This window comes from Epinephelus moara, chromosome 9, assembly GCF_006386435.1.
Source record: "Epinephelus moara isolate mb chromosome 9, YSFRI_EMoa_1.0, whole genome shotgun sequence".
In the NCBI taxonomy this organism is placed as follows: Eukaryota; Metazoa; Chordata; class Actinopteri; order Perciformes; family Serranidae; genus Epinephelus; species Epinephelus moara.
Genome location: NC_065514.1, coordinates 21,029,709 through 21,295,317, shown reverse-complemented (window position 1 = coordinate 21,295,317; position 265,609 = coordinate 21,029,709). Strand labels below are relative to the sequence as shown.

At 41.3% G+C, this 265,609-nt stretch overlaps 12 protein-coding genes across 19 annotated transcripts; 8 read left to right on the top strand and 4 right to left on the bottom strand.

Moving 5' to 3' along the window:
* The first annotated feature begins 727 nt into the window (after positions 1 to 727).
* ric1 (RIC1 homolog, RAB6A GEF complex partner 1) lies at positions 728 to 46,109 on the top strand. 2 transcript variants are annotated; one of them, XM_050052487.1, is made up of 27 exons: positions 728 to 1,349; positions 7,031 to 7,138; positions 25,453 to 25,532; positions 26,799 to 26,906; positions 30,256 to 30,401; positions 30,609 to 30,745; positions 31,517 to 31,605; positions 32,320 to 32,408; positions 34,023 to 34,167; positions 34,289 to 34,337; positions 34,493 to 34,672; positions 34,775 to 34,987; positions 35,154 to 35,192; positions 35,715 to 35,825; positions 36,000 to 36,089; positions 36,225 to 36,385; positions 37,772 to 37,910; positions 38,003 to 38,119; positions 39,216 to 39,623; positions 39,747 to 40,058; positions 40,268 to 40,426; positions 40,654 to 40,790; positions 41,002 to 41,282; positions 41,608 to 41,820; positions 41,935 to 42,112; positions 42,207 to 42,395; positions 42,763 to 46,109. In XM_050052487.1, exons 1-27 carry the CDS (start codon positions 1,209 to 1,211, stop codon positions 43,076 to 43,078), a joined length of 4,335 nt encoding a protein of 1,444 aa, XP_049908444.1. In that variant the 5' UTR covers positions 728 to 1,208; the 3' UTR covers positions 43,079 to 46,109. The 2 variants fall into 2 exon arrangements, with proteins under 2 accessions (XP_049908444.1, XP_049908443.1); XM_050052486.1 differs by having other exon boundaries at positions 31,514 to 31,605.
* Positions 46,110 to 46,185: 76 nt separating this feature from the next.
* On the bottom strand, positions 46,186 to 78,200 carry LOC126395218 (endoplasmic reticulum metallopeptidase 1). Of its 2 annotated transcripts, XR_007570423.1 has the most exons (16): positions 77,875 to 78,200; positions 73,703 to 74,007; positions 71,044 to 71,171; positions 70,738 to 70,843; positions 70,086 to 70,232; positions 68,839 to 68,931; positions 65,101 to 65,313; positions 64,647 to 64,867; positions 60,173 to 60,347; positions 58,950 to 59,140; positions 58,479 to 58,631; positions 57,645 to 57,847; positions 57,428 to 57,543; positions 56,049 to 56,212; positions 54,962 to 55,382; positions 46,186 to 49,459 (listed from the first exon to the last, which is right to left on the bottom strand). XR_007570423.1 is itself a non-coding variant. In XM_050052489.1 (15 exons), the coding sequence occupies exons 1-15, from the start codon at positions 78,147 to 78,149 to the stop codon at positions 55,206 to 55,208; spliced, it is 2,667 nt and encodes an 888-aa protein (XP_049908446.1). In that variant the 5' UTR covers positions 78,150 to 78,200; the 3' UTR covers positions 46,186 to 55,205. The 2 variants fall into 2 exon arrangements, 1 of the variants encoding a protein (XP_049908446.1); XM_050052489.1 differs by having other exon boundaries at positions 46,186 to 55,382.
* Positions 78,201 to 82,511: 4,311 nt separating this feature from the next.
* On the top strand, positions 82,512 to 88,099 carry oaz1b (ornithine decarboxylase antizyme 1b). Its single transcript, XM_050052912.1, is given in 6 exon segments — positions 82,512 to 82,716; positions 85,253 to 85,304; positions 85,306 to 85,392; positions 85,792 to 85,964; positions 86,779 to 86,864; positions 86,967 to 88,099. Coding segments are annotated over 6 exon segments (654 nt in total). The 5' UTR covers positions 82,512 to 82,591; the 3' UTR covers positions 87,098 to 88,099.
* Positions 88,100 to 90,784: 2,685 nt separating this feature from the next.
* On the bottom strand, positions 90,785 to 128,997 carry LOC126395455 (E3 ubiquitin-protein ligase UHRF2-like). 2 transcript variants are annotated; one of them, XM_050052936.1, is made up of 16 exons: positions 128,697 to 128,997; positions 119,795 to 120,190; positions 117,404 to 117,723; positions 104,800 to 105,018; positions 102,590 to 102,699; positions 102,246 to 102,432; positions 101,833 to 101,956; positions 100,124 to 100,231; positions 99,014 to 99,118; positions 98,806 to 98,912; positions 98,484 to 98,646; positions 98,184 to 98,321; positions 97,743 to 97,989; positions 97,359 to 97,507; positions 96,229 to 96,327; positions 90,785 to 96,138 (listed from the first exon to the last, which is right to left on the bottom strand). In XM_050052936.1, the coding sequence occupies exons 1-16, from the start codon at positions 128,847 to 128,849 to the stop codon at positions 95,992 to 95,994; spliced, it is 2,772 nt and encodes a 923-aa protein (XP_049908893.1). In that variant the 5' UTR covers positions 128,850 to 128,997; the 3' UTR covers positions 90,785 to 95,991. The 2 variants fall into 2 exon arrangements, with proteins under 2 accessions (XP_049908893.1, XP_049908894.1); XM_050052937.1 differs by having other exon boundaries at positions 97,743 to 97,974.
* A 3,083-nt stretch (positions 128,998 to 132,080) lies between these two features.
* LOC126395135 (uncharacterized protein KIAA2026) lies at positions 132,081 to 145,536 on the top strand. Of its 2 annotated transcripts, none has more exons than XM_050052345.1 (10): positions 132,081 to 132,590; positions 133,153 to 133,858; positions 134,166 to 134,366; positions 134,443 to 136,067; positions 136,160 to 136,221; positions 136,426 to 136,515; positions 136,657 to 136,772; positions 136,973 to 137,190; positions 138,988 to 141,039; positions 142,771 to 145,536. In XM_050052345.1, exons 2-10 carry the CDS (start codon positions 133,164 to 133,166, stop codon positions 144,786 to 144,788), a joined length of 7,077 nt encoding a protein of 2,358 aa, XP_049908302.1. In that variant the 5' UTR covers positions 132,081 to 132,590; positions 133,153 to 133,163; the 3' UTR covers positions 144,789 to 145,536. The 2 variants fall into 2 exon arrangements, with proteins under 2 accessions (XP_049908302.1, XP_049908301.1); XM_050052344.1 differs by having other exon boundaries at positions 133,130 to 133,858.
* A 31-nt stretch (positions 145,537 to 145,567) lies between these two features.
* On the bottom strand, positions 145,568 to 148,710 carry mlana (melan-A). The gene is made up of 5 exons (XM_050052347.1): positions 148,559 to 148,710; positions 147,385 to 147,477; positions 147,118 to 147,214; positions 146,529 to 146,636; positions 145,568 to 145,863 (listed from the first exon to the last, which is right to left on the bottom strand). The coding sequence occupies exons 2-5, from the start codon at positions 147,471 to 147,473 to the stop codon at positions 145,795 to 145,797; spliced, it is 363 nt and encodes a 120-aa protein (XP_049908304.1). The 5' UTR covers positions 147,474 to 147,477; positions 148,559 to 148,710; the 3' UTR covers positions 145,568 to 145,794.
* Positions 148,711 to 150,730: 2,020 nt separating this feature from the next.
* LOC126395134 (nipped-B-like protein B) lies at positions 150,731 to 177,429 on the top strand. 3 transcript variants are annotated; one of them, XM_050052341.1, is made up of 47 exons: positions 150,731 to 151,130; positions 152,412 to 152,560; positions 153,145 to 153,310; positions 153,991 to 154,091; positions 157,232 to 157,340; positions 157,426 to 157,574; positions 159,162 to 159,280; positions 159,379 to 159,469; positions 159,599 to 160,114; positions 160,201 to 161,862; positions 162,090 to 162,176; positions 162,330 to 162,464; positions 163,273 to 163,344; positions 163,438 to 163,527; positions 163,621 to 163,721; positions 163,808 to 163,894; positions 164,008 to 164,233; positions 164,495 to 164,646; positions 164,751 to 164,831; positions 164,955 to 165,055; positions 165,849 to 165,978; positions 166,060 to 166,142; positions 166,297 to 166,429; positions 166,544 to 166,687; positions 166,787 to 166,876; positions 167,162 to 167,367; positions 167,466 to 167,568; positions 167,656 to 167,754; positions 167,980 to 168,126; positions 168,486 to 168,620; positions 168,745 to 168,843; positions 168,961 to 169,014; positions 169,106 to 169,214; positions 169,310 to 169,446; positions 170,500 to 170,640; positions 170,778 to 170,871; positions 171,165 to 171,319; positions 172,185 to 172,275; positions 172,400 to 172,573; positions 172,695 to 172,885; positions 173,032 to 173,139; positions 173,477 to 173,677; positions 173,813 to 173,959; positions 174,161 to 174,576; positions 174,685 to 174,859; positions 175,881 to 176,069; positions 176,397 to 177,429. In XM_050052341.1, the coding sequence occupies exons 2-47, from the start codon at positions 152,497 to 152,499 to the stop codon at positions 176,754 to 176,756; spliced, it is 8,220 nt and encodes a 2,739-aa protein (XP_049908298.1). In that variant the 5' UTR covers positions 150,731 to 151,130; positions 152,412 to 152,496; the 3' UTR covers positions 176,757 to 177,429. The 3 variants fall into 3 exon arrangements, with proteins under 3 accessions (XP_049908298.1, XP_049908300.1, XP_049908299.1); XM_050052343.1 differs by lacking the exon at positions 150,731 to 151,130 and adding an exon at positions 151,142 to 151,332; XM_050052342.1 differs by lacking the exon at positions 150,731 to 151,130 and adding an exon at positions 151,363 to 151,489.
* Positions 177,430 to 178,750: 1,321 nt separating this feature from the next.
* Positions 178,751 to 195,058, top strand: nup155 (nucleoporin 155). Of its 2 annotated transcripts, XM_050053328.1 has the most exons (34): positions 178,751 to 178,909; positions 179,153 to 179,319; positions 180,545 to 180,682; positions 180,828 to 180,924; positions 181,112 to 181,182; positions 181,532 to 181,624; positions 182,988 to 183,251; positions 183,341 to 183,414; positions 183,552 to 183,643; positions 183,748 to 183,845; positions 183,934 to 184,101; positions 184,215 to 184,315; positions 184,529 to 184,699; positions 184,808 to 184,918; positions 185,111 to 185,205; positions 185,298 to 185,383; positions 186,293 to 186,434; positions 186,601 to 186,667; positions 186,774 to 186,889; positions 187,404 to 187,507; positions 187,737 to 187,870; positions 188,065 to 188,256; positions 189,087 to 189,225; positions 189,663 to 189,798; positions 189,896 to 190,049; positions 190,138 to 190,242; positions 191,282 to 191,436; positions 191,620 to 191,749; positions 191,841 to 191,954; positions 192,072 to 192,192; positions 192,305 to 192,415; positions 192,771 to 192,907; positions 193,042 to 193,148; positions 194,206 to 195,058. In XM_050053328.1, exons 2-34 carry the CDS (start codon positions 179,178 to 179,180, stop codon positions 194,342 to 194,344), a joined length of 4,104 nt encoding a protein of 1,367 aa, XP_049909285.1. In that variant the 5' UTR covers positions 178,751 to 178,909; positions 179,153 to 179,177; the 3' UTR covers positions 194,345 to 195,058. The 2 variants fall into 2 exon arrangements, with proteins under 2 accessions (XP_049909285.1, XP_049909286.1); XM_050053329.1 differs by lacking the exons at positions 178,751 to 178,909; positions 179,153 to 179,319; positions 180,545 to 180,682 and having other exon boundaries at positions 180,906 to 180,924; positions 181,112 to 181,181; positions 181,530 to 181,624.
* A 115-nt stretch (positions 195,059 to 195,173) lies between these two features.
* On the bottom strand, positions 195,174 to 198,410 carry LOC126395679 (rhodopsin). The gene has a single exon (XM_050053330.1). The coding sequence runs from the start codon at positions 196,640 to 196,642 to the stop codon at positions 195,527 to 195,529; it is 1,116 nt and encodes a 371-aa protein (XP_049909287.1). The 5' UTR covers positions 196,643 to 198,410; the 3' UTR covers positions 195,174 to 195,526.
* A 1,190-nt stretch (positions 198,411 to 199,600) lies between these two features.
* zdhhc8a (zinc finger DHHC-type palmitoyltransferase 8a) lies at positions 199,601 to 215,286 on the top strand. The gene is made up of 10 exons (XM_050053729.1): positions 199,601 to 199,935; positions 209,276 to 209,397; positions 209,479 to 209,636; positions 210,124 to 210,296; positions 210,412 to 210,514; positions 211,360 to 211,451; positions 211,541 to 211,670; positions 211,798 to 211,912; positions 212,954 to 213,066; positions 213,554 to 215,286. The coding sequence occupies exons 1-10, from the start codon at positions 199,832 to 199,834 to the stop codon at positions 214,835 to 214,837; spliced, it is 2,394 nt and encodes a 797-aa protein (XP_049909686.1). The 5' UTR covers positions 199,601 to 199,831; the 3' UTR covers positions 214,838 to 215,286.
* Positions 215,287 to 233,546: 18,260 nt separating this feature from the next.
* arvcfa (ARVCF delta catenin family member a) lies at positions 233,547 to 257,647 on the top strand. Its single transcript, XM_050053198.1, has 16 exons — positions 233,547 to 233,618; positions 238,000 to 238,176; positions 240,862 to 241,478; positions 244,284 to 244,762; positions 244,849 to 245,032; positions 245,122 to 245,239; positions 246,451 to 246,619; positions 247,659 to 247,676; positions 247,821 to 247,892; positions 249,758 to 249,885; positions 250,766 to 250,916; positions 251,006 to 251,198; positions 253,696 to 253,807; positions 254,243 to 254,330; positions 257,001 to 257,077; positions 257,301 to 257,647. The coding sequence occupies exons 1-16, from the start codon at positions 233,598 to 233,600 to the stop codon at positions 257,391 to 257,393; spliced, it is 2,697 nt and encodes an 898-aa protein (XP_049909155.1). The 5' UTR covers positions 233,547 to 233,597; the 3' UTR covers positions 257,394 to 257,647.
* A 3,703-nt stretch (positions 257,648 to 261,350) lies between these two features.
* Positions 261,351 to 264,703, top strand: LOC126395669 (bone morphogenetic protein 10-like). Its single transcript, XM_050053310.1, has 2 exons — positions 261,351 to 261,827; positions 262,149 to 264,703. Exons 1-2 carry the CDS (start codon positions 261,488 to 261,490, stop codon positions 263,192 to 263,194), a joined length of 1,386 nt encoding a protein of 461 aa, XP_049909267.1. The 5' UTR covers positions 261,351 to 261,487; the 3' UTR covers positions 263,195 to 264,703.
* The last annotated feature ends 906 nt before the right edge of the window (positions 264,704 to 265,609 follow it).

The window sequence follows — 265,609 nt, the reverse complement described above, 5'->3', positions numbered from 1 at the left end:
ATTCTTCATCTTATTCAAAATTTGGCCAAAAATAAACTGTTTGTGCTTACTAACCAGCATTTAGGTGACTTGTGTGAAAATACAAGTTTTGTTTGTTTTTTTTACTCCAGGATTTTGTCTTCACCTTTTAACTCCTAACTTGCAAACATCAAAGGGTAAGTCATAAAAATCTAATAACTAATTTATGGTGGAGGGAAGCTCGTGCATTTTCCGCCTGTCACTTAAGAATAAAAAATAAAATAAAAATATCTGTAGCTTCAGGGAGGATAAATAAAAAAAAAACAAAAAAACAAAAAACGAAGGCACACCCCAGGCACATCTCTGATGATGACGAATTAGGTTTGATACAAATGAAGATGAATAGATAGCAGTCCCTAATGTAAGAATTGCATAATGAAGAACTTTATTCATTATACATTACAGTAGTTGTATTTCTAAATGGAAAGCGGTGCTCTTTATAATCCTCATGTCCTCAGTTTTACATTATTATCAACTTGTTTATAACGGTGATAGATTGATTAGTCTACCAGTAGTGCAGTATAATGTAATATAATGGTAGATGTGTCTTTTCCTTGCATGGTTTCACCACTAGATGTCAGCATCGTGCCACGGTGTCATTAACGCCACCGTGTTTGACCCGTGGTTTCACATAACGGAGTGCTGACGTCACATGTCAACACCACGCAGACGTCTCCGTCGTGGCCAATCAGCGTAGAGCCACACAGACTCTTGTAAAGATGGCGACGGTGAGGCACAGAGGAGTAAAAACTGGACACTGTACCGTTATTAAACGCCACTGGACCAGACACCGTAAAAACTGACAGGGCAGCGGGAGCGAAAGTTAATCGACCCATTAGTCAGCAGCAGCTTCCTGTTTGGTCCTGCGTGACGTCGCTGCGGTCCTGTTCGCTTTTGTTTTCGGTTAGACTTTCGATGCCTTGGATAGCTCGTTAGCTTCAAGTTGGAAAGCGAATGCTAGCCCGGGCTAGCTGTGTAGCTCCATCGGCTGCTGGGAGCTCTGTGTACGGCATTCATGGATTGATAGCCCGAGCAGTGTGAATACACAGCATGTATGTACCTATGTAAAGTTTTAATTCGTACGGGAACAGCGCCCATGGCTCGCTTGGATTAAAAACACTCGAGGAGGAATAAGGGGCACCGACATTGCGACACTGTTTGGAGTGTCGAGGCGGAGTGAGTTTGCCGTCATGTATTTTCTAACCGGCTGGCCCCGGAGGCTGCTTTGTCCGCTGAGGAGTGAAGAGGAGCCCTTCCACATCCAGCCCAGCTCCCAGAGGTTTTACTTCGCCGTGCTATCAGAGACTCAGCTCAGCATCTGGTTCAGTCGGGTAAGTGCAGTCAAACCAGCCGCAGCTTGGCTTCAGTCATGCTCACGAGCTCAGCTGTCCCGATAAAAACAATGCGTGCAGTGCTACTTTGATCCGAGCTATCATCAGTATGTTGCACACAGTATAACTTACACGATTGGCTTTGCGTCTCCAGCTTTATCCGCCATCATTTTAGTTTCAAACGCTTTGCATAACTGCGTGGCAATCTGGCTGGCTGCCCTTCATGTTTATTAAAAAGACAGATATTAAACACAGAGAGCAGCAGTGGTGTTAATGATGATGGGCGATCTGGAGATATGAGTTGGCAATCGGTGCCACCTACACACCTATTACATAGATGACAGGTGACATTGTTACGCACCAAAACAGTTTGTACATCCGTATACGTGTGCTTTCACACAGGCATGCTTGTATCGGAATGGTATTTCACGTGCGGCGTTCCTCCCATTTACTCCCTCATTCATGACAACAGCTTTTCATCCTCTCAGCCGCAGGATCTGAATCTCACCTGATGAATGCTTTGTCAGGCAGAGAGTAAATAGTGTGCACTGGTTGAGATTCTCGGGTACGTTCAGTACTTGTGGTGACATTTTTTATTTTTATCACCCTGCCTCAAAATGCCTCTCAAGTCCAAAGTTTAAGTGACTATCAGGGGAGGATTTCCAATAGTGTTCATAACTAAAACTCACTGACCACGTGTAAACTGGTGGAGTGTCTTAGGTGCAGTCTGTGCTACTGGTGATTTTTTTTCAATTTTAATCAGCCTGCCTCAAGTTCAAAGTTTAAGTTATCTTTCGCTGCAGTGTTTAATAATGTTCAAAACAAATAATCACTGACCGCATGTTGTGGTTTGTTCAGTCAGGCAGCAGCTCAACACGTAGTCAAGATCATTTAGGCTGCCAGAGTTAAATGATTATGTAAACAATTGTGTCAGCATGTCATTTGATCCCTTTATTTCCCCCCACAGCAGTATAATACACAAAAAAATATCACACTGACTTGAAAACAAAGTCGCTCTTTAACAACATCCTGTCTGCTGATCATATTATCTCTAAATGGCCTCCATCTGAAGGCCAGTTTGGACGTACACTATTTTTCTGTTTATTATGACGGTCTTTTTAACAATAGGATCGCTTTTTATAGGAAGTCTTGAGCCAAGGCCTTTACCAGAGTCATGAATTTAACTGATATGACTTCCCATAAGAGAGTATTGTGCTGAAACTGGTTCTGTAACTAAAACTTGAATCCTTCAAAGCACTGTCACATCCAAAACTGCGGCTGAATTGATTCCAGTATGGCTCTGGATGTTGCTTGCCGATTTATTTAACCAGGAAGTTTCACTGAGACTGAAAATATCTTTTACAAGAGAGTCCTGGCTAAGGTAGCAGCCAATCAAAACACATTTAAAATGCAACAAATACAACATATGATACAAAAATCCACAATGAAATTATTCACTATTCACATATAGTGACCTCTCAAGAAAAACAAGCACAGGTCTCTATCATCACATTCTTTATGATGCCTTTAAATTCAATAAAGTGTTTCTAATTTACATTTTTTGAAGATTGTTCCATGTCCAAGGTGCATAGTAAGAGAATGCAGTTTTCCCAATATCTGTTAAAACCCAGCGTATATTAAAAAGCAACCACTTAGAGATGCGTAGCTGGTCACTGCTATAGCTGAGACACACAGAAAGGTGCAGAGGTAGGCGGGAAGTTTGCCCAGTTGCTTTATATATTGCTTTATAGATAAAAAATATACCAGTGCTGTTGTCTGCGAGTGGTCAGTGATGTCCAACTCACCAAGTCATAAAGAATACAGTGATGAGTAAGTGACTTTGTAAGCCAGGGGACTTGTGATGTATAGGAAATGATCAGCAGCACTGTAAGCCAGTGGACTGCAGGGTTGGAAATGAACTTTTTTGTCCCCCTGCCACTGTGGCAGATGAATTCCAAAATCTATCAGCTAATCAATAGATTATCATTTTTCAGGCTTGTGGGTAAAGCAAATCTAGCAGACACTTGCATATTTTACCAGCATTTGGCTGGTGGCTGGTGCTAATTTCCAACCCTGGTGGACTGTCAAAGAGATGAATGCTTCACTGGTTATCTTTCCTCTTTCTTTTCTCCTGTAGGAGGGAACAACTGTTTCTATAACAATGGAACAAATCATCAACAAGTTGACTCAAACTTTAAAAAGTAGCACTTACTGACTAGAAATGTGAAAAAGAGCAGTGGAACAATTCAGTACAGAAAATGATTTTGATTATTTGTAGTCAGTATTTGGATAGAAGCTGTCGGCTGACAGGCAGTGAGGCGAGGTGCGAGACTGTGGCGGCTACCACTGATTCTATTTTCACCACTGTCTATATTTATTAATTTGCTCATTAGATATTTTAGCTTCGCGAGAAAGAATGACCTATGGTCTCGGTGTGGCTGTCATGCCATTCATTAACAGGGAACTTCAGTACGGAGAAATAATCAAGTTAAAAATTTTGTGTAGTGCAGAATGGCTCCTGAAATATTTTCAGCACCGGAATACCATTCATAGCCCTGTGCACTCCCGTCCTCATTAGCTTGAATTCATCAGATTCTGCCAGGCTGATATGGAGAGGGGCTATTTGATTGGATAACATGCAGTTGAGCACATTGTTTAAAGCGGTCTGTTTTCCACACAGCTTTGTATATTATTGAGGTGTAGCAACAATGGATCAGGGTCACTGTTTATTTCCTGAGGCCCACACAGGATATGACCATGTTTTCCTTCCCCTCTTTCTTAAGACCTTTGCCTGCCTGTGAGTATCAATGAGGCGTCCAGGAAGAGAATCATGTCAGGAATGTTGATCGGAGCAACTTCTTCCTCGCACCTTTCACATCTGCTCTATCCATCATTTCATCTCAGTGCATTATGTAGCCCAAGTCTGCACACAGGGATGCAGTGGAGGGTTTTGTTCACACAATTTTCTCAAGTAATATATTTTCTTTAGCTTTTTGCTCAGGTTATTTGGTGAATCAAAGTGATTATAAATCTGCCGTTTCCCCTCCCAGCTCTCTCGCCCCTGTTGTTCTCAGCCATCGTTTTGCCACCAAGTCTATCCTCCTTAATCCCATCTATCCTCGACCTCGGCCAGTGCAGCCTGAGCCCGAGTAGTTCAGTCGAGGCGCTGTCATTTAATCCGTGTAGCCGGTAGCTTAGCCTTGTAGTCGTTCTGTTCTGTCGCCCTGCCACGGCTGCGTGGGAGCTCAAGATATCTAGGAATAGAGAGATGGAGTTTGATGGTGTGGTGGCGCTGTTATGCTGTAGTAGCACCGTAGTTGGCGCTGGGTGCCTGCGAAAATTAGCAACATTGTGTGTGTGTGTGTGTGTGTGTGTGTGTGTGCGCGTGCGCATGTTTGGTTGCACGTACTGTAATTGCGTGTGTAATTATTTACACTCCCCTGGGATTTCTTCAGTTACACCAGCTGACTGCATGTAATTGTGGTGGAGCATGGGAAATGGCAATGCGGGAGAAACACATGAGTTTGAGCCACGACTACCAGACAAACCATTTCAGTTTTAGCTCAGTTGAATTTATGCAGGCTGGTTGTTTATTCGGGATGTTGGCATGCAAACTCAGGTCCTTCAGTGTTTTTTTTTGTTGGCAGGTGTGTTAGGGGGCAACACACCTGCCAACGCCAATGTTATTGATGGATGATAAGAGTTTTTTCCCTCAATCTTATTTATACCTTTAATGCAGATCAAGTTTGATGTATTTGTGTTGCAGAGACTGATCCTAAAATACTGTCAACAAGCGTTGGTTTGAATTTAATGACTGTAGAAATGATAAATTAACATAGTGGAGGAAGGGCTGACTCAGTGGAGTGAATGTGAGTGGTTTTCAGGTAGAGGGCAATGACCAAAGAATCTCAGACAGACTTTGGTACAGTTAGGCTAACTATTTGTGCAGCTGCAAAGAAGGAGTTGAATGGGTTTGTAATATATCATCCATAAGCAAACATATACAGTATGTCTGAGTTCATTTTTGTACCAGAGGACCTTTTTGTGTAAATATTTAAAAATCTTTATAAACCGTTATCACATCAATCGATAAAGGAAACACATCATTTTAGCAGATACTTTGTGTATGTGTTAGGAACATTTCGACAGTTTATCAGATGTTAAATTAATGGTAAAAATCATAATTTGAACCTCATTCACCTTGTTTAATTTCAAATTCAGTGTACTGGCGTACAAACAAGGCTACCTTAAAGGTGATCTTTCCTTTAATTTACCAAACGCATAATGAGATTGTTCAGATTATAATCTAATATCATTGCAATTACTAATGAGGAGAGAGGGTTCTCCTTCTGTTTCCCACGCAGCAAGCTTCACCAGTGCAGGTATCATTGGCATTATTAAGATTTCATGCCACGAAAGGCACACTATCGCGTCGACATACTTAAAACCCGCTCTCTCATTACGGCGACTGGGTACGAGGTCTAATGTTGCATAGCTGGAATTACATGAGATCGTCCCCTGCTTTTGTTACCTGATCATTCAGTGTTCTGTCCTGGTTTACCTGTAATGTCAAAGACTGTTACATGTCTGAAAACTCAATCAGTATTAATTCATCTTCAGTAGTAATGTGTGATATTAAAAATTGGATTAAGTAAAATTATAAAGGTCTATAACACAAATGAACCATGGATTATCTGCAGGGGTTTCCACTGGTTGTTGAATAATGCCAACGACCCATGAATAAGGCTTTGCTAGGTGTTGAGGCCAGTGCTCCTCTTCAGAGACACCTGTTGACAGCCGTTGGTTGAAGTTACACATTTATAAATCATAAGTCACTCATTGATTCTTATTTGACTGCAGATGAATACACTGTGGCTTTATATTAGGGGATTGGAACGAACTGGTAGCGATGATTGTTATCCAGGCAAATATCTGATGTAGTGATTCAGGGGTAGAGGCAACTTAAGGGCAACTGCTTCAGGCGAAGTCTGTCTGTGTATGCGGGCTCATCTTTCTATCAGGGTTGCATGGTGTAAACAGTAGCCTGGCCTGAACATGTTTTTGATTGCTGGGCTGAAAGATATTTTTCAGAATAGATGTGCCTCACAAGGTGAAATAACAATTTAGCAGGTATCGCAGTCATGCTGTTCTTTCAGGGGAGACTTTTATCTGTGTTGCTCCTTTGCCAAAGAACCAGTGTTTGAGGCAATGAGATGAGTGGTAACGAGTCCCCTTAGAGCACACTAGTTGGTAAACACAGATACCACCGCCAGCCAGTGCTGCATTTCTTTAAGGTTTCTTTTCAGATTGCTCCAGCAGTCTCATTAGGACATGGAACTCCAATGTCTCATTAGGACATTGATTTTAGTTGTATTTTGGTTTTAATTTAAGTTACAGTTTAAGTAAGAGCCTCAAGAAATGTATTAACCACTTGCCATAAATCACACTTACATTCAGACCTAGATTAGATTAGATTCAAACCTTATTAACTTTGTTTGTTATGTGTGGATGAAAGGGCCAGACTTTCATATCAGTCTACAGGCATTTTTGGCAGTAACAGTATACATTCTGATGTGGATGTTGTTTTTGTTATTATATGTATGGAGCAGTCAGATGTATGTGACTTGTGGTATGTTTAAAGTGCTCATTTTCTTTTCCATATCCCTGTTCTCCACCCACAGCCCAGTGTTTTGATAGTCAGCTATATCGAGTCTGCAAAGGCGGCTGCCCAGTTTGGCTTCTACCAGAAGGCAGAATGGAAACCAGACGACTCCATGATAGCTGTGGCAGTAAGTACACTACCTCACCGTCTCATCTCGGATTTGCAGTTTGATTGACGCCTTCTGCTCCATGTCAAAACACAAACAACACGTATGTGCCCATGTAAAAGCCTTCAGTTTTACTTTAATCAGTTTTAGATACTCGTTTGTTTATTTATCATCTATTAAATACCTATCATCTATTCAATAGTTTGATGGCTGCTGGACTAAGGACACAATCAAAATTTTAATTTCTCGCTGTTGTACATGCAAGGTATACATGTGTATATAGATATCTGTCCACTGAATATCAGGCTACTTGCAAATGTCTTTTACAAATTTGATAATGGCACACGGATCTGGAAGTCACCATTTGTCAAAGTCAATTTGTTCAGGTAGCATTTGTAATTTTTGGTGTTTAATGCCTTCACATAGCTTGACAAGCTATTGCGCTCCACCACACTTCTGTTGCACCCATACATATGTCATCATTGTTTTCAAACCTTAAAACTGTCTCTTCCTCTCTCCTCCATTTTGTTTTATTTCTACTTTCAGTAACTGTGATTTCCTCTTATCACTTTATAACCACGTTGAGTTGTTGCATATAGAGTTTTTCTCAGTGGGTAGACGAAGCTTCAGTAATCGATCACTGACGATAGGATTTTATTGGGATCCTTCTGTTATAGGAAACCACGGAAGCAGCTTCTCCGTAACTGCAGTGCATCACAGTAGATTGAGCATGACCAATGCTGGAAAGAGAAAAATGAAAGTGTGGTTGCACTTCACTAAACAGCAGAGTTTGTCCTATTTTTGCTGTTATGCCGAGCTCCAGATACAAGGAAGGTATTCCCGTGGCAGTGAGAGCGGAACTGAAACAGGCTCCCTGAGCTCTCTACGTCATGTAACAACTTCACTTTCAATCACAGCGAGCAACAGTGTGACATGAGTGTGAAGCTGCAGTTTTTAGGTGCTATGAAATAACTGTAAAGGCAGTGGAGTAAATGTTGGCCATAGGAGCTGACTGTTCATGAACACAAGGTACAGTGGACATCTGTGTGAGCAGCAGTTTAATATGATTTCTTGGCACCTGCTGTGTGTTTTGATTATTCGGTACATGTGTTCATTGAGGAACTAGTCAAAAGTGTTTCATTCATTTTACTCCAGGTTTTTCCCTCAGTCATCATAGTTTATGATTTCACTGCCAATTTCAGATGTGCAAAAAAGAATATATGTATGTATTTGTGTGATTCCTGAGGCTAGACACGCTTTGACTTGCACAGTTGTCACTTCAGGTGTACATCTTGCAAAAGTCCGCAAGTAGCCCCAGGCTTAATTTTACTAGAGAAGACTGGCCACTTACAAAACAATTTAAGCTTCACATGTGGTGCTTTAGGCAAATAAGGCAGTACTTGAAAGTATACTTCTGGCTTTTGAAGTTATTACCTGCCACAGAACTGTGACTGACGAGGTAGTCAAGGTTAATTTAAAGGTACAGTTCACCCCAAAATCAAAAATACATATTTTTCCTCTTTCCTATATTGCTGTTTATCAGTCTAGCTTGTTTTGGTGTGAGTTGCAGAGTGTTAGAGATATCGGGCTTCTCTAGAAAATAATGGAACTATACTCGTTTTTTTGTGCTCACAGCGCTGAAAAAACAAAATTTAAAAAATCAACAGCAATGTATCTTTCAAGAAATCATGACCTAGTTACTCAAGATAATCCACAGACCATGTTCTGAGCAGTTTCATGTAGGAACTATTTTCTCTCTACCAAACTACACCAACCAACCGTATCACAGAGTGGAAAGTGTGTGCATCTATTCATAGACAAGAGACTTGTGCACATGACAGATGTAAACATTATAAGCGTCCTACTTAGCTGAACTGTAACATTGGCTAGCTCAGTGGTGCTAGGTGAGCTAGCAGTAGATGCACACTTCCTTCTCCGCGTTGATGTGGTTGGTGGGTGTTGCTCGGTAGAAAGAAAATAGTTCCTACATGAAACTGCTCACAACAAGGTCTGTGGATTATCTTGAATAACCAGTTCATGATTTCTGGAAAGAGACACTGCTGTTGTTGAGTTTTTAAAATGTATTTTTTTGGTGCTTTGAGCACCACAAGCCAAGTGCCATCTAGTTCCATTATATTTGTGAGGAGGCAGACATCTCTTTGGCTGATATCGCCAACACTCAGTGTCATGATAAAAGGGTTTAGGGTTTACACAGAAAATTTACGTTAAAAGCAGGGACCACAAAAACAAACTAAAGAGGTGATGAGGTGTGTTCATCAGTAGAATCAGTGGTGAAGGTGCGTGTCTGCATGAGTGCTGCATGTAGGGTGAGGTGTTGGAAGTGTGAAAGTAAAAATGTGTTGAGGAAAGAGAGCGTCTCAGTCAGAGTGACAGGGTTTTACAGCCTGAGAGCACCGGCCCTGGTGGTCATACTCAGCAACTCACACCAAAACAGTTTAGACTGATAAACAGCACTTCAGATAAGAGAAAATATGACGTACTGTTAATTTTGAGGTGAACTTCACCTTTAACTTTTAGAGGCTCAACATGCTGCCACAAGAAGAGAGCACGATGGAGGGAGGGGATGAGGAGGATTAAATTAAAAGGGTTCAACAGTGACATCCTGAAATGGCAGCAAATTTGTAGCAGATAAATCAATAAAGGTCACAGAGCAAACTGGCCTTTAACATTTTGAGATAACATTTGAATGCTTCAGATACACTTTGCTCCCTGTCTGAAGTCTTGTCATACTTTGTCCTGTGCTGATCATGGTACTTTCTATTTGACTGTGAGTCAATCAACTCAAAGTGAAACAGTAGCTCTCTATCCAACTCTGTTCACATATCAGCTTTAATTTAACTTTACGATCAAAGTCGGCAGATAACCTCTTTTGGTGCCTCTGCCCTTGAACCCTGACCTCATTCTTAACAGGTCAGGCTTGTGGCCGAGCACTATACTGGGAGTAGATTACATCAGTCTGAAAGGATCTAGCCACCTCAGCTCTTTTGGGAGATGGAGAGGCCCTCATTTTTTGTGTGCTTTGCGAATCAATACAAAATAACCCGAAAGCTGAACTTGGGGATGATACACAGCCTCTGTCAGCCTGTTTTTTTCTGTTTAAGTAATCATGAAATATCTCCCCGAGGATCTTCCTTCCTGTCATTATAGCCCTGCCTTGTGTAAACTCCCCAGAAGGACCTACAATCAAAAAATATGCAAATTATCAGCCCACAAAGCTTAAAAGATGTAATTTTAAAAATTCATACTCATTTCCATGGAGATGAAATGTTCTCGCCAGCATGTTGCTGCATGTAAGCCCACACAAGCTTACTGATGTTAGCTTAGCCAGACCTTTCCTCCACTGTCACGCCTCCATTCGGATCATCACATCACTTCTCTGACCATATCTATCACTCTTCAAAATCTAAAACATGAAATTTAGATATTGTTCATGATTAAGTTTACGTAAACCTGCTGTAAAATAAGCAGCTGTCAGTTTTTTGGCCTTTTTTTCTCCAGCACTGCAAATCAACACACCTACACTGCTTTGAAGCAAAAAGCACCACCATCCATCTTATATTCTGACAGCTGCACTGGCCTTGTTGTGTCCACAATTTACAACACAGGCTCCACTGAGGCCAAAGCAAACTAGGTATAATTTGCACATAATATGGCCTTGTTGAGAGAGAGACAGCAGGTTCCTGATACCTTCAGGGAGCAGAGTGTCCCTGAAGGCAGCAGAGTACATCACGGCTGGATTTATTAGCTGCTGTTATTTATTTTCAGGATTGAATGCAAATCATTCTCATCAAGTGTAATCCTTGATAACGAGCCTCATCTGTGTTGAGCTAATGTCTTAACACAAACTGCGGGTTCCAAGAGGGAGCAGACGGATAATGCATCTGCCGTGTCAAACAAATCGAAGCAGACAAAGAAGCGGTGGCGGAGTCAGATTGTTTATTTTCGGATGTTCATGTAAATAAATGGAAAGCTTATGAGGATAAGTGTGTGACAGAAGCACAAATTCAGTTGGCAGGTGCTGCTTGTGGTCTCATGGCATTGTTTATGTCTCTCGTAATGATTGTCATCTAGTTTCAGTGTTCACCTGAAACAAAAGGAAAAAAAAAATGCACCACACTCCACCTTTTTGCAAAATTGTGACAACTGTACTTCAAGCAACATCAGCCGCTGACATTCTCTGCTCTTTCTACCATTACTCATGATTGTTAGTCGAGCGCACTGCAGCTAAGATAGCTGTGTGAGGGAAGTGTCTCATTGAGTAATCTCACACAAGGCAAGCGCCCGAGTCAGCAGGTGACTCAATCGGCTTCCAAAGGCCATGTGATTAGCAACTCACAGGACTTCTGCCAAGACCCAGGACAGAAGCACACAGCATCAAAACAAACAGCACACAGAGAATTGATTCATTAGAATCATTAGTGCTCACTGGATTGTTGTGCTGTTTTGTGTTTGTGTGTGCTTGTTGTAGCAACGCCTACAAGTGTGTGGACTCGGTGAGCTGCCTGGGGGACAAAAGTACGACTGAACATTAGAAAGTTTAACTTTCAGTGTAACCAAACAACAAATGAACACAGCTCCCTCAGAGTGAGCATTTGTGTTAAACAGTCAGGAAATATCATTTAGGCAGTGTAAGCTAGAACAGAAACCCAGCCATGATTGATAACATAACTAATGCTGGGTTTTCCTCACCAAATAATCATGTCTATCTAATTAGTGGGGTATTCAGTCTCAAGCAATGCTGGGTATGATGTTGCAGTCATCCACATATTGCAGGACCAGGATATTTCCTGTGCAAATGTTTATGTTCTGCGGCCTAGTAATTTCTCCATGGACAAGCCATATTTGGTTTCTTTTTGTATGTACACTGCATTCACATGGAGGCAGGCAGACGGTGGACGGCAAACCGGATATCATTTTAGTGTTGGAGAGCAGCACGGTAATAAGAGATGAAGCTGGGGGAGGATAGCGGAAACATATAGATGTTCGAAGTTAAAATATGAAAACTTTTTGCCATCCCACGGGATGGAGTATACAGCTGGATGTTTCGTAGCACCTTCACACAAGAAGAAAATATAGGCAATGTGGATGATTACTGGACATTACTAGAATAATCATATAAAATATTGAACATAAAATAATATTATTAAATATATATTATTCCATTCTTTGTAAACAGTTTGCAGTATATCATCCTGCATGTTTTGTTTTTCCTCTTTGTGCCATCTACCGTCTGCCTGATTACATGTAAATGCAGCATTAAATGCCGTTTTGTGGGAAAACAAATAAACAGATTGATTTAAGTGTTTAAAAAAGCATTTTCCTTCATTATTTTATGTATGATCAAATCCCTCAGTCCAACCAATCCTACATCTTTTTGTAAACACTGCTCAGAAGTATTGTCAAGGACACAGGAGACTGTTTAGAAGTCAGTGTGGCAGAGAGGCGTTGATGTTTCTCCCAAAACATCACCATTTGTCCTTGACGCCATTCTGCTGAACATTCTTTATCAGGTGTTAAAGGGGCTACACACACATGCAGTGGTTTATTGTCAAATTGAATGTTACAGAGCACTTGAAGCAGAAATGTATTTCTTAAATATTTGTACTATGGTCAGGAATGTCTTCAGAGCTCCAGATTATTATCAAGACTGTTGGAAAAATAATATAGAGAGGTCTAATGGGGTCATATAGATGCTTTAACTGCCAGTTCACGTCAACAAAAAATGGCAGATTGATTTATAAAAGTGAAGACACAACATAACTTGGAGAATATTAACACGATGACCTCTTGGCCTCTTGGAGTCCGTTTTGCCCCCCCTCTTTCTCAGTCCTTCCTTTCATCCCTGCCTCACCACGAAGCCAAAGTACACATGAATGAATGCTGTGAATGTGTCTGGGAAAGCAGTAAGTCAGGCTCAGTCCCAGGCCCACCCAGCCAAACACAACAGGGAGCAGGTGGAGGAGTTAAAAATAACAGGGCACGCTCGCACACTCACTTCCTGGGCTCCTCAAACACAGAGTTCGATTCTAACTCATGACTGATGAAAAGTATTAAATGTTAATGTGGGGAGGGCTGGCTTTACCCCGTGTGTGTGTGTGAGAGAGTGCAATGTGTTCACAAAGTTCATTTATGTAGCAAAACTGTGTATTGACAGGAATAACCTCTGTCACAACCACAAACTGTGTGTCATTTGCAGTAGAAATCCCTTTTTATGCCAACAGTGTTGCAGCCCAATGTGAGCTGCAGCTCTTATTGTAATGAGGCTTTCATACTCATTATCCTTCAGTCCCCGACGATTAACTCAACTGAAATCATTTCATTTAATCAAATTTGCCCTTTGGGAAGATAGTGTTGTTTTGCCTGGTGTTTTTACTTTTCTTGTTTTTGCCACTTTCACTTCCTTTCATACAGGAAATGTTTAGGCCAAGAGCTTGTGAACTTTTAAGCAACAGTTTTGAGTGTCTGCGTACGGTTCTGTCTCAGAGCACTCAGTGGAAGTCAGCTCATAATGAATACACCTCACTTGAGACTGCTCTTCTCATCCCAGTGACTAATAGTTGTATATCTAAAGTTGTTGCGTTTTCAGACTTCCTGAAAACGCAATTGACTCGAACATCTGGGTAAAAGGAACAAGTTATCCGGAGTTTAATATGTAATGTTGCAACAAGATTTTTTTTTGGCATTTCTGCTTTTTATTTAGCTGGTATAGAGAGAAATAGAGAGACAAGAAAGGCAGGGGAGAAAGAGGGGACAAAAGGCTGCTGGCTGCTGCAGTGACGACTTGGCTTTGATGGTATGCACACTACCTGGTGATCTACCAGGTTTGTAAGCCGCTTCAATTTTTCATCTATCTGTTACTAAAACTGTAAAGAGAAGGCTTCTGGAACGGCGCCTTGGGTAAAAAAATATAACACTATATTCTACAGAAAGAAGATGAAAACGTCTTTTGTACCCAAGAAATGACAGCGGCTTAAGCAGAGGCTGTTGTCCACTCAGAAAGTATTGAGAGAGAATAATAATATGCACATCATATAGGTGCAAGACTATCAAAAAACAGCATATATGTGTGGAAAAAAGTGACACCTGCCCACTATTTCATGCCACAGAGGTTTAATAAGGACAATGTTTCGATCCCTCTTGGATCAGTCAGAACATATTGCCACAAAGTTGCTTTAATGTATAAGATTGAAAGGGATAATGTAGGCAAAAATGGAACATAGTATAATAAGTATATTTTCTTTACTTTATAATCACCTGAAAATAAGAATCGTGTTTTTTATTACTTTAGAGTGAGCTATGTGTTTCTACACAGGAAGTGGGTCCTTGCCATGTTCACTGCCATGTTTCTACAGTAGCCCAGAACAGACAAACCAAACACTGGCTCTAGATTGGGTCATTCCCATTTTCACATTTTCATAACAGCCAACATAGTTAGAAGAAATTAGAATCTGCAATAAGCAGCATCAGAAAAACTCTAATTTGTAACGTGAAACTGCTTTATTAAATGTTTTTATCGGTTTTAATCACCTGTGGTCTCATTTATAAACATTGAGTACACGCAAAATGAGCACTTAAGGAGCCGTACGCCATTTCCCACACAAAAGTTCTGATCTATTAAAACAGACTTGATGGGGGAAATTTGGACCCATGCTTACAAACATTTTGGAGATGGAAAATTGGCAATGCATATGGTGAGGAGGAAGCCTAATTGTAGAAATTGTTGAATATTTTTTGGTGCGTGCCATTTTCAGCTTTTGTCTGTACATACATTTTTAGTATGGATCCTACACACTGTTTTATAAGTGAGATCCCCGGTCCATTTGTTTTGGAGAGGAAAATACGTCTGCAGAATAATGAATTAAAGGTAATCTTAACCAGGCAAAGTTCAGCTAGTTGCATTCTGCAATCCTCACAGCTAGACACCACCAAAATCCCTAAATCTGACACACTTAATTAACCTTTAAAGTCCCAATGAAATGGGTGTTAGAGTGTCTTAAGATTCTGTGCTATGACGTAGTTCCCATTGAAACAGAATACTATAGCACTGTACAGTTACAATAGGGGTTTTAATCAAATCCTTTGCATTTGATTGGACTGCTATAAAGTGGGTGGGCTTAGAGTTTAGTGCAATTTGGAGCCACAGTGGACTGGACAAGGAGGGAGAGATGAATGAATTAGATCTTCGCCATGTTGTTCTGGAAAAAAAAAAACAGACTTTTTGCACACTCATGTTCAAACCTCAAACACACATCTCCTCCTATCTTATTCCATATTGTTCTGTTAGCTCTTACAAGCCACAAAGGATGAAGTGCGGTTTTAAATGACCAGTGTGGCTAGCAAGTTGCCCAACGTGCAGGATGATTCGTCAAACATTTGAATCTTTTTTACATGAAGAGAAAAGACAGACATTGATTTAAAAAAAAAAACTCAGATTCTGATTTTACACATGTATGTATTGAGATAAACAATTGACACAGGGTCACAGGGTTTAAAGATCAAACAAGGAAAAGTAACTGCTCTCAGTCCACAGCAGACAAGCCCATAAAGTCTACTGTAGTGGGAAATAAACCAGCTGAATCCAAAAGTGGTCCCATTGTCAAAGAATAACCATGATAGGGTTGATGTATGCCTTTATATTTGTTGAGCAGGCCTGTCATTCTGTCACCCACTCACTCTCAGTCGTCATAAATTCAGTAATATAACTCAAACTGGAAAGGTTTGTGATGACATACACCCTTTTTGCACATTATATTTATGCCACAAAAGCCGTGGCATCTTAACATGTTGATAAGAAGCCAGATTTTTTCCATCCAAGCACACAAAAGGTTATGATGCCATATACACATCATGTCTGCTACGTCTATGTTGCATATTACCCGCTGGCTATGTGGTGTCTTGACAAGCTGGATTTTTTTTATCTCTTAGAAGCCATAACATTTCTCACCCTCATTAGCATTGTAGTGTAATTATAGGGTGAGCAGACTTTTAGAAGTCAGGGACTGCAGAACAATAAAGGCCAGGGTTGCCCAGGCAGTAGTCTTCTTCACTTAAACTACCAGCTGTTTCCCAGATGTTTGGCTGCTCACACACCCTGCAGACCTTGAGGCTAACGTAATCACCCTCATAAACCATGCCTAGGACTATCTTTAGCTTGTGTGTGTGTGTGTGTGTGTGTGTGTGTGTGTGTGTGTGTGTGTGTGAGAGCAAGAGTGCAGGAGAGGCGGCTAAAGCAATTGACAGAGCGAGAGGGATGGACTTTTTCGTGTGGCAGTAATCATGAAAGGATCTTCAAACAGGGGAAATACTTTATAGCATTTAGCTCCTCTTGTGTGTGTTTTGGGAACCGTCCGAGGCCAAAATGTTCCTGTTCTGTTTTTAGACTCTCACTCAGCAGCACTCAGGAAAGTGTTTTCAACCAAGATTTTTTTCTATGGCACAGATGTAGTTTCATTTACATATGAATGCATACTATAAGCTTATGTAAATATGAGCATTGCAAGTATTACGAGGTTTAAGGTAAAAAGAATAATAAACTAAGTATGCAAATATTTTACCGGCACTTTTACTTGTAATTAGTCATTGTTCAGCAGGAGTCAACAGGGTGACAGAATGTTTGAAAATAAGAAGTAGACTCAAAATTCAGAGTCAGCATTTTTCTGCTGCAGTTAATGTTTTCTGTAAACAAATGCAACCCTCAGGTTCCTGTCTTATCTCTAACACATACACACACACTCAGGATGTGGATGCAATAACAGGAGCATACCTTAAGCTCTGCAATAAACATAATTGTGCTGAGACTGCATCAGAGAGGATTTTCAACTCTGTATACTATTTAGGCTTTACTTTGTGTTGTGGCCGCCCTGGGTTAGATGTTTCTTCTCACCGTGTTCCCTCCTTGATCACATTACCTTCAGGTCTTAACTCCAGTGTATGTATCACTTCTTTACTATGTTAACGTTTTTCCTGTACTCTAATAATCTCCATCAAACATCAACTAATCTCAGTTTATTCCACATACTATTGGACCAATCAGCCTAATTTTTAGTGTGAACATTTATGAATTTATCTTCAAGGACCTCTTGTGGTTTAGGTGATTCACAATTGTTTAAAAATTTGCTCTGTGGACTGTTTTATACAGTCATAGACTGCTCAGTCTTCACGCCTTTAAACCAGCTGGTAGAAGCTGCAAGTCCTCAACCAAGTCAAGCATTTCCAAAAGCTGACATGCACAAGAAAGTTTTATCGTATTTTAAACCAGAACACTTGCAGATTAATTTTATACACAAAATGTTCTGATCCAGGAATGTTCCGCACGTTACAAGATGAAATAGCACTTGTTTTTTTCTCTATTATTTTTTGGCTTTTGCCGTTAATAGGCAGACTTAAGCGTGAAAAAGGGAGAGAGAGGGAATGACATGCAGCAAAGGTTGGCAGGGTGGAATCTAACACACAGCTGCTGCGGCAAGGACAATGCCTTTGTACATGGGATGCCCACTAAAACCAATGAGCTACTTGGCACCCCAAATAGTCCCCATTTTGTTATCTTCACCGCCATCTGGATTATAAGGAAGCCGGGAGGGACACTTCCATCAGCCACAGCTGTGCCGAGGTTTTGTTCCATCCTCCGCACGATGTCATACCACAGCGGGAGCGTTCCAGATGTGGAGCGTTGTGCCTGCCCAATTTTGTAGACTTGCAGATTTTGTAGATTTGGTAATTTTTCATGTTATGATCCACCAAAGTTAGGCATGATGCAATATGAAATAGTCCCCGTTTTTGTTATTTTTGCAGCCATTTTGATTGTAAGGGAGCTGGGACGGACAATTTCACCAGGCGTACCTTCACAGCGTGTATTGCCTAAAGTGGTCCTGATCAGCTCCGGCAGCCACCTGGCAGATAGCTACACTTTTCTAGTTAAAATTAAGAGTTTACTCTGGCTATCCACTTTTACTCTTCTGCTCCCGATGACAAGCAGGGATGATAGAGATTTATCTATCTACTGTGCATTAGGGCTGCCACTAACGATTATTTTCATCGTCAACTAATCTGTCGATTATTTCTTCGATTAGTTGACTAATCATTTCATCGAAAAATGTGTTCAAATGTTGAAAAATGGCGGTCTGTCTCGCCCAAACCCCAAAATTACGTCATCTAATGTCTTGTTTCATACTCACGCCAAAGGGTTTTAGTTCAGTGTCACGGGAGAGTGTGTAAAGCTGCCAATATCTGAACGCAAGAAGCTGCAGTAAGAGTATTTTGGGGTACTTTAATAGTACTTTTCTATGAAAAATGACTCAAACCGATTAGTCGACTTTTGGGGTACTTTAATAGTACTTTTCTATGAAAAATGACTCAAACCGATTAGTCGACTATTAAAATAGTCACCGATTATTTTAATAGTCGATTAGTCATCGATTAGTCGACTAATCGTGGCAGCCCTACTGTGCATAATTCCTTCCCTGATAGGAAAAATAAAGCATGACTGGGATGTAATGACTCATGTTAAACTCTAAGGAAGAATACTGATAAACTGGCGGAGATTGGTGATCATATATCTTCAGTCTTCTCATGCTTCAGGCAGGGCTTCCTGACAGCAGTGTACTTTCACATGTTGCAGTGATGCACACATTTGCATCTGCCATTGCAAAGTGGTGCAGCTGTTCCACAGCAGAACACATCTGACTTATTTTCACTAAGTTTTGCAGTGACAGCCACTGGCACCTAATATCTGTGAAGTGTGTGTGTGAGTGGTTGCATTTTTTTTTAAAGTGCACCTAATTTCAGGGAGCTACTGCAGATATCCACAGGCCACTGTGAGAGAGAGTGTGTTTGTGTGTGTGGACCTCCAGAGCTTGTTTAAACATGCAGAAAGGATGCCTCAGTACGCTATTACATGGTGTACAGTTTTCTGCTGACTTGCTACTTTCTCTGCGAAAACCGCTGCTTTCATTCTACTTGCAAGCCCGAACTCGAGTAGTTTCCAGTCAGCTTTTTTTCCTTCTTCATTTCTATTCGTCTGTGTCTTCACAGCAGCATTAAGTCAGTCCTTTGATGTCGGCCTCTTTCAAATGCAGCATCAAGTTGTAATAGTTGGTTTGCATAGTGTCGAAGTGCCAAGGGAAGAAGAGGAAGTGTTACGTGACAAGAGCTAAAGCCCTGTCTTAAATCCTATAATTACAGTATCATTTATTATGTGCCTCTTATATGCCAGTTATTGAGTGTGGATATGTGCCCGTAAGTTGTTATGAGAAACCAGGCCAAAGCAGGACATCATAAAATACATTTTTGCTTCTACAGCATTGCCCTTTAGTCAAACGTATACATGGCCAGGAAATCATTCAGCTGTGTTAACCAGATTTCACTTAATCCCTCACTTAGATTTATGGAGGAAACCCAGTTTATTGATTATATGACATTTTGAAAAACCAGGTCAGCATGATGTTAACATTCACCTCCAATGTAGCAGTGTTTTTTAGTGCTATGAGGAAGAGAGAGGGTAGGCCAAAATAGTGAATTGGCCACTTGAAACTGAGCTGGTCCTGGCATCACTCAGGCTCATGAGTGACCCTTGATAGTACCACCGGCTGGTTCAGGAGCTGCAGCTCTTTGTTGCCACTTCCATTTGTCATAGGACATAAAGAGAAAGCTTTTTAAACCCCCTCCTCCCATATTGAGCCACTGGATGCATTTTTCCTTTTGCATTTTAGTGCCTGTGTGTGTATTGGGCCTTGGTTGACAAAGGCCGGCGTCCTGCCTCTTCCTGCATCATTATCTCTGCATGTGTGAATGTGTCAAGAGCACCAAGAGTCCTGGAGACACGGGACATATCTCAGCTGTGGCCTTCTCTTCTCTTATCTCATCCCTTTCATCCACAGTTTTTCCACATATTTGACAAGCTGAGTTGAAGTAAACCTGATCACAGTCCCGTGAAGAGATGAATGGGTGTGTGAATGCTTTTGCGTATCTAATGTGATCAAACTACAGATGAAAGGGATGAGATGTTGATAGTGGGAGACACTGCCGAAGTTTTTCCTAGGATGCCAGATAGTTTTCTCGCCCCTCCCCCACCCATCTTTGATACTTCACTGAGATTCCCTTCCTTCTGTAATTGACATGCTTTTGAAGTACAGTAGCTGGCTAGTCACACTCACATTTCCTCTCTGAGCCCCCTGCCGGGAAAGAAGCCTGTCTGATTCTGCGAATATAGGGGCACAGTGGGGGGCTCCTGGGATTGAAGACTTGACAGGCAGGACTTCAGACGATTTGAACTTTCTTTCCATCTTATAACTGGATATATGCAGGATAGAGTATTTCTGCTGGTCTATGCACTGTTCTGCTGACGATGGTTGCCAATTAAAAACTGGTGGGGAGTAACTAAATGTAGATTTTCTCAAGAACTATACTGTAGTTAAGTAAAAGTTTTGAGGTACTTGCCATTTTGTTACTTTTATACTTGCACTCTACTGCATTTCTGAGTTCCAGTTTCACTGCACTGCATGTATTAGAGAGCTATAGATACAGATTAAGATTTAACATTAAAAACACAAGCTAAAACTTAACACACTGTCAAAATTAAACCAGTAGTAACCAGCCATTTGGCCCCTTACAAAAAAAACATCTGGTAGGATTACTGTGAGTTGTTAGGAGTTCTTCTAAAATTCTCAGATGGTTTCATTTAATAACCATCGAATGTGAATACTCCAAAAAATAAAAACACATTTATATAGCAGAACTTTCATCTTTACTCTCCCATTAATCATGTCATGACCCCTCAGGTTTATGTGGTGGCCCTCAGGAGGGGCAGCTGGACTAAACTACCTGACACATCGTAGCATCAGTTTTAGCAAGCTCATATTGTCATATAAAACAATATCACAGTAACAAGACATTTTTTGCAGAACCAGTAATGTTACTTGATGCTTTAAATAGACTTTGCTGATAATACTTATGTACTTTTACTTAAGCAAGATTTTGAATGCAGCATTTCACCTGTAATGGGATATTTTTACATTGTTATATTGGTTTTCTGCAAGGGATGAGTTTAAGTTCCATCATTGTTTCAGCCCATGAGAAAACTGAATACACTGACAATTTTGCAGCCATTTCTGTTTAATTCCCTGTTTTAATTTCTTTATTCAGTTTTGTCATTTGTATGTATGCAAAAATGTGTATTTGTGAGACGCACATGTGTCTAAAAATCTCACTAATAAGTATAGTATATAATATAAGTCTGTTTAGATGCAGATCTGGAATCAGATGTAGATAAAAAAAAAATTCTAAATATTTCCTATTGATTTAGCAAATATGGAGAACTGTGCAGCCATGGTGGAGATAGATAGATAGATAGATAGATAGATAGATAGATAGATAGATAGATAGATAGATAGATAGATAGATAGACTTTATTTAATCCCCAGGGGGAAATTTAAAATGTCCTCAGCAGCAGGGGCAATAATGACAAAAAAGACACAAATCACAAGAACACAGCACACATACTGACACAAGAAAAAGTACATAAGATCACAAGGTGTGAATAAAAGGTATAAAAAGGTGTATAAAAACAGTACAATAGATAGCTTTGTAAAAAAAAAAAAAAAAAAAAAAGGGGGAGAATGGTTCAAAGTGCATATGAGTTTGATCGGAGGGAGGAGTTGTACAGTTGTATTGCTGTGGGTATGAATGATTTTTTGTAGCGCTCTTTTGAACAGCGGGGGAGTCTGTATCTGGTGCTGAATGTGCTCTTGAGTGTGTCCAGTATTTTATGGAGAGGATGGGTGGTGTTGTATATGATCTTATTGAATTTGGCCTGTTGGCATCCTTTTTCTTAACACCCGCCCCCCAGCACACTACGGCAAAGAAAAGAGTGCTAGCTACAACAGTCTGGTAAAACATTTGCAGCATCTTGTTGCATACGTTAAAGGACCTGAGCCTTCTCAAAAAATACAGCCGACTCCGGCCCTTCTTGTACACTGCCTCTGTGTTTGTGGACCATTCAAGTTCATTGTCCAGTAGGACACCCAGGTACTTGTACTGCTCCACAATCTCCACGTCACTCCCACTGATGCAGACAGGAGAAGCTGGGGGCTTTTTCTTCCTGTAGTCCACCACAATCTCCTTTGTTTTTGCTACGTTGAGTAGCAGACAGTTTTCCTCACTCCACTGCACAAATTTGTCTAGTGGAGTGAGGAAAAACTGTCTGCTACTCAACGTAGCAGATACACGCTCTACAATTATTATTCGTATTCTTATGTGGACAGCATGAGCATGTTGGGCTATATTAACTAACTAGGTCATTGTGATGAGACTGTGTCCTACTGTGATCATCTAGAACTGTATATAAAGTGCTTACGTGAATATGTTGAGGTGGCTATTTCATCTGTGCAAAAAACTTTTCACAACACACTAAAGTCAGTGTAACAGTGATTGTATCTCCTCCAAGTCTGTGATTCACTTAGACAGTAAAGGTCATGTTACAGGAAGTTTATAATCAGTAGCACCTTGTTTGTAATATCATTGTTCATCACACCAAACTTTACTGACAGTGATTTAGTTAATTATCACGTCATTTTTTGTTAGTGATGTCTTTGAAAGATGGTGATTTTGTGCACACGTGCAGTATCACTTTCATCATGTTTAGCAGTTTAGCATTTACATGGGGATCTAGTTATGTGAGTATTTCCTACAATAAAAGATGGTGACTTCATATAGTGTGACGTCAACTCAGTAATTCAGCTCGCCCCATCTGGGTCTGAGCGGCTGATGGCTGACTGCTAATATGTATATGTACCCTGTCATTGATCTCTGTCTCATTAAAAATATTTGAACTGTAATATTTAAATATTTTTTAGTGTCAGAGATGAAGCTTTGAATTAGGTATGGGACGATATACATTTTTATGTCATGATTATCCTGGCCATAATAACTGAAATCCATGCTGATATCACTATAGTCACCATCAGTTATTGTCATCTCTTAAAATGGTACTGAAACATACTGGAATCAGTTTGCCTGACATTTAGTTGTAGGAAACACATTTTTTGTGCATCACAAATAGGACACGTCTTTTTTGTGAACATCCTCTTGAGTGGAAAAATAAACAATCTTAATCTGGATAATGGAAATTCACCATGTGACTTATTGTGTATGTCCACATAGCGCTTTCCTTTGGCAGAGAAGTGGTGGCAGGGCACCGGGAGTGTTTCATCCCACATATGGGTTTTGTGACTATGATTACAGTATCTGGACATTAATGTAAGCCAGGTAGCTAACATAACGCTACATTAATAGAGGGTTGACTACACAGCTAACAGCAAGCTTACAACGCCTACGGTGATAAAAGTACAAGACTCACCAGCAACATTCAGTGTCCCGCTGATTTTCTCCCAGAAATGGGCTTTTCTGTCTTTGTTGTGACAGTTAGACAGTAGCCTAGCTAAAGGAGCAGCAGTGCTGTCGTCAGCGCTTTTCTGAAAAGTTTTGAGATTTCCAGCTGGGGGTGCTCGGATCAGCTGCACCAGAAAGCCGAAGCGATCTGAAAAAGAGACATTGGACATGGTGTTTTTTCTTGAGGCAGCTGCATACACTTTCTCCTCATTGGGAACAGTTGAGAAAAACCACTATATGGACACAGACCCTTATGGTGTTTTCATCACAGTCCACATTAAAAAACTAATTTGAATACTGAGCCACAACCTGTACATGATTTTTTGGAAATGACCATAATCACAGTTAACCTTTGTTGTTCTTTATATAATTAGTCCACAACATTACCCTATAATTAATATGTTGAACCTGTATGTAGATTTAAAGTGTATTTTTTCACATTGAGATATGCTGTATTTAAAAGATCAAAAGGCTTTATGCTGACAAGTTGCACACGTCCTCAGCACAAGCATTACAAACTTTTGAGTCATTGACAACTGGCATTTCTTATATTTTTTAAGTAGATTTGATGCAGGCTGGACTGTTGTTGTTTGGCAGTTTTTGACTTTGTAGCTCATCCGCGTCTTTGTGGAGCTCCAAGGCTGTTGATGGGTTTAGCAGGCCTCAGCTTGGCTCTGTCTTTTCTCTGGCTGTGGCTGCTCTTTTCGAGTCAAGCTTCATGTTGCTGCTGGCTCCAGCCTCTCTCTGGTTTGGGTTTTCTTATTGCTATGGTAATGTGTTGGCCTGCTACTAACAACAATGTCACCACTCTCAAAAAGTCAAGGGTTACTCGAGTGCTCTGCCACCAACTATAATAGCAATAATAGTATGAGCAAAACATCATCCTACAGTGAAGCATAACCGGAAAAATACTGTAAAGAGTAGAATAATGGGTTGTGCATTAAGCTCACTCTGGATCTAGGTGACTCTGTTGCATAAATGAAGTCCCTTTATGTGCAGCCATTGTAAACCCATGCTGCATTGCTGCAGACAGTGGAGTTAAGATCAGGTTTCGTGTCATGTTTCAGTCTACGGGCTCAGTTTCAGCACTGTGTGTCTGCATATGTGCGAGTTGTTGTGGAAAAAGCAGTGTTTCAGTATTGTACTCGCATACAAGTATTGTGTTTTACTAACATCCTGACATTGTAGATAGTGTGAGCTTCCCCACAGAGGGAAGCCTGGAGCGAGTGTTTCGACTGTTTTAAAATGCTGACAAATTTGTTTTGGAGCATCATTATCAGCAACAGCTCAGCCTGCTCAGGATTGTGCAGTGCGGGGAAATGTCAACCATAATTCCCTTTGCATACAAATATTTTCTTAACTATGACAGCTGTTGAGTTGCAAATGCTCCCCATTTGTAACTCATAGCTAGGGGATATAGAAAAACATGAAATATCTTAAAATGCAAGTAATCATAGTGTTACTATAATTGTTTGTCAAAGGATGGACTCCGCTAAGACACATCAAACAGTATGGGTGTGGATTTTGTTTTCTTGAGATAACCAGCATGATTAGAAGGTCCTATTTTAACAAGGAGACACAGCTTAATATTGATCTGTTGCCATCTCCTCTGTGATGGTAATAGATGATGTTTTTGTTTACTGATGAACCCTTTTTCTTCCCTCCTGTCTTCTCATTATTTCTCTCTCTTGCTGCCTCAACAGGCACTGAGCGGCTTTGCAAATTTGCGATGACATTCAAAGTATAAAATATTAAATTCTCCTTTTAAATCTCCATTTGCATCTCCATCCATTTTTACAGTTTCTTTATCTCGAACATGTCGTGGATTTTTTTGTGTGTTCTCTTTCCATCTCTCTGTCTGATAATAAAGTAGTGGCTGAGCAATTGTATTGATGTTTTTTTTAATGACGGTTCTCTCTCTCTGTTTTCAGACTGCCAAGGGCTACATCCTCTTGTTTGATGTGCTGGGTGGAGGGGATGACAAGTACCTCTATGAGCCTGTCTATCCAAAGTGAGTACAGCACGCATACAAACTCTCATACATATTGATAAACACATGCCGAGGTAAAGGGAGCAGAGCTGGCAAAGCTGTAGCTTGTAGGGAAGTTACACCATCAACAAGGGCTGGGTGGTATAGAGACAATCAAATATCACAGTATTTTTGACCAAATACTTCAATATCGATATTATAGGGTTGACTGTAATAATTAAAAGTTCAGAAAATGTCTTCACTCTACTGTAATGCAGCCTTTAAAACCAGGAAAAGACAACACTTCAGATATCTAGTCTCGTATCACAATATCGATATACTGATAGATTGCCCAGCCCTACCATCAAGAAATCATTTGTCCTTCAAGAGCCATTTAGCCATCATTAATATGCATGTTATATCAGTCTTGAATGTTAGCTGTATCTGCTTAGGGTTACATTTGAACAGTTGAAAGAGTGGACGTCCCAATATTAGCCCTGCTAATGTGCTGTTGTTATGACTGCACATGACAAATTACAATGACACTGCTGGTTAGAAACAACCACAGCATTGATTTATATAAACACTTAGTGTCAACTGCATTTTTCCCCCCTCTTTCGGGATCGTTTGCCTGCTGCAGTTTGTCTCGTTAGCAATCACCCGGCAGCTGTCTGTCAGTGCAGCTGGTTAACTACGCCAGTAGGAATACATTAGGGCTTTGCTACTTAATCCTCTTATGTAATATTGTGTTCGCTCTTGACTAAATATGTAATACATCATTTGCTGTGCTTACATGGTTGATAAAGGCAGATAGGAAAATTTTAGCTGCTAATTGCTGTAGCCATCACTGATTAATAAAGGTGACAAATATACTACATGGTCATGGCAATATAACATCCATATCTGATTAATGAGTATCTCATTGTCAAAGCATGAGGAATCAATATGCTGCTTTAACAGCCTCCGATCTCCTGGGAAGGCTTTCTAAACGGCCCTAGATCTAAAGTACGCACACATGTGTGCAAAGGGGTGTCTGCATGCTTTTCTGTCTCTTTTACCAGTGCTTCCGTTGTGCTTTGTATCCGATGTCCATGCCTTGTGTGTATGTGGTGTTTGTATGCCGGTGTGTCAATAGTGTGTGCGGATATGTGTCTTTCACATTCCTTGACAGCATACCAGCAGAGGTCAGGCAAGTCAGGGCATGCTCAGCGATCTTTTCAGCTCCAAGTTAAAAATACGTTGCATTTTCTGGATTTCAACTGTTTTCCTTACACATCACACAAATATACATATTTGTGTGTTGCACAGAGGAAGTCCTCGTGTGAAGGTGACCCCGGGTTACAAGGAGGAGCAATGTGCCCCCGCTCTGTCTTTAGAGATGAAGAAGCCTGTGGATCTGGAGGCCCCCATCACCAGGTAGGATGGAGTCATATCATCCTTTCATTTCTTCCTCTGTTGTTCTCTCCCTGTTTGTGTTTCTCTCTGTTGTGTCTGCCCGTCTGCCCCTCCCTCATATCGGCCCTGTATACACCTGGCATAAACATGCATCTTGGGTGACTGGATCACAAGTAGACATCTCTAAGTACAGGTGTGAGTGCACCAGACGTGTCCTCCATGCATCTTGAGATCTGATCACAAAGACCACATTCAAAGGGAGTCTGGACTGCATATGGCCACATTCCTCTAGCAGTGTGTATGCTTAATGCCCCACTTGCACCAAATTAGCTCTGGTCCGTGAACTGGTTAAGTCTCGTGGAACCTTGGTGCTATCTAGTGAACAAGCCTACAAGCCTTTACCAGTTTTGGGTGGAACCATTGTAATCAAGGATGTGTTACAAACATGGACCAAGTATTACCTCAGGTCAAGGAACATTTGCTATTTTTTGGTTCTAGCTGAGAACAACGGGTTCTGAACTAATTTAATTTTGGTCAAAATGGTCTGAACAGTTAATATTAGGTTCCATGTTGGAAGAAAACGGGTAAAGGTGTACTGGGCCAGTTGAAGGCTGCTTACTCAGCTGACGTCCTGGCTTATCTGACACCCCGCAGGATAAGAAAACTTTCTGTTGCTGCCGTTACACACTATAACCACCAAAAGATATGCTCACTATGTATTTTAATGTGAGTGCTTCCTGTAAACTAAGAGACAGCACAATTGCTGCACTGGTGCACAGCTTCTTATTTCAAATAATTCATGTCAGGCAAGATGTCTCCCGTTAAAACCATTAAAAACTACACAAGTCAGAACGATGTCATGTAATTCCTGATATAGATTTACCACTATTGATGTGGATTTATACATTTTGTACATTTTAAAGCTTGTAGCTTACACTTACGATTTAAACTGCAGTTACATTGTCTTTGCTCACACAGCTCACCAGTGGATATTTCAAGAATTTCCATCATAGCTGCAGCTGTTAAAAGTGACCTGCTCTTTGTGCGGCTGTGAAGGGCATTTGGCTCAGAGTAAAAACTTGAAAAATTCTCTCCTTCCTCTCATGGAAAGTCAACATTGGCAGTGAGAGGCTAAGCTCCTCCACTCTGTCAGTTTTCAACACAAAGGCCTGCAGAGAGAAATACAGGAATCTGCAGAGATGGAGGGGCACTCGGAGAGAGGAGAGTGATGGGCAGATGAATAGAGGTGGGTGGAAGGGTTTAGTGATGATTGATTAAAGGATGACAGAAGGAACTATTTTAATTTTGGTTTAATTTTTGTTGCCTGGAGCGTAACTGATTCAAATCAGCCTTGTGTTTTCTTGACAGTATTTACTCAGATGACAAACAAGGCATATTGGTAATTTGGTTCAGTGAGATTGATTGCTTGTCTTGTTACCTCATGCTCGCTCGTTACAAATTCAGAATGTGAATGTGTTTCTGTTTTGTCTTCTGCGTTTCGTAGTCAGCTACGTAAAATGATAATTGAAGGAAAGACTTGTCACCATTTTGGTGGATTAAGCTGATTTTTACATTTTTAAATCAGCACCACCTGTATGAAGACAGATATATTTTCAGCCCCTACCTGTTGCAATGCATAGCGCTCAGGCCTGCCACCTCTCAGCATCTGAAGTGTACCTAAGTGAATCATTTGATTTTCCTTCAGGCCTATTATAAGTTGACTGTGCACTTAGAAATAAATATGGAAAAAAACCCTCCTGTCATTGTTACCATAGAAGCTCTTGGCGGTTTAAATGAGGATCTCTGAGGGCCCTTAAACCCCAAGCCAACAATTGGTCAATGTCAGGCCATCGGTTAGCGTCTGTCGCCCTAGTTTGTGTGGTGTGTCCCACACTGTTGGCACTATTTGGCCCTTCTTGGCTGTTTTTAGCTAATTCAGCAGGATGAATCGGCTGCAGAGCCCATCGGTGAGAGGAATCACTCTGATACACTCTTGGCCATTCAACTGAAGTGAATCAATGCATGAGGAACTTCAGTCAAGAAGACTTGCGTTCAAAACATTTGTTACATTAGATGAGGGTTTTTTTTTTGCCATTGACGTCTTTAGCAGAAACTGTTCGTTGTGGTTTATCTTAGTTTGCATGCAAACAGTAAATATCACTTGTTCTTTTAACATTGGGTTGTGTTGTTAACGTGCTAATGGGCTAACTAGCTTCTTGAATCCGTCCTGTTGGTCTTCTTGTTTCCCATTTTGAATGATGACTACAGACTACCACCACCTGCTGGTGTGGAAGGTCATTTCTTCTCATGTAGGCGCAGAGCATACATGCTAGTTGGCTGTTGGGTGTAATCTTTGCGGTGTGTCCATGTCCAAACTGACATGGACAGGCAATGTAAGGCAACACAACAGTCGGCCTTTGTTGCCACCAGTTCTTTAATGTCAGTTTGGTGTGTCTGGGCTTTAAAACCAAGTCCTCAAATTATAGCAACATCGATGAGAAGAAATTATTAAAGCCAAAGAAAAACCCTGGAGTCTGTTAGAAAAGAGGCAGTGTCTACGTCCGCCTTGTTTTCTTCCTGTGTGGTGGTTCAGTCTTTGCTAATTTCAGTTCTTTTTTGAGTGTCTTGTCTTCTTCTAGTTTTTCAGCGTTCTGATTATCACCCCCACACCCTCCAACTCAACGTCTTTGTTTGCTGAGTGAAAAGAGCTATTCTTCTTTTTCTGTATTTTTGTTTATCTTGTGTTTGTATTGTCCGCATCCTTCATGTCCTCGTGTTCATCTGTCACATCTCCTCCACTGTGTGCACTTGACAGAGATTATAGAGTAGTCATCTGAATGAGAGCACTCTGCTGGCATTTCAAAGGCACAGCTTGATTGTGCAGGAGATGAGTGGGTGTCTCCTGCTGTGAAACTACAGTAAAAGTTGTCGCCTGCTTCACAGTTAAAAGTCCACTGTGCTCGACACCCTCAACTCCCTGTCATTTCGCTCTTGCTTTCCTCCTCTTGCTTGTCTCACTGTGCCATCTTCGACCTCTCGTGCTATTTGAAAGACAATGAAGCGTTTTACACACACACACACAAACACACTGTTGTTTGTTCCCTTGTGTGAAGACAGTGAGAGTTGGCACAGGCAGCTATGTGGCCTCATCACAGCTGGAGGGTAAAAGTTTCAGGCTCCACTCAGAGGGCACAGCTGGATGATGACTAGTCCACTGTTTCCCAGTACTGCTGCTTGTTATCTTGTTCCCACTCTTCCTACCTACCGTCCCCGCCTGCTCTGTCTCTTACTACCTCCTCCTCCACAGTTTCTTTCTTGTCTTTTGGACCTCAGCGCTCATTTCTGTGTTTCTTCTTCTTCCTCCCACCAGTCTGCAGTCCCTCCAGGAGGACTTGTTGGTGTGCACCGCAGACGGCTACCTCCACGTGCTGCACTGGGACGGGCTGGGCAGCAACGGACGCAAGGCCATCTGCCTCACTACAATCCCCTTCTCGCTAGACCTGCAGTCTGCTCGAGGTTAGAGAGGACTCATGCACACAGCTAAACACAGGAGAAGAGAGCAGACTTTATGCTAGTTGACAAAGTTTTCAATCACTTTTTAATGCTGGGAAATAAACACATACATGTTCTGGCCACAGTTGCCCCCACCTTGTCCAATGTTTTAATTAACTTCAGCTCCAGATTCAGCCGTTAGAATACTTCAACTTCTGTATGTGTGTGTAGGTGGTCCTTCTCTTGACCTGGAAGGAGTGCATATCCGTTGTATGGAGTATTGTGTGACCCTGGACGGCTTCGCTGTGGTACTGAGTGATGGGCGCCTGGGCTTTATCACACCACTGAGCAACACCATCACAGCAGATGTAAGAATACTCACAGACACACACTAAGTTTAAACATGCACACAGTTTACTAAAGAGCAAACACAGGATCCAAACCCAGATTATGGAAAATGTATAATAGTTATGGCATTGATGACAGCTCTATAACTTAGGCCACCGATATGCATGTCAGCATATGGCATCATCCGACCCCATGACATCAGGAATCACCGCTGTCCTATTTTAATCAGGAAAATCCCGGATTGTATACTGAAACAAGTAACTCATGATGCAACATAATCAAGTTAACAGGCTTTCAAATTTTATAAAAAGGCCAGCACAATATTTTTATTGAGGATTTATTGAAGATTTATTTTATTAATGTCATGATGATATGATTCAATACAGGACTTGTGGCTATTGCGTTATTTTGGCAGGAGCTAAGCAGTAATGATATCTGTAAAATATCTGTTCACATCCAAGAACGCAAGAGAAGCTCACCATTAAAGCGTTGTTCTAAAATTTTGGCTGAAATGATGCTCTTGAAATTGGAAAGTGGGTGTTGAGGTCACCATCAAGATACAAATGTGTCCAGATATAAATGTCAAATCAAAATCGTGACCAAGCCGTCTGCTGATACTGTGTGTTCATTCTCTGCTGTAGAGTTTGATTTAGACTAATCAACTCATTTTGAAGTTAAATATAAGTGATGTGATTAAAGGAAACAGCACGGGAAACATGCTCGGCTGACCTGCAACTGACATCCTACACACATTCAGTTATTCATAAATGTTTTGTGTGTGTGTCCAGCAGCTGCAGGGCGTCTGGGCAGCAGATGTGACCGATGGCACCTGTGTGGCTGTCAACAACAAGTACAGACTGATGGCCTTTGGCTGTGCCAGGTATGTGTCTGCAACTGCCTCTCTGAGCGTATCTTTACAGGACAGTGTTGGGAAGAAAACCTGTGTGTGTGCGTTTGTTTGCATCCGTGCGTTACAGTGATTGATTGTTGTCCATGCGGTGTGTGTGTGTCCAGTGTGAGAATTTGCCAGTTTGTGTTTGCCGAGGCCTACCTAGTGTGTGCTCGTCAGAAACTCCCAATGGATTGTGCAATCTGCCAGGTTGGCAGGAATCTCTCTTCCTCATTGCTCTCTCCTCTCCTTCCTCCTCCTTCATCTTCTTCTATGTTGTACCTCTCTGAAGCAGCACTCTTCATCTGAGTCTTTTGAGCATTGTTTGAATAGACCTTTGAAAACCCTCCTTGATAAAAGTGCTTGTTACGCTGTTGTAGATCGCTGTGATTTTTACAGCTGAATGAGCAAGAGGATAACAAACAGTCTTTAGTGAAGAAATTAGATTTAAGCCTCTGTGATTAATCATTTGCAATCACACACACAACAGAAATAATGACCTTGAGTTGTTCTTGTGTTGTTGGTATAGATGTATGTGCCTGTGTGTACGTGCAGTCAACAAGAGGTGTAGCCTGGAGGCTCTGCTACAAATTACAGCCACAGGTCACTTGTAGTAGCTGTTTCTGATTATGTGTGTTACCCCGCAGCCTTTACTCCCCCAGGCAACAAATTATGGCCGTTAAAATGTGTTTGTTTTCACCACAGCGGCTCAGTGCTGGTGTACATGATAGACACCACGACAGGATCCATGCAGCTGTCCCACAAACTGGAGCTCACGCCAAAACACTACCCAGGTATCACAGCACATACGCCCCATCTCACTCTTTTCTCCTTTTGGTCTCTCTGTGTCACAGCCCTGCACACATTCCTGTATGAGATAACTTGCATTCCTTCAGCTGTCTCTCTCTTGGGTGCACATGCCTGCGTTTCCCCCTAGGTCACATCTGTTTCAGTCAGACTACTGTAATTGGACATAAAGCCATAGCTCCACCTAGTGGGGGAACTGGCAAGAGAGCCATCACAATTCTAACAGTCAATCTATCAGTTTCCAGGGTATCTGCAGGGATTTAAAAGTCTTTAACAGTTTTAGTGTCTGCAAAAACGGTCTTAGTTGGTATTAAAATGTCTTAAATTTAATTTACAAAAGTCTTAAGTATTTTCTCTTGCCCTCTGTAGGCAGTAATATTAGTTATAAAATGCTTTTGTATCTGATTATGGGCTGCCGCAAGATGTGACACACTCATAAACTAAAAGCGGGATTGTGTATCGTTCATACTGGTTTTTAGCGATGTATATCCCTAGATTCATCACAAAATGATATTACATTCTTGGACAATGATACAATATTTGCTGATATCACACAGTTTGTCACAACATAGTTTCGACTGGATTCAATTCAGGGGCCTGTGATTGATATGAAACACTATCAGTACATATTTCCATGCCCTGGTGCCAGCACTGTTAGATTGTTTGGGAAGTAGGTGTGCTTGGACATTAGTGACACATACATAGACGCCATAGGAATTTCGCAATAAAGGTGCATCTTAAGGATGATTATATGTATTAATGTTTTCACTTAGCACAGATGATATTGGATTGTTGATCACTGAATCAGTATACGGATGCAAATCAATGTATTGTTACACCGTTACTGGTTTTCCGTTGTACTTTTATACTTTGGGCAGAATGATTGTGTAACAGGTCTTAAAATGCATTCTGTGTGTTATTAAAAAGGTCTTAAAAAATCTTAAATTTAGTCCATCAGAAACCCTGGTTTATCCTCTTGATGTACAATTAAATCTTAGCACTGATATTTGAACACCTGCATCGTCTTAAATGTCTTATTTTGTTTGCAGTGCATGAAAAACAAAATATAAGCAGCATACTCCAACAGTGATCTCAGTTACTTTTTTATTATTATTTTTCAGTCCAAAAACAGATCCTGTGTCAATTAAGTTGTGTTTCATCAGAAAGTCACGCTCTAGAAAGCTGTGATCCATGTGGAAATAAAAAGTTATTTTGAGCTAGCATACAGGCAGAAGGAAAGTGCATTTCAAAACAGTTTGCACAGCTACTGCCAGAGTTTTCATCAAATAGTAATATCCCTCTGAAATATCAAGCTCTGTCCTGTCCTGCTAGTAAAAGACCAAATATTCATGAGCTCAGTGCACAAAAAGAGTCTTGGCCACTAACTACAACATGTGTGAATAAAACAAGGGGTGTTTGACAATGTTCCCAGATTACCCTTCTATAAAGAAGAGCACAGTATAACTTGATTCAGTGTCAAATATGAGACAATGCTTCCATCGCACCATTTGCAGAACATTCACTTTTGTATTTTTAAAAGTACAACTATAAGAAAAGCTTTGTGAACTCTAATAACGTCTCTGCATTCTTTGCTTGTCCAGACACCTATAACAAGACGGGCCCAGTCAAGCTGATCTGCTGGTCACCTGACTACAGCGTTGCCATGGTTACATGGGAGTGTGGCGGCCTATCGCTGTGGAGTGTCTTCGGAGCTCACCTCATCTGCACTCTGGGAGAGGACTTTGCGTAGGTGTACACACAAATGCACTAGTACAACCTTCATTCAGTGTGAATTCACATCAACTTTTTTCTTGATTTTTTTTTTTTTTTTTTTTTTCATGTTTATTTTTTTGTGTCTTCCCCTCAGGTATCGTTCTGATGGTACCAAGAAAGACCCTATTAAAATCAGCTCTATGGCAAGTGGATCTGTTTGTTACTGTCACACCATCTACATTTTAACATAAAAAAAGGACATCTAGATATTTAAGTCCTGAATTTTAATGCTTATTTAAGGGATAATGATACTGAACTCCCTACACATGCATACTGACTTGCACTTCCCCTTTTCCAGAGCTGGGGAGCAGAGGGCTACCACCTTTGGGTGCTCCCTTACAAACAGGATAGGAGGAGGCAGGAAGAGCAGCAGCAGGAGGAGGAGGAGGACATGGACACACCCTCTCACCCCTCCCTGCAGGCCGGCATACTGCAGTTCCACTTCATCAAGAGTGCCCTCACAGTCAACCCCTGCACGGTGAGAGGAAACATAACATCAGTGTTTGTGAATACACACGTACGTGCACACACACACACACATTAAACATTCATGCTGTTTGTTCCTCCCTCCGTAATACAGAGTAACCAGGAACAGGTGTTGCTCCATGGTGAAGACCGCCTCTACCTGACCTGCGGTGACCCCTCGCAGGTCCACAGCACCTCTGACACACACCTGCACGCACACTTACACCCACACGACGGCAGCCCACTGCACCATCCCCCCAACCCCGACTCCTCTCTCTCTCAGGGACTCAGCACTTTACTGGGACACAAGCACTGGCACGTGGTCCAGGTAAGGTTGCACAGTCATCACACCTGGTTTAGTGGGAGTTACACACCAGTGGCAAGAGTTTTGAAATATTTCTTGGTAGAATATAATATTTCATTGCAGCCTTGTTCAGTGGATTGAGGTATAGTTATTATCTTGTATTTCTCATGGCATTTTTGTGTTCCTCTAGATTCACAGCACATACCTAGAGAGCAACTGGCCTATTCGGGTAAGTATGGGAATGTGTGTGTGTGTGTGTGTGTGTGTGTATGTCATTTTGCGTCCGGGACACATGGGCATCTGATGCTACAAACATTATGTACAGATATCATTTCACCCATGTGTGCTCAGACTCTTGAAGCTGCGATATTGCTACGTTTACAGAGCAGTAATGTTTACAAAGTAAACTAACCATGCTGCGTTCACAAGTCTGTACATAAGCAGAATTATTGTTTTACAAGGTGTGGGAGTGAGAGAAAATGTATAGAAGTAAGGTATAGTCAAATTTGCCGTCTCGTGTCGGTGAGCTCGGGTTGGGTCGGGAACAGCTGCTGCTGTGAGCCTATAAATCCCATTTTATATGATAGATGATTATACAAACAAACTAGACTTGTCAATATGTCAGTGTACTGGTAGCCAATAAAATGTCTATAAAACTTAAGTTTTCTATATGTGTTTTTTAATCTGTGTCAATACATGACATATCGTTTGCCTTATGGAAATCTATTGGTTTGTGTGTGTGTGTGTACAGTTTGCAGCCATAGACACAGCAGGCCAGTGCATGGCTGTAGCGGGGAGGCGGGGCTTTGCACACTACTCCTTATTTACAAGGAAATGGAAGCTGTTTGGAAACATCACTCAGGTATGTGACATTGTAGACTGAAACATAAATAACAACATGTAACCTTCTCTGAAGGACTTAAGTAAAGTTCTCAATGAACAACTGGTGATTGGGAAGTGTTACCTCTGGGAAAAGTTTTGATATATTTGTGCACAAGTAAATAATTCTAACCTGTGTTGTTGCATTTCCCTATAGGAGCAGAACATGACGGTGACAGGAGGTCTGGCTTGGTGGAAGGACTATGTGGTGGTGGCCTGTTACAACTTTACAGACCAGCAAGAGCAGGTGAGACTGAAGCACCACTTACTCACTTCCCCACTGTTTCATATAAATGCCCTTATTTCCTTCTAGTCATCGTCATTCTACTTGTGTAAAGTCTCGTTACAACCTCTCCCTCTCTTCTCCCTCTGTTTACACTAGTTGCGGCTCTATCAACGCTCATCCAACCTGGACAATGCCTTTGCATCCGTCACCAAGCTGCACTCAGACACTCTGCTGCTTAACGTGTTCAGAGACATGGTCATCCTGTTCAGAGCTGACTGCTCCATCTGCCTCTATAGCATAGAGAGGAGGAGCGACAGGTGAGCTACTGTGTGCACACATTATACTCTCAGTCTTGTCTTAAGAACGTAGCACTCACCGCTGCATATATGGCATTAATCTTTTCCTCAAGGATAATCTATTGCGTGCATTGTGTTAGGCTTTTATTTGTCTGACTTTGTCTTGTAGGTTTTTTTTCTATGTCAAACGTATTTGTTTTTCATGCTTTCAGGCTTTTAAGCAGGAGTGAAGCTCTCTTAAGTCTTAATCTTGAATAATAATTTTAAGTTAAAAAAGTAACAGTTTTATTTAGTTTTCTGTACAAAAATGAAGGAACGGGTGCTTAAAAAAAGTTTTCTTATACCCTTTTAAGCCAAGAAGGCCTTGCGACCCCCTGTGAAGCTTTAGTGACCCCTAGTGGGGGTAGAAACCCACAGGCTGGGAACCAGTGCTCTAAACCTTTACCCACCGCTTTGGCAAAAAGAATTCAAAGTGAAAACTGGGCAAAATTCTCTGGATGAACTAAATACTAGTCTCTACGTTCAGCACACTGTTTTCCCTTCACACGCTCCAGCACCAGGGAAATCTCTGGCACCAGCAGTCATAATAGTGTTAGGTAATAGTGTTACTCAGCCACATTTTCCCCTGGGAAAAGAGACTTTAAGTTAACGCTATTGACCTAAAACCCATCACATGACAGAGCTGGGCCGCAGCAGTACTTCTCGTATTTGAGAGTAGACTTTGATTTTCGTGAGCAGTAGTTGACGAGCCTCAGAAACTTTAAACTTTGTCAGAACTTTAAGGATTTCTGCTTACTTCAGTATTTTTAGTGACCTTTATTTCCAGTCAAGTACAATGAATATATTGAATCAGGGACTCTACCTGAATAAAATATTTTAGCAAGCGGCATGCCAGCATTTTAAAACATTGACTGCATAGACGTTCAAAGAAAATAAGAGCAGTCAAATACTGTCACCTTTCGTACTGGGGATTTGTTCAAATACCTTAAAGTTAAAGTACTCCAAGTCTTTGCCTTGGTTTTTTTCTTTTTTCATTAGTGTTTTTACCTGGAGGCCATGATACTAAATTATAATATGCTCACCTCTTTTTCACTATATATAGGATACATTTTCAAAGTCAATAGCAATCCTGTGTAAATCTAGGGATATATTTAACCACGAGGCCCTGTATATAATTTACTACTCACTTATACTTCCTAATAAATCTCACTGTGTGGAATTTTTGGAAAATAGCTTACATTGCTAATGATGTAGGACAGGAATATACAAGCTTTTGCCTCTGCCTAATCCTTTTCAGTCACTACTTAATACATAGACTGTTGATTTTGTTTATACTGTTTGTGTTTTTTATACGTTCTGTATTATGTGTGATGATTAAATAAAACACTATACTATACTATGTTCCAGTCCACACCCGACAGCCAGCGTTGAGTTGTTGCAGGAGGTGTCAATGTCTCGCTACATCCCTCACCCTGCCCTCGTGGTCTCCGTCACGCTCACCTCTGTGCGCACAGAAACAGGCATCACATTGAAAGCCCCGCAGCAGGTAACACACGGACACACACACATATACACTGAACTTTCCTGTCTCTATAAGTGTGTTCACATTCATGTTTTACGTGTGTGTGTCCGTCTCAGGCCTGCATGGCAGAGAGCATCATGTTGAATCTGGCTGGCCAGTTGATCATGCTGCAGAGGGACCGTTCAGGACCGCAGGTACGAGAGAAGGAAACACCTGCCAACAACAAAAAGCTGGTGAGTCTGAACAATAGGCAGTGCAGTGGTCTCAAGTTACACTTTTGTGTTGTGCACCAGTACTTCAAGAACTTGTTTTTTCCCTCCTGTGCTTTTTCAAAAACAAAATGCAGGAAAAAATGCGGAACTAATATTAATGCAGCCTTCTTCAATTTTACAAACAATCAAAGTTGTGCAACATTTAACATTTAATACTTTATGTAAACTGCCTAACCAGCTTTGTATCATAACAATGTGGGTACTATCTGTAAAAAGATTATGGTACTCTTCCCTCCATCTTACCAAGAGCCAGATCTCGCTGCTAATCATCTCTCAGCTAAAATTTGCTGGACAACCTGAATACATAATCTGGCGGATTTTCCCAGGCTCTTGGGCTGTTGTTCAAAGTATTGTAATTCTGCATTTTCATATGCCCACCACCACAGACACAGAGTATAGAAGCAGCTCAATCTGTTAGTTGTTGTTTTTTTTTACCTCTTGAGCAAATGCCACAGCCCCTTTCCTCTGTTTTTGATGGTCATATAGAGCCAATTTCAGAAGTATTTGCGTCTTTCAACTGCATAGACAGTCCAGTTTTATGAAAAGACATCTTTTCAGCAGTGGAATACTTCTTTAAGGTGAGTCGTCTACAACCTTAAAGGGGCTCTATGCAAAATTCAAAGTGTATGAGTTGGCAACAGTGCTGACAGAGCTAACGGTGTTAACTAGGGGGAACAGGAGGGTGGGCGCTAAATTTTCACAACACTGTTAACTCGATATCAGTGTTAACTGCCGTATGTGCGCAGTGCAAGAGCAATGGGTGAGTCATTGGGATACGCACATGCACTGACTGACAAACCACAGAGGAGCTGGGATTGCAACACACAGAGGTAGCTGAAGTCAATCTCTGGTCAGGTCAACATTACTCCCCTGTACATTCGCATAGCAAATAGTGGTTTGCTGCTATTCTACAATTAGAACATGAATATAATATTAATGTCTGAGATTGTCTCTGAATGTCATATAGAACCTAAAGCATCTAAAGCAGCATGTTACCCATATGCTGTGTTACATTTTTATTGTTAAATCCCTACAACACTTTTCCTTTCTCCCTTAGCTACCATTTTGTCCTCCAGTGGTGCTGGCCCAGTGTGTGGAAAACGTGTGGACCACCTGTCGCTCCAACAGGAAGAAGCGCCACCTGCTGGAGGCCCTGTGGTTGTCCTGCGGTGAGGCGGGCATGAAAGTCTGGCTGCCGCTGTTTCCTCGAGACCATCGCAAGCCCCACTCCTTCCTCTCCAGACGCATCATGCTGCCCTTCCACATCAACATCTACCCTCTGGCCGTGCTGTTCGAGGATGCCCTGGTGCTGGGGGCAACCAATGAGACTGTGCTCTATGACGGGCTGCAGGGATCCTCCGAGCCACTCGAGGCGCTGTTTCCCTTCTGCACCGTAGAGAGGACTTCCCAGATCTACCTCCATCACATCCTGAGGCAGCTGCTTGTTCGCAACTTGGGTGAACAGGTACATGAGGCTTCCTATCTCATCCCCTCAGCTGAGTCAATAAGTGGTGGTGATACTACCTCTGGTTGTTTGCACACCTACAAAGTCCAATATTTCTGCTCTTTAATGTTCCCTCTCCCGCAGGCTTTGATGCTGGCTCAGTCATGTGCCTCCCTCCCCTACTTCCCCCATGTCATGGAGCTGATGGTGCACGTTGTGCTGGAAGAAGAGGCGACGTCGCGGGAGCCCATCCCAGACCCTCTGCTGCCCACCGTGGCCAAGTTCATCACCGAGTTCCCCCTCTTCCTCCAGACCATCGTCCACTGTGCCAGGAAGACGGAGTACGCCCTGTGGAACTACCTGTTTGCCGCTGTGGGAAACCCCAAAGATCTATTTGAGGAGTGTCTCATGGCTCAAGACCTGGACACAGCAGCCTCCTATCTTATTATACTGCAGGTAGTGACACACATATTCAGTTAGCCTTCCACAGTGTAATGCAGGGGTTATCAGACAGCTTAGGACAGAAACATGAAAAAAGTCTCAGTCATACTCCCACCTCAGATAAAATCGTCGCCTGACTAAATCTGTTTAGGGTGTCATGATATCATAAAATGCTCACACAGTCTCTACCTTTCTCCGTCTCTTCCACCTATCCATCTGTAAAGAATATGGAGGTTCCTGCAGTGAGCAGACAACACGCCACTCTACTCTTCAACACGGCGCTTGAGCAGGGCAAGTGGGACCTCTGCCGGCACATGATCCGATTCCTCAAAGCCATTGGCTCTGGGGAAATGGAGACTCCGCCCCCGACACCTACCACTCAGGTAAAGAACTTCAAATAATCTCCGCAAACATTAATTTCCTTTTCTTACCACTTTTCGTAGACTGTCTCTAGGTATCAGTTAAGGAAAAGTTATCAGGTCTTCAGGCAAATGAACTGAGATCACATGTTCAGTGTTTTCCATTTCAGCAGATCAGACACCCCATCATGCTTTGCAACGACAAACATACTGTAAACATAAAATAGTGAACTGTTAATTTCTGTCTTTAGGAACCCAGCTCAACAGGCGGTTTTGAGTTCTTTAGAAATCGAAGCATCAGTTTGTCACAGTCAGCAGACGCCATCACTACGGGCAAGTTCAACCTGCAGAAGACTTTCAGTATGCCCTCCGGACCCTCTGCTAAAGGGTATGGACACACACACACACACACACACACACACACAGTGATCCAGAGTCCTGCATGGGTCTGATTTTGAAGACCCAACCTAAAGCAGGACTTTACATTAATTTATATTTTAAGTACTGGTACTCTTGTGTTTTGCTTAAATTGTTCTCATCTAAATGTTTCCACATTTTCTCTCTCTACCTCTCCTTTTCCCTGTGTTAATTCCTGTCAGTCGGGATGTGGAGTGCGCAGAGAACATGTATATCGACATGATGCTCTGGCGCCACGCCCGCCACCTCCTTGAGCAGGTACGCCTCCGCGACCTGGGTTGCTTCTCTGCACAGCTGGGCTTCGAACTCATCGGCTGGTTGTGTCGCGAACGAAACCGCGTGGCCCGCGTTGAGGATTTTGTGTCTGCATTGAAGAAACTCCACAAGGATTTTCTCTGGCCCTTCCCAGTTATTCCTGTGGGAAGCATCAGCTCACCTCTGAAGAACGGACGGTGTCGCACAGGTGAGTGACACAGGACTCAGGCAGTACAGAAGCTGTCCAGAAAAGGAACCAAATCTTGAGGAGTCTGTTTTTACAGAAGTGCTGTTTTTCAGCTATGTTGTTTTACACATCAGACATCACTGAAAGCTCAACATTGTAAACCTTAAATTTAGACTGATTAGTGGCTGCAGCAAATAAGGAACAGATTGATTTGTTAGCGAGCTAAAAAGCACACAGAAAGGGAACAAGCCATACTTACTTTATTTTATACATTATTAATATCAATATGTGAACTTGGGTTTCTCTATTCCAATATATCATGATGTTGTTTTCTTGTCACTGTCAGTGCTGAGCACACGGCTGTTAAAGTCGCAGTCAGCCGACAGCCTGTTGAACAGCGACATGGACACAGCGCCCCCTCAGGCATCTCCCACCAACCACACCTGGCTGGACGGGCTCGGGCAGAGGCCCAAAGACATGGACACGGCCTCGTCCGCTCACTCCACCCAGCACTCGCCACAGACACATGACGCGTTCCTTTCCCTGCTCACCAACAAAGGTAATAAGACTCAAACTGTTCAACTATTAACACTCAAAAAAGGGACTCACTAGTCGTCACCAGCTTTTATTTTCCATAACCGTCCTTCTCTTGTTCATTTTTTCACCCCTCTAGTGGAAGAGTACAGCGTCGGCTCGGCCACAGACTTGACAGAGACCAGCTCAGTGGTGGATGGAGATTGGACGATGGTTGATGAAAACTCCTCCACTCTGAGCCTGAGCCAGGCTGAGCTGGAGCACATCTCCATGGAGCTGGCAAACAAAGGACCGCACAAGTCGCAGGTGCAGCTCAGGTGAGATATCGTCACTAAACCTCACTTCCATGATCCCGCTGCTCTCTTTGTTTGACCCAGTGTGAAACTAAAGCAGCATTTCTGTGTCCTTCAGGTATCTCCTTCATGTGTTCATGGAGGCGGGATGTCTCGAGTGGTGCGTAGTGATTGGTTTGATCCTTCGGGACGCCGGCGTGATAAAGCAGGTGATCGGCTTCCTGGACAGCCCCGAAGTTCCCCAAGAAACTGTGCAGAGTGTTTGTAACGGCTTATTAGCTGTCGACGCATGGGTCTCCACTGACTGGTGAGTGTGGCAGTCATGTTTTATGTTTCTCTGGCTCCTCGTAGTGCTCCTAATGGCATTTGCAAGAATCCAATAATGAAGACAGCCAATCAGAGCTGAGGAGTCTCAAAGGCAGCTGTTAATCAGCTGTGGTGGATTCTAGAAAATACCATCAGAAGCACTAGGAGGAGGCAGAGGATCATGATTTTTTTTCCACAGATTATTTGTCTTATGTACTACTGTCAGGACATGGTAACAATTTCAGTTGTTTTTATAATGATGTGATGAATGTGTTCGGCTGTTCTGGTAAAATAAAATCTTATATAATGGTGAAGAACATATACCTAGTTTAACCTTTTCCTCTCCTTTGTCCCTCATCTTTTTCCAGTCTGGGATACAAACCATTTCTCAACCTGATCCAGCCGCAGCTCCAGCAGCTGATGGATTCAGCAGCTGAGCAGGTGCAGCCCGAGGCCTTCCAGCCCACCAGCCAGAGCTCCAAGCTCGGTGGCTCCGAGGGGCTGGGAGGTGCTGCGGTACCACGTGCAGAGGACAGTAGAGGAGTAGCGGCTCCGCTGGGCCTGGCCCTGCCCTCTCTGGAACCTGCAGGGGGTTTTCCCCGTCCCCCCTCTGAGGACTGTCCTCCCGAACAGACAGAGGAGCAGGGGGATGAAGAGGGAGCCTACGACTGCACCTTGTCCTGAAGCCTGGAGCCTCCTCTGGACTCTGAACTGTGAACTCGAGGCAAATAGTGGAGGAAGCAGCAGCGGCAGCAGCAGTGGCTGACTGGAAATTTATTTTTGTGTGTATGTGTGTGTGTGTGTGTGTGTGTGTGTGTGTGTGTGTGTGTGTGCGCACACAGAAAGTACCTCTCCTGCAGGTTCTTACTCCAGTCAGTATTATCCACTCTCCTGATTGACCCTTTGTGTCCATTAGAACCCCCGTGGATACCGAGCTAATAACAGAACGACAGACAGCCAGGCTGGCACAAGGACACCACAGCACAACCGGAGATAGGGTTCAGTCTGATGGTTCCCCTCTAACAGGCTTCGTTTTACCAAAATGTGCTGTTAGACAAAAGGCCACCAATGTCAGTTTGTGCGTTTATACATCAGGTTGTGGTGCTGTAGACCAGCACAGGAAAGCACCAGTCTTTTTTTTTTTTTTAATTATTATTCCAAGACAGATGTTTTGTGTGCGTAACTTTTCTTTGGCACTCATCCAAGTGCAGCCTGGAGACTTTGAAATCTTAAGAGCTCCATTGTTTCCTTTGGTTTAATGCAAACAGTGCAAGAATCAGTTCAAAGACAAAAAAAACAAAACAAACCTGAGTGTATTTGCATCATGCTACATTGCTAAGCAAAATGTAGAACAAAGCTCTTGTCATGAACCATTTACAGGATGCACTGAAGTGTGTCTGAGCCTACAGTACAGCGTGCAGTTCTGTTTGTGTGCACAAGAGGTGTTTCATACTTTCATACCTCATATGATTTAAAAATATTTTGTGATACCTTTTTTCAATAATGTAACAGTGTACAAGATAATATTATTTTTCTATCAATTACAGCTTGTCCCTCCCTGTACAAAAGACAAAACTCATGGTATGAATTCTATGTAATTCTTGAGAAGTGACGACCTTAAGATTTCTAAGAAAGTGATCTCTGAGAAGAATCCACTGTTGCGAGTGCAGACTAGTTTTTTACCACAGATCAGTACCTCTGTTCAGATTTTTTTCCCCATGCACCAACGCCCTGACTTTGTTGAAGTCCATGCCCAGAAGTGTCTGAGCCAGAATCAACCCGTCTGATCGTCTTCACAGTCCAGACTTTAAACAACAAGCAGATCAGTGCTGCGCCTTCACTAGGTGAGCATATTTGAGGCTGTAGTGTAAAAACCAAATCATGTGATGCTTTATCCAGCTTTTAAACACACTTTTGCTTTTCAGTCTCCATCTGGGAGATTCAAAATGTGTTTCCTATCATCAGCGAGGCAGATTGATAATACTATGTTATTAAAGCCATCCTATTCTGTAGATGTTGTACCTATCCCTTGTTAAAAGAGCATCATCTCCGTCATCGGTAGTGTTAATGGTGACACGTCGGCATCATTTTTAAAGTGTGGATGAGATGGTTGTGTATTTGAGGAGTTGTTGTGTAGTTTGACCCTCATTCTCTGATAAGGACTTTATATTTCATCCAGTCCAATATGCATATCACATCCCTGAACCACTTGAGACAAGTAGATTAGCGAGCTTCTGTGTGGATTTATGAGTGTGTGTACCACATCGTATTGAGAACGTGTTGACATGTTTGGTGACTTTCATCGCATGCGAATTGATTTTATCGTATTAGTCCTGATCATTATTATTATTTATTGGCATCATAGCTGAGTGGTAATTACTGAATTGATGCTCGGTTGGTTTTTATGACTGATAACAGACTTTTCCCCCTTTAGTTAAAGGTCCAGTGTTTAGGATTTAGGGGGATATATTGGCGTACATGGTATATAATATTCATAACTGTGTTTTCTTTAGTGTATAATCACCTGAAACTAAGAACTGTTGTGTTTTCGTTACCCTGAATGAGCCCTTTATATCTGTATACGGAGCAGGTCCTCTTCCACGGAGTGTTCTACAGCAGCCCAGAACAAACAAACCAAACACTGGCTCTAGATAGGGCCGTTCACATTTTCGTGTCAGCCACCATAGCTCTGCACGCTTAGCGCACAGGATAAGTTTCAGTTGGTTGCAATGTCGCAATCTCACTGCTAGATGCCACTAAATCCTACACACTAGACCTTTAATCAAAGAAGTGTATTGGCGTCTACCACAAGCACTAAAAGGTTCATCACAGATTTGTCAGTATTATATTGTTCAATGTATTGAAATGTTACTCAGCTTTATTTTTTTATGTTCACTACTTCTTTTCCCCGGCAGATTGCTTTTACGTTTCACGATAGACCAAATCCTGTTTTGTAGATACATTTTTGCTCTCTTGTCGGCAAGTGCAAGACGAGTCGGGTGTGGGTGTCTCTTGGAATTTTACTTTCTCCAGTGGTTTCTGTTTTACGAACTGCCTGTATTGTTAGAACACTCACTTTTCACGAAAGGGCAAAATGATGTACTGTCGTCACTCAACGTAAATCCCGTTCCAGCGGGCCCGCCTCCACTCTGAACAAGCCTACAGCCACACTACGCTGCTCTGCTGTAAGCTTTACTTGACTTGAAAACGGTAACATGACGAACCAAAGACTTTACGTCCAGAGGCCTTCTGTTTTAACTGGTTGCTTCGATTGAGCGCTTGATTCATTATGCAGAGGAGGGAAAAAAAAAAAAACTCACACACATCCTTACCCCATCCCTCTCATCTGAAACATAACCATTGATGCTCAAAACTAATGCTGACGGCATACAAGACAATTTCCTACGGAAATGAATATTGCAGATCTTTTCTGGTTTCTTTCTCTGCGGGCGAGGAGTGGTCGGTCAGGTGTGTCTCGTGGTACTCGGGTGTCACGTTCACTCAGAGGTGGACAGCGCTCCCTTCCTCCTGTGTACAGTTTAAAAAGTTTTGCCTGCTTCTCAACTCAGAGTATTATTTCTGGGGCAGCAGTAGCAAACATCCTCAATGCAGTGTAAAGATACTCTCTTGTACATTTGCCTTTTCTACTCATGTTTGGTTTTCTACTTCATTTTTTTCCTTGTACATAAAGACCAATAAATTATTTTTAAAAATGGTTTGGCTGCCTGTGTTTCTAATTATAATCTAATCCGCTGTTTGTGTGTACATGTGGTGAATGCAATACAACCAACAACATAATAAGCGTTTTTAATTGCTGTACAAGTGCTAATTTAATTCAAGCTTTTTGCATAATGTAAAATCATCCCGTCCATTCAATAGATGGATACCCTGTAACCAGATCAATCCCACTAATCCCAACAGTCATATCAATCACTTAATTCCAACAGACAGACAAATATGCAATCTTTAAAAAAGCAAAACAGCAGTTCAATGAGTTAAAGTGTCAAATCAATCACAAAAAACAGAAAAACAATGATCAGTCATTTAAAAAAAAAAAACTCTTAATTTAACTTTCAGAACAAAAACTGAACAGCTAGAGAAGTAGGCATGGGTGAAAAGTCAAGATGTTGTACAATAAAACACAGTATAGTACTATAACAAAACTGTTAACAAATTAAACATCTTTTTAAAAAATAAAAGGACATCCTCCGACAACAGGCATTAAGACATTTCAATGTGTATCCCAGAATAGATTTCAGTGAAATTGCTTATTCCTCGAGCTGATATGAACATCCGTGTGAGTGACTGATTTTAGTTTCCTTGACTGACTGTTACATGTGATGAAGATAAAGCTACATCCAAGTGTGAGTTTACACTGAACAACAAAAAACACGCTGCGCAGTGCATGGTCAGCCTTTCAGTCTTGACCATGTTACATTAATACATTAGATTTTGTCACAATTTGATTTCACTTTCTTCTGAAAGGAGTTTTTTTCTACGTTGAGCTCTCCAGCAGCGCTCGGTGTATGTTTCAGTCTAACAGTGGGAGCACCAACGGCGTCGGATGAGCCATTTCACTGCATTTTAGTCAAACATCTCCCTGCTCCGTCCCACATTTACAGCAGTTCCTCGTGCATTCGTGCTTTTATAATAACAACCCCATCTCTTGTTTTATATCAACCATCATCCCATTTAAAGGAGCTCTATATGATATTCAGAGCTTATCTGTGATTCAGAGGTTGTCTACACATGACTCTCGACATGGAGGTTTCTGAGCCAACGGCTAGCAGCTAACGGTGCTAACAAGCAACAGTGCTGACAGAGCTAATGGTGTTAACCTGGGAGGGAACAGGAGGGTGGGTGCTACGCTTTTGTGATGCCATGGCCCTGATATCAGTGGTAACTGCCATATAAGAGCAGTGCAGAGCAGCAGAAATGAGCTAGCCAGTGGGCTTCCAATCACAACAAACAACAGAGAAGCTCAGGCTAAGACGCACACAGGGAGCGCGACTTCACTCTGCTCAGGACGCCATCACTCCACTATATCTTTACCTAACAAATAGGTGTTTACTGCTGTATTAACGCTCTGAATATTGTATAGAGCTGCTTTAATATTGTAACTATAAACCACACTCAAAACAAAATGGCTGCCTCATCTTGAGATGATCTGTTAGAAACAAGTGGATTTTTAACAAACTCTGATGTTGGTGGAAATATGAACAACTTTAATACATTTGAAAAAAAAAAAAAAACCATCGTGTGTTTCCATGATGTCCTTTAGTCTCTTATAAAAATCAACCTCTTTGCCACTTTACAACAGATTTTTAGAAAAATATCCATTTACACTTGTTAATAAAGCTTTATCTCCCATAGACACTCTGCATATCAACTGAAGCACGTTCAATAAAGCAGATTTAGACCATCGTCTGTCACTTAAAGCAGCGTCTGTGTCGCCGCCACACAGCACTGATGGATATCTCCTCACACTGATGTACAGTGAGTGTGTGTTTGTGTTTCCGCTGCAGACCGGTGTTGACTCCATTATGAACAGCTGTAGAGCAGCACAGAGGTACAGCGATACTTCAGATCCTTTAAAGTGGGGCTGTTTGAGGTACTTATCCATTGTGAGTGTATTACCTACAGTAGATGGTAGTCAGCACTCTTCCAATTTGGAGAAGCAGGCAGGAGTACCAGCACGGAAGCTGAGCAATATACTGCTGTGGACAATCAGTATTAGTTCAAGTGTATGCAATACTGAGAGTATTTTCATCACTTTACCTTCCTGCAGACGACCGTTTCTGACAGGGAAGCAGTTAACTGCTTCAGTTCCCCATCTATGCTCTTGTCAAAGCCAGACTGCATTGGCAAAAATAGTAATTTTAACTCACTGAACATGGAAGCTGCTGGTCTACCTCTACCTTGATCAGTTAGTTTAGTTTCAGTGAATCTGACCTAACCCTTTGAAAGGCCAGAGTCACACAGTAACAAACAAACTAGAGATGCACGCTATTGTATTTTTTGTCGATATCCTATATGCCGATATGTAACAACTCATTTAGTCTGAGTGGGCAGAAGTTCACTGCATAGATCACTAACTTTTGCGGTGTTTGATCTTCGTTATTTTTGTGGGCGTGTTACACCAAAACCTGTTTCCCCCCGGCAATATTTTTGCAAGCGCACCGTTGCTGTGGCACCGCCCAGAACGATTGTGATTTGTTGAAAGAAATAAAAAAAGCCGGGGCGTTTTTTTCCTCCAATCTTAAAGTGAGAGTCGGCGCAGCCAGACCTTTCTTTTCTTGAGAAAGGTCTGGTGAGCGAGACTACAACTCATTTGACCGATAACCAATATCAATATATCCACTTTTTTTCTCTACCTAATTTTAGTAATCATCAAGTCTCCTCTGTAGTGGAATTAACATCATACTATGCATGCATTGTGATGGCCCACCAGCAGATGGACACATGAAATACAATACTTTTCAATAAATGTAACATTCATTCATTGTGCAATATAAGAAAAAGCATGTTGGCCAATTCTGATAGTTAATTTTAAACCCGATTTTGTCCTATGCTGATGATGTACTGTTATTACAGGCATGTTGGCTGATTCTGATATTTTATTTTACAGCCAATATCAGCCGATACCAATGACGTCCCGATATTATCGTGCAACCCTAAAACAAACTAACCTACCGAGGCAGTGGTAGACCAGCAGCTGTGTGCTGTTTTTCTCAATGGAGTCTGGCTTAGAAGAGAACGATACAATAGCTTCAGTTCCCTGTCGGAAGTTGCTGTCTGATGGCTTAGTAAAGCAGAGAAAAAATTCTAAATACAGTGTACATTTAAACTGATAGATAAATGGGCCTTCTTTTAGGTAGCTTAAATACATTTTGTTGCTCACCTTTCCACAGCAGTACTTGCTTAGCTTCCATGTCAGTACTCCTGCTTCTCCAAACTGGGGGTGTAGCGACTGCCATCTACTATAGGTAATACACTGACTATGAATAAGTGCCTCATATAGCCCCACTTAAAAAGATCCAAACTATCCCTTTAATGCAGCAACATCTGTTTCAGGAAGAAATGGTTAAAGATGTTAAAGGACCGTACTATTTTCCCCCTTTGTTTTAGCACATTTACATTATAGCCGACTATTTCCCATGTACAGTATTTTTCCAGCAGGCAGCTTTCAGTCTCTGTTAGACATGTGGAAAAATATATCAAAGTGAATAGCATGTCTTGTCCCACTGCTGTCAAGGTTACAGTTATTTGACATATATATGATCTGTGGTAAATGGCTAAAATGTACAAAAAAAAAAAAAATAATAATCCCACAGGTATGGTCCTTTAACAAAAACAATGTAGGAGAGGTATAAAATCTCTAGTGTTGACAACTATTTCACCGGCCAATTAAATGTAACATCTTCTTTCCAGTCAAAGTCAAATTCGTAGCAGCAGTTGTCTAATGCTTTGCTTGTCGAAAGGACGCTAACATGTTTTCATACTGCAGTCAGCTGATAAGACCATCTGGCTTTTGACAAAAACAATGTCACCTGCTCTGGAGCTTTCAATTGTATCACACTATTTTCCTCAGCAGATTGAGTTAGAGTACTTTGAGGACTTCTCGTTACACATTGTGCATAAAAGAAGGAGCATAGTAGGACGATCTGTTTTTCTGTCCGCCAAGTGCTGTCGAAGGCTGTGATGGATTTTACGTTCAAACTTTCCAACAGACAAAAATTCACGTGCATAAAAACTCTGTACAGTGCAGCACCTGATAGCTTTTAAGACCACTGAGACGTTTGTGTCCACAACAGTAAACATTTTGTGTGTCTTTGGAAGCAAAATGTTAAGGCCTCCGTCATGTCAGCATTTCTTATTTTTGTGTGTGACTGAAGCCAAACGGACAACATGGATCACAACAACACGTCACCGGGTGTAACACAAAGTGGACGAAAGACGATTTTGCTCAGTTGATCTCCCAAGTGCAAACAATCTCCCAAGTCTTTTTACAACCCGATGCCACCTGTGATAACATATGAGAGGAGTCAAACTGCCGACAAGCAGCAACGTGACTTTTGCGTTTAAAAGATTTCATCAGAGTGTGGGACTGACAGCAGGGAGGGGACGGTCGCCCTGATGTTTTGATAACACAGGTGCGACTAAGCGATCAAAAACACGATGGAACCACTCTGCTGTTAGCAGAAAACAGAGGTAGCCCAGAGACAAACATGATGATGCTTTATAATCCATCAATATAATCTCTCTCTAACATTAGTTAGCTAAGTCATTTAAATCTTTCCAACAGTAACATTCAAACCAGTCTTTACAAGAACATTAATAGCTGTTATCTTGGTGTCGGACACTAAGTTTGATCATAGTGGAGGTAGTGGTGACACTGAAGGGGCCTTTATACACTATCAGAAGGGCTTGTCAGATGGTCGCATATAGAGGCAAAGTCGCTTTCCTTCTGGTGGACCACCATGGCTCCTTATTTCGGAAAAAAATATGTATGGCAGTCAATGGCAAGAGACAAATCATCATCTGAATTGTAGCAATATTATGTTGCAGTTGTAGTTTGTTGTAAAACAGTTTAAGTATAACCCTACATTCATGTGGTGTAGGAATATTCTGAAAACAGAGTTCCTGATTGGGAAAATTCCCATGACCACCCCCTAAAATCTGAATGACAATTTGGGAAGGCTGCAAGTTTGGAACACAAGTTGCTGAGTTGATGTCATATATGCAGAAACATAGCGGATGAAAGTAAATGTTGGGTTGGTGGGAATATACTTGGTATTAGTTCACATTATGAATGTCAGTTTTTGTTTACATGTAATTTGTAATATGGTATTAGGTTATAACAGTCGCTGCCCACTTCGTGACCCAGATAAGCTAGAAAAGTTAGTTATTAGCAGTTATCAGGTAAAGCAATATTTCAGTAGTTTCGGGGGATGTGCTGGTGCAGCAACAAGTCTGGGACAAAATCACTTTATGATGTAAAGCTTCAAACTGTTGTCAAAGTATTGTTTAAATGCTCTGACACATCTATGTAACGGCTATGTTTTTCCACATTTCGACCTTAAGATCCTGATCACACTAAAGTCAGCGATACCATTTCCCGGCTCAGGAAATAGGATCACCGGATAGGAGCACACGAGCACAGCCTTAGACTGTAAGAAGACATATTTGGAAGGACAACAGAGGATCGCCAAAGTGATGACATAAATTTCTCTCTTGATAAAGCTGTGATGACTCTGTGTTTTGTACCAGGATGTTCTCACAAAAGCACCGGCTCTTGCTTATTCTTGAACTTTCCGGTTGCTTAAAAGGCTTGGAGTCACTGGGTAAAATGCAGCAGGTGAGATAACAATACATTTGTGTATGAAACATAGCTAAGTTAGCCATAGCGTTGCTAAAAGCTAGCTAGCTGGAGTTAGTTATATTGTGTGAGACGAGATGTACTTCACTGAGCAATTTCACACAAAACTTAATGGCATTACAACACACTGTGACTTTCTTGACTTGCAAATTATCTTTTAAACTGGCAAACATCACGTGTTACTCATTGCGCAATTGACACAGGATCAAAAGTCTCTTGCCGTTGACTACCATATATATGTTTTCTGAAATAAGGTCCCATGGGGGACACCAGAAGTGGAGATGCTTCACCTCCCCCGACACCTTTCTGAAGCCAGGTAGTGGGATCTGTGTACGACCCTTTCTATAAGTTTCCAAAACCAGCATTAACACCCATTTCACACTGGGCCTGGTGGAGGTGAGAGAGGAGCAAGGGATTGACCTTTTCTTTAGCTCTCTTTTTTCATTCCTGACTAAACTATTTCTGTCACTTTTCATGTGAGCAACCAAGTGCAACACTATGAAAGCCTTCCAAGAGAGACTAACCTTTATCCCCATGTTTAAACAGCTAGCTTTTCACTCTGCCCTCCAGTGTGTGAAGACAACATGTAGTACAAACCACTTCCTTTCTAGTGTAATCCGGCCCTGACGGTAACACGGTGTTCTATGTGGTCAGCTTTGTGAAGTAGACACATAACACAGGTCATATTAACAAGGTTGTGGTTGTGATACTTGGGCTCTAGACAATAAAAAGATGCAGCTCCACATGAGATGAGTGATATATAAAAAAAATATTAGCAATACACACCATAAAATGAGTGGACAACAGTTACTGGTAGAAGCGTCCGCAGCAGCACCAATGCATAAATATACATTCACAGAACCATTTCAGCACAACTTGAAGGTCAGAAAAGTTACAGTAAATGAACAGTTTAGCAGAGTTCAGCTCCTCACTGGGTGGATGCTTAGCTAGATGTTTCTCAGCTGAGAGTTTACATGAGCAGAGTGGGCTAACAAGCTTCATCTACTGCTTCCCAAACGGATTACCGTTTTACAGCTCATTCTTGATTCTTTAAGGCCGTCTCAATCATCTCTCTCTCTACAGATAAGATTATTTATGGTAAGAGAATTTAATTTCACCTGGATCTATCTACATATAACTGCTTTCCGTAATGCTTTATCTTACAGGTCTGTTATTTCCTTATAATTTTCCATTTCCTGGAAATAACAATGCATTTTGGTACTAACATTGGTACTAACATTAGGGGTGTAAATCACAAGTTTAATCATGGTACAAAATGAAACTGATTGTTAAGAAAATACGATATTTGCTGATAGTACAAAGTTGGCCACTGTACTACTTTGATTCAATTCAATTCAGTCAATATGAGATGATATCAGTAATTATCCTCAGTCTTTTTCTTGGCTGCTTGCCATTATCTGCCCATCGCTAGACCGCCTGCACAGTTTGAATGTACAGGAAAGAGGTGCACTTGGATGGGAATGGTGACACAAACGTCCTATGGGAATTTCAAAATGAAGGTGTATATTAAAGATGGCGATATGTAATGTTTACACTTGTTGATCACTGAATCGATATGTTGATTCAGATCGATGTATCATTACACCCCCAGTAAATATTCTTTTTTTTATTATCTTATTCTTCAGATGTGTTGAAATGTGTGTTTGCCTGTAGACTGATTTACACTTTTTGCACAGTCAGCTGGTAATTATACAGGATTAAGTAATTGTGAGCATACTGACTGAACATGGTCTGCATAGTTCATTGCAGGATACTACTCGAAAATGATTCTGAAAATTCAGACCCATAAAATATAGCTTCACCCATTTTTTTCACTTGGATTAATTAAATATTTATATTGCTATATTGAGTTGTTGTAATTTGTATGTACATAGTTTTTACCTGATTTAGTTTAGTTTATTAGGATCCCCATGAGCTACGGCATTGCAGCAGCTATTCTTCCTGAGGTCCTGATGTTTCAAAATTTTGTTTTAATGCCATTTAAGTGAGAACAATTAACTCAAAATTCATAAAGGTCTGATTAACTTATCTCCATCTGCACTGGATAACTTTCCTCTAGGCCACAACTAAGGATTATTTTCAGAATTGATTAATCTTCTGTTTTCTCAACTGTTTAGTTTATGACATAGACATCCATTGGTGCTGCTGAGGACAGCTCGTAGCACAGACCAGAAGTCAAGTTTGAAAACAAGTACAAACACTTTTACAGTAAATGTCAAGAACCAACACCTCCACCTGAGACAGAACAAGCTGCCACTGGTGCTGTTAATGAGCGTGGAGTTGCATTGCTGGTTTCCCATCCAATCACCCTCAAGGCTCGGGAAATAGTTTTAAATCACAGGACATTCAGATGTTTCCCTGTGAGTTCTGGTCTCATCGAGCCCAAAATCACTACAAGTTTTCTTGAACACATCAGGCTGAAAACTTTAAGACCTCAACATTGACCTCTGCACAAAATCTTCAGGTAAGCTACTCTTTTTAAAGGACACTTTGACATTTTGACTGAAGCCAGCTGTTTTCATTTAACAGGCACAGTTTTCTGCCTCTGCATGCCAGATTCTCTGACAATTAAAGCAGATTGTTGGCATTCCTCGATGAAACACAGGCGTACGACTTGCTGCAAATCAGTGGTGTTATTGAGGAATGATAATGAGCAATTTCACAGTTAATACAAAAACTATTTGCTCAGAATATGAACGAGTGCATGTTGATGAAAAGTGACTTTCAAAGTGTCAAAGTTTCCAGTTAAAGTCGGAAGAGGGGTCGAACAAAAACTGCTCTCTTTGTTTCCCCTCCCAAACAGATCTATCAGTATGTTACTACACCTACAGTGCATATAGTGGTGGTGTCATTTCTGCAGAGGAAGCCAGAGACGCATCTAGTCTGAGAATGGCCCGAGTGGTTTGCTGATAAAGAGAGAGCAGGGGAAGTAGCCATGCGACGTTATTCATTCAGGAAGCATGAGAGAGGAAGAACAGGAGGAAGTGAGCAAGAGGGAAAGTGAGAAGGGGAGTGAGATGGATTGAGTAAAGCAAAGGCACGACAGATTGAGTACAAAAAAAAAAACTTAACCCCTTTGTTTCACTAACCCAGGAGTGAGCACGAGGCTTGCGGTGGCCAGTGCATCGGTCATCGAGTTAGTCAAGTCCGTAAGCGGATCGGCTTACCTCTTGCGTGTCTCAGCGCGTCTTCCTGCTCGGTTAGCTACTAAGCCTACTGACACAGTGATGGGGGTCTCTCAGGCAGGCTGGGAGGGAGCGTGAGTGTGTGTTAGAGTGTGCGTTTGTGTCAGAGAGAAAAGGCGTCAGGGCTGGTCCTCAGTATTGTTCCTTGAAATCTTTTCTATCTCACTCTGGGGCCCCTGCAACCCTCAGCTCTCCTCAGCGTCGGCCTCTGTGATGTGTGGCATCCTCAGTATCGGTACATGTCGTAGGTACTGACCCAAGACGAAGGGAAAGCCCATATGGGAAACTTGTGGAGGATACCCTCCAGTTGAGCAGTCCTTCTATCTTGTCCGAAGAAATAGTGGGAAGAGATGGCAACGGAGATCATCCCCTCAGGGCCTGATGGGTCCGGATCTCTGGGAGGCTGAAAGAAGGAACGCCGTGAATGTCAGACCAGCTGTTTAACCAAGCCCTACGAAAAATCACTTTGCCTTAGCTTTATTATGCTGCATGTGTTTCAGCTTATGCAATGGACTTTAGAAGAGTCTTTAAACAGTCATGGAGTTCGCTTGAACCCATGCAATTGTTAATGCAATTCAAATATAAGTCTCAAAAATTGGAGTTTAATGGTGTTCACATGACAGCAACACAGTCCAACTGTGTCCTGCCACGAGTTAATCTCCTGCAGACATCACTGACTGGGACCATGAGGTGAAGTTTTGCAGAAATCCAGATATGCGAGGAATGAAAAAAATGGCATAAAAAACTAAGCATCTGTCTGGATACTTAAGTCTGTCAAAGGTGCAGCAGTACCTGAGGATTTATTGTGGGCAAGGAAAACCATCTTAAAGGGATAGTTTGACATGGTGGGAAATATGCTTATTTGAGTTAGATGGTTGTGTAGATATCTTAATTTCTTATAACCAAAACTAACAGGTGACAGTGACAAACTGATGCTTTAACAGATTATCTCCTCTCCAAAAACAGAAAGCAGTTTGAATAATTCACATGACAAAAACACAAATAGCAGCAACATTAAATGTTAATAAGTACAACAAGTACAGAAAGCCCAGTAAGATGCAGACAGTACCTGTATTTCAAACCAGAAAGTCCACGTAGGGGCATCAAGGCCGTGGGAATAGAAGACAAAATATTCTCCGCTCAGGTCGAACTGAGGCGTCCCGTCACCGAAGGACCAGGTGGAGAGGCTGGCTCCTCGGTGAGGCATCAGATACAGGGACATGTGACTGGGACCTGCACAGGACAGGACACAAGTTAACATATATGCACACATACACACCCAGATCAACCAGCTGGATAATGAGTATACACAAATGAAGCTGTTCTGGAGCTTTTGAGCGTACCACATGATCTTCCTCAGCAGATGGCGTTTGCTCAGTTGACGTATAAATTTGGGTGTTTACGATCCTTTTTCCGAGATTTTTTAAAGCCACCACGGATGTGTTGATATGTCCTCACAGTGCTCAGACATCTACATCTCTATGACAGCTGGGACGACAACTACTGCTGAGGAAGCTCTGTCATGATTGAAAGCTACAAAATGGATGCAGTGTTGAGGCTGTCAACTAATGTTTCCAAGATCAACGCTGAACTTTCAATCAATCATTTAATGTCTCAAAACGTCTCAACAGACATAATGTCAGTGCTGATGTAAACTCTCCATCCCATTTGATGTGTCACTGGATACTTTCAGTATGCACAGCCACTGCTGCCTGCCCTGTCTTTGAATATGCTGCCGTCACCAGCCAAGATTCTTCTGCACTGCTCATATGGCTCAAGTCCAATTTAAGTCACGTGACACTGGTGTTGAGTTGCAAGTCTTTTTTATAATAGTGTTTCTCTCTACCTGCAAGTCCTAGAAAGAAGGCACCATTATAGACGTAGTGTCCATCCATACTAACACGCCTGAAAATGCACATCACATGACTCATTTATTTGCTTGGAGTGATGACGAGTTTGAACTGTTACTGAAATTATCACAAGGCCGTCAAGGCGGTGGAAAACATAAACTGGGAGTTGTTACAAAGCAAATACAGCGACATATTGAAGCAGTACAGGGAGCATAATCCATCACCTGAGGGAGCTGTGGCGATGGGAAAGGAGCACTCACAATAAAAGGATGAAATTATAAAAGCTATGTTTTGGCTTGACATATTCTGTTACTGTTAAATTCTGATTGGGAAGCAAACATGGGTGTCTGCGTCATTGTTTTCAAAAGTCTTGATTTCCACCTATCCAGACTCAAACAAAACCCCAGAGCAACCTCAGGGTAAAACTGGTAAGCCGTGTTTTTAAAAGGTCTCTGGTTTGGGAATGTGGACAAGCCAGAGAAGTTTGGACACTAGGCATAAACGTAGCAACAGTTACGCATTTTAAAACAGAAACATATTCATGTGGATGCAGTCTTAGTGTATTTGTGTTGGTTTGGCGACATAAAGTGCTCCTGACCTTTCACACTGAAGGTCATCTTGATCGTCCCCCAGCTGGTCTCCTCTCTCGACAGCAGGCTGAACTCCACAGGAGAGCTGGGAGACACCTCTGGAGCAGGAAGGTACCAGTTCTTCCTGCAGATAGGAAGAATATAAAGTATTAAAGGTCCATACGTGAAAACAATTACATCAGAGCATGGAAACAATGCTCTCAGCTACAAGGCTGTGTTACTGACTTGCTGAGGAACTTCACAGGTAGGAACCAGGGGTAACCACAGAAGGGCCGGTCCTCATGGCAGCTGGTGCGAACGCTGTCGTTGATCTCAGGGATATGTGGTTGGATGTGCTGTATGCCTGTGTAGTCAAAACTGTTGATCCACAGACCTGAGTCTTTGCTCTCCACCTGGCCCTGGAGATTGTGGAAGGTCCGTGTCGTATGCTGCAGGAAGGTACACAAACATTTTTCATTTATTTTTTTTAAGCGCACATCTTCCTCCAACTGGCCTTGTTCAATAGCTGTTTTAAAGAGTGACTTTCTGCCAAAATTACTCTCTGTGATTCACATCAGCAGGTGGAGGAGTGGAATCAAAGCACTTTTATTTTATCACAAAAACTCATGGAGAGATGTCATGGTGTGCAGCGTCCCAGTTACAAAAACATGCTATATACAGTAGAAGCTTTGTATTCCACCTGCTCCCAACAAAAGATTTTAATCATGTAGGCAGAGGCTGCTCTGCGGGATAGTCACTTGAGGCAGAACAAAAAAATTGACCGAACAAAATGCAATATAATTCTGCAGCAGAAGTGTTTTTTACAACATTAAACTGTTCATGTTGGATTTTTACCACTTTGAATACAATTTTTTTTTTACAGAGCTAGTAAAATATCTTCAAAATCCAAAATGGAAAAGACAACTTTAAAGAATCTGAATGGAATGTATGACTCCCATACTGTGGAGAGAAAAAATTTGAATATATGAGGCGTTTCCACGTCCTTTCCCGAACAAGATTTAGATGCATGTGTTTCTGTGTGTATATTTGTGCTTCTCTATGTGTGGTGTGACTCTGAACCTGAAGGAAGACTCGTTTCGGCCGCGGGCTGTCAGGATTGCCTGAATAAGGAAAGAGGAGGCCACAGGACATCAACAGGAACATGACGATGAAGACCGAGCCCAGACCAGCCAGGATCCACTTAGTGCTCCGTACCAAGTAGATAAAATGCAGCTAAGCGAGAGAGAGAAATATATTATGTTACCAGAGTGGAGGAACAAGCTACGCTGCAGTCTTTTTTAAATTACAACAAACATCAGAACACTTTGGTGAAATGGTAGATTACACACAGAGGTTAGTTTGCTTATCTAAAGTCACACGTTTAATGTCAATAAACTGCTCAAACAAAACACTACTGCCTTGAGCTTAATACAGTAAAACTGGTTTGGTCATGTGTATTCTGTCCTGAATACACTCTCCAATGTGATCTCAAGGTTATTCTGCTGACCAAAAAAAACAAAACAGATTTGTTGTTCATTGTTGAATACTTACAAAGAAAGACGAGAGAAAAATGGTTGCTAGGGTGACCAGGGAGGCCATCACCACTTCAGGAGGTATCTCGGTGCCGCTGCGACCCATTATGGGTGTGAAAATCTCAAACACCACCCAGATGAGGAACATGAAGTGGACGTAAGGCAACGCCAGGCCCAACAGATAGAGCACACTATACTTCACTGATGCTCCTGCAGAAAAGACGGAGAGGATGCTGTTAGTCACAAAAAAACTGAACCAGACAAGGATCAGACCATTAAAACCTTTTGGTTGCCCTACAGCTATGAGAATCACGCTTAAAAGAATACTTCACCCACAAAGTGATCATTTGTAGTTGACTTCATGAAAAAAAAAGTTTTTCTCACGTCTCCAGTAAAAAGAAAGAAGGCAAAAAATGGGGAAACTTTTGATGACTTAAAGTCATACCAGTCCTCATTTAACACATCAAAACTTTATCAAAACATCCGTCTCAACCGTTACAAAATCTCACACAACTCGTGCAGCATAACACAAGTCACATTTATCTAGTCATATGCTCAGTACTTCTCAAACAGTACTTCTTGATGAGGAACTGAACTAAAAGTGAAACTTAATCTACGCTCTCTTCAAAAATGGACAACTTTGGACAGAAACAGTAATTGTACCTTGCTGAACATGGGAGCTACTGGTCTATCGCTGCCTCAACTGGAAGTCTGTTTGTGTTATTGTGTGACTTGGTGTTTTAAAGGACTAATTTGAATTCACCAAAGTCACACAATGACACAAACAAACTACAGATCGAGGCTGCAGTAGACCAGCAGCTACCGTGTTCAGCAAGGTAGAATCAGCGATATAAGGGCTTCAGTTCCCTGTCAGAAAGGGCTACCAACAGCAAGATGATGTGGTGACAATATTCTAAATGTAGATTTTGAGTGGGCCTTTTTTTTAAGATGGCTACAGCACATTTTATTGAGTCTCATGGACAAGAGGTGCACCTGCACTATTTTTGCGAAAATGTTTTAAATAGTAACACTGGTTGCCAGTTAACTTCAGAATTGATTTTAAGATTCTTTTAATTACTTTTAGAGCTCAACATCAGAATTGATTTTAAGATTCTTTTAATTACTTTTAGAGCTCAACATGGTTTAGCCCCAAGTTATATAGCTGACCTTCTGACTTTCTAGTATTTTTACATTACTTATACATAAATATTTTTTGTAAATAAAGTTGAGTTGAGTGTTTACCTCTGTGTTTAAATTCTTTTGCCAGCATCAGTCTGGTGGCCAGGGGGAAGGCCACCATGAGCATGGGCACATAGGCTGAACACAGGCCCTGCTGGGTCAGCCACACCAGGCTGCAGCACCACAGCAACAAGCTCACGTCAAAGTAGAGATCGCCCAGCTCCACCAAACGGACACCCTGCACAGAGAACACATATAGCAGCTTAACATAGAAGGGATATGCATGAGCAGATTAGAGGAGGTTGCCCTATGATGCATGCTGCTTTGAGAGGCGAGGAACCAGCTGATGTGCATTTGTGGAAAAATCTAACTGTTGCTTTACGAGAAGAAACCTTGGGATTAAAATTTGCTGACATAGAGGAATGCTTAAAGTTTTTGTGTGTGTGCCATGGCAGCGCGCACTCCTCACTCATCAGATAAGCAGCCTCTGAAATGCATCTGTTTAATTAAGGAATAACACAGAGCTGCTGAGGTTGTTTTATCGGCTGCTCATGAGGAGATCGAGTGTGTTGGCCAGTACCTGGTGTTTATATCTAGACTGTATCCTCAGTCCCGGCCTTATATACTTAACATCCATCACGAGTAATATTACATACACCTTTTTAAAAATCACAAGACAATCACTCACTCATCATGACTGCTGTGTATAAACACTAAACAGGAACAAAGAATCAATGACCTGATTTGAAACTTCCCAGTTCCTATAGCAGGGACTTTACACCCTGGCCTCACTTGTATCCTGAAACTAAATCTATAAACTAAAAAGGAACATCTCTATTACTACAGGAAGAATTCACTGACCTAATTTACCATGCATTACTGTAGGATGACTGAGAGGCTTGCTGCAATATTTGGTTATGAAGCACAACATCCCACAAGTACACAAGGCAGTATTGTTCCACTAATATGAACATCAAGATCACAGCTTCACTGAGAGGCATTCATCCGGTTCCTCTCACACGTTGCCTTCTGGTTGAATGACTTTTCAACTAGATGTAATATAGAAACCCTTCTATACACAAACATAATCTGCACAACAGCATATGGTCATGCAACACTGCCATGCAAATAAATCTGAAGAGGGAACTTTGTACAGTGGATTCTGGTCTTGACTGATGTGGGACTAGAACCCCTTCAACTCTCTGCATGTACTTTTGCAGCAAAGAAGTGATGATTTTTGTGTTACCTGCTTCAGAGTCATTGTGGTTAAAGCAGAACAGTGACTCTGAACCAGGGGTACTTGTACTGCAGAGAGTACTTCAGTAGTTGCCAGGGAGTGCATGGAATTATTGTGCTAGCTACTATGGTAAAATAGAATTTATGACTTGAAAAAAGAAGACACCTACATATTTATTCGACTCCATATTACACCTGAACAATTCTGCATTTCGGAGCATGAGAAAATAGTAAGCAATGAGCAGAACAGTTGAAACAGTTAGCAGAAAGTAAATGATCCTTGAAACACTTCAAAGGAATACTTCACCCTCCAAATGATTATTTGTATCCCAATTACTCACCCCAAACTTTGTTTTCTTCGCATGCCTTCTCAGTGAATTAAGACTCTAAAACCTAAGAAAATTCTTGATCAGTTGAAATAAAAGCGGTCCATGTTTTTTCAGTGTCTCACACAACTCTGCAGTATAATCCAAGTCTCATTTTTGCGGTCGTATGCTCAGTACTTCCAAAATTGACAGCCCTTTCCGAAAGGGAACTGAACTGAAAGTAAAACTTACCCATGCTCTCTTCAAAACCAGACTCCACTGACAAAAACAGTAATTTTACTTCGCTGAACGTGAGAGTTGCTGGTCTACCGCTGCCTCGATCACTTAGTTTGTCTGTGTTATTGTGTGACCTTGGTGTATCCAAACTTACCCCTTAAAACACCAAAGTCACACAATAATACAAACTAACTAACTGATCGAGGCAGTGGTAGACCAGCACTCCTGTGTTCAGTGAAGTAAAAGTACGGTTTTGTCAATGGAGTCTGGCTTTGAAGACAGCCAGGCTCACCAGAGGCATGCAAGAAAAACATTATCTTCATAAATTTAACGTAACACAGGGTGAGTAATTGTTACACAAATGTTCGTTTGTGGGGTGAAATATTCCTTTAAGTGGTAGAAATACAAATGCAAACTTGACCAAACCAATCTTAACTTGGACATCTCCACTGAATGAAAAGAAATTCTACTATTCACCATTATATCCACTTTTATATCATTTAAAATCAATAGAAATGAGCACATTTGGAACATGATGGATGGTGTTGATGAAGCAATACTGTACATCAGGCAAAAAAATGTTGGAAACCACTGAATCAGACGACCAAATGAACAATAGCCACAATTTTAGTCATTTATAGATGCAGGCATCAATTCATCTTCTTTTATGACTCATGTCTGTCTGTCTGCTCGATTCTAGACTCTTCTGTCAAAGAAAATACCATTTAAAAAATGAGGCCAAACATATATTGTGCTCTTTCAATAGAGATTTTGTTTCACTGGAGATGAAGCCTTATGTGCTCTGACTGGCACAAAGGTTAGTCTGTGTCCTTTTCTGGAAAATGGCCATGAAAAGCTGGAGTTCATTATGTGGTTAGCTCAGATGAAAATAAAGTTTCTGTGATGGTTTCAATCTCAAATAAACGCTTATATTTACTAAATGTCAGACGTACAATATGTCAGTTGAATTGCAGCTAGCTGCCCCTAAAATATACAAAATGTACAACGCACAGAGAGCTCTCTGACTGCCTCTGGAAATGCAAGAACAGGATTTGCTATCAGCAGAGATGCTACCATTTGATAGCTGGAAAACCACAGCGAGACAGGTCCAGTGGCTCCCAGTCTCATAGCTGGCAAATGATTGTGCACATGTGACTGACAGATGACTGTTGATCAGCCACCTCTACAATTTAGCAATCACACACAATGAGCTGTTGTTCTGTAACCACCAGGGAGTAAGAGGAACTGGCTTTCTCCTCTCTGCACTTTAGTCCCCATTAAATGTGAGCTCAGTGAGTCAACATGAGATATTAGGCTCAAGTGAATAGTGATCTCGAACAATAAACAAAAATGCAACGGAGGAAAGTATCGCTTAAGATTTTGATCTACATCCAGCTGGTCGACATTCTTTCCACTTGAACTGATCAAATATGTTAACACTCTCCTTTTGTATAGACTTATAGCTCACACTTCATTTCCCTATTCAACTTTGAAGTTAATTGGCGCATGTTATTTGTACTGAGGATTCAGTGAAGGCTGACCAGGGGTACTCAGAGACATCATCTAAAATATTAGAAATTTCTGATCTTGCAGTTCAAACTAAACAAAAAAAACAATCCCTACTATAAAACACAGGTGTAAAACCATCAAGTAGATGGTGACTTCAAATGACTCATATCTGAAATACCCACATCTATCACCTTTGCTGCTCTGTGTACTAAAATAATTTCATTTTATAATGCATGGTTATATTCTCGATCGTTTACTGTAAACTACTTAGCCAAAATTTTGCATGTACATAAAATGTCTGCTCTTAAAGTTAAAGTCCAATGTCAAAGAAAAAGTTAAACGTTTGGGGGAACAGGATTACTTGCTTTCTTGCCAAGAATTAGATGAGGAGATTGAAACGATTCTCATTTCTGTCTCTTCAATATGAAGCTGGAGCCAGGAGACAGTTAGCTTAGCTTAGCATAAAGACTGGAAGCGGCAGCAGCTCCTTAAGGGATGGTGGAAGGTGGATTTTTTTAGGGGGAAACAGACTAGCTGTGAGAAAGAAAATAAATGTATTTAGCAAAATGTCTAACCACCAGTGGTAGGAGGCCCAGGGGTGCTGGAGGGATTATAACGCTCATCTGGCCTGGGAATGCCTCGAGACCCCCAAGAGGAGCTGGAAAGTGTTGCTGAGGAGAGGGATGTCTGGACTACCTTATTCAGCCAGCTGCCCCTGTGACCTGGCCCCGGATATGCAGACAAAAACGGATGAATGAATGGATGAAAAATGTCGAACTATACTCTTTAAAGGGCCTCAATGCGAAATTCATTAGGTACCAGTTGTCAGGACTTGGTTCTCAATATGGAGGTGGCTGAGCCGGCTGCTAGCAGTTAACAGTGCTAATTACATTACAGCGCTACACACGGCAACAGTCCTGACAGAGCTAACACTGTTAACCGGGGGGAACAGGAGGATGGAAAATTCTGCAATGACGCTGTCCTGGTATCAGCACCCGCTGTATGAGCGCAGTGTAAAGTGGTGGTGATGAGCTAGCCAGTGGGATACATTCATGAACTAGCATGCACACAGACCCCGATCAGCTTACCACAACAAACCACAGAGAAGCTTGGATTACAACACTCACAGAGGTAGCTTGACATTTTTTTCTGCTCAGGACATCATTACTCCACTATACCTTTACAAAGCAAACAGTGGTTTAAGGCTGTGAATGTCACATACAGCACCTTTAAAGGAATTCTCCACTTACTCCATAGTACACGTTCTTGGCCAGCGTGTGAACGAGGATCATCTTTCCCGTGGCAGCAGCACCATACAGGCAGATGGAAGCGTAGAAGTGGTTGTACCAAAACATGGAGCGGCCCAGCAAAGTGACAAGCAGAGCGACAATCAGCACTGACAACAGGGTGATGAACCAGCTCAGGACTGCTACGCCTGTCGCACAGGCCAGTTCTCGAACATAGCGTCCACCTGAGAGAGATGGAGATGAATGAAGTAAATGAAAACCAAACATACAAGAACAGCTCATCCAAATCTTCTAAAGAAAAATGACAAAACATTTGGAAAACTGGGATTGGACAATTCTTTTTCTACAGTTTGCAAGAAAAACACTTGAATAAGCCAAAAAATGGAAAACATGCAACACACACATCCAGCACAGGAAATGGCATAACATGCATAGACAATAGGGAATGGCGACCTACCTCCATTGCCTGGCAGTGAGGCTTTCTTTGCCAGATAGAGGAAGGTGGCTGTGGCTACCATGTAGTTGAGGATGGTGCCAACACGGGCTGGGTAAGCCACCACAACCACACCCAGCAGGTCAAAAAACACCATATTGCCATGACGATACTCTGAGGAATCGGCTAACTTCTCTGACGTCACCAGGTACCTCAGGACTGCCAGGATGTTGTCGCCTGAAAACAGGAAGCGAGTTTCAAGGTGAAGAGCTTCAAAGCTGAAATGTAACACATTAAAGCTCTGTTGCATTTAGCTGCATTGTTTCCTGCAGTATAGAGCAGGAGTACACCAGCTGGACAGACAGACAGTACAGGCAGGACATCCTAACTTAAAACCCAAACTGGATAGGACACAATAGGAATTCATGGAAAGGGAAAAACTGGGGAGTAAATACTGAGCTTCCTCTATTGTGGTTTTTGGTTTCCACCATTTGTACATCTATCCTGACAATCAGGGGAAGGAAATGGTTAATATGACTGAATATGAAAGTGATAACCTCACTGTAAAAGGCTTGATCTTATAGAGCTGACACATCATATGCAGTGGACACAGTTTATTGATGACTCAGTATAACCCTCTGTCCAGCAGGGACAGGCTACACTGAGGTAGTGGCCTTTTTCTTCCTGCACAACCATACAGACAGTGTTTGCTGCAGCAAAAAGACCATGTCTACATAAACAGTAATCAATATACTAGTAAATGAAGGTGTGTTACTGTGTACTGAGCCTTACAATCTCTGCTTTAATCCACAGATACTTTACCAACTAGAGATGCACCAAGTTATCGTTCGAACATTAGTGATCGGCTGGTATTCTCCTTGCTGACTGCCATCAGCCAATAAGCAAATAAGATTACATTCACAAATGGCAGTGGCCAGTGTTTATCTACTATGTGACATCAATTTTGCACCAGCTAAATGTTGTTTTGGCTATTTGCGGAAGGACTTGAACAACCCTAATTCGAAGAAGAAGCAACTGGCTGGATGTGAATTTGCATTTCCTGGTATAACGAAACCTTTACCTTGCCACTGATTGGCTTACCCTAACGTTCTTAACCTGACCCTAATTAATCTCACCGGTCTCGCCTAAACCTAACCAACCCAAGCAACAAAGGCAACAGGTAATAGCCAATCAGAGGGAGAGTAGAGCAGGTCATGCCTTCATTATCCTAGGCAAAGCAAATTTGCTGACTGGACAAGATTCTGGTATGACATAAGAGCGAAACAGGTCCTGTGCAAACCTGTGGCTCCTTAACAAATAGAAGTGAAAGCAAATATCAGCCACGTGGGAGCAGGTATTACAGAAAGAAAGATCAGCGACATGTTGTTTGCATAGTTCCCATTTCCAGAAAAGCGACCACTCTCGGATATTGGAGGAATAATCACCTCTTTTTTCTAGTACTGGCACAAATGGCACAGACATACCCATGTGCTCCATGCACCAGCACAGACAGTGAGCAGCTGTTCAGCTCTGCGTCTCACATCTTAGATGCGAAGAGAAGCAGATTAAGCTGCAACAAGGCAGAGATGCTTAAGGTACTTGTAGTTAGTATAGGTATATAGGTAGTTGTATAGCAGGCTAAAAAGGCATCTGAGGCTGTCATTTCCTGTGACAGAGGACTATATTAAAGGCTGTTTCATAAATGTGTACAGCTGAAATTTTGCTCAGTCAAAGATAATGAAGGACTGAATGACCTGACAACAGTTTAGTTATTTTTATAGTGAAGATGTCTGTGTTTCTCTGGCACAAAAGGGGAATAAATAACACCAAAAACAAAATAATGAACGACAAAAAACGTCTGTTATGGCATCGGCTATGAGCCAAATTGTTAAGTTAAACACCAACATCAATACTAATCCAGAATTTCATAATCGGTGCATCCCTATTACCAACTATATTTACATTCAGTTCAAACATAACATGTATTTTATTGATAATTACACTATATAAACTGTTTTTAAAGATGTACAGAAGACATCAGACTGTAAATCATACACTGCTCTAACAAACAGCTTTATGGTCTTGCACATACAACACTAAACTCTCCCACACACACCTCGAACACCCTCGTACATGTACAATAACACTCGGCATCCAGCTCTCCTTCTATTCTCTAAAACAAACAACTATACTTTTATTATTTCCCATGACAGGATATGTGCAAGACGAAGCACAATTTCACTCACTCACACACACACACACAGAGTCGGCTGTTTCAGATACACTACACTTCCATGTTTAATGGTGTGTGTGAGAGAGTATGATGTGGGTGAGCAAATATGATTTTATGCCCCAAGCAGTAGAGTGCCAATGAGTATAGCGGTGTATGTGTGTGAGAGGGCAAGTCTGATTTATGGCCTAAATGTTCCTCTCATAGTTATACAACAGCTGTACACCAGTATACGGGACACGTAGAGGACTACACACGGAATTGGCTAGAATCATGATGTTGAATGTAGATGAAAAATTTGGCGATGTGAAGGATCAGAGAGAGGTCACTGTTTGGGTTACTGCTGCCCGAGGCCGAGTTTCTTTTATCTGTGTTGCCCTATGTACTGCTGCCTGCATGTCTGCACAGTTAACGGCACACACATACACAAACACACACACACACACACACACACACACACGAGACAAAGCTTCATTGTTCTTCCGCCTGGTAGGCTCACTGTGGCCTTAAAGTGTAAACAACTGAGTGTACAACATCTACTTGTTCATGTTGGGTTCACTGCTTAGCTACATGATTCTGCTTTGTGATTTACCCACGGCTTTAATTTCTGATTTCAACAAGAAATGACATTTTATTTCACAGTAACATTTACAACAGTTAGATTGCCGTGCTCTTGTTCATATATCGCCACAATAGCTTTAAAAATAGATCCAGCTTTGGAACAAAAGTGAATCTACACTAGAGCAATGCTAGCCTTGAACCTTTCCCACTTATTGAAAAGCAGAGCTGTGAAAAAAGAGATATGAATGAGCCGGTTAAGGCCAAAAAACCTGCTGTGTTCATCAGAGGCATCAACAGAGCAGAGCTACTGGTGTATCTCCCTCCTCCGTTGCCCCTGTGCTGTACCTACTCTCCACCATACAAAACTGTTCTGCATCCTTCTCTACAGACTAAAAATACCTTCTACCTACCTCTGAAATTTCACTTTCTCTCTCTAATAATTCATGCCTTTCACGGTTAGTTACTGTACACAGAATGAGAGGAGGGAGATGTCCAGTAGCTGCTGAGGGAGAGAGGAAAGATGCCAACTGTCTCAGGTTTTTAGTGCTGACTGACTAGATTCTCTGCTAAGTAAAGCAAAAATAATTCAGCAACACAGATGCACGAGGTAAATGAGGGCAAGTGCAACAGTAAAAGTCTGTAGCTGCAATGTATATACGTGAATGCATTTCTTAGTTCTCGGGGAAATAATGAGATCAGCTGAGTGCTGACCAGTCTGAAACTGAGGGAGATAAAGCACAAATGGACAGCATGTGTTTTGTGTTTGTGACAGAAAAACAGCGCTGGCAGCTGTTCTCTACCACACCAGTCTAATGCTGCAGTGACTGCTCTCTCCTTGACAACCAGACACACCCACCCACTAACAAACACTCAATCTATTTGCAATGAGTGTCAAATAAAAGCATAAGGTGACACCTATTTAAGTTTGGCACACGTAGGGATACGTAGGTGTATGTGTGTGTGCTGCGTACCGGCTCTCTGTATCGAGTCTGTCAGGATCCTGTCAGCAGTGTCGTACTTTGTATGATAGATGAAACCATTTTCAATGAAAGCCAAGTCAATGCCTGTAAAAATGAAGTACAAACATACACAGAATAAGATATAAAACATGGAATACGGAGGGCGAAAAAGACAAAAAATAAAAGCATCTCTGCTTTGCACCAGATTATCATTGTTCACTGTGACAAAGAAAGGCTCTAAACTTCCATTACTAATTTCTATAATGTACTCAATGTGTCTACAGCTTTAAACAAGCTAAATGTAAGACTTTTTAAGACATTTTTAATACCACTTAAACCACCAAAATTTGGGAACAAACTTACGATGGAAAGACACATCAAAACTGAAAAATATTCTCCGTATAAGAAAATAAATTGATGCCAGTTTAAAATTATCAGTAAGGCAAGATGACACTGATGATACGCTATGTCAGCGGTTCCCAACTGGCTGGTCACGGTTCAAAAGTGGGTCACAGGTCCATTCTGAATGGACTGCAAGTGATTCGTATCAAGTCTGTAAAAAACACACTTTATTTTTAAGTACGGTGAATTTCCGCCACAGAGCTTTTATTTTAAAGTGCTGTTTCCTGCTGCAAACAGCAAACCAACTCGATGGCATGCCCAAACACAAGTATGACACTAAACCTAATAAACTGTGTGGACCTTGAACTAATGACTAAGGAGAAATCTGGACCAAGTGGCTGGACCAGTTGGGAACCAGTGCTCCATGTGCTTATGGCTCTGCATGTGCAATTCCACTGCCTTGACCCCCCATTGTCCCAAGTTTTATAACACCTTTAGCATACAGTGCAGGTTACTTTGTATGCATTTCCAGGAACTAGTTTCAATCACTAGAGGTAATCTTAATTCTCAAGTCATTTATCTTAAACTTCAATTTGACCATTTACATAAACTAACAAGCAGTCTAACTAACAAGGCCTCAGATAACGCAGTGGGTCTGTATTGTTGAACTAAGTGCAAAGAGGGGGCAAAAACAGAGACACTGCACACATACAGGTGTGATGTCGAAGTCTATTCCCCTATCGAACAGTGTTTCCCTCCAGTTAACATGGTGTTTCCCAAAACGCCAACAAAGGAAGTTCACACGATGACATGAATCAAAACAATTTAAGACCCATCCAATCTGAATTTAAGACAATATAATGCCTTTTATTGGTAAATATGTATTTCAAGACATTTTAAGACTTTGTCTGCATTACCTGGGATGTTACCAAAGTCCCTGTAGATGCGAAAGTCAGTGTCAGAGGGGATGATGCCACTCTGGAAGACCTCCTGGCCGACCACAGAGGCAAAGGGGTGTTTCGCTGCGTGAACGTAGGCCTGGACCAGCCACGGGTTCTCTGGACCTTTTGGGAAAAGAAAGAAAAGGTCTCTGGGATATTTTAGATAATGGACAGTTATCTCACTCTCCTAGGTTCTGGCAAAAAGAACAATCATTGTGTAAAAGAAGGTTTTACTATGAGAGTACTATAACTCTTCTTCCTGCTGTCTTAACTACTTCCTCTTCGTGGTTTTAGTGATGTAGGCATTTAAGCTTGTTTAATGTATAGAGTACGTACATCAGATAGTGTCTAAAATATAAATATAATATTACAGGCACCTCAGGAATCATAATCAGGCTGCTGGTAATCCATATAGATACGGAATAGTAGTAGCATGCCAGAATGCAAATGATTGGAACAAGGGCATTTAATGCACACTGCAACATTGTCTCAATGTCAGACAGTAGATCTCTGTAACAGCAAAAATGGCATTGGCACAAATGCAAAAAACATGCAAAATAAACACAGAGAACTCCTAAGAATAGAAAATGCTAATAAACAAACTGGAAAAGTTCGTTTGGTACAGTACCTGTCTGAAAAACAACTTCCTTGCCCCCAACACCTGCAGCCTCCAAGTTAATGAAAGCCCGCACCTGCTTGGCCCACGGATGCTGAGTAATGAAACCGTGACTGGCCTGATGGAGAAAAGCAACAAAACAAAAAAAAAAACAGAGCAAAGAGTTAGTGAGAGAGAAAATAAGAATGTAGCGGAACAAATAAGACAAACAAAAAAAGACGGCACTTTTTTTCATATTAAATGACAACCCAAAGTGGTGACGACAGGCTTGTCTGACTTTCAAAGTGTAAAGCATGTGTTCTTGTCACTTCATTTCACCTGAAGGATATTTTCTTCTGCCCCATTAAAGAGGAAGATAACTCCATGATGAAGAGGAGTAGACTGGTTGGCCAGAGAATGGAGGACTTCCAGCATCACTGCACAGCTCACTGCATCATCGCTGGCACCTAAGACAAGGAAACCAGTGTATGTGTGTCAAAAAAGTACTAAAAGAAAACCTGCTCCTACCTGCTTTTCACATTTGTATCAGGCAACAGAAGCTCAGCTTCGCCTGGCATTTACACACAAAGACATGCGATCGTTCACCCAGATCACCTGCCTGTCCCGACACAGTGGCTCAGTTTGAGATTAGAACACATGCAGGAGATAGAGCCGATAACATTGATGTACATCAGACTAACACAAACACATGAGAATGAAGGGTGTAGGCTCTGAGTGCAAACATGTGAAGAATGCGCCTAGCTGGTAAAAAAAAAAAAAGAGCTCCCACTGCTTTGGTGAACACAAAGGAAAAAGGGTAATAGCGAGAAGAAAAGAACACGTGAACAGGGCATGTGATGCAGAAAGATTAGACAGGTTAGTGGTAAGGGACACAGTTTACTGGGAATAAATGCCCAAAGATCAGAGAGTAAAACTGAGACATCATGTGCTGCAGCTTTCTGTCTTGAATGAGTTCACGAGGTGGGGATGGGAGTCTGTTCGCTGTCTGTCTGGGTACCATTCATGCTCCTGTCGCTGCCACTTATATCAGCTACATATTAATCCTTGTCCCCGAAAAGCTCTGAGAGAGTTAAAAAGATTGCGGGTACAAATCAAACCTCAATGGTTCACCTGTGCACCAGAAATAAAGTAATCATAACTACTCTGACTTCCATCATCAGTGTACTGTGCTGACCATATTTACATGCATTAAACATGTGGACAAAAATATGTGCAAGACACAGAGCTATCCCTTTAGTCTTTCTTTTTTTCCCCTTTATTATTTTTAGCATAAAAAAGTGTTTAGAATTCCCAGGAATCAAAGGCTTGGCAGGCAGCGGTGGACGTGAATGTGTATCTTCCTGGTCCACACCTCTTGGCTGAATTTCCTTTTGCTGGTGAGGCTGTGTGTGCACATTTGTGTGTATGTGTGCGTTTTAAGTGGGAAAATATGTCCCTCAAAAGGCTCGAGGGTGTGGAGCAAAGCAGTGAAAATTCCTGATTTAACAAAAAGACAAAGAAATTAAGACCGTGTTATCTATCGTCAACAAACACTGTTATTACCATGCGGTCTAGATATGATTCCCTTTGGCATCAGAATTTTCTGGATTGGCTACATTTCACAGTTTGGTCCACATGACTACAGTGCACAGATGGGGGTATTATCATCATAAAACACATGAGGACGTGCATGATGAAAAACATATGGCTTGCGCACACTGTGACAGGAAAAATGCAGGTTTGTCATGGAGTCCATGACACAGAGATGCTTAAAGCTGTATGCTCATATCAGCATGCTAACAATGGCGAGGCTAGCATGTTGATATTCAGCAGGTATAATGTTAAACATATTCACCATCTTGGTTTTAGCGTGTTAGCATTTGCTAATTAGCACTAAACTCAGGGTACAGCTGAGGCTGATGGGAATGTCATTAGTTTGCAGGTGTTTAGTTTGGGGATGCACCAGTCAGACTTCTTCAGTTCTAATACCAATACCTAGGCTTTGGTTATCAGCCAATACCAGGTACCAATCCAATACCAAATTGACTGACTGGTAAATGGACTGTAGGTGTATAGTGCCTTTCTAGTCCTCCAACCACTCAAAGCGCTATTACACTACATCACATTCATCCATTCACACACACATTCACACACTGGTAACAGAGGATACCAAACATGGTGCCCCCTGCTACTCAGTAACCATTTACATGCTCTTGCACACTGAATTTAAATGCCCATATAAAATAATAGAGCAGCTGAAAATGCAAACATAGAATTGAATTGAACAGACTGGCCCAACTACCACCAATACCAGCTATATGAGTCACTATCGGCCCAATATCCTGTATCAATATTGTATCGATGGACCTCGAATCAAAGTATGTCTCAAAATTTTGATTTGATGATAGCGCTAGATTAAAAGTGAAGGGATCAGAGTTTGAAGTGCATTTTCTGGGAACCACAAATGGGAACCTCATAGTGGCGCTACAGTAAAAGTCAGGGAATCAACAAAGTCAGTGTGCTTTATCCTCTGCAGAATATGAATGTCGAATGACAAAATTTCAAGGTAATTTCTATAACTGTTGAGGTATTTCAGTTTGTACCGAAGTGGTGGACCGACAGGCCGACACCGCTACAGTCATGCTGCCATGCCAATGCCATACAAAAAAACAAAGGAATTTTCTGTAAAGTGCTCTTTAGATGAGTCACAGGACAGGACACAGCAGTTAAACCCAAAATGAGACACAACAGCACAAGATAGCACTAAAGAGTTGCAACAGCAGATTTGAGAAGTTATAGGAGATTGATGTTTGACAGCCCTTTTCTTTCGGGTAATTTAAGTTTGGCAGGTGTGTGAATGCTTTCTGCATGTGCCTACATGCAAACTGAGTGCTGAACCTGTTTGTCTAAAGCTCAATATCATCAGTGTCAGTGCCTTCTGTCAGAGCTCACCTACAGTAGGCAGAATTCTTCAAGAGAAGGAGGAAAGTTTTTGTACCTGGACTGTTAGCCACTGTGTCAAAGTGGCAATTGGCTAGCATGAGATGCTGCGTCCCACCCTTAGGCTCCAGCCTGACAGCAATGTTGGTGACACGGTCATAGAAGCTGGTGAAGCCTCCAAGAAAGTCAATGGAGAAAGTGCCAGTGGGACGCTGCACATCCACCGTGAGCTGATGGAGACCCGCTGCGGTCTCTGCCCGGATGCTCTCAATCTGCTCCAACAAGTAGCCGACTGTCAGGACTTCATTCTCCTGGCTGCCCACTGGCCGAGGGCCAACGCTGGTGATCTGCTCCAAGTGCCGTCTAGATCGTGAGGTAAGAGTGAGAACAGGGAGAGAGAACATTGGGATGCTGTTAAACTTTGATGGGGTGGAAAACCAAGCCTACTTGTTCCATCACAGCAGTGCAGCATCTTATTAATGTCCTGCTCTTCAATGTTACTATTGTTACAGACAGTGAATCATTGTACATATGTATGGACGGATGGCTGAATGAGGTCACAGTCCATAGCTTTGATTTTATAACTACCTTGAGGTTTCAAAACTTAAACGAGGTTACATACACATCCTGATGGCGTGGGTGTTTTTTGCCGACAGACACAGTTTGCTCATGTGAGTTTGTGAGAGAAACACCTCTTCTAAATTTTACAGATGCACTACTCAGGAGAGAAGACATACTTAAGTGCAACAATCGCTGATACTTCTGCTTGCTGACAGTTAAATGACGAAATGAAACCAGGTTCAAGTTCAGATATCTCTACAGACTCGCATCTTTCTTTTTCACTTATGTCAGACAATGAAAGCTGTGCTGGATGTGATAACTGTGAGCACTTTAGCCAAAATACTGTTGTATACTCTAAATAAGGTTTTCTACAGGTTAGCAATGCCACTACATACAACACAGTCTGATATTAGAGTTTTATTGGTGACTTCAAGACAGTATACGTAACGCTGGATATGGAGGAACTTCTGCTCTGATCCCGTCAACTACAGCTGAAACAAACAGTTGCTTAATCCATTGGGCAATCAACGGAGGATAAACTGGAAAGAATTTTTGTAATCGATAAATCATGATCAATAAAGTCATATTTCAAGCAAAAATGACAGCCAATGTTGTGATTCCCGCTTCTCAAATATGACGATTTGCATCCTTTCAAGTAAATTGTGATCATTTTTATGCCTCTGCGCCAGTGATAGCCGTGGCCAAAGGCATTATGTTTTCAGGTTGTGTGTATGTGTGTCCGTCAGCCGGTCTCAGTCCCTATCACAAGAAAGGGATTTCTTTAAATTTGGCACAAATGTTCACTTGGACTCAACGATGAACTGATTAGATTATGGCTGACAAAGGTCAAAGGTCGAGGTCACTAGTACGCCATCCGTCTCATTCTCATGAACATATTAACTCAAAATCACCCTAAGGGAATTTTTTCGTCCGCTTGGACTCAACAATGAACTGATTAGATTCAAACTAAAACTAATTTCAGTGATAAAATGTCACTGTGACCTCACAGGGCCATAACTCAAGAATTCATAGGCTAATAATGACAAAATTTCACACAAATGTCTAAAAGAAGTTATGATATCTTCTGTCCAAAGAGGTCATTTCTGGCCATTATTCAGTGTCATAACTCAGGGACAGACGGGGAGACATTTGGTCAAATACTGAATTGGTGACACTAATCTTGGGTGTCTTGAAACTGTGCTGACTGTACAGATCTTCTGTGCTGCCGGGTTGAAGATGTGTGTGAAGCATACACATTTTAGAGTTTGTTGTTTCTTTGCAGCACCTCCATATTTGACGGAAAATTGTCAACTGTCATGGCTACATATGAGTCTGGACAGACATTCTAGTTTTCACTATTTTCTAGACCAAACAATTACTCACTTCATTGAGAAAATAATCAGCAGATTAATAAATAATGGAAATAATTGTCATCTGCAGTCCTACACATTACATCAAAAGTTCAGGTTTTTTAAGAGAGAGTGGGACATCTTCACAAACACTGACTGGAGGTCTTGAAGTTGAGGGATTAGCAAATTGGGTGGCATCCCTCTTCGACATAATGAACTGAGAAGAGAGGATCTTTCCAAGATGAAAAAGATGACCCCACAAAAGACGGAACGAGAAATAAAATGACTTTTTTTCAGTTTGTTTTAAAACAATCTGTCTTTGTTACAGTATGTTTTCTATGTCCTGAGTTTGGACCATTGCCCTGACCCGCTCAGGTTATAATATCCTATGTCTCTGTAGAAGTCTGACCTGATCTTCCTCGTCGCTGCACAGACTCCCTCAGGAGATAGAAACAGGAAATTAAGCCAAGCAACCCATATGGTAAGAAAAAACAGATGCTTTTCCTCAACTTTTCTTTAAAGAAGCAGCTGCCGGTCGTGTTTTCTGCAGCTGTTCAAAAAAGGCCAATGTTACAGAAGCTCCACTGCCCACACCAGCAGAAGTGCTGCTGTGCTGGCTGATGCTCACAGTGGAGTCAACAATATAATGTCTGTCATCTAACCATGGTGGGTGAGGCTTTGTGTTGGTCACATTACAAGCATCGATCAAATGCATCAAATGCTTGTGTTTCCTTTGCTTTTCACAAGTCCTCCCTAATATGTAGCTTTGTTGTAGTGATTAAGTGGTACCAAATGACATTAAAGACATCTAAACTCTGGCTTTCATTTCATTTCTACAGCAGCGTCTGAGACATTGTTTTATGCTCAGGCTCATAATTCAAACCTGGACTGGCAGGGCATGGACTCACAAAGCCATGATTGTGACCAAAGAAGCTCAGAGCCCTAATCAGTTCAATGCAGCATGCCTGACTCATTTATAGAGCAACCAGCCAAATGATGGCAAATCCCGTCGCCAAGCACTTTCAAGAGCTCAACCGCAGCCCTGCGGACCTCAGATTCAGCACCATAATCCCCATCTCTCCTTCTCGCAGGGACTGGAAATCTGATAAAAGCTGTCGCCCTGTGCTTTTTAATCTGAAAATGTTGCATCTTCTTAGAAAGAACAGGATGTATAATGGTTTCTATAATCACGCAGGCTGCATTGTATTATCTATTAATCTGTTTTATATGTGTTGGATTATTTTTTAATGTTCATATTCATGTTCTGTTAAATGTACGAGTGCCTAAAGTGATGCTTTGAAATTGCTCATTTTGTCTGAGAAGTCAGAAAAAACAAAGGCATTGGAGAGACAAATATGTGAAACAGAAAGACAAGTTTTTCCTCACCATTTGTGGAAGTAGTAATAAACGTGCACAATTGTTGATTTTCACAATAAATTCTGTATTGTCGCTCAAATATAATAGACTACTGCCCATAATCATAGGGCAGCAACCACTAATAATGTTCATTATCAATCAACCTGGTGATTATTTTTTTAAATGATTGTATAATCACTTAGAAGATAGTAAGATGACCATTACAACTACCCAGAGCCCATATTGGCATCTTCATATTGCAAGATATTTAGATTACAATGATTTTAAAGTGATGACAGCAGAAATTTCTCACAAATCTTTGGGATTTTTAGCTTGATATTAACCTAAACAACTAACTACATGTAGATGCAAGAGCTATGTGCACAATGAGACTTTGATGAGCCTTTACGGTTTAGTTTTTATGCAATGACTCAAATAATTAATTGTCCTTTTCCTGTCCTTTTGATTTGTGTTTATAACCCACTTCCTGTTTAATGTCTACCTACATTATGTAAGGCACTTTGTATTTCCTTTAGGTGTGAAATCTGTCATAAAAATAAACTTGCCATGTTACGTTAACTGTCAAAACATCTACTTTTAGAGCTTTTAACAGGTTTAAATTAAGTTTATGGAGTAATATTGTTATTGCATCTTGGGGTCATTATGCAAGCTTCATGCAGGAGACTTTGACTTGATGGAGGCTACATTATTTAAAGACCAGTGCTACATGCTGCTGCACCTCCTCTCTCCTGAGCTGAACTGGTGTTCAAAACACCTGTCCGCCCCACAGGTTACCTTGGAGGTAATAGGTGGAGGTGTAGGTGGAGGGGAGGGGACACCCGGTAGTGGTTTCTAGGCGGGTCTGTTGCCAAACTAGAGGAAAGGTTAGCTGTGTCTCTGCTTCTTCGAGACCGTTAGCCAACATAGAAACAGCAAAGAGGTGAGTGTTAGGTACAAAACTCACCTGGCTCTCACTGCGTTGAAGTCGCCTGTTGGCTTTCCAATGACGAGCTGCTGTAACGACAAATGAACAAGTCCCCACAGCACCAAAATAAACACAGAGACCAGGGAAGCTGCCAGCCCTTCCCGCAGCAGATATAGGCTCACTTCGGGCTTCCTCTTCGGGTCACCGTTATAGCCGTTATCCCCACACCGGACCCGGGAACCGTCGTTGTCCTGCGCTACATAATTCTGTGTCCCGAAGGGTTTTATTCTCCTGACAGTGGTGTCGCTCTCCATTTTTGAGCCAGCGGTATATCAGCTGCAAGCGTCGCTCTCAGGCGTCGCTTTTTTTTTTTTCCTCTGGACGACCGACGGATCGCGCTGAGGGACAAACTTGAGTGAGAGGGCGGGCGACTGAGGCGCTTGAAAAATGAAAAGCAGAGGAGGAGAGATGATTCTCCACACACTGGGATCTGGTTCTCCCACATGACATGAGCACAGGATAAAATTAAGTAGATAAATAGCTGGCATTTGTCTTGTGACATTTTGACGGAATAGTTCGTCATTAAGGGAAATGTTCACTCTCTTGCTAACTATGCTAAATAACAAACTAGCCATCAGCTGTTTAGCTTAGTTTAGGGACTGTTCTTTACTTTCAGAGGAGGGATTGTAACTGGGGTGACTTTGTTTTTTTTTTAATTTATTTATCATTATTATTATCATATGATTATTATTTATTTATCTATTTTACTTGACCCTCCCTACCTACCCTCACCGAAGCTACACATATTTTTCCTTGAGCCTCCCTCGGTGGTAGGCAGAAAATGCATGACCCTCCCTCCACCATGAAGTAGATACTGGATTTTTAAATTTTACCCTTTGACGTAATGAAGTTTTTGTTTTTTTCATAAGTAAAATTTTGATTGATTTGGGTTCGGTTGGTACATGACGGTTCTAGATGTCAAATGAGACATTCAGTCTTGACCAACAAAAATAATACAAACAGGCTAATAGAGATCCATACAAGAGGGGGTACAGCACCAGTCCCAATCCACCATAAAACAATCAAAATAATAAAATAAAATTTGAATAAATTAACACATTAAAATTGATAGTGAAATAAATATATATTAACAGAAGCAGAAGCTGACAGAAGCATTTGTAGCACAAAATGTGAACTTCAGAAATGTGAAAATCCAAAAATTATTTCTGTTTTTACAGTTTCTGGCCATGATAAATGGTGTAACTTTGGCGATTAAAAAAAGTATGCCTGCAGGTTTTAAAAGAAAACGTGTTTGGAGGGCATGTTTTCTTTAAAAATCGGTGTTAAAATAAATACAAAATACCACCATTTTAATTTGTATGCCCCTCTCCTAAAATAGAAATTAAAAGCATAACTACCTCCACAGTGCTTAATTTTTTTTTTTTGACATGCCTCCCCCTTTCTGCACCACCCCCTCCCCCTTCATAAGTAACGAACAGTCCCTAACGGAAACGAAACCCACCTACTCGCACCCCCCAGCTCCAGGAAGTTACTGAGCACTTGCCCCACATGCCAAAGCAATAATCTGGAACATAACTCCTGTCATCCCACACCTCGTCATTTTTACTCTTCCTCCCTTGTGTGGATTATTAAACAAGTAACATCTAACGTTAATTAGCGAGCTTTAGAGCTTCTGGTAGTAGGATTGTTTTTGCTTTGGGGCAAGCCTTCTTTGTCCCAAGCTCAACTGACTGGCTGCTAGCAAGTTTCATGTAAATGATAATGCAATAATACGCAGTACACTCGGAAAGACACTATTCTATCTGCATAAAAGTTTCTTGCTGAAAGGTACTTCGCAAATAATTCAGCTTATATTAATATGACTCGACACATCTGGGCTTTTCTGTTGGATTGCATTAGCCTACTTGTGCAGGGGGGTTCATTGAGTTCATGTTAAAGGAACAGTGCAAAATTTCGGAAAACATTTGAGAGGATATAAATGAGAAGAGTACTACCACTCTATTATTAAGCAGCGTTTAATGTTGTAGCTGGTCTGGATATTTTCCTCTGAAAATGTGGTATAAGTACAAACTTGCAGGGGATGGAAATATTCAAGTATATCAAAATTATAACAGTACTTTGATACGTATTTATATTTAACCTCATTACATTTGTAATGATTTATAATTTCAAGTCTGCAATGTGGTTTTTAAATGTATGGGAATGCATTATATTGAAAGGTGTTTCAATTACTTTGTCCAAAAAAGTCGACCCTTTCTTTTATATTTGTAAAAAAATATATATGAAATGTGCATTTAGTAGCCTTATATAAAGAACTAATGTCATTATAATTTAATTGGCTTGGATTTATGTTGTTGCTGGTTGAACTAAGATTATGATGTGATGTGATTTGACACTGGTGCGATGCAGTTTTCTGCTGCTTTGTCACCACCTTGTGGAAGAAATTGGAAACGCAGACGAGAGGTACTGGCCTCACAATACACACTTTATTCATTACTAATTGAACACTGTCTTTTATCATGTCACTATTTTATATAAGTTTTAGAGTTCCAAGTAAAACTTTAAGTTTGTTACACCTCATTATCGTCCATTTATGTGAGTAGAGTTTGTGAAATATAAAAGATAGGGATTACAACCTGATAATTAAGTAAAATAGCAGCACCAAACAATACATACTACATAAGTAACTAAAGTTGTCAAAAAATGTAAAGGAATAACTATATTATTTAACACTGAAATATAATGGAGTATAAGCACAAGCCTAAATTGACAATAATTAAGTTTAGTAATGTACTCCACCACTGCAAAATACCAAAACACACAAGCTACACTGATAAATAAATAAACTAATTGCTTCTTTATGGGCTAAGTGTCCAAATGATACCGGGGGTAAATAAGCATATGGAAATCATTGGCCTTTAATGTCTTTGTTTTTCCTCTGTGCTCAGTACTTTTCCATTAGACGCCGTCATGTAAATAGCTGCTAGGCTAACGGCGGCTAACACAGCGTAACGGCTAAGCTATTTGTTTTGCTAAAGGGAATAAGCGAGAAGAGCACGTACTTTGTTTTGACATTAAAATTAATTGAATTATATACATAATAAACTTAATTTAGCGATGGCACTCCAGTGTCTACTGTTTTTATTTTTATTTTACAAGTGCTCATAGGACCGAGCCAGTAAATTTTCTTGGGTGAAGTTACGATCTTTACAAGCATCTTCAGCGTTTAGCGTTTCTGGTTAGCGTTAGCTTGTTAGCAGAAATGTGAAGCTAGGTATAAGCTACCATGTCTTCCGCTTTCAAAATAAAAGTCCTGGGTTTTATTTTAAATGGGAACAGGTTGCCAATTTTACAGGATTTGCACTGTATTTTCATAGCATATAAAGCCAAATTAAACAGAGGGTCATTAGGGTTGAACCTAGCTTGGGTTGTTACTTCTTTGTAACATTATTTGTTAGGCAGACCAGAATAATGGCTAATAATGTAATAATATTATAGCATGCAGAGGGACCAAACCCAAGAACATCTGTCTCTATTGTATATTGTTCAAATGTGTGTAGATCTGCAGAAGTCCCACTAACATTAAGTGTACTGTCAATAGAAATCAGGACAAGTAAGAAAACACAAGGTTTGCTTTAGTATTTGCTTTAGGGAAGAAATTGTAGTTTTACAGATAATCTTAACTCAAGGTCCACTAACTACTATTTTGTCTTTCGGACTCATCTCAAGCCCTTAATGAAGACCATGAAATGCACTTAAAAGCTTGGAAAAAGCTAGTAAGTATGATTATTTTGTCAAAACACCATGTGTCATTTCCAGATAAGCAACGGAGTAGTGATGCACACACATACACATCACCTTACTGAATTGATATAATCACATACAACCACACAATCAATAATTTTGCTCTATAAGCATTGCAAGAATTTGGGGTTTTATCAACCTGGGAGCGTTAACATTTTCTAATTAAAATATGTTGGATGATTCCAATATTTTTTAAACTCAGCATTTTTAAATTTGTCTACTTTTAAGACAACAAAAAAGGATTCAGTATTTCTCTACCAGTATTCTCGCAGTGTGGAGAAGGCTGTAAAAAACATCATTTAGATCTTCATTTTGGGAAGTAAAATTTACACAAATGATTTGCAAGAAATCATACATGAAATATAAACATCCAAATAATAGAAAGGTCATTAATTGGTCAAAACATCGAGTGGATTCATAATCTGATTGTTCTGAAAATTACGGCTACAGTCCAGAGAAATTACTATACACAATACATTAAAATAAGTCTTATTATTTAGTTTTGTAATAGACAGGATGGTTGAATTATTTCATTAATGCAGCAACAGGCATTGATGATGTAGGCTAATTGGTAATCTAACATTCTTTATCATGTATGCAATGGGATGTTTATCTGTGATCAGTTATCACATGTCTCTTCTGTATTCGATTTCCAATAATAAAGACCTTTTAATGATAGTTCCCCGTGTAACATCTGTTGTTTGAATCGAAAGGTACAATTTTAATCATGTGTGACCCCAAATAAAAACATTTTCCATTCTTTTGACTTTTATTTTGAAGTCGAGTGAAGCGACCAAACGGAAACGTGTAACCTTCACTGCGGGTGACTTGACTCCTGGTTTTTGAACCAGCTCCGGACTCACCGATCGTTCATTAGCTTGGTGAGCATAGCAGAGAGCAGTCAGCCCGTCGTGTCTCTACCCGAGGCCGGATGGTAAAATCCAACCTCCAGCGGATCCTGAACAGTCATTGCTTTGCTCGCGAGAAAGAAGGAAAACCACAGTCTTTAACTACCATGGCGGATTTGAGTAACGGTATCTGTGACATGATTGGGAAGTAAGTATACGACGAAAAACACCTCACCTTGCTAACTGCTAACTGTGGCGTGGGGGAGGGGTGGCTAGGCTAACCTAGCTAGCAGCCACCGAAAAGCGGAAGTGAAACGCTAGCTAACTTTAAATGTACCGTTTATACGTAATACGCTCTGTAATTGATGTCCCGGCGGTACATGTTGTGGCAGTCATTGTTAAAATGTTATTTAAAAAAATGTCACGGTTAAATAAGCCACGGATATTCACTTACTGGCCTTAAAGACGACACGAACAGTATTTGCTAACGTTAGCTATGAGCATCGTTGAACTTGTAGTACGTCACTGTAGTTAGCTCGCTAACTAGCTAACCAGTTAGCTTCAACATTTTAATGTAGTTAATGTTAATTATCGCATGTGAAAGAGAATTTAAATAAACCACAGTGTAGTTAGCCTTTTAGGAGACCACAAAGTCACAAGGGACTTAAATAGGATTATTTCAGTTCCTCTTACGCTAGGCTGTTTAAATACCAAAGCGACTGCCATTGTAAGAAGAAGGCTGTCATTTCACGGTCAACAACAACTCGCGATGTACGTCACATCAAAGAAAGAAAAGGCAAAACAAGGAACAAATGATATGTTGAATTTGGCCCGTAAAGTCATCAGGTGAGCACGTTTATGGCCACGTTGATCTCATGATCTGACATTAGTCAGATTGATCAACGTTATTACGCAACTGACAGGTAAATGCGGCAGCCTCGTGATGGTAGGACTGAGTTATTGCACGTAACGATGCAATGGCTCATGAAACATGAGGTTAAATGTCCCCTCACCCGTCGGAGAAATTGTTATGATTAATATTATTATTATTTATTTTTTATCCGAAATGTAGAGCACTGTCTCCGTTACCTAAATAGTCAGCACAGCAAAGTGAAAAGATAGTGGATGGACTTGACTGCTGAATTAATTGTCAGAAGGCTCCAAAGACTAAATTATTAGGATGTGTTTCATTAATTATTACTTAATAATTTACTTATTTATTTACTTGTTACTGTACTATTTGTATTGTATTTTATGAAACCAGACTCCTAATCTAAAGGCAAGGAAAATCGTGACTGTGAAGTGACAGCTGTTGAAATATAGTGCTGTTATATTCTGTGTTAACTAGGAAAAGCGATCCATTGACAGAAGATTAATTTTAACCAAAATCGATAATATAGTTGTTGTATTTGTCCTTTTTTCCCCTAAAATAAATGGCAAAAAAATCCCTGGATTCTCCATTACAGAGGATATGATGTCTTTCTTTGTCATGACATATAAACTAAATATTTTCATTTGTTTGTTAGCTCTAGACTGTCATTTTAAAACATTCTCCAGACCTTTCACAATCTATAATGGGCAATTTTATGTCATCAACAAAATGCACAATCAAATAATCAGATATGTCTTAAATAATAAGTTATCTCATATGTTGGTAAGTTGTTTGTTTTCAACTGATTATTTGAGCAAAAATGCCAACCATTTTCTAGTTATCTAATTTCCTCAGCTTCTCTCTTGTGAGGATTATCTTATTTTCTTATTATCTTTTTGTCTTATCATACAGAAAACAGAGTACCTTCAGGGTTTGGACAAAATAGGACATTTAGTGACATCACATTGTGCTGTAGGAAAATAATAATGGGTGTTTTTCACAATTAATAATAACCGCCAGAATGCCAGGAATACTAGTCGCAGCCCAAATATGAACCAGCTTAAGAAGATCCTTTCATGTTTGTAACAATAATAAAAAAAAAATACTCCTCTATTTTACAATGTGTTATAGGTCACTATATACAGTGTGTTTACCCGGCCGTTTGGGAAACACTAAAACAATGAAGATTTCGTTTGTAGACGTTTGGTAGATGTCAGGGGCTTTTCAACAGCTTAACTCGCCATGGCTGTTTCAACCAACAACACTGAAATTTGAGCTCAGGAATATGTGTCTGGGTTTGTGTTTTCAGCAGCAAATATTTTTGGTTGGTTGCCTTCAGCCGCATCCTGCTGTGCTGGTGCACCGCTCTTTATTTCTGTTAACAACCCTGCAAACACAGTGCCATTGTTTTGAGGAACATAAACTGTAAGTGGTTTGAGAGAGCAGCACCCAGTCCTGCTTGTGCAACATGTGTTCTGGATGCTAGAAGCTGCAATATTTGGTAAAGTTTACAACTTGGAAAAACTCGTTTGGGTTGTCAGCAATGGATAATCTTACTTTATTGCCAATAAAGCCAAACAGCCTGTCGTTAGTGTGCAGTGGTACATGAGCACATTTGAGCAACAGCAATTCAAGTCATTAGCATAATCTCAGGAGATGCTGCATGTGCACTTCATCGCACTGTGCAAATTTAGATTGCTTGTCAGAGTCTATATTTGTCTTTGTTAGATCCCATGTAATGTCTTTGAGGTTGTAGTTCCATATAAAAAAAAATTCCCTGATGTGTACCTATTGAGACATATGTTTTGTGGGTTTTGATTTATTTTTTCTGGTACAGTGTTGTGATTATGTCCTCCTCTGTCCCACCCTCCAGCCTGTCCCTGCACTGTAGTAGTACCCGCAGCCCGGGGCCTCTGTGGTGCTCCTGATGCCCCTCTCCCACCCCTGAAGATCCCAGGTGGGCGAGGGAATGGCACACGGGATCACACTCCTTCAGCTCGGCCACTCCACTCAGTAAGTCTAGACACATACACTCACTGTCTTACTGCTGAAAAGCAGTCAGAGGACCTAAAACGCAGATGCAGAAATGAGAGAGAGCTGTTTTTTGAGGAAGAAAAAAGTCAATAAAAGGAGCTGAATCATTTTCCTGTCACCTGATGTTTTGTCCGAAGTTTAACCGCTGGGTTTTACTTGATTTAATCATCTACGCTCAGCAGTGACACATTTTTCAAATTCTTTTCCCCCAAGAGTTCACATAATTTCTGAGTTCAGTTTCTCTGCTTGACCAGAGCTGCAGGTGCAGTAACAGGGCTCGCATGGATGCAATTGTTTTGACCGACATACTATCTACACGGCACGTTTAATGTCACCCACTGCTATTTTTAGATGCGTTACTAGTGTTTGTGTTTCCAGGATCGTAAGTTGACTGTAACGGAGGAGCCAGCAGGGAATGGTCGCCCTGGGATACTCCACTTCCAAAGTCGTCCCACCGTTACCAAGACAATACAGTGGGATGCTGTCCTGAGCAGCAGCGCACTCTACGTGGAGATACCTCTTGACCCTCTTCCTGAAGGCAGTAAGGAGAGGTAAGGCCAGGTTTTTTGCAGGTCTTAAAGGGACAGTTCACCCCCAGATTGAAAATACATATCTTTTCCTCCTACTTGAGGTGCTGTTTGGCAATCTAGATTGTTCTAGTGTAAGTTGCAGAAAAAGATATCAGTCCAAGAGATGTCTGCCTTCTCTCAGTATAATGGAACTACATGGCACTCGGCTTGTGGTGCTCAAAGCGCCAAAAAATACATTGGAAAAATTCAACAGCAATGTCTCTTTCCAGGAATTGTTACCCTGTTACTCAAGCTAATCAAGTTAATCAACAGGCCCTGTTGTGAGTAATTTCCCGCAGGACTACTTTCATTTTATTGAGCCACATCCACCAACCATCGCGCATAAGGAAGCGTGCATCTACTCATGAACAAGCGGCTTTTGGTCGTGATGGTGTGAGATGTAAACATTAATGGCATCCTCTGCTGAGCTGTAACGTTAGCTAGCTCAGTAGTGCTAGGTGAGCTAGCTACAGTTGTTGGGTGTATTTTAGTAAAAAGAAAAACAGTTCCTACATGAAACTGCTCACTATAAAGTCTGTGGATTATCTTGAGTAACCGGGTCATGATTTCTGGAAAGAGACATTGCTGCTGAGTTTCTCAAATGTATATTCTTGGCGCTTTGAGCACCACAAGCTGAGCACTTGAGGGGAAGCCAGCACAGAGCGTTTAAAACAACCAGTAAATACACAAGGTTTTACAGGATACGTGCAAGATTCAATCTGTTGTGTTCCTGGGCCTGCATATTAAGAGGTTGTTTTCCATTTTCTAACCTAAGCTGTGCATTGTTCTCCTCCAGCTTTGCGGCTCTCTTGGAGTATGCTGAAGAACATCTGAAAGTCGTTAGCGTGTTTGTCTGCTTTTACAAGAACAGAGATGATCGTGGTATGTGTTGACAGCCCTGTTTAGTTCCACCACACCTTTTTCATTCAACTTAGATAATGATTTTGGCTTCTGTGTTTTGACCTTCCTTCTTTATTCTTGCAGCTAAGCTGGTGCGTACATTCAGTTTCCTGGGCTTTGAGATTGTGAAACCGGGCCATGCCCTCGTCCCGCCTCGACCCGATGTATTCTTCATGGCCTACAATTTTGACAGGGACTCCTCGGATGAGGAGTAGCCCTCTGGACAGCCCCTCCAGCTCTGGCTTACTTCCCCCCTTTCTTCCCATTGTACGTTTGTCCATCCCGTCCCCGCTTACTCGTATACACCACCGTCTGTGTTTAAACCCTCAGCGGTAGCTCTCTGTATGCAAGTATTCATTTCCCCCATGCTTTTTGTGTTCAAGGGAATATGTAAGATGTGCATCTCCTGTTTCCACCATCTATCCTTGTGTGTTTTATTATACTGTTTTCATTGAAGATTAATCAATGTCGTCACCTAAAAGAGGAGGGAACCTTTGTTTTTTGGACTTACAATCATATTACAGTCGTCATAGCGTTCTGGTATAATTTCCATTTCCTGTCAAGTCTGTTTTTATTGATATTTCCTTTTCATGATAGAGTAAGATGGAGGGTTCTTCATTTCTTGAATGTACAATTAAAAGGTCATCAGGTTTACACTCGGGTACTCCAGCTTTCTTTTGATTGGCACCATAATGACGTTAAATTTGTCCCATGTTTTCCTTCTCTCTGAATCAAACAACAAATGCATTTCAGCGGGACCAGTTTTACTTTGTAGCACTAACATCCTCTTAAAAGTATTTGGATTTCTGAAACGTTACCTCTGAGTGACGGCCCTAATAATTGGTACTTCTCGGCTGGATAGTGAAACCGTTTAGACTAGAGAGGAGTGAAAAGATGAATGCTGTTCATGTGTCTGATGGTGGGCACTTCAGTTTCAAGTTAAAGATCCTATGATGAGTGTACTGGTACAACGCGAAAGGAGAGTGAATAATCCAAAGTGCTTTTGCTTCTGTCTGCCATGTATACCTGACGATATTGTAGTACTTTGTTTTTGGGGGTTGAAAAAAAAAATGCTGTGATGTTATGATTGGATTTTATCTCTTTTCTTTTGGATTAGCATTCCTTTAACTTTTCTTTTCATGATAGTATTGAGTTTGTTGTTCACCTGCATAGTGGTACCTGTTGTGCTTCTGTGATAATAAAACAAACAAAAACAATCCTTTGTTTGCCTCGGTATGTGCTTACCAATGCATTTAACTAAACTCCAAAGTGTCTTTTTGTTAGGGTTAGAAGAAAATCTGCTGCAAATCTCTTCTTTTTGTTGCATTTTTAAATTCAATATCCAGACAGCGTGTTTAGTATTTGTGTGTAAAACTTGTTTGTTTTTTTTACTCTGCTCAGTGTAACTGCCAGAGGTGCAAAATGTTACCGAGCACCGCAGAGGTGGATTTAAAAGCGCATACATTTATTACACAATCATCTGATATACATAATGCTTGTATGTATCTTTACAACCTAAAAGAGGATATTATAAAACACATTTGATGGTCCCTATTTGCACTAAAACTCTACTTAACATCCTGTGTTTTGTGTAGCTCTGTCTGCAAAAACTGAAAAAATCAGGTCAATTACAAAAGACTTAACAGGGCAGACATCCAGAGCATGTCCTGTGTCTTCACACCACCAGGGGGCTCCACAGGACACTGAACTACACATGACTGTTCAACAGCTGATGTTAAAGTTGCATCTGCAGTTTACACCAGTGTTAGAAACTAATGTATTTACATAACCCATGTAACCCAACTTAAATCTTTGTGATAAACTAGTGACCTCATGTTAATTCCAGTATCACTGCCTATCTTTAACCTGAACAGAGGTCCCACCAGGAAGAACAACTCATAAAGAGCCGTGTGGGTGTGCAGGGCCTTTTACTAAAGACAGCAGCAACATGTGGTTCTCTTGATTAAGCAAAATTGTTGCTAGTTTACAGGCCTTTGTTTCCACAGCAGCCATTTTGACTTGTCACAGTAGGAAAATCACAGGTGTTACTAATAACATTAACGACAGCTCTGTTGCTACAGAGTTCCTGCAGCTTAAGGCAAGTTAGATTTAAGAGTTGTTTAAAGTCACTTGGAATTAAATTTAAGACCAATTTTACAATAAGCAAAACTGAAAAAAAAAATTGCAAAAACATAACTTTTTTCTACTTCAAAGGCTGAAAGTAAAACCTTCTAGAGTGAAGCACATAGAAAACAATGGACATATTGTATTACCAGAAAGTATCTATTTGGTTTGCCTTGAAAAGCTTTATCATGTGTCATTTGATTCGATTAATGTAACAGAGTGTCCTGATCTGTGTGATGTTAATACAAGAGGCATTCTGTGAATTATTTAAAAATAGTTATTACAAATGATTTTAAGATATTACAATGCAAACTCAAAAGATTCATAATATCCTACATTCCACGTCTCACGATTTTAAGACTTCTAAAAGAGGGATTTAAGACATTATAATACCAATCAAGGCTTTATTTTTAGATTATCGAATTTAATGGCTTTTAAGGCTTTCTAAGGATCTGTGGGAACCCTGGTCCCAGTAAGCAATGGCAGTGTGAGCCAGCATGAAAACCAGGACCTTGAATTGAAGCAGCTAAATGGAATTCAGCCGTCCTTGCTCCCATTTCCACCTTTGTGTTTCCGACTGTTACATGTCAAAGTCTTCTGCAATAAAAGGGCTTTTGTTGTTTAAATGAAATTTATGTAATATGTAAAGTCATATGTAGGCACGGTGTAATCTGCTGGAGACCTGCTTCATTTGAAATGTTATTTCCACTACTCATTGACTGAGGATGTTCAGGATAAAGTGTTTATTTACAGCATAAAAATCTTTAAAATTCCTCTGCATCCCTGCCTGGACCCTCCATACTACAATGACTGACACATCTACATATCAAACTATTGATTTATTATATGATTTTTTCATTCCTTCCTTACTATAACCACCCAGCTGTTTATTTTTTCCAATCAATTTCAAAAATATGTATTACTATAACTGCTATTATTATTATTACTATTACCGTTTTTGGTGTTTTCCTTTCCACACACACACAATCATAAACATGTGCCATATTGTACATATTTCCCAAAACTTAACTGCTTCTGGAGATATTATCCTTAGAATTATTAGGACTATTATTTCATCCATTTTTTCTGTTATGCCCTACATATATGTATCATGTTAAATTCTGTATGTCACCTTGTTTTCTTTGTCTGTCCTTAAGATATTTATTCCCCATTCCTATCATGGTTGTACCTGTAAAGCAGCCACTGTTTTGCACTTTGTTTTGTATTTTGCACCAATAAAAACTAAGTAAAATAAATAAAAACCTTTAAAAATCTTTCATTTTCTTTTCAATATCACAAGGAAACACTGCCTGTTTGACATATCCATAGAAAGAACAAGAAAAAAACCCTAAAAAAAACCCCCACACATTTACCATCTGCATCAACAAAAAAGTCATGGTGTCATTTACAGCCACCTGAACAAAGTATCTGACACCAAGAGTTTTTTGGAAAATGTAACGTATGGAGACCACCAGCCTAAAATCTGCATAATAGAAAAAAACGTAAAATATATGTCTTTATATATGTCTGCTTTTCAGGGGAATTTTTATTTTTCATTTTCTAATTAAAAAAGAAAACAATGATTAGTTGGCCAGATGTCACAGAGCTGTAATTAACATCACTGTAAATGAAACGATCTGCTGGCCACTTTAGTTGTGCGTTTAATTTCATGGTGCACATTAGCATCACTCGTAATCTTGTGACTTCACATTTTACACTGAAATTGAAAGTCATAAGCTTCATGAAATCACACCAGACAAAAAGAGAAGAAGCGTTCGTTATTTTTCTGGAATCCAAATATTTAATAGGTACATATCAAGTATTATTATGACATGTATAAAATTTCAGATCACAATATGAAGCATGAAACTCCTCAGACTGGCATATGCTGCAAATGTTTGAGGTCGCCACATAAAAATGACTAATGATTAAAATAGAAGAGAAGCAACTAAAATGGTAGAAAAATGGCGTACAGACATAGATAATAGTAAGCATTCTAGGAAAAATTAAATGCAACTTTTCAAACTTTTTTCTTCAATAGAGTGCAATAAAAATAAAAAACAACACAGCACTGAAGCCAAGCGTCCACAAGACGTCTAAAAATTGTTAGTACTGTAGGCTCACGGAGGGCAGAGGACAGCGGAGAGAGGAGGAGAGGAGGAGAGGGAGAGAAGGTCACAGCAGAGAAAGAAACGAGGGCTATTAGCTTGCCAGTCAATGCGGGGAGAACAAAAAAAAAAAAAATCTTTGAACAAGATTGAACAACAGTGGAAGAAATGCACATCACAGTTAGCTTTAAAGACCATAGTAGCTTTTGTACTTGCATGTTGTTGATAAAAGAGACAAAAAAAAAATCCTGAATGACTGAACGGAAACAAGGAAATCACCACAAACAAACAAACAGCCGGCCAATGAGAGGGGGGGATCTGAGTGTCAACAGAGCAGTAAGAAACTGTTGTGTACAGCAGCGTGTTTTCTGTCATTGTCTCCGCTCTACACTAAACATGGCAACGCCTGGAAAGGCTGTTACAGGTGAGCGTGACAGTGTCGATGAACGAGGGCTACATTTTCCCACAAAACCAGCTCAAGTGTTGAAACTGTTTCGGTTACATTATCTGAAATTCAGCGCAAGTCAGTGCTGCTGCTCTCTGCGGGACGTTTTTGTTTTAGTTCCTGCCAACCCTGGACATTTTAAAGTACCATATCTGCACTGAACAAGATGCAAGCTGCATCGGCTGTTCAAGATAGAAAACATTTTTAACTCAGGCTGTAAAACATGTATGTGTGATGCTGTGTCAGATCTGACAAAACATGAAGATAACCCATAACTATGGCTGAAACTAATGATAATTTACCATTGATTAATATGATTATTTTGTCCAAAGCGACGTCTCCAAATTGCGTCTCTTGTCCAACAGTCTAAACCCAAAACTCCTCATTTACTATCATAAATGAAAAAGCAGCAAATCCTCACATTTAAGGAGCTACAACCAGCAAATGTTTGACATATCTGCTTTACTAAAATTCATCGATTAGTCGCTGGAGCTCTAACTATAAATGAGCGTGTGTGGGTGAAGTGTACATCACTACATGCTAACAGTAACCCTGTCTGTAGTCATTACATGACTATATCACCATGTGGCACTACGGAGCAGCTGCAAAAGATTTTCAAACTATCGAAAGGTCTTGTAAAAAGAAAACTCACACGAGGATAAACAAGGAAAGAAGAAAAATACATGTAGTATTCTGTCAGATTCTGACTGCCACTGATATTCCTTGTTGCGGAGGTTTTCTTAGAGTGATTAAAACAAACTCATGTGAAGCTGTCACATATATGGAGGGCTTTGTTTCTCACCGGTGAGGCTGAATCCACTGGATAGTGACATATAAGAAAAGGTAAGCACACAAAAGTAGCTTAAAAACTTGTATCATACTGTTTACGGAGACATTTTAGTTTGTATCCAGTTCACAGCTGCCATTTAATGCTCATTTGTGTTTTCAGCCATGGACCATGGTGCGTTAGACCTGCTGATCTGGTGAGACAAATGACTTCCTCATATTGCTGTTTTATTTTTAGCTTGTACAATGAATCAACACAGACCCTCCTGTCCAACTAACGTAGCCAAAAACCTCATAAAACCATTAAAAAAAAAAATATGTATATGTAACACATGCTCTTAATCCATATAAACATGTCCTATATCATCCAGCATATCCAAAATAAATGAACTACTTTTCACTCTTTGGATGCAACTGTCTGTGTCAAGAAATCTGTTTGTGTATTTAAGTATGTAAGATTCACAGCACAGCCAGCATAAGACTTGATCAGTAACTCTTGAACACGTCTGTTTGCTATCTTTGACACTTTGCAGTGTTAAAGTTCTGACTGAGTGGTGCAGTGAAGGACATAACTTCACCTTGCACATACACAGAGTTTTCTGTTATATATTCAATGCTCTGTGCGGGTTTATTGAAAGACTACCAACTGAAACATTCAATAGTGTATTCACAGAGCTACTGAAATGTGTTCTGCTCATAAACTCTGTGGACTCTGACACACATATGCACTATTGAAAACGTTTCAAAGTGCCATGTATGGATGGGAAGTGTTGACATTTTTCAGTGCTAGTGTCAATACGATACCTGATTCAATTCCTAACTTTAAGGAAAAGCAACTTTTTCTACAATTTTTCCCCCATTTAACAAAAGGAGTTCTTAATTTTTTGTAGTCAAACAAGAGCTTGGCCTAAATAAAATAGTCTAAAATTAGGATTTTAAATCGATAAAATTCTGATTTAAAAGGAGGCTGAGACATTAGAAAGTGACCAGGCATTGGATGCCAACTTTCAGTAGTTGAAACATTTTGATCGTCTGTGCTACAAGGCACTTTTATCCTCTGGGTCTAGACTGGTGAATAACAATTCATGACAATATCAGACTGGTTGCACAGTCTCTTTCTATCTAGCTTATATAGTGTATATGTGGGTACACTGCACACTCTGGCAGCGTCCCTGAGCCCCTGATGGTGTGCATCCTCATAACCATTACGTGGATTTGAAAGCACTGTCGGGGAATAGAAATCAGTGACCTTTTTTTTCAGGCCAAACCACGGCAAATTGAGATGGATGTATCACCATTTCCTGGATGTAATGCGACAACAAATAACTCATATCATCCTGGCTGTGCAGTCGCTCATCAGACTTCTAAAACTGAAGGAAAAGCAGATCGTGCTGGATACCCAGAGCTCTCCAGCGAACATTACACTGAATCTAACCGAGAGAACAATAGCAGGTGAATATCTGCTGAGCACTAAATATGCTAACCATCTTTGTGTGAAGTCCTCCTTGATTGTGGTTGCTTGGTAACACCAGGGACAACCACAGTGTGCCCTTCTAGGCGTCATTGAAAAGAAGAAACAAGCATCGCTCCTCGTTCTTCTCGAGCATTTCTCTTCGCAATTTAATTCTTTACTTTCCACTCTATCATTACATTGTTTATCTGGTAAACAAATTAAAGGGAAACACAAGAACGTACTCATCTAATGTACGAGAAGTTTACTCTGTGCCATTTGACTGAAGAAGTGGAACCATGAATGTAAGGATGTGAAATATGGAAGTGAGAACTTTATTATAAATGTCTTAACATGAATGTTTAAAGGAACAGTTCACCATAAAATCAGAGGTACATCTTGTGCTATTTGTCAATCTAAATTGTTTTGGTGTGAGTTGCCAAGTGTTGGAGATATCGTCTGTAGAGATGTCTGCCTTCTCTCGAATATACAGAAACTAGATGGCACTCAGCTTGTGGTGCTCAAAGCGCAAAAAAACCTTTTGAAAAACTCAGCAGCAATGTCCCTTTACAGAAATAATGGCCTGACTACTAAGATAATCCACAGACCTTGTTGTGAACAGTTTCATGTAGGAAGTATTTTCTTTCTACCAAGCTACACCCGCCAACTGTATCACAGCGCAGAAAGAAGTGCGCATCAACTCATGGACAAGAGGTTTGTGCTCGTGACAGTGAGCGATGTAAACATTAACGGCATCTTCCCTGGCTGAGCTGTAACGTTAGCTTACGTAGTGGTGCAAAGAAAGCTAGCAGTAGATGCACGTTTCCTTCTGTGCAGTGATATGGTTGGCCGGTTTCTTTGTATTTAAGAGAAGGCAAACATCTCTCGACAACTCTGACCAAAACAATCTAGATTAATTAACAGCACTACAGGTAAGAGGAAAAATATGTATTTTTGATTTGGGGGTGAACTGTGCCTTTAATACATAAAAGAATGATGATGTGATTTGCTAAGATCCTGTTTGGATTTATTTTAGGCGTGATTCCTCACCACAAATGACTTTTTCTTAACAGCAGATTTCTGAAGATATTTGCCTCTGACTTGCTCTACAGCCTCATGTCTTTGGTATGTTTATGGAGCAAACAGCTTTTTAAAAAACTTTTACTCCACCTAAAATCTAAAACAGTCATGCCTGTTGATCATTGTTGCGTTCACTATACGCTTGCTGTTTTGTTGGATCTAGAACTCTCCTGACGCTGCAAACAAACCTGACACAGCTGCCAAATTTCTGTTCTCTGCAAATCCACTGAAAGTTACCTCTGGTGAGACATTTGCTATCTTATTAGCCCCAAGTATGACAATGGCATTATTCCAAGTGACACGAGCAGCTAGCAGAAGGCTAGCGTGTGCTCCTAATTAACCTACAAAATAAGTCCTGCCATTGATAAAGTGCTTCAAAGGCATAAAACACTGTGTGCTTTGTTTCATGTACAAATACATGTTAATTCTTGACTTCCGTGATTGTACCATGTCAAGTTCAGGCGCATGACCTATTCTGCTCATTCTGAGTGTTGTGCAGGGGGTGTTACGTCCTGCTGTGCCTAAATCACTGTGTTAAACTAGCACCTTTATTTGCCAGCCCAGCTGACAAAAATACTGCATGTATATGAAGCAGCTCAGCTCAGTTTTTTGGTGTAGAACTGCGTACATGGTACACAAAAATGCATACAGGTTGGCAGGAGTTGAATGGCTGATTTCACGATACTGCCAGGGAGAAATCTGCACTCATCGATGTGGCGTATGTCAATTTATGTGTGAATGACAACAACAGAAAATGAGCTAATATCTTGAGGTGGCGAGTGGGTGTGAAATCGGGCTCCTTTTGTGCGTTTGTGGGGGGCAGGAGTAAAGAGGTTAAAAAATATCCATGGTGTAATTTCAGGCTGGTGATGTTAATGGAGACAGTCCAGGTTCAACAGATGAGGTCAGTCCCTACTGAGGTTGTTTGTGTATGAATGATTGTATACATAAATGGCTGTATATATGCAATATACATTTGCCCGTGGGTAAGTACAGTATGTGTGCGCAATGCATTTTAAAGTGGAGCTCTAGGTACTTGACAGTATACGCGGGTGCACAGAATGGATGCTTATGTGCGTGTATGTACGTATTCTACTTATAAATGTGATTTCGACCTCACCGGCCCTTGCTGTAGCCGGGATAGAACTGGTCAAGCAGCAACTGAAGCGTCACGTTTTGGGTCATGACGAAGTCTTTGCCCAGGTCGTGACGGCAGGCAGGGCAGGTGTACACCTTTGCTCGGAACGAGCGTTGTAGACAGCTCTGAGGAGAGAGGACCAGCAGGAGAAATTCACACACAGTTACAAGGATTTTGAGAAGTGGTAGTTTTAAATACATGCAGTCAATACAGACCTTGCAAACATTGTGTGAGCAGACGGTGGTGATGGGTTGGAAGGCCAGCTCCTGGCAGCACACACACATGAAGATCTGCTCCATCTTCCGCAGGAAATTCTTTATAAATACACAAACAGAAACACATGAAAGGAATGAAGAAGGAGGGAAGAAAAAAAATATTGCAATTGTAGAAAGAGCTTTTAGAAATGTACTGCCATTTTTACATTTGTGCTTTCTGCTAATGTCAGTTTCCAGGTAAAACAGCTAATTAGCTGCACAGCTGAAGCACATTAAACAGCATGTAAGGCTGCAAATGCCACTTTGTTCCGGTTAGATGATGGTATGGTCCTTGCTCTTCAAAATCACTGCTAACAACACACTGTCTGCCTGTGACACGTAGCTACACAAGTTTGTTTACTTTGTCTCTTGCTGCCTACGACATCAACAAGCCCCTAGAGCCAGCTGAGACAAAAAGGAGCATTTCTAAAATTTCCCCAAAGACCTTTTTTCTTCCTTTTTATAATGCAACACGATCAACAGTACAATTAAAAAACGCGCTAACAAAAAAAGATGACCTAATGTGTTTTCAGTTGGACTTTAAGATCTGAAGACTGAGGAGATGAATTTTATTTTCATGGATCAGTGACATTCAATACTTCTCCTTTACAAGGCTGCCGTGTGAGATGCTTTGTGAACTCAGTGTTGAAGAGCCTGAGATGTGTTCAGCCCCTTTCCCACTGTACAAAAAACCATTAACACCCACTAACATCTGGCTTTTGTTTGGTGGGGAAAGGTTACAATCGTCATTCATTCCCAGGACAAATGACTCTGCAGTAGTCACAGGTATTTATCGGCTCCAGCTCGGACCGGTTCCAATCGGCAGCAATAAAAACATGACACCCAGGTGGATGCATTAATCTTTGCCCCCTTTTCCGGCACAATGAATTGCTGCAGCAAATTTCATCTGTCTCAAAATCAGTCAGCACCAAGTTTTAAAAAGCAACTAAATACCGCTACAGCAATGGGAAAAGAGTCCATCACCTAATTTCATCTGGGTTTCCCGTGCTTAAAATCCTGCTTATACACACTCATTTTGGTGGAAAAAGGAAAAGGGGTATTAGTGTGTCAGAAAGTACTAGGATTCATACCGGTCCCTCTTTAAGGTGTCCCATGGCTTCATCCCAGAGTTTCTTGTTGGCTGTGTCCTCCCGGATCAACTGCTGCTGCTGCTCTGACAGCTGGAAAGTCTCCTCAATCTTCACTTTTTTAGAGGGAGGCTCTGACGCTGGTGACAACTCTGGTAAAGACACAGACATAAGACTGAAAAATGCAGCCACTCTTGGAGAAAAGATAGATGATGATGAAAATGATGTTAACAGTAGTGCACGCTGGTGTAAAAGAAGACACTGGTGGATATCAAATATTTACGAGCCATCTTAAAAGAGGTTTCACTGCCCGCGCTGTTCTCACCTGTCCTCTTCTCACAACACCTTGTCTGACCTGCTTTGAGATTCATCTGTAAAAGCACCCACCACTATCTCTGGTTGTCTTCTGCTCCCCATTACTCTGTGGCTCCTCTTCATCCACACCGGCCATTGGCTGCTCATCATCCTCTTCTTCGTCATTCTCTTCTTTCTCCTTGATCTTGCGTCTCCGTGGCCTCCCCCTTCCGGGATAGTGCTTACTCCGGCCGCCGCGCCCAGGTCGAGCACAGGCCTCCTTCTTTGTTTTGTTAGCCATTGCCGCCAAGTAGCCGGGCGGGTACTGTTGGCAGTGGCACTTAGTAAAACACACGAAATAACTTAGACAGAGTATTGACGGCTTGTATACATGTACTGTCTAAACAGAAGCTTATAGCATAGAAATGCATTGGTGAATATCTGTAGAGTCTTTACAGCGAAGTTCACACACACACACACACACACACACACACACACACACACACACACACACAGATGCACTTTCAGTCTAACCTGAACAGAAAGACCCAGTTTCTTTATCCTCTCAAGTCCTTCAGGCGTCCATGGTGCTGGCTCCAAATCATCCCGTCTCAGCAGGTACCGCCACACCAGGTAACCACACTTTCCAATCTCTGGCCAGTACTTCACCACCTAAAATTAACACATAACCACAATATATTTAAAACATGCTATGATAATACTGGTGCTGGTCAATATGTTTTAATAGCATCTTTGGATGTCCAGCAGCTTTACTTGAAGTTAGCCAATCTGTTTTAAAGTACAAAAAACAAAAACAAATCTGCACATCTGTACCTTGTAAATACCATCGTAGCGGTTTCCCTCCTCGGGAGCGTATTTGCTGATGCGTCGACCTTTAGAACTGCGCACCACTCTGACCGGCTTTCCCGCCCGCCAGTTCCTTGATTCTGCCCCATCTTTGTCATTCAGAGGTGCATCGCAGTTCAAGGCCAACGCCCTGCAGGAGTCAGGATCCAAGAGTTGACAGAATGATTTTCATCAAGTCTTACTCAGGATGAGGGATGTTAATACACAATCTTTATAGACTGATGTTAAGTTTATCATTACAGCTCATTTGTCTTTAAAAACAGTAGAAAATCTGTCAGCTGTGTTTCACCTGTTCATATGTGTCAGGGTCTGGTCAAAAGTGTGCTCTCCGATCCGTTTGTTTCCTGAGAGGTCACGACCCCCGCTGCCTGTGTAGGTGAACTCATCTCCGCGGTCCTACAGCAGGTCATGGTAACCATTACAAAATGATCAGCATACTTAGGGAAAATCCCTCTACTCATTGTGGCCGTACAATGAGCATGATACAAATAACCTACCACTTCATCTTCAAAGCCCCCAGCCAACACCAGCGAATAGGAGCCATCGTTACTGCGCCCGTGGATACCGCCAACATGCGGCCTGTGAACACCTGCCTCACTCACCTAAAATGTTGGTGTGAGGTAGAGAAAGAAACAGAGAAGCAGAGGAAAGCTATTGATGATATAGGCAGTAATATAACAGATATCACATTACAGAAAGATACGACAATACAATCCATAATGAGACTTAAAGGAATATTTCTCCCCCAATCAACCATATATGTATATCAATAACTCACCTTGTGTTATGTTGAATTTGTGTTTTTTCTCGCATTTCTTGCAAACAGAGAAAATTCTTGATCGAGTGAGGTCAGGGGCGATCACGTTTAACAACAGAAAAACTATATCAAAAAATCTGTTAAACTCTCACACAACTTGTGCAGTATAATCCAAGTCTCATTTATCTAGTCGTACACTCACTACTTCCCAAACAGACGATCTTTTCCGACAGGGAACTTAACAGAGAGGGAAACTCATCTTAGCTCTTTTCAAAGCCAGACACCTTTGACAAAAACAGTAATTTTATCTGACTGAACATAGGAACTACTGGTCTACCATCTCCTTGATCAGTTAGATTATTTGTGTTGTTGTGTGATTTTGGTGTTTTAAAGGGTTAATTCGGATTGACCAAAGTCACACAGCAGTAAGGTGTTAGGGAAAATGCATGTGTTTGGGAAGTACTGAGCATACCACTGGATAAATGAGAGTTGAACTGCACTGCTTGAGTTGTGTGAGAGTTTGTAAAGGGATGTCTTGATATAGTTTTGCTGTTATTAATCACAGACCCCTTTGACATCAATTAATCAAGAATTTTCTTAGTTTTCCGATTCTTCATTCACCAGAGGCACGCGAGAATAATGTTCTCTTCACAAATTCTGTGTAACACAGGGTGACTAATCGCTACACAAATGGTCATTTGGAAAGTGAAATATTCCTTTGACAAACTGCTCAGTTTTCTTTCAGCTTTTATAAATGATCAGAGTATAATTTTAATTTAATTTTTATTTAATTTAATTTTTTATATACTTATACTTAATTCATTTGTGATGCACTGTGAAAATGGCTTACCTGGACTCTGAATTTCCAGGTGGTTCCAACAGGAACGCCAGGTATTGGTCCATAGTGGTTTGAAGGAACAATTGTGCACTCCTTAGTGCGTCCCACACAGGCCATACCCTGCAATCACATCAAAACAGACAACAAAGACTGTCAGCTGCATGCAAAAACTATAATTAAATATCCACGAGTGCAAATGCCTTTAAATCACATTAGTGTAGTGTTTAAGAGCAGAGATGCTGATGTGTTTTTCTTTCAATCATCATCTAAATTCCATTTCGGAGGTACGCATGATTTCAAAAGTGAGAAGACAAAAACGTATTTTATTTTAAGAGTTATAAAATTGCTGTAATGTGAAAGGCAAGAATAAATGCTGTGTGACTCACAGCACTTAAATGTGCCCAAACACACAAGCCAGGCTGTTTTCAATTAGTCCACAGAGAAAGGGAGCATTCTGGTAAAGAAATGAGTTATTTTTCCGTTGGCAGTTCCAGGAAAGTGGCTAAGTCATGCTTAATGGCATTGTTCACATTACACCATGGAGCAGAGCGTAAGGGAGACAGCCAGGCCGGGATGGAAACGAGCCACATAATATCTCAAAGTGTTGCCATGAGAAGACTCGGAGGAGATTTTGGGGAAAAAAATATTTAACAGTATGCTTAAAACAGATGCTTTTTAAAAACACTTTTAAAAACATGTCAGCTGTCTTCCTCCGTCTCATTTTCTGCCTCAGCAGCTAGCAGGGGATAATTTCACTTTCTGCCAAGTAAAATGTCTGAATGTACTGAGAAAAAGGAAGTGTACACACTGCTTGTTAGTCATGTTGTGACTATTGAAAAGCAGCACAACAATCAACAACACATCAATATTTGCACAAATAAGCCTTTAAAAAAAGTCATACGACTCTAACCAATATTATTAATCAACTCCAGGAGCCTGGTCAAACATTAAGTAGATATTAAGTCTTGTCGACTGGATCAAAAACATCTGATCCAATCGTTTGATTCGAGGGAAAAAGCTGTGGTGTGCTCAGGCAATATTAAACGGAGCTTCAAAGACGTACACACAAAAACTCTTCACATGAAACAAACCATTTATCTGTGATCAAGAACAACACGACGCAGAGCAGATTACTTACACAAAATATTAAGCACATAAAAGATACACAGAGGAACAAACCAGTTTGCAGAGAGTAAATGGGATGAAATGTGTGTGTGATGCAAGAATAATGCACTCAGTGGACGAATCAATAAATTAAAGGCTCACCCAAACATTTGCTGCCGGGGGTAAACAATAAGAACTATATGCTACAAACTGCTGCACAAATATAGTGTCATTTAAGCAAGTATTCTCAACAATCTGGTTGGGACGTGATACATTTTTGAACACTAATCGCTTGTGGTAAGTGTTGCAATGTAAATCTGATTTGTGGAAAATGAAAATGCTTCTTCTATCTCTTACTCAAAGCATAAACTGGCTACTTCAGCCTGGATGTGCCCAATACAAGGAATGGGAGCTTTTTTCTATTATCTTGGCTCTTTTTCAGTGATGGCAGACTTTTGGAAAATTGATCTGGAAAAGTTAATGGCAACTGGAGGAGGAAGAAGAATGACAGGCACTCCCTCAGGCTTACTGTTGAAATTGTAAGACTTTCAGTCTTACAGAGCCGCTGTCAGTCCACCTGGTGTGTGTGTGTATTTTTGGGTGCCCTTGGTTCTCACCTTTCCCCAGTCCCTTTGACTCTCGGTCGTTGCCGAAGGCATCTTGGCTTTCTTCTTGCTGGCTTTGAGCTTCTCTCCTGCCTTCACGACCTCGCTGGTGTCATTCTTACAGGTGGGACAGTACCTGGCAGAATGGGAGGAAATCATTTTTTGCAGGAAATTCAAAAAATATAAAATAAAACAAATATTTCACACCCTAATTCATGCTTGGCAGAGAAAAATCTGAAGCTGTTGCATTAGATAAACTCACATCTGCATGATGTCATTATTTAATATTGATTTCAACCTCAATCACCACTTAATTACTGCTTAAATGCACTTCAGCTCATATCAAACACCGTTAATCAACCTTTTTAAATTGACTGTGAAGCACAGGATGTCGTGGCTAATTGCCGAGCTACACTCCCTCTCACCAGTCCTCGTCATCGGGGATGGTGGCCAGCGGTGGGTTCAGGCAGTAGATGTGGAACGCCATGTTACACTCATCGCACAGCAGCTGCATGTGAGCATCCTGTTTCCCGCCACACACACAGCAGGAGCAGAAGCGGCACTCAGCATCGGGGTCAGCCTTGCAGTGCTTACACTCCGGGCCGCTCTTCCCTGGTTCCAAGGACAAGACATTCATACACGCATGCACACGTACTTGAAGATGGTCTTATGGTATCGTCTTGGTAACATAAATCTTCAAAAGCAATATGGACATGTTTTGCCACTATTTCTACCGAGTGTGTATGAATGTGTGCTGTCTGCTGCATACGTTTAAACTGTCCATCTGAAGCCGAGAGTGCACGAGCTCCTGGTTTTTCCACCTGGTAGATTTCATCCAGAAACTGTACTTTACAATCCCCGATTACATCTCCAGGACCCCTGAAGGGAGGGTGGGACAAGAAAGAGAAGGGAACAGAGAGAGAGATGAAAGCACAGGAAAAGAAAAAGACAGATAAAGGGTAATTACCTTCACCAAAGAGGTTATGTTTTCTTTTTGGTGTGTGTGTCTGTATGTCTGTCAGCAGGATTCCAGAAAAACTAGAGACAATTTCATAAAACTTTTTGGAAGGAGGTAGCATATACTAATTATTTTTCACTTTTGTTAACACTGCAAGATAGAACCGATACTGGGATGCAATTCTTCCGGACCTGATGGCAGCATACAAGTGTTGTAGTCTGGAGTTAAATTCTAAAGAAATTAAAAGGCTGTGTACCAGCACAGAAGGAGAGCAACAACACGTGGAAGATGGCGACAAGTGCAGCTGCAGTGACAGCTCTGCCTTGACTCATCAAAAAGAAAAGTGTTATTCCCTAAGGCCTTCTTTTTTTTTTGGTTTCTTTGCAATGGGAGCACCACATGTTTAGTAGAGCTGTACCCAACTCAGATTTATGTCAGTCGAATCAGATTCGGCTGTTCCTTTTTTCATATAGTGTTTTAAAGTTTGAACTGCGCTCAGCAGGACGTCAAGTGTGACAGTGACATTCACCTAATGTAGGTGACAAGCTAACTACACTAATGACAGATCAGAAATGTGAAGCCTTTTTTGCCGACACTAGATATCAAACAAAAGCTATAGACTGTATCATATTAAGTCGCTGGGGGCTGTTAATTCACCACTTGTAATAAGAAGGTAGATGGTAATGTTATCTCAAAACCTGACCAGGCAAAGCCTCTCCTCCTCCGGGAAGCTCCCTCTGTGTATGCAGCTGCCTGTACCGAACAGCAGCGTAACAGAGAGGAGCACTCTCTGCAACAAAATCTGGGGACCTAAACGTCCCTGGAAGTTCACTGCACACTGACTGAAAAAAAAACGACTGCTCGACTTGAAGGAATCTCAGTCAACTGAGGGGTCTCCGACTGATGATTCAAACCTCTGACTTTCAGGTGGCAGCCCTAGTATTTACACTATGCTACAAATGTCAGCAGCATAGAGAGGCACTGAATGTCTATTTTGGGCTCATCACAATCACTTTCTATCCAGCCATCCAATAACAGTGGAGGAGGGGTGGGAGAAATAGCCTACCACAAAGACCAATGGTCACGTGCTGAACAACAAGAACAATGGAGGAGAGATGTGTGTATTCTGTAGGCTATATGTTTCCTCACCTACAAAATCTCATGACCCCACATGGACTAGTACTGTGTATTCATGGCAGAACATCAGGGATTAATTAAAAAAACAACAACATAATTTAATTTAAATGTCTTTACTAAAGGAGTGTATGTTTAGCTACATGGGATTTATTCTTTTGTTTTTGTTTTTTACCATGGTATTAAATTGGGTGTTGAGAATCTTGGAATTTCACTGGTACTGGTATCAACTACTATATTTCTGGTAATGTGACATAATGCAAGATAGGGCGTTTGGCCTTGGCTAAATAAATGCCATAAATCTTAAAATTGGTAAGTTCAACAATTAAACCGCCAACTGTAGAAATGCGATGACTCCATATCACAATCCACATCCAAATTTTTTTCTCAAACTAAGGTGTCGCTATGGAAACGTAAATACGCTTATATCATGCAACTAATTATCTTATTAGATTTAAATACCGTCTGCAATAAACTCCATCAGAGATATTATGAAAAAATGTTCAGACTTCACAGTAACATGAAATAACATTGACTGCAATTCAGAAGCACATAATAAATGCACAGCTGAGACAACGCGGGATCCACTCAGCACAGTCATATTTTGACATAATATTAAAAGTTTTGGAAATATTTCCAGACAAATATAGTTGCTCTTGCAGATCTGCATCTCATAGAATACTGGAATCTTGGCCTCGGTGGAGGTCCGCGCCCTCTGAGTGCCCCTCCAGTTGAGCAGGTTACAGAGAGATGGAAGGAAGTCACACAAAGAAACAATACATTCTACATCTTGTGAGCAACAAAAGTAAAAACTGGTAAAGCAGATTTTCTAATGAAAAAAATAAAGCAAACGCATCAACCTCCCACTTCGATAGGAAGATCCTCACCCCAGGAGGATGTTGACCCGGAGCTCCTTGTTGGTGCGGGACGCTTGGTTGAGGCTCTGAACCTCGGCGTCGAACCAGAAGCCCCTCTCATCTGGTGTCTCCATATTGTAGTTGACCATCACATTCATGCCCACCTGGAGCTGGTCCCACCGCAGCAGGGTCCTGGCACGTGGCCGCACATCCACCGGTCGCATCTCCACCACACCGTTCTCTGGGTAGCTGGGGAAGAGAGAAAAGGAAAGAAAAGGAAGAAGGATAAGGATTATGAAATCTTTACGGCCTCTGATTTTCACGTTGCTGTCTTTGAAGGTTTGGAGGTTAATGGACGCTTTGTGTTTTTTTCTCTCAGAAGATCAAGTTTCTGTACAAAATGAATGTGCATTTCACGAGAGCCACGTTTCTCTTTAAACCTACAGGTTGTTGGGAACTGAAAGTCTTTATATATTAGCGACGTGGACCATTCCTAATGGCTGGTAGAATAAAAAAGTGGAGAACAAGTTTGAAAAGTGTAAAAAATCTTTAACAAAAAGTAGCTATTCTTAGCAGTGCATTCTGTAAAAGCAGATGGATGTTAAGAGAAACTATTCAACGGGGCAATGCACTACGTTACATACTGCTCCCTTGATTAGGAATATAAGCCTCTGTGCGGGAAGGTGCAGGCCCATGCAAGTCTGCAGCCCACACAAGCACAGAGGGGCAAAAAACTGTAATACATCTGGATTTCACACAGAAAGACAAACACTGATTATACGGGGGTGGCATTACAGACCTTTATCAGTTTATTCAAATGTGAGTTTACCCCTCTGATCTGCTCGACGTGATAAAATGCAAATGGTTATCATTACAAATTGATGGGTTTTTTTTGTTTATTACTTTGATTTGCTACAAGGTTCAACCACAAGTCTACTTTAAAACAAGGCAGGCTCTTAGCTAGAAACTCAACTAAAAGAAGTGAAACAAAGCCAAAAATAGTATTACAAATAAACGTGATTTAAATTTAGATTGGACTAATTTATGTCTTCAGGAGAAATTGCACAGATACAATAAGATGTCTTTTTTTTACCAGCTGCTATGACACAGTCTATAATAGTTTCTGTCATAGGCAATTAAAATAATTACACATAAATGACTTTACTCCACTTTTTTATAACAAAGCGAAACCCACCCACATACGGCCAATTCTCAAAGACTTTGCATCTACATACCATGAGACATTTGCACACAACAGCTTTCTGACTGGGTTTTTGGAGCGTAGGATTATGGAGGATTTTCACTACTATGGCCTCCCTCCACCTCCCCATTAATCTACACAGAAAATAAATGTAATACAGCAACCTCACTGCCACTGGCAAAGCCCCATTCTTACATGTTTGGTAAAACTTGGACCAGACTTTTCCAAGTTATCACATATGTATAGATGGGAATCTGTTCACAGCATTCTCCACATTGCTTTGCTTAATTGCAAATTTGAAGGGGATCCCCACTGAAGCCACTGTTTTCAGGAAGCAAGACAAATCACAGCAGCATCAGTATACTCGCTGTATATTGTTTTTGCTGTCTTAACAAAGTAAAAAGCTTTAGAAACAAGGAAATTCCAGTCGAGTTTAATGAGACTCGAGTTATCTACATCCTGGTAGACCGCTGCGCCCTCTGCACCAGCCAACAGCAGCACAGTGAGGAAAGGTGAGGTGACTAAAGATGACCGACAGCCAAGATAAACAAACTTGTAGGAGCAGCAGGATGAGGCTGAATAAAAGATCCACAAAGCTTTACTGTTTTAGATATGTAATGTGGTCTTTTTTTAGAGCTTAAAAGCTTAAGCTTAAAGCTCAAACTTCCCAGATGGACTATATACATGTATCACCTAGAAACATAGAGTATTTTGTAGGTGTGTACCCAGACTGAGCTGCAGAATTTGATTTGTTTGGGAAATTTTGAAATAATTGGCATCAGCAGTTTTCAGTTTAGCTTCTTTGTTAAAGGCCAATGTGTCTTGATAGTTTAGCTTTTATTAATTAAAAAAAAGTAGCACAACCACAACAACAAAAAGTGATGGATTTAAAATCTGTAAGCTCTATAGACTGTATAAAATAATGAACGTAGCTACCATGGTATCACCATGTGGAAGCTGTGGAGAAGCGAGGGGTGGATCTTATTGAGAAGCCGAGGACACTATCCGCAGACAGCCTGTCACTTAAAGCAGCCACGCCCTTAATTATGCATGACTTTAAGCATGAATAAAATGTATATGGGTGACTTAAATAAAAAATCCCCTTCCGTACAGTTGTCATGAAGGGGGAAATTAGCTACAGAGACCAAAAACATTTTCTTTGTACTAAGCTGTAAACATGTTTTTCCTGTTGTAAAGTTAGGCATTTTAACATGGCAGTCTCTGGGGATTGACTCACTTCTGGAGCCAGCCTCAAGTGGCCATTAAAGGCACTGCAGTTTTTGGTACTTCTGTATTGGCTTCATTTTTCAGCCCCAAAGGTTGCTGCTTGGTTACCTCACACAAATGAACTGACAGGACTTTTAAAGGAATATTTCAACATTTTGGAAATCCACTTATTTGCCTTCTAACAACAATGCTAGTGTTGTCGTCTTGACATCAGCTTGAGGTTCCCACCAACCAATGGAAACAGAAAGTTACTGCTTTACAACTTGACTTTTGGACGGCTTAAACAAACAAGTGACCTTTAGAGGTGTTAGTGGGAGGAATTTATTACATTTGGACAGAGCCAAATTGTGTTTTTAGTCTTTGTGCTAAGATAAGCTAGCTGCCTTCATATTTACCAACAAACATGAGCATGGTATGAACTCAGAGCTAAGACCAGACAACAAATACACAAGTCTTTATAATGTTGAATGTCCGTAAGGAAAACCAGTGGCACATTCTGTACAGCTCAAAATGTTCCTCCTTTGCCAAAAGAAGATTTGAACAAGTGTGAAAGTCTTCTTGTCTCGCAAACTCGGAGTGGAGGTATGGGGTTAATTGCCCAGGATTCCTGCCTGCCAATCATCATTAACTGTAAGGATCAGGCCTGACTCAGAGATTAATTGACAGCTTGCCTGCTCGCTTGCCAATTGCCGGAATTATGCTTACAGATGAACAATGTGTTAGCACTGAAGTTTAACTGCACAACAGCCTGCACACTCAGGTCCGCTTACACAGTGGGAGGTGGAGGGGGGAGTAGAGAATTGTGTGCATGAGCGAGCAGTGTATGTGTGTTTTTGAGGGAAAGCTGAGCCTAAACTGAGTACGTTCTCAGACTTTCTGCAGCGAGACAGGACCAACGATGGCCTGTTGAGCTCAATCTAAAAATGGCTTTAAATAGCCGACATTTTAAGACTTCAGAATGTGCACTACTTGTGCTTTACTTCCCTGCTAAGAAGACAACGCTGCATATTTAAAAGCCATTGTAAATTGACTGGAGGGCCTACAGAGGCAGACTGTAAGAGTTGTAGCACACAACTAGCGCGCTCCCAGGAAGAGGAGGCCGGGGCACAGTGCAGGGATTTCCTTTTTTAGGCCCAAGGGATTACTGCGGTTTTGGGTAGGGTAAGGTTGGGGGGGGGGGGGGTAATACAAGCAACACAAACACACACACACACACAGACACACACCAACATGCACATGTGTACACACACATACACACAGAAGAAGAATATCAACCTTGGAGCACAATGGGACTCAGCATGAACAGAAGGAGAACACGGAGGAACACAAGGGGAGCAGAAGTGCTCGAGTTTAAGACCACACAAGCTCACTCTGTGCTGCTGCGCACTGGCTGTACTTCAGACCCTGAACATCCCCCTACGGAGGCATGAGAAACATTAAAAATAATATATAATAATAATATTGCTAACATTTTACAAAGCTTGGTGTGTTATAAAATAGACGGTTGCTTTTCATTTTGTCAGTGTGGGCATTTAGCGACAGGCACTTTGACCTAGACTGATTGCAACAGTAGAAAATGATTTAATTCCTTTTATACACACATAAAGGGCAACAGAATCACATAATGGATGCATTAAAATCATCTTAATGGGGAAATATGGCTGTCCACTGTCTCGGATCAATTTAACAGAGATCCTGCAGTGTGATACAAACATTAGAAAGCCAATGCTTCTTTTGTCTAGCTTATTCTTTCCTGCATTGACAAAAAATGTATGTTGTAGTATTATAAAATAAATCTGATAGTATACTACTTGCACTGAGATAGCCTGGAGACGTACAAACTCATTCAAAACTATGACTTCAATAAAATGTGGCCAAAATATGTCTGTAAACAAAATTTCTTCTAACTTCCTGCTCAGATCTCAGATATTCAACAACCAGAAGCACAGACAACACTGGTGTGTATTGTTTTTGATCACTCTGGCTCCAACAACAGCTGCCAAACATTTTGGCAGTGACTCAACAAGAGACATCAGTACTTTATGCAACAGCCCATGGTTGATGGCTAGAGGAAGGCTTTTCTCTATGGATGTTTTGTTCAAGGTCACCCCAGATTTGTGGCGTACAGTGGCCATACTATTAATCTCACTTGACCTGAATGTCCCTTAAACCATTTCTGGTTTAAGGGACTATGTGGGTTTTGAATAAAGAAATGCTACGTCCCTCTGATTGATTTGAAGTTGGACTAATGAGCTAAAAAAGCACCCGCGTTTTGCTGCCACAACCTAACTTCGTCTGGTATGAAGAGTAGCTCATGGTGATTTACTGGTTCCAATATACCTGGAACCTCATCTGGCACTTTCTGTACTGCAACTTCTTGTTACTTATCATTAATATTTACACTTATACATACAGTTTATCACCATAATATATCTGCAAAAAGGCTAAGATCAGCTAATTTATCAGTCTGGCTTCACTGAAGGTATTTACGAGCCTGTTTACACCAGGTCTTTGGAAATCGTTCTCAAACGGACGAGTCTGTCTGTTCACACCAACAGTCTGTCTGTTCACACACTGTTTGGAAAGACCAAATGTATTGTTGATGCTATAAGCACACTTCAGCGCCAATTTACTACAGCTTCAGACTACTGTTGTGGGAGTGTGAGCTCCGCCCCAGTGACAGTTGGTGCAAAGAGCGCCAATACACAGTGTCATATGGCTAACGTTTCCTAACGGTTATTAAAGGGTTTAACGACAGAAGCAAGTCCTTTCACTGTCGGTTTGAGTTTGTTGGGACAGTTAAACAGCTGCTGCTGTGCTAGTTCATGCTAACCTGGCAGACGGTTAACTGACTATTGGCTGAGAGGAGATAGAGCCTGGAGATGCTACATCAGCTAAGCAGGCGGTCCTTGAATGTGGCCCAGGACACGTAAGCGTCCACACTACTGAAAGAATGAGGCCTCATGCAGCCCAGACCAACTCTGAATGAGTTCTGAGTGATTGGATCTCAAGATGCGTTGAGGACCCATTCACACCTATACTTAACGTTGTCCCTTTGTGTTCATCTGAAAACTCCAGATCTGAGCCATTCAATATTGAGTATCTGCCAATACCGAGTCCCAATCCGAAACTTCATTTTTCCTACATAATACAGCTGCACAGTGCACACCTCAAGTACTTAAAGGGATAGTTCAACATTTTGGCAAATTCGCCTATTGCCGTAATCCCTATAGTCATATGAGTAGGTACATTACCTTTAATTGTCAGTGCATGCTGTTCTGAGATCGGTGGGGCAGAGCTGCCCGCTGAAATGGAGGTGAACGGTACAGGTCCCTCTCCCTCAAAACTAATCAAATACACCATCAAATGACTCCAAAACGCTCTTGTGGACAAATGCAGAGCCGGAACTACATTCCAGACATACAGTACTTGCTGGGCGGAGTGATTTCAAACAGTGTATGTTTAGTGCAGTTACTCCCGTCATCAAAACAACAAGTTTGTTGAGAAGAAGCCAGAATATACAGAGGAAGAGTTACAGGTTTTGGAAGAAGAGAGAGCAAGAAGAGAGGCTGAGGCTGCCGAGCAACCAGGGGCTGAGGGGAGACCCAGAGCCGGTGGTGTAAATGTGGGGCTTACTGGCCACTTTATTAGGTACACCTGTGCAATATAAATATAGAGTACGCCTCAAAATAATCACCGGAACACGGGGAGAACATGCTAACTCCACACTCATAAATCACCACAACTCCTGAAGGAACAACAACATAAAATGTTCCCTAGCAGTCTGTTTATTCCCAACAATGAGAAGTAATGCCAGTCACTTCACTATATGCTCTGGGCAAGCACTTATCCATAACATAACCACAACAACATTTGCATTTTAGCCTTATTTACCATGCTTGGGTTGTAGGCTAATGTTACTCAACATGGAGGTAACGTTACAGCAGAGAGATTGCTGAGCAAAATACACAACGATCACTTACCACGTCTGCTCGTTTTGTGATGCCGACAGATGGTATGACAGTATCTTTCAAGAAAAGCGTTTGAACCATTCCTGAGCTTCTGCGCTCCATCCTTTCAGTGTAGTCCTCCGGTAAAAAATGGCAGGAGCACACAAACATTTTCCGGACCATTTCCACAGGCGTGTTGGGGTCGATGTCCAGCACAAATAGCCATTGTTTCATCCTGTCCGTATTACTGGTTGGAACTACGTGAAACTTCACTTTGCTCCATGTCTTCGGCTTGTTACTGCAACCTTTTACAATGCATGTGTAAACCATGATTTACAAAAACACTTGTAAACTTTCCTCAAACCTTCTGGTGTGTCCAGCTGACGATACCGCAAATGGCTACAAGCAATAACAACGGCACTGTCTCAGCTGCGCACTGTGTCACTCCGCCCAGTGGTTTACTCAAGAAAGTAGTTCCGAGTATTTGCTTCATGTGTCGTAATGTTACGTAATTATACATTATTATTTCATAGCGTGGGGAATGCGGAAGCCATGTGTTGTCCACTAGAGCGTTTTGGAGTCATTTGATGGTGTATTTGATTAGTTTTGAGGGAGAGAGGGACCTGTACCGTTCACCTCCATTTCAGCGGGCAGCTCTGCCACACCGATCTCAGAACAGCACGGACTGACAATTAAAGGTAATGTACCTACTCTTATGACTATAGGGATTACGGCAATAGGCGAATTTGCCAAAATGTTGAACTATCCCTTTAACAGTTATTAAAATCAATCCAGTGTAGATGCCTGACGACTGAAAACATCCCTGCATCCAAGCTGTTCCCTAATGTCTTTTATTTATTTAGTACTATTTCTTTTTAAATTGACAAAATATAAAATCACAAACTCTCTATTTAAATTTTTTTGGTCTGTTCACTGTCTCGAGGAAATTTCTCTATCCCTTTAAGAGAGCAGCCTATTCTCAAGTGTTTGGTGCAGCTTTTGCCTGCGTTAGCCTACTCGAATCAACTGTATTCTATTGAGGCTTTATTTTTATCATCACAGCAGATTAGGCTTCATTAATATATTACTCTTACTGGGTTGTGGGGCCTTGGTTGCACTTGCAGAGATGTGGTGAGTGTGGCTGTCGTAAGCTCTGTTTTTATGTCTGTCTCTTCCCCAAGCAGGCCAGTGAAACATTTTGCAAAAAATATTCACTGATATATCTATAAAATTAGATTAATGACATATTTAATAGTTCTGAATAACTGCAAAGCCTCAAACCTGAACTATACACTTCACAAGCAAGATTCTCATTATCTGCTTTTCTTCACTCCTACTGCTACACCTAAACACATAGTGCTTTCTTTGGAAACACAATACTGTTTTCTTCTGAAACACTGCTTGAGTTATTCCACCTGTGGGTATCACACACCCAAAAAAAGAACCTGAGCTGCGAGTCTGAAGGAATAAATCTAACATTTGAAACATCAGTGTTGAATCTCTACACAGAGTTAGCTTGACTATCCGCCTACGCTGTCACAGTGGCTAGACCCAAAGCCTGGTATTAACAGGAACTTTCCCCGGAGTTGTGGGAAGAAGGAAGAAAGACTTTCAGGCGCAGAAGAGGTAAACAAGAAACCAAAATCATGTCAACACTCTTATCAATGCAAAGTGTACCGATTTAAAATGGAGAAACCTATTTAATCAGTACTGAAACTGAGACAGCATGACTTATCGACAGAGGAGCTCTTACAGTCTCCTCTGTTATGACACCATCATTAGCGCTTTGTGCGCTTTGCTGAGGTTCCTGTAAAGAGGGAGAAAGGCAAGAGAAAATGAGAAATCTTCAATTTGCTGATAAGCAGCCGAGTTCGAAATAACAAGCTAAATATAATTGCTTCATAGTCGTGAGGGAAAGTGACTGCAGTCTCTCTTAACCTCGGCTTTGTTAGTAATTGAGGCCAAAATGTGGAGCTGCAAAGTTTTCTAAATATGTATCTAAATTACTTCAATCGTAGGGATGAGAAATTTTAAAGTTCAGTCATGTGAGAGACATCAGAAGACAACTTCAGGTATTTGAAAGGGGCCTATTTGCTGATTTTCAACCTGAATTACATTATTGTAATGTGACAGCTGAAATCTCTCTCCAACTAGCTGCAGCTCAGGGACACTGAGATGACTCAACACTGAAGCAACACATAGACGACACCAATTTTCAACTAAACCCAGACACTGGCAGTCCTGCACAGGATACACAGGTACAGATTAATATTGTTAGTATTATTTTCTGCAAACAAAAATAAGAATAATTTAAAATATGTTATAATTGCATTGTGATTACACAGTTTCCGCAAAGTAGGAAAAGCACAGGTGTTACTAATTACATTAAAGATGCCAGAGCCAGCAGCTTGCACAATACTAGGACCCTGCAACTGAAGCAGCTAGTAAGTCTTCATAAATTGCATTAAATACATCTGTGAAAAGGGCCTATGAACCACCTAGGTAGGGCTGCAATTATTGTAGGATAAGTAATTTTTGCCTTTTTTATTCTCACTGAAAAAAGCACCTGCGATTTGGATATTGCAACTGGCCATAAACCAATTTTGGTGATATATCGATCAATCGTTCACCCCCACTGGGCTAGGGCTCGGTAATATATTAATATCACATGAATAGTGCGATGTGAGCCTAGATATCATCCTCGATTTGGGATATAGTAAAATTATAAGTGATGTTTTTTCCTTTTTTAAGGCTGCGATACAATAAAGTGATGTACTTTTCTAAAGTTACGCGACTGTTCTAACTGCTCTATAATTTGCCTTTACCCATTTAGTCATCATACCCACATTACCGATGATTATTCATTAAAAATCTTACATTTAATTGTGTAAATATTTTGTTAAAGCATCAACAAAGCATAACAATATTGAAGTATTTGATCAAAAATATTGTCAGGTTTGATTTTCTTCATATCACCCAGCCCTAAAACTAAAATGTCTAAGATTGCAGTTGAACTAGATGTCAGCCATCTAGCATTTTGGTACTACTCAACAATCAAACAATGACTGCTCTGTGCAGAAAAGGAAATGGAGAGTGGGCGAGCGAGAGAGGGAAACTGAAATTAAACTTTATTTCATCCTTATTTCATTGTCACTTACTAAATTAGAAACAGCAGAAAATAAAACCCTCGGCAGCACTCAGATAGCAACCGTGCTCAGATAACGGCAGACCGACCACCACGGCTTTAAATGCTGGTAAGATCTCTTCAACTGTGTATGTTGATCCTGGCTAATTAACACAGAGCTCTTAAGCCTCTCTTTTAAGCAAAACCTTCCCAAAACAATTTTTTTTAGTTCAAACAGGTACATATCAAGCTTTGTAAAAAATAGTCTGGATTTTTTACTGGAGGTGCACAGCTCTGGATGGCAACAGGCTTTATTCATCAGACACATTTTGACTTGCTATTGTAAGAAAAGCACAGGTGTTGCTAATGACATTAACAATGGCTGCATTATGTTTAGGTGTCCCAGTAAGCCATGACAGTGTGACAGTGAGCCACTGTGCAGAACACAATACCACGACCCTAAAAACTGAAGCAGCAAAATGGAATTAATTCAGCTGTTATCAGTTTTGCTGTTTACACCTGTGCTTGTCCTGCTGTGACATGTGAAATTGGCTTTCATGGGGCCAAAATCTCAGGGGCAACAATGCTCCTAATACAAAAATGTAGATTCGGAAAATTTGACTGGGTGTTGTCTGAGACTAATCTTGTTGTCTAGCAGTTGCACTAGGGCTGACATAAATTCAGCCTACTGCCCGACCCTACACAAAAGAAATTCTGTCTTATGGTCGAAATAGATAGCATATGTACGCAACGTGTCACACAGGCAAGATGGAGCGGGTTTTTAACCTGCAATCTGTGCATACAGAGTTTTGCTAAGTGATAATGCAGTTGGTTATGCAGAGTTTGGATGCATGCACTGGATTGCTTTAACTACAGGATGCATTGCTTTAATTAAAACAAATTTTATGTCAAATGTTAAAAGGTCCACAAGGTTGCTCCTCTGCATCGCATTGCCTCTGGTACAATAATGTATTTATTTTAATGAATTTTTACACCGATTGTACTCGTTTTGTTACACAGTTTTGTATAGTATTTGATGCCGAGTTGCAGAGCAGCACTAAGGGCAAAAACAAAGACATAAGCAGCATAAAAACAGAGAGGAGTCGCGCCATGCCCGCGGCTTCAGTGGTCAGTGTAGCAGCTTCATTCGATTTTAATTGATGCCCTCTTCTGCAGAATGCTGCAGCAGACGTGCCATCTGACCAATGGTGTTGAGTAATTATTTCATTTTGGCTGAATTATGTTACAGGAAGTACTGCTTTTTGACCAGACATTCTGTTTGTAGTTTTTTTTGTTGTTTTGTTTTCTTCCTAATCAGCGTTGGCAAGTGAATTGGCTTCCAGGCACCATTTAAAAACAAGATGCAGTTTCTTTTGGCAAAAAAACAAATACAACAGTCTACCTGAAAGCTACATAAACATAATTGATATTTGCCCATTTTATGTCTACCTTTGTTACTTTCTGCACAGAGAATCTTAAACATACACTGAGCTCAGCCAAGATCTGACCATTAAAACCATATCTGAGAGTTGTAATGGAGCAACACAGACACACAGACACACACACAGACACGCCATCTCAGTTTCTGGGAGCAGCAGAGGAGAGATTCTCCCAACCTATCCCTTTGATTTTGTGGCTCATTACAGTCTGTAGAGATGCTGTCCAGAACAGCTTCATGCAAAAACATGGCAGTTCATTTTGTAGGGCTGGTTTTCAATCCTCAGACTACACAGGCAGGTGTTTAATGGGGGGGGGAGAGTGTGTGTGTGTGTGTGTGTGTGTGTGTGTGTGTGTACACGCACGTGCATGGGAAGGCAGAGCAATCTTACCCACCCTCCACTTTTCTCTGGCAAACAAAATGATGGAAGAAACCTGGAATGGCGCTCAGGACAGAGACGAATACTGCTACGCATTTAGTAGAAGGCAAAAAGAGTGTGTTGAACACGTCGACACAAAAACAGAAAGCTGACAATTTAGATCTTTTCCAACTGTAGCCGTGGCTTTTCAGCAGCAGACAAAACTGAGGGTTGTTTTGTTGCTTAGTTGGTGCAGATGCAAATCAAACATTACTGTGGCATTCTGGGTTCAAAACTAGCGTGGGACCTTTGTTGTCTTTTGTGTCCCACTCCCATCTCTGCCTCTCTTGAGTGTGAGCTATCAAATAAAGCAAACGAGGAACATGAGGCGAAAACAATAATCTAAATAAACAAACGGATAAATAATTAAAAACCACTGAATTTAAATAAAAAGGGGGACATGCCTGTCTTGTTGCAAAAACAACAAATAAAAGCCGAGTACCAGGGATTTGGAAGATTGCTGGATGTCAAATGGGAATGATGTCTGCCTAAAAGAAAACACACATTTACTGCTCAACAACCCTTGATGCTGCTTCTCTGGCACAACATCCCATGACAGAGACACACACACATGCACAGGCACACACTATGATAGACGCAGTGAGAAGGCTATGTCTCACCGGTGGCATGTTCACAGCAATTACAGACAAAGCTGAAGGAGGCAAGCAAAGAAGTAATGCTCCTGAGAACTCATGGGTTACCATGGAAACATCGGCTTCTGAATGAATTTGCTGGAAAAGGAGAGCGCGAGAGATAGAGTCCAAATTGTAGCACCAACTACACAAACCCCCTCTCTCCATCCCCTGAACTGCCAGGAGAAAGCAGAGGCTGCAATTCCCAACGCGCCGAACAACCGTTACTGATGCTTGCAGCCACTCGCACCACACACACATACACACACAATGTATGTATGTTTGGCGGACAGTTTTATCTTGAATGCAGCACAACAGCAACACGGGCAAATACATTTTCAACATTGGCATAACTAGTAGAAGGAAACCCTATTTTCTGCTGTGCTGCAATGAAGAAGGCACACACCCGCACTATCCTATCTGAGCTACAGCACTGCGCATTTCAATCCATTCTACCATCTAGAATGACTCTGTTCACCAGCCCGAAATTCTGCCGCATTGACACTGTGCAGATGTCTGCTAAAATGCAATATCCAACTGCACAATCTTATTAAAACCCGTGACGATGTGTTTTGTTATCACTTTAACAAAAATCAGCTCAGTTTCGGCCGGAACGCTCCCCAGCAAAATGAGTCGTCACTTACTCGTCGTATTTAATGTGGTAAATTACATCCTCTTCTCTCTCCTTGGTCTCTGTAGCTGCTGTAGAGTCTGTCTGAGAGGTGGAGGCTCCATTACTCTCAGGGCTTAACACAACATTATTCCTGTTACTGTCTGTGGTTAGGCCCTGGCCGTGGGCCTGTCCCTGCTCGGCCTCCAGCTTTCCATTAGTCCTTTTTGGGGGCCGGCCCACCTTGCCCTTGGTGGGCGTTATCTGTCCTTTGGGAGCGCGTGTCACATTTTCAATGCAGGCCTCAAACCAGGCGCCGATGCTGACGTCTCTGCAGTCCACCAGCTCGTTAATCTGAGGAGACACAAAGACAAAAATAACACCTGGTCTCGTTTGATCCCATCTGTCGGTTATTTCGAGAAATATGGCATGTTTCAGCCCATTTGTTACATATCATATACTTAAATCAAAGTGTTACAGAGAGTATTGGATTTTTAAACATGTTTTTCCCCACTCCAGGTAGCCAGTTCTTATAGCTGTCAATGCAGTATGAAAATCAACTTTCATACTCCAATAGGAAATCCTTCACAGTTATGACTGTATCACCAACGACATTACCACATATTGAACAGGTGTATTCATATCTCAAGCAAGATACAGGTCTGTGCAGATTGAACTATCACCAGCAGCATCCTGTAACTTTATTTTCATTTAACTACTACAGAAATGTGAGTTGTATAATTCATGGGCAATTTCTAGTTACTAAATTAAGACATAAAAACACACATTGCACTTATACTAACATTAGCATGACGCTTTGTTAACATGTAACATCGTAGTGAGATTCACAATGCTCTTGAGTGTTAAAGATGCATTCATTGCATTGCACTGTTCGGCTATGTGTTGTGTGAAAACCACATAAAATATGTCCAAGTCTGTAGTGAATGCTTAAAGCCTGTAAAGGCATGTGACCTTGATATCCAGTGAAGTTGCACAATTTACAACTCATCTGCTTAGTTACATATTGATCTTCCTGCACGCTGGATTGGACTTTTGGCATCAAAGCCAGTCTAGTCCCACACATATAATTCTCAGACATGTGGGTCAGCCAGCAAGCAAAGCTCAGTAGAACACAGTAAAGCAGAGTAGACTCACCAATATATTGCTTTTGACTGCAGCCTATTTATAATCTGTAAGTCAGTTAGTGGCGGGGTTGTAAAGGCCGTTTCTTACGTGTGGTTTGGCGTGTGGCTCCGTGGCAAGGTTAGCCGCATGCTTGTGAATGTATGTCATTAATTCTAATAAATTAAAGGCATTCAGGGTATCTGACCTAAAGACGGGGCAGTTACATGGTCAGAATTAAAGGATGCATTGGGCCGGAATACTAGAGCTAAGCAGTCTAAGGTGGTGCAGCACAAGAGAGTGGAAAAGGGAATGGGAAAAGAAAGAAATGAACACATGCAGGAGGAAAACTAAAATCACAGTATTTCCTTGCCTTCAGCTTTTTTTGAAGTTGAAAACAGCACAATTACAAACTGCTGTGTGGTATTAATCAGAAATCTCTGAAGGCATATTAAAGATACAATTGCTTATTTCTAAGAAAATTATATTTGCTTAAAGTACATCCATACAGAAGTATATGAGACACTTAATCGATGAGGAAAAATCAGGTTACTCTTCCCACTCTTTGTGCTTTTAATGGCATTTGCTAGAATCTACCACGGCTTATTGAAAACAGCAAATCAGAGCCGAAGAGTCTCTAACTCAGCTGTTAAATATGTCAATCACCTGCTCAAAGTGCTGATTAAATATGAATCAAGATTATGTTACTGCATTGCCTATTTCTCAACTCAAATATTTCCAGAAACATTTTACTACACACATTTTTGGACTGTTTTTTAACATGGCGGCCGGGTCATAAACTCTCATTTTACAACTGAACAGTACACTAAAATATGTTTCTGAAAACACCTCAGGCAAGAAATGCGATAACAGAGCCTTGATTCGTATTTGATAAGCACTGCCTAGTTTGACAGTTTAACCGCAGTTCACAAGCAGTGACTGGCATGATTGTAAGCTGTGATAGAAACTCCTCGGCTCTGACTGGTTGTTCTTGTTCACGTGCAGTAATGCCATAAGAGCACTATGAGGGGGAAGAGGAACTTACCTAGTATGCACAATCATGCACACTTTTATGTGAGTTGAATTATGCTACAAAAAAGTATGTTTTCAGCATCTAATACAGATATGACATGGGCTTGGTATTTACAAGATGGTTCAGTTTAACAGCAGCAGTGGAGCAAGGATCTCTGGCAGGGACTTGGCTTGTAGGGCGTTCAGTGCTCTGTAATTTAGGTAAGAGTCATGCCAGTTTCATGCAAAACCTTGCTTATACTCCCCCAAATATTTCAATTCTCATCCTCACCTTGTACACACCAATCCCTGGGTCGACTAGTGTGTTTCTGCTGGACGTGGGGGGCTGGCTGTCCCACGCCGGACTGGAGGAGTTGAACCCATTTTTGGTACTGGCTGAGTTACTGGTAGCGCTGGTGTCCGGCTTGGTTTCATTAACAGTGCTGGTGGTGACGCTGCTGCTGTCATTGTTCGTAATGGTGGAGGTTTCCATAGCAGCAGGGGAGGCGGGAGCTGGGGAGTTGTGGCTTTCCGACCTTGAGTCAGGAGGGGGAGCCGAACTGCAGGACATGCCAGAGGGCTCCTTGGCGGCTGGACTGTCTGGAGGGTCGGTCTGTGAGCGAATCAGCAGCTGGACGATGTCATTGAGTCCCACGTTGTAGTCAAACAGTGTCTGGCCATCTTCCATCTAAAAAGAAAAAAATGAAAAAGGCACTGACATGTCTGGATAGACACAGTTTAACATATTTACACTTGTGTTAAGTGCTGCAACACCCGATTATTTTCATTCATCACAAGTTTTCCAAGAAACATGAAACTTTTGATATAAAAAAGGAAACTAGGACATTTAAAAAGCTCTAACTGGAAAATGTGTCGTTTTTTCAATCACAACAATTAAGCATCAAATTTTCTGTCACCTAGTTGTTGCAGCAATAATTGTATCAGAGTTTACCAGGCATCAACTCTCCCAAAGACGGTGTATGGGAACAACTGCGCACACATCCCTCAAAGACAGTCTTTATTCAATTTTGTCCCAAATTTCTTTCCTAATAGACATCCATGTGATATGAAATGAACACCACTGCGCCACGGAGTGCCCTCAGACAAATACACTCGGCTGTTTGTCAAGGACAAACAAAGAACACATAGGACAGAAGACAACATTGAGCACAGTGAGAGAAAACGATTATGTATTGTTACTGCACTCAACAGCATTCGGAGGACATCAGAATACACACACACACACACACACACACACACACACACACAGCACTTCAATAAATCCCCGTGCCTTTAAATACAACAGTGGTGTTTAAGGATGTTGCTTAGGAGTCCACAGCAACAACATCTGTGCTCTGCTCTCAAATGAGCCCATGTTTAGCCAGTGATTAAATGCATATAACTATACAACAACGCTAAACTAATTTAGCTTTTTTTTTTTTAAAGGGGAAAATAACTGGAACGATTAGCAATTAAGGCTGGCACTGATTAGCTACGTTTGTATTGGTTTACATATGCAGCCCAACAGAGATGGATGCTGAGCCGCAGCTCCACTCGCATGTATCCCACTACCGTTTTCTACAAGAAGTAAAATAAGAAATAAATAAAAGGAAACGAATGCATGAATTAAAGTGATAGGAGACGTAGCTGGGGGAAAGAAATGACTGGGTTGCTATGACAACCAAAAGAGAGCACCCCCACCCCCATGAACCTGAATCATGTATACAATCTCTGTCGACACCAACCCACCATCACCACCACCATCATCATCAGCGCGACCCTTTTCAGGTAGTGCGGTGTATGGGCATCAGAAAATGGTTTTCTACAAAAAACAACAAAAGGAAAAAAAAAAAACAAGCTCTTGGAGAAGCGATGAGGGCCCATTAGAAACCCATATTTACTCTTCCACCACAACTGATCTACTGTTAAGCGTACAGTACAGCTACTGCCTTAGGAATGGAGCTTATGGCAGGCACGCCAACTCATTACAGACATCAGCTATTCATTTCAGCCCTCAACCCCACAAGCCCATTGTACTGGAGAGACGAGCATGGCCGCCACTCTCACTCGCGCTCCCCTCCTCTTCTTCGTTATTTGACAGCGAGGAGGAGAGCGGTTGGAGGCGTAAAAGGAGAGCAGTAGAGGGAGCAAGCGCAATTTCCCCATCCCTCCCTGTTTTTAATAGTCTCATGAAATTTAGATCAGAGGAGCAGTGGTGCAAACACAGCCATACAGTGGTTGCCATACTCACCTGTCTGTCTGTTTTTCTGTGGTGGTATATCTCAGCATTTCTTTGTCTGTCTCCCTGCCTAAACCCGGTCTTCGATTTGGTCTCAGTAATTGTCTATCTTCCTCTGTGTTGTGCTACTTGATACTGCATTAGGAAAAGAAAGGCAAACAAACACACTGATAGAAAACATCCTACACAGACAATACGGTTGCTGGTAGGACCTGCAGCAGGCAGCCTCACTGTTGAGAAGTACTGGGTAGATGGACGGAGAATTACGCAGACAGATCTGAGTATCAGAACAACATACAGTAGAATTTCATGCACCGCACCAGACCTAATAAATGATATCGAAGCTGCACCCGCTTTCCACAGCGCCGTCATTGTGTGATCAGCCTCTCACTGCGAGGTGCTACAGCCCTGACATCAGTAATAATAACCAGCTGAATAATCCTTCAAACAAAGAAACCACAATCTAAACAGGCAATGTCAGGAAAAAAAATGCTTCATCTATTCACGGAGGTCAGGATCTTTTTGACAGAAATATTGGCTCGTTGACTCTGTCGAGCGTGTAGGACGAATAACATCATCAAGGACGTGACATTTTCTCCTTCGTCATAAATAATGCAGAATAATCAAAAAAGCACATTGCTTCTGGTATCTTCATTATGTGACTCAGTGAAATGTGTGTTCCAGAGGGAGACATCAGCCCCGAGCACACATCATAACAAAGCTTTAGACAAACCGCAGAGACTTCAGATTTCTCAAAGGGCAAAAAACAAATCAGTCTCAAAAATCCTTGGCATGGTAACAGTGTGCGTGTGCTTGCGGGAGTCTATCCTTGCATGTGTAGGTATCACATTGTTGATTAAATACTATTAACACCTCTCTACAAGGCTGATGTCTCTGCATTAACAGGTAGTGTTTTAGATAATAATTTATTACATTAAGAGAAACAAACCTGAAAGAACATCAAACAAAGACAAGAGAAAGATCTGCTGCTGAGATGCTGTAAAAACATACTGAACGTGTAGACCGAGATAAGATTTTACCTCATTCTGCCTATTTTATATCAGCTAACATGAGTTATGGAGCATAGCTGTTACTGTTATGATAAATCTTCAGCCAATAATACCTATTCTAGAACAGACACTGTGGTCAGGGAGAGGTTTGGCTGTATTATTGCATTAAGTTTTATTATTGTGCCAACCAGGATCTGACTGTGTGGCTTTAGAAACTTAATGCAGAAATCATTCTGAAATTAGAGTAACAAAGCAACACCTACTAAGTAATGTCTGCACAGAAAGACAAGAAAATCCTGGTGGCCGATTTAATATGAGTGCCTAGCTCTGGAGAGACATTTAAAAGGTGCGAAATCCACGCCGGACCCATGCTGTTGGTGGCGAGGATATATTATAGAACAGCATAAATTAGCCTCTTTTGCTCAGGCAGGACATGAAACCCCTTACTCCTACATGATTTCTTCATCACCCTTGTCTCCGCCCACAGGCCGCCTTGGCTACGAGCTGAGCAAAATAGGTCAGATTTCTTAAAAACAATGACATGGGGTGTGTCTGTGTGCCTGCCATCTAACAAGCTTCCATCTTTGGTCTCTTATCCCTCATTCTGCCCACAGTCATTTGATCTTTTACCAAACATTTCCACTGTTAATTAGCACAAATTACCTGGAAAAGTGATGAAGATTTTTTTTTTTTTTTTGCTTCTGTTTGCAGCTCTTGTCATTACTTAATGTTAGTTTTCGGTAGGCTTTAACCACGGTGCAAAAAGAGAATTTTCAGCTGTACAAGAAATGGTGAATAGTGAAACAGTTAGTTTTCAGCTAATTGGGCAAAAATCCTGTAATAGCATCAAGCTATGTTTTTCAAAATACATCCAAGATCCCTTGGGATCCACCACTCTAATACGGTGCTATAGGAGTCTATCAGTTGACAGTATTTCCACCCTTTTTTATGTATGTATGAATTGTAAGACACTTTGTCATAAAGAAGGGAGAAAGTAGGACAAAATAGTGAGTGTAAATGCCATTTACAGTAAGCATGGGTTTGTAAGCTTGATGTGAATGTGACCATGATTGATTTTGAGTTAGAAACACAGTTTTTCAACCATATAAATCTGACCTAATTTTACGAACATTATTGAGTTTGTTTGCATATAAACAACAATTTTTTTCATGCTTTTTTTGTTTGTTTCACATCTGATCATACATACTGATGTAAACAACCTTTATCATCAAAAAGCATTCATAACATACTGTGGATTTAACTGTGTAAAGTTAGTCTGGCTGTTGATATTGCCAAGTCTAGTAGGCTGTAATTCTGTGTTGTGAATTTGGTTATGAGATGACCCTTTCATTTACATTTAGATCACAGATTGTGATATTAATTTTTATATGTTTATACCTGCAAACATGGGCCATTATTGCTGCAAGGAACCCAAACCCAAGAAATGTGAAACAATAAGGGCAGTCCTTTGGTAACCTGAGCTAAAAAAGCCCTACTATAAAGGGGAAACCCTACTATTCATAATGCAGGGATAAGAGCTTTCAGTTAACAGATAGGACATTTGACCTGCATGCAAGCTAAAACTACTATGAGAAGGAGCGGCAAAACTATGAAAACATGCGGGAGTGTTAGAAAGCCTGCAGTTGTAGTAGGTTTCGTGCCTCTCTTTGTCTTTGCTCTTTGTCCAAGCCTATCTGTCGAAGAAGGGTGTGACTGTGTACATGCATGGCTGCAGCCAACTCCGCTTCCCCTCAAATTCTCTGTGAAATTCTACAGCTTGGCAGTGCCCAAAGAAAAACCCATCAATCGAGGAGCCACAACATCACTGCATGTATAATCAAATTGTAACGATATCTAGGTCACAGTAACTGTCTGCGTGAAAGGAGGCTAGCCAATAAAGCTTTCCTGCAGCCCAACAATAGGCAACAGTTAACAGTGGAGGACAGCCCAACCATTTCAACATGAAACATGTTGCTGCCTCGGGAGAAAGAAAAACACAAGTGAACAACAGCCTCATATTTGAAGCACACAGACGCACTACAATCTGAGCTTTACTTAATAAACAAACCTGTTTTTAAATTAGTAAATGAGAAGTCTACTGAAAAGTGAGTGTGGGCGTTGAGCAGAAAGGCTGCATGGACAGTGGAAGGTGTGTGTGTGTGTCTGCTCGTGAATGTAAGTGACAGTGAGACGTTGCTCAAACTGAAACAGGCACAACGAGGAGTGCAAATTGCAAAACCCATAAAAACAAAACAAAACACACAGGCAAAGTTGTGTGGCTGCTGGCTCAAGACCCTTCCGAGTCAAGGGCAAGCATGACTTTGAACTGGAGAGGCAGCGTGCGCAGTGAGCTGGAGGGAAAAACAAGACGCCATTTTGAAAAGGAATTAGACTGAGTTATTCTGCTACAAGTCTAAATCCGAACAGAGCGCAGGCCGTGCATGTAAGGGCACTAGCTAGTATGCTGCGTGTCACTAGCTCATTCCATGCATTACTTAACATATGGAAATCCCCCAATCAACCCTCCCCACTTATTTTCCAGTGAAATGAAGGAAGCACAGGATTTTCTGAACGGGCCTAGGCTGCAACCAGAGTACCAACAGTTCATGACAACTCCAGCATAACAGAATTAATCATTAATAAAGCAAATGTAAATTAACTAGATTGTAGCTACCACTGTCGATGATACCATGCTTTGTGCTTTGTCACTATGGTGTTTTTAGGTTGCACAAGGGTTTTGTTGATTTTAGGAGAACTGCTCAGAACAACTGCCCATGTTTTTCACCAGTTTACAAGTAAAACTATGGCAAACATGCATCAAAGAGCACTGGTGCAAAAAACACAACACAATATACATCATAATGACTGGTTGCCATTATTTGGTTTGCCGAGTGCTTTGACAAACATGCTGTTGCCGACAGAGATAAGCACAGTAGCATTTAAGTTTTAAAAAATTCCCAAACAGTTAATGACGTATTTTTTCTCTCTCCATCCTGCAGTATACACAGCACACAATCAGAGAAGAAAATCAACCCATTGTAGCCTGTATGACTCAGAATGTTCTTGTTTGTGACTTCATTATCATTTAATTACACAACAGGAAGTGGGTTAGACAACTTGAACGCACAGAAAACCATTCAGGAAAGGAATTTCTCAGCCCGTAATACTGCATGACATATGAATGAAGGAAAGTGTGACTAAATGTAAACAATGTGAGATCAACACATCATGTGGGCCCGTTCGCTTCCTGGGGGCTTATCCGCCTGGCTGAGTCACACACTGTGTTAATATCAGCGTTGTAATGTTATGCTTGAATACTAAATAAATAATGACACCAGTGTCCTGTCAGCAGTGAGCATCTTTCGCTTATTACTGACAGAACAACAGCTGGTACAGTGAAAGCTTTCAGCAATATTTCACACATTAAGACACAGTGGGCTAGTCTTCCTGTCTTTTATATTTTGAATGGTATGCATTTGCATATTTGAACAAACAAAACATAAACAGTGAATGACACAAACTTCCTTTCAGACGGATCTCTTGTCATATTACAGCAGCACATATAAGGGTGCAGAAAACAAATTTTCCCAACATTGTTTGCGTATACTACCTTATCAGTTGGAGTGACAACGTGAGTGTTTATGTGTGTATGTGAGGCAGATCATAAAATATGTCTGTGTGTGTCAACCACAGGCTTAGAGGCTGCACGCGGCCGTCCGCCATGACACACACCAACACATGTGTCCGTGTTAAGGCGGCAGATTACAGTTTTCATGCCAAAATCTTCACTGGCTGCTGGCATGTAATAACATTAACCTTGCTTCAATCACTATGTGACGGAGAGAAAAGGTACACTAACATCTGTTCACAGTAATGTATGAATCATTACTTTTCTAACACATGATTTAACAGTGTGTGGAACTGCCATCACACCAGGACAGCGGCTAAAAATTATATACTGGTTGTAGCCTAAAAACCAAAGACATATTATTTTAGCCTTGAATAATTATTGTGGATTTTACACTAGTTTCACCCCAAAGAAAGTGACACTGTAGTAGTGGCCCAAACATATGTTTTCCCAGAGCACACTTTTTGTTTCTTATTGGTATTACAAACTGTCCAAGACATATTGTATGATGTACAATGACATTAAAGGGACAGTTCAACCCAGAATAAAAATCACACATTTTACCTCTTACCTGTAGTGCTATTTATCAGTCTAGATTATTTTGGTGTGAGTTGCCGCGTAGTGGAGATATCAGCCGTAGGGACATCTGCCTTCTCTTAAATATAATGGAACTCGGTGACACTTGGCTTGTGGTCCTCCAAGCAGCAAAAAAAAAAAAAAAACAACCTCAAAAGCAATGTCTCTCTACAGAAGTCACCACCTGGTTACTCAAGATAATCCACAGACCTTGATGACAGCTATTTCATGTAGGAACTATTTTCTCTCTACCAAACAACACTTGCTAGCTGTGTCACTGTGCAGAAGGAAGCGTACATCTACTCATGGACGAGACACAGCATGAGATGTAAACATTAATGCCATCCTCCTTAGCTGAGCTGCAACATTAGCTAGGTCAGAGATGCCAGGTGAGCTAGCAGTAGATGCACGCTTCTGCACAGTGAAATGGCCGGTGGGTGTAGTTTGGTTAAAAAAAAAAAAAAAAAAAAAAAGGTTGAAAATGCTTGCAAGGTGTGTGGATTATCTTACGTATCTGGGGCGTGATTTCTGGAAAGAGACATTGCTGATAAGTTTTTAAATGTACTTTTTTGGCACTTTGAACACCACAAGCCGAGTGCCATCTACTTCCATTATATTTGAGAGAGGGAAGACAGCTCAACGGCCAATATCTCCAACACTCTGCAACTCAAACCAAAACAATATAGACTGATAAATAGCACTACAGATAAGAAAGACATGTTGTTGTTCTTTTAATTGAGAGTGAACTACCCCTTTAATGCTGAAAATGTAATTAACTTCCAGATACCAACAATAATTAATTGACTGAAAAGCTGAGATGGGCAATGGGGACAAAAATGTGCAGTATAATTATCACAGCATTAAAATTACATCAACCCTTACACATAAAAAAACATGGTACTGAAATTAGGCTTATTATTTTGGAAACTGAGCATGCTTAGGAAGCATGACAATCATCCATCTGAATCTATACAGCATGTGCACTACTTATTTGTCAGGACATGAGAAGACTGAAAATAGCACGGTCCGTCCTGACTGTACACTGTGCATACCGTAGTGACGCCAGGGTGTAAACACAACTACAGAGCTTTTAGATGTCAGGGCACGTGGAGCCACGAGTCCCCTCCTTCCTCAAATTATCATTATCATCATCATAACACAGCACATGCTCAAGTCTGGTGGCTATCGAGTAGGGCTCAGTGCAGTTTAGAGCAACTGGTGCCACATGTTACGAATGCAAAACAGAAATGCACATTTAGATAGATATATATATATAGGGACACTGGGTGTGCAAATCGAGCTGTTTAATTCGGTTTAACAAGATTTAGTCGTTGACTTGCGGGCTAGTTGTTTGTGCTGCACTACTTTGGTGTCCATGTGGAAACAGAGGGCGATGTTCTCTTTTCTCTCTCGCGGCAATGTAAACAAACATGTCCACGGCGGTGAGACATTTGTTGCATGCAGGCAGGTCTCCTCAGCGCAAACCCAAACAATGCAACATGCTTCCGTAACCATACATCCATGTTATATGGCTGCTTTTTTTCTCGGGGGCTGGCACATCGCGTACCCCGGGCTCTTGCGCAAGAACTATTGGCGAATTCCTATCAAAACAGGAAGCTCGCATGGGTCCGAAACGGCTACAACACCAGAGGACCACTCACACTCTCCACCAGCACCAAACCCTGCCAAAACACCCAAAACCGACTGTTGCGTGACGGGGTGACACAAAATACACGTTTACCTGCTTTCCTCGGTAGAACAGGCGCTGCTGTTGAGGGCTTACACTGAAGATGTCCTGTATTTTCAACCGTAAAGACTCAATTTTGGTCAATCTAGAAAGATCCTCAACGGTTCGCGTCTCCTTCCCGTCTATAGTGCGAACCTGGATCCACATTGTTGCACCGCCCTGTTACGCCTCGAATAAATAGCAGGTAAAACTGTGTTTGGATACGAAGTGTGTTTTCCAGGGGTCAAAGGAGACAGAAATGAAAAATGTTCAGGGCTCCATTGCGTTTTCCTCTGCAGAGGTAACGTCGGACTGGCTCGCGCAGGAGGTGTCTCACATGAGGTCGCGGCGCCAAGCAAATCTCGCGAGCGTTCAAGCGAGCAGAGTTTGCAGTTAAAGGCACAGTTTTGAATACTGAGCCTTGTCTCAGGGCCTTTACAGCACAGTAGTAGGTAGCTATTGTGGTGGTGCTACTTTACAGTCTGAAAACTATTTGAAATGTGAACTCTTCACACCATAACACACTCTTCAACTTTGTGTCAGTCTATCTTGGATGAGCTCGGGCCCAGAGAAGTCAGCACTGTCTCTGGATGTTATATGGCTTGCACTTTGCATGGTAGAGTTAACATGCCAGTAACACCAAAGTGGTATGGCATGGTTTTTCCAAAGTGGTCCCACGCCCATGTAGTAATATCCTTTATACAATCATGTTTGTTTTCAATGCAGTGGTCTGAGGGCTCAAAGCTCACAGCCATTCGATACTGGTTTTCAGCCTTGTCCTTTACATGCAGGGATTTCTCCAGATTTTCTGAATCTTTTGATGTTATTATGAATTAGACATGGTGAAATCTTTAAATTCCTTGCTTTGAGAAACGCTGTTCTTAAATTATTCGGCTGTTAGCCCATGCAGTTTTTCACAAAGTTCAGTCCTTGCTTGTGGACAACTGGATGCCACTTTCGTACCCACTCATAATCTTTTACGAGTTAACCTGTTTACCTGTGGATTGTTGCAAACTGGTGTTTTTCGAGAATTTCGTAACTTATCTAATCTTTTGTTGCCCCTGTCCCAACTTTTTTGGAACATGTTACAGGCATCAAATTCAGATTGAGTGAATATTCACCAAAAAACAATTAAGTTTATTAGTTTGAACATTAAATATCTGGTCTCTGTACTGTATTCAATTGAATGCAGGTAAAAAAAAAAGATCCACAAATCATTGCATTCTGTTTTTACTCATGTTTTACACAGCGTCCCAACTTTGCAACACTGCACTTTGACACAGACTCTTCAAGACAGGGCCTCAAGATCAGCTTATAAAGCAGGACTCAACTCATTTTGATCTTTAGTAGTGCCTATTCCTGTATTCTCAAACAAAATTACAATTAGTCATATTACCAAGCACACAGCACACAGGGAACCTAGGGCTTTTGCTGGCCCCTGGGAGTCTGAAGGCACAGGGCAGTTGCCCTCTATTGCCTATTTGTAATCCAGTGTTGGTTATGTGTTGTGGTAAATATTATAGAATTACCCCCCTGTAGACCAAGTCTCATGTCGCCTCTTCTCACAACAACAAATGTACAACTGCAGCACATTCAGAATGCTGCTCCCACAGATCTAACAAGAAGCAGTGAAAGTGAACCCATTGGCTTACAGCTTACAGGATTGATTTTGATGGGCTGATCTCTTTTAATAAATCACTTAATGGGCTTGGGCCAAAATCCCGTGGACAAAATAGATGCTCGATATGCCTGAAAACTAAACCTAATAACTCCTTAAGATCTTTATAGGACACAGTCAGCTAGTACCTCTATTAGAACCAGACAGGGTGAAGCTACTTTTAGCTGCTGTTCTGAACACAGATGGGACCACATTTTTTGACAATCTTTTTCAATTACCCTTAACCTTCACTAAAATCTGAATTAAAATCTCTCCTGTTCTCCTGAACCTTTAATTGATGAACTTTGTCACTGCACTTTTGCTCATTTATGTAACAACTGGCCTATTGCACAGAAACTGGATTTCTGTATTTCTAAAAATAAATATTTTTACATCTAATAAAAAAAAAACTATTTTAATCTAATCTTTGACTATTTTTCCTTTTGTAGTTTTAAATGTTGTCATATATTTTATTGACTTGTGTAAAGCAAAATCATATGTAGGAATACTGATCTTGGTTTCTGAAACAGTGTCCCAGTCAAGCTGATTGTCACTAAATACACCCATATCATATTGTTGCGATATAACAGTGCAGTATACTACCCTTTTGAAATTGCTAATCAAATCCTCTTTTTCATAAATCTGTCTTTCCATGAGCATGTAATAGAAGCCACTTAAAGCTTCTCCCTAGAGCCTACTACCATGGGCCTTACTCTGTCCCTTCAAGTATTTGTGCAGCCACTGCATACACGAGGGAAAAAAGGGCCTGTATGGACTGAAACCCCTTTGCCTGACAATACCTTCTAGCTGAGCTAAAATCACTGTAAAACACATGCCTCTTGTGGCATAATTGCTTAATTAACATTTGTCCCAGCTGGAGACCTCCTCCATGTGCCACCGGCAAGTCTATAACTGTCTATAAAGGAATAATACATGTTGCTGTGTGCTCTGTCTTTTGCTCACTTGACTAAAAAATATGGCAGCTGCATTAAAACGATGTGCGGTGTTAAATATATCCAGAGACACTTTTTTTTTTTTTAAATACAACAATCTGGTAATAAACTGTAATCCCCTGCCTCAACCTACAGCAATGGAGGTGTACATACAGCAGCCAAAACACAATAGATTGGGCTCTTCCCTGATTATGGTCTGGTGGGTTGTCAGTTTTCTAAGGCAGTGTACAAAACATGCTTTCTGTGATACACACTTGTCCCAGACATGGCCATTACCAGAATAACCATGTGGTGGAGCTTTTTGGACAGAGTGAAGTCAAGAGCTACCTGAGAGGCGAAACAAAGGGCAAATAAAGCTCTGCACTTCACTCACACGAGACGCTCAGCTGTCTGTTGTACACTAGTGACGACCACCATCTAGCGGTGAAAAGTAAGTAAGACATGCTGCTGAAGTTTCACACTGTACATGGAGGAGTTCCCACTGTGTCTTCTGTAACTAATTGAAAGATATTGACACGCTGAAGTTATGAATGAGAGTTTACGGGTTGATGCTGTTCATTCATTGTTGCGCACAGAAGCGTTGTCGATAATGTGCGTTTTATTTCCAATGACAGCTGTCTCACGATGCTCCTCTTTCAGTGACAATGGGTGAAACAATCACAACAAGGTTATTAATAATACAGTGTGAAGTGAGGCTGTGTCAGCAATAGCTCCAAAACCAAAATAACAATTTGGTGTGGCACGCGACCAGCTAGCTACGTCAGGCTGCGCACATTTGCATCGGGCGCACGCAGGGTGGAAGTGAAGTGGACGGTACAGTAGTCTTCAAGCAAGCCAGACAGAGTAGTCGGTTACTAGCTTTTTGTAAAGCCTACAGGCTTCAGTAGATATCCGACACAAGGCGGAAATTTCTCTCTAAAGTGAACCTGGATTTTTTTACTTGTCACAAAGTGGCTGTCAACTTGCAAACCTAGCTGGTTAGCTGGATGGCTAGTGATAATGAAGTGTTATGCATTGTCGGACAATCAGCTAGTGTTACTCCGGCTAATGCTCCTTTAGCCATCTTGCTGTCACTGACATCACTCCGTGCGCTGACGACATGCGGTGTATGCATAACTTTTTATCTGTTCGGCATTTAATTACTCCAAAATTTCCATTATGGACAGCGAACGCAGCAATTGCAGGCCCCAGATTGGAGACAATAGCAAGCTAACCTAGCTAGCAAGCTGTCGTGGCTGCTAAGCTTGCTAAAAGCTGTCTTGCCTGGTGCGTGTCTGGAGCGGCACTGAAAACGTCGAGGTATGTTGTTCAACCAGCCAAGCTGGTCACTTTGTTTTGGTCTGATTTCACACGTGACAGGAGACGGGACGTGATAAGGGAGTGCACTGTATATCGCTCTATGAGCAAGCAGAACAAAGTTTGTTTACTTATTGTTGTTTTAAGTACCGTTAGCTAGGTCGCTAGTAGCTAACTTCAAGCTAGCTAGCCATTGATCCAGTGGAAAAGGAAAGTTTGTGAAGATGAGGCAGGTAGATAAAGTAAGTTTAAGTGCTAGTAATTAAGACAGAGCCTCACGAGATAAACATGCCAGTGTTGTATCATGTGGCTGAAATATTGTGAGCACCTGCCATGGCAAGAATTAAAATGTAAGCAAACTTAGCCAAGCGATGTTGTATGTTAGGTGTGAACACCTCATCTCACTGCTGTGTATTATTTTGGACCTTGCAATATAAATGCTTAGTAAGCACTGCTTGTGTGTTTGTTTGTTTGTTTGGTTTTGTTTTCCCATGCATCACAACTATGCTTGAGTGTCGTTGTGACATCACTGTTCACCATAGGTGACACCTGTTACCCACTTCAGGTGCCTGCACCATGGATCAGGTGGATGTGACAGACCAAATCACAGCAGCTTGTAGCCGACCCTTGTTCCCCAAAAAAGACTCGGCACCCCCACAGCCAAACGCAGACATCATGTCTTCACAATCCAAATGGGTGAGCAACAGCACTGAGGACACTGACCTGATCATAACTGAAGACGGGCTCAGTAATGGCACATGTGAAGTTGAGACTATGGTAGCGTTACACTGTCCTGGCTACAGTGGGGATGTAGCTGCTGACCACCTTGCACTGAGCAACGATGGCATGTCAGAGTTTTCTAACAGTGACCTCTCTCTGCCTGAGGTCTGCATTTCCACCAACAGCAACAGCTTCGAGGAGGATATGAACTATGAGGTCCAGCAAGCGTATAGGATATTCACTGGCTTTCTCTTGGACAAGCACAAAGGGATCACCAGCCCATTCCTCCACCCCATTGGCCACCAGGAAGCCCAGCATGGTATTGGAGGGGTCCGGGGCCGGGGTCAGGCACAGCTCAGGCAGTCGATGTGCTTGCGGAGGATGGAGGAGAAGTTTATCAACCAAGAGTATGAGACCATAACAGAGTTTGTTGCAGACTTCAGGCTAATGTTGGAGAACTGTTATCGCTACCATGGAGTGGACCACTGGATCTCCAAACAGGCTCAAAAGCTGGAAATCATGTTGGAGCAGAAGCTTACGTTGCTATCCAGGTAAATGAAGTGTAACTAAACCTTTGAACACAATTCTTAGCTGAAACCCATTATACAACAGCAATAATAGAATTTAGTAGATGCCATTTTTGAAATAAAGCAGTAGATATATTTTTTTGCTCTCCATTATTTCTCTATTGCATAAATGTGAAGTGTTTATATTATATTTATTGTTATTATTAATAAGAAAATGTGAGTCTGTTCAGCAGCACACCATGATCTCGCAATGTTTATTGGTTATTTAGCTACTCCCAAGCCCCTCAACTTATATTGAAACATATTTTATCCTCTTCACCTGTAAAATTAGGACACTGAGAGAGAAGACGACCTTAGCAGTGACTTCTAAAGGGCGTTTTGGTGCTGAGGAGGAGCGGAGTTCAGGGGGCACCTCCACCAGGAGGAGGCTGGCACCTCGTAGCTTGGCAACTATCACTGTTGGTGGGCATGAGTCTATTATGGTCCAGGCCCTACGTCTGGAAGAACAACAGAGAGTCAAGGAGGAGAGGAGGTAAGTGAATATTTTAGAGAGATTTAAATTGCTGTTGTAAACCCACCAACACTGTACATGTCTTTTTGATTTTCAGGCAACGTGAGCTTGAGAAGAAAGAGGCAGAAGAAATGTCAGCCAAAGAGGTAGAAGAGTGGGAGCAGACGTTGCTGTCACAGGCTTCCCCCCACACTGTGGACACACTTTGGGAACTCCCTGCCATAGGACACTTCCTCTGTCTAGCTCAGACTGCCCTTAACCTCCCAGAGATTGTATTTTTTGATCTGGAGCGTTGTTTGCTGATGCCCCGCTGCAGCCTCCTTCTGTCCAAAATCATGTCTTCCCTACTGTCCCCACCCCAGCGGAGGGCCACTCTGCACCGCCGGCCTGCCCTGCCTTACCGCCGCTGGGAGTCAGAACTCAGGCAGCGGGTCATGAGCTGGTATCGAGCTGTTGGTGCCTCCCATGACCAGCTGGGTCGGGCTGAGCAGCTGGGACTCTGCAACCAGTTTTTCAGCATTCTCGGGGAGGTGAGTCCTTTGGAGGAGAAACCCTTTCACTTGCTGCCCTTCTACCAGCGAGTATGGCTTCTGAAGGGGCTGTGTGATCATGTGTATGAGACGCAGAAATATGTGCAGGATGCTCTCCTTGCCCAGCCCATCCATGAATGTAGGGAGTCTATTTTGGGCTATGACAGCAAGGAGAATGCCTATATACATTTCCCACATTTCTGTGGGGCAGACTTGAGGATCTACTGCCAGAGCCCCAGCTCACCCCCAGTTTTCCCTTTCCCTTCTGTATGGGTCAAAAGGGTTGATAGAGAGCCAGTGACAGACGGTGAAGAGTCGGATGGAATGAAGGAGGAGGGGATTGCAAGTGACAGGGGGTGTTATGGAGGCTCAATGGACACAGGCGAGTGTGCTGATTTTGGAAAGGGGAGAGCAGAGACACTTGGGGTTTTCAAAGGGGAAAATGGGGATGGAGAGGAGGATAACAAAAGGTTTAAATCATGGTCACTGAAGAACGAGGATGGGTCCGACTCAGGCTGCTCTGATGAAGACTCCTGTGAAGACCCTAAATTGGACTTAATAATACACACACACTCATTATCCCTTTCACACACTAGTCCTGTAGGAAGGGGTGTGGAAATTAATTTGAAGGAAAAAACTGCAGAGTTCGAGCATCAATCCAAGAGACTCACATTGAAACAAGAGCATGGCTTCCCATTGGGCTCAATGCGCACCATTAAAGCAGAGACACAGGAGCCCTGTCTGAGTGTAGGGGAGCACAGCTACACGGGCAGATCACCTGCTCGCTTAGTAAATCTGGCCTCTCCAACCAAACCAATCAAAATGGAGGGAGAAAGTCCCAGCCAGGGACACCAAAGGTCTTCCTGTCTGGGTTGTTGTGAAAGCAAAACTAGTAATGTAACATCTGAGGAGCGCGACTGCTTCTGTGGATCGTCGGGGCTAGCAGCACAGTTGTCTTCTGAGAGTTCTCAAAACTCAAGTGACGAGAGGGTGAATGACAAAATCTGGACTAAAAAAAAAAAGCAGAAGAAAAAGCGAGGGAGGGAACAGCTGCCGAGGGTGAAAGGAGAGCACAAGCAGCTGCAGCACGTGGACAGGATGAGGCTGTCCTCAGCTGAGACTGCCAAGTCTGCAGTGCGGAGGGTTGCCACAACGATTAAAAGGAAAGACAAGAAGAAAAAACATAAAGCAGGTGAGAAAAAGCTCTGTGTTGGTGTTATTAAGTTTATTCTTTTCAGTAATACCTTGTTAGTTAAACGATTGTACCTGTTATCTTGTTGACAGGAAAAAAGCTTGAATCTTCAAAGAAAATTAAAGATGAACCTGCAGTTGAGCCATCATTTAAGGTAGTCACATTCATACCCAAATATTCACTTTTATTTCTCTAGGTGTGTATTTTTAATGCTGTATTATTTAAGTAATCATTTGAAAAAGTAATTCGCTGTTTTATGGTCTTAATTTAAGCCCCATTGTGCTCATACTCTTCTTTTTTCTTGTCTCTCTTTCTTTCCTGAGCTTGTCTTACTCAATTTATTATTTCTCCTCTGTAGTTGGTGTGCACCAGTCTTGAGGAGTTGCGAGAGCTGATCAGTAAGACAGAAGATGAGCTTGATGACCTGGAGAGCACTAAAAAGAGATTGGTACGTGGCAATCATCGAAAATTTACTCTAACGCTTTAGAGCCTTCTGTATCTGGTGAAGAATATGGTGTGCTCACACATTGTCTCACATTTTAGTGTTCGTGACTTGACCAAGATTTCTTTTGCATGTTTGAATTTGCAGGGTCGGTGGTATTATAGGAGAGAAGCAGTGAAAGACCTCCACAGCACTCTGATCAGACTACTGAATGAACTTTCACCCTGGGAACCCAAACTTGTCAAGGCCTACCAAAGGAACAGGTACAACTCAATTAATAATAACTGATCGGATCAAACCTAAGCTTTGTTCTAATAATAATTCTTAGGCATGTGCAGTTTGAGCTCAGCTTACCAGCACAAAGTATAATGACCACACTTTTGATTAAGTAGCTCTTTGTATCAGATTATCATTACTGGACTGGAGACATTCTCTGTTGTTTCTTTCCATTCTTTTACTTCAGGCTTCGTTTGAAGAAGGAATTTGATGATTTCAAGAAGCACCCAGAATACAATAACTTTGTCCGTGAAGAGTGTATTTCCTCATCATCATCAGACGATGATGACGATGATGATGAAGACAGGGGTATGGAGAAGGAGATGTGTTCACTTTCGGATCATTATAGGAGATCAGAAGAGGAGGACCTGGAACATATGGTTCCCAGAGGTCTTTGGAGTGGAGGTAAAGTTATTAAATTAGAATCTATCATTTGAGTTTTGGTTGCTGTAATGTTGTAATAAAAAAATGTGTTTACCTGGTCCTAAAAGCTGCAGTTAGCCCGCAAACAGACAGAGGGCGTTGTAGCAGCCTGAAGCAGCTCTTTTTAATTGTTTTCAATGGGATTGAAGCATTTTCTTGCTGCTTTTGCGCTGCTGAGGTCTTGCGTTTTTCCGCTCTATGCACATTGTGGCTTTTGCTTGTGCGTCCTGGATGCCTAAAGTTAAGCGCCCAACGTCATTGGCATTGTTTCCTATTGTCTAGTCAGATGCATAGAGAGGCAGGCCTTCTTAGGGCTGCACGATTATGGCCAGAATGATAATCACGATGTGTTTGATCAAAACTGAGATCCCAATTAGTTAACGCAATTATTCATTTATTGTAGGAACCTTTTTATTTTATTTTTTGCAAATTCACATTTAGATACACAGAGCCCTGCTCTTACTTCCTTGTCATGCTACATTCCTGATAATTTACGAATCATTGCGTCACAACAAGACTTAAAATAAGTTTCTTCTTCACCTGAATTCAGTGCATCTCTTGAAAGCAAAATACGAATAAAGATAGGCTACAAAAATGTACCATCGCAAAATACAGGCAGATGAAAACAGTTTATTGGCCACATACCTTTGGCCAAATGGAATGCAGTTGCATTTGTTATCTCAGTCTGTCTTTGATAGCTGGATGGATATATTCACCACTGTATTTATTTTTTATTTGTATTTCTAACAGAGGTCACAGTACTGTGACACGCTGTACAGCAGCACTGTTGTGGATGTCTGAGTTGATGCTGGACAAGGACAGGGATTCAGTGAGGTTTTGTTGGCGAAGTTATTCTTCTTGGCCTTCAGTACTCATACTGCAGTTTGTGGTGTTTTTTTAATGTGGTTGAGTTAGTTGTGTTGCTTTGCAGCACAGACACAAGTCTCATTCACTCTTTGCATATGATTTGTTCTTTCCGAATACTTCCAAACAACAGATGATGATGGTTGATGGCCACGTTATTTTAGTTTTGTTTATCTGCAGGTTTGATTTATTTTCTATGAGTGGAGGACACATTTTAAACTTTGATCATGTTCTTTTAATTGTGGAGAGCCAAAACCATGATCGTGATTAATATATGGCTAATTGCGCAGCCCAAGGCCTTCTGTAGTGGCAGTGACAACATGTGGTAGCATACATGGCTTGTGTGAAGCTAGCATTAGCTCCCTTTTATCATTACCTTAGGCAAGCTGTAAGACATATCAAAACAAATTGTAGCCTCAACTATTTACTAACATATAAACAACTGTAATTAGGCCCAACAATTGACAGCAGATTGTCAAACTGTCCCTGACTCATCCTAAATAAATAATCCTTGAACCGACCGTCATCCAAGCGAAGCTCCTGAACCAGCTGGTGGTACTCCTGGGGATTTCTCCTCTTTCTGGGGGTCTTTTATACCAACAGGAATCTCCCTTTTTTCTGTCTCAAGTCCCCAGGTGCCCTCCATCTGTCCATATGTTGTGCAGATTTTAAGCTGCAGATCTGTGAGTTTACTTCACAATAAAATAGCGGTTAAGCTAAGGACGTGATTCAGTGGTTGCCTGGCAACAATGTAAAAAACATAAAGATGCAGCAAGCTTCAAAACGAGCTCTGTCTGATCGGGCCTTTCACAGTTCTGAGCCAATTTAAATTAACGTCAGCATGTGTCTGTTGACCCTGTATAACTGGCTAATTGATCTGTACATCCCTAATAGACATCTCTATTATTTTCTCAGCAAGCACCAGGGAGTTTCTGGCTGAGTCTGCTGGAGAAAGAACAATGACCTACGTACCTTCCAACCACCTAAAACACCCTCTGGCCAGCCCAGAGAAACACATTAGTTTCCTGCCAAGAGGTCAGACTGGTGGCAGTAACATTACTTCTTCTCCTGACTCTGAGCCACAGTCTACATCTGAACTGAGACCATCAAATCAATCCAGGGATTCAAACTCACCACGGGCAGCAAGGGTACCAGCTCAGGCTTCACTGTCACCCAGAACCCCCATCCTCCATCCCACCACTGGACTACCTAAGGGCTACACGCCCATCCCCACCCTGCTGGCTAAGAGTGTGGGAAACAAAGTGACCTTAATGAAACGGCCTGCTGATTTTCCAGGGATCAACAACATAGATAGACAGAGCAAAGGGGTCTCCCTGCCTACCTCTGCAGTGACTAACACAAAACTTTCAAAAGCACAAAGTTCTCCATCCAGTTTCCAGCAGAACCCGCATGAAATGCAGGCACAAGGACTACAACAGACGGAAGTACTAAGACAGCCAAGAATGGCTACAGTGACGGCAGCTCTTCCTAAATCACTACAGGCCAAACCAACACAGACTGTACCAAAAAATCCTGTCCAAGTGGTGTACAAAGTACCTGAGGGACTGGGTCACCTAGTAAGGAGAGACAGCAGCCCAGTCAAGATATCTGTTCATCCTGTTGTGGACCAGAACACCGGGGAGAAGATCATGCAGCAATTGGTAATTCTGCCTTCTAATCTTCTTATTCAGAAAACTGAAGAAAAGGTGTCCTCTTTCCAACAACAACAGTCTACGGGCATTCAGGTCCCAGTTTCTAAAGCAGCCAGCCCCTTACGTATGTCCACCAATGTGCCTGGGTTCACAATCCCTGAAAACAGAATCCCTGTTCAGCAAGTGGCTCCCCTAAAAGATGCCAGGACAGTGAGGACCCCTTCTCCTTCTGTTTCCCCTCGTCTGCAGCAGGGGGCCCTGAACACAGCAGGGTTTAAGGGGGCACAAGTCTGCAGTCCCCAAGCTAGCACACCACAAGTTGTCACGCCAATGTCCTCACTCGTCACAACTTCTTCTAGTGCAGTTTCTACTGAGCCTACTAAATCTACAGACCCTAAACAGGAGCTTAAGACTGTGTGTATCCGTGACTCACAGTCCATCCTGGTAACAACCAGAGGAGGCAACACAGGCATCGTCAAAGTCCAGACATCCTCAGACCAGAATGCGCTTGGCTCTTTGCCCACCAGTCCAGTCATCACCATCTCACCTCAGTTTAAAGCCTTCCTTGTGTCCAAGACATCACAGACTTTCTCTCCTTCTGCTCCCTCTCAAACTTCTCCTTGCACCATTTCAGCAGGGACAAGTGTCTCAGTGGCCCAACCTCAAAAGCAGGTTCCTTCAGTATTAAAGTCCCCTTCCGCGGTCACAACTCCTATGCTCACTGCAGTCACTGGTAGCATTCCTGTAACAGGCCCAGGAATCCAGACTACAGGCACTTCTGTTGCTACAAGTCAAGGTTCCAACACCTCAGCTTGTTCTACGGTTGCAACAAAGTTTGGCCAGCTAATGCAGACACCTGCTGCTGGTTCTCACTTACAAGCTTCATTAATAAAAAACACTGTTGTTGTCCCATCACTGAGTAGTTCTGGCGTTCCCCAAGTTCTCACACAAGCAGAGTTCATCAGCAAGACTGGTGTGAAACGGGCCAGTACAGAGGAGAGATCCCAAGTTACTAAATTCATCCTGGTCACTCCCTCTTCTTCCTCCACCTCAAATGTAGCATTATCAAAAGGTACACCCTCTTACACAAAATCACTTCCTAGTTCAAGAGTCATGTTCATCAGCCAGCCCACATCAACATCATCCACCACCTCCATGGGAAGCATCCCAAAGCAGGCGGTAGCAACAGGGGCGACTGGACAGCTGCTGACCACTTCATTAACAAGTCAAACTCTAAAGATGGGATTAAGTCCAGGCCAATCTGTTGTCAACTCAGACACCTTGTCCAAGGTCAAGAACATCACTCTGCCCTCAGGTGGGTTTGTATGGTGTGATCTTGTCTTGTGTATCTTGTGTTTGATTCAGTCTATAAACTTTGCAACAGTGGGACAGTTATTAATTTATACATGTAGATATAATGTAGTTGGAGGAATGTTATGTGTTTTTTGAATGTTGTGTTGAGTAGTTTAAAGTCCCCCTCCAGACACATTTTAAAGTACAAATGCTAATATTTTGTTTAACATGGTTTTCCCACAAAATAGTTAAATAAAACTCTAAAAAAGGGGTCGGAAGCAGATCCACCCTTTCTCCCTCATTGAAAAATTCTGAATCTGGCCTCCACCCCACCCACCACACTGTTTGTGATAGATTTCACTTTCGCTTTCCGCTTTCTTCCATACTCCCTGCACTAAGACTGGTGAAAGCCATACTTGCCAACCTTGGGACCTCAAAAATAGGGAGGATTTTGAAACCTAAGCAGGGGGTCTAGGGCTCCTCCCCAGAAACATTTTAGTTTCAAAAACTTTGTTTCCTTGTTTCCTAACAAAATAACTACTTATGCTAACTAAATTTAATTTGATTTAGTTTTTGGTTCATGATCCTACTCCAGGGCCAGCAGGCAGGAGGGAGGCCAGGCTGTAGGCTTGGCCCACACCAGGGACCAGCTGGCTGTCCTCCCTGTCCCACACACCACTGGGTCCTGGATGCCTTAGCGAGACAGAACAGGAGGCTCATGGTCTCTGACAGACAGCTAGGTCCTCTGCTACTGCGGACTAGGGCAAGCTGGTTTCCACAATTCTCGAGGCACCTCTCAAAGTCCCATCTGATATATGCATGCTCTTAGCAGGGAAACAAGGTGTCCACTGGCAGCTGCACCCAACTCATGCAGGGCAGGAGGATTTGCGCTGGAGGGGGAGAGGGGGAAGCAGAAAAGTATGGCTTAAACATGTTTTGCGGTGCCGGTAACAGGTTGTGTGCATTGTGACCCCAAGAGAAAATGGGAGGGTTGACAAGTATGGTGAAAGAGCAGTGTGCATCAAGATAGCTAGTGTTGGCATTAGAGGAAACGTTGGAGAGATTCATATTTTAGCCTCAGTGAGACCAAATTTCAGTTGAGGAGTCTGTCGTGCACCAAAATTGGTGACTAGCAGACATTTCAGAATAGACAGTGTAGCTAGAATCTTGTATTTGTTTAGTTGTTTGTTAGCTTGCAAGCTAGCTGGTTGTGGCTGACACAGCATTAGTGGTTGAGAAACATACAATAATATCTGCTACAATGGGGGGTTTTGTGCATAGTGGAAGGAAGCTTCAGGGTCTGGTTTTTCCCTAAAACTGCACACTAGCATGTTTGCTGTCAAAACTTTAACTGTGTTATTGCAAACTCTTGCCCTATGTACTCACCAATCTGCTCTGCACTGGAGGTTGCAGATTTTTTTTGCTGTCAAAGTTTGTTCTCAGTTACTGGTGTTCGTATTAGCGACACACCTAATCTAGTTTCCCCAGCGTACGTTTGATTCTCAGATTTTAGGGAAGTGAACAGGCATCCCTCCCTTCAGTAGAAGAATTCAAAAACACCCCTCTAGTAACAAACTTTGCACAGATACAAGTCAGTGAGGTCTAGATCATATATTTTAGGAGACATAAACATCAGAAAAAACGTTTTTGAGTGGAGGGGGACTTTATAAGTATTGAATTAAAGCTGTAGTCCTACATACAGCCCCTTATCAAAGTCAAACTATTGAAGAAAATATCTCTTGTGTGACTCCAGGGGTTCAAATCCAGTTGTCGGGAAAGACAACAACCATTGGACAGACCATCGGGGCCCTGTCACGTTCTCCTTCCAAGAGCACACCAGTGTCTGTGTCAGATGCTGGCCGTCCGCCAGTCACCACCACTGGACTTGTCCCGGTTACAAGTTCAAATATCATCACAAGCTGTCCTACCCAGCTGGCCTCTCACGCTTCTCTGACCACCAGCTGTCAGCTCCAGGGTATCCCTTCCTTCTCCATGATCTCCCAACCAGGCTCTTCCACAGCCACATCTACCGCTGCCACTCTGTCGGCAGGACCATTGATTAAGAAGGACCTTGGTATGCATGCAAGTATACTGTCAAGCAACTCTCCTGCTCAGGTAACCCCAACTGTGCAGAGTAGCCCAGCCCAAACCTCCACACCCACCCTCATCCGTCAGCCTTCAAATATCCAAAGTGGCATTGGTGAGGAAACCACTTGCTTCTTATCTTCCTCTCAGCTTGCTCTCAAGAAAACCCAAACACCTATCTCCTCTGCAACAACCACCAGTACCCCATTCACCACCTCTGCTACTGGCACAATCCAGCAGAGGATAGTCATCAACACCTCTACGCCTCTTGCTGCTGGCACACAAATCCTCCTTAATAATGCACGTTTTGTAGTCCCTCCCCAGGGTTTAGGTCCAGGTAGCCACGTCCTTATCATCTCTAGCCCTGCACCACAACAAGTGCCTACTGTCAGTGCTCCCAGCACTGGAGCATCAGTACCTCCCCAAGGGGCAAGTCAGGCCACTGTAACCCCTAGAGCACCAGTTTTACCCCAGTCCCCAGCCAGGCTGCCTGGTGTGCCAGCCGTAAGTTCTCCTTTTGTAGCATGCACACCTGCTGTTGGTCCATCATTGCTAGCAACCACTCCAAATGTCACGCCAGTCCGTCTAACGGGAACACCTGGCATGGGTTCAACATGGTTACCCAGTAAAACAAATGTAGTGTCTGCTCTGCCTAGGTTGCCAGATGCTCAGGCTGGTAACTTCGCATCTCCACCTGTAGGTACACCCACTCTGGTCTCATCCCCTCCAAGGTTAGGCAGTGTACCAGCCGTAGTTTCCCCAGTGGTAACCAGTGCTCCTGCTCTTGGCTCAGCACTGACAACAATCAGGTTAGCTGGTGGTACACACACACGAGCTGAATGTTCATCCACCTTCCCGCCTGCAGTAGCACCCCCCTTGTCCAGATTATCAGCACCTGTATCATCCTTGTCTGTTTTACCCAGCCCATCAGCTGTTGCCTTGCCCAGCCCAGTCATACCAGTTCCTGCACCCCTCTCCTCAGCTGCAGCTCCGGTGGTAGCAGGCACACCAGCTTTGCATTCTTCTCTTCCTGCCCAGCAGATGGTTTCAGTGACAACCCCAGGCCCAAGCATACAGCCCCAGCAGACAGCAGTTGGAATTGCAGCACCCTCCACTGTTCCATCACAGGCTTTAGTGCACACGGGACTAGGTAACACATCAGTCAGAAAAACGGTGCCTGCAGTCATGCAATCAGTGCTTGCTGGCACACGGACACAGGTACTGCCGACAGTGGCTGTCCCACCAATTGTAAGTGGAGTGTCTAGGATGCAGACGCTGCCCGTTGCTACAGTCCCACCAATCGGAAGCACTGTCAACACCTTTGAAACAGCACCTGTGGTTGCAGCACCTTCTTCAAGCAGCACTGTAATAATCACTCCAGCTCAACCAATCACATCACTGAAGACAAACAGCACCATCCACCCACCTGTCGTTCTAACCAATCAAGCACTTGGAAAGCACTCTCTGCAGACCTCATCCTTAGGTATGCACACCAATGTAGCATCCAAGCTACTCATTAGTCCTGATGGTGCTGTTTTGAACACAGTTCAGTGCCAGGTCAATCCAGTTGAGCTGACTGCCTGCCCTAAACCACTGGATGCACTGGTGGTTTCCCCCAACAGTTCCACTGGAGCACTACACACACATGATTCCTCTTTACAGCCTTCACAGGCGGACAGAAAATGAACCAAGTAACTGGGACTGTGCCAGCAATGTGAGGACTAAGACGCCACTTTTCAGCTGAGTAGTTTCACCTGGGCTCATATCCATTGCTTGTAGTAATCCTGGGGTTAGTTAAAGAACTGCTTTGCAGCTGTAGTTGACTCATAACTTACATTTAGGACACAGTAGGTTATACCATCTGGTTAGATAATCCTATAGCTCAATCAGACATACTGGAAATGTATACTGTGATGGTTTTCTCAAGTGAAAACTGGTGAGGTTGCCCTCAGATGAATGTTATAGACTCTTGACTTTCCTTTATTTTATTTTTTTTACTTCATGGCCAGTAATAACAACTGTTAAAACAAAGCAGTAGAATGAAAGGGTAGATAAAATGAATTTCAACTCAAGCTTTTGTATTACTTTTCAACGCCATTAGATATTGCTTCAAGAAGTAATAATTGGGATACTCTTCATTGGTACAACTTGCTCTACTTTGTCAGTTTGTACAATACAACTGTCTGTATTCAAAGTCTGTCATGTCCTTTTTTTCAACTCGTAACCGTTTGAAAACTACATCTTACTTTTTAGAAATATAAATAAACTAATAGATAAATTTGTACTACATGTTTGAGCCCATATAAAATGTTTTGAAGTCACATTTATTTATTTTTACCATATAGATTTTTCAAAAATATTTACTAGGTACATTTTCATTGAACAAGTGTGGACGTGACTGCATGGAAATAAACAATGCGACTGTCCCCAACAAGTGTTTGAGCTGTTTCCTTACTCATATACATAATTTTGTTAGTGTTTATTTAAACAACCTACAGTATATACATTGTGTTTATTCATATGAATAATTTTACAAAATGAGAGTAATTTCACCGATTGGTATATTTAGCTACAAAGCATAAAGAACCATATTGACAGTGACATCAGAGTATCAGACAACAGATGGAGTTTAAAGTTTGTTCTTCAGTATCTTCCTTCCTTCTCCAGACATCTGTCTGTCTTCAGAAGTCCTTCAGGGAGAATATGGAGGAGGCAGTGGCCCTGAGGAAAGCTTTTCATAGGCTGGAGGAGCATTAGGAACCTGAAGAACAGAGGGATAAATACATCCAGATGAAACAGCTGAACTCTCATACTCTTGATGGGGTCATCTTCAATCTGATGTTATCTTTTTTTAATTGCTATATCATAACCTCAAATGTTTACACATGTAATTCAGGCACTCTCAACTTTAAACAATCTTGGTCTATGTACTGATGGACTCAACAGTGCATCCAGCATAATGGCTGCATTATAAAAGGAAGGGAATTCAGAGGGCATTGTGCTTTTGCAACCTCATCTCACATGTGAGGCTGCTGATCTGATCCTCCTCCCTTCACCTCTCCCTGCACACATGGATACACACACCACCCCTGGGAATGAAACATTTTTAATACCCACCCCTTGTCTGGTGACACAATAATCTCCCCCTCAGGCATGTATTGCGTCAGCTTCACGTGCTCCACACTGTGTTCAGAGCCCTGAGGCTTTGTACCAAACAAGCACCCTGTCGTGGACAGAGTTAAACTTTGCTCACTGTGGATTGGTGATGTATGAAAAATGCTAGATATAATTTAAATAGGCAAAAAAACACTTCCTCTGTGTCCAGTCGTTGACTGTGTTGTTATCTTTTTCCTAAAAATACTTGACTCAGGGAGATACAATAGAAGGCCAGTAAAGTCAGTCACAAAGTAGCTTCCTGTCCCTCACCGCAGGCCGGAAGCTGCCAAAGTCAGTTAGAGCCATCTTGTTTTCTGAGGAAGGTCCTGCCTCTGAATACTGGCCTCCTGTGAAACCTGGTGAACCTGATCTTGGGTTCTGCAGGGAGAGAAAGATGTGTGAGGAGTTGTGGGAAAACAGCAAAAAATAAAAATTTGGTGATATAATGGAGAAAACAAGTAAAACAGGTAGAAAGGATATACAAAACGGAACAAAGGTAGTTGGTAACTTCAATAAAAATACATTTTGTCATATTTGTGAAACAGCATTTAGTAGACAGTAATACATGAGACAGATAATATGTGAAAAAAAATCTGTTCTTTGTCTCAAGGAGCCAAGGAGTCTCTGATGCAGCTGTCAATCACTGCCCATAAACTGTGGTGAAACTAGGCAACGCTGATCAAATATGAATCAAGATTCTGTTACTGCATTGCCAATTTGACCCCTCAAGTGTGTAGAAATTTCTTTATAGCATATATATAATTGTACAGAAACAATCCTGCTTTTATTAGATAGAATAACTCAGATGAATCTTTGCTTTAAGTGTAAATTGTTAAGGCTAGTACTTCATAAGTCTTACCCTGATTATTCTGTAGCCACTCCTCTTCTTGAAGTACCAGCAGCCCACGATGAGGAGAGCGGCCAAGATCACCACCAGCAGAACTATTCCCACTGCCCTGTGGTGTAGAACACAGATTTTTAGTTTATGGCAATATCTATTACTTTAGCATACCAGTTGGATAATGTTCATCACAGTATAGCTATATACAATTGATTCATTTAAGGGAGATCAAAATACACAAAGCTCTGGTGCAAAAGAATTTCAAAATAAAAAAGATCCACATACTCTTCAGCTCTGACATATCCTCGTCTGCCGCTGGCAAAATAAATGTTGAAGTCTCCACGAGGCATCCCGTCTGTACGATTACACGGCATCAAGCTGAAAGTCAACAGAAAATCACTCTGTAAGCTGACCAAGTACATTGTAGTAACAGTTTTATGAAATCATATTTTCTTTCGGTGCATCAAATCATATTCCCTTAAGAATGCAATAATAGAAATAAGACTGCCATGGCAGGTATCAAACCATTCTGCTGCACTGAACTGAATTAAATGTGCCTTTGTAAAGAACAACACCCAACATTACTGCCACACCAAGGTATATAAACTGCAAACAAAAACAGAACATAGTCTAGACACACCTAACCACCACAAAGCTGTGCACTGCTTTGTTGTCATTTAGAATGTAATCACTGTCTTTGGTTCTTTATATCTCATTATGATAAAGGAATATGAAGTTTGAAATTATTTAAATGCAGCATTCACATTTTTTGCAACCATTTTTACTTGTAATGGAAATGGGTTATCTCTGACTTTCTCCTCCCTGTTGCTTTTTTTGTGTTACATTTTGTTCAGATAATCCAGTGCTGACGCTGAGCAGTCCACTGAAATGCATCAAGCCTACAATGTGCCATTGGCTTTTTAGTGACAGAATACAATAGATTCTGTGTAGGAATATGCAGCATTTGAACATTCAGATAGAGTTCAATTTGCTCTGTTCATTAAAATAAAAGTGTGTTGCTACTTCATGGATCACTGCCCTCAGGACAAAACCTAATCAGTGTCCTGTTGCATTTTCATCCACTGTCACCTGGTAGCCTGTTGACTGATACTCTCTCGCCCAGTAATCCACCTTGTAACTGGTTGATCATCTTGAAAAATAGGCCATGTGAATATGTAGCTTTTACATTTTTTGTTACCAAACAACGAAAATGCATAGTTATATTAAATGTTTCTGTCAAAACTAGGGTCCTCCTGTTGGGTGACAGCATCACCTGCTGTGTAAAGTATCAATTGATGCAAAGCAGCACTTAATCTGTTTGTCCTGTCTGATCAGGACAAACAGATTAAGTGCTGAAACTTAATGTAATATTGATTAAAAGTAAATCTGCACAATACAAAATATATGTGCCCAATAGTGCTGCCTCTGCTAGAAAAAAATAAACTGATCATCATCTTACCAAATTGGATAATTAGATTGCAGAGCTCCTCTGGTTGGGATGCCTTCTCCAAAAGACTTGGTCCTCGGAGCTCTGGGATACTTTCCTCCTCAAATATCTTACCTCGGTATGCCGGAGAGCAGAGAGGGGCAGCAAACCCTCATGACCGTCACGGGTTAGAGGCTCATGGTTAAACCCATTGAAGCAGAGTAATTACCGTGAAACCCCGCGGTCTTGAACGCAACATCATTATCCACTCGTGAATTACAGGCGTCAGCTGCTGGCTTTTCACATGAAAGTGACTGTGTGTGGTATTGTTACTCACAAATATCCTAATCAAAGAGCCACAGTTAATTTATAGGCGAGGTAACACCTTCAACCCACCAAATGATATATTTAATATTCAGGACCTTAGCAGGCAACAAGTGCCTTGGAAATATAATGGCTGTATCATTACATATAGACAAATACCATAATACTGTAATATCATATAAGTTCCCTATCAAATACGTTATTGTTAAAGAAGCAATATTTTAGTTATTTTCTTCTATTTTTCTTCAAAAATTATGGATAGACTTTCAAAACAAGAGTAAAAAAACACTTTGTAATGCTAAAATAGATGTGAATGTAATCTCTGGAAAGGACAACTTGAACTCATCATCTTAATAATATTTAGCTTTGAGGAACATAATTTGTTCACTCTCATGAGATGAAAAGATGAAAAAAAATCTTGTTTATTGTGATCTCTATCATTGCCTAGCCCTACAGCCAAGTCCTCAGTCTGCTGGTGCATTGTAACTGAGAAAACATGTTGATGGAAAACATGGTGATTCAATAACATTGGCAAAACCTCTCATAAACATTGTTCAAGACTGTTTGATAGTTGTTCACTGTACTCAAGGGGACTTTTTTGTGATTCATGAGCTGCAGTGTGCACACACCTTATGATGTTTGGTGGCGTTTAAATCTCTAAAAAGTGGAGTCAACCTTTTTGAAGAGATGGGGGCACAGGGTGATCTCCTTTCTCCTCGGTCAATTTTCAGGGTGCCAAGTTAAAAAGCAAATGTGATTGGTGCAAAACAACTCTGCCACCCTATTTCAGTGGCAAAAAGGATAACCAGGTGACTTATTTCCTCAGTCAACTACATGGTTATAGGATAGATGAAGTCCTGAAGGCAACCTTTTTAGTCTCAGATATGATTTACAATGTGCCACACTACCTTTGAATAACAAAGTCCATCTTCTGACTCACATTGAGCTTCATGTGTTTGTTTTTTTTTAAATAAATTGTTCTCTAGTCTTCTTCAACAATAAATGTCAGAGTTTAAGGGTGTAGTCTTACAGTAGCTCAGTCACAAATACAGTACACAAAATGGCTCTTATTGTTTTTTGTTGGTTCTTATAATTCAAGCTGTGCAACACAAGACCCATTGTGGTGCAGATATTTTCCAAAGATCATCAAAATGGATGCGTCACAGTCCTGAAAAGGGTAAGCAGGACAAGGAGGCACCCAGACTGGAAAATAGGAAAACTTTACTTTAGTCTGCAAATATATTAAAATGTTCCTCCACAAGAGGGAGACCAAAATCTTCTCTTTTTTTGTATGAAAGTGAGTCAATATTGATTTGTCTCAAACAGTGTGCTTCATCCCAGCAGGCCTTCATGTTGGCCTCTTAGATACTATGAATTAGTCAATATTTTCAATGGGTCCACATGTTTCTGCGCTATAGTTTGGTGAGAAAACTAAGAGGAGAAGATTTTTGCAGCAGCTTTGGATCAGATTTGTGTATGTGTGTGTGTGGAAGTCAGCTGATTGTGCAAGTGTTTGTTGTGATGACAAGTCTCAGTACATCACTTCTCAGCTGAGCAGACAAGACAAATTTAACAAAGATGATGGCATCTGGTCACAAAAGATAGGCCTATATATAATTTAAGTTTAGGGATTGAAATTAGTAGATCCCCCTGTTAGTGCAGCATGATTTTCCAGATGCAAACACCACAGAGCAATATGATGCTATACTAGACTCTTGTACCACCACTGGATTTCATTATTTCCATGTCCAGATCTTATCTTTGACAAAAATGTACCAGTGTAATAACATCCAAGGATACCTGGAGGTCCTTGCAGGCAGTTATTACACGTTAATTAGCCTGGCTCCTCACCGGTTGAGGGAGTTATACCCTTTACCGGCTCTTCCGGTCGGCATTTTGAAAGAGGGAGACTGGTGTGGGGGGGTAGACAATGTGGATCCCCCTTTTTCTCTGATCCATGATTATTTTCACCCTCGAAAATTAATCGATGCCCTGATAAAACCGTCGCCTGGTGAGGCCGATTTGAGGGGATGCTCTCCCCCCTCCCTGTAGACATGCTCGCCGTGAGAAACGAGAAATCCCCGCGGTCCTCCCGACGAGGGCTGCCGTTGTGTTAGCTGCTTACTCGAAGGAGCTGTTTGAACGGTGGGACGGAGAGGGAGCTAGAGACTCTTCTCCAGCTCCAGCTGCCATCCTACTCCTGCTCCTGCTCCTCCCCCTCCTCCTCCTCCTCCACCTCCTCCTCCACCAGAACCACTTCTCTTTCTCATCACATCCAGAGGTAAATAAGCCAGATTCAACAATAACAACGTCTATTCAGACAAATTGTTTACCTTCCCGGGTGTTTCCGGTTTGTCAGACACGTCGGGCAGCCGTTGGGAATCGTTAACGGGATCAGCCAAGGGGATAATTTTGATTTGTGATGGGGTCTTTGCTTTGTACCCCCGCCTCCCTGGCGTCGGGTCGGGGTTACGCTTCCTAAGGCAAGTCCGTGGTCCTCTTTGTGAGCTAGAGATGCGTCGATGAAGGCCATAGTGAGTGTGAGGTGAAAATCGAAACCCATACACGACCCGAGCGATAAAAAGAGCGACACAGAGCAAGCTAACCGGGCTTGATGCACTCCCGGTGATGCTAGCTTAGGCAAGTTCCAGATATACCTTTGCCAGTTAGCATACGTTAGCTAACTACATCTCCAGTTGTTGCTAGCCGGCTAACACCGAGTTGATTTTAGTCACTTTTTACAGACGTTGCTACGCTGCTAGTCCTCTTAGCAAGTGTCAACAACGCAGAGATAATAATAAACGAGTAATAATACAGTCACAGCCCGGTGTTAAGATAAGCTAATGTCGCTGTTGTGTGTTTGGACAGTCCCGGAAACCTTAACTGACACTGTAACAAAAGAAATAATTTGAGATAAAGCTAACTACAAGCTTCTCTGTATTCCCTTTTGTTAGAAGGTGTCAGCTACGGCTATGAATATGAAAAGCTCACAAGCTGACGGTTGAGTTCATGCATAGAGGCAAAATGGTTGTAACTTTTTATCATTAATTGTATCAGGTAGCTAACGTTAGCTAGATTTGTCCCCACTGGAGTCTTAACTACTTGCAATGCACGACATACTTCATTCGTATGAGAGCTAACGTTAACATTGTTCATTGTATGTTGCTTTAGCAATTGCATTTTCGACTTGAGCAGGTTGAAATATGCACACACTGATGCTGTGTATGTGTGGAGGTGAACGAAGCAGGGGACAAGATGGTTTGGGTACCAGAAGCTGCTAAAAATCAATGATTTGTAAAGGCATGCCCAGTCTTGCTATAAGGCCGGTATAAACTGTCTACGTCAGAGGTGCAGTTATGTTGGCAGTGTAATAATGCACACTCATGAGCTGACACATTTTAAAATCCCCATCCCAGACTGTAGCTATACTGGAAACATTTAGCTATTTCTTAATGCTCATAATCATAATATAGGCAGTGCTGCATGTATTGACATCTATACCTTGCTGACGGTGAACATTCTGATAAAAGTGTCTGTTCCCACATTTTTTTTGTCTCTGCAGCATTTTGGAGATGTGAGGAATAGGAAGAGATTGGTGATATTGAGCAGCCTGTGCAGTGACACGACCTCTTGACCTCATCTTCAGCATGAATGGTGATATGCCTCATGTTCCCATCACTACTCTTGCTGGAATTGCTAGCCTGACAGACTGTAAGTGCAACATCATCTCTCTCTAATGCTGTTCACGCACCCTAAATGCTAACATTTGAAACCAAGATGTGGCAAGGCTAATATTATACTATGAATAGTGTTCTAGTGCTTCGAGTGTAATGTGTAGTTACACAAAAAGCTAAATAGTGGTAATTGTGATGCTTCTCACTACTGGTGATTTCACAGCAGACAGAAGTGAAGTGGCTCATGTTCCTGAAGATGGGAAGTTGTAGGCTCACAAACCTCGAACAAAAAATCAAAACAATATAATGCTTTAAAGCATTATTCATTCCACAAAGATTTCTTGCAGCAAAATTGTATTTAATGGGATCAACATGTTTATTCTGATAAAAAAAAATGTAAACAGAAAAGAACAAAAGAAAATGCAACGATTGCATTATAACTTTGCTATTGCTACCATATAATGTGAGCCAGTTTCATGTTTCAAATTTTAAATCCTTACACACACACATTTTGTCATGGATGCATCTTTTTCCAAACAGTTCTCTTTTATATATTTTTTTCCCATCCTGCTCCCTTTCATTTTCCAGCCAACCTAACTCATCTGTCCATCATCCTTTTAGTGTTGAACCAGCTGCCCTTGCCTTCTCCTCTCCCTGCCACCACTGCTAAGAGTCTGCTCTACAATGGAAGGATCTCCGAAGAGGTCAGCAGCCTGCTGGTGTGTCGGGACGAGAATCTGGTGACTCAGCTGGCACATAGCCTTAACCAGGTCTCCACTGAACACATGTGAGTAGCACTCACCCATTTTTTTCACAGCATCTTCAGAGAATTGAAATTTAGGAGAAGAAAACTTGGCAACAGCCACTACAGTAAGTTCACAAAGGTGTGCTGACTCTAAAACTAGTTTTGATTTGGGGAAGAAATCACTGTTAAGTCTATGTTGTTGTCAGCAGTGTTGCAATGGTATGAAATTTTCATGGTATGATAATCATCTCAGAAAATAGCACAGATTGTCAGTATCATGGTTTGCTGTATTACAAAATTATTATTATTATTATTATTATTATTATTATTAGCAGTTACAATGACTCTTAAAAGAATGGAAACAGAAGGTTTTTTTTTGTTTAAACAAATGTTTTATTTAATTGAAACTTAAAACCATTTTTTAAATGGATATGTAAATATCGCACAGGCAGTCAAGGAGAAGAGGAGATGTGCACATGCAGTGAGATTTTACATCTGGTTGCACTGCTTTTTCAGTTCTGTAGACAAGCAAATGTTCATGCTGTGGTAATTATCAATTTTCACAGGGATGTCACAGTCATGAAGAGTTAATCTAAACTCCAGTGAAAATGTTAATTGAGACTGGATGGTATCAGAATGCATTTGTTAAAACTGCATTCAGGCCCAGTGGGCAGCTACTTTCTGCAATATGACTCTGAACTATGCTTTTGTTTGCTTTCCAGAGAGTTGAAGGACAACTTGGGGAACGATGAGCCCGAGGGTGACATGCCAATGCTTCTCCAAACTTTGCTGTCCAGGAACCCCAAAATCTTCAGGGACAAAAGTATGTCAACCCAGTGCAAGGTTTGGGGTTGTAAGGAGGAAAGGTGGAGTCATTGCTGTTGACTCTGCAGTTGAGCCCAGTGCATGCTCTTCCACTGGCTGTACACTTTGTTTTCACTGTAACTAGTTCTTCACCTGTGCATATCCTGGTTCAGAGGCACTGCTTTTGCCTAATTTCACTACACTATTGATTCCCAAACTCGGCACGACCATTGCACGAGGGAAAGTCCTTGTTGTAAACTTAATTTCAATAAACCTTTTCACAGCAGACCTTTGGAACTGTAAAACAGAAGTGAAAATAATACCATCTTTATTATTGTATTGGATTGGAGTAATTACTGGAACTTGGCCATCTTTGCTGTTATTAGTTCCACCTGCATTTTTTATACTGTAATAAGTCGGATTTTTTCGGCTTCTAATTATGGGAATAACAAAAATAGAAAGTAGTTCCATTTAAAACTGTTCACAACACAGAGTTTGGATTATCCAGTGTAACCAAGACATTGTTTCTGGAAAAACACACTGCTCTTGTTTTTTTAATTGTGTTGTGGGGCATTTTCTGCTTTTATTAGACAGCACCAGTAGAGAGAGGAAGAGAGGAAATGAGCCAAGAGAGATGCAACAGATGTCCCCAGCCAGACTTAAACTGGGGAAGTTGTGTTTCAGGGTCAGCATCTTAAGCTTAACTTAAATATGGGAGTGCCTCACTGTTGAGTTTTTGTCATTTTCCAGTGTGGTCAGCACCAACATGGACTTCCATTCACCTCCATTGTTTTAGGGAGGAGGAAGAAATCTCGGTTGTTTAGCTCAGCCAACCCTTTAAATGTCTGTCTTTACTAAACACAAAGATAAAATCTGCTATTAATCTCTTTGCCTCTTTTAAAATCTCCATGAGTGCAATCAAAGTTTCTTGTACAATTCCACTTAGTGTTGGAAGCACAGCTTGTTAGATAACGTTTTTTCCCATCCGAATATAAATCAATGGTTTATAGTTTGCCGACAAGTATAAGTGCACGTCACACAATATTTAGCATCGGAATTTTTTTAGAAAATACATTTAGCATGAAACCAATACACAGCTCTTGAAGGCTCAGCTGTATTTGTTTTGCCATCATAAATGATGTCACTAATTGCCATAAACAGTTGCATATTTGTCTTTTAACCTTTGTTCAGGAAAGCTGTCTAGTTTTATGAACAGCTGCACTAGCTTGCAATTACAGGTAATTATAAGTATATAGTTTGCATAAACACTTTCATATTGACTCATTAGGTGTGCCAAAGAGGCAAAAAGACAGAAAAGCTGTGTGCACACTATGTACTAGACTCTACAACAGTGTGACCTAGATGTGCTGGCAACTGCAAGATGAACATTAGAAATGTCACAAAAAATAAACCCCAAGCATTTCTGGTAGTGACCGCATACTCAGCCCATAAAAATATATCATCAAAGATGATTAATCAAAGATTATTCATTAACAGTCATACATGAGCCTGTTGAAGCTGAGTGAAATCATTATTTGTGGCATTTTGGCCAGTATTGGGAATTTAGTGCTTCTGATTTGGTGAAATGCTGCTCCAGAGATGTGCTCAATGTGTACTTGTTACTAGACTGGATGTGCATAACCTTGTACCTGGGTAAACTCACCATTCTCCTGCAGCTATAACCTTCTCCTTTATCACTGTGAACTCCAAGTAGTTTTTGTGGTGACACATTTGAGTATACTAGATGAAGCCTGCAATACAGAAACAGTAGTTTTGGCCTTGTGAAGTACCTCACCATGTGATATGATTATCATATCACTGGTACTATTATCATACTAACATCACAAATCATGCTACTTTGTTTTGAAATATATATACATTAAAATACCTCTAAATGACCATTTGAATATCAGTTACTCACTGTGTGTTACCTTGAGTTTATGAAGAAAACTTGTTTCTCGCATGCCTCCATGGTGAACGGAGAATCCAAAAAATGTCAAACATTCTTCATGAATTAGCATCGTCTACAAACTCTCACACAACTCATGCAGTATAATCCAAGTCTCATTTATCCAGCCATATGCTCAGTACTTCTCAAACACATGCATTTTTGCTAAAATTTTACACTTGTGCCTACAAGTAGAAGGCCCTGAGCTCGCTTGGGCACACGCATGCCTGTAAGTTCGCTTGAGCAGAGTTCAATCGCACATGTGAGCCCAGGCACGCTACTCGGCCATGGCTGTTTGTACCGACATGTTTTAAACCTCTATGTTTTAGCAAAAATGCATGTGTTTGGGAAGTTGTGCAAGAGTTTGTAAATGGATTTTTTAAATATAGTTTTGCTGTTATTATACACAGCCCCTGTTTACTTCAGTTCATAAAGGATGTCTGTTTTTTTTTTTTGGATTCTCCGTTGATAGTGGAGGCATGTCAGAAAAACAGTTTTCTTCACAAATTAAAGGTAAATCACTGAGTCATTGTTATGCAAATGGTTATTTTGCAACTAAAGTATTCCTTTCAAGCGTGTATATGTGACTGAAATTTTGCAAATATACACTGAGTAACCAGTTCATTGTGTGTACAGATGACCATAATAGATGATTGAGGCAATTATAATACAATGCAACAAATATTTTTTTTCTTTTGAGCTTCTAATGTTTTGTTGTTTTTGTTAGCTTTGTTTTTGATTCAACTCTATAGTCATTGTTGTGGCTGCACATAATGGTGATGGTGGTGGTGTGGCATTATACTGAAAGCTACCATTTGCAATGTTATATCCACCCCCTTTTACAGTTTACAGTACACAAATCAGGGGGGCAGGATATTAGAAACACCTTTCTGACACACTGTTAATGGGAAAAGGGAAGGTAGGATTTATAAGATTGTAGCTTATTAGTATTACCCAGTATTGCTGTATTGAGTAGATGGTGTGGGCTGGAGACTGTTGATAATCTGGCACTGTTATTCTATCTAATTTTTGAATATTTTGTTTGACTAAGCTACCTTATTTCAACAAGTGTAGATCAGATATGTACCTCTGTATCACTAAGTTTCCATTCCTGAGGCACATGGGCGAGAACGGCATACGGAATTGTGTATGTTCAGCTTCTCATCAGTATGACCTTAATAATCATTGTTTTTGTTATCCGTATCTCTTAGGTGTAATGCAGCAGCCAATGATGCAACAGTATAAGATGTCTCAGAATCAGGTGCATGGGAGTCCAGGATCAAACTATCAGCAAACCACTGTCCCTCAGAGCTCCCCTGGGTAAGGCACTGCCAGCGTACAGCCAGATGATGAAAGCACAGAAGTATCTGAATTTCTACTAAGACTACTTCTTCCTCCTTCACAGATGCTTTACATCCCCACAGTCTGGATCAGGTGCTCGGTTCGTACCCCAGCAGAACAGTCCTATACCCAGTCCCTATACCCCTCAGAGTCCTGCAGACTACATGCAGTACAATCCACCCAGTTATTCTCAACACCAACAGACACAGCAAGGTAAGTACAGTACAGCCATTAGCTGGCTACCACACCTCTCAGAGGAACAGCAAGTAGCAAATGTTTGATGAATAAGGTAGAAGAGTTGTTGCTGCCTTAACACAAGTCAAGGTGGACAGTATTCGACAAGATGAGAACTGCGTAGTGCATTTTTGTCTGTATGTTCCTGCAGCAATTGCATATTCGTGTTTGAGCAGGTTAAAATATCATGGCCAAAGAAATGCACACACTGAGGGTGTGCATGTATAGAGGGAAAACTGACCAGGAAACAAGATGGTTTGGACACTAGAAGCTGTTAGAAATCAGTAACTTGTAAAGGCATTCCCAGGCTTGCTAAAAGACCAGTAAAAACTGTCTTAAGTTCGAGGTGCAGTTATGTTGACAATGTGTCGATTTCGAGTAATAATCTTAATTAATATGTTACTCAAGCATTCTGGCTAAAACAAGACAATTCTTTTTAAAATGACTCTGCCAGAATGGTTGCATTTTAACTTAACTGGCCGCAAGCAAATTGCTTCACCTAACCAATTTTAATACACAATTGCGTGGTGGAGAGTAAGTTGTCAAGCTAAAACTTTCTGTTACATGGTAAAATTACAGCTGCAGTGATGTTGATAGGTTTTCAATGTAGTGATGCCCCGGCACCCACTGGTGGTCACCAAATCGTCTACCCAGTATTTATCAAGTAAATCGAATACATAAAAATGTAAATACACTAAATTTAATAGTTCAACATTTTGAGAAATATGTTTATTCTCTTTCTCCCTCAAAAGATTTTTTATGTTCTCTTTCACTCAATGAGACTATGAACATAACAGGATCCTGTCTTGCGTAAGATATATGCCCATGACGATAGTAAAATTTGTTCTTTAGTGAAGCTATTTTTTCAATAAGGGGAGTCCCCTGGATAGAAAAGCATTGTTGGGTCATCATTGACATGGGTCAGTACAGTATCTTCTGTCACAGGAGATGTTGCATCATAAGACTACAGGGATATCTGTATTAATTAACTACATATTTGTGAAACTGGGTAATTTCAATGAACCTAGAAATACAAGATTATAGTCTACTGGCCGTTCCTGGGACCTTTATGCCTTGCTGCTTACACCACCACCTTTGCCACAATACCCTGGTGCTCAGAGCTTCAGAGAGCTGGGGATGAGGGCGGGTGGGAAGGTGTCGGTGCAGAGGACTTGAACAAAAACACCAACACGTCACCAACAGTATATTTATAACATTCAGTCACAATGTTCTCTGTCAGTTCTCTCTTTCTCTGTGACATGAAATACTTTCAAAATAAGTAAAGTCGTGCAATGCTGCTGTTTCTATGATTTCAGCACTAATTTGTTGTTTACAATGTGACATTATCAGGGAAAATAACAGTGTCTCCCTCTGACCCGTCAATAATGAGTTTACTGCGTTTTCTTTTCAGATTTTATTTTACGAGGGACGCAGGAAGCATACATCCCAATATCACTGCAGCTGTCTGTTAAGTTGGAAAAGAGGTCATCTATCTCTCAGCGAGACGTGAAGCATTTCACATCACAAATAATTTAACTGGATATTTTATTTTGCTCTCTGTTTTAGTTAGAAATATCCATGACAACAAGGTCTCTGGTCAGCTATCAAGTACTTCATCAAATCATAATGCGAGACTAGGCTCCGATGAAGACTACATGGACATGGCTCACAGACTTGGAAATGAGGTAATGCAGAGAATCAAGATATTTTGAACTGGACCTCAGCAGATGGCGACTGTTAAAAGTGATGAAAAAGTGATGATAAATGTCTTGTTTTCCAACAGGAGAATGACCCCTCCATGAGGGCTGCCACGTTTCCAGTTAAATCACCACAGTCTGTGTGTTCTCCTGCTGAGAGTGAAGAGACTGCAAAAAGTATGCTTCCTTAGCAACAACATTCTTCTTTTCTGGATCACAAATAATGCACCATTGTACACACAATGTTGTGCCAAGATTTACTGCCTGGCGCTCACTTTTTTCTTGAATTTGTTTGTGTTTAAACAGGATCCAGACCTCCGCTTATCATGCAGTCCCCTCCGCCTGATGTGCCACTAGGTGCAGCGCCTGAACTGCTCCTCACTGCTGCTGACCGCAAAAAGAAGCATAGAGACAGGAGTAAAGAAGACAATGCGGAGATGGACAAAAACGCCTCGTATGACATTGTTAGTTCTCCATCAAAACAGTCCACCAGGCTGACTTTAAAACTATCGCGAGTTAGGTTTTCAGACATGGATCAAGCTGGAGACCTTCCTCCCAGGCCATGTGTCGACTCAGATCCCGAAACTGATTTAATGAGTAATAATAATCAGTTGTCAAGGACTGCTCAGGACTTGTCACACAAGTTAGGTGCTGAGGAGCAGGCAAACTGCCAGTCGGTTCCTTTTCAGCCAAGTATTAAGGAGTCTGGAGTCATCAGTGGGGTTGTGTTTGACGATGCTGAGATGGACACACTTGCAGAGATTGAGAGAATAGAACGTGAGACAGCCAGTGAACGATGGTCTAAAGAAGTCCAGGATAAAGGTATTGCCCTGTGGCCTTTTGCATTTTTGCCATGACCTAGATTTGTTTTGGTTTGTAGTTCTAAGCTTCATGTTTCTTTATCATAGATAAGCCACTGAAGAAACGGAAGCAAGACTCGTATCCTCAGGAATCTGGAGCTGAGGCAAGTGATGGGCCAACTGTACAAGGGGGCAACACTGACAGCAAGTTGACACCCAAGAAGACGAATTCTGCAAGTAACGGTGCCAGTCGGCCTGCTCTGATGGTCAGTATTGATCTGCAGCAAGCTGGCAGAGTCATAGGGCAGCCGGTAGTGGTCTTGGAAGCGCAGCAGTTGTGTGAGGAACACCTAAGGCGCCTTAAGTCAAAGACTGATGAAAAGGCAGACAAAGGTGTTGAAAACAGACCTGGTATCATCAAACAGCACGCTGACAACCCCAGGAAGTCCGGGTCGGATGGGCAGCCAGACACCCCCAAACAGAAGCAGGAAAGTCGGCGCGACTCCAAACGCAGACATGACAGCAAAACTGTCACTGCGAAGGAACACTTGGACGACAGACAGCCAGACATGCCACGGCAAAAACATGACAAGCATTCAGACTTGCGCCACCAAGAGGACAAGAACCACAACAGTCACCAAGTCCATGTCAGCCAACCTGAGACACCGAAAACCACGAGCAAGGTGGAGCGTAACACCAGACACGGAGAGAAGAAAGTCAGGGATAGAGAAAGGGATAAGGAGAGAGATAATAATAGAGAAAAGGATAAGGTGAGAGACAGAGATAAAGATGGAGAAAGGGATAAGGACAGCGATAGAGGTAAAGATAGAGAAAGGGATAAGGTCAGTGATAGAGATAAAGATAGAGATAAGGACAGAGATAGAGAAAATGAAAAAGATAGAGATAAGGACAGAGATAGAGAAAATGAAAAAGATAGAGATAGGCATAAGGACAGAGATAGAGAAAAGGTTAAGAACAGAGCGAAAGATAGAGAAAAAGATAAAGAAAGAGATAAGGACAGAGATAGAGAAAAAGACAAGGAAAGGGACAAGGACAGAGATAGAGTTAAAGAAAAAGATAGAGAAAGAGATAAGGATAGAGATAGAGATAAGGACAAAGATAAAGATAAAGATAGGGATAAGGACAAAGATAAAGATAGGGATAAGGACAAAGATAAAGATAGGGATAAGAACAGAGATAAAGATAAAGAAAAAGATAAAGATAGGGATAAGAACAGAGATAGAGACAGGGAAAGGAAGCACAAGACGTCAAGGGAAAACTGCAACAGACACTCTCCTGACCGGCATACTAAACCTGACAGCGCAAGAGTGAGGCAAGACGGAAGCAGAAAATCCACTGACCTCAATGGTCGACAGAGTACAGAGAGCTCCAGCCTTCAAAATTCCCAAAATAAGAAAGAGAGCAAAAGTGGGGATGACAGCATCAGCTGCCAACCTGGAAACAAGCAGCAGTCTTTTGAGACAAAACTTAGCGAGTTCCCCTCATACCTGCTAGGTGGCAAGTCAGGAAGTCTGAAGAACTTTGTGATTCCCAAACTGAAACGGGACGGGAAAGATAAAGGTCCCCAGATTCCAAGCAAACTGTTAGAGGGCTGGAAAGAACCCCTGGTCAGGCTGGAGAGAGTGTCACTGGTAGAGAACCTGAACAAAAGAGCTAAGCCTGTCGTTGTGGTCAACAGACTCAGTATTGATGAGGTCAAAAGCATCATTCAGGAAAGCAGGCTTGCTCAAAGCTCCAGATCCAGAGGAGGTATGATTTACTTTGTTTATTTGATATGTACGCAAAACTGTAGGGGATTGATATGTGCAATGAGACTGCCCAGTTTATGGATTGTTTATGTACTTAAAACCACTGTTTCAGGAATCCAAGTCATTAATTTTAATATATCACTGTGGATTAACGAGTTACTGATTGTATCTTCCTTTGAAGTATAGAGAATTCTGTGCTGAAAACTAACTAATCTCTTATGCTTACAGAGAAACGAAAGCACCATATGATCAGTAAGAAATCCAAGTATGCTGAGTCGGATGAAGATGATGATTCTGATGACTCTGAATATGAGTGTCAGTAGTTAACCTAAAACAATTTACATATTACCACAAACACATCAGACTAATACAAAATCTACCAAAACCACCACACTGTCTCCACTTTTGATGAAATACTGATGTACCATGCAGTCCTCAAGATTTACGCCGTCTTTGTTATTGTTACAGCTGCAAAGAAAAGGTCCAAGAAAGATCGCGACAAGACATGGAAGAATGATGCTCGCAAGGGGTCCGGTAGCCGTCGCCATGGATGGAACGCAAGTGATGACGATCAAGGCTCTCCACCACCAAGCCTGAATGATGGTGAGCCTTCTTGCATCGGCTTGCAAGGGAGCATAGGCAAAAGAAAAATATTTCTAAATGCAGGGCTCCCAAGAATCCTTAAAACGTCTTAAAAGGCATTGGATTCATGTGAAAATAAGTCCGTAATTGGTATTAAAATGTCCTAAATCAATCAGAAGTCTTAAAAATGCTAAGACATGGGACACAGGATTTCATAAATCGTTTTTGTCTAATGTTGATCTCACAATAATTGCACGATAGGAAGCAAGGCAGTGAAATCCCACCTGCACAGTAGTGAGAAACACAAAATTGGCAAGTAATTTCAGGTACTTCCCAGTTTTGGTCTACCATCATCTCCGCCACAAGACAAAAAAAAATTCTGTTTTATGTTACAACAAACAACTGGGTAAAATTATCCCTAACCCTAAGTAATTGATGTCGATACATGTTTTATTTCCTCTTTAATTTTGCTAAACTTGAATTTCACTCTGAGTGGCATTATGAAAGTCTTAAATCTAACTTGCCTCAAGCTATAGTAACCCTGTAAATGTTGTAGTGTTTTTATTTTATTTGTCTCTAAGAAGGCAAAAATTATTTTATTTCAGTTATTACCTACAATGTTAATTGTGTCAGACAGTGCAAAATTTGTGATCACTGTTTCTGACGGCTGTCATTCAGATTAGTGCCATTCGAAACCAGTGATCAGTCGGGCCAATTCCCTGGATAGCTGGATTACGACACTCAAGTCTTTCTCTATTAAATATTCAGCTGCTTGAGGGTGATTTCCTGCTGTCAAGGATTTAACTAATGTTGTTTTCTTTTTGTTCAGCTGCCAGAAAATGGAAGAAGAAGGAGAAACACAAAAACAGGATCGTGTACGATTCCAAGATGACACCAGAGGGTATTGTTTCACCACGTTAAGATCTTTTATAATATGAATGCATTTTAAAACTAAATGCTTTTATTAATCAATTTCTTTACATTTGATTCCCAGAAATGATGGACTCCTCCACCTTTAAGAGATTCACCGCCAACGTGGACAACATTCTTGAGAGCCTTGAGGACGTGGACGTCACTGCCACAGGTAAACATCAAGTGCTGTATGGTTTCCAAAGTTGCATTTGTTGAAGTGTTTAGGTGAAAAATGTTAACATTATAATTTTGTGCCCTCAAACAGATGATGATGAGATACCTGACGAGCTCTTGCTTGGAAAGCACCAGTTGAGCGAGCTAGGCAGCGATTCTGCTAAGCTCAAAGCTATGCGCATCTTTAACAAGGTGAGAGGAGTATGTTTGTACACTGTCACATGGTTACATTCAATTCACATCATTGTTAAAGTAACCATAATTTGTTTGGTCCATAGTTTCCGTCTAATAAACTGGTGAAAATGTTGAATATCCTGGAGAAGAACATTCAGGACAGTGTCAAACTTTCCACACTAATGAATCATGTAAGTTACCAGCCGGATATTATTCTTTGTGATTTTTCATACCAATTGTTCTTTTGGAATTTTTCAGCAAATCTATTGTTTTATTACTTTTTTACTATCTTTTAAATCTGTAGGATAATGATTCCATGGATGAGGAGCGGTTGTGGCGTGACCTTATCATGGAGCGGGTTGCTAAGTCTGCTGATGCCTGTCTGACTGCGCTCAACATCATGACGTCTCCACGCATGCCCAAGGCTGTTTATATAGAGGATGTCATTGAGAGGGTATTGCAGTACACCAAGTACCATCTGCAAAACTCTTTGTATCCTCAGTATGACCGGTCATACAGAGCTGATGGAGGTCAGCACAGTTTTCTTCGGTTCTTCTATGTAGTTCTGCAAAATATGGCAAGAATCTTAATTTCAAGAAGCTGTTTTTGTGTGTGCAAAATTTTGCATTTTAGTACAGTGCTTATGCTGGTCCACGCTGGTCTAAATTATCTGTGCACTTACTAAAAATAGCTCTAAATAGGTTTGAAATTGGTATGTTGCTGCTCATGTTTAAAGTGGTTTACCTGTATTTTATTCAACTCTTATTTTCCTTTTATCTTCCTCACCTAAGGTGGCACGCATTCTTCAAAGTCCAAGAGGGCAAAGGGCGCCCCCCATAAACAGAAGGTGGTTGTCACGCTCTACAACAAAGTGTGTGATATAGTCAGCAACCTCTCTGAGCTCCTGGAGATCCAGCTGCTAACTGACATCACTATTCTCCAGGTGAGACTCTTTATCTGGTGGTACGTCATCTAGATTCATGACCATGTTTAACTTTTGACCCTTGAATTCTAACATTCCTGACTGCTTTTGTGCCTGACTCTTAGGTGTCCACCTTGGGTATTACACCTTTTTTCGTGGAGAATGTCAGTGAGCTGCAGTTATGTGCCATCTCACTAGTGACAGCAGTAAGTTGTGCAAAAAATTGGCATGCAATTTACACATTATTTTATAATTTGTTTTAAGGTATGCTCCTGCACAGCGTCTTTATAATGTTTTGATTAAGCCCTTTGCTTTTAACTTTCCTTCAGGTTTTCTCTCGTTACGAGAAGCACAGGCAGCTCATTCTTGAAGAGATCTTCACCTCCCTGGCCAGACTGCCTACTAATAAACGCAGCCTCAGGAACTTTTGGTAGCTACATATTATGGAAATATTTGCTTATTAAAATTACACAAATGAAATCCGCAGCATCACGCAGTAAACCACACCGTCCTCCTCCAAAAAACGGCCGAATAGGTTGTTTGTGCAAGCAGCTTATTACGACCTCTTTACATGAACTGCTAGGCAGGGACCTCCAGTTGTCATAGTAACTGTGATGGGAGCAAAGGAGGAAGTCAGGTGACAATGTCTGCACAGGGACGAGGTCGGGGTGGATGGATGGGTCAAACAAGTACAGGACTTTTACCCAGGAGACTGCTGTTCCTGTCCGGAGTTAAACCAGAAATCAAATTTTGGCATGCAATACCTCTATCTATAAAGCAATACCTCTATCTATAAAGCTTTTAACAATGGCAGATAAAGCCAGAACTAGATTGGATTATGACGATTTGCTGATTTGCATTTTTATAGAGGTATTTTTAGGGTATGATGTTTTCTGTTTATTTATCTTTTTGTGTTTCCTTTTGCTATGTTGCGTATAATGTTGATTTGTCCATGTAATATGTTGTTTGCTGTATTTCTGTGGCACTCTGGGTGTAGGGCCCAAGACAACATTCCCACTCTGTATATAGTATAATAGTTAAGTTAATACCAGTTACTGGATGTAACTCCAGTTCTCTAAGTGCTTGCACCTGTTGCTGGCACCCTTCAACAGTCATATACTGTCTGTCATTTTGAGAATCACTGGCAAACAACCTATTCTGCAGTTTAGGTACAAGGATATGTTGCAGTAAACCTGACAACACTTATGTCTTATACTCCCCAGGCTAAACAGTAGTGATTCGGATGAAGAGCCCGTGTATATCCAGATGGTGACGGCACTGGTGCTTCAGCTCATCCAGTGTGTGGTACACCTTCCCTCAGATAGGGACCCAGAGGATGAACATAACAAGAAGGTAATTACAAGGATGTAACCAATTTAAAACGTACTTATCCGAAAAGATGTTTGGATTCAGAAATTTGGGTACTTTTTTTAGGTGGATAAAGATACCTTCATCACAAACTCTTACGGAACTGCCATGAGGACAGCACAGAACTTCCTGTCAGTGTTTCTCAAGAAGTAAGTCACTGGTGTGTAGACTGCTTAAAGGGACTTTTACACTTGAGTGTCCTGAGAGAGTACACCGTCTTCTGCTGTGGAACAGGCTGTAATATTAACTAAATTAATGTTCGAATACATATGATAATGAAATATTGTATTTTGTATATTTCAGGTGTGGTAGTAAGCAGGGAGAGGAAGACTACAGACCTCTGTTTGAGAACTTTGTTCATGACCTGCTGTCTACAGTCAACAGGCCCGAGTGGCCTGCAGCTGAACTGCTGCTCAGTTTACTGGGCCGGCTGTTGGTTAGTAGCATCACTCACTTCAAAGGTGCCATCACAAAACATCTGTCCAGAAGAAACAGCTGCTCATGTGTTTGCTTTTGTTGTGCCATTTGTCCTCCACTTGTTGTGCTCCAGGTGCACCAGTTCAGTAACAAGCAGACAGAAATGGCACTCAGGGTGGCATCACTGGACTACCTCGGCACCGTCGCTTCTCGTCTGCGTAAAGACGCTGTCTCTAGCAACATGGACCAAAAGGCTGTCGATCGCATCCTCAGAAAGGTAGACTAGATAATTATTTTAACACATATAAACACATGTAAATGAATAGTGATGTTGAGCTGCTTCTGAGATGCTCCTGGCTTATTGATCTCCTCACAGACTCAGCGAAGTGATGATGAGATCCAGCAACTCCAGAGGGCCTTGCTGGACTACCTCGATGAGAACGCTGAGAAAGATCCATCTCTAGTGGTGAGCACTTAATTTCCAGATACGAAGCTGTGTATTTACAGAAATCATTATGGTCACATTTATGGGTCCCTAAGGAGTGGATGCTCAGTGTTTACATGCGGTAATATGCAGCCATAGTGCTCCTGTTACTTGAAGCTTTCATAGGGCTTGACAGAGGGATATTGCTGGTAGGCAAAGGCACTGGTTTAACTGGGTACCTTGGTGTCAAAGTGGTATTATACTGAATAGTATGCTTTTAAATGTTCAGCAATTTTCATAACAAACGTATGCATTTTTTTCATATAGTTTGCCAGGAAGTTTTACATTGCCCAGTGGTTCAGGGACTCCATAAGTGAAGCAGAGAAAGCGATGAAGTCTCAAGATGATGAGGACTTGAAAGGTCGACATCATTCCATGGACGTTGACTCAACTGAGGAGATTGTGCAGAGGGCCGATAGCCGAAAGAAATTTCTCCGCAAGGTCATCAAGACATCACAGTCCAGTTCTCTGGGGTAAATACTACTTCACTCTGGATCAGTGCACCGATTTGTTACGCTGTTTGACTCGTTCACCAATCCTGGTATTAAAACGATCCTCATTTTTCTTTCAGGATAAACTCTGACACAGTAGACTATGAGGACTCGTGTCTGATTGTCAGATATCTGGCCTCCATGAGGCCGTTTGCACAGAGCTTTGATATCTATTTATCACAGGTAAGAGGATTCAGTCAAAGAAAATGTGAAACATTATATTGTGTTGGCTGTCGCTAACTTTTTCCTCTTGCTGTCTCTCTTGTATAGATTCTGAGAGTGCTGGGTGAAAGTGCCATCGCAGTCAGAACTAAAGCCATGAAGTGTCTGTCTGAAGTAGTTGCTGTGGATCCGAGTATCCTTGCTCGGGTAAGTCATCCTGTATTGGCTGCTGCACGTCTTAAACCAGTGGAATGAAAACGCTAACACTATTTTTTCTTTTTTTTTTTTAGAAGATCTTGTTACAGCCTGTGTGCTAGGGTGGTGTTGTGGCATTACTAGGCAATTAGGCCAGTTTACCACAGTCACAACAGCAGCCATAACATTTAGTAATGTTCATCTGTGCTTGACTAATCTCCCCTATTTGCCTTGCAGCTGGATATGCAGCGAGGGGTTCACTGTCGCCTCATGGACAACTCTACCAGCGTGCGAGAAGCAGCTGTGGAGCTCCTCGGCCGTTTTGTGCTTAGTCGACCGGAGCTCATTGAGCAGTACTACGACATGCTCATTGAAAGGATACTGGTAATTTCTTAAGCTTCCCTCTTTACGTCTTTTTTCAAAAAAATTAACAATTTTTTATTCACAGGGTTAAAGTTAAAATTGATTCGGTCCCATCAAGTGCCCTCTGAGCAGTTTGTGGAGAGGAACAGGCTACTCTAAATTAAGACAAACTCAAGTGGAACTTCACCTTTGACTTTAGTAAACCCTGACCAAAAAGGTCATTTAAAGTGCAGAAGTTCAGCTGAGGTTAATTCATCTTTTCCCCCACACTGCCACCTAAAGACCAAATGAAGAACTGCAACCAGTTGAAAGTTGAAATTGCCATTGAGAAATGTCCTCCTCTTTATATTGAGCTGTACTTGTACCTTTTTTTCCAACAGGATACAGGAATTAGCGTGAGAAAGAGGGTCATCAAGATCTTGAGGGATATTTGCCTGGAGCAGCCGGATTTCCACAAGATCACTGAAATGTGTGTCAAGATGATCCGGAGGGTCAACGATGAAGAGGGGATCAAGGTTGGTGTTTATTTGTGTGTGTGTGTGTGTGTGTGTGTGTGTGTGTGTGTGTGTGTGTGTGTGTGTGTGTGTGTGTGTGAATGCTGCTTACAAGTACGACACATAAATATCTTTTCCCATACAGAAACTTGTGAATGAGACATTCCAGAAAATCTGGTTCACCCCCACACCCAGTCACGACAAAGACGCCATGACCAGGAAGATCCTGAACATCACAGATGTGGTGCGTACTACCTTGGGTTGTGACAAATCTTTTGGCACCATCATCATTCAAATCAGAAACACACAATGTTTCATCTTGTCCTAATCTATCTCGTGCGATGTTTTCATTCCATCCCAGGTGTCGGCATGCAAAGATTCAGGCTACGACTGGTTTGAGCAGCTTCTCCAAAATGTGAGTTGTTTAACTTGTGTGTCTTTATGATAGCTGGCATGTGCATATTTTGTCAGGCATCTTATTTAACTTCTGCATGGCATCTGTTTAGCTGCTGAAGTCAGAAGAGCAAGCTTCGTACAAACCTGCCAAGAAGGCCTGCGTTCAGTTGGTGGACAATCTAGTGGAACACATACTGAAATATGAGGAGTCTCTCGCAGGTAATAAGAATAAAGGTAATCGTACGTTTGCTGTAATAATTCTTATTACATTATTATTGTGTTAAACTTAACCGTGCTATGTGTTTGCATTCCAGACTGTGAGGACAAAGGGGTCAACTCAGGTCGTCTGGTAGCATGCATCACCACTCTCTACCTGTTCAGCAAGATCCGAGCACAGTTAATGGTCAAACATGCCATGACTATGCAACCCTACTTGACCACCAAGTGCAATGTAAGTACAAAGCAGTTTTGTTCTGTCTAAGTCTATATTATTTTTTACCTGTCTGAAAGAATGGGAGTAGGAAATCATCTGATGTGTCTGGTGCAGAATTGAATACCAACTTTTATGTTGTGTTATAGGGCCATCTAGTGGCAGCTAAATGAAATCACACAGGGTCCATCCATCTGTCAGACAGCTGTCAACTCATTACACTCTGTTTCCATATTCAGGCTGACATTGCATCCACTGTAACTGATTTCTGTGGGGGGGGGGATTCGATTTTCCCTAACCAATCACTAGACAACCACATATCTGCTATGTGGTTGTCTAATGATGTAATTTTAGGTCCACACTGACACATAGCCATGCTAACATACCTGTTTTACTGGGGTTTCAACAGTGGAGAGGAGCAAAGTAAAACAAACTACGATGTTGATGTTATTGTTGATTTAGAACAGCCTCAATAGCAGCGTCTATCTAGTCTGTAATGCTCGCAGTTGTTGTTAATAATCCTCAAGAGCTCCAGCGCACCACTCGACAAGGCTTGACTTCAGCTTGACAGCGTTAGTCCCGCACTGATTGCTAATTGAGTCCTCCTGCAGCACTCATAGTTTGTTTTTTACTTTAACCGAGAAACTGCTGTTTTGTTTTACAATGTCACACGAATCAGTTAACTCAAACTTGGTGGAGTGGGCAGATTCAAAGGTCTGGACGCAGACAAGGTCCATCCCAATACCCACACTCTCTTTTTTTGTGAGTAGTCAAGTGCCTACTTGTGTGACATATCAAGACCACAAACATGTAGAGGTTTATTGGAGCTCACTGGGACACACTTCCAAACACTGTACATGTCACAATTTAAGCTCAGATGTTTTTATTGGAACAAATGAGTAAGATCAACCACACAATTTTACGGTTACATTCAGATGATCTTATAGAAATATACACATTCAGGAGCTGAGAGGAGGAGTATAATTAATAAAGCAGTAGTCGTTAATAGTGGTTCATAAGCCATTTTCCAGCTCAGCTTTTGACTGTGCAGCTGTCTCTGTATTGTAATTTCAGACTCAGAATGACTTCATGGTGATCTGTAACGTGGCAAAGATCCTGGAGCTGGTTGTGCCTCTGATGGAGCAGCCAAGTGAGACTTTCCTCACCACCATAGAAGAAGACCTGATGAAGCTCATCATCAAATATGGCATGACGGTGAGTGTCATTTACAGCTTAGTGCTCACAGATACCTAAAATAACAGCAACCCACCAACAGCGTGAAAGTGAAACTCCTGCTCTGAGCGTACAGATTCGATTTGAGCGTGATGTGATTTGTTTTGTCTGTTTCTCAGGTTGTACAGCACTGTGTGAGCTGTCTCGGTGCTGTTGTCAACAAGGTCACACACAACTACAAGTTTGTTTGGGCTTGTTTCAATCGCTACTATGGTAAGGCTTATGTTGTACATACATTTTTACATAAAGATACATTTTCTTATACCAGAGTTTTTATGTATCTTAATATGAAAAAGGCTAAATCTAAAATACACCAATATTTTAAGCACATGTACACGAAGGGTTTGTAATTGTTAACCTGTTCTTTCGCCTTCAAATTAAAAGTTAAATTATGCTCTTGCTGAACACACACCAAATATTGTTTTATTGTCCTGATTCTTTGATAGTTCACCGTCTAACAAGAAGAGCAAAAGTTAATTTTCATTGCCCCGTGTATCATTCTACAGGAGCTCTTGCAAAACTGAAGACCCAGCACCAAGAGGACCCCAACAGCTCCACTCTAGCTGCTAACAAACCCACTCTGCTGCGCTCACTGTTCACTGTGGGGGCTCTCTGTCGACACTTTGATTTTGACCAGGAGGAGTTCAAGGGTACCAACAAGGTAAACACCAGCAGTCTGCTTAAACTGTGTGTGCAGGACTACTGTACAATAGTGTTGTCACGGTACCAAAATTGGGACCCACGGTCCGATACCAGTGAAAGTATCACAGTTCTGAGTAGTATCACGATACCACAGCAAAAAGTAGGCAGATGTGCCTTTTGGGCTCGTTTCTCCTCTGACACGTCACATACCTGTGTGCCGCCACGGCTCGGCTGTTCAGGTACTTCTGGGCAGTCATGACACCGAAGAGGAAATTATTGGACCTGGAGCTGTGACCCGCATTCAACCCACAACCGGCAGGATTCGCCTTTCATTTCTGCTGCTGGTTGAAATCTGTACTCGCACAGCCTGCTCCTGAATGATTTCTTTTGCTCGCACAAAACTATTTTTAGTCGCAAATGCGAGTAAAATGCTCCCACCGTAGAGCTCTGTTTATTTAACACTTTATTTAACACTTAAATACATAGGAAAACAAGTCACTGTAGCATATATAAACAAATCTAGCCTACAAGTAAAAAGAAATAAATAATAACTTTCACCGCTTAAAGATACTCAATAGCTCAGCTAATACCTGAAATGTCACTGGAAAACAAACCACTGCAGCAGCATATTGAGTGCCAGGTGGACAGCACGCGCCGTTATTGGATGCCGCATGGACACTCACCCTCTTGCGATTGGACTTTGAACTTATCCCACAGTGGTGGTACCGTGAGGCACCATAGTACTACGGTACTCCAACATTATGGTGTCATATGTACCGTGGTGTTTTAGTACCGCGGTCTACCGTTGTTACCAGTATATCGTGCAACACTACTGTACAAACTGTTCTGATGCTTGACTCACTGTCTCTCTCCGTGTCTCTTAGATCGTCATCAAGGACAAAGTGTTGGACCTTCTGCTGTACTTCACCACTCACGAGGAAGAGGAGGTCCAGATCAAGGCCATCATTGGTCTAGGTATGTTGCACCTCATCTCAGACTAACATAAAATGCAATCACTGTATTTGAACCGGCATTTCTTCAGATCTTTTTATTTGCCTGTGTTTGACATGTGTATTTAAACAATTTCCATTGTGTCAAGGCTTCCAGTTCATCATGCACCCAGAGCTCATGTTCGTGCAGGACGTGAAGGTTCTGTATAACAATACCCTGTCAGATGAAAACAGTTCAGTCAGCCTGAAGATCCAAGTGCTAAAAAACCTGCAGACATATCTGCAAGAGGAGGACTCTCGAATGCAGGAAGCCGATCGCGAATGTGAGTTTGACAAATTTGCCTCATGTGTTGTGTTACTGCCTCAAATAGTTGCTGTATATTCAGCAGCCAGTCGTGTAGAACATTCGTAGACTGATCAACGTGATGTCATTTTCTTACACAGGGAAGAACCAATCCAAGCAGGAGGATCTGAAAGAAATGGGAGACATCTCCTCAGGCATGAGCAGCTCCATAATGCAGATTTACCTGAAGCAGGTGCTGGAGTCCTTCTTCCACTCGCAGTCCACTGTTCGACACTTTGCCCTGAACGTCATTTCACTGACTCTCAACCAGGGCCTCATCCATCCTGTACAGGTATGTTCACTGTGTCACTCCAGCATAGCAACAGCAAGATACGCAGTACGTTTTATCTCATAGCGACGAGATTCTTTACTGTCTTGAATGCACCATGAGCTGTTCACAGATTTAGAGCCATTTTTTTGTTTTGTTTTGTTTTTTAGTGTGTGCCCTTCTTGATCGCCATGGGAACAGACCCTGAGCCAACCATGAAGAACAAGGCCGATCAACAGCTGGTGGAGATCGACAAGAAATACTCAGGCTTCATCCATGTGAGTGGCTTGTGGGTTTACAATCGCCGGCCTAGGTGTGAAAGTGTTGCTTTGAATGCATCTGTGGGCACTGGTGTTATATATTTTGACACAGCGGGCCCTTCTAAACACTGAATGCTATGAGGAGGGAAAATTTGCTTTTTCACTCACACAGAAGCCCCAAAGTTACACAAAAATGTATTTCTTTATTTTTATTTGTTGTGACAAACAAAACAACTGCTGTACTGTCATTTAACTTTTGACCCTACACTTTGTAGGTCTGATAAAAAATAAAATATAGGCTTCAAGTCTTACTTATCAAAAAGATTTCAACCATCATCATTTTTTGAATTCGCAGATGAAGGCCGTAGCAGGGTTGAAGATGTCTCACCAGGTGCAGCAGGCTATAAACGGATCCAAAAGCGCAGTGATCCGAGGTTTCCGTCACGACGACTCGGACTCTGCTCTCTGCTCTCATCTCTACACTCTGGTCCGAGGGAACCGACAACATAGACGTGCTTTCCTCATTTCGCTGCTCAACCTGTTTGATGACAGCTGCGTAAGTTCACCTCTCTCCCTCTCTGTGTGTTGTTTTGCAGGTTTGTGTATGTCTAACCACTCGCTGCTCAAGCTTCACTGCTGGTCATGAACAGCTGATTAGAGCTGTGATGTTTTACACTTTGTCCCCCTGCAGAAAACAGAGGTGAACATGCTGTTGTTCATAGCAGACAACTTGGCCTGCTTCCCCTACCAGACCCAGGAGGAACCTCTTTTCATCATGCATCATGTAGATATTGCTCTGTCTGTCTCTGGAAGCAACCTGCTCCAGTCTTTCAAGGAGGTGAGGAAATTTGTTTGATTCTATGTGTGACTTTTTGCTCTTAGATGTTATTTTTTATCATGAGATGAAAATCAAAGTTTGTGTAAAATATGCATTAGGAGTATATGAAAACATTTCGATAATATTTATAAGCCATATTGCCCAGTCCTAGTATCTGATGTATATTTGCTCTACGTTTAAATGGTTTTGTTCTCTATGCAGTCTTTACAGAAACAGACCGTACAGCAGGAAAAGAAGACCAAGACCGAAAAGGAGACGAAAACGGAAAAGAAGTCAAAGACAAAAAAGAAAAAGAAGAAGAAGAAGAAGAAGAAGAAGAAGCCACAGAGGAGAAAATACAGCTCAGATGATGACGAGGACGGTGACGATGAGGATGAAGAAGAGGAATCTGAGCAGAGCAGTAGCACTTCCAGCAGCAGCGATGAGGAAGAGGAGGTGGTCCACAGGCAAAAGAAAGCCACTGCTTCTGAATCCGACTCCGAAGATGAGGATGCACTAATGGACCGCCTACCCGAAAACCCTAACCCTCTGCTGGACTTCGCCAGTGCTTCACAGGCTATCCTGCTGCTGCTGATGCTGAAGCAACATCTGAAGAATCTCTATGGCTTCTCAGACAGGTAGGCCACATCACAAATACCAGTCAACAGATCTTTCCTTAATTCTTTCTTTATAGTACAGTTATTTACGTGACAAAAACGTAACTGAACTTTCTGTTTGTATCGCAGCAAAATCCAGAAATATTCCCCGACGGAGTCTGCCAAAGTATACGACAAGGCAGTGAACAGGAAATCTAAGGTGCACTTCAACCCGCGTCAGACACTGGATTACCTGAAGAACAACCTCGCCAACATGGAGCTAAGCCATGAGACAAAGAGGCATATTGTGAAACAGTATTTGGACGTAAGCATTCAGCACTGTGCTTTGAGTTTATTTTGTGTTATTTCAGTCTCAGGAATATGAGGATTATGTCTGTGTTTTTTTGTTTTCTTTTGTTTTTAATATATTTTCTTTTTATTTGAGTACAAAGTCAACGGGTACAAAGCATCTCACATTATACACTTAAGTTTTTTAATCAAAATAAACAAAAAGAGAACAAAGAGGAAAGAAAGGGGAAGTGTTTGTGTGTAGCGTAGATGGGGAAATCTGTTTTATATAGCCTGATAGACTCAATCTATCCATTCTAGCATTTATCAAACATATCTGTCTTGAGTCTCAAAGCAAATGTTAATTTTTTTATTACAAATATTTCATGCATCACATTAAACCAGTCTGCTAATGTGACTGAAGCTGTTGTGGCATCCTACCCAGGTACAAGACCTGAAAACAAAACTTGATCTGAATTTTTATAATTGAGGTTTTTATTGGTTTGAAAGGCTCAGTACATGGCATACATATTTTATTTTCTAGGCAAGAGTACAAGTCATGTAGCTTTTATAATATGGAGGTGGACTCCAGTACATGAAGAAAAATTAACAAATAAGTCTGGAGGGATAGAGAAGAAAACAAACTAACAACATGTCACACATATGTCCGCATACATCACTCCACAGGGTCACATAATCACAGAGCAAGTTCATAATTATGTAGGCTTATCTTCCATTTTGATATGAGTCCATAATGGCTCCCAAGGAGATACTCCTTTCTCCTGATCGTCATTTATTCTACTGAGCATACATTCATAAGATGCTATTTCCACCATTGCATTAACTCATTCTTTCAATGCCTGGGCCTTTGTTGTCTTCCAGTGTCTTAGAATAACTTGACAGACAGTCATTAGACCCACAATAATAACAGAAAATGCACACTTGGATACATTTAGTATTTGCGATCGGCCCCCAGTAAACACAACTTCTGACTTATAGGGATTTCTAAACATGCTGTCTCTGATTGTCTTCGGAACATGTCTGCTTGTATCTCTTAGTTCAAGGTACTGATGGAGCACTTGGATCGTGACGAAGAGGACGAGGAGGGTGAAGCGAGTGCCAACGCCAGAAACAAAGCCATTACTTCACTGCTGAAAGGCCCGAAACCTTTGAACCACAACCACAATAATCATGCTGCTCCAGTGGAGACAGATGAGGAGGAGAGTGAGGAGGAAGATTCCCCTGCGGTAGGAATTAAAATCCTCAGAGTAGTGATTACGCATAGACTTTCTAGAGAGTTATTTAGGGTTCACAAGTAAGAGAAGAGAAGATGACTTACCCTCTTTAATATAAATTAATATACTGTAAAGCTATACAGGATGTCAGTATGAAATTATATGACCTTCTAATGCCTCTCACCTCCACAAACATCATAATGGTTTTCATGGGTTTTAAGTTTCAGAGAGAGCTGCTGTTCGCACATCATTGCAACATGGAGAATGTCTGGAAGATTTCTGTGCAGTGCTTCCTGTATAAAAAGTTTGTTCATGTCTGTCACGCTGTGCTTCTTCTAGCCACAGCGGAAACCAAGGAAAGGCAGGGAGCCCCCGGAGGATACAGGTCACTTGAACGAGAGAGTGAAGGCCATGGACGTCATCGCCATCTGCTGTCCCAAATACAAGGACAGACCACAGATTGCCAGGGTCATCCAGAGGATCAAAACTGGCTACAGTATACACTGGATGACTGGATCTTACTCTGGGCCCTGGGCCGAGGTAAAGAAACGGGACGGTCGCAAAAAGGTGCCTTGGGTTGACACTATCAAGGAGTCAGACATTATTTACAAGAAAATATCTTTGACAAGTGGAAACAAGCTGACGAACAAAGTGGCACAGACGTTACGGGCGCTATACGCCGCCAAGGACGGGGACTAAGAGTTAACCGACATTACTCAGACAGAAACCCCTCACAGCCCAAATCTATGTGGAACCAATATGTTACAGAGAGAAAACAAAACCTCTTTAGATTAAAGGACCAGATGGAGGAAAAGTATTGTGAACACTGATCTGTTTGACCACAGACATGTTTAAGTTAAACACAAGAAAAACATAAGAAGGAAATGTTTGGGAAAACATTGTGTGGGAGTTCCTTCGCTGTTGTGCAGCAACTTCGTTGTTTGATTTTTACTCCCACTGTATCATAGTTTAACTAAACACATGTTTATATCTGAACATAATTCTGTAAAAAAAATAAACTGAATGTTGGAAATTAGTGTATTGATGATGTTCTTAATAAAGTGTTTTTGGAGTTTAAACTAGCACCAGATGGATTTATTCACTTGACCTGAGCTCCAACAAGTTTTAACTTTACTTTTTTTTTTTCTTGTTTTGTTTATCATTTTGTTGTTTACCCACACTGTGTAATGGAGTATCTTTGATATGATTTATTTATGTTAAGAGCAGTGCAGTATCTGTGCCTATATGCAGGGGAAGTTATATTGTTTTTAATATAGATTTTGATGTTATAGAACACAGAGCAAGAAAAAAGTGATCCCCCGCTCTTCTGGTGGAACAAATACTGCAATAAAATTTTCTTACGTCTTCTTTACTTGTTTGCGCTTTTTTTCCTCACCTCAGAATATTTAGCATGTCATTTTCACAATCATCAGGCTCATCTTTTTTTTTTTTTTCCTTTTGGCTGTACTGTGATTCACCTGTGTGACAGAGATCAGGGATTGAAGCAATTTTTGCCAGTTCTGTCTGGATAGCAGAAGAAATAATACCAGATATTTTCCTGTCACTTACTTTAAGTCTCTCCTGACTACACGACATTTGCTGGAACAAATAAACCCCAAGGATTATCTTGCCATTGTAATTATAGTTGTGAGGATGTGCACTTTATAAAATATCTCGGACCTCACCCCACACTGATGGTTGATGTGTACAATTTCTCTCTTCGCCTAAAGATTTGTTGCATTTTGGTGGAAATGGTAAATTTAAATACATGCTGTTTAAGCTGCAAGCACGTGTCCTGTACTATCTGTTCCTGTGTGAAACCAAGCCGACCCGCATTCGTTTCATCAAGAATGCCCCTTGTGGTGGTTGGTCACATGTCACATGCTTTTTGAAGTACAGGAATGCATCAAGTGTTTGATAGTATCAAATAGATAAAAAATGATTTCAAATCATGCGCATTTACCATAACATATCAAAGTATTGCAAAATACCATAGGTCTTGCATATGTCTTGTTAAGGGAATCATATTTTTCTTCTTTAGCTGCTACAATGATAAAAAAAAAATTAATTGAAAATAAAGACATATATTCTATTGGATAATCTAAGAATGAAAAGACAATATCTTTTCATTGCATACTAAGGCAACCAGTCCAGTAAAATGTATTTTTGGTTGTTTTATTTATTTCATTGTTTATTTCATTCATTTATTTTTTTATTCAGCTTAATTGAACAAGGTAAATGTTACAGTGTCAAACGTAGAAACCGCATATTATCAAAGTCGAGATAGATTAAGATTGAACAATAAGGACAAAAGAAATAAAAACGAAAAACAGAGACAGCATTTTAAACCAAACAAACCACCAAACAGCTGGTTATAAATATGTATGGTGGATATGCTTTTCTTACTGTTCAAATGTTCCAGAGACTAAAAAAAAAAAAAAAAAAAAAAATAAATAAATTAAAGAAAATAAAAAGGGAGGTGATTTGGTATAGGTTTTAAAAAAAAAACCTATACCAAATCGTCATTTTAAAAGTAAAAATACTTTTAACATCCTTTTTTTTTTTTTTTTTTTTAAATTGTATTAGTTTGTGTGGTGACTGTTTCAGACAGTATTACATTGGCCGGTGGGTGGCAGCACAGCGTTTCACTTGGCAGTGTCTGCCGGAAAAAAAGGAGACGAAGAAGAAGATGATTCACCGGAAAAAAACCTTTCACCTCTGCCGTTGTGCATGAGGTTGGCGGGCTGCTGTTCTATGTGTCTTGGATATATTTCTTTAAATTTTGCTGCATAACTCGTAAAGGAAACTTCGTAGCCAAATCACTCAGTACCACGCGGAATCTTTTCAGTCGGGTAAAGCAACGAGCTCACAGTGAAACACTTTATTTCACACTCAGCTAGCATTTAGCTTGCATGCTAAATAATAAGAGTTTATGCTAGCAGTCGGCTAACTAACCGGCGTTCTTCTACTAGCTCGCTAGCATTAGGGAGCAATGAATATTTAACTCGTGAAGTTGGCAGTATATATGTCAGTTTACGTATGACATATCGTCTGACTTTGCTTATGTTTTTGTTTAATTCTGGTTTAATCTGTAGGTAAGTTAACGGTGGTAGCTCAGCCATGCCGTCCAGCGCTGGACCTAGCAGCCCCGCCGCTGCACTCGCCGAAGCGCTGGAAAACTCTTCCCGGCTGATTGACAGACACCTGCAGGATGATCGCTGCTTTCCTGACCTGTCGGAGCTGCTCAGCGTCCCCTCTCACAGTAAGTCAGTTATGTAGGGAGGTGGAGAGACAGACCTAACAGTAAGTTAGCTATCAAACTCGAGTGTTTCTGTTTACACTTAAAGGCTGCCCTGCCAAAGATCAAATGGTGGGATAAAATAGGCGGCTGGACTATGCTGATAAAAGCAAATATGGCAGTTCAATCACAACTTTGATACCGACAAAGGAAGTCACTGTTAGTGCTTTCAGTGATTGTTTACACAGACATAAGCACAACTCAAGAAAGGCTCGAGGAATGATCTTGTGTTATTGAATATAATGACGAAAAAGGTAGCTGTAACATTAAGTTGTGATCCATCAAAAGGAAAACTTGTCATTAAGATTAAATATTGTGATATTGGTTAAAGGAAAAGTAGTTTGCAAGCTTTATTCAGAGTATTATATACATATTTTCCACTTATCAGTACATAACAAGACACTAGTATGTCAGTTCTTCACTCAGTTGTCAAAGCAGGAAACCAAATACCAACCAGATTTATTTCAGAAATTAGGTGTCTGCTGTTTTACATCTGTGCCATGTTTTGTTTATATCCGTCAGTATCTGTTTTCCTCTTGAACATACCAGTTTTATGGCCCATAGGTGATAGGGTTAGAAACGTATGTTGACATGAAGTTAATGCTGGGGCTGTCAAAATATCCCTTCTTTTATAATAATCCATCCATCAAAGGGTTGCAGGGGAGGCTGGAGGCGATCCCAGCTGACATTGAGCGAGAGGTGGTCTACACCCCAGACAGGTTACCAGACTAGCAGAGGGCTGACACATGGAGACTGACAATCAGTCACGCTCACATTCACACCTACGAGCACTTTAGGGTCAACAATAATCTAACCAGCATGTTTTTGGACTGTGCGACGGAGCTAGAGAAAACAAAATGAAAACATAGGAAGGTCAAGCAAACTCTTCACAGTAAGGCCCAAGCTGCTAAGTGGGTTCAAACCCTGCTGCTGGGAGGCAACAATGCTATCCACTGTGACACTATGCTGCCCTCATCGAAGACAGACTATGATAAAAATGGGTCATAAGTGTATTCATGGCATATATAGTGGGAGAATGAAGATGGTTAACTGGCGCCCTGACTTCTTTTCTACACTGTTTGCTTTATGAGAAAATAAGTTTGTATACAAGAGAAATGTATTATGACTACGATGACAAATTTGGTCTGGATGTCGTGCACAGACTTTAACTTTGTTGTTGTGTTGACAGATATGCCGTCCCTCTCTGGAGTGTCAGACATGGACTACCCCCTCCAGGGACCGGGTTTACTCAGTGTGCCAAATCTCCCAGAGCTCAGTGCAGTCCGCCGGGTCCCTCTGCCGCCTGAGCTGGTGGAGCAGTTCAGCCGTATCCTTTTGGTCATTCAGGAAATACTAATCAAATGCTCTCACTTTCACGATACAGAGGTTTCCACTAGCTATGTTGCAAAAATGTTAGGTTGGTTGCTTTTGTTTTCAGTTGAATTTGAGTTTTCAACTTAACAGTTCTACAGATATGCAATGTAACTGCATGATGGGAGTTTTTCCAGAGATCTGTCGAGCATGGCTTACTATTGACAACGACATTTTCATGTGGAGTTATGAAGATGGGTGAGTAAATTTACCTTATTTGGGACTGAGTGACAACATTCATGATGAGTATTACATGAAACCAAAAGTGTTCATGCACTGCACTTAAAAGCATTATTTGTATTCACTTTTTATTGTGAACTGTCATTTATGATAAATCCAAAGTGAAGACAATTATTAACTTGTTGTCTGATATTGTTTTTTGCAGAGGAGATGTTGCCTATTTTGATGGCCTTATTGAAACCATTCTGGCAGTGGGCCTTGTTAAACCCAAAAAAGGTATGTGTGAACACTTAAACGCAGCATTAATTGAAACATTTTTTCAGGGTTCCCACTGTCATGGAAAACCTGGAAAAGTCATGGCATTTCACAATCACGTTTTAGGCCTGGAAAAGTCATGGAATTAGTAAAATCATTAAAAGTTTTGGAAAATTTTGTTGTGTGTAATGAATTAATATGAGATCTTTTTTGAATAGAGTTTGAGTCTGATATGTTTGAAAAATGCTAGGCAAGTTGTGTACGGGTCCTTAAAAAGTCATGAAAAAGTTTAGAAATTTTCTCAATGAAAATGTGTGGGAACCCTGTTTTTATCTTGAGTAATGTTAATGAGATGTGTTTTTCTTCTCAGGGATTTTACAGCCACACATTCACTACCTCTTAGTATTGGCTACGTCTGTGGATGTAGTGATCCTGGGGCTGAGTTTCCCCAAGAGCCAGGCTGGTGAGTCCCTCCTACAACTCCTATCACAGTGGCTACATTTACATGCACACTGCTATTTCACAATTATTCTGACTATTATTCCAAAAATGTCAATATTCTAAATTTGATGTGGGTCATGTAAATATCATATTCTGCTTAGATATTCTAAATTAAGCCTTTTTTTCTGAATTTAATATTGTCTGATTAAGACATGCAGGATATGCTACTTTTATTCAGGTTTTAGGAGAATTATTTTGGCATGTGTACGGTGCATTTGGAATATGTGTCTCAGTTGTTTTGTTTTAATGCAGTTTGCTACACACGGTTTCTTGTCTGTTTATCGTCATCTGTTTCATTTTTATTGGAGCGTTGTACACAAACCAATGCCCAAGCAGTTTACAAGATTGGGTCAAAGATGCATCCCCCAAAAGAAAGGCTCACATTTCTGGTCAGAAGGAGAGACGCATCTACATTTAAACATTTTTAAAAACTTGGACAACAGGGTTTTATCTCAACGATGACCTTTTCAAGAAGGTTGCTGAAGGAATGAAAGGGGGAGGCTGTGATTGCACGGTTCAACAAGTCTGCCACTGGTGGAAAACTTCATAATCTTATTTCTGTGCGAAGAAGCAAAATGGCATAAGTGGCTTCAGCTCTAAACGATACAATAGCGCATGTTAATTGGAATATACACGGCTGCATGTAAACAGGCATATTAGTGGGATATTCACATTTTTATTAGTCATGTAAGCAGCTTAGTAGGAAGATTGTATTTTTTGGAATAAGGGCAAAAACTGAAATATTTTGTGCATGTAAACATAGTTAGTGACACAGCATTTGAGTTTTTCCCTGTAGAAAGTAATTATGTAGATTGACATTTTTTTTTAACTTTGAGAGTTTAACCTCTTATCATGAGTCCTCTGGGGTTTAACAAGATAATCGTATCACGCTGCAGTACAATAAACGATGTCCAACTGCTTTAGAACTGCAAAGAACTTGAGAGAACTTGTGGCTAGATATGTTGCCACTGACGCTGTCAAATATGTGCAAGCAAGTGCCAGATATTCATAAGCTAGGGAAATGGGCAAGATAAGGACAGTTGCTGTGCCACAACACTGTTCCATTGTATCTTGCTTAATACACACACACACACACACACACACACACACACACACACACTGTTAAAAAAAAATCAGACCATAGCTAATGCTGTGTTTGATTGATATGGTACTTGTATAAACTTCAGGGTGTCATATGGAGAGAACTCAAGTGTCATGTCCCACATTCTTGCTGTGTTTTACTTGCAACAATGCTATTAATATCCTCACGTACCTCGATTTGTTTATCTGGGTCATCTTTGTGTCTCTCTTTCTTTTTTTTGTAGGGTTGAATGACAGCATGTCTGGCGGGATGCAGCTGCTACCAGACCCCCTCTTCTCAATCCCCACAGACAACACCTACATCCTATCCATCACCTCCACAAACCTGGGACGCATCTTTATGGCAGGAAAGGACGGCTGCCTCTATGAGATAGCTTACCAGGCCGAGGCAGGATGGCTGAGTCAGCGCTGCAGAAAAATCAACCACTCCAAAAGCTCCCTGTCCTTCCTCGTCCCCTCTGTGCTCCAGTTCTCCTTCTCTGAAGACGGTGAGGAGCGGGACACAGTTCTTTATAGAAAGATGTCCTTGATTTAATTCAACTTAACTTTAACCTTTTGTTGTCCTTGTGTTCCGCAGACCCCATTGTGCAGATTGCTATTGACAACTCCCGCAACACACTATTCACACGCTCGGAGAAAGGTGTCCTGCAGGTATGACGTTCAGTCAATCTCATGTCAATTTTTCACGTATGTGGCTGTTTCTGATTAGCTGAGAAACTAACAACTCTGTGTTAATTGTCAGAGTGGTGAAATTATTAACAATTTGTTTGGGTTTTTTTTTTTTTTAGGTGTATGACCTGGGGGCTGATGGGCAGGGTATGAGTCGTGTGGCAACCATGTCCCAGAACACCATTGTTGCAGCTGCTGGAAACATTGCCAGGTATGTTGACCTTCAAATATGTTTCTTTTACATCTGTCATCTAATTCTCCTTACAGGGAAATAAGAATTTATTTTCTCTCTCTGAAACTCTCCTTCCTTTGCAGGACAATCGATCGTTCTGTCTTCAAACCTATTGTCCAGATCTCTGTGATTGACCGATCCGAGTCCTCAGACTGTCACCTGCTCGCCGTCACTCATGCAGGTCAAGATTAATGAAGATGAGCCAAAACTGTAGGGTAATATGAAATATTTTTACTTCATGTGTGCTTGTACGTATTCTGTTTCTGTAGGTGTGCGTCTCTACTTCAGCACCACACCTTTTGCCCTTCCACACCAGAGGCATGTGGCAGTTCGACCTAGCCTGCTAGCTTTGGTCCACGTCCGTCTGCCACCAGGGTTTTCTGCATCCTCTACCCTGCAGAAACCTGCAAAGGTTCATAAAGCACTACATAGCAAAGGTAAAACTATTTGTCTGTTTAGTTTACCATAAAGACCTAATGGGATATAACATTGTTGTGGCAAGAATCTACCTGTAATACCATTTTGTTTTTTCTTTGTTTAACTCTTGCAGGCGTTCTGTTAATGGCTGCTTCTGAGACAGAGGACAGCGACATTCTGTGGTGCATCAACCATGACTCCTTCCCCTTCAAGAAACCCCTGATGGAGACTCAGGTTAGAACATAAGAAACGTACAATAAAATGATTATAATGTTTGATATCAGTTTAAGATATCTCACTACCAGTGGTTGCTGCTCTGCAGTGCAGCTTGTGTATCCATGTGCTTTTTGGTCAAAAATAATCTAACAGACTCTTGGCTGTTTTTGTCTGATAACAGCTTGTTTAACAACCTAGAAACCATACAATATGGATTTCTTTCGTTTGCAGATGATGTCGAATGTAGATGGACACTCTTGGGCTCTTTGTGCCCTTAACGAGGAGAGGCCATCCAAGATTTTCACTCCCCTGAACAAGGACCAGATTCCCATCACAGATTCACCTGTGGTGGTCCAGCAGCACAACATTCCTCCGCAGAAGTTTGTCCTTCTTTCTGCAAAGGTTAAAACTGCTTTCATGACTCCCCATGTTGCACAAATGCTCAATCTAGTGTGACAAAATAATGCTTTGATTTTATACACTAAGTGTAGACTCCTTACTGTCCTGTAGGGGAGTCATATCTTCCAAAAACTGCGGCCGGTAGACCAGCTCCGTCACCTGCTGGTGAGCTGCGCTGGAGGAGAGAGTGAAGAAATTGAGCGTTTCTTCAAGCTGCACAGGGTACAGAGCTATTCATTGTCTAATATTTTATTATCCCCCTTTCATTGTTTTTAGCCGGACACCTGTGTATGACACGCATGATTTTAGGTTGCACACTGCAAGCTGGCATAACACACAAAACACCTTCTCACACACACACACACACACACATACACACAGTATATATTTGAGGTGTTTATCTGTTCTGTACAGGAGGAGCAGGCTTGTGCCACAGCATTGATCCTGGCCTGTTCCAGCGCTGCTAGTGACAGAGAGGTTTCACAGTGGGCCACCAGAGCTTTCTTCAGGTCAGATTAACATTGTTTATACATGCTCAGATTTACACTCAGTCAACAAAAACACATACGAAAAACAGTTCCTCTGTTGTTGCTGTAATCAGATATGGAGGAGAAGCACAGATGAGATTCCCAGCAGCCATGACATCTCCCAGTAATGTCGGACCTGTGATGAGCTCTCCAGCACCAGGTAAATAAGAAAATACTGTCGTCCTGGCCTGGAGGGAAGTAAATGCATAAAGACCAAACATGGCAGCTTAAATTTCTTTAAAATTAAGTTAAGCCGCATACACAGACATTATGATTATTATGTTACAAGTATGTGACCATTCAGATAATAATAACAACTTTGTGTATATATAGCACCTTCAAAACAGAGTTTACAAAGTGCTTTGACAGACAAACAAGAGCGAAACAGGATACTCAGAAGGAGGTAATATAACAACAGAAAGTCAAATGGTTCTACCAAACATAAGCAAGATAAAATAACGGTGAAGTTCAGTTAAGGTTAACAAGAAGACAAAAAATGCAGGACACAAAATGTTGGTATAAATGAACACAGATATAAAGAATAAAAGCGATAAAGATGGCATCACATTAAAACAAGTCTATAAAGATTGGTTTGTATTCTGGGAGCCTTATCTCCTCAAGCAGGTCGTTCGAGCTTTAAAAGTGATCAGTAAAATCTTAAAATCGATTCCAAAATGTACAGGGTGCCAATAAAGAGTCACCAGGATTTGAGTGATGTTATGTGATGTCGTCTGTTAAAACCATGGAGAAGCCCACCTGCAGCATTTTGAACTAGTTGGAGGTGGAAGAGTGACTTTTGGTTGATGCCAGAAAGGATGTATGACTGACTTTTCCAAGTCGTAGCATGAGAGTTCTTCTATGCAGGAAGCAGAACTGGACAACTTTTTGATTTGTAGTTGGAAGCATAGATCTGAATCAAATATTACTCCACATTTCTGGCAGCAGGCTTCACATTAGCAGACGAGGGACCAAGGCCACTCTCAAAAGTGTCATGTTAAAACTTTTCAAACATCACATATCTTTTAACACATGTTTAAACTTTAATAATTTTTGTTACTCTCTTCTTTAGGCATCGTGCCCCCGGCTTTGGCCACACCTTTTGCACCAATGCACTCCGGGTCTGCCCCCATCACACCCATGTCAGCTGGCCCGGAGGTGATTTTCTCAGGGAAACACAACGGCATCTGCATCTACTTTGCTCGAATACTTGGGTGAGAAAATCCTGTCATCACTTGTTACATTTTGAATCTGCTTTCTGGGTGAGAGCCTAAATATGTGTCTCATTAGTCAGAGGTGTGGATGCTGATGTGTGATGATGGTGTCAATAATGAGCAACATGTCTTTCTCTCCCGTTCCCTGCTGACCTCACTGCAACAGAAATATTTGGGATGGCAGTCTTGCTGTTGAGAAAACCATCAGCAAAGGAAATCAGACCGTCAGTATTGTAAGTACACCAGGCACTTATTTAACAATTTCATAGTGATTGTAAGTTTTTAGAATGATGCTAGTAGTGGATAATTAACACTAACTGTTATCTGTTGTCTCCACAGTTGGAAAGCAGCGTTAGTTCGTTTGATCTGGAGTCAGTGCTTATGGAGCTCTGTGGTCTGCGGGAGTTCCTTGATAAAAACTCTCAGTTCAGTCCGTCCGCTCTTGGTGCTGCAAGGTAAGAGCTCCTTCTTTGCTTCCTTAGTCTTACACTGAACTATTGTGAGTTCTTAAACACATTACCACACAGTTTCCTCCAGGTGTCATCATGTGACATACAGGACTTAGCTCATGTGACAACAGATGGTTTTGTTTGGGCATTCACGGATTACATTACTTACCCTCTACCCACTTCACCATTTTGCTTCTTTTAAATCAATACAAGTTGGACAATCAATGCTAAAATTATGAGCTGAAAGTGTCTGCTCCATACAGCAGCAGAGAGAAGCAGGAGTTGAAATCAAAGCTGTATTTTAATGTTGAAGGCCTCGTCAAACTTTAAATGACTGATGATGTGGCTAACATGGAACATAGAATATTTTCTTGTTTAATTTTGTGTTTATTTTTCACTGTTAGTACTTCCTACATGAAAGTGAAATCTGCAAAACAGGATCCAGATCTGCAAAACCTCTACTGTAACCAAGTCTTGTTTCCCATCCCCCATGAATAACATCTGTTCTGCTCCCTGTTAGCTTCAGCTCCCCTGCCAACCTGCAGCAAAGGCTGCTGGGATTTATGCGCCCTGACGGAGCCAGCTCTCAGCAGGTCCAACAGGAACTCCAGAGGAAATATCACAGTGAGTTATGAGAGCAGGTTTCCACTTTTTTCTGAGAATTGTCCCGAGAATCAGTATCTCAAATATCAATGGTATTATGAATCAACGTGAAGAGAGTAAATGTGGAACTTTGATGTCTCAGCAAAGAGGAAAAAATTATTTACTTTGCGTTTCACTCTCATCACTGATGTCTTTATTCTTTCAAATCCCAGCAACTCTTGTCTCTGTGTGTTTTCATCTCTGTATCCAGCAAAGGCTCAGGTCTATGAGAAAGTATCCCTGCAGGGCATCCAGCAGTTAGTCCATCGCTCCTATCAGACTCTGGCCCTTTTGAAGCTTCTCTGTGATCATCAGTTCAGCCTCATTATGTCTGAGCTGCCAAAGGTACATGTGTGCACAAACACTTCTCCTGTACACAACTGCAGATGCTCATATATCATCTCTGTGGTATTCATACATATGCTGTCCTCAGTGCAGTACCTTTTGTTTTCAGCCAAAAACCCAGTGTACAGTGTGAGCTTGCCATTGTTCCTGAAGCACTCATTGCTCACTGTGCCTTGTTTATTCTGTGTTCGTAGGAGTTTCAAGAGCAGATGAAGGGAGCAAGTTTTAAGGATATAGTGATCAGGGGCAAGGAGCTGTCTGGAGCACTCATCACAGCACTCATTAATGTCTACATCAAAGATAATGCCTCTGTGGAGGCCATCAGCAATCACCTGCGGGACATCTGCCCCCTGCTGTACAGCAGCGATGACAGCGTGTGCTCCAAGGTACATACACACAAACGTATGCAGGGCTCAAACTAACTTTTAAAAGTAGTTGCCAGGCTCGCAAAACTGAAACTGAAAATATGGTTGCCATTTGTAATAACCTTAGGTTTTGTGTAATTAAGGGGTTATGCGGTTATCGACAGCTGAATGTTTTAAAGCCCTATTACAGTAACTTAACAAAGTTCTTTGTTGTTTGTGTTTCCTTATCTATTTGTTCATGTTCATCTTGTTCAGTTGAATACATTTGCACGATAATTTGTGATGGTGACAAGTCAGTCAAAGTTTTTGCTAACAACCTGATTAGCTTTACCATTGTTTCTGAAACAGATGCATGTACTCACTCGAGTAACGCACCAACACACATGCAGCGTTGATGGGCTCCAGTTCTGGCTGTAACAGCAGTATTTAATCATAACTAATGCAACAAATATTTACAATGAATCTATTTTGGGGTACCTATTTGCTGTTTGCTGTCCCTGCTTTTTGTATGTAAAAATGTGGCTGACACTGATGGCAACTAAAGGCCAAGAATTGGTGGCAACTGTAGCTGTCAAGCCCTGACATGGTGTACTGGGTCATTGAAGGTTTTTCAGATATTCTGAGCTGAATTTTTTAAACATTTAAGGCTACTAGATATAGTTTAATGTCTCACTCTTGCAGCTTCAGCAGTCTGCAATTTTAGTTTTATCGATGTCTTGCACAAACTCTTTAACATTTCTTGCCGTCTTCAGGATAATTTGGGGGGCATCAGAGTCGTTACGAGGGATTGATTTAACCACATTGATTCATGTGTCTTAATACTGAATTTGTTGCTTTTGTCTCCCACTCAGGCTAATGAGTTGCTGCAGAGCTCCAAGCAGATTCAGAATAAAGCAGATAAAGAGCGAACACTGAGGGAGTCTCTGCGGCTCTATCAGCAAATCAGCCAACACACAGACCTGCCGCTGGTCTGCTCCCAGTACAGACAAGGTATGAGACACACACTTTATGCATTTGTGTAGAAACACCGGGACCGTCTGGATGTGATAGTCCATGCTGCGGTACTCGTCTCGCCGGCACAGACAAGGCGAGTGGGGTGGGGGGTGTTGGAGGTGTTGGAGAGCAGAGGTAGAGGGAGGAGTGTGTCATGACACACTTTGTTTTGCTCTACAGGCAGTGCACAACAGCGAACCTAGCAGTGAAACGATTTCGNGGAGGTGTTGGAGAGCAGAGGTAGAGGGAGGAGTGTCTCATGACACACTTTGTTTTGCTCTACAGGCAGTGCACAACAGCGAACCTAGCGGTGAAACGATTGGCAGTGCACAACAGCGAACCTAGCGGTGAAACGATTTCGCTTATTGCCCCTTTAAATAATGCTGTTATTTATTTTTTGTGACACTTAAACTTATGCAATTGAATTGTCTTAGTGCGTTTCTACGAGGGAGTCCTTGAGCTTTGCCTCACAGCAGCAGACAAGAAGGATCCACAGAGACTTGGGCCCCACTTCTACAAGAACGGAGAGCCTGAAGAGGACGGAGTAGGACAGCAGGCCTTCCTGGAAAGGTAACACAAGAAAGCAGTAGTACACGAATCAGCTCCACTGATGACTATTTTAGCCGTCTTTCACCAACAATTTTCACCCCTCCTCTCTCTGCGTTAGACTTTGTTGTTATAAGTGCATCACAGACACCATGCAGGAGCTGGTGAACCAGAGCAAAGCTGCCCCTCAGTCCCCCAGCGTTCCGAAGCAGCCTGGTCCTCCTGTCATGACCTCTGACCCAAACATGCTCAGCAACGAAGAAGCTACAGCTCATGTGAGTAAAAAGGGAAAGGTTGATGCTCGTTTTTTGCCACAGAAGTGTACATGAGCTGCATTATTAATGAAAATATGTTCCCTTGTAGTTTGAGCAGATCCTCGGTCTGGCCCAGAGGTCTCAGGATGAGCTGTTTCACATCGCTCTGTACAACTGGCTGATCCAGGCCGACCTGACTGACAAGCTGCTTGAGGTAGTGTGTCTGTTCGTGTGTGTTTTCGGTTTTTAGTTAAAACCTTTTTTAGCTGCAACCAGCAACTAAAAAACGATCAGTCCAAAAAAAATTCCCCATCCTTTGGCAGCCACAATTTTGCCATAGCATGCTGAGTGTGTCAAGAGTGTGTGTTTAAACGTGTGCGGGTTTGTGTTCATGCCAAGTGAAAGTGGCCAGTAACTTATAAACAAATTCACCTAACATGACTAAACTTCATAGAAAGACACATACACACGCACCATTTTGCCACGTCTCCTTTCGTAACTTATCACCTGGTTGTTGTAGGGAGGAGGGTTGGGTTCTGAACTCATAACGTTTAAGGGCACAGACCAAATTTTATGTTATATCAGTACTGCAGAGTATGGATTCACGTTAAATGAGTGCCAAATTTCAGTATCTGAGAGTACATTTGGGTGAGAACGCTGGGTTCAGACAGGAGGTGGAAGCACCGCAGAGCATCCTGAAGGTGAACCAGCTTCCCAGCAAGCCGACATTATCTCTGCAGCACCGATAGCATCTGGTCTTTTATCTTTTCAATTTTAGTTTAAAAATAGCGTAGTATTATTATACTGTTTATGACTGTTTTTGTCTTTAGAAATTACATACTTGCGCCACATATTTGACAGTGGTGTCTAAACAGAGAGCCAGGGAGATGAGCAGATACACACACACACACACACACACACACAAACAAGCAGACTGACAGAGACAGAAGATGAGCTCTACGTGTGATTAGAAAAGCGCAGAGAAAGAAAGAGACTACGTCACATCATTGTACGTCATTGCATTATTGTACTATTGACAAGTGTTTGTTAGGTTGTGTTTGTGTGTGCATGTGTGTGGATGCATACACGTAAGCGGTAGCAGCTATTGTGAATTTGCACTTGTTTTTGCATATGTCTATAGCCCTATTTACATCCAGTGTAAGCATGTGTCTGCCAGCACTGTTAGTGTGATTGTGATTACACACCATCTGTCTGACAGCTTCCCTTTTTACCCCCTTTTATCTGTTGTCCAGGTGAATTCTCCGTACCTTGAGGAACATCTGATGCATATGATCAAGCAGGACCAGAGTAAGGTGCACAACATGGACCTGTTGTGGCGCTACTACGAGAAGAACCGTAACTTTGGCAAGGCAGCTCACGTATTGGCCCGTCTCGCTGACATGCACAGGTTTGGACACACACTAACTAGATACTGTTTTTTTATTCTGGTTGATTTTTATTACTTAACATATCTTCACCATAAAAGCGTGAACAACCACTACTGACTCTTGTGCAAACTCCACAAATGCCGTATATACACTACAGGGACTCTTTCTAATTGTACCGTGTTGTTCGTTCTCTTATCATGCAGCACGGAGATCTCATTGAAACAGCGTTTGGAGTACATTGCCCGAGCCATCCTGTCTGCTAAGAGTTCCTCCTGCATCTCAGCCCAGGCATCTGATGGAGAGTTCCTTCACGAGCTGGAGGAAAAGATGGAGGTATGTATGCAGTGGTGATCGCAGTGAAAGAAATCCAGGCGTTATCCAACACTGTAGCCATAAAGTTTCTGTGTTTGGTTCCCCTTCCCAGCTGGTGCGTATCCAAGTACAGATCCAGGAGTCCCTGATCAGACAGTACTCCCATCATCCCTCAGTGAAAAACGTCATCTCTCAGTTGGACTCGGAGCTCATGGACATCACCAAGGTAACAGCAGCAATATGCAGCAGCAGAACAATGACACAGAGTTTGGGATTATGAAGAATTTTTATTACAGTGAAGGGAAAATGTTTATAAATGCTGAATCGATGTTCTCTGCTGTAGCTCTACGGGGAGTTTGCTGACCATTTTAAATTGTCCGAGTGCAAGCTGGCCATCATTCACTGTGCCGGACACTCTGACCCCATCCTGGTGCACTCACTGTGGCAGGAAATCATGGAGAAAGGCAAGTGAAGTGTCAACAGCTCACAAAAATGTACTTCTGCCAGACATCTTACAAAGTGTCCTTCCTGTGCCACATGTGATGTAACCGTCAGTGATTGTTTTGTCTCGTCTAGAACTGGGAGACACCGTGGCTATGAGTCCAGCAGACAGGATGAGGTCTCTCAGTTTGAAACTGGTATCACTGGGGAAGATTTACGCCGGAACACCGAGATATTTCCCTCTGGGTAAGCACTCATACCTTCCTGTAATTATGTTCATTTTTCCTCTCGTTAGAATTTTCCAGCTCGCTGTTTACTGTTTTGTTACCAGTAATATAATTAGACTTCCCCTTTGCATCATTTATGTCAGCACGTCTCTGTGGTACAGTACTGCAGGGTCATGCTGGTGCTCTAGGTGATTGCTTCATTATCCTCTCATTACAATTAGCCTGTTCAAACTTGTCTTCGCTGTGGAGACATTGATTCACTTTATATACGTCTTAGAACCAACTATGTCAGACACAAAGCATTTTCCCCACAGTAATGAACAAGTTGCTGAGAATACAATGCTAACAAGTGCCAATATGTCCTGTGATTGTAGAGTTCCTAGTGAAGTTTCTAGAGCAGGAGGTGTGTCGACTGAACTGGGACGTGGGCTTCGTCACCTCGACCATGCAGGAGATTGGAGTACAGCTGCCGCGTCTCCTGGAGGTCTATGACCAACTCTTCAAAACTCGAGTACGTGCTTCAGATAAAACTTTTACAGCTAAGCTAAAGTTGATGCTCATGTTTATAAGCAGCAGTTGCGGCTTTTGTGGATTGGGGATTAAATTGTCTTTTACTTAATCCACCAATCTGCCTCTTGCCTGCAGGATCCCTGTTGGCAGCGGCTGAAGAAACCTCTCCACTTGGTGGAGTGTATCCACGTGCTTCTGTCGGGATATGTGGATGATCCCAGCAGAGTGCCAACCTATGACAGGTAATCACTAGCTGAGTAGCTGTTCAGCTGCTGGCCTGTGGTGGGTGCTGTAGTGTTGGCCTTGTGTTTGCAGAGACGTTAACCTGAGCATACTGTGTGGTCCCTGGTTAAAACTGTGACAAGAATTTCCTATTTTTTGCTCACTTTACTGCAGAGCTGCAACGATTAATCACTAAATTGTCAGCTTATAAATTACAGGCCAACTAATTTGGCTGTTGATTAATCAGTTTGAGTAATTTTTCAAGGAAAAAAACTCATATTCCAGCTTCTTAAATGTGAATATTTTCTGCTTTCTTCGCTCCTCTATGACAGTAAACTGAAAGTCTTTGGGTTGTGGACAAAACAAGACATTTAAGGATGGTATCTTGGCCCTTGTGAAACACTGATGCACATTTTTCACTATTTTCTGACTTTATAGACCAAACAACCAATCACTAAAGCAAAAATAATTTTCAGTTGCAGCCCTATTTTATCATAAGCGGCTCTAGTTAGAGCCATAAACTGTAGCTGTAAATTGTGGTGCTGGATTAAACCTTTCACTGTCTACACAGCTTTAAAAAACATTAATTACTTTGATGAGGAACATTTTGAATAACAGCATCTCCACTGAGAGCAACAAAATTATAACCATTGGGAAAACCGCTTTCATCCTGATCACACTCGGTCGTTTTTTGCAACGAGAGGCATTTTTGCTGTTTCTAGGCAACACATCATGTCTTGACAGTCAGTTGTGTACCCCCAGCGGCAGCTACATTCAGTCAGTCAAACACACCTTAACTCCATATGCCCACTAATGTTTGTTCGAGCTTGATGCTTATTGTTTATGTCATGATGAAATCTCTGTGAGGTGGGATAGATTTGTGTCAGAAGTGCTCAGTGCAGGGGGGTCTTATCTAAAGGATAGGTTCATATGTATTCAAATCTGTCTTAAAACAATTACTCACATGCCTTACTTGATTTCGCCAACTCAGACTGCTGAAGCCTCATATTAGCTTCAGCAAAGTGTCTAGTGTTTTACTTCAGCTTCATTTACCAGCTTGTTATCCCTCTATTTCAGACGCCGATTCACTAACGTGTGTCTCGACAACATCTGTGGATACCTTGTGGAGCTGCAGTCTCTGAGCCCAAACTCGGCCCTTCAACAAACCATCGGCAACTTCAAGTCACTGCAGGCGAAACTGGAGAAGCTCCACTGACGTTCCTTATAATGAGGTTCTTCACAGGACAAGGGACAGGTGACCTCTGGGTTGTGCACTGTAGGCCTTAATTAAACAGCTGATTTAAAAGTGTGATCAGCACACACAACATGATGTTTGTATTCCACAGTAGAGTTTGCTTCTTTTTCTCTTCAGTCTGATGTGTTACAGCTTAACAAGTGCTTGTTGTTGATGGACAGTGGGAGCACATGACGGTAAAGTCTTCTGATAAAGACGAGGGAGACAGAAGAGACAAGTTTTATAACTTATTTAATACATTTTGTTATAAGTCTAAACATGCTGGGATACAACTTTGGAAAGCAAGGCGCTGTTGGTTATTTGCATTGTGTGCAAGTAACTGTCAGACGTCTAAAACGACAAAGATATTTGAGTTACCTGTGTTTATAAAAACATGAAATCACTGAAATTTACAGGCGAGTTTTCGTATATTGAAAATGCACTTATTGACAGTTGATTTGAGATATTTTCATATGAAAACCTGACTAAAGCTTTTTGATCACAGGAGAATTATTTTGATTGTTTGCCTCCAAACGAACAGTTCAGTGTTGGATGTTGTATTTATGTACATATCTTGGCCATAATGTCTCTTCTGCCAAAGGTCATGCACACACCTAAACAATTTTTTTTCATGTGTATTATTTACAGTGAGCAGTGGCTCATACATCTAACAGTGCTTTTGTGATTTTTTTTTTTGAATGTAGAACACATTTTTAACACGATACAGTTCACGTTGCTACACTGAAAACTTTGAGGAAAAAAATCATAAAACATTTTTATAAAGAAATAAAAGTTGTCATTGCTTTTGTGTATGATGTTTTGAAAACACTATTCAAAACCTTTAAAACTGCCTTCTCAGGTACAGTAGTGTGTTCAGTTTTACAAATAATTAGCAGCAGGGGGGAGGATTAAATTGCTATGGGTTGATAAGCACACCTGAAAAAGTTTTAAATATTTGGTACTTGAGCTTGAGAATGACTTGAACTAAATAGTTGCTATATCTATAGATCAACTAATTGTTTCAGCTCAAAAGTAGTACTAAAGACAAAAGCTGGCATTGTAATGATAAAAGAAAATAGTTCATAGTTCAGTTTCTTGTTCAAGTTATAATAGTAAGATACTTTTATTTATCAGAGGGCCAATTCTTACAGATTCGGATAATTTCTACCCTTTGCAGGAGCAAGAAAGCTTTTTCACTCCGTGCAGGAATATGTAGGGGATGATGCAGGTGTAGGAGGCTGCGATATAGCTGGCCACCTCCACCAAAATCGACGAGGTGTGGATGTTGTTGGTGATGCGCAGAAGCAGATGAGTCAGCCAGCAGACCAGGAACACGCTGGCTACAGCCACCACGCTCTTGGCTGCCCTCACCTGAGTGCTTGAGCTCGAGCTAGGCTTAGCTGGCATCTGGCTGGGCCTTGAAAGATTTGGTTGAGCTCCAGCTCTGCTTTCTGTGTTTGTTTCCCTGTTGAGGGGAGAGCTTTGACCTGACCGCCCTTCCTTTGGACGGGAAGGAGAATGAATGTGGGTTAGGGATGCAGCATTTGAGGTGCCTGGAATAGAGACGGCGCTGTCTGACGTGTCATCACGTCTGTTTTCAACACTCTTGTTGTCATCCTTAACCATCTCCTTGGTAGCATCAGAGTTATGACCCTTAATGCGTCGCTGGTTTTGAAGCAGAGTGATGACAATCTGGACGCTGGCAAATACAATCCCTGCAACAGGGATTGCATTAGCCAGGGTTAAATAAAGGATCTCATAGGTTTGCCTTGCAATTGCATTAGGGAAAACATCTATACAGTCTTCTTTGCTGCCATTTCCGCTCTCCACTTTGACAAAGAAAAAGTGTGGGATGCTGAAGACCAAAGCCACCGACCAGCTCCCGGCCAGTAGACATCCCACCAAGCACAGGCTGTCCAGCTGCACCGGCGCTCCTCCGCGCTTCAGGGAGCCGACGAGCTTCTGGTGCCAGAAAGTGCTGATGAAAAAGGTCGTGTAGATGCTGCTGGTTTCAGAAAGGTCAGCACAAAAACGAAACACGCCACAGAAGGTTTCCCCCAGGAACCAACGCCCGGCGAAATCTGCCATGGTGTCGGGCAGGTCCACCAGGTAGTTGGTGATGAGGTTGGAGACGGCCAGGTTGATGAAAAGGATCTCGTTGGTGCGGATGCCAGATTTCTTCCCGGGCAGGGAGCGTATAGCCAGCCAGTTGTTTCCCAGGATCCCTGCCAGAAACATGAGTGCTCTGATGATGGATTCAATCAGCTCTTCCACATCCATCGTTCTGTAAGATCAGGTGACAGCTTCACTTGATCTTCACTATACAGTCGACTGGTCTGCGAAGCTTATAATGAGGCATGCTTTTTCATCGGACATTTATAGAGGCGGGTGAGAAGCCAGACCCAATCACACTGTGGAGTTTAAACGCCTCAGCATTTAGTTTTCCCTTGTGGAGCCTTCACCATGAGTCCCACTGAGATGGAGGTGTATCTTTTTCATGACAGGCTCTCCCATGGAGCTTCCCCTGACTAAAAATAGACAGAGCAGCACAGACAGCAGAATCTGAATGTCCACTGAGCGACTGTGGAAGTCCCCGAAGAGCCACATGCTGAAGCTCTGAGTCCTCTCATACAGTGGGGGACATAAGTAAACTTTTCTTCAACCATATTTCCAATGCCAGCTTCGAGATGCTTCCTGTACGAAGAAACGAATCTCTCACAGTGATCAGATGAGATTTGGCCCGTTCTTCCACTCACATTATTTAAATCTGGAAGATTTCGGGGGCACGCTGGTAAATCTTGTTCCTTACCCAAATTTCTTTAGGCCTTCAACAGTAATAAATAAAATTGAATAGTTAAAATTTTAAAGGTTGCCTACCCCTGCTCTGTGGGTTTATGCCTTGATATTGACATGGCTATTCCAACAGCTTTACTGTCTTCATCTGAAACCAGTTGACTGTCTTCTTTGCAGTATGCCTTAGATTGTTGTCCTGCAGGAAGATCCACCTGTGTCTCGTATTTTTCATCCTGGTGGACGGCAAATCCCATGGATTTGAGTGTGTTAAAGGTGTTCATGTGATTATTTTGGGTCAGTGCTGGAGTTTTGTTAGCCCCATAGCGCCGCCTAAGGGTGGGGTGTGACACATATGCAGATCCATTTCACCTCTAAACATGGCATGTCGTATCCTTGCAGAAAAGCTTGTTTGAAGTTTGCTACACATTTGGAGAAGCTTGTAGGTTATTGGGAGGATGTATTGTGGTTAGATAAGACAAAAATCAATAGTTTTGGAAGGTAGGAAGCATCTTGAAGCTGGCATTGCCAACAAAAGATTCACCACCAAGTATTAAAATAGGTATCAGTGTGTGTTCAATATTTTTATCCTGTGTGTTTCAAATTTATAGCTCATAATTTATGGACTAACATGTTACAGCTTCTTTATCTGTGCAGTTTTATTGAGCTGATACAAATATCTTTAATGAAAACGTATTTCCTCTGCTTTAAATTACAAACAAAATGTAACTTCAGGTAATAAAGACACACAAACTTGGTCTCTGCACTGTTGGATCACCTAAAGGAGAATGCCACCTATTTTATCATTTCAGCATTGTTATTCCTTTGTTGTAGTCCAGTTCACTTTATGCTTCTTTGCAACATTTGAGGAAACAGACTCAGTGGACTTCCTGCGTGCAGATTGGGCCTTCATTTCATTTTAGAAAATTAACTTATCCTCACACAGCTGCACAAAGTGAGCACCTCATTATTTCCCCATGCAGCAGCAGTTGATTTTACACCCCGATGGTGACACAAATTTGTAATTTTCTCTCCGATTTAATCTTTAGAAATGAACAAACACTGACTAAACTGTACCAAGCTGTCTGGATGCAATGTCTGAAATCTGTGGCATTACTACTTTTCTCACTTTCTCTTTCCTCAATAAAAATACAGTGTTAACCAAGAGCATTATTAGTGGTTAATAAGTCATTTCGTAATGCTTTATAAAGGTTGGTAACCCATAGATGAACACCAGCCAGAGTGAGTTTCCACAACCTTGCATGCCAAATGTAATATACATAAACCACTAATAAAGCCAGTAGTTAAACTTTTATTAAGGAGGGTTGTACCTGATCTTTCACACCAGTTTGTGGAGACTTGGGGATAAAAATATCAGTTTATAAAATAGATGGTCTGATACTGCAAAAAAAAAAAATTGATCTGATTATTTTTTAATTTCTGAATTTTGCATGTTATTAACAGTGGCGATAGCAGTAGGCTATTCAGAGTTTTTACTTCAGCAAAAGTACAAATACCTTAGTGTTGAAATACTCAGTTACAAGTTAATGTCCTGCATTCAAAAACTGTTAAGTTAAAGTACAAAAGTATTAGCATCAAAATATACTTAAGGCACCAAAAGTTAAAGTACTCGATATACAGAAGGACCTATTTCACAATAATATATATTACTGGATAATAATTAAGAAGAAGAAGATATACTTTATTAATCCCTGAGGGTCAATTCGTTTTTTTCACTCAGTTATCATACACACACATGCACAAACAGGACCTATACATGCATGAAATGAAGGATGTTAGAGTGAGGGGACTGCCCATGGATGGGAGTTCAGTGCCATGCTCAAGGGTACCTCGACAGTGCCCTCTGTAGCTACCAGCCCACACTCCATATTTGATCTGGAAGGGGACATGAGCCCGTGACCCTCTGGTTCCTAACCCAGGGCCCTATGGGCAGTAGCTCATATATGATGCATACATTATGCATTCATGTAATCATCACTTTAATGTTGCAGCTCATAAAGATGGAGCTAATTTTAATGACTTTATGTGCTGCTATAGATTACACTGAATACATTATAATTAATTAGGTGATTTGTATTTTGTAAATCTGCAAAGTAATGAGGAACTAAAGCTGTCACATAAATGCAGAGGAGTTAAAAGTTCAGCATTTTTTTCTGAGATGTAGAGGAGCAGAAGTATAACGTAGCACGAAATTGTACTCAAGTACAGTACTTGAGTAAATTTACTTAGTTACATTCCTCCACTTTCATAATAACTTGCTCATATGGACAAGAGTGGAGCTGGCTGACGACTGCAATTCTTTAAAAAGAGAAATAAGCTGCAGGCAGGACACAGTGGGGGGTCTCTGTGTAGTGTAGTAGTGCTGCACGTGATCCATGAGTCAAAGCTCCACCTTTAGGATAAACCAGAGGCGGCATCTGTGCGCCGCTGCCTGCCTGCCGGGACAGACACACAGACAGGACGGGATGCGGGACTGAGCAGTGCCGCTACGGGGCTCTGGCTTTTTTTATTTTTCGACTATGATTTTCGTCTCCGGGCGCTCTGAGGTTGATGAAGGGTTTTTGTCAGACACAGATCCCCAAACAATCAGGTACTTGCACGGTGCGTTTGGTGTCGCTTCGGTTAGTATGAGACTCTGATGAGTGCGGAGAGGACAGGATGCCCGCCAGCGGCGCCGACTCACTGAAACCCAGCGCCTTCATCCCGGTGTGCACGGCCGCCTGCCTCCTGGTCGGCTCTACCTCCCTGTTCTTCGTCTTCACGTGAGTGCAAACCCTAAAAAATGAAAAGTTGGTGACATGCACTGTTGGTATGCTCCACAGGAAATGTGTCCAGACACCCATTGCTCTTGATCCACAACGCATCAGGTATCCTTTCTTCCAAATATGTCTGTATTTCTGCATATGGAGTTGGATTTTAGGATTATAAAATGTTAAAATGTTGTTCACTTTCTTCCTCTATGAATTGCCATCAAGCCTAATATAACTGTGAAATAATAGCCTTATCCAATTGTCTTATTTTTAGTTCATTTTCATTTCTAAAAAGCTGCTTAAACCAGTGTCTAAATGACAAATGTCCATAAACAGCACCCTTTCTTCTTCACTGACTTCACCCTGCTGGCAGACCCACCAGGGGCGGCTAACATCTGACCTGGTTGGCTCTCAGTGTGGGCTAGCCTGGGTGCCTGCCCAGTGCACCCTGAGGACTCAAGAGTAAGCACAGTTTAGGGGATAAGCCACCCACAATCAACATGTATGAAAAACTATCATAATGACCCAGATGTGCCATAAATGTAGGAGGAAATGGAATTCTCTGCGAAGGCGTTATTTGTGTCAAGATCAGACAGCCTGATTTGAAACTGAAGTTTTAATACATTTGGTGAAAAGTGTTCAAATGGTTAATTTTAGCCTCCTTGTTTTGACCTATTTGTGAGGAACTAGTGGGAGGCTGCAAAGACTGTACTCAAGCCAACGCTGGCATGCAGGGAAAAAATGAAGTATAATATCCCATAATACCCTAGAATCCAATTTAAACGAGGACTATAGGTTTATCTATACATTTCAGAGGCTTTACTTATGTTCATACATGAAGAAAAAAACAAGTACCCTACTTTCCATATGAAAACCCCTCTGATATCCACTGTTGACTTCCTGATTGGAGGCTCCCACCTCATCAGCTCTATGCCAGTCAACTGACCCTTGACCTCCGTAGCCATATCTGCCCTACTTTCTCCCGTATTCTCCAGCAGCGCACCGTTTCCACTGGAATCTGACACCAGATTGGGAGTACGGGATTAGGATCCTCTTGCCAACGCCATGTGATCCCCCCATCTGGGAAAAATGGAGTCTGGGATCTTTGAATTTACTACCAGCAGATATTTACTGTACTCTCCTTGGAGTGACTTTCACTGTGGAATACACATTCATTCAGTGGTTATTTTTGCACACGCCACTCTATTATCTTTTCCTTATTTCCATTTTCCATTCTATAGGGGTATGAAAAGCTCAGAGTTATAGATGTCAGCAGAAATATGGGTGCTTGTTCGTGGGAGATGCTCTAAAGCAGGGAGACTAAACTTGCTTTGCCACTTTTGCAAAATGGCCAGGGGCCCGTTAACAAACAAATATTAATAATTAATACACAGCCTAAATATTTAGCCCAGACCTCTGTTGGGGTGTCTGGAGGATTCTCTTCGGATTTTTTTTTGTTTTTGTTATAAACAAACCCTATTTTGATGCTTTTTAATGCACTCTGACACATTATTTACATCCAAAGGAAAACAAAATCCCAGTGTGAATAACTAAGGGATGTTCCAAAACCATTTTTCTTCTTTCTTATACCGATTGTGATTCCTGAACTTGAGTATTAGGTGATGTCAAGTCCAACAACATTGCATTAAAAATAAAAAAAATATAAATATAAATATATAAAAATTAGTTACTTTTTTTCAGTCCACAAAATGCATTTTGCTGCATTAAAATTGACTGAAGTGAGAATGAATAAATACAGGTGCAGACAAATGTTTCCTTTGGAGACATTCTGCAGCTGTTAAGAGGTAATAAATTGTAGTATACTGGAATATATGTTATTGCAGCATTCAGCATATTACAGAACATTTAAAATCACAATAATATTGTATCATCAATAATAAATATCATGATAAGTATATATCGTGGGGCCTCTTTGGTTCCCATCTTTACTCCTAACACTGTATGGATGTGAAATAAATTGTTGTATAGCATGGTTCAGGTTAAAGCCCTTTGTAAAAGGTGCAAAATGAACACCATAGAATATTTATTGCCTCAGTTTGACATTTAGCTAATTGCTGATACTGTACTTTTTTAAAGATTATTTTTTTGGCATTTTGCCTGAATTGGACAGGAAAGCTTTTGAGTGAAATGGGCAGAGAGATGGGTGACATGCAACAAAGGGCCATGGTTTGGAACTGAAACTGCAGCCAATGTGGCAAGGACATGTAGCCTACACTGGGCACCCCCTCCACCAGAGGAGCTAGTAGACGCCCCACATTACACTTTTTTTTTTTGCGAGAAAACAATTCCTCGTCGCTCTAAAACAGTAGTTGCTAGTGGCTGCAGAGCACAACTTTGTATGCTGGCTAACTAAGAATTGATTTCCAGGCAAACTGCCTTTTTGTCTATGTGTGAAACTACTTTAAAGCTTATCTATAAATCACATGGTATCGGATCAGTACGTAGACTTGTATACTTGCCGATAACCAATCCAGCATTTAGACAGTGTCAGAGGCATTCCTGATGCTGGTATTGGTATCAGAACAACTGTAGAATCAATTTATTTTTTGTGAATCAAATACTTGTCAGCGGCCCACCTGGCACACTATAACAGGCCAGATTTGGCCCACAGGCTGCAGGTTCAGTATCACTGCTCTTAAGACACAAATGTCTTACAAATGTCTTATGATTACATCATCTCATGTGGGAACTATATCCAATGCTTTTCATTACTTTATCTGGACAGATTTTGTTGTTGGTGATGTATTTATCTACCTCACTTTATTACACAAACTACTTAAATGGGTTTGACATTTGGAATCATTTTCATCCATTTGCAGCTCTCTCTCCATGCAAGAATACAAAAATATGCCACACTCAAATTCCCAGCTGTCTAATTGTTGGAGTCCTTTGGGATGTAGAGACAAGCTCACAGTCCAGAAAAGGTAGAGAAACCCTGATGAACTCCATCTATTCTCTGTGAGAGAGAGAGAGGAAAAAAAATCAATGGCCCGCAGACGTGATAGATTGAGAAGAGACTGCTTAATTGGGACTGCATTGCTAAACCAGCAAAACCAGGACACTGCAAATGATTGAACGAACAAGTGATGAATCTGCTGCTTCTTGTGGGACAAGGGTTGCATTTTAGCTGGAATGACCTTATAACCTAAAAATCTTTTTAATTAACACAGCCCAGTAGAATAGAGCTCATGGCTTAAAGTGAGCCCACAGCGAGTCTTGGCGCACTCTGACGACTATACATCAACCTTTAAGGGAAGTTGATAACCTTGCTGTCTGACTGACCCATGAATGTGCCTGTGTGCTTTTTTGCCCTTATAATCTGGGAGTACATACAGTAGACTTAAAGGCCATTCATATTAGCATGCAGCAGAAAATTGGCAGAAACTCAGTGTCTCGTCGACTGCCAGATAATATCACACTTTTCTGATATGAGCAATAACTTGTTTGATATCCTGTGTGTCTGCCAAGTAAGCAGCTGCAGCTGGAGCGACTCCCTTCCTCCCTCCAAAAGCAGAGATGGACAGGTGCCACGCTCTGTTCAGCCCCGCCATGGTTACACTGAGCCAAAGGGACGTAGCTTGTCATCTGCCATAACATCACCTCGGCCTTTACCCTGGTTACTGTGAATCATAGGAGCACACGTGCATGCCATCCAGTCGGGCCTCGTGTCCTATTGTTTTGTCACTTTTTATACTGGTGAACACTTTTATTCCCAGTTTTAATCATAACCCCTCCAGTCATATAAAGTCCTTTCATCTGGTAATATTCATGCAATTATCAGCCAGTGTCAGTGTGTGTGTGTGTGTGTGTGTGTGTGTGTGTGTGTGTGTGTGCATTAGTAATTCAGTTTCCATTGCCAGTTTGCTAGACCTAGAAAACAACCTTTAAAGTTGTGCAGGCTCTTTTGTCTTCCCTCGCCCGATAAAATTCATCAGTTACCGGCTTCCTGCTTTTGTTCCTCTGACCGTGAACTTTTGTTTGGGTTAGTGCTTAAGGTTTTGTGCATTGTTAAACTCAGGCTGGTCGCCGACGCCCAACAAAGGCTGCATACATCAGAGACCAAGAAAAATGTCCCTTGTTAATTAAGTTATGTTTCACTCTGCCCAGACTCAGACCATCTTGCTTATCTACTGAGTAAACTGTTCAGAATACTGAAATATGTTGAAAGTAGAAAAGGAAACATATTCTGCAGAGAGGTGTGCTCGCTTATGCTGAAAATTACATGTGCAAACACTGTAGCGGGACAGAATGTCAGCCTTTGCATGTGAAATATTGTTTGGGAGGTGCAGTTTAAGTGAAACACTTAAAGGGATAGTGCAGATTTTTTTAAGTCGGGTTGTATGAGGTATTACATACAGTTGATGGCATTCGGTACGCCCCCAGTTTAAGGAAGCAGGCAGGGGTACCGCCATGGGAGCTAAGCAACGTACTGCTGTGGTTGGGGATGGCAGCAAGACGTATTTCAGCTACCTAGAATAACCTTTGCCGTCAGACAGCCCTTTCCTGTGGGGAATCGAAGCTGTTGTGCTCTCTTTAAAGCCACCAGACTCCTCTGACAAAAACAGTAATTTTACCTTGCAGAACACGGGAGTCGCTGGTCTACTGTTGCCTCCGTCTGTGAGTGTTATTGTGTCACTTTGATGAATCCGAACTAACCCTTTAACACCAAAGTCACACAACAACACAAGCTAACCAATCGAGGCAGCGGCAAGGTGTGCTGATGGCCATCTATTTTCGATAATACACTGACTGTGGATAAGTACCTCATACAACCCTACTTACAAAATCCAACCTATCCTTGACTACGTAACCTGTGCTGAACAGCGGCCACTATGGCCACAAGTGGCAATTACAATGTGCTAAATGCTAATATACTGTACATGTGCGCAGTGTAGGTTAACGGTAGCACAGAAAAGGATGAGTCCTCAAGTCATTGAACTGACATTATCTGTCTTAAGTTTGCTAAAATTAGCAAACGTTAACCGTCACAGTGTTGTAGTCTTTCCTAGTGTGGTCTATTTTTTCTTTTTTAGTCTGTTTTCCTCCCTTTTTAGTCTGGCATTTTTTCCTTGTCTTGTAGAATAAAATTTTGTGATAATAGCTCACTCTCAGGTGTTTCCTCAGAATGGTCTGATGCTTCAACTCGATGTGTAGTTTCATTGTCAATTAGGCTGCCGTTCAGATGTGTTTTTTAGACCTGGCGGGCACTACTTGCAAAAAAAATGTCTGATTCTGTTTTGATTCTGATGGTTTCTGTTTTTTTTTTTTTTTTATCTGTACTGATTTGTTCATAGACATCATTTATTATCCATCAAAACTGTCTTAAGCAGGACTGGTAGCTGTGTTGTCCAAATTGACAGTTGTACTTGCAATGCCGGTGTTGTGTCAGCATGCTGGGTGCGGTAAAATGAGCGTTTTTAACTGTTGCGACAATGAACGATGCTCACGTTCAAGATCATAAGTTGCAAAGTGATGTGTTCAGTTCACAGTTCACTAAAAATATAAGGATATTTGATGAACGTGCTCTTTTAGTGTGTTCATGCATTACACTAGAATGCATCTATTAGATATACAGATACTGTATATCCCTGCTCCATCTCAGTCCTGATTTAAAGCTTAAAGTGTGTTACTGGCAAGCATCAAAAGAAGAAGTCCAGTAGTCCATTGAAAATCATTTTTTTAGATGCTTTACTCAGCCACAATCCTCAATTTCCTTCATTTGTATGCAGTGGTGCACAGTGATGATGAATGTGGATGACACAAGTCACGGATCACGTGAAAAAAGTTGAACCCACGACACTGCACGCCATGAAGAGATTTATTGTCTGAGTCTGTGGCAATCTATTCACCACCAGTGCTTTTTGTACTGATGTGATGTCTAGAAGTCTGACAGATCACATGGCGGTGATGCCATTTATGTAACCGTGACAATACTTCACAAAAGGTGCCCTGGCTGCCAGCAGGGGTGAACTTGCCGCTTGACCAACCGTGCGGCGTCTGCTGTGCCACTGACCCACTGCGGGGATGAGGGCAGCGTGCAGATTGAGAGAGCAGCTTACTGTTCTGTGTGATTTAATACAGCTCTGCCCGGGCCGTTTCATTAGGTGGGGCTTGTCTTTGCCACGCTGCAGTGTAATGAACTGTCTCTCTCTGCGGTCCAGATGGCCTCAGACCGATGATGGAAGCTCGCCGTCCTCGCAGAGGCGTCCACACTGTAATCTGGCCCACAAGAAATCAGATAGATGAACTCATACAGGCTCCCAGTTCACCTTCAGTGTTTCATCTGCAGCACTATCTATCTATCTATCTATCTATCTATCTATGGAATAGCACTCTTATTTCAGACTCTGAGTAATAATTTAACAGCAAACCAGAAAAAATAATGATTATCCTCACTTAATATTTTAAAGATCTTTTGTAGGATGATGAGAGGATTCTTGTTACTATCCAGCTCGAGTTACACAGATTAATGTATCTGATCAGCTGTGACAGTTTAAGCACATGTCAAACATGTCCATGTTTAGTAAGAGGAACTTTGACACACATCCTGACTAGCAGCCTTGGGGGTGTGGGGGTGGGATCATGCTATGCTCCTTAATCTTTCTGTCACATATTCACTGCTTCTTAAGATCCTCATAATTTCATTATGCTAAATTTGTCCAAGACTACAAAAGAAATCCTTGTCCTATTTCCAGTGTTTCCTCATTATCTGTTGTACGAGGGAGTCTCCTGCAGGTGTGGAGTGAATCGATTGGATTTACAGTACATGGTGGCGTGTGCTGTGATATATGGTGACTGCACGATCTGTGTTTGGTGTCTAATGTGAGGAATCCACAATGCACTGGACTGGCAGAAATGGTCTGTAATCCAGAGATCATAATCCAGGGATTACTGGGTTTGCAGCTGGCATGGCATCAGCAGGCATTCCTCTCGAGGGGGTGGACCCCTCCCCCACAACCTAAAACCAGCCGGGGGGTTTGGGGATTGGAGCTGCGCTGGGTTGAAGCGCATAATTGAGGTGGATGACTCTTAATTTTGTCAGTGTTTTCACTTTCGTTAATACCTTTTGTTTAATCGCTCATATGTGTTCGTGGTTTACTTCCCCATGGAGTCATGTGTGAAAACAATTGCATGGGAAATGGAACCTGACCCTGGTTATTCTATTTCCAATTAACAGTCCAGAAAGTACATGATTATTTTTCTGATACCTGTGCTAATACCAAACCAAAAACTGTAACATTCGACTATTCAAAAGGAAAATTCCCACACAGTGTATATGTAGGTTAAACATGTGATGTTCAATCAAACACTGTAAATATAATCCAGTGAATCTTTTCCTCTGTGTCTACCACTGTAACCTGATTACACTGCCCCTCCCTCTAATCTCACACGGTGGAGATATAATCATACTCCCATTCAGTTTAATTCAGCACACGCACGCACACACACACACACACACACACACACACACACACACACACACACACATGCTCACACACACACTGAGTCAGTGGAGGAGATAAGTGATGGTCCTCTAAGATTTTAGGGCACACAGAAAGATGTTACACTCGATATAATCCTAACAGAACGTTCTCAATACTGTGATTTAAAAAAGATAGTTTGACATTATGTTATTCGTTAAGAAGCATGTACAATTAATTTAAAGGGACAGTTCACCCTGAAATCAAAAATGCATATTTTTCCTCTTACCTGTAGTGCTATTTATCAGTCTAGATTATTTTATTTTATTTCTACCGAACTACAGGCAGACATCTCTACGGCCGATATCTCCAACACTCTGCAGCTCACACCAAAATCATAATAATAATAATAATAATGATAACTTTATTTATAGGCACCTTTTAAAGCACTCAAGGATGCTTTACAAGACACAGTTAAAAAAGCAAGCAGCAGTGTATCCATAGATCATGAAATCCAACAGTTGCACAATATACAATAAATGTTAATAAAATAAAAGGTGTGTTTTCAGACGGGATTTGAAAGTGGAAAGGGAGTCACTATTGGGAATGTCGTTGAGTAGAGAGTTCCAGTGGCGGGGGCAGAACAGCTGAAGGCTCTAGTAGTAGTAGTCAAGCAGACAGATGGTGATGTGAGTTGGATTGCAGAAAAGGATCAAAGAGTACGGGAGGGAGTGTAGATATGAAGGAGTTCAGACAGGTAGGAAGGGCCTTGATTATGAAGGACCTTAAAGGTGTGACAAAACAATGTAGACTGATAAATAGCACTACAACTACTACAAAAGAGGAAAAATATGTAGTTTTGATTTGGGGGTGAACTGTCCCTTTAACACTAATGCCACAGATTTAAATTTATTTTCTTAATTTTGTCTTTTAGCTCATTCACTCATTTCAACATTTGCTTTAACTGGACAGCTTCAATTATAGTGACTATCTATCTGTTTATTATGGTCAGTGCAGTGATAATGTGCAAACCTTATAATAATACACGTTTGGCTCCAACTAACAATTATTTTTTTATTGATTAATCTGCTGGTTACTCTCTCGGATTACTACTAGCTCTACTTGAACCTATGAACCTGTTGTATAAACCAGGCTTTTTGCTTTTCATAACACAACAGTAATATGACCGGGCTGTAATCCTCAGTCACCATCAGACACTGCACTACCTGTCTTTTGTCATTTTCCTTAATGATATATGTGAAGTTGGAAATTAATTGTCAGTATATTTAATGATTGAGAAGTTGTTTAAGTCATTTATGAAGAAAAAATTCAGATATATGCTGGTTCAAGGTGCTCAAATGTGAGGATTTGCATCTTTTGCCTGTTTTGAATCATCATAAATTGAATATATTTGGAACACATTGGGAATGAGGAACTTATTTTACAGTTTTCTGACATTTTATGGCTAAAAACATAATCAATATTGGAAAAAAATCATTAGTTGCAGCCATTTAAGCATCCAGACCTGCGTCATTGTGTAACACATACAGTGAGTTGCGTGCCTTTACTGTAGGGTGCAGAAACTCTTTCCTGGGAGAAACCCCATCATTTAATCCCTTGTTGTGGGCACTGTTGAACACGCACTAATACATGCTTATCTTTCACTGTAAACAATTACTTTTGGGATCCACTGCTCCCATCAGAATAAATGGGATGAAGATTATCCCTTAAAATCTTTGTTGTAGCCCTGATTTGTGTTAACCTCAACCTCTAAGGGATAGATACTTGCAAGGCTCAGAAAACGCTGTAAAACCTTTGATTTACAACATGAACTCTGCTTTGAGTGAACACACTTTGTGACAAGTACAGGAAATGTTTCTCTTTTTTCCCTCCTGTGTTTGTATATTCAGATGCCCGTGGCTTGCTGCGACCATCTGCCCTGCTGTGCCGCCATGCTGTGCCATCCTCTTCCTTTTTGTGCTGGCCAACTTCACCATGGCAACCTTTATGGATGCCGGTGTGCTCCCAATGGGTTAGTAATCAAAGCGATGCTATGCTTACAGTAGAATGCTGTGGAAGTGTTACTGTAACAGTTTCGCATTTTGGTTTCCAGCAAACGAGGACGAGGACAAGGATGATGAGTTCCGCGCTCCGCTATACAAGAACGTGGATGTGAAGGGTGTCCAGGTGCGGATGAAGTGGTGTGCTTCGTGTCATTTCTACAGACCCCCACGCTGCTCCCACTGCAGCGTCTGTGATCACTGTGTGGAGGTTGGTGCACGGACAGATATAAAGACAAGAGCAGAGTCATGGTATTGACAGTTTTTAGGAAGAAAAACTACACGCAGGGGAGAAAGCAAAACAATTTAAATCGTGGAAAATGAGTGGTAAGGACATGGATGGACAGATCAGCGGAGAAAAATGAGTAGCGCTTATGAGTGAGTGTAGCAGTGTGTGTGGGGAAAGTCAATAAAGGGGATTTCTGCAGAGTGAATGATGGACAGAGTGTGACGGAGAGAGGGAGAGATCTCATTAATCAGGTTAATCCTTTTCTCAGATCCTTTGTGGTCTCGGTAGAAATGCAATTTGAAAGAGGGTTCAGACAGCCTGCATTAAACAAAGTGTATTTAGAAAGCACACTGGATGTTCCACAAGTTTTCAACGAATGCTAGTTTATCAGTATTGCAAATTATTTGATGGAGAATGATGTTTTTTTTCTGTCACTTTAATTTTCATTTTCCCCACAATCTCCCCTCAGGACTTTGACCACCACTGTCCCTGGGTGAACAACTGCATCGGGAGGCGAAACTACCGCTACTTCTTCCTGTTCCTGTTGTCACTGACAGCTCACATGATCGGCGTCTTCACCTTTGGCCTCATATACGTCCTGCACCACATGGATGAATTATGGAAGCTGCACTGCACTGTCACGTATCCTTATACACACTCAGTATGTGTGTGTGCTTGTGAGATTATCTTGTAAATGTATAAAACCTCTGTCTGAGTGCGATTAAAACGAATCAGTCTTCCTTAACAGCATGTACAGTTTGGTAGTGATCAGTATATCAGGGCTGTTTCTCATCCCGGTCCTCGGGCTTACTGGATTCCACTTGTACCTGGTGTCCAGAGGACGCACCACCAACGAACAAGTCAGTTTGATTTGATTGAAAGTGAAGGCTCTATCTATAAGACAAATCTTTAAAGGGACAGTTCTACACAAAATCAAAACTACATATTTTTCCTCTTACCTGTAGTGCTATTTATCGGTCTAGATTGTTTTGGTGGGAGTCGTCGAGTGTTGGAGATATCGGCCACAGAGATGTCTGCCTTCTCTTGAATATAATGGAACTAGATGGCACTCGGCTTGTGTGCTCAAAGTGCCAAAAAATACATTTAAAAAACTTAACATTAATGTCTCTTTTTAGAAATCATGACCTGATTATTCAAAATAATCCAAAGAGTTTAATGTAGGAACTATTTTCTTGCTGCGGAACTACACCCACCAACCGTATCACCGCACAGGAGGAAGCCTGCATGTACTGCTATCTCACGTAGCATCACTGAGTCAGCTAATGTTACAATTCAGCTGACACTTAACACTTCATTTTGCATAATGACTCAGTTCGAGGGTGTAGTTCCGTAGGAAGAAAATAGTTCCTACATGAAACTGCTCACAACAAGGTCTGTGGATTATAACTGGGTCATGATTTCTGGAAAGAGACATTGCTGTTGAGTTTGTCAAATGTATTTTTGTGGCGCTTTGAGCACCACAAGCCCAGTGCTGTCTAGTTGCATTATATTTGAGATAAGGCAGACATCTCTGCAGCTGATATCTCCAACACTTTGCAACTCACACCAGAACAATATAGATTGATAAATAGCACTACAGATAAGAGGAAATATGTGTTTTTGATTTTGGGGTGAACTGTCCCTTTGAGACGTAACAATGATGATTTATATACAGATGCACTTTTATCTCTGCATGATCCCACAGGTAACTGGGAAGTTTCAAGGTGGCGTCAATCCTTTCACACGAGGTTGCTGTAACAACCTGGAGTATCTAGTCTGCAGCCCCATCTCTCCAAAGTAAGAGCCATTTCTTCTACCTAATCTTCAGTCTTTCAGGACCTCCCTATAACTCACTGGCTGACACCCTGTTTGTCATGTGACACCAGCTACACAGCGAGGCCCTGTAAGAAAGCAGTGATCCATGTTCAGCCTCCGTTCCTGAGACCAGAGATCGACAGGCAGAGGCCGGTGAAAGTCAGGGACAACGGCATACAGAGTCAGGATCTCCAAAATAAAGTATGCATGAATGACTTGCATGCCAGATTTCAAGAGTTAAATATTTTCTCACACATCATCTAAGGATTGCAGCCTCAGTTGTCAAGGGATCAGATCTATCATGTTTGTGTTTTTTTTCCCCTGCCAGAGAACCTCAGCCGGAGCTGTCGAGCTGTCAGACATCAAACAAATGAAAACTCCACCACCGCTGCCACCAAAACCAGACCACAGCCTGCTGAAGAGCCAACTAGCTGTCATGGATGGTACTGTGGAATGACACATATATATATGTACTGTGATAACATATTTTACAGCATACATACTTATATAATGATAAAGATAACAAAACGTCAAGGAAATGTCTTATTTTATAAGCCTGCAGAGTCAAATAAAGCAGTGGTTCTCAGCTGGTGCAGACACAGGGTCCAGATTTCTCCTTAGTCATTAGTTCAAGGCCCACACAGTTTAATATATTCAGCGTCATACCTAAGTTTGGCCATGTCACCGTGCTAGTTTGCTGTCTCTGTTAAGTAGTTTTTCATCATTCACTCACTCTACAGCAGCATCCGGCATTTCAAAATAAAAGCTCTGTGCTGGAAATTCATTGTACTTCAAAATAAAGTTTGTTTTTTACAAACTAGACACATTCGCGAATCACTTTCAGTCCATACAGAATGGACCCGTGACCCAATTTTGGACTACGACCCACCAGTTGGGAACCACTGAATTAAAGCTTACATTTACATACATTTTTCTTATTGTTGATAAATACCATGAAAGACCAAACCCAACAATGAACTGATCCTACAAAGCCTGATACAGCTTATTCCTCTGTGCCAAAGACCTCAATTTTCCCCCCAAAACAAATAAAAACTCATCACTGAGCCACAGAGAGGTACTAAGAGACATGTTCCTCCATTACCATCCACAAGGGTGTTGTAGTTTAGTTTAAATCAATCCCACATACACCATCCTAGTGCCATATTTATGTGTTAGCTAGCAGCTAGTGCACCAAATGTGTACTAATCCACAGCTAAAAGTAGTCCCCAACAAATACAGTATTTTCTCCTATTTGAATAATGTCTGCTAAAAACTACAGTGCCCAGGTGTTTAAGAATTATTTAGTCGTTTTTAAGGATGTAACATCTATATTTGCAACTCACATTTTTTAAGATTTAATTTTCAGTAGGAAACAAACTCAATGTTGGTTTTGGTCTTTTCCTGCAATTTGTTGACTACAAGAAAAACACAGAATATCTGTTATCTGTATCCTGTAATTAATCACAAGGGCTTTTCTTTTCCAGAGATGGGACACCACACCAAATCCATCATTCCTGTATCCATTCCCACCGTGCCGCAGCTACGGCCCGTCCTGGAAGCTATATCCAGAGGATCGTCACCCATTCCCCCAGAGCAGGTGCTTTTCAGTCTGATATTAAGGGTTTACTATGCAGAATTGTTGGTTATGGTATATAAACACAGTCGCCAGCAAAAGTGAAAGCAAAAGCCAACCCCAGATTCACTCTTGTTTGGCATTTTACCCCACTATATTTGAGTTTTTTTGTTTTAGCGCTGTCACTACCTTTTTATAAAGCCCAGACTTCACCCGAGCGCTGTGAGGGTACATGCACATAAACGTCCTGAACGCCAAATAAGAATAAAATAAGAAAATACAATCAGAGGGCAGAGTCTCTGCAGAAAAATACACAGCCACACACTTCTACTGGGTCATAAGTGATGATTGAGAGGGATTACTTCCTTATGAGTCCAGACATTGTTTTTTTAGGAAAATCCTGCTTAGTATATTTTTAATTTGTTGTATTTTTGCACAGTGATTCTCAATATCCAAGTCCTGGTTTTGATCCTTGTCTGACAGGCATTGCTGTCTGTTTTTTGTTGTTTAGTTGCTGAAGACATCAGAGCAGCAAGGGACCAACAAAGGTCCTGACCTCCGCTCTGAGTCCAGAGAAAGCCCGGGGAGAGGCAGCCAGCAGGCCGGCCATCCTGTTCAGGCCAACACCATCTCCAGCTCGCTGCAGCTCAACTCTCTGACGCTTAACTCGCGCTCTCTCACCCTCAAACACAGCAGTCGGCACGGCAGTAAGTCCCAGCTACCTGCCATGCATGGTGACAGTTTGGGATCCAATCCCCCACCGGGGATCATCAGCTCTTCCAGCCTGCTGGCCAACCACAGCAGCTATGATAACCTCATTAACCCTGCAGACCCTCAGTTCTTGGCTCAGAGAGGGGCTCCGTCAGTCGGCTACCACCCTCACTTCATGACTCTGGGCACAGATGGGACTGTGGTGCAGCGGCCCCCTCCTCACGCTTACAGCCCCGTGTTTATGGGTGTCACCAGACAGTCACCTCAGCCCCGAGACCCCTCACCTTCATTGCAGGGCCTCACCTCAAGGGATCCCTCACCTTCATTCCAAGGTTTCATTCAAAGAGACTCTTCTCCAGGTTTTCAAGGGCTGCTGCCGAGAGACCTTGCATCCCAAAGCATAACATCACGAGACCTCCCTCCTCCAGGTCTGGCGATGCGCGATATGACCTCTCAATGTCTTCGAGACAGCCTTCGCGACCTCGGTCCACAGGGTTTGACACCTCAGAAGTCTGCCGCCGCACGCTATGACAACTTTTCAAAAACCATCATGGCATCAATCCACGAGAGACGAGAGATGGAGGAGAGGGATAGGATGCTGCGTCTCCAAGCCAGATCCCAGGCACTCTACGGCCCAGATGTGGGGATCTATGACATCCCCAGCAGGAGGAGCCTACCACCAGACAACATCCGACCTCCAGGCTCCCGTGGACCAACTCCTCCGGCCTACGGCTCTAGGGAGTTTCTGATGAGTACAGGTATCCTCGGTTATGGCATGAGGACCTCGCCTCTCTCCAGCTCTTCCACGTCTTCTCTGACTCGAGGCCCAAAAACGTCCAGCTCTCCTCTGCAGAGCAGCAGCAGCAGCAGCCTGCAGAGCAAGGGCAGGTCTTCCTCTCCGGCTTACTGCCCTCCTGACAGACAGACTCAACCCCTCCCTTCTTCTACATCCACCCTGCCCCGTTTACCCTCCTCCTCCACCTCCTCTGCCCCCTCGTACGCCTCCTATGCCACCGCAAAACGATCCTCGCTCACATACTCCTCTGAGGGAAAGGACTCAGTCACCCTGGGAGCCCTGAAATGAAAAAAAAAAATTACTCTGTGTTTCCGATGGTGTGAATGAATCATCTATGCAGTGTTAGTCTCAGTCTTCACAGCTCCAAAATACTTTGTAAATAAGAGGCCATATGGGACTTTTCCTGTGTGGGAGAGCATGTGAGAATACACAGTGAAGGATAGACTTAGAAATATTCTTGAAATGTCATGCAAGTTTGACCAAATCCGCAAAACGGTGAATCTCAGGATAGTGGTGCCTCCTCTTACAAACAGAGCGAGCTCTATAAACTCAGTCAAAGCAGAAGAGCTATGTGAAGAATACAGATTAACTTATTATCTGTTTTTATGTGTTTTGATATTGCTTTTGTGAAACAACGTAATACCACATCATGTAATATGTGTCCTGCTGCAAAAAAATACCCATTTTAATAGAATTTTGTAGTTGTTTATATGAATAAACTTATTTTGTAATTTTCAGTTCTGTTTTTATGGTTATTTTGTCATGTGAACGGCTGCCAGTGAAGGCACCTGCACAGCGCTGCAATAGAATTTAATGACATTTTGAATGAGGCTTTGCATATTTAACGGAACAGTGTGTAAGATTTAGGGGGATTTAGTAGCATCTAATAGTGAGAATTGCAGATTGCAGCTGAAACTTCTCCTTGTTAGAATATTTTTCAATGTTGAATTATCCGCAGAGGTGTCTTCCTCTCCAAAACAAACAGACTAAAGCAGTTTCACATTGCAGATCAGTGTTTCCCCTATGCTGTTTGGCATGTCGGAGACAGGCTGCTAGTCCAGCATCTAATTTGTGCTCACCCTTTTTCTCTGATAAATTAAGATCCAGATGTTCAAGAGGTTTTTAACGGGAGCCAAATTATCCGCAGAGGTCTCTTCCTCTCCAAACAAAACGGACCTGGTAATTGAAATTGGTAAAAACTCTGTGCTCACCTTTTCACCCTTTAGTGTTAAGAGGGTTTTTAGTGGGAGCTGAATCATCCGCAGAGGTCTCCTCCTCTCTAAAACAAACTGAGTCAGATATTTAAACTAGTAAAAGCACTGAATAAAGCAGTTTCACATTGCAAATTAGTGTTTCTCCTGCACTGTTTGACACCTTGCAAATAGGTCGCTAGCCCAACACCTCCCAATAGGTGCTCACCTTTTTTTCTCTTATAACTTCAGATCCAGAAGTTCAAGGGGTTTTTAGCAGGAGCCAAATTATTATCAGAGGTCTCTTCTCCAAAACAAATGGACCAGGTCTCTTTCTCGTTTAGGAGGATTTTACTGTGAACTTAATTATTCATAGAGGACTTTTCCTCTTCGAAACAAACAAAGCCAGTTACTTAAACTGGTAAAAACACTGAATAAAGCAGTGTCACAGTTCACATCTCCTACACTGTTTGACACTTTGCAGAGAGGCTGCTAGCCCAACACCAGCTAATGCGTGCTCACCTTTTCTCCTCTTATCGATTTAGATCCTGACTTTCAAGAGGTTTATACCAGGGGCTGTATTATCTCCAGAGGTCTCTGGGTGTGTTTTCTGACACTTTAATTGCAGAAGAGCTGCTAACTATGGTGGCAGAATTGAAATTGTGAAAAGGCGAAAGGCCCTATCTAGAGCCAGTGTTGGTTTGTCCATTCCAGGCAACTGTAGAAACATGGCGGTGCATGACAATCTTCGTGGACGAGAACCACTCCCTATGTAGATATACAGTAAATGGCTCATTCTAAGGTGATGAAAACATGACAATCGTATTTTCAGGTCATCATACACTAAATAAAACATACTCATATTCCATTACTGCCAGTATATCCCCCTAAATCCACTGAACCCTTAAAGCACCTGCAGCTCTATGCAGCACAAGGAAAAAAATGCATTTTACTGTTGGTTATCAATCTTGCCTCAAAGATATTATACTTGTACAACATTTCCCCCCATAACCATAATTTCACAACTCATAACTCAGCAGATGGAATGCTTTATGGAGATAGAAGCAAAATGTACTTGCAGTCATTTCCAATTCAAGCAGCTACAATGCATACATTTGTACAGCAGTGATGATGGTGCTGCTGGAAAAAAATGAGACATGTAATGGGAGTTTAATGCCTTGGGTTTGCAATGCCAGTTCCTGCATTGAATTTGTGTCTGGCACCCTCTAGTGAACAGTCTCAGAAGTTGGTGTGATATTGTTGAGGCCGTCGAATCCAGTAGATGATGCTATTGTGTATAAAATGCCAGAAAACAGCGTGCTGCCGATGTCAAGGGCTACAAGTAATGGAAAAGACCAGGGGAGGCTCTCCAATGTGCCCTATATTCCAAAGGTCCATTTCACACCGCAGTGTGTTATCACTGCAGGTAGTTCAAATTAACATAATAAGAAAAATCAAGACTAATGCAAAACTTTATAAGGCAGAAATCTTGTGCCTTTTCCATTTAAACTACAGGAGGAAAAAAGCACCTGTGTGAAGTGTTTTTCATGTTTCCATGGGGTCAGATGAGTGTCACATTTTGCATTTTTCTTTTTCCAGTCCGCTCTGCTGACTGGCCTTCAGTCCCAGGACAGGCTCATGAGTCACCCAGGGTCTCTGTGACAGAAATATTTCTAATAACAGTAACTTTTATTACCCCGAGCCTCTGATCGACAATCACACACTTTTGTTTAGGCAGTAAATGACAAGGCTTGACACTTTGAGGTTGGAGCGTTTCATGTGAGTTATTGTCGCACTTGACCTTGTAGCAGGTGGGAAGTGCAGATTTGACACCAGGAGAGCTTTGAGAGGATTGACTGATTTAAGACTGTTGGCAGGAATTTACGACGCGGCTGAATAACCGACAGATCTCACACCAGACCGGTAAATTCAGTGGGAACGACACACTCGCACAGGCTTAGTTAAAGACCTGACAGCAACAAAAGACGTGGAGCATGAACAAAAAAAAAAAAAAGCCTCTCAGTTGGAGTGCCAGAGAGCAACAAGTAAAGTGCAAACATTTTCGGTAGTCATCAGAGCAGTTGTTCTTGCCAAATATGTCTAACAAGATAGCAGATTATATCACACAGTCTTTTCACTCACAAGACTCAGAGCAGAGAGATGAGGACAATATCAGGGCCTTCAAAGCCTCATTAGGACCCAAGAGGGATGTGAACATGCTGCAATTTATGATTCATTGACGTCCCCTCCTCGAGTATCTGAGAGCCAGAGCTCGCTCTTTAAAGTGTTTTATCTTCAATCTATTATTTTCTTTTTACAGGGAAACGTATGCAGCATCGACCAACACCTCAGACTACTGCAGTCACAGTCTGAGCTGCAGCAGTTTGGAGCACCCGTCTTTTTAAAAATACACACAGCTCACTAAGAAATAAACATAAAAGACCCAGTGAGAGGCACCTAATCTCCCAGACTACATGTCTGATCCCTCTTCAAAAACTGCCTCAACTTAAATTTAAAAATATCCTGTTTATTAAAGGATACATTTCCCTTTTTTTTTTTTTAAATGCTTGCATGTGCATTGAAACAGTTTTTGGCCCATGAAAATGCTCCTTAAGTCCAAACTGGCTGTGACCACCACAGTTCTAAAGTTAAAGATGTGTTTTCCCCTTCTAATAAAGATGCTATTGCAAAATGGTCATCACAGTGGATAAATCTTTGAATGCTGGCTCGGGTTTTAGGTACACAGGTGTATTTGCAAAACCACGATGTAAGCCAGCCCAGTGAGGTTAGGTGAATGTTTGGCTGAGAAAAGATCTTTCAGCCACACATACAAGACCACCATCAAACTTCATTTAAAAGCCTAGTCCCAATTAAATGCCCAGTCCCTTTTACTAGCCCGGTGTAGCTCCACATTTTGTCAAATAATTATTAATCAATTAGAGGCTTGGTCTGGTTGCCAAGCAGTCCATTTCTTCAGTAGAAGTTCTTCAGTAGAAAATGAAAAAAGAAAAGCCACATACTATATTCTCTTATTGTTTCTTACTTTTTATTATCATTTAGTAGCTTAGTTGATCATTTGTGTTAATTTTTCATTGGCTTTTATTCTTGTTAGTATTAGATACAATAAATATGAAATATAATAATAATAATTTTGGGTGGCAGCTCCAAAATACTTTGTAAATAGGGTGCTGAATGTCCTTGGTCCAGCACTGCATTATGTAAGACAGAAAACTTATTCTCCAGTCTCCGTCTCCCAAAAACAAAACAAACAAAAAACAAATTACACCAAAAAGCATTGCTATATCTAGTCATATGGCTCCTGCTCCAGCAATTTTAACATTTCTCTATGGCTGGTATTTTCAGTTAGGAAAGCACTATTGAGTTTCCTTTCATAAACAGAAAGAGACACATCACAATCCCATTACAACAGAAAATAACACAAGACGGCGAGAGAAAAGCACACATTTCAATCATGCTCTCCTTGACGGTTTGCAAATCTATTTCCTCACACATTCCTATTATTTTCCCGTCCTGTAGTCTCTATTATTCTCTTGTAATGTTGAAGTAAGTTGTTTGTCTTGGGAAGGTAATGGTGCTGAAATGTTGAAATTATGTTTTTTTTATTTCAAATCCAACACAATCAAATACAATTCATTGTTAAAATCCATGTGTTTGACCACTGCTTAACCTGTTTGTTAAAAAGTGAATATTGCAGAAATTATTTAATGTCAGGACAGAGATTTGGATGTTCTCCTCATGTTTTTTTTTCTCCCTTGCTCCCTGTTGTGTTTTTTTTGCTGTTTTCCTTCCCCTCCTCTCACCCATCCTAGTTTCTGTAGCCAGGGGTAAAATTGTAATGACGGTAATGACAAGGCTGCTGTGCAAAGAGGGATTGCAGGTCGTTGACTTAGAGGAGTGGATCAAAAGTATTCCGTGCAGAATGTCTGAGAAGTCCTCCGTCTTACATCATGCTATTTTTACAATTTGTCTCCATAACAAATTCGACTTAGAAGAGACTGGTTGCCTCATACTCTACATTTGTCCCAAATATGTCTCAAACTGGAGGTATGATGCTATAGCAACGCTGATCTGTACACCATGACGTCTTTGGTTGTTGTGCGTGGTAAACAATAGACATCAAACATAAAGTCCAACTGGAATTACACGTCTTTCAAGTAATGTCAACATCTTAAAAAAATGATAAAAGTTTTGTACAATGAAAGGAAGATAAAAGGTCTCAGGGGAAATGGAGGGGAGTGTCGGTGTCTTTGGTTGATTGACAGCAGCTGACAGGCTGAGCTCCTGCACCTGAACAAGAGATTAGGTAAACAAACTTGGCTATAACCATGGACAGACAATGTTTTGTCTGCATCTAAATGGATCAGTCATATTTGCAAGTAAGTTTATATGGTGTTTAATGTGCTACAGCTGATTAGCTAATGAGCTAACAACCCTGCAAACTGATGGTAGCAGTGTACTAAACTCCACAGCCTTCATTCTGTGCAAAAATATGTTTTAAAATTCAGCCAAAACTAATATGAGGTTTTGTCAGTCCGATTTTGACAGGTCAAGTGGGTGTCTTCTAAAAATGAGTCTTTTGGAGTGTCCCCTTGCTCTGAGGGAGGGACAGTGACTCAAAGAAAGAATTTCATATCAAAAAGGAAAATATCCACTTCTACACAGAGGACTTTGAGTTTTGTCTTTCGTCTCTTACATTAGAATCCACTCAAGAGCGGATGCATGGACAGGACGAATAATAGCACAATCGATAACTATCTGAAAACCACTTAAAAAATATGAACTTGCCCTTTAAAACAATCTAGGATAGATATCTCAAAACCTGTGAAACTAAAACAGTCATGGCTAGATATAATTATGGGTAAAGAGAAACCTTTTAAATCCACTTATAATTGCATTATATTGCATTGAAGTAAAATTAATAGAAAACGCTACCTTTATCATTACCTGAATTTAATGTGTGTTTTCATCAATAAGTAATCAATGTTTGCAACATTCTGATCACCTTTAGTCCTCAGTCTAGACATTAAAGGGTCAGTTCACCCCAAAGTCAAAAATGTATATTTTTCCTCTTACCTGTGCTATTTATCAGTCTAGATTGTTTTTGTGTTAGTTGCAAAGTTATGAGTGGAGATATCAGCCATAGAGATGTCTGCCTTCTCTTGAATATAATGGAACTACAAGTCACTCTGCTTGTGGTGCTCAATGTGTAAAAATGTCTCAGGAGGCAGAGTGTGTCATCCATCGGAAGGTCAGCGGTTCTATCCCTGGCTCCTCCAGTCCACATGTCGTAGTATCCTTGGGCAAGATACTAAACCTCAAATTGCTCCCGATGAATGCGTTGACTGGTTGAAAACTGAGTCGCAGGTGGCATGGAAGAGCTTTAAGTGGTCGAACGACTAGAAAGACCCTACACAAGTGCAAGTCCAGTACATTTGAAGAACTCAACAGCAGTGTCTCTTTCTAAAAATCATGACTCGGTTACTCAAGATAATCCACAGACCTTTTTGTGAGCAGTTTCATGGAGGAACTATTTTCTCTGTACAGATCTACATCCGCCAACTGTATCACCAGTTGCCAAGTGTTGGAGATATCAGCTGTAGAAATGTCTGCTTTCTCTCAAATTTAAAGGAACTAGATGGCACTGGGATTGTGGTGCTCAGTGCGCCAAAAAACTTGACTTGCATGGTGATGCAGTTGACTGGTGTAGAAAGAAAGTAGTTCCTGCATGAAACTGCTCACAACAAGGTCTATGGATTATCTTGAGTAACTGAGTCAGGATTTCTGGAAAGTGACATTTCTGTTCAGTTTTTCAAATGTATGTTTTGGCACTTTGAGCACCACAAGCTGAGTGCCATCTAGTTCCATTATATTTGAGAGAAGGCAGACATCTTTGTGGTTGATATGTCCAATACTTGGCAACTCACACCAAAGCAGTCTGGATTGATAAATAGCACTACAGGTTAAGAGGAAAATTACACATTTATAAATGTTGGGTTGAACTTTCCCTTTAATAACCAGCAATTACTCCTCAATAGTTCAATCACATTCATTTTTTCTGCCTCTGGATCACAGATTCTCCTGCGTTGCCATGGTTCTTGCATCTAGATGCATGATAATATGATGAACAGAGCCATGAAAAAAGAGCAGATAATAATAATGTGGGGCTTCATGAGGACGATGGACTCACGATAACCTCTTGACTTGAGTTAATTTCATTGTGATCAATCTCCAATTCCCCTAAATCTTTCATGATACTTCTAGAGATGCTGCAGACTGACCTACATTTGTGCGGCTGAGTCTCTCCGTAGCAGCGGGTGTCTCTCTCCCTCTCTCAGTCTCTTTCTCTCAGCTCATTGATATGCCTGATCATCAGAGGCATCGCTGAACTGGCTGATTGTCATTTTCAGCTGCAGTGCCACTGATGCATTTCATTTCCTCCCTGGGCTCTCTGTTGGTGTGATTAAGCACTTGCTGCAGTCACACTTGACAAAGAGGAGTTGGATTAATAGCACCCTGGTTTGTTTCTCCCTGGAGGGGAGAGGAGGGGGGGTACATTTTATAATATTTACATTATTTATCAAATCACTGCGAAGGGATGTATTGTAGTGCCGCTCCAGGAGAAGTTGCTCTCTGTATGGGTGATCCTGAGTGGAAGCTACTGCTGTTCCTATAGCTCACCAAGGGGGTGCAGCAGTAAGTCAATGTGAAAGTCAGGACGTCAGGTGCTTTGTCATTTATAGTCTGAGGGCAAACTCTCAATCTGACTGAATCCTTTCCATAATTTACACAGATTCCAGGTTAACTTACTGCAAATTGGTGTTACATATATTTTTAGTTCCTCTGAATATTTGACTGTGAAAATGAGATGTGACCTTTCTCTTCTGAAGCTGAATTTGGTGACCTTTTCTGGTATTTCCAGTGTTATTATGCACTCTGTGTGGCGGCGCCATCTGAAATACAAGCAGCATTCAAAACACTGCTGGCACCGATTCCCTGTTTTTTTTTGTAAACTCTTGATAGATGTTTTGTCTCCGCGTTAAATTGAATTAGCCTCAGCTCCGCATGCCAGCTTGAACAGAGCAGAGGTGGGCAGCGCGGGGGTTTAATTAGGACAAAAATCTGCACTGACTGTGCCTCTGTGTGGCAGAGTCCACAGGAAAAGGATGTGAAATGCCCCGCTGAGCACCAAAGACTGTGTGGGCATTTCATTGCAATTAATACAGCACCATACACGCTGTAATGCAATATGTCTTTTTCTATGTGGGTGTTTGTCAGACAGATCCTGTGCGTTACACTTAACTGTGCCCGCTCTGTTTGTCCCAGTGTGTTTAGATAATGGGCAGCAATAATTACATTCATCTCTGTCACATGGTGGTGCCAATTTACTATCCAGCTACTGTGGTGATGACAGCTGCAACAAAGCAGCATTTACACATAAAGACGAGGTGTATGGCTGCTAAAATGTGCGCTTTCAATTCATCAATACACTAAATAGAACAGGATTTATTCTTGTTGTTTGCATAGGGAAAATTGTTTCCTCCGTGTGTGTGTGTGTATGTGTGTGAATAGTATCAGGCCAGGCAATGGGAGCAGAGAATAAATCACAGACTTAAAAAAAAAAAAGCAACAAAATGAAAACATTTTCTGGTATAATTTGTGTTCAGGTAGACTTTAGGAGAACATGTCCTTAAGTTGAAAAAAGTGGCTGGAGTTATAACATTTTAATCCCAACACAAAACGTCCTTGACGTCAACAGAGTGTGCAGGGTAGTCGCTGCTGTGGATCCCTTTAAGGCATTTTCGCTGTCTTTTTATTAGTTAGTAAACACTGGAGAGCACTATGAAATATGGGGGGAGAGAGGGAGAGGGTGATAACATTCAAAAATGGTCCCCAGCCCAGAATGTTGCATGCATATGAATACTAAGCACACAGCATGCACCTTTAGACTACAAAGCCTCCCGACTTGCTGATATTACAAAGAAAATCTCGCAATTTATCTGTTTGTGCGGAATTAAACAGACCAATATGTTTTTTATTCATGAATACACTGCAGTGCTTAGCCTTTTATACCCTGCTTTGATTGGACAGAAAAAAAAAGGTTTTACAGCCACCATATGCACAATTGAAAATGTTCTGTTTAGGCGCTGTGCAACGGCAGTGCTGAAAAAGACACCATTTATCTGACCTGAGTACGCAGAGTAATGAACTGTCTCCTCTGCAGCACTGATCTCCATCTTTAGGACTAGGTTGATAACACATCCCCGACTTTCAACAGGGCTCGTAACCTGGCTGACATTGTGACGCTCCCCGCAGTCATTACGACTTCCTGAGTCAAAAAACACACAAGTGGTTTACTGAGAGGCGGCAAGTGTCTCATGGTCATGTGAGTCACGCTGTACTGTCGTCAGCAAGTAAAATAGACCATCTGATGTGTGACAAATGTTTAGCTTTACTCAAATAGTCCATGTTATGTGTTGTATTTCTTCAGTAAAGAATTATTTGTGCATTCTGGTGAACAAAGACAATTTTTTAAAAGAATATCTGTGGAGTTTTTTTTTCAATAACACTGCACAAGTCATAGAAAAAGCAAGATACAGAGAAAAAGGTCAGAGAGAGAGCAACACAAATGCTGTAGAAGGTTACATGAGGATATCTGAGAAACAAAATTAAAAACATGCTTACTCATCTCCCCCCAACTACAACTTTTCATTAAGTTACAGTGTGCAGATCCTGTCTGTGTGATTTCTTCTACATGTATCACATACATACTGTACACAAACAAATAAGTCATATATTTCCTCTTACCTGTAGTGCTATTTATCAGACTAGATTGTTTTGGTGTGAGTTGCCAAGTGTTGGAGATATCAGCTGTAGAGATGTCTGCCTTCTCTTGGATATAATGGAAATAGATGGCACTCGGCTTGTGGTTCTCCATTTACATGAGCAAGGACCACGCCACAACAATATGTCTTTAATTGTAATTCAGGAGGTGTTAGTTGTTGAGGAATGGTTGATGGATTTAAGTGGGGGTGAAGGTGTAAGAGGGATGACTTCTGTTAGGTTGGTCTGGGAGGATGAACTGGAGATCGGCCAGTGTGGGGCTTCCATCTCAGCGTTTTTCCCACACAAGCTGATTACAGACCCTCCAGACGGTACCAGAATGTGACATGGGAGAGGTATACACCAGATTGAATAAGGAGAGATGCGGGAAGAAGGGAAGACAGGATGAAGGGTAGGGAAAGGGAGGGTGGGTTGAGAAATCTGAGACAAACAGAGCAGGATGGGTTGACCAGGTATAAGTAGGCTTGGCAGGTATTCAGGGGTGCGGTTGAGGTGTGGCCCTGCTGTCGAACCTAAGTTAACATATTAACTTCATATATTGGATGAAAGGCAGCTCACACCAAAACAATCTAGACTGATAACTAGCACTACAAGTAAAAGGAAAAAAATATGTAGTTTGTGACTTTGGGGTGAACTGTCCCTTTAAGACTACGTAAACCCTGAGAAAGTAAAGTGTCGCGCTCCACCCTTGGTCAGCCCTTGGGGACGAACAAAACTCCACCACTGACCCAAAATAACCACATAAGACACCTTAAAACACTCAAATCCATGGGATTTATTAACAAAGCAAGCAAAGAAGACAGAAAAAATCCCAGTCTGAGAGGCAGCAGGACCAGCAGTCCCCACACCAGAGGCCTCTCTCCTCTGCTGCTCTCAAGCCCCTCCTCCATGCCAGGTACAATGCATCTCCTTAAGTAATGCAGCACACCTGGGCAGACACTGCTACAACAGTCCATAGTTCAGTTACAAACACTATTTATTCTTTAACAAAAGTCATCTCAGTAAATATAAAGTCAGGTTGAATGATCACTTTCACCCTATACTGAGTCCTGATAACTGCAATTTTCCCCCTCCATCCACAGACCACAGGTGGATATGAGACAGTTTGATGAGCATGAAAATCATGTGATGTTTACCCCATTCAGCTGATCTATGTGTAGTTGAACAAAAATTTAAAATTGTGGTGTGACACATGGTGAAAAGAAAACAAAATGCAGGTGCGTCATGAGGTGTGGAATTGTCAACAGTATGTCAGTTGAAATGAAAGGCAAAAGAAAGTGAGGGATTTAGGTTCGTAAAGCTGACGCATGCTGAAGTTTAATGACATCTATAAATGGTGATTATACATCATGTGGCAGACCCAATGGAGATGGGTGATGAGCATTCAGGCAGGGTGTCCACGAGGGCAGTTGGTGTGTCAGGGCGCACATGGGTGATGGAGGGTAATCAGTCATTTGGGGTTTAAAATCCAGAAGGGCCACTTAACCACATGGACTGAGTAATGAGTTCACTGTGGGGGTGTTACCGTAGGCTCATGCAAATGCCTAAAAGTAAAAGCAATTCAGTGAAAATGACAGAGCCTGCAGGCAAGACACGCTAACACACTGGAAGATGTGTGTGTGTATCAGGTGGATGCAGACTCTTTGTGTCACAGCAGCCCTCGCTGTCATTCCAACAATGAAGCCGTTTCTCTATTCAGCCTGTAGAGATGATGCAGAAGTAAGTCCTTGAGGGAAAAGTTGTGGTTTAGACTTGTTTATCAGCATCTGCGTGCGTAATCTGTCGCAAAACAGGAGCATGCATATGAGGTGGTATCAGACGAGGTTTGCCAGCATGTGAAAAGAGGCTTGTAATGAACGAAACATTAATTTTGGCTCACAGATCTATACAGCTGACATTTAGTAATGTTAAGTGCAATAAACTCAAAGTAATTTCCGAAAATTTACACCCTGAGGAAATGTCAATAAATCCGGTATAATTCATTTTAAGTATAGAAAGGTCTAATCCATCATGAGTGACATTTTCAGCTCTTGCGCTTAGGTGTCATCCCCTGCTATCTCACACTGACTCCCAGTCACCTGTGTGGATTTAATTTTAACTTCACTTCTTGCTTGTTTTGATGGACTCGTGCAAAGCCACGGGGAGGACGGAGTAGAGATATTAAATCTGGTAATGCAAATTTTTCTAATTTCAGACAGTAGTGAGCTTGCTTGACCAACCTTTACTTTGCATTTCACATCGACTGTTGAGAATTTATAGTGCTAAAAACCACCAGAGGTTAGACTGTATAATTAGCTTATAGTGTAGCCTACATGTGCTCATTTGTAGGAATGGTTTCATATCCTTCAACAGATTTTCTCTGGGGGTCATTCATTGCTCTGGCATTCTGGCTTTTGTTAATGCTTTACTTTATACCTGTGTATTTCATCTTGTCTTTAGCCATATGCTCGCAGCATCTGTCTGTGAATGGCAATGTTGTTCAGCTGGTTCATCATTTTGGTCAGACTGAAATACCTCAGCTTTGGATGTATAGTCTGAAATCTTGTACAGACATTCATGGTCCCCAGAGGTTGAATCCGAATGACTTTGGTGATCTCCTAACTTTATATCTAGCACCATCATGAGATTGACAACTTTGTTAATTTGTGAAATATCATTCCAACTAACATATCGAGTATAGCTGTTACAGTCACTCATGAATCCCTCCCTAACAAGACGAGTTGAAACAGGCAACTACTACCTGCCGGTTCACACCAATGCAGCTGGATGAGATGGTGTATCATCTCTATGTAACAACTCCAGTTCTGATTTCCAGCTTTTCAGGTTTATTTTGTTGCTGAATATAATTTGTAGCTTCTTAAAATATGAATGAGGATAGTGATAGTGAGATACTGGCTACAGCTGCATTTGTAGTAGTGATGAAACGGTGAAAAACAGACGCGAAATGAGCATCAGATGGACTGTATTCATAGTAAATAAACAACCAGCGCAAATTAATCAGTCAGTGAGAATGTGTGTGTGAGGGGGCATAAGCACATACAGCAAGCAACAGCGACCCACCGTCCAACACCGGCCCACCATGAGGACAGAAACAGAGGGCTCGGCAGAGGTGAAGCACCTGCTCCAACAAGCGAACATGCCATCTGCGGTCATTTTGACTTTACCAGTGGACTTCACTACAAGCCGATTGGCTGTTGAAACAAGTGACGTGATATATGTTCTAAAACCAGCCGCCAGCGATTTGACCAGCTGAGTTGCAGGTGACATCATCACTGGCTTGAGTTGCGCTCAGACCAGCCAGTTACTGCTATAACTTCTCACTGCAACGTTCTACAACAGTTTCATCTTGTCAGGAATCATTGGTCTGAACTGGGCTTTAAAGTTCCCCTCTAGATATGTTTTCATGTATGTAAAAATACTCCTATGATTAATATTTAGTTTAACAAGGTTTTTCCCACCTAAAAAGTAAAAAGCAAAAGCAACCTCACCCTTAGTAAGAATTTCTGGATCTGGTCTCTGCTCCGTCGACTACTGCTGCCTTTGCTTGCAGATTGACCAGTGAAAGAACAGTGCACATCAAGATGGCTAGCATTAGTGTTAGAGGAAACAGAGAGCGATTCGGCCACGTGTTGGAGCATCTGTGAGACCGAGACTGAGAAGTCTGTTGTGCATCCAAATTGTTAAAGCGTGTCCACATTGTCACATGTTATTACATAATTACATACAAGAAGTCTAAACAAAGTTTGCAAAAAGATATATATTCCTTCTGGCTAAGATTTTTACATTATGTGTGATAAGTCCGCTCTGTGCTGGAGGTTTCAGGCTTCTTTGCTGGCATTTGCATATTAGAGAGCAATAGAGTGGTGCAGGACTGAGTCCTAAAACCTGAAAATTAGTTAACATTTTAGCACTGTCACAGCTCAAGTTCCTTAGGTTTTGTTTTTCATTTCATTCATTCGTGTTGTTTCCTGTTTTACTTGGAAACTCACATCTCCTCAAGTTTCAGATCATGTCACTTTCTGCTCCTGTGTGTTTTCCCTCCATTTTGATGAGTTCACCTGTATCTGATTGTCTGTCCCACCCTGATTAGCCTCACCTGTGTCTCGTTATCCTTCCCTTCACCAGAGTATTTATTGTGTGTCTTGTTTTCTCTCAGTACCAGTTCATCTTAGCTCCTGGTGTGTCTAGTGTCCCAGCCTTTTGTTACCCTGTGTCCTTTTCTTGTTTTTTTTGGATTTAGCCTGTTGATTGACTGCTTCTGCCTCATCCCATTGGATTTGTTTGCTTCCACTGTCCTTCTGTGTACTGAACCTGTCCTTTGACCAGTAAAGACAGTGTTATTTTACCTGACCTGTCTCCAGACCTGTGCGTTTGAGTCCATTCTCACCTGGTTCACCAGTTGTTACAAGCACTCCCAGTTCCCTTGTCTCAAAAGTCAATAGACTTTTTGAATGGGTTTCAGTAAGGAGCCTGAAATAAGGTCTGTGGTCAACACAAGCTTAAGGGACTTTCACTTTTTGTTCTATGACATAAAATATGTCAGTAAATATCCCACTCATAAATTTTGAAACTTTTATATGTCTTAAAAAAGGTTGCTAACAGTTGCTAAATGGGACTACTGAGCATCATTCTGCTGAACATGGCTTCATGGCCTTGTTGTGGTGGTGATGTTGAAGTCATGCAACCATGGTGTAGGTTGTTTATAGCCTAACATTATATTTCTGGTGACTGCATTTGCCCTTTAAAATAATAAAAATGGTGTTCATCTGTGGCGATTATCTTGATGAATAAGATGTGTTAGTATCAAACTTTTGTTTGCCACAAGGCTTATTTTCTGCAGTAATCCAAAATCCAATGGAAAAATCCTATTGGTTTTTTTTTTGTCGAGGGAACCAGGGTGACACTAACGTCCGTGTTGGCCTAAGAAATCTTATCCCTGCACCACTCTATCAACTTTTTGAATTTGTGACGTTCCTAATCTAGCTTGCTCGGCAGTCGTTCAAATCTCATATTTTAGTGCATAAACATTACCCCCTTCAGTAGAGGAATGTAAAAACATGACTGTAGTGACAAACTGCACAGATACAAGTTAGTCAAGATCAGACATGTTAGGGGACATAAACATAAAACAAAGACATTTCAATCAGGAGAGGCAGGAGTAAGGAGTGAAGATCAAATTTGATGTGAAATATAGGTATACAGATTAACAGATGATTGTGACTTTTAACACTTAACTTTTAAAGCTTAGACACCACAGGGAGATTATTTGAGATTGTGGGACATCTGAGCTGCAGCAAGATAAATCCCCCCATGGAGTCTAGACACTGGTGGAGGTGGTGGCAGCTGATGACTTGGTAGATATATGATGAGGTGAAATAAGACTGCATCCAAGGAGACTAGGTGGTGGTGGGGAGGTGGAGGGTACACACGGCAGCAGCATGAATGGACTGTGGGCAGACAACCATATTTAAAATGAGGAGCAGAGCGATGATAGGCTGACGGAGAGGGTGTGTCACTGTGCTATTGGTTACTTGTAGATCAGCTGTAGAAAAGCTGATAACTCAGTTGACAGCCCCGAACACTAACAGCCAGAGATAGAGAGTGAGCATGCCTGCGAGGGGTGAATAGCAGGGTGAGGAAGAAAGTTACGGACTAAGCATGAATAGTATTGTCTTCCTGACTGAACTTTCGCCAGAGCTTCTTTTTTTAGTAGAGGGGATCTTTGATGACTTTGATGATTACCTGACTTTTCCTCTATTGCAGAGGCCAGCAACCTTTATTATCAAAAGAGCCATGTTTGGCCAAAAAAGCTCTTAAATAAAATGCCTGGACCGCAAAACATATTTGAGCCTTATAATGAAAGTAACAGTCTAAAATCGCCCATCAACATAGGTCTAAATGAGCATTTATTAATATGTTTTCAAACAAGGTGACTACTCTACAGTTGGCTATTTATGGTTGTTTGCAGGGTGGGCGGTAAAGGCAAACAAATATGTCCACGCACTGTTACATTCTCTACTGTATTCCAAGACTTTTTTCAATCTGGAATCCATAGCTATCTTAGCTAGGGAGATCCAAGACAAGCCACCGCTACTGAAGTTCGGCAAAATTGAATGCAAAAGGTGACAGGCCGTATGACCTATGATAATTAAGTTGATGAAATGGAAAAACATTTTTTATTCTGTGTATAGGATACACATTTTTACACTTGAGAATGTAAGAATCACTCAAGGCTTACGACAATAAAAAATTGAAAACTAAAATGGTAAAAAAAATAGGCATTATTAATTTCTATATATTTTTTTGATAAAGCCACAGGGATCCACTGGGGAGGGGCGAAAGAGCTGCATGTGGCTTCGGAGCCACAGGTTGCCTACCCCTGCCCTATTGCCACCTTTAGATAAATTTCGAACACACATCCACGCTCCCAGCAGGATAAATTGTAAACACTCTGCTGTTCCTCAGACTTTTCATGTTGTGCCACCATGAATACCAAATACATTTGTTTATGACATTCCCATACTCGTCAGTTGTAGGCCTATTTTGTGTTTAGTGCTAATTAGCAAATGTTGGCATGTTGACACGCTAAAGAAAAAGATGGCAATGAACATTGGGCTACCTGCTAAACATCAACACATTAGCATTTAGCTGGAAAGTAGCCTACTGTTGTGCCTAAGTTCAGCTTGATATGGCGATTATATTTGATAGGTCTTCAGATTTAGTGTTGTTAACAAGGTATGTCATAGACTGTAACATCCACCTAAGCTTTAATAGGCAGCAACTCACATCTAGTTGAAGTGCAGACCTGAGGCTCGGGTGCTGTCTTATTCAAAAAGTGCCATAGAATGCTTTTATTTGTGAAGGACATGCTCCTGTTCTAAAAATATGTAGAAAGAGTTCGTGTTGCAGGTAAAACCAACCATAGGGAGACCAGACATTCTTGTCGGCCTCTCTTTTTTAAAAATGAATTTTTCTTCATCTCTGCATTGGATATCTTTGCTCATGTTTCCCCTGTATTCCTCTTAGATATTCTGCTTTCTAGATTGAAGTCTAGTGAAAAAAACATCCTTTACCAGAATATCAAGCAGCTAAAAAAAACACTGAGCATTATGAGGCTGCTCTAGTGTCTGTCAGTGACCTAAAACCATTAAGACACTTAATGTTGGTATTTTATATTTGATGGAACTTTGAGTGCGGAGATTGAGCAGTGGGAGAGCAGCAAATGGCAGTAACCATTTTTGGAATAAATGGATTCATGTTCACATGTCAGTAAATCTCTCTAATGTTAAAACATGCTGTTGCTATGATTTAACTATGGGAGGATTTTTATTTTAAATCAAAGGAGCTGTCTCAAATGTTAGCTCTTGACTTTGAGGCAGCTTTTTAACTGATTTACTGATGAAACGAATCACTTTATCTTTTGATGTCTGAGACAAAGAATTAAAGTGTTGCTTCACCGGAGTCTGTTGCTGCTTAGCGCTGATGTCTGTATTCTGAATTATACAATCAAGGAGGTATCGTAAAATGAAAAGGATCACCAACAAGGGATTACATAAAATGAAAATGAGAAGAGGCTGTCTGAGCCAATGACACAGGGCTTAAAAATGCAAAGGTGTTAGCTTCAGAAATGACAAACTGCAGTCTATTAGCAACGTTTAGACAAACACAGATGAAAGAAATACCGCAGAGACCAATGAGGATTTCTAAATGCTCTGGGATCAATGATATTGAGGGGTGCTCTTAAATCAATAAGAAAGCCTGCTGGGAGAAAGCACTGGTCTGTGGATAATAGCAGGTCTTTTTTTTTTTAAACTTGAATTATTGCACAGTCTTGGTGCAAGTGGTCTGATGGCAAACTGGAGAATATCCTGGACTGTTTTCTTCTAATCGAAAAGGCAAGGACTTTCATCATGATGTACTGTTTTTTAGTCAAGTGGAACAGTGGATCTTGTCTCAGTTCATCAGCTGTGATTATTACAGACCACTGACCTTAGACTCCTTTAAAAATGATGTAATACCTGCCAGAAAGAGCCAGATGCTCACAACAGAAGACAATGAGGGATTCAAAATGTTACGACATCTAAAAAACAGGTGGAGCATTTACCTATCAGTCCCCTGTTTGCATGAATCCCTCTGTAGTTTTATTTCTGTGCTTGTACCAAATGACAATGCATTGAGGAGGTGGTGTATGAAGACTCGTGGGCAGACAGGGATGGGTGGTGGAAAAAAGATTTCTTTGGTACAGTTTGCAGAACTGGTTCAGCTTGGACTGGTTCTCTCTGCCTGGTGCTGCAGACAGTGTTTAAGCACCTTCCCATCCCTCGCCCTTTATTATGCTGCACATGGGTGACATAGGACCGAACTAGTGCGGGCTGCTCCAGCTGCATCTGCTTGTGAGCCCACAGGGAATGGTGCGCGTGTGTGCTCGCATGCGTGTGTGCATGTGTGTACCCTTCCTGCGCACCAAGGCTGCCAGAAAATATGGGTAGAGCGCAGGGATTGCAGGACTCTGCACTTACCTAAGCCATTCACAGGCTCAGCATCACACAGTTGATTCAGCACCTTGCTAATAGCGCACACATTAACTGCAGCACAGATCAGAGGAGGAGTGCAGTAATGAGAGAGAGCCCGGCGTTTATTGCTTCTCAGTGTGTCTGTGTGTGTGTGTGTGTGGGGGGGGGCGTCTGTGTTGAGCAAATGTGTGCATGGTGCGTCTAGTGTGTGTTTGTGAGAGAAAGAGAAATAGAGGCAGAGAGAGTGAGAGAGAGAGAGAGAGAGAGAGAGAGAGAGGGAGGGAGAGAGAGAGAAGGAGGGAGGGAGAGAAAGCGGACGTGTGTTAGTGAGAGCTGCGAGGAAGGATGGCTGCTCATGTTTGAACTGCCTCAAATGCTCAAAGGGAGAGTCAAGGCAAAAATTCAGCAGAGGCAGAGAAACAGACGTCTCACTGGGGGACGCATCTTGTTCATCATTTGTGGGGAAGAAGAGAAGATTTGGCAATGCCTGCTGAAGTGAAAGAGGTAAGTGTGTGGTGGAATGGCTCTATTTGCTCTGTACCCTCCCTCTTTTTTTTTTTGCCCATCAGTTTTTTTTTTCTTCCTGCAGAGAACTGTAGCCCTCCACAGCTTTGCATTCTGCCTCTGTCATGATGAATGAAGGAGGCATCAGTCGCTTCACCTCCTTGCCTCACGCTGCTGCTCGATGCAGTCTCCTTGTGTGCATGGGGACATGATGCTAACATCTTCATCAAGTGTGTGTGCGTGCATGCGCATGGCTATGCATGTGTGCAAATGCATAGGCAAGCTTATAGGGGGGGGGTAATGTTTGATTGCATTAAGAGGGGAGGTTGTCCCTCCAGGGGGGAAATGCTGCACACACTCTGGTAAGTGTATTGCCATGATGTATCAGAGAGACATTAAATCTGACCATGCAGTATTTAACTATTTGAGGATCAGGGGGGGTGAAGAGAGGCTCCAAATGGAAACTTTGAGAATGAATATCCTTCCCGTCTTTTTTCTGGGCTGTCATTTTCAATCAGTATTCTCTCAAAATAGACCTGCCTGCTTGGATTATGACTAAACATGAAGTATTGCATAATGGACAATTGTGTTTCTGCAGGAAACAAGTCTTATTAAAGAAGACTCTTTTTCATGCATGGGTCATTACAGTGCCATTTTGATTCACAATGTACACTGACACATTCTGTATACTTACAGCAACGAATATGAGCATCACTGATTCAACAGATAGCGGAGGGCAGATGAGTTGTGACAAAGTTGTGACTAATGTCTTCTGACATCAGTGGGCTGATGTCATGTTTTATTATCCACTGGGAGTATTACTCTCTCAATCCCACAGTTTGATAAAGACAAACTGCCTGCTAAAGCTGATTTATTCCAAGTTTGATCACTACAAAATGACTTCGCCCATCTTGTTCAATTGCAATCGAGAGTGCCCATTTCTCAAATCATCCTTTCCTTCTGTAATGGATTTGTGACAAGTTTGAATCATGGCTTGTGCCTGTTGTGCCCTTGAGCTGGTCACCAAAATCTGAACTCACTCAGTATTAGATCAGACTCTGTGTCTCCCAAAATAATACCCTGGCTGCAGCTGGCCTCAATACTGAGAGTTGACGGGAACAAGATGCTAATCATGTCATTCTGTCTCCTGCATCGCTGCACCTAACGTCTATATACCATACTTTGTTTTCTTTTTTCTTTCCTCAGCTGAAGTCAGATTCAGAATCGTCATCTCGACCTATTTGGCTCTGTGAGCACACTTAGTTAGTGATGGTGCAGTGAGTTATTTAAATGAGCTTTGACTCACAGCGGCCTGGCCTTCCCTGGAGCTTGAATCAGACGGGGACGGCGCACAGGCCCCTGTCCAGCCTATTATCGTCCTCCAAATCCTTAATCAAGCTGTCTGTAGAGGACAGTGGTACCCCCGTCTGTATGTTGGCCTGGCGTTCATTTTAGTGCTGCCTAACAATAACCAATCAACCTCCCCCAGAGGTGTCCAAGCCAGGATCATCTCCCCTGTGTGACCCTTTCATCTCCTCGTTCCTCTGACACATTTTGTGCATGGATATGAGGGGCTCTTGTGTTTGGTGAGGTGTTTGAAAAGCGAATCAAGCCCTCTTCCTCCACATTCAGTCAGCTGTTCACTGCAGCCTGATTTAATGCGGTGGAGTTGAGTTCTCAGCACTTGTTCAGTTTAATGCCGCAGCCTCAGAAAGAAGAGAGTTTGGGGAAATTTAACAGCTTATTGTTTTTTTTTATGTCAGTGCGTCGCTCAGCCTGGTGTGTCTGTGCCATTGTGCGATAGATATCAGGTAGGATTATATGCAGTTGTGTCACATTTCTTAAAATGAAAATTGATTTAGGGAGTGGAAACGCAAATAGTAAAATGGGTTATAAATGATGCAGTGGAATTGATTTCCTCCACAATAAAATCTTTTAATTATACTCTCTAATGTTTTGATGGGTTGTTTGCGTCATTGCTTGTCCTGGATTTTAGAGAAATTCAGCTGCTGTAATCAGAAGGCCCTTGAGACTGGGGGGGAAAAAAAGGTGTATCAGATAATCGGATATTGATTGAGATCATTAGAGCAGCGAGGCGAATTTTTGTAGACATGCCGAAATGAACGTGAAGTTTGTTAGAAAATCAGCATAAAATGTGTTTACAGTCAAATACTGCCTCCAGTTCTTTCTCAGACCAAGATGCTGAATAATTAATCCACTCTGCTTGATGAAACCCATTTTGTTGAAAAGAAAAAGATCATTTACGTTCTACTCGAAATAAACAAGTGGAAATTACAGAAATATCCACATGTTGTACTAAAACAGGAGCTGGGTTTTTGAAATCAGGTCTCACACCAAATAACTTAAATGACAATAACTTAATGTTCACATCCAGCCCTGTTACAATCCTGCTTCATTCTGTCAAGGGGCATGTTTTATACTTACATAACACAATGGGGAAAGTCAGCATCTGGGTCAGCATAGAGGGACAGTTACACTTAAAAACACATTTTACTCTCACCTGTTGTGCTCCCGGTGTGAGTTGCAGAGTGTTCGAGATATCAACCTTGGAGATGTCTGCCTTCTCTTGAATGTAATGGAAGTAGACGGCACTCAGCTTGTGGTGCTCAAAGCACCAAGAAATACATTTGAAAAACTCAACAGCAATGTCTCTTTCCAGAAATCATGTCCTGGGTACTCAAGATAATCCACAGACCTTGTTGTGAGCAGTTTCACACAGGAGCTATTTTCTTTGTCCTGAACTATACCCGCCAACTGTTTCACCGGGAAGAGAGATGTATGCATCTACTGCTAGCTCACCACTGCTAGCACCAGTGAGCTAGCTAGTGTCACAGCTCAGCTGAGGCGGGCACCATTAATGTTTACATCTCGCATTGTCATGACCATGAGTAGATTTGTTCATGAGTAGATGCACACTTCCTTCTGCACAGTGATACAGTTGGCAGGTGTAGAAACAATAGTTCCCACATTAAACTGCTCACAACAGGGTCTGTGGATTATCTTGAATAACTGAGTCAGGGAATCTGGAAAGTGACATTTCTGCTCAGTTTTTCAAATGTATTTTTTGGCACTTTGAGCTCCACCAGCTGAGTGCCATCTAGTTCCATTATATTTGAGAGAAGGCAGACATCTCTGCGGTTGATATCGCCAATACTTTGCAACTCATGCCAAAACAATCTAGACTGATAAATAGCACTACAGGAAAGAGGAAAAATATGTATTTTTGATTTTAGATTGAGCTGTCCCTTTAAGCATAAAATTTGTAGATGAAATAGCCAGTTTTTGCCAGTAAATAAAAGGTCTGCTCTTTGATATTTAAACAGTTTTTTGCCAGTACTGATACAGATAACAATACAGATATTGTTTGTATTGTTTCATTTCATGTGTGATGCTCCCACCAGTCGAGTTGACCTACTAAACTGTTACTGAGGAGCTCGCTGCAGATGCATGCTTCTGAAAAACACTGCTTTACCCTGTCCTGATTTATTACCAAACACTACACTGTTTGTGTTCCCTCACCCTCCTTTTTTTGTTACACAGCAGTCTGATCTCTGAAAGCCTCCCTGTCTGTCAGTATTTGTACACATCAAAAGAAGTAATTCGGTTCCCTGAAGTCATTACAGGAGTTTTAACAACTAACTTTATCAATTTAAAATTGGCTAGTGGCAAATTCAAACAGGAGTTGAACCTGAAAGTTCAGGAATTGCCTATTATGGTTAAAATAATGAATGAACACTCCAGTGCACATGTAATTAACGGACCAATCATGCATGCATTCACCAAAGGATTCTGATACATCAGGAATAATTTCTCACTTGTTATACTAATAGCACACTTTAAAGCAATGGCATATTGTGCATCCTAGTCTGCACACAAGGATATGACATTGGAGAAACCCTGGAGCCACTTAATTAAATAAGTGGTAAATGGCATCTCACATCTTTATTATATCTGTCCGTATGGGCACATTGCTCAATTAGATTACAGCTCACCAAATAGCTTAAACAGGGAGAAAATGTCTCAGATTTTCCAGACATATATTAGTCTAATTCATAAATAAGTATGCATATTGGCATTTTTCAGTGTCAAATCAACAGATCATGTTTCAAATTATACAAATTATATGGTAATGGAGTGGAAATGAGCTGTGCACTCAACACTGACTCTGCTCACATTCCTTTATCAAATACAGCTCCCTTATTATGTGAAGACAGCCTTAATGGCATGGTGTGCTGTCATAGCGTTGTCTACCCTGTAATCATTTCCCAGTTTGTGTATAATGTATACATAACCTACATAATTCACACAAATGATGCTGGTCAGTGACAGCGCCTTACTTATTCCTGTCTGCGTGCTTTAGGAGCAGAGTTCAGAGGGGCCTCCTCCACTATCTTTGTCCCAGGAGGCTAAAGAGGCAACTCTGGATAATCCATCCGCCACTGACGAACTGGACACGCCCACCTCCATCGCCTCTGTGATGACCTCGACCAATGAGAGCTCCACAGAGACGGACACCCCGCAGCAGACAGACACTGAGGTGCATGACTTTATGTTTGGTCACACTTTGTCACCACCTACTGACTCCCTACGGTTTGTTAGAATCCAGTCTTTCATCGATTGGCAAAGTCCACAGAGTCAAATAAGTTTAAAGGCCATAAAAGAAAACTTTTGCTATGATAATAAATCATTTTTTAAACATGTGGACATATAACTAAATTTGCCGTGTTTTTTCCTATGGTGTCTTAAGAATGAGAAAACAGGAAAAGTGAGGAGTTACAAATTAAAAAGAGCTAGTAAAAGACACATCTGGGAATATATGATTTAGTTTTACATCTGATTTAATGTCAGATAATACATTTCACAAATACTTTTCACTTTTTTTCAGTTATTTGAATTTTATTTATTAATTGATTTATACTTGAATCATCAGCGTTTAACAACGTTTGTTTTTCTCCATAGATCATTTTGAAACTCTTCCTGTTAATTACCAACTTTTTAATCATTATTTTTTTTATCCATCAAACCAGAATGTGCTTTAAGTCATATAGAAATTAATCTTTAGAAACAGATTTTGCATATGTGGGCAACGGAACAAAATTTTGGTGTCTGGAGTGTTCTGCTTTTGGTTTGTAGTTGGTTTGGAGTCCAAGTAGTATTGACCAGTCACATTTGAGCAGCAAGTAATCAGTCCGTTATGAGACTCTATTGGCCGAAATGCAACCTTGGAACCCAGCAGCTAACATCTGAATTTATATGAGCTTTTTATAGATGTATCTGCATTCATATTCAGGTATCTGTTTATGGAAATTAGAAATGACTGGTGCACAGAAGAGGAAGATACTGGATCTGCCAAAATACTGTCCCTCACCCCCAGATGCTTATTGTTGTCAGAGTGATAGTTAATGGGTTATGAGATAGTAAAACAATTTATGCATGTATAAGGAAATTTTCCAAAAAATTGCAACAGACACACACACACAAACATTGTTAATACTATGGGAGCATTCATAGTAAATAGTAAACTGGTAGACTGTGCTTGTATAACGCTTTTCTAGTCTTCTAACCACTCAAAGCACTTTTACACTAACGTCACATTCACACATTCACACATTCACACGCTGGTGGCCGAGGCTACCACACAAGGTGCCACCTGCTACTCAGTAACCATTCACATGGTCTCACACACACCGATGGAACGGCCATTGGGAGCAATTTGGGGTTCAGTATCTTGCCCGAGGATACTTTGGCATGTGGACTGGAGGAGCTGGGGATCAAACCGTCGATCGTCCAATTAGTGGATGACCCGCTCTACCTCGGAGCCACAGCTGCCCCAAAGTAGTCAACAGTGAATTGTAATGCATACATTATGCTTTATTACAACCCTCATAAACACACATAATGCTCACTGATACACTATATCAACAGTTATAAATCATTATAGATGTGCCTTACTGTGAAATAATAGTTAACTAGAGGTTGACTGATGGGGCTTATGATACATTATGAATACCTACACTCACCTATAAACACCTCAACATTCAGCTGTAGTTGGGACTCATAGTATGCTGTATTAGTCTATGCAGTATCACAAGTTATCATTGTATCTGTTGAGTAAAGTGAAGTTTATATTGATGCATCTATAATAATGTATGCTTCATCTTAATGTTTCATTGCTGGTGGTAAGTAAAGTGTACATTTTGATGCATTTAGAAAGAATCTATGCTGCATCATAAGTGGATGTTGCCAACCATACACCAGAAGGCTTTGAAAAGACTTTGAAAATACATTTAAAAGACTAAAGTCTGACACCATCTTACATCTGAAGATACTGTGTCAGAGGTGAGAGAGTTTTATTCACAGACTTTATACACAGATTTTGCAAAGACTGGGGGTCACTGTTTGCAAGTGTGCTAGCTTCAAAAAGGAAAAAAAAGTATACAGAATATAGATACATAGAAAGGACACAACATAGAAAGTTTTACCAAACTATACCTTTTCACCTGAGGCAACTTTTGAGTCTGGTCTCCTAAAATCTCTGTGTGAAACCATCCATTGCAGGTTCTGTAAGTTCACTTCAACAAACAGCGCTATAACAGTTATTCTGACAAGCAGAGAAAAAAACGCCCTCTGGGGCAATGATACCATGAAATTTAATGCAATTAGGTTCTATTTCATTGAGTTGCTGCATATTTACATGTTTTTGTGCTTCAAATGACAACTTTTGCTCACACTCTGCTCGGGAAGAGTTAAAACCAAATTCAGTTTGCTAAACCAGACAATTAAATTTCCTGCAATTTACCCAGCTTCTAAACAGTGGCTGGACCTCAAGTTGTTTCATCAGAGTCCAATCTAAACTCATTTTCAACAAGGGGAATTCATTATTGTTTGGCAGCGAAGAAGAATTCATTATTTACTGGTGGCTCAAAAAGCCAGGGAAGTGCTGAAATGATGATGATTGATCATCACAATGAGAAATGAGCTGGGGTGGGCTGTACAGTTTAAATGATGAATAAACACACACCGTGGGTAACAAAAACATGTTTGGTCTATTCCAAGTAAATGAAGACCAAGCAGTTTCTGCTCTGACTGTAAACACACCAATTTGGTGGAATTTATTCGAAGAGGAAACCTGAGACCTTTCAGACAAATGGGATTTTAAGGACGAACAGATTCTGATTAGATTTTTGTAGAGATAATAGTTGTGGTGCATTAATCCTTGTAGGAGTCCAAGGCCGTGGAACAAGAGGGCGAACAGGCCCCCAGTGAGTCCCAAGACTCCTCAGAGATGCAGCAGGAGAACTTACAGACACCAGACACACCTGATCTCCCATCGACTCCAGAGGTTCAAGAAAACACTCCTATTGAGCAACCTGTTCCTGAAGCAAATGTTGAACCAACTGAGTCTGTAACACCGACCACACCGACCATCAGCGCCACCACAGCACCCCCACAACCTCCGGCGGTGGTGCAGTCTGAGGAGCCTCAGCCAGTGAACCCAGACAGGCAGAGCAGAGTGTACACCCTCCCTGACACCTACAGAGGCATTGGGGGTGACTTATGTGCGGGGTATGGAAGCCTGTCCCGCGCCACCCTCCACAGCTACTGGCCTGCCAAAAACTTCCAGCCCGGGGCTCACTACACTTTACCGTTCCTAAGGGACAGCTACGCTCCAGCAGGCCTCAGCAGCCAGACAGAGGATGATGGCATCAGCGAACGGGGAGAAAACCCTTCCGACATGAAGACTGACTACCCAGCTGCCAGTTACCCAACACTCGGGGGAATACACCAGTTCAGGCCAATCACCACCATGGAGCTCCTCAGGGAGCCCTCGAGAACCAGGTAAGAGGACGGTACATTAGATCAAACGTATCGATCCCACAGGGGAGACTGTGTAAATAGGTTTCAAGTGTGTTTCCATGGTACCAAGCTGTGGGGTCAAATATAGATCAGTCTCTCCTTGTATTTAGCCACTTTGAAAGGGCCATGGGAAAATGAATCGGTAAAATGTTTGTTTTGCTTCGTTATTCAGTCACTAAAGTACGATAAAAACTTTATTTAAGATCAATCTCATTAAACTTTTTGTGGTTAGAAAAAGACAAGACAGGAAAGGATACTCTGTCTGTGTCACTGAAATATCAATAAGGTCCCTGATAATGAGATCACCTTTAACAAAGGCCACTAAAAAGCCAATTCACCTTTGACATTAACAGTAAGAATAACCTAATGACAGTACAGTTTTGTTTTTATAACAGGAAAACACTGTGATTACAGATATGTGGACAGTAAATGTGGCCAAATGCCTTGACACCAAGCTAAGTTAGCTCTATGGTCAACCTGGTGTCAGTCCCATCTAGTAAAATACCAACGCTTGGTCAGTGGCCCTTGGTGCCAGATACTGACACACAGAGGTGCCCTTTAGCCATGGTATGAGACGTACCAGTTGGTGGCATTTTTTTGATGCTCCCAGCAACTTTTGTAGTATAAAATGCAAGAAAGTCCATGTGGAAGTGAAGGTAGATGGGTCAAACAAACTCCGGACTTTCACCCAGGAAAACATTTTTTTGTTCTCCATGTCAAACCAGCAGCAATGTGGTGTGTTGGTATGTGTAGCATACTACGCTAGTGACGTATGTCATGTGACATTATATTAGGTTAATAACAAAGTTATTTTAAGCCAAACTATGAAGTTTTTTTTCTAAACCTAACCACCTATTTTTGTTGCCTAAACATAGCTCTTTAAGACCATTATAGTCCAGACCGCGGATATTCGGTTCATAATCTGAGATGGGAACAGAGATTCAGAGGTCTGGCACCAGGCAAGTGAAATAAGAAAAATTTAAAGAAGGTGAGAGAGTGCATGTGTAGTGGTACTGCCACAGTACAGTAGTAACAGTGTACAAATCAACACTCACAGAGGACCTGCTGTGAAAATTATATATCAAACTTTGAAGCAGCAGACACCCAGTAGTCGCCTCTATCTCGGCCCTGCGAGTCAGCCTGGACAATAGAAAGACATATGGACAGCAATTAAGTAGCAGCTGGTATCAATCAGGAATGGCAGCAGGCTGCAAAGTCGATAAATAAGGAGGTTTCACCTGTTATTGCCTGCCAGAAGCTTTTCCTTATCCCATATAAAGTGACAGAGCTGCTCACAAAAGATACAAGCGACTCACTCATGCTGTTAAACTCCCTGAAGCCCAGTCTATTAGACTGAGAGCCATTAAACCTGTTGAATTTACAGTAAAATGAATAATATGACACTTTGGGAAATTTATTCACTGTCTTGCTGATAATTAGATGAAGTGATTGATATCACACTCATATTTGTTTGTTAAAGCTACATCCTGTGAGCTTAGCTTAGTTCAGCATTAAGACTAGAAGCAGAGGGAAACAGTTAACTTGGCTCTGTCTAAAGGTAACAGAAAATATTGTCATTGTGAGGAGACACCAGGATGCCACTATCCTGCCAAGAAATAGTGCAGCATATATCACCGGGTAACACCACAGCATGATGCTTTTACAGTTCAGTTTTTGTATGGGATAAAAAATCAAGATATAACATGTCAATTAGTGAGCTTTAGAAATGCTGATACAGTAGGTGTTTTTTTGTGTGCAAGGTCCCCTCCTGTGTTAGTTTTAGACTTTCAGGGACAGTGTGTCAATCCCTTTTTTAAAATGAACCTCAATTTTTACAGTAAATGTGCAGTTTCTGCTGGTTAAATGCATACAGAACATACAGTACAAAATAAACTTAGAATGTAGGTTAAAAAACATTTGTTTTAAGGTTTACTTCCTTAGGTTTAGGCACCAAAAGACTGCAGCTATGGCTTAGAAAAAAAAAGGTTTATCTCAAGATAAGTAAGTTTGTTACTAACGTCACTTCCTGTCATGTGACATACTAGCACACTGTGTTGTTATTAAAATTGGATTGACTTTCACACAGGGCACAAACAGCCAGGACCTAGGTCAAAGTCCAGTGTTTGTTTGACCCATTCACATCCACTCCCACCTGCCCTATGCAGACTTTCTTGTTCTTTATAGCACAGCTGCCCCCAGCATCAAGAAATGCTGGACCCATCACCTCTGTGTGTCAGTGTCTGACGCCAATGGGCCCTGACCAAGCGTTTGAAGAAGTTCATGGAGGCCAGCAGTAATCATGTTCATCCTAAATACAAGAAAAGCTAACCACATTTTATTTTGAAACAAAACATTCACCACTTATCAAATCAACAACAATAAAACCCAATTGTATTTATTGTTGCTGTAGTAAAATGTAGCCTATGTCATAATGAAAACCCCCTCCTTTGAAAATGGGCAAAAAAAGAACTGCAGATGGTCTGCCACATGACCAGGCATGTGTTAATATGAGTAAAGCAGATTTAAGGAGGGTCCATTCATGGGACCTTTTCAGGGGCCCAGCCATTTCTGTGGGCAAGCCTATCTTTAGGTTAGCTAATTAGCTGCTGGCTGTTGTGTACAGAGAGTACTATCAATCTTTTCTAATTCTCAACAAGAGAGCATATTATTATATTTCTCAAAATGTTGATTAGCACTCATAAAATAATCCAAATCTTAAAATTCAAGATTGATGGTTGCACTTTTTTTTGGTCCTGATCCCAACACGCATTGTCTCTGTCTCTTCAGAGGTGGCTACGATGACGCCTTCATGGCCCAGCTGGAGGGGAACCTAAATCCTTTCTTCCAGGCCATGTGCCGAGCGCAGACCCTTCAGTTCCCCCACAAACGCAGCAGCATGGTCAGCCTGGACAGCATCCGCAGAGACCCGCGCTGGAGAGACCCCAACCTTCATGAGGTGATCTCTATGCTCAGCCACCCAATGGACCCAGTCAAGTCCAACGCTGCTGCCTATCTGCAGCACCTGTGTTACGAGAATGACCGCATCAAGCAGGAAGTGCGGCAGCTCAATGGGGTGCCGATCTTGGTGGAATTATTGGACCACCCTAAAGCTGAGGTCCATCGCAAGGCCTGTGGCGCTTTGCGCAACATATCCTATGGAAAAGACCACAATAACAAAATGGCTATCAAGAACTGTGACGGCATTCAAGCTTTAGTGAGACTAATGAGGAAGTCTAGCAGCATGGAGGTCAAAGAGTTAGTCACAGGTACAGCTCAGTTCCTCATTCTCCCTGGAGCTATATCCTGCAACCTCTACTTTGCCTCTACAGATTTTGTTTTCCTTCCTTTGCAGGCACTTTGTGGAACCTCTCCTCACATGAGCCGCTGAAGATGATGGTAATCAACAGTGGGCTTCAGACGCTGACTGATGAGGTCATCATCCCACACTCAGGCTGGAGGAGAGACACAACCGACCCCTCCAAACTGCTGAGTGCTGAGTGGACAACAGTCTTCAAAAACACCTCTGGATGTCTGAGGTACCCTTTAATTCTGTCATGGAACAAATGACAACAGCTACTAGAAGCTGGAGCTTCTTGCGGCTTTGTTAACAGAGTTGTTTCTGCAGGAACGTCAGCTCGGATGGGGCGGAGGCTCGACAGAGGTTGAGGGAGTGTGAGGGGCTGGTGGACGCGCTCCTTCATGCCCTCCAGTCAGCTGTCACCAACAAGGACACTGACAATAAGGTCGCTTGAGTCATCACACTGACTTGAATTTAGAGACTTCAGAAAAAATGTTGCAAAAGAAGATTATAACAAAACTAGCACCCTGGTACATTTAGGCAAAATAATCAAAATTACTGTTTAATGACTATTAGTCATTTTGGTTATCAAATGCTGTGTTGTAGAAGAGAATTTTTAGTCAAGTGAACCATTTTCCTGAAATAGTCAGTTACTATCCATTATGTATCCAGTTGAATCCACTGAGACTTCTCTCTCACATTTCACTGATTCAGCATCGAATTTAGGTTTATAGCTTGTAAACAACTGTATTTGATTCAGACATTTAAAAGAAAAACTCCAGGAGATTTCAACCTGGACCCTATTTTCCCATGTTTTTTGTCTTTTTTCTTTTTAATTGGTCCAGTATTGAGAGAGAATAATCCCTACTGATCAATGAAACATTTTTCTCCACCATTCACTTCATCCAGTCTGTTTGTTATCGTGTGTAACCAAGTCTCATTCAAGGAAAAGTCTTGTTCAGAAATCTTTTGAGAGGTGACTTGTTGCAGGAAGATAATAATAATATGGAAATGTTAGTGAGAGTTGGAGAGAGGAGTGCCGGAAAGTGTTATCTTAAAGATTTTCATTGTCATGGTTGAGTATTTAGCAGACTTTGAACACTGTGGAAAAGGTAGTGAGATTTCAGAACAAGACTTGGTTACACACAGTAACAAACAGATTGGATTAAGGGACAGGTAAAGAAAAACATTTCATTTTTTCTGTAGGGATTCTTCCCGTAATGTTATCAGACACTTATAATAACAATCTGAGCCTGTGAGTGGCAAAAACAAGCACTTTTAGTGGGCGTAAATTGACAGTAAGAACATGAGCGAAGTGGTTACATTGCAGCCTGTTTAGCTGCTGTTGACTGCAGTGATCTCCCTCAGTAATGGATCATTTTCACAAACTGTGTCTCCATTAGCTACTTAGACACAAAAACATGGGAAAATACAGAAGTTTCCCTTTAATGCATGACTCCAAAACAATCAAAGTATGGATAAGGTTTCTTCAAAGTCTGTAACATTTCCTCAGAATTTCATTTTTGATAGGAAAAATCATCCTTATATTTTATTCTGAAAGGGAATTAGTAAGTATAAACACCCATATGACTCCTGCTGCACAGCTTTCTGTACAGCATCTTTGATTGAAATCTTCTGTTGTTGCTCTCCATTCAGTCGGTGGAGAACTGCGTGTGCATCCTGCGAAACCTGTCCTATCATGTCCACAAAGAGATACCGGGAGCCGAGCGATTTCAGGAGCCTCATGTCAATCACCTGATGAGATCAGTGGGGCACCAGAAGAAGAAGAATGAGCCTGACTGTTTTGGCGGGAAAAGACCCAAAGGTTGGTAGGCTGTCATTCGTGATGACAGTCATTATTATATTATTTCAATATAGGTTGCAATATGATTTTATCAACTATCATTCCATTTCTCAGGTTGATTTTTTGCTCATTGACAAAACAGAACCCACTCATGAGGACATTTACTGTAACAATTAACACCCCAAATTAAGACTTTAATAGGCTCTATTTGAGTTTCGAGTCTGATAGGGACTTAAAAAAAGCAGTTTCCAAAGCACAAACGACTAATAGAGATGCACTTATGTCTGATTGTACACGCGCTGAGTCATTTTTAGAAGGTTTTACTGTTTATTTTATGATCTTATACTTTTTCTTCCGTCTTCCTCTCCTCCCATCACACTCCACATGCATCTTTTAGTTTTCAATAGTTTCTGTGTTCTGTTTACGCTCAACAGCGTCTCTCTGTAAATCAACCATGTTCTCCATTTGAAAATTTTCATTTACTTTCAGCATGTCTTGGCTTCGAGCTTAGGTTTCACATTTCTTGCCCTTTTTTATGCCAATGAGAGCCTGAATATTTCATAACCCTGCACATGCAGGATCTGATGATATATTTTGCCCTGCAGGAGGAGTGCCAGGTTCCAAAATTGAAAAAGCTTGTTTATACTGAGTTACATCAGTTATGTGATTTTAACACCATGCAAGGGATGTACATAACAAGCAAGACGGTTTTTAAAACTGTGAGAAACATTTGGTAGTGATGCATAATGGATACTGTGTAAGTAACAATTTGAGTAACAGCTGATATACAGTAACTAATTGGCTGCAGCAATCCGAGCTGCAGGATGCAGCTTGATGGAGAAACAACAGGGTTAGATGTGTGATTATGATAAATGTGATTTAAAGTTTTATAGCTTTTCACCACTGCTAGGCTTTCAGCTAAATTGACAAATGCCTCTGTGAGCCAAACATCAATGTGATACTGTCAGTCCCCCCCCAGTGTCTCACCACATTGAGGCTCTGTGTTTTTTGCATAATCTAATCTTTGACATTGTTCTTCTTCTCCCTTCATATTCATCAGAGGAGTGGTTCAATCAAGGTCAGTCTGCTCGTTACTCACGAATATTTCCATGGCAGCAATATTGTGATTCAATACCACATTAAATTTGCTGACATTCTCCATCTGTGTATTGATATAATGAAAACTGGTGTTTGTGTGCATGTATGTGTCTGTGATGTACAGGTTGGAAAAATGGATTAATGGACAGAAAATACGGTACATTGGATTTACCAAAACGTACAGAACAAATGAAAGGTATATACTTGATAAAAAAATGTAATCACCCTCACATAAAACATTGCATTCTAAATTTAACACACTTACTGATTGCGGTAACACAGTGACATTTGGAAATACATTAGGCTTATTACTAATACATTAAAGTAGATAGCTTATGCATCATATATCATTATCATACGTCACTAAGGTTAAGAATCAGTACCTGCTTTCTGTGTTATGCTATTTGCTTTGTATGCATGACACTGGCATGGCCTGAAAGAGAATTCATTTAAATTCAAAGCCACACTGCAGCACCTGCACCACTTGAGGAGAGTTTCATTACTAAAACAAAATGACCCTCCGACTGAAAGACATTTTTATCTGGCAACATCTAGAGGAGGAACATTTCCTCTGGCAGGCACCAGAATTTACTCAAGATGCTGCCTGACACTGATATATCTTTATTTGCACGCGCTAAACTGTCTTTAGCTTTTGTGTAGCTGTGTGGCTGTTTTTAGTCATGAATGCATTCTGTATATAGAAACTACGAGATTGTTTTTTCCCCACAATAGTACTGTAGTGCGGAATCCTGTATATATGGATCATGGCTGCTGTTTGAACAGAGATCAAAGCTGAGCTCATGCCTCCCACACTCCAGCCAGTGAATGCAAATCAGTATGACAAGCATGTTACGGTCCCGGGTCAGCTTTATACTACTTGTCAGTGATCCAGCAGCCTCCACTGCGTCAGTACAAAAATAAAAACCTCTGCAGGACTCTGACAGAGTTGTAGTTTGCTTTTTTGTACTGTCCAGTATACCTAGTGACCTAAACTAATCTAGGTAAAGTGTGAAACAATGTTTATATGATAATAACACCATCATTTAAAGGGACAGTTCACCCTAAAATCAAAAATACATACTTTTCCTCTTACCTGTAGAGCTGTTTATCAATTTATATTGTTTGGGTATGAGTTGCTGAGTGTTGGAGATGTCGGCCGTAGCAATATCTGCCATCTCTGGAACATAATGGAACTAGATGGCACTCGGCTCAGGAGGTAGAGTGGGTCATTCACTAATCGGAAGATCGGTGGTTCTATCCCTGGCTCCTTCAGTCCACATGTTGTAGTATCCTTGGGCAAGATACTAAACCTCAAATAGCTCCTGATGATTGCGTTGACTGGTTGAAAACTGAGTCACAGGTGGCACCTTGTATTGTAGCCTCGGCCACCAGTGTGTGAATAGGGGAATGTGACAAGTGGTTTAAAAAAATGGAGTTTGAGTAGTTGAGTCCAATACATTTGAAAAACTCAACAGCAATGTCTCTTTCAAGAAATTATGACCCTGTTACTCAAGATAATCCACAGACCAGTTTCATGTTGGAACTATTTTCTCTCTACTGAACTACACCTGCCAACTGTATCACCACGCAAAGGGAGCATGCATCTACCGCTAGCTCACCTAGCACCACTGAGGTAGCTAACATTACAGCTCAGCCGAGGAGGACACCATTAATGTTTACATCTTGTACTGTCTCAAGCACAAGCCTCTCGTCCATGAGTAGATGCACATATCCTTCCGCGCAGTGACACAGTTGGTGGGTGTAGTTTGTTAGAAAGAAAATAGTTCCTACATGAAACAGCTCACAGCAAGGTCTGTGAATTATCTTGAGTAACCAGGTCATGATTTCTGTACAGAGGCATTGCTGTTTTTCAAATGTATTTTTTTGTGCTTTTGAGTGCCATCTAGTTCCATTACATTTGAGAGAAGGCAGATACAGAAAAATATGTACTTTTATTTCGGTGGTGAACCGTCCCTTTATGTATTTAGCCACTGTTGGTCATGCAGGCACTTTTCCACTGCTTGAATATCATCCCTGACTTTCTCTGCTTTTCTGTTAAAGGTTTGGAGCTGCTGTACCAGCCTGAGGTGGTGAGGCTCTACCTCTCTCTTCTCACCTGCAGTCACAACCACAATACCCTGGAGGCAGCTGCAGGGGCACTGCAGAACCTCGCTGCGGGACACTGGGCTGTGAGTGGATGGAACAGTTGCTATTTTTTCACACACTCAGATGTGGAGTATATCCCAAACATAAAAAGGTCTCTTCATAGGACTGGGAATTGGAACATTAAACTTTAAGTCAATGCAGTTACTACGGGACATTTTGGTTGGCCCAGTCTATATCCAAGTGAGATTGCTATAGCTGCTGTCATAGTGTCCTGGTGTCCTTATACATTGTCTATGGAGCACATCCAAGATTTGCCTCTTGATGACATCATCACTATCACTCTCTTTACTGTTCAGTTTAAGGAGACGCTTAAAATGAACCATGAATAAATAACATAAATCGGTTTATTTTGGAGGTGTATTTACCATCTAAGTCAGATCACAATGTGCAGGGTCAACAAGACATCCTCCTCAGGCTCGTAAATGCCCAAAGAAGCTTTTTTTGGCTGGATGGGTTTTGTTTCTGAGGCTGCGTCAATGTGCAACTGTGCAGAAGGGGGAAAATGTGGGGTTGATCATCTTTATCCAACTGGACTCTCCACATTGACTTTGTCACTAGCCCGTATGATCAAAAATCACTTTTACTGCTATGTACTCCAAGTGGATCCATAGGCATGTCAAATAATGTGCTTTGCCAAGACGTACTGCGCCATGAATGTCACTATAATTTAACACAAACGCAGAGGCCGTGCTCAGATTAAAGTCCTTAGATTGTGTGATCAAGTTGTATCATACACAGGAGAGCAGTTGTGAGAGCAGGACTTAGTTCTTACTCATGGTATTTTTACAGTGTACTTGTGGAGATATGAGTTGTTTGTAAGGGTGGAGAAATGGATGGGTGTAAAGGAGGGGATACTCCCAAACATCAGTCAGCTGTTATATATTCCTGGATTTGTTCTTGCAGTGGTCCAGCTACATCCGGGCCACAGTGAGAAAAGAGAAAGGGCTGCCCATTCTGGTGGAGCTGCTGCGTTCAGATGTGGACAAAGTGGTGCGAGCTGTGGCGATTGCTCTCCGCAACCTGGCGATGGACAGGAGGAATAAAGACCTAATAGGTACAGGGCAGGCTTGTGACTTTCATCTGCATACACATGGCTCTACACCTGCACACTAACTGTGGGTTGTTGTTTCTCTGTCATTATAGGGAGCTATGCTTTGAGGGACCTGGTCGGTAATCTGCCATGTGGGCAGCAGCACCCAGCGAAGAATCTTGAGGGAGATACCGTGGTGTCTATTCTGAATACCATCCATGAGATCATCACAGATAGCCCAGAGAACGCCCGAGCGCTCATACAGGGTCATGCTGTGCAGAAACTGGTGGCCATCAACAAGTCAAGGTACTTTAATGCAGGAGTTTTGATTTCAAAGGTGCCTTTATATTTTTACACAGAACCAAATAACGCAGCATCATGCAGCTCCGGTGTGTGATTTTAGACAGTGCACCGGCATTACCGAAGCAAAAGAGGCATGAAGGGTGTGACACATCACAAAATAGCACTGGCTTCTAGTGTAGAGGTTCCCAAGTGGTCCAGCCAGGGGGTCCAGATTTCTCCTTAGTCAATAGTTCAGTGCCCACACAGTTTAATACATTCTGTGTCATACTTGCATTTGGCCATGTCCTCGAGCTAGTTTACTGTCTTTGTTAAGTAGCTGTCCGCCTGTCACTCACTCTTAAGCAGGAAACAGCACTTCAAAATAAAAGCACTGCGCTGGAAAGTCACTGTACTTCAAAATAAAGTGTGTTTTTTACAAACTTGACATGTTGGTGAGTCACTTGCGGTCGATTTAGAATGGACCCATGACCCACTTTTGGACTGTGACCCACCAGGTGGGAACCACTGCTCTAGTGTGACATTAATATATGCGTCAGCAGCATTTTAGAAACAATACAATGACATGACAATAACAATAACAATCATTTACCATCTCTGTTCTATGGCGGCTAATCTCAATCTCTGCTTGGAGGTTAAGGAGCTCCCAGACCTCATTGTTTCCCCAGTGTGTGGACATTTTCAGCTGCTGATGGTCTTCTTTGAGTTAGCTGCTAACTGCTATGAGCTGCTTTTTAATCTCCCGCTGTGGGACACACGTACAACATGTTGTAGAAACCTCATGTGCCACTCATGATCTCATCCTGGCAGCTGTCCCTTTTACATAGATGTTGTGACAGCGCTGTTATTACCTCAGTAGAACAAAACACAGTCATGTCTTTCCATAGTTTTGATATGTACCCTTCATGAAATGGATGGTTGTTACAAAAATATTTTGTATGGCAAGTTCAGCAAAAAGTGATGACATTGATCAATATAATTGACTAATCCCATTGGCAAACAGAGTGAATAAAAACCACTCTGAAGATTCCTACTTAATCACATGTAATTTTTCACCTATCGCTTGGATTTACTTCATATTTGCACTAATAGTGCACTGATATCTGCTCTATACCTCAAAGCAATATGAATAAATTAAAAGATAAATAAACAAATGGATGAATAATAAATAAAAATATATATATTTAATAGAAATAAAGCCTAGGGGCTTTTAAAAACGAAGTTGCTGTAGGCAGAAATTTCACATTTACACCCAGACCCTTTTAAAAGAAAGTTACTTTAATGGAAGGTAATGATGGTATGTTGGTACAGTTCAGGCCAACACACTGATAAAGCCACTTTACAAACAAACAAACAAACAAACAAACAAACAAACAAACAGTACAGGTGGTGCTATAAAGCAATATGTGTAGAGTGAAGAGTAAAATGCAAAGTATTTAAAAAGAAAGTGTTTATTTTAATCTCTTTTATACCTTTGAAGAAATATCAAAAATATAAATTTTAATCCCATTCAACCCTGTGGAGCTCAAGGGTTTTACAAATGTATCTTTTCTTACAGTTTCTAAAGGTATACTATGCAGGATTGTCAGTTACTGCTTGTAAGCACGCTCGCCACCACTGAAGGTGAAAGTAAAAGCCAACCCCAGATTCAGTCGTGTTTGGCATTCACCTCGCTCTATTTGCGTTTTCTCTTGGATGCCTTCTGCGTACGGTCTGGCACCTGGTTGCTACCTTTTTATAAAGCCCCGACCTCACCTGGATGCTGTGGGAGTGTGTGCACATAAACAACTTGAACACAGAAAATAGGTAAAAAATAAGAAAATAGAGGCAGAGGGCAGAGTCTCCGCAGAAAAATACACCGTCACACTCTTCTAGTGGGTCATAAGTGATGACTGAGAGGGATTGCTTTTGTGTACGTCTATATATTGTTTAATTTAAAGAAAATCCTGCATAGTATGTCTTTAAATTAGACACTCCAGGCTCCACTATAATTGATACTGTTACCACTTTTAAAGATTTTACACAGATTTTTTCTAGTTATTCTCAATTCCATACTCGCCTCTCTTTGTGTAATTTCTTACAACTTATAAACACCATTCTACAGTCCACACCTTTTTTTTTTTGGATAGATCCAATACTGCCCTCTGAAACAGTGCAAGCGACATGTCCCCTATGTCCCCCCATAAATTACACCCCTACTTTAATGTCTTTAAATTAGATTTTAAACTTCCTACCTCTATACAAAATCTAGATATATACTGCATTCTAAACTAAGCAATAAAAAGCAAAACTGATTAAGTAATAATGATACAGCTTGCTAAACAGAAATCCTACAACTGCTTAATATCTGTTTATACTTCAGACGCAGCCTCAGTGCATCAGCTCATGATATAATAAGCACCATATCCCAGGGCAATCAGAAATGCATTTTAATCATCAGGACAGTTTTGTCTCAGAGCTGTCCCCTGTTGTTTACCACAGTGTCTAATTGATTTATTGTCAGCCAATCTGCACGGGAGACTAAGGCAGCTTCCCATGTGCTCCAGACAATATGGGCCTACAAGGACCTGCGAAACACCCTGAACAAGGCCGGCTGGAACAAGAGCCACTTCAAGGTATTTGTTACTATTACTCAGATGTGGCATGATGACTATACAAAGCTCTTTATAGCTGGTGATGTAAGTAGAGAAATAACACAGTGTCAAATATGGATAGGGGAAAACAAACATTCTGTGTTTTGTCAGATAAAAAGAAAAGTGCAAACAATACTATTTGGGCATGATCTGAACCCAGAAAATCCTGTGCACAGTTGGCTGTAGGCCACTGAGCACTGGGACACAAGATGCTCATTATGAAAGATGTAAAAGGGATCAATACATTTAAGCTGTTACATCCAAAACATGATGAAAAATAAAAGGTGTGTCACTGCCCAAGTAATTCAGTGCTTCTAATCAAACCAATGTAATACCCTTTTATGAAATTAGGACAACAGGAAAACATCAGATTCTGGTTGTCATCCAGTAATGTAATCCCTTTTTTGTCCTTCGAAGCCAACAACCACTGGAGTGACTAAAAAATCCAAGAGTGGGAAGCAAGGCAGCGATGACATCACCTTGCCTCTCATGGACAAAAACCAAGGTCAGCAAATCACTGCATGCGTTCCCCTCCACAAAATGTTATTAAACCATCATCTAAATGAGAAAAGTGTCCTCTAGCTCATGGAGCAAAATCTGCTTTTTAACATAGTGTGGTTCTTGTCATGTCAGGGACACAGAAATGGGCATTTGCAGTCCCAGACCATATTCTTCTGAAACATAGCCTTAAACCAATGATGTGCTGCCAAGGTTATCAGTGCAGAGACTTGGCTTATTAGCCTGAACAGGCTCTCCCAGAGGCAGGGCAGGCTCACGCATCACCAGTCACATTTCATTTGAACGCTGTTCCAAAAGGGCACCCGCTTTCCCACATCAAGAGCGACCTCTAGCTTTCCACCAAAACAGGGATTTCCTGTTAATGCCTCATTATGTTTTATGAACTTAACTTAAACACCCTTTGAAATATACATTTTGGGGGAAAGGTCTAAACTACTTTCAGTTAATTATGTTATTGCATTTGCCTTTTTCTCTCACTGGTGTTTCAGGCTAAATGAATAGCTTCTCCAGTGTGATGCTGCCCTGCTCTGTGATGACTGGCCCGGCCCTGTTACATAAAATTACTGTTGGTGTAGGCCGGATATGAGCTCCTGTGGACAGAAATAAAAAAAATAGCACATTTTTCATTTGGTGCTTGTTGTTAAATGGTCAAATAGATCTAATTTACTCAGTGCAGACTAAAATTGAGCCACATTTATTGACTGAAAAGTTTTGCCAAATTCTGATTTAAAGCCATGTAACCTACAGACAGGTTGTTGCTCTACATTTATAAGCTGTAAATTCAAAATTATATATATATTTTAGGCACAGTTAACCAAATAGAACTGCTGAAGTCCTCAAAGGTGCTATCTTTTATTTTGTGCGCACAAGTTAATTGACCTGTTCCCAAGTTATTATCTTGTTCCCACAAGTTAGTTGACTTGAATACACAAAAATAAAAAATATCACCTCTCTGGACTTTAGGGGCTACACCAAATTTTAATAACTTTACACATAGAGATAAGCCACATAGCATCCAGCTACACTAGCTTACTGGTATGGGTGACGTTAGCATTAACATTAGCCTGGCTAATTTCTTAAAATAAAATATCCTTTATCAAAACTAAAAGAAGGCATAATGGTGGAGCTGTTTCCACAGTAATATATTTACTAGCCAATATGCTGCTTTGTGACTCATCTACTTCATTGAGATGATAAATCATAACAGGGAACTTGCAATGTTTGGTTGAAAATTAGCATTTGGTTATTGCAATGTTAACCACCCCCAAATGCCCATTTGAATATCAATTAGTCCCACTCACCGTGTGTTACCTTGAATTCATGATGAAACTTTGTTTTTCTCACACGCCTCCACAGTGAATGGAGAATCCAAAAGAGGCGGACATTTTTCATGAATTGAAGTAATCAACGTTCGCATTTAACAACAGTAAAACTATATCAAAGTATCTATTTACAAACTCTCACACGGCTTGTGCAGTGTAATATAAGTCTTATTTATCCAGTCGGATGCTCAGTACTTCCCATACAAATGCAGTTTTCGACTAAAAACGCTAAGTACAAACCCTTGGTACGCTCAGGGTGCACTACTCCTACATGTAAATGTTTTATATTGTAATGTTTTAGTTAAAAATGCATGCATTTGAGAAGCACTGAGTCTACGACTGGGTAAATGAGACTTGGATTATACCTCACAATATGTGAGAGTTTGTAAATGAATGTTTTGATATGGTTTGCTCTTGTTAAAGGCAGACCCAGTTTACTTAAGTCATTAAGGGTGCTTGCCTTTTTTGGATTCTCCGTTCACCATGGAGGCATGCAAGAACAACAAAGTTTTCTTCACAAATTCAAGATAACACACAGTGAGGAACTGATATACATGGTCATTTTGTGGGTGAGGTATTCCTTTAACTAGCTAACTGACCAGTTCTGAACAGTGGCGTAAGGTGCACACTATTACGCACATATTGTCTTGTCACATAATCAGAGACTTGACATTGGCTAACATCAACATACATATTACCCAGCAATCATCACTGCATACCTGCATATGACAAAAAATACCAAATAAATTAAGAAATGAAGATGTTATTAATGTAATTTAACAATTTTAATTATTGATTTATAGTTATGGAATAAGCATAATTTTGTTGTAGACGCTACTGACTGTTGTACAAAAGAAAAATAAACATGTGATGGGTTTACCTTTCTCAAGAGCATATATAGCAAATGGCACTGTTTTTAATTCAGTGACAGTTCGTCTTTGAACACAAGCATATTTTCAAGGTGGTAATCACTCAACACATTGTGGGAGGGCCCACTCTCTATGGGCCCCCCACCTCATGGGCCCCAGTGCAACCACACTGCCTGCACTGTCTATATTTACGCCCCGTTTTCTGAATCTCTCTGTGGCAAAACATACTTTAATTTCATAGAGGAACCCTGTAGTTCTTTATTGAACCATTTTAATGAGAGAAATTTCAAGAGTATATAATTTAATTCTGAAATGACTGAACTCACAGATAGCAAACGCAGGCTATTATTACAGGCTGACACAGGTTTCCAAAACTGATTTACAGCTGTTATCGATTTTTCTCTTTCTGTATTTCCAAGACTCGTCTTTGCAACACCTTCTCCATGATTCTAATTTATCCTACAGATGTATATTCCAGCTTAGAGCCAAATGATAGAGTTGGAGATGGAAAAGGGCCTGTTGTGGAAAGAGACACCCTCCAGGTAATCTGCTGTTTGAATGTAATAAATTTCTTTATATTTTTTTACATTGTGCTCACAGACTTCATTACCTGTCCCTAGTATGGAGAAGCAGAGATTGTAAATGTTGTTTTACAGGATCTTGTTAAAAAAAAGGATTGCTTTCCAGTGACTTGCATTTGTAACTGTCAGTGTTTTCCCTGCAAACTGACACTAACACCGTCTGTTTGCATATTTCTTTACCTAGGCGATAAGTGAGAGAAAACACTTCATCAGAGCTGGCAGGCCTGCAGTGGGCCTCATGGATAACAAACCTCCACCACTGGACTCCTGGGTGTAAACATGACAACGCAGCCAGCCAAACATGGTTAAATCCTGTAGAGACACTCTCCACTGGTGAAATATGGATTTGTGCCATTTGCTCATTCTTGTACAGACAGAGAAAACACATTCAATTAAAAATAACTTCCTTTGTTTACAGGAAAAAAATGTGCCAAACATTTACATGTATTTATTATGGAGATTCTTTGGCAGATGATTTAATAGATTTTGTCATTTAGGATGATATGCTGTATGTCTGAAACTCACAAAGAATTATGTATGACATCTGAAATAGCCTAAATATGCAAACTGTGGTGAATCATGACTCCAAAGAATATATGACATGTACAATTTGAATTTTACTGCTACACAAGTACGAGATAATTTATAATACTTCTAGTTTGTCAAGCTTAAGGCTTAAAGTGACACGTGGATCTGTTGTTGTCCATCCCCATGGGTTCTGGGCTGAGAAGATTCTCATATGAAATAATTTTAAAAACATTTTTTGGTCTGTGTTTGAGATAATTAGGATTAGGGCTATTGTCGGCCTAGTCATCAAAAACATCCAAATGATTTGGAATTCAGTTTATTCTTGACAAAAACCTGCCATCACACTAGACTGTGCGGTCATTAGTAAACCCTCTCTATTCCATTTGTTTCACGATAGGCAAAATGGGATTGTAAATGTGTAACAAAGGACTGTTAATATTCTAAATGAAGGTATTTATATTGTAATATTTATTGTAATACCCATGTTATTAATTAAAGGTTATTGATGTGCATTAGCTAATACCGGTAAGTGATCCTACATTCTATACAACTCTGCTTTGCAGTGGTCCTTTTTGCATTGCGATGTTGAATGAAAAATGAAAATAAATGATGTGCATAATTTCTCATTTTTATATGTATTCTCTTTTTGTATTGCAGACTGGATTTTACGCTGTGCTTCATTTTATTCGTGGGTCACTAACTACTAAACAGCACCCACTGGCTACTTAAACAACCCCACTTTTATGTGTCCTGAACAAGCTTATATTAATAGATAAAGCAATTAAGTGTCCTTGTAAGTGTCCTTATGAGTTGTCCTTAGTGCATCTAGTGAACTGTGGATATTCTTCTTTCAAACATTTTTATGGTTGTCTGATGTACATGTGTTCACAACCAGGGCAATTTTTCCTATTATTTACACTACACAAAGTATACACAGGACACTGTACAACATGATAAACAAATTTCATGTATGAGGACTTGAACTTTAACGTGACTTAACCTCTTCAACTTCACCCCTCCCTCCAATATACCTATTTTTATCTTTTTTTTTTAGGGGGGACAGAGGTCTTAATGGGGAAACAGCAGTTCAACAGTAGATACCACATAGAAGTAGAATACATCATATGAAAACTCGGATCCTGAATATTAATTTAAGATGCAGCTCTGCACTGTGTGTCAAGTTTTTCTAGTCATGAATATGTAATAAACATTGTGCCCTGGTTATAGGCACCTATACAAACTTTTAAAATTTAGACCTTATGGGGGCTTAGAACATTATTATGGAAGTATATGATGGCCATTGTCATGCTCCATTATGTCTCATAAGTTGTTGCAGCACTTTTGGGATGGATACCTCTTGTTACTCAGATTTGGTGCTAAATTTAAGACCTTTTTTTTATTTATTTTTTTACCACTCAGGTGTTGATAAAAAAAAAAAAAAAAAAAAAGCAGTCAAAAATCCCTCCAAATGCCACAGTAAGATAGCAAGACCTTAGGAAACACCACCGAAAAATCCGTGCTGTGATTTGGTATTGAAACTTTTGACATTTGGAGATTTCGGTAAGGACTGCATTTTTCAGCAATTGGAGGGTGAGCACTTCTGTTCTGGAAACTGGAACTGTCTAGTTTTGTGTTTGGAAAGTTTCATGAGGCTGTGATTATCCTAGATGTCACAATAGGTCATTTTACACAGTGAGTTCAACTTACAAAAAAACAGGTCTCACTACATGGAATGGCTACTGTGGTGACTAACATCATCACACATGAGTAAAATTTGGGTCATTGAATTCACAAGAGCCTCAGCTTTCCAGTCACACCTAATGTATGCAATACAATGGGTGAAAATAACACATTTGTACAACATGAGAATAGCTACATGGGACTAGCATAAAGTGCCCACAGAACCCATTTTCACACAGATATCTTGAGGTCAGAGGTCAAGGTATCCCTTGCTAACATTTAGCCCAACTTTTGGAGCCCCTTGACCTTTCTGACAAGCTTGAAATGGTTGGTACTAAAGGCCAGTGGATTCCTTTGGTCTTCTTGTTTCATATGATAGCATCTTCACTCTAGCTTTAAAACTCAGCCCACTAGGCATCAGCGCAACTGCAAATGTGGGTCATATTGGGGTTAAATGCCAGTTTGCTGCATTTGTCAGCTGTAAAAGATTTCTGGCACTCAGTGCAATGATATGCAAGCTTTCAAAGTAGTCTAACAGAGCTCCAAAAAGGCCACATCGGTGCCAAATTGCAGGTGCATTAGCCAAAAATACACTGACAAATTTATTTAATTATGCAAGGGGAGCACTCTGGAAAACATGTTCAACTCCCGGTCATTACAAACAGAAAATAACTAACAAAAATATGGCATAAAATCTACTGTAATATGACCCAGAAACTATTGCAATAGTGTTCAGATTGCTTTGTCTACCCCAGTATATATGCGGTTCTTTGCAAATATGAGAATGTTGCAATGCAAAGACATAACATTGATATGTAGAAACAAAAGCAGCTCATTTTAACTTTGAATTTCTGATTGAATATCTCATAAATCACAGACTTGGCAAAAAGTGTTTGACAATATTTGGTTTATACATGCACTATCAATGCATGTCGCAGTTGTAACATAATGATAGTGATGAATCATTTTCTGTGAACATCTTGCTTTGTTTATATTCATATTTCCTCTCTATTTAGGACCACATAAATATGTTTAGTGCATTTATACCCCCAGACAAGCTGTCAGGACATTCATGTAACCTCACATCTGCAGTAGCCATGAGGAGCTATTATGAACTTATGAACTTGTATGTTGCACACAGCCACCGAGAGGGCTGAAATGTGTTGGCATTAGTCATGTTTCCTCCTGCGGGCTGCAGGGCTCACTTACATAAGTGGTGACATTTTAGATAGGCTGCACGCTGAGGATTCACATATGTATATGTCTCATATACATTAATGAAGCTGGATGAAATTTCTTATGCCACACTAATCTGCAGTTATGTATATTTCATCGCTTTTAATTTGTTGTCATTTGTTTAAGTGGGTGTACGATGAAATGATGGTGATGATTGCATATGCGAGCTGTCAGACAGCTGCTATTAGGACACAAAACCAGCAATTAGCTAAAAGGGTATGCAAATGAGATCAAATCAGTTCCCTTCACAACCTAATGAAAATGTTTAATTCAAATTAAGATGAGGAGGCAGAAGTACACATATTGAGTCTACACTGGCCTCTTGTGGAGATTGCAAAGCATAAATTCACAATATTGTTAATTGGTAATTGATATTCTGCTTTAGAAGGGGTAATAGTTCCCACAATTAAGTTTCCGTGTTTGATTTGTTCACATTTTGGTGAAGTTAAGTGCAAGAACTTCACAATCTCTAATCCATCAGTGTTCTTTATAAATAAATCATCACGGTTAAATCTTTTGATTTCAGCAGTGCTGCATATTGCAGCTCAAAAATGAACTGTCATAAATCTACTGTAAGGCAAGTTTTGTGGTTAATCAGGAGAAAAGCATACATCACAACGAGACAGAATATCAGTGGAAATATGGATAGTCATAAGTTCCTGGCGGGGAGAGAGAGAGGAGGGCCGAGCAGGGCCTTAGTGACATCTCCAAACATGTCAGCACAGCACATTGGACAGCACAGCCCTGCCCTCAGAACCAAACCTCAAGATCAACAAGGGCAAAGCTGTGTTCTCGTTGCCCCTGTTGTCCTTTAACGAGTCCCTCCACGAAAGGTTGAACCGATTGCAGGTGTCCTCTCCAACGGATCCATCCCGCCTTCTCATCTGATATTCAGTCTTTGGATTTAAACCTTTCCTCCTCTCCACCATGACCGTTTCAGTCCGCTCCAACCTTGGCTTTGTCTTCTCTCTGAATGTCCTGCTTCTGATGTTGACTGGTTTGAGCTTGAGCAGTCCCATCAGGTCTCCTGAGAGCCATCACAGGGTATCAGTCGGTAGGGATGTAGGTGATAATCCGCTACTTGATGCACAGGACTTTCTGAGCCAGTTTCTGTCCACAATGAACCTCACAGAGCTGAGGCCCCAGGCCAGGCCCCTCGCTGCCCGTAAGGAGCCACCAGAGTACATGCTGGAGCTGTACAACCGATTTGCCAATGACCGCACTGCTGTGCCCTCAGCCAACGTTGTGCGCAGTTTCAAGAACGAAGGTAGAAACTTGTTTTTGTTCAACAAAACATAGAATTTTGGGAAATGTATATATTGCATAAAAAATAAAAGCTTTGTTTTGCAGTTTTTAAAGGTTTCGTGCAAAGTGATTTATAGAAGTCAAAGTGCTATAAATCTGGAAGTGTTAGTGGTTTTTGGAGCTTTGGAAATGTATAAGTTATATGGTTTGAACAAACCAAAAACATCTGTCATGTGTATTTGATACAAGGGTACATTTTAATATTTAACATAGTTTAACTTGATTTTTGATCACAGAAACATACAAAATGCATTGAGACACATTATTGATGTTTTGATTTCAGATTCCTCCCCCTTCAGTGTAACGGCCAGGGGTGTCAGGATACATCCCCTGCTTTTCAACATCTCAATACGCCACAGTGAACACATAACAATAGCTGAGCTTCGCCTTTTCACCCTGTTCCAGAAGGCCCAGAGACCAAATGTTGGCATTGACTGCAAGGTGACCATATACAAAATACACGAGGGCGTTCTTTGGACAAAAGAGGTGGGGAAAGAAGGGAGAAGGAGGGATAAAGAGGAGGTGGTGGAGATGAAGGATTTGGAAGAACTGGTGACAAAGCATATCCATGCCAGAGATAACAGCTGGGTGTCGTTTGACCTGACTCATGTGGTTGCACTCTGGCGGAAGTCAGGCTGTGCAACTCACAGATTGGAGGTTCATATAGCAAATCTGGGGTCAGAAGAGGAAGAGGCCAGGCGGGAGGTCACAGAACAGGGCCAGAGGTTGGTTGAGGTTGATATCGACAGGAGCTTGGATGGGAAACACAATGCGGTGATGATTGTATTCTCAGACGATCAGAGCAGAGACCACAAACAGGATAAACAAGAGCTCAACCAGATGATCGAACATGAGAATGACCTTCCTGAAAACGTGGGCCGGCGCCAGCAAGCTTTCTGGGAGCACGTTAATCACAACGCCAACCAGGACGAGCTGGACAAACAGTCCCTGGAGCAGCTGCAGTCCAACGTTATCTATGACACGCCTCCCCGAATCCGTCGCAATGTTAAGAGCGAGCCCTGCAAGAGGACCCCGCTCTTTGTGGATTTTAAAGACATTGGCTGGGATACGTGGATCATCCAGCCTGTGGGCTACGAGGCGTATGAGTGCAACGGCGTGTGCAACCCACCTATGACCTCTGAGGTCTCGCCTACCAAACATGCCATAGTGCAGACACTGCTGAGTGTTAAGAGCCCAGAGAGGGCATCGCGTGCCTGCTGTGTACCCACTAAGTTAGAGCCCATCTCACTCCTTTATCATGATAACGGGGTGATCACATTCAACCACAAGTATGAGGGAATGGTGGTGGCGGAGTGTGGCTGTAGATAGTCTTGAACACTAGAGATAGAGACTGTGCTATCTACTTATCCTCTCATGTGCTTGTTTCCACAGTATCTAAGATCTCATACAGTGGTGTGTAAACTAGATTTATAGCTGTAAATTAGGGATGGACACAAATCTGTGCTAAATGATGTACATTTGTAATTGTATAAAGGTGAAATAGTTATAATTATATTAGTGTAGAATATAAATTTGTCTGTCATGATTTATTATAATTATTTGAGTCGGAGTTTTGTATTTTGCTTTTGGGTAAGTTCCACACTTCATTGTAAATTACAGGCCATATTCTTGCACAGATGGCATCAGCGCCATGCGACACAGTGACGGATAAAAGAAAAAGAAAGAAGATTCTGAAAGCAGATGTCTGAGTATTCTTGTAAAAATCTCTCTCCACTTTATTCAGATGAAGCGAGCTCCATGTCATTAGGGGCGAGTCAAAAGGTTAAACTCTGCAGCACTGATATCAGTTACCATAACAACCTTTTGAATAATTTGGAAATAGGTCTCCGTGTGTGAGATCTAAGCACAAATAATGTACTCTGAGTGCAAAGTTTCAAGGTACAGTCTCTGACAAAAGCGCTTGCGCTTTGGGTTATTTCAGTTCAGGTGCTGGAACAGAATACACTTAATAGAATCTTCCACATACTATCTTATTGCAAAATCTAAATGTAGAATCATTGATTTTTCACCACAGGCCTTTCTCAGAACTTTCTTTTTATCATCTACATTTTGCTCTGGCAGAAATTATTCCTAATGCACAAGTCGAGGAGTTCCATCTTATTCAAGCTGATTTGAAATATTGGCATTTTAGGATATATTACGATGATTTGCACTACTGATAGGACGCTGTGTGTTTTTTTAAAATATGAAAAGTCTCTTATTTTCAATTGTAATTGAATCACAGTCTTGCCAAGATGCTTTATAAGTAGATATACATGCTGCAGATTTGTAAATGGTATCATTTGTTTCTGCACCCTGTGGCATGTTGGAGGCACTGAAACGTTTTAAAGAATGTGACATTTTTCTTCTTATTTGCTTGCCAAACTTGCAGAAAAATATATTTTCGCTGGCTTTTGACCAGGAGAGGATTTTCACGGTGTCTCGGAGCACTTCGGGGCTTCTTGTCTGAAAAATGAACAATTTCTCCTACCTAACGTTGCTGTCAACTGCTGTGAATTCTCTCTTCACGCCCCAGCCATTCATATCCTGCTTTTGGTTCTCACACCAATATTAATGTTATTATGGGTTGGAAAAATAAAACATCTGAAAACAAATATAGTCACTGAGCAACTTCTGATCTCTTGTGCACCCTCATTTATTGTCAGGTAATCACAGCATTCCCTACCTAACAACCTTAATCCCCATCCCTCTAGCGTCACATGCCTGGAGGGCCTCTCTCTGCCCGCTCCCATGCCATAGTGATAACGAGGTGTCAGAGCCTGGAGTCTTGTAGACCGTCACTCAGGATGAGACGCCACTCCAAGTGGTAGCGTTTGTTAGAAGGTGGTGTCAGATTCCTGGTCTCCAACACCAACATGCTCTATTGACAATCCTGCCATCAGGTTGCTCGGTGCCCTCTGAACCCTCCCACTTCCTTTTTCTGACACGGGCATGCTGTACACTCTTATCAAGGCCACAGCAACAGTACTACAGATGGAAAAAATACATGTCACATCATCACCTAGCTTCTGCTGTTAACAGTCGGAAGCAGATAACAATAATGGAATAACACTGTGGAACTTTCTAACTCAATAGGATCCTCACTCAGCACGCGGATTTACATAGGCCAAGTGTGCAGGGCAGAGATATCGACTCACAGTAAACAAATTGATTCCCCAGTGTGAAACTTATTGAGAATAAAGTTTCAAAATGTAGAAAATATTCCTAAAAACAGCAATATTCCTGACTTCTTTGTTGGCTTGTTGCCATTGTAGTTTGGGGACTGTACATGGTTGGTGTGAGGAGGGGGCTGAATCTTTAATTTCAGTTAATAAAAGGCCCCTTCCTGCGTTGTTAATATTTACCTCTGACTCTAATTTTGTCTTTCCAATGTCATTTTCTGTTTGTTTTGTCAGCTTGAACACTCTGATATTCACTGTGTGTTGTCGTGGGTTCATCACATTCTGTTGTGCTGGCTTTAGTTTATGGAAAACAGAAGCAAACAACTGCACCGACTGTTTGAACGTTAACAGAGCTTCAATAAAAATACAAAAAGGAAGAGTTTCATTACTCTAAAATAATTAAGCGTTATAAATGAATAGTTTTGTTTATGTGTCTTACTGTTTTAGGAACTGAATTTGTAGTTGTCCAAATCTCATATGTGAACATTTCACACCTAAACATCTGCAACTGAAACAGTGCTTAATATCTGTGTACTAATGGTATGGCCATGGTATTTGATCA

Bases quoted from the DNA above. Each gene is read 5' to 3' on its own strand.
- ric1 (XM_050052486.1), top strand. From the start codon at position 1,209: ATGTATTTTCTAACCGGCTGGCCCCGGAGGCTGCTTTGTCCGCTGAGG. The intron at 36,090-36,224 runs GTGAGACTGAAG...TGTTTACACTAG, and splicing joins TTACAGACCAGCAAGAGCAG to TTGCGGCTCTATCAACGCTC. The intron at 41,283-41,607 runs GTGAGTGACACA...TGTCACTGTCAG, and splicing joins GAACGGACGGTGTCGCACAG to TGCTGAGCACACGGCTGTTA.
- LOC126395218 (XM_050052489.1), bottom strand. From the start codon at position 78,149: ATGGAGAGCGACACCACTGTCAGGAGAATAAAACCCTTCGGGACACAG. The intron at 70,844-71,043 runs GTGAAATGAAGT...TTTCTCCATCAG, and splicing joins CAGAAGAAAATATCCTTCAG to GCCAGTCACGGTTTCATTAC. The intron at 65,314-68,838 runs GTACGCAGCACA...TCCTGTTTTCAG, and splicing joins AGACTCGATACAGAGAGCCG to GCGACAACATCCTGGCAGTC.
- LOC126395455 (XM_050052936.1), bottom strand. From the start codon at position 128,849: ATGTGGATCCAGGTTCGCACTATAGACGGGAAGGAGACGCGAACCGTT. The intron at 98,913-99,013 runs GTAGGTTATTTG...GACCTGCTGTAG, and splicing joins GGGGCTTTGAAGATGAAGTG to GACCGCGGAGATGAGTTCAC. The intron at 96,139-96,228 runs GTCTGTATTGAC...CTCTCTCCTCAG, and splicing joins GCTCACACAATGTTTGCAAG to AGCTGTCTACAACGCTCGTT.
- LOC126395135 (XM_050052345.1), top strand. From the start codon at position 133,164: ATGGATCAGGTGGATGTGACAGACCAAATCACAGCAGCTTGTAGCCGA. The intron at 133,859-134,165 runs GTAAATGAAGTG...CTGTAAAATTAG, and splicing joins AAGCTTACGTTGCTATCCAG to GACACTGAGAGAGAAGACGA. The intron at 141,040-142,770 runs GTGGGTTTGTAT...GTGTGACTCCAG, and splicing joins GAACATCACTCTGCCCTCAG to GGGTTCAAATCCAGTTGTCG.
- mlana (XM_050052347.1), bottom strand. From the start codon at position 147,473: ATGCCGTGTAATCGTACAGACGGGATGCCTCGTGGAGACTTCAACATT. The intron at 146,637-147,117 runs GTAAGACTTATG...CTCTCCCTGCAG, and splicing joins GTGGCTACAGAATAATCAGG to AACCCAAGATCAGGTTCACC. The intron at 145,864-146,528 runs GTGAGGGACAGG...TCTGTTCTTCAG, and splicing joins TTGGCAGCTTCCGGCCTGCG to GTTCCTAATGCTCCTCCAGC.
- LOC126395134 (XM_050052341.1), top strand. From the start codon at position 152,497: ATGAATGGTGATATGCCTCATGTTCCCATCACTACTCTTGCTGGAATT. The intron at 162,177-162,329 runs GTCAGTAGTTAA...TTATTGTTACAG, and splicing joins TGATGACTCTGAATATGAGT to CTGCAAAGAAAAGGTCCAAG. The intron at 169,015-169,105 runs GTGAGTTGTTTA...GCATCTGTTTAG, and splicing joins TTGAGCAGCTTCTCCAAAAT to CTGCTGAAGTCAGAAGAGCA.
- nup155 (XM_050053328.1), top strand. From the start codon at position 179,178: ATGCCGTCCAGCGCTGGACCTAGCAGCCCCGCCGCTGCACTCGCCGAA. The intron at 180,683-180,827 runs GTATCCTTTTGG...ACAGTTCTACAG, and splicing joins GCTGGTGGAGCAGTTCAGCC to ATATGCAATGTAACTGCATG. The intron at 183,846-183,933 runs GTCAAGATTAAT...CTGTTTCTGTAG, and splicing joins GCTCGCCGTCACTCATGCAG to GTGTGCGTCTCTACTTCAGC.
- LOC126395679 (XM_050053330.1), bottom strand. From the start codon at position 196,642: ATGGATGTGGAAGAGCTGATTGAATCCATCATCAGAGCACTCATGTTT.
- zdhhc8a (XM_050053729.1), top strand. From the start codon at position 199,832: ATGCCCGCCAGCGGCGCCGACTCACTGAAACCCAGCGCCTTCATCCCG. The intron at 199,936-209,275 runs GTGAGTGCAAAC...TTGTATATTCAG, and splicing joins TCCCTGTTCTTCGTCTTCAC to ATGCCCGTGGCTTGCTGCGA. The intron at 209,398-209,478 runs GTTAGTAATCAA...TTTGGTTTCCAG, and splicing joins TGCCGGTGTGCTCCCAATGG to CAAACGAGGACGAGGACAAG.
- arvcfa (XM_050053198.1), top strand. From the start codon at position 233,598: ATGCCTGCTGAAGTGAAAGAG. The intron at 233,619-237,999 runs GTAAGTGTGTGG...TGCGTGCTTTAG, and splicing joins TGCCTGCTGAAGTGAAAGAG to GAGCAGAGTTCAGAGGGGCC. The intron at 245,033-245,121 runs GTACCCTTTAAT...TTGTTTCTGCAG, and splicing joins AACACCTCTGGATGTCTGAG to GAACGTCAGCTCGGATGGGG.
- LOC126395669 (XM_050053310.1), top strand. From the start codon at position 261,488: ATGACCGTTTCAGTCCGCTCCAACCTTGGCTTTGTCTTCTCTCTGAAT. The intron at 261,828-262,148 runs GTAGAAACTTGT...TTTTGATTTCAG, and splicing joins GCGCAGTTTCAAGAACGAAG to ATTCCTCCCCCTTCAGTGTA.